Source organism: Myotis yumanensis, unplaced genomic scaffold (genome assembly GCF_028538775.1).
Source record: "Myotis yumanensis isolate MYYU_CA2020_CCGP unplaced genomic scaffold, mMyoYum1.0.hap1 SCAF_18, whole genome shotgun sequence".
Taxonomy (NCBI): domain Eukaryota; kingdom Metazoa; phylum Chordata; class Mammalia; order Chiroptera; family Vespertilionidae; genus Myotis; species Myotis yumanensis.
This window is the reverse complement of record NW_027223769.1, coordinates 3,447,628-3,676,941: the sequence shown is the minus strand read 5'-3', so window position 1 is coordinate 3,676,941 and position 229,314 is coordinate 3,447,628. Positions and strand designations below refer to the sequence as shown.

The 229,314-nt window shown below is 50.1% G+C and overlaps 11 protein-coding genes and 2 pseudogenes across 32 annotated transcripts; 8 read left to right on the top strand and 5 right to left on the bottom strand.

Moving 5' to 3' along the window:
• The first annotated feature begins 2,692 nt into the window (after positions 1-2,692).
• Positions 2,693-26,210, top strand: LTBP4 (latent transforming growth factor beta binding protein 4). 2 transcript variants are annotated; one of them, XM_070398981.1, is made up of 30 exons: positions 2,693-2,942; positions 6,344-6,535; positions 6,701-6,948; positions 7,034-7,136; positions 7,522-7,596; positions 7,692-7,814; positions 8,289-8,453; positions 9,137-9,286; positions 9,404-9,511; positions 10,093-10,224; positions 10,308-10,433; positions 11,198-11,323; positions 11,838-12,080; positions 12,816-12,941; positions 13,049-13,168; positions 14,138-14,266; positions 14,486-14,611; positions 14,964-15,086; positions 15,269-15,400; positions 17,733-17,864; positions 17,944-18,069; positions 19,593-19,739; positions 21,080-21,346; positions 21,540-21,611; positions 21,920-22,048; positions 22,232-22,378; positions 23,325-23,477; positions 24,437-24,817; positions 25,168-25,320; positions 25,861-26,210. In XM_070398981.1, exons 1-30 carry the CDS (start codon positions 2,693-2,695, stop codon positions 26,013-26,015), a joined length of 4,659 nt encoding a protein of 1,552 aa, XP_070255082.1. In that variant the 3' UTR covers positions 26,016-26,210. The 2 variants fall into 2 exon arrangements, with proteins under 2 accessions (XP_070255082.1, XP_070255080.1); XM_070398979.1 differs by having other exon boundaries at positions 9,137-9,511.
• Positions 26,211-48,505: 22,295 nt separating this feature from the next.
• Positions 48,506-83,351, bottom strand: NUMBL (NUMB like endocytic adaptor protein). Of its 4 annotated transcripts, none has more exons than XM_070398081.1 (10): positions 83,273-83,351; positions 79,142-79,226; positions 77,123-77,262; positions 76,022-76,096; positions 75,859-75,933; positions 73,842-73,982; positions 58,571-58,760; positions 55,038-55,340; positions 51,684-51,806; positions 48,506-50,294 (listed from the first exon to the last, which is right to left on the bottom strand). In XM_070398081.1, exons 3-10 carry the CDS (start codon positions 77,246-77,248, stop codon positions 49,666-49,668), a joined length of 1,662 nt encoding a protein of 553 aa, XP_070254182.1. In that variant the 5' UTR covers positions 77,249-77,262; positions 79,142-79,226; positions 83,273-83,351; the 3' UTR covers positions 48,506-49,665. The 4 variants fall into 4 exon arrangements, with proteins under 4 accessions (XP_070254182.1, XP_070254181.1, XP_070254180.1 ...); XM_070398080.1 differs by lacking the exon at positions 83,273-83,351 and adding an exon at positions 83,104-83,202; XM_070398079.1 differs by lacking the exon at positions 83,273-83,351 and adding an exon at positions 82,599-82,803.
• LOC138997268 (protein FAM133B pseudogene) lies at positions 59,596-60,060 on the top strand (annotated as a pseudogene).
• A 334-nt stretch (positions 83,352-83,685) lies between the features above and the next one.
• On the bottom strand, positions 83,686-110,449 carry COQ8B (coenzyme Q8B). Of its 6 annotated transcripts, XM_070398176.1 has the most exons (16): positions 110,418-110,449; positions 108,623-108,817; positions 101,718-101,822; positions 101,455-101,574; positions 101,243-101,309; positions 99,794-99,871; positions 95,490-95,612; positions 95,263-95,348; positions 94,175-94,315; positions 94,010-94,091; positions 93,188-93,281; positions 91,208-91,349; positions 90,951-91,058; positions 88,641-88,706; positions 84,930-85,016; positions 83,686-84,503 (listed from the first exon to the last, which is right to left on the bottom strand). In XM_070398176.1, exons 3-16 carry the CDS (start codon positions 101,817-101,819, stop codon positions 84,201-84,203), a joined length of 1,599 nt encoding a protein of 532 aa, XP_070254277.1. In that variant the 5' UTR covers positions 101,820-101,822; positions 108,623-108,817; positions 110,418-110,449; the 3' UTR covers positions 83,686-84,200. The 6 variants fall into 6 exon arrangements, with proteins under 6 accessions (XP_070254277.1, XP_070254275.1, XP_070254278.1 ...); XM_070398174.1 differs by lacking the exons at positions 108,623-108,817; positions 110,418-110,449 and adding an exon at positions 102,240-102,303; XM_070398177.1 differs by lacking the exons at positions 108,623-108,817; positions 110,418-110,449 and adding an exon at positions 102,216-102,234.
• Positions 110,450-110,566: 117 nt separating this feature from the next.
• ITPKC (inositol-trisphosphate 3-kinase C) lies at positions 110,567-127,695 on the top strand. 2 transcript variants are annotated; one of them, XM_070398611.1, is made up of 7 exons: positions 110,568-111,804; positions 116,564-116,663; positions 119,295-119,508; positions 120,723-120,927; positions 123,043-123,144; positions 123,738-123,809; positions 126,217-127,695. In XM_070398611.1, exons 1-7 carry the CDS (start codon positions 110,674-110,676, stop codon positions 126,418-126,420), a joined length of 2,028 nt encoding a protein of 675 aa, XP_070254712.1. In that variant the 5' UTR covers positions 110,568-110,673; the 3' UTR covers positions 126,421-127,695. The 2 variants fall into 2 exon arrangements, with proteins under 2 accessions (XP_070254713.1, XP_070254712.1); XM_070398612.1 differs by lacking the exon at positions 123,738-123,809 and having other exon boundaries at positions 110,567-111,804.
• Positions 127,696-128,807: 1,112 nt separating this feature from the next.
• Positions 128,808-136,209, bottom strand: ACTMAP (actin maturation protease). 9 transcript variants are annotated; one of them, XM_070398613.1, is made up of 8 exons: positions 136,105-136,209; positions 135,364-135,459; positions 134,598-135,167; positions 133,055-133,123; positions 132,417-132,541; positions 131,744-131,873; positions 131,584-131,654; positions 128,808-130,785 (listed from the first exon to the last, which is right to left on the bottom strand). In XM_070398613.1, exons 3-8 carry the CDS (start codon positions 134,915-134,917, stop codon positions 130,463-130,465), a joined length of 1,038 nt encoding a protein of 345 aa, XP_070254714.1. In that variant the 5' UTR covers positions 134,918-135,167; positions 135,364-135,459; positions 136,105-136,209; the 3' UTR covers positions 128,808-130,462. The 9 variants fall into 9 exon arrangements, with proteins under 9 accessions (XP_070254714.1, XP_070254715.1, XP_070254716.1 ...); XM_070398614.1 differs by lacking the exon at positions 136,105-136,209 and adding an exon at positions 135,896-136,092; XM_070398615.1 differs by lacking the exon at positions 136,105-136,209 and adding an exon at positions 135,746-135,762.
• Positions 135,717-145,651, top strand: SNRPA (small nuclear ribonucleoprotein polypeptide A). The gene is made up of 7 exons (XM_070398623.1): positions 135,717-136,035; positions 136,480-136,574; positions 138,246-138,418; positions 139,875-140,054; positions 141,864-142,037; positions 142,739-142,827; positions 145,276-145,651. Exons 2-7 carry the CDS (start codon positions 136,502-136,504, stop codon positions 145,433-145,435), a joined length of 849 nt encoding a protein of 282 aa, XP_070254724.1. The 5' UTR covers positions 135,717-136,035; positions 136,480-136,501; the 3' UTR covers positions 145,436-145,651.
• A 3,437-nt stretch (positions 145,652-149,088) lies between these two features.
• MIA (MIA SH3 domain containing) lies at positions 149,089-151,804 on the top strand. Of its 2 annotated transcripts, XM_070397996.1 has the most exons (4): positions 149,089-149,306; positions 149,390-149,523; positions 150,971-151,081; positions 151,409-151,804. In XM_070397996.1, exons 1-4 carry the CDS (start codon positions 149,180-149,182, stop codon positions 151,430-151,432), a joined length of 396 nt encoding a protein of 131 aa, XP_070254097.1. In that variant the 5' UTR covers positions 149,089-149,179; the 3' UTR covers positions 151,433-151,804. The 2 variants fall into 2 exon arrangements, with proteins under 2 accessions (XP_070254097.1, XP_070254096.1); XM_070397995.1 differs by having other exon boundaries at positions 150,971-151,465.
• A 363-nt stretch (positions 151,805-152,167) lies between these two features.
• RAB4B (RAB4B, member RAS oncogene family) lies at positions 152,168-161,125 on the top strand. 2 transcript variants are annotated; one of them, XM_070397972.1, is made up of 8 exons: positions 152,168-152,390; positions 153,684-153,764; positions 154,035-154,149; positions 155,399-155,461; positions 155,542-155,696; positions 156,780-156,875; positions 156,976-157,106; positions 160,764-161,125. In XM_070397972.1, exons 1-7 carry the CDS (start codon positions 152,375-152,377, stop codon positions 157,089-157,091), a joined length of 642 nt encoding a protein of 213 aa, XP_070254073.1. In that variant the 5' UTR covers positions 152,168-152,374; the 3' UTR covers positions 157,092-157,106; positions 160,764-161,125. The 2 variants fall into 2 exon arrangements, with proteins under 2 accessions (XP_070254073.1, XP_070254074.1); XM_070397973.1 differs by lacking the exons at positions 152,168-152,390; positions 154,035-154,149 and adding an exon at positions 152,607-152,781.
• A 1,926-nt stretch (positions 161,126-163,051) lies between these two features.
• Positions 163,052-172,500, top strand: EGLN2 (egl-9 family hypoxia inducible factor 2). 2 transcript variants are annotated; one of them, XM_070397868.1, is made up of 6 exons: positions 163,052-163,136; positions 164,184-165,274; positions 170,626-170,745; positions 171,164-171,300; positions 171,515-171,582; positions 171,855-172,500. In XM_070397868.1, exons 2-6 carry the CDS (start codon positions 164,432-164,434, stop codon positions 171,908-171,910), a joined length of 1,224 nt encoding a protein of 407 aa, XP_070253969.1. In that variant the 5' UTR covers positions 163,052-163,136; positions 164,184-164,431; the 3' UTR covers positions 171,911-172,500. The 2 variants fall into 2 exon arrangements, with proteins under 2 accessions (XP_070253969.1, XP_070253970.1); XM_070397869.1 differs by lacking the exon at positions 170,626-170,745.
• A 29,724-nt stretch (positions 172,501-202,224) lies between these two features.
• On the bottom strand, positions 202,225-202,383 carry LOC138997301 (small ribosomal subunit protein eS28-like). Its single transcript, XM_070398903.1, has one exon. The coding sequence runs from the start codon at positions 202,381-202,383 to the stop codon at positions 202,225-202,227; it is 159 nt and encodes a 52-aa protein (XP_070255004.1).
• A 10,586-nt stretch (positions 202,384-212,969) lies between these two features.
• LOC138997300 (ezrin pseudogene) lies at positions 212,970-214,766 on the bottom strand (annotated as a pseudogene).
• Positions 214,767-221,387: 6,621 nt separating this feature from the next.
• On the top strand, positions 221,388-227,483 carry LOC138996867 (cytochrome P450 2A13). The gene is made up of 9 exons (XM_070398084.1): positions 221,388-221,595; positions 222,076-222,238; positions 223,027-223,176; positions 223,350-223,510; positions 223,978-224,154; positions 225,130-225,271; positions 225,717-225,904; positions 226,360-226,501; positions 227,050-227,483. Exons 1-9 carry the CDS (start codon positions 221,416-221,418, stop codon positions 227,229-227,231), a joined length of 1,485 nt encoding a protein of 494 aa, XP_070254185.1. The 5' UTR covers positions 221,388-221,415; the 3' UTR covers positions 227,232-227,483.
• The last annotated feature ends 1,831 nt before the right edge of the window (positions 227,484-229,314 follow it).

Genomic DNA, 229,314 nt, shown 5'->3' with positions numbered 1-229,314 from the left:
TCCGAACCCTGCTGGACCCACAGTCAAAGGACTTTACTTCCCAGCCGGTGAGGCCTGTGGAAGTAGCGCCACCTACCGCTCGTGCGCGGGATGACATCTAGTCCAAGACAAGGATGTGCCCGGAGGGCAGGGTCCTAAATTCCCAGACAGTCTGGGTTGGAAAATGCGCTTAGAAATCCCCTTTGAGTTCTTTTAATCGCTTAAAAAATACTTTAAAGTGTTTTTTCCAAGAATACTTTACCTCCAAAAACTTCAGAAGACAAGTAAAAATGAGGTTGCTGTGACCTTCATCCCTAGAGAGACTAAGCTAATTTGCCTCCCATTGTATAGATAGGGAAACAGGCATCCAGCGCAGTGCCTCAAAGGGCCACATATCTATTTCCAGCACCCTCACGCCTTATCTTGGTCCGCCCCCCCGCCCCCGTCCTCATTGCCCTCCTTTTGGGGGTTCTAGAACCCTAGAGACCTGAGTGACTCCCACCCCTCTGTTATAGTGTTGTTGCTTGTCGCTGCTGCCCAGCCCGGTCACTCAGGAGGAGCCGTTGCTTCAGAGGTGGGTTCTCCTAGGTGGGGTGCAGGTAGGAGTGACATGGAGTAGGAACAGAAGGGCTGTGGGCTCCCTTCCCCACCCCTCATCCCAGTTGGAGATCTGGATGCACTTGATGGAAAGAGGGACTTGGTCCCCTCCTTCTACACTTAGTCCCTGGCTGTCTCCGAAGCCTCCTGCAGGGTCCAGAGCTGCCCACCCGAAAAGTGTGCAGGCCCTCAGCGGTGCCTGGCACCAGGGTCCCCTGCACTGCTCAGCCCCAGCCCCAGCCCCAGCCCCAGCGTGAGGAAGAAACAGGTGTCCCTGAACTGGCAGCCACTGACGTGAGTGTGCAGTCCCTCCCCTCCCAAGTGCTCAGCAGCTCCCAGCTCCTCCACCATTTCTGGCACATCTTCCACTCTACTCCCTGGGTCTCCTCCTCTCAGTTGTTCCCTCTCCCTTCTTCCCTCCTTCCCTCCCTCCTCTATCAACTTGTATGTTTCTATTTCTCCTTTTCCTCCCTATTGCAGTCTCTGAGCCTTTCAGTCTCTATCTTTCTGTCTGTCCCACTCTCTGTATTCTTTCCATCTCTGTCTCCTTCTGTTTCTCTCATTGTCACCTGTTTCTCTTCTTCTGTCTCTCCTCTTTCTCTTTCTCCCTTCCTCATCTGATTCTCCCACAGTCTTTGTCTCTGTTTCTCGCCAAGCCTCTAAAGAGTGCTCAAGGCCTGGTCCCTGTAGAGGGGTGGGGGTGGGGGTGGGATAGAATGGTGGGCAGAGGCGACACTGGAAGCCCTCCTGGCTGGAAGGCCCCTTCCAGCTGGGGGGGGGGGGGGGGTGTCAGCCTAACCGCAATGACAGCTCCTTCTCTGCCCCCTCCCACCCAGGCTGCAGGAGGCCAGAGCTCTACTGAGAAGGCGGCGGCCCCGTGGGCCAGGGGGCCGGGCACTGCTGAGTAAGAGGCCCCCACAGCGCACTCCTGCCGGCCAGGCCCGGGGTAAGAACATCCGCCTTTCCCCTGCCGCCGAGGGGGGAGGGTTCCGGGCCTGATAAAGCCGTCTGGTTCCCACGGCCCAGCCGCTGCCTAGCTGCCCCCCATTGTAGCTCAGTACCCCACCCCAGTACACGGCCCCCTCTAGGGACCCTGGCGTCCGGCCTTGAGAGGTAAGCCCAGGACAGGACCAGACGCTGGCCAGAGGCGCTGACCTGCGGGGGTGGGGCCGGGAAGCCAGGCGTCCGGGCTCCCCGCGGCCAAAGAGGGGGGCGCTGTCCCGGCAGAGAGCGCAGTTGAACTAGCCCAGACAACAAAAGCGATTGTGCGGGTTGGCGCCTGCCCGGTCACTGAATGCCCAAAATTGCCTGGCGGCTAGAGGCCAGAGGCCTCCCCTTGCTTCCCTTGCTCTCCTCTCGCTCCAGCTTTCGCCCCTGGGCTAGAACACCCCCTAGTTTTAACCACCCTCAAAAGTACCCCTCCTGCTGTGGCCTTCAGCCCAGATGTGTCCCCTCCTCCCTAAAGTCTTCCAGATGTGGGCCTCTGGCCAGATGTAAGGACCCCCGCCCACAGCCTCAGTTCACCGTTTCCCCTTATTCATTCTGACTTCTTTTACCAGGTGTGGGGGTTTCTGGCCAGATGCTAGTGAAGCCCCCCCAGCGTCCTGCGCACCATCCAGACCCCCAGTTCCTCCATGTGCCCAGGTGCAGACCCTCCTCTCCCCCAGATTGCACCTGGCTGCCCAGATGCGCCCTGACAGTCCCTATCCATATGAAGCCCCTTTCTCTGTACCTAGGGCAGAGAAGCAGCCCTTAGCCGCCTCCCCAAATGCGGCCCCCACTTCTCCTTCCTCTTTATGGATTCAGGCCTGTCTGGGGGAAATGAGCCCGCCCCCACCTGTTCCCTTCCTCGCCGCTCCCTCGTGGGCCCCATTCACTTGTTGAAGCGAGGAGGGACAGAGGGGGCGCCCCCTCCCCCTGTGAGTCTAGCGCCCAGCCTGCGCGCCTCTGGCTGCACGCCCAGCCCCACGCGCCCCCGCGCGGCCGCCAGGGAGGGAGTGGTGGGGAGGGGGGGCCTGAGCGGGGGCGCGGCCGTCCTCCCCCGCGGGCGGGCGGGCGCGGCCGGGCCCCTCGGGCGGGCTGGGGCGGCGGCGCGGCCGAGCGCGGCGCTGCAGCCATGGCGGGCGGCGCGCGGCTGCTCTGGGTGCCTCTATTGGTGCTGCTGGCGCTGTTCGGGCCGCAGCCCGGACAGAGCCAGCCGCGAGAGCGCCTCCGCGTGCGCTTTACCCCAGCGGTGTGCAGCCTGCGCTGCGTCCATGGGCCCACCGGCCCTCGCTGTACCCCGATCTGCGCGCCCCGCAACACCACCATCGTGGACAGCGGCGCGCCCGGCGGGGCGGCCCCGGGGGGACCCGGCTTCCGCGCCTGTGAGTGCGGGGTGGTGGTCCCGAGGGAGGGGTTCCCAGCGGGAGGAGAAACCCCTGGGGATGGTGGAAACAGTCCCCCAGGGAGAGGGAGCCCAGATTCCCTGTGCTGGGGGGATCCCTGGTTACTTAAGAAGGGAAGCCTCAAATTCCTGGCTTTTGGGGTTGGGTCCTGATTTTTCCAGCAATAGGGGTTCCCAGGGACCTGTGGCGTCCCACGTGAGGGAATTGGGTCCGACTTTCCAGCCTTTGAGTCAATCTTGGTGATACCAGACTTGAGGGCCCTGGGAACTTGGGGAAAGGGGGCTTGAGTTGAGACTGTGGTGGGTCCCTAAAGACCAAGGGAGAGTTTCAGGGCTTGGGGGGGGGGGGGTCCCAGTTTCTGTGTCTATGAGTGAGAGAGGGATTAGGAAAATCCAGGATGGGAGTGCCTGTGTGGAGGGAGACTGGGGTGAGGAAAGTTGCTTTGGAGAGCTGAGAGGGAACCGGCCCATAGAAGGAGGGTTTCTGCAGGACCCTGAGTTGCAAGGGTCACACATGGGAGAGAAATCCAGATAGGAGGCCTAGGGGATGGGGTGCCCCTGGGGACAGAGGCCACAGAAGGAGGATTGCACCAGGGAGTCCCCAAGGGTTCAGGTGAGGTGGGAGAATGGGCCACCTGTTTGCCACAGAGTGTGGGGATGGGCTGATTCTCTGGTCGGGGCCTACCTGCTCCCAACCCAAGAGGCCCTCTGGAGTGGGGAGTGGGGGCCCCTGGCGCCGAAAACTCGCCCAGCCTGGCCCCCAGCCAATCCAGCCCTGGCGGCCGTGAGCTCATCTCCCGCCTGAGCCCCGCCTGCTGCCACTCCTTCTCTCCTCCCCTTCCTCCCTCCTTCCTTCACTCCCTCCCTGCCCAGCCCCAAAGCACCCGTGCCAGGCGCCATGCCCAAGCGGGTGCCAAGCCCCTGGAGGCACAAGGAGGGGCATATGAAAGGGGGCTGACCTCGGCAGGACCCCTATGTCCTCAGCTCCTCACTTCTCCAGGGGCGTAGGGGGTGGAGTTGGCCATGCCTATCTAGCAGCCTGTCCTGACATGGGAGCCCTCAGGGAGCTGGGTGGGGGGCCTGCTTTCAGGCCAAGAGAAGGTGGAGAAATGCTCTGAGGCTGGGAAGTGCCCTCCCCCCGCCCCCCAGACATAGCTTGATTATCACAACCCCCAGCAGAGACCTTTCCTATCCTAGGCCTATTACTAAGGATCCCTGTTAGAGCAACCTGGAATCCTGGGCTAGCTCCCCTAACTAGTGGGGTAGAGTGTCTGCCCTCCGATCCCTAGTCCCATCCCCACCCCCATCAATAAACTAGAGAAAAGCCCCTCCAGTGAAGTTTCCTCCCTCCCATTCTTCTGATGTAATCCCCAAATTGTACCTGTCGCCAGTAAATTCTGTAGTATTTCCCCTCCGCTACTGTTCCCCACTCTCCAGAGGAGCCCCAGATTACAAACCCTATACACTGATAACTCCACTTCATAGCTGAATTCTTTTCCCACAAAAGACTGTCATTTTCTTATATTTCCAATGGAATCCCATCAGAGTCCTAATTGCTATCTTTCCAAGTCCTTCTCTTTCAGCTGACCCCCTCTCCAGGAACCCATCTGTCTTCAGAGAACCCCAGAGTTAGCCTTGATCAGCTGATTAGGACTCCAGGCACCAGCCATTAAACAAAAGACTTGGGCACCCAATCCCTTGGCTGGGAGGGGAAGGGGGATCGCACAGCATCTTAGAGTCTTCCCAGACTACTGAGGCTCTCATGTGCTGGGGACTCCCAGAAATCCCACTTCTTCTAACGTTTTTCTCAGCACCCTCAAATTGGCCATCCCCTGAGTACCCTTCTCCAGTGCTCCCTGGAAGGCACTAGGTAATTCTCTCCAAAAGGACTTCATGGATTCCTGTTGAATGGGCGCCTCAGATCCTCTGAGCTAGGCTCGTTCCCTTTCCATTCTAGAAAACTTGAGTCTTTGAACCCCAGAGTATTGCCCTTTAGCTGGTCTCCCAGGAGTCCAGTCTCTTTACCCTTCAAAACTGAGGAGGCTCTCTTTCTGCTTTCCTCTCTCCAGTGTGTGGCTCAGAATACCACACTCGCCTTCCAGGACGGCTCTGGCCGCCTGCTCCCTTCCTCCCATCCACACAGCTGTCTCCAGCTGTTCTCGGTCGCCCCTGGGGAGAAAGGGAGGGGGTGTCCTCGAAGCACACGTCCGGCCTTCTTTGGCTCTACGGCCCCCGGGGCTCCCCAAGGATCGGGAATGCGGAGCCACCGCCCTACCCCCGCCGCGCCCCTCTCTTTGTTTACCCCGCCGCACAGCTGGCAGTGACCCGCCCAGAGGTGGCCAGGGGCCCAGCGAGTGCGCGCAGAGAGAGGGGGCGCGTTCCCGTTGGTGGCTCCGCCCCGGGGTACTGGAGGCGGGAAGGCAGTGCTAGAGTCTGAGCCAAGGGGAGGTGGGCGGGGACAGTGAGGTGGGCGGAGCTAAGACACCCGCCCAGATAGCTGGGAGGCGGGGTGGGAGGGGCTTGAACAAGTAAGCCCGGGCAAATCAGCGTAAGGAAGGAAAGGAGGTGGGCGGAGCTAAAGGCAGCAAGTTGGACAGCTAGATAGGCGGAGTTTACAGTCCCGCGGGAAGAAGGTGATGTGGGCGGGGCTGCAAGGGGGGAGTGATGCCAGGGAGTGACTAAAATGTGGTTTTAGTCAATGCAAGGCACTAGCTGGGTCTTAGGGGCTGGAACAGCAAAGCTCAGTCTGAAGATGAGGTGGGCAAGGCTAACTGCTTATGGAAAGAGAGCCAAGTATTTGGTGACGGAAGATGATTTGACTTTGGGTGGTGGACACAGATCATGTATCATAGAATGTGTACTTGAAACCTATATGATCTTATTAACCAGTTACCCCAATAAACTTAATTTAAATAAATAAATGCTTACTTCGCCCCGGGATAACGCTATGTGGGCGGGGCTGGTACACCCGGGAAGGCAGTGCTAGAGTCTGAGCCAAGGGAAGGTGGGCGGAGACCTGCGGTGGGCGGAGCTAAGACACCGGCCCAGATAGCTGGGAGGCGGGGTGGGAGGGGCTCAGAAAGTGGGGCTGGAGAGGGAGGTGAGGTAACATGACAGTGAATGAAGAGCCGCGGGCGTGGCGAGCCAACCCAGTGGGCGAATCTATACCACAGAGGTCTGGACAACTGGACCGAGCCACTGCTAGCAGCCAAGGACTGGTGGAAGTGGCACATGACAGCTCAAGGCGTAGCGACTTAGCACTGAGTGGTAGCTTTGAGGGTGTAGTCGTAGTGTTAGGGACTGAGCTAGTTCGGGGAAGCTGGCCCTAGGGATGCCTGCCAGAAGGGTTGCTGACTCTGAGTGTCCTCGCTCTCCCCCCAGTCCTGTGTCCCTTGATCTGTCATAACGGCGGTGTGTGCATGAAGCCTGACCGCTGTCACTGCCCCCCGGACTTCGCTGGCAAGTTCTGCCAGTTGCATTCCTCGGGCGCTCAACCCCCGGCGCCGGCCATGCCAGGCCTCACTCGCTCAGTGTACACCATGCCACTAGCCAACCACCGCGACGATGAACACGGTTAGGAGAGTGCGGCCGGGGTCCACCCCTACCCCTCTGTCCACCCCCTAGCCATGCCTCTGACCCCACCTTTCCTGCCTTCCCCCGTGCGCCCTTCCACCCATTCCTCGCCCCACTCCTTACGAACCCGGTATGCACCCCTTTGCCCGCGATGCCTTCCTCCAGGTGTGGCATCTATGGTGAGCGTCCACGTGGAGCACCCGCAGGAGGCGTCCGTGGTGGTGCACCAGGTGGAGCGCGTGTCCGGCCCTTGGGAGGTGGCGGACGCCGAGGCGGTGGCGCGGGCGGAGGCGGTGGCTCGTGCGGAGGCGGCGGCGCCCTACACGGTGCTGGCACAGAACGCTCCCCGCGAGGACAGCTACTCGGACGCCTCGGGCTTTGGTTACTGCTTTCGGGAGCTGCGCGGAGGCGAAGTGAGAGGAGGCTGGTGGGGACCCCCCCTCCCCGCCCCCCGCGGGCCACCGCGCTGAGGCGCACTCACCAAACACTTCCCCACAGTGCGCGTCCCCGCTGCCCGGGCTCCGGACGCGGGAAGTCTGCTGCGGAGGGGCCGGCGTGGCCTGGGGCGTTCACGACTGTCAGTCGTGCTCGGAGCACCCGGGTAAGCCCCAGGACGCCCCCGAGGTGCTCGGAGCTGGGGAGGGGTGAGAACCCCCTCGCACTCTGCCCGGCGACAAAACCTGTCCTCAAAATAGCCAGGCCTGCCTGGCTGGGGGTCACTTCCAGTCTGGCCTTATCCGTATGTTCTGGGACCGCCTACGCCACCTTGGACATTGGCTACTCTGCTCTCAGCCTGGCTTGGTACCGTGGCCCCAGCCATGCAGTCTGAAACCTCCCACATTATCTTCGGTGGGACCGCCAACTGAGCGCCCACCCGAACTCAAACGACACCCTACACCCTTTAGTCCCTTCCACCCCACTTTCGTCCCCGCCCACTCCTTCCTCGATCCTCTCGCCCTGGACACGCCCCTCTCCTCTCTCTACAGGGAACTCCAACCGAGTGGGAGCCCCAGGTGGTCCGTGTCCAGCTGGCTTCGAAAGGGTTAACGGGTCCTGCGAAGGTGAGCAGGGGCAGTGGTGGGCGGGGCGGCCCTAAGGGCGGGCCGGCGGGAGGTGGTCCCTGACACCACTAGGACCACTGCGTCCCTCCCCGCAGATGTGGATGAGTGCGCGACTGGCGGGCGCTGCCAGCACGGGGAGTGTGCCAACACTCACGGGGGGTACACGTGCGTGTGCCCGGACGGCTTCCTGCTGGACTCATCCCGCAGCAGCTGCATCTGTGAGCCACCAAGAGGGCCCGAGGCTGGGTCCCACGTCCCGCTGTGCCCTCAGGCCTATCCCAGCACATCCCTGGACCCTTTATTTCCTTAAACACCCCCAGACCCTCCAAGACTCCCAGGTCTCTCATTAGATCAGCCTCGGACTTTCTGGACCTTCTTCGGCCATTTCTAAGAACCCCTTTTGTCTCCAGATCCCCAGCTTTCCTTCAGCTCCTCCCGGCCCCCAAATCCTTCACCTTCCCTCACCAGAACTTCTTCAGACCCCGAGATCCATCCCGGATGGTTTCATTCACCCCTCAGACTCTCCTCAGGCCCCAAACCTTTTCAGGCCTCGAGACCCCTCATGCTGCCTCAGGCCCCCTCAGACCTCTCCTGAAAGTCCCTCGAATCCACCAAACCCTCCCTGGATACCCCACCTCGCAGATCCCCTGCCCTCCCAAACCCTCTCTGAAATGTTCCTCCCCCTCCCCCAGCCCAACACGTGATCTCAGAGGCCAAGGGGCCCTGCTTCCGCGTGCTCCGCGACGGCGGCTGCTCGCTGCCCATTCTGCGCAACATCACCAAACAGATCTGCTGCTGTAGCCGTGTGGGCAAAGCCTGGGGTCGGGGCTGCCAGCTCTGCCCACCCTTCGGCTCAGGTGAGCGCCTTCTGCCCCGCCTACTCCCCCCCCACTCTAGGCCCCGCCTCAGACCCCGCCCCCAGGCTTTGAGGCTCACAGCCCTCAAACCTGGTTGATCCCTAGTCTTGGCCACTTCCCCAGCCTCGGAAACCGGCTACCCTCAGAATGAACTCTGCCCCAGGCCACAACCATCCTTGGCCGCATCTACCCCTGAGACACACTACCTTCTTCTGAGCATCACCCCCAGCTTTGGCCACTCCTAGCTCCTGAGACACTCCACCTGTCCCTCCGTGTCCCCATGCTTTAGCCAAGTCCCCAGGTCCTGAGACACTGCCTTCAACATAGGCTCCTCCTTGGGCCCCGCCCCACACAGGGCCCTCCCTGAGTCACCTCCCTGGAAATCTAGCTTCTGCTTAAAACCAGACCCCACAAGGGACCTGACTGTTTCCTGGCCTTCATCCTAGTCTCTGTAGACCCCAAACCAGACCCCACCACCATCCCAAATAAGGAAAACCATCCTTGGTCCCACACTTGGCCTCTGAGATGTCCCAGCCTTTGGCCAGGGTACCACCCATCCCAGCATCTAATCCAAACCCCTGATACACTCCCAGGCCAACCCTCATCCCCAACCAAGGCTCTCTCTCCCCCGCCCCCCCTTCATACCCTCTTTTTGTCCCTCTCCCTTCCTTTCCTGTTCCCAGAGGGTTTTCGGGAGATCTGTCCTGCTGGCCCTGGCTACCACTACTCGGCCTCTGACCTCCGCTACAACACCAGACCCCTGAGCCAGGAGCCACCCCGAGTTTCCATCAGCCAGCCCCGTGCCCCACCCTCCACCCCTCGGTCACCCACAGGTAAGCTGGCTTCTGGGGGAGGGTGTGTTGTCTCTAGGGGCTGCCCCAGTCCCATAGGGAAAGGAAATGGGGCACCGAAATCCAGGTCTCCACTCAATGACAGCCTTTCCTTACCAGGCTTTCTGCCCACCCATCGCCCAGAACCCCGGCCTGAGCCTCGTCCCGGGCCTGAGCTTCCCCCACCCAGCATCCCTGCCTGGACTGGTCCTGAGGTTCCTGAACCAGGTTTGGTAGAGGGAATCCAGGGCATTGATGGGGTATTACAGATGGGGGTCTTAGAAGGAGGTTTCAAGGATAGAACAAGCGGGGATGCCACAGCCAGAGGAATTAAGGAGGTAAAAAGAGATAAAGGTATGGAGGGTTGGGTGGTGGTTATGTCAAGAGCTGGAGTCGGACAGCCTGGCTTAAAGTTCTTTGTTAATTGGGCAAATCAGTTTCCTCATTTGTAAAATAGGAATCATTGTGAGGATTCAGTGAGCGATCTCTGAAGTGTCTGGCATAGAGTAAGTGCTCAGTTAATGTTAGGCAAATCAGTATTTTCATGAGGGCACTAAGAACGCACCTGAGGCAGATAATTGAAGAGCAAAATATTTAAAAATGAGACTTTAGGGTGGTATTATGGGGAAGTTTAGGGAGGGGATCTGATGAGAACCTCCCACCATAAAAGAAATGATCACAGGTGAAGACAGGGCTTGGGGAGGGACATCCCTGAAGGTGTTTCAGGTAGAGGATCTGAGAGGATTGTGCTGGGACAAGTGGGACGGAGGTATAAGAGATGGGGGAACCCTGGCTGACTGGATCCCCAGGTCCCTCCGCGGGCATGTGTCAGCGCAACCCCCAGGTCTGCGGCCCGGGACGCTGCATCCCCCGACCCAGGGGCTACACGTGCACTTGTGATTCCGGTTTCCGGCTCAGCCCGCAGGGCACACACTGCATTGGTGAGCTGGACAGAGTGGGTGGACGGAGGCGGGCGGGGGGCTGTGCCGGGCCACCTCCTGACCAGCCCCCTCCGTGCTCTCAGATGTGGACGAATGCCGTCGCATGCCCCCGCCCTGTGCTCCTGGGCGCTGCGAAAACACGCCAGGCAGCTTTCGTTGTGTGTGCGGCTCTGGCTTCCGAGCTGGCCCGCGGGCTACGGAGTGTCTGGGTGAGAAATCCGCTCCAGCCGGCTCCACGCTTCACCTCCGCAGGGATCTCGGGCCTGCTGTCCCTCCAGAGCCGTCCCCGCCCTCTCACGCTCCCCCAGCCCCTTCGGCCCTACTCCGTCTCCCTAGCCCCGGGCGTTCACCCTTAGGCCCCTCCACTGCCTCCTCCCGGCCCAGCAGGTCCTCCCGCCCCGGGCCGGTCCCTATTCTGCTACTGCTCAACCTTGTCTGGCGACCAGGTCCAGGCTTCGCCCTCCCTCGCCCCGCCTCCACTCACATCCCAGATTCCAGACTCTTGGCCCCTCCCCTTCCCTGTGCCAGACTGGCTCCCGCCCACCCCCAGACCCCCTTCTGTCCTGCGACTACCGAAACCTATCTACTGGCCATGACCCCTGATGTCCACCTGCCAAGTCAGTGCCCCGTCCCAAAATCGCCCCTTCCCTCTCTCCTGCCACCCCTTTGCTCGGTCCCTCAAACTTCCTTCCCTCCCTCGCCCTGCCCAGGCTCTGGTCTCACACATTGCCCCCTACACAGTTCACCTCTCAGCCCTTCCCCTAGTGGGGTCCCCAGACCTTGTCCTGATCTCCCCACTCAAGCCCCGCCCTCGCCTTCAATCTACCGACTCCGAACTCCTTACGCCTCTGCGTCCCGCCCGTCCTGGCTCGGGTTTAAGCTTGGCTCCACCCCTGCCCTCCCCACTTCCCGAGACTGCGGGGAGGGGGAGTGGTGTCTGCCCCAGTTTCAGCCTCCCGGTTTGTGCCCGCAGACGTGGACGAGTGCCACCGCGTGCCGCCGCCCTGTGACCGTGGGCGCTGTGAAAACACGCCAGGCAGCTTCCTGTGCGTGTGCCCTGCTGGGTACCAGGCTGCACCCCACGGAGCAGGCTGCCAAGGTGAGGGACTGGAAGGAGCAGAGAGGAAGGGGATGTGAGGGGGGCGGAAGGGCAGAGCGGCAGTGATGAGGAAGGAAGACACACAGCAGTGGAGCTGACTGATGGGAGACAGAAGCCAGGTTCCGAGAACCAGACGTGCAGCCTGTGGCTGTAGAGACCGTGACATGGGGACAGAGAGGCCAACTGGTGGGAAACAGAACGACTGAGTCATGGAGGTTGGATATGTCAGTTATGGGGGACAGAGCAGAGGGAGGCCCACGCTGGCAGGGTCTAGAAAGACAGAGTTCTAGGAACAGACAAGCAGCTTAGAATAGGGATTAAAAAGATAGATGGAGGATGAAGAGTTAGAATGATGAGAGATAGGGTGGCTGAAGGATGGAGTCAAGGAGAAAGAGTGATGGAGGATGGAGTGCGGTGTGGTGGAGGGTGGCACATCAAAGCAGTGGCAGTCAGGGAGGCAGAGTGTAGCATGGGGGGCCTAACGGAGGTATGACACCGGTCCTTGCCCTCTCAGATGTGGACGAATGCATCCAGAGCCCTGGCCTCTGTGGCCGAGGTGTCTGTGAGAACCTGCCTGGCTCTTTCCGCTGTGTTTGCCCGGCTGGCTTCCGGGGCTCAGCGTGTGAAGAGGATGTGGATGAGTGTGCCCAGGAGCCACCACCCTGTGGGCCAGGCCGCTGTGACAACACCGCGGGCTCCTATCACTGTGCCTGCCCTGCTGGCTTCAGATCCCGAGGGCCAGGGGCCCCCTGCCAAGGTGAGGGTGCTGAGTTCAAGTGCACTCCATCCCCATTTGCTGGGGGACTGGAGAGAGACATGATTGGGGGGGGGTGCGCAGAGAGACAGGGTTATGGAGCTCAGTGGTGGAAGACAGACACAGAAGGGTGGGGGAGACTGAGAGGATGGGAGGGTCTGACTACAGCGTCTCCTCCTCTTTCTCCAAATATGAAGCTGTTGTCCATTTTACATCCCTTTTTGTTTTTATTTTTTGTGGCGGGGGGGGGGGGGGGGGGGAGGGTTGGTAATTTTTCTTTTTTTTAATATACTTTTTTTTTGGTTTCAGAGAGGAAGGGAGAGGGAGAGGTAGACACATTAATGATGAGAATCATTGATCCAGTTGCCTCCCACAAGCTGAGTCTGCAACCTAGGCATGTGCCCTGACCAGGAATCAAACCAAGACTCCTGGTTCATAGGTTGACGCTCAGCCACTGAGCCACACCGGCGGGCTTTCCCTCCCTCTTCGGACGATACTCTTTTGCTTGTGGGACTCCTGAGGAGGGGACAGCACTGAGGCAGGAGGGCCACATACAGGAGATGGTGTCAGGCCTTGCCCTGGCAGCTGTGGAGGGACCATTAAACAAGGGAGGAGGGAGCAGCCTGGGCAAAGTCCAGGAGGCTGCCTCCAGACTGCAACACTGAGGCTGAGGTGGGTGATGGCAATGGAGATGGGTCCAGGCTCCTTCCTCAGCCCCACTGGTCCCCTCTGCCCCAGATGTGGATGAATGTGCCCGTAGCCCCCAGCCCTGTGCCTATGGACGGTGTGAGAACACAGAAGGCAGCTTCCAGTGCGTCTGCCCAACAGGCTTTCAACCCAGCCCTGCTGGCTCTGAGTGCGAGGGTGAGGCCCCGGAGGGAGGGAGGCCTGGGGCGGGCGGGGCGGGGGCGGGGGGGGGGGGGGGGCTGTGAGAGCACTCCTTCAAGGCCATACTCTCCCCTGTCCTTCAGATGTTGATGAGTGTGAGAACCACCTGGCGTGTCCTGGGCAGGAATGTGTGAACTCCCCCGGCTCCTTCCAGTGCAGGGCTTGTCCTGCCGGCTACCACCTGCACCGTGGCCAATGTACTGGTAAGAGCAGGTTATGACCTTGGACCTGCAGTATAACGTCTGACCTAGATGGTGACCCCTGTCCTGGACTGCAACCCAGACCTGGTCCATAACCTCCTGACCTGGACCTCAGTTCCCTCACCGGAACCACACGTCCCAGAGCCTGACTAACTTTTAACATAGACTATGGGCCCCTGACTCAGACTGCAGTTCCTGACCTGGACTACAACCTTTGACCCTGAATGTGACTTCTTACTCTATGACTCATAAACCTTCAACTTGACATTTGACCCTAACCATGATCCTTGCTAATAACCCCTTACCACAACTCTACAGCAAGTGTGACCCTCCTGACCCTGCCTGTCCCTATGGTCACAAGTTCTGTATGTGACTTGTGACCCCTGAACTTGACTTTGACATTTGACCTAACCATAACCCTGCTACAACCCCTGATTCTGTGTAACCCTTGATACTCTCTCTTTCACTGCCCCTGTCTCTTCTCAGAGTCCCTTCCCTGGGGCCTGGCTGGGTTCACATCCCCAGCCCCAACCCCTGACTAGAGGCAGAACTCTGGACCCTGACTATAACACCTGACCCTAATTGGTCTCAGATCCTCCAATTCACTGGCCCTGACCCCTGACTCATCAGAATGCCATCCAGTGACCCTGGTTTACAATACCCGACCCCTTACCCTAATTAATTTATGACCCCTGTACCAGGATCCTGGCACAGGGAGTTCCAAAAACCCAAACCCGCAGAACCCCCAATCATGGTCCCCAGAATCAGAGAACCCGGGTCTCCCCAGCCCACTTCTGCCATGGAACCTTCCCATATCCAAACCAAGACAATGCCCACCACCTCTTGTAGACCCCTTGCCCCAACGGAATCCGTCCGGTGTGTCTCTAGACTAGACCCCTTCTTTCTTTTTTAAAAATCTTTATTGTTGAAAGTATTACATGGGTCCCCTTTTTTCTGGACCCCTTCCCACAGATGTGGACGAATGCAGTTCGGGCGCCTCCTGCGGCCCCCATGGCCACTGCACTAACACCGAAGGCTCCTTCCACTGCAGCTGCGCGCCTGGCTACCGGGCGCCGCCTGGCCGGCCTGGGCCCTGCGCAGGTGGGCAGGATGGGGCCAGGGCCGGAGAGCCTGAGATGGGCATGGGTTCCTGGGCGAAGCCTGTTGGAGAGTTGGAAGCTGGACAGAGGAGCTGTGGGTGGAGCCCAAGAGCCCACCCAACAGAGCATGCGGCTTGGGGGCGAGGTGGCCGCTTTGTGGGCGGGGCTTGGGTCTCAGGGGCGGGTCCGGTGACCCCCAGCTCTGTCTCGCACGCCCTAGACGTGAACGAGTGCCTGGAGGGCGACTTTTGCTTCCCCCACGGCGAATGCCTCAACACCGACGGCTCCTATGCCTGTACCTGTGCCCCCGGCTACCGGCCCGGACCCCGCGGAGCCTCTTGCCTCGGTCTGTACCCACGCTGGACCCAGACCCGGAAAGGGTGGTCTTATACCAGGAAAAGGCAGGACAAGGAATGGGGAGTCTGAATTCTGGATGGAGTCTGGACGCATTTTGGGGGCGGAGCCTGTGGGGCCTGGGGCTGAGATGGGAGGGGGGCGTTGGGAGAGGACAGGGGAGAGCAGCGTCTGGGTAGCTGGGCAGTGGTTGGAAAGGAATGGGCCTAACCCCGTCGGAGGGGTGGGGCTTGAGGAGGGAGGAGCCTAAGACTGGCCGGAGCTGGGAGAGGGCTGTGGAGGGGCATGGCCTGGGAGGTGGAGCGGAGGAGGAGGTGGGTCGGGTTTTGGATTCTGTCCCGCAGACGTGGACGAATGCAGCGAGGAGGACCTCTGCCAGAGCGGCATCTGTACCAACACCGACGGCTCCTTCGAGTGCGTCTGTCCTCCGGGACACCGCGCCAGCCCCGACCTCGCCTCCTGCCTCGGTGAGAGGCCTGCGCGGCCCGATCCCCCTCTCCCTCTGCCTCCGGTCTCCCTCCTCTGTCCTCTTCTCCGCGTCCCCGCCTCCCCGCCCTGACTGCCATCTCTCCTCGACTCCCCCAAATTTCCTCCTTTGCCTCCCTGCCTCCCTGCTTCCCCCGTCTGATCGCCCTGCCTCACCTCTCAGACGTGGATGAATGTCGAGAGCGGGGCCCGGCCCTCTGCGGCTCCCAGCGTTGTGAGAATTCCCCCGGCTCCTACCGCTGCGTCCGAGACTGCGATCCTGGCTACAACGCGGGCCCCGAGGGCACCTGTGACGGTGAGACTACTGCCCTCGCCCTTAAGTTACTGGAGTTGGGGACCGCCTGCCTCAGATTGCGGGGAGGGAAAGGGCCCCAACCAATGCACTTAACTCTCTCCCCATCTCTGCTGGAAATTTCTTTTTCTTTCTTTCTTTCTTTCTTTCTTTCTTTCTTTCTTTCTTTCTTTCTTTCTTTCTTTCTTTCTTTCTTTCTCTCTTTATTGATTTCAGAGAAGAAAATAGAGAAAGACAGAGATAGACACATCAATGATGAGAGAGAATCATTGATTGGCTGCCTTCTGCATGCCCCCCACTGGAGATTGAGCCCACAACCCAGCATGTGCCCTGACTGGGAATCCAGCTGTGACCTCCCAGTTCATAGGTCCATGCTCAATCACTGAGCCACACCAGCTGGGCTATTTTTTTCTTAAAAAAATTTTTTTTCTTTAAACATTTTTAATTTGTCAATTACAGTTGATATTCAATATTATTTTAATTAAAAAATCCTAGTGTCACCTGGCCGGCGTGGCTCAGTGGTTGAGCGTTGACCTATGAACCAGGAGGTCACAGTTCGATTATTCCAAGTCAGGGCACATGCCTGGGTTGTGGGCTCCATCCCCAGTGTGGGGTGTGCAGGAGGCAGCCAATCAATGATTCTCTCTCATCACTGATGTTTCTATCTCTCTCTCCCTCTCTCTCTGAAATCAATAAAAATATATATTTAAAATATTTTTTAAAAATCTTAATGTCTTGTATGTTCTTGTGGAGGGAGGTGGGAGTTTGGGTGAAGTCACTATTATCAGGACCCAGGCCAAGCCTTGCTTCCAGAAGCAGCCCGTGCCCCTTCTGCCGGTTGAGTTATCCCAGCAAGTCCTAACCCAAGAACAGTTAGCCTCTCCCCTTTCTCATCGGATTAAAACTCCCTGTTTTTCCCTCTTCAGGCTCCCTCTCTTTGGACCTGCCCTCTCTCCACCCTCCACCACTCGCTCTGCTTCCAGCTGTCCCTCCAAAGAGGTGCAACCCTGGTTGTCCTGGGCCCCATCCTTTCCCAGTGCCAAATTCCCCAGATTTCTCCAAGCACTGACCCTGCCCACTTAAAATCCACCCCTTAAAGTGTTGTTTGTCTCTCCAGATTCGGTCCTTTGTCTTTCCTCAGACTTCTCCAGGCCTTGGGAACTACAGGTCTATACCTTCCGGTCTCTGTTCCACCTTCACACCACCCCTTGCCTACTCTTCTCATTTTCCATGCCTTCCTACCCCTCCATGCCCCCACCTCACCCCTCACCTTCCAGTCCCCCTACCCCATCCCCCCAGCAGGCTCTGGCAGGGGACTGGCGGAGACAGGAGGCTAGGACTAATCCAAGTCATTGTTTTGGATGGAATTCGGATCAGCATTTTGTGGAACAGATGAAATGACCGTGGGATGCCTTTGGCTTTCTGGTTGCCACAGCTCTGGCTCATAGAAACCTAGTTTCAGGGGCTCTCATTCACTAATTCTACAAGAATATACTAAGCACCTGCTGTGTGCCAGACACTGGGGGGCAGCAGTCTGTAAGTCAAACAAAATTCCTGCCTTAATGGAGCTGCCACGTGGGGGGGGGGGGGGGGGGTAGACAATAAGTAGGTAAATTAATTCAAAACTCACTCAGTAAACAATTTGGGGCACCTACTGTATGTTAGGTACTGTTCTATGCCCTGGGAATACCGTGGGGAACAAGACAGACACATTCCATGCTGTTGTGGGGTTTGCATTCTAGGGGGGTGGTTATAATGTAGTGTCAAGTTTAAGAAGAAAAATGTAGCAGAACAAATGGACAGAGACAACAGGGCAGTTGGGGAGCGAGTGTTAGGAGGCCTTGGCCTAGACCAGCCGTGGGCAACTACGGCCGGCCGTATCCAGCCCGTTTGAAATGAATAAAACTAAAAAAAAAAAAAAGACCGTACCCTTTTATGTAATGATGTTTACTTTGAATTTATATTAGTTCACACAAACACTCCATCCATGCTTTTGTTCCGGCCCTCCGGTCCAGTTTAAGAACCCATTGTGGCCCTCGAGTCAAAAAGTTTGCCCACCCCTGGCCTAGACACTCGAGTGAAGTGAAGGGGGACGCCATGCAGATAGCTGAGGGAAAAGTGTTCCTGACAGAGGAACAGCACGTGCAAAAGCCTGAGGTGGAACCATGTTCCAGGACGTTGGAGTTATCACCACTGTCAATCTTAAGAAGCTCAGACTCCTAGAATATAAGATTCCTAGAAACTTCTCAGTCCTGAGGACTGAAAGTGGCATCAGGAACCTGTGAATCCAGGCCTATAACTCCCTTCTTCCTTCACCCTGTCCCCACTCTTGCAGATGTGGACGAGTGCCAAGAATATGGCCCGGCAATTTGTGGAGCCCAGCGCTGTGAAAATACCCCTGGCTCCTACCGCTGCACGCCTACCTGTGACCCTGGCTACCAGCCCATGCCTGGGGGCGGATGCCAGGGTGGGTGTCCATCGGGCATTGGGTGAGCTGTGGAGGAGATAGAAGGTCCAGCAATGGTCTAACTGTCTGCTGGTTGCAGATGTGGATGAATGCCGGAACCGGTCCTTCTGCGGGGCCCATGCCGTTTGCCAGAACCTGCCTGGCTCCTTCCAGTGCCTCTGTGACCAGGGCTACGAGGGGGCACGGGACGGGCGTCACTGCGTGGGTACGGGGCTCCAGGGGGTGGGTGGGACCAGAGGGTGGGGAAGAGGTCGGTCAGGCCCAGCCCCTCTCCATAGATTTGAACTATGTGAACTTTGGGGGTATGGAATTTAGACCTTGGGATATAAGATCCATCTTCAGGAAACCCTCTTTATTCAGATTTTATGTGGGGGATGCTTAAAAAAAATCATGCATAAATTATGTAAAATGCACTAATCCTAAATGTACATAAACATTATTTTTCCCAACTTTTTTTTTTTTTGAGAGAGAGAGAGAGAGAGAGAGAAACATCAATAGGTTGTCTCCTGTATGGATCAGGGATCAAACCTACAACCTGGGTATGTGCCCTGACCAGGAATAGAACCTGCCACCTTTTGGTGTATAGGATGACGCTCCAGCCAATGGAGCCACTGGGCCAGGCTTCCCAACATTTTATGAAGATACTTTCTAAACATACAACCTGACCTATATTCTACCATTTTATTATACTTGCTTCCTCATACATCTATCCATGAATACAACTAATTTTTTGGATAGATTTAAAATTAAATTACAGGCATCAATACACTTCTTTCTAAATTCTTCAGTATACATATTATTAGCCAGAGTTCAATATGTGTGTATAGATATTTTCACTTGTGGTTCAATTTACATACAGTGAAATGCATGAATTTTAATTATACATTCTCTAAGTTTTGACAGATGCCAACACAACAGGCTACCTTTCTTTAAAGGGAATTAACACTGTGAAGTCCTGGGATATATTTGAACTCCAGGCATGCCTGCATCCAGGAACTATAACAAGGCCGACTGTCTCCTCTCTCGGCTCTGCTTCCCTCTGTTGCATTTATTTGCAGGCAGACTCTCTCTTCACAATGACAAAGGTGGTCTTAGCACCTCTAGCTAACATCCTCATCTTGGCAGTCCTAGCTACAGACGGAGGCTCTTTTTTTTTTTTTTTAAATATATTTTATTGATTTTTTTACAGAGAGGAAGGGAGAGAGATAGAGAGCTAGAAACATCGATGAGAGAGAAACATCGATCAGCTGCCTCCTGCACATCTCCCACTGGGGATGTGCCCACAACCCAGGTACATGCCCTTGACCGGAATCGAACCCTGGACCCTTCAGTCCGAAGGCCGATGCTCTATCCACTGAGCCAAACCAGTCTCGGCAGACGGAGGCTCTTTCTTGATATTTTCAGCCAAAGTCTCAGGACTGGCTTTGATTGGCCCAGCTTAGGCACTGCCTGTCTCTGAACCAGAGGAACACAGCAATCTGGTAGCAGTGCCTGGGACTTGTCCCCACTCCTAGGAGTAGATGTAGCCCCACTCGAAATACATGGGCTGGAAGTAGAGGAGCAGAAGTCTCCCAATGGAATTTCGGGGTTTATCACCAGAGGAGAAGTTGATGATGGGGGCTGGGCCATTAAAAATACCAGTTATATCTCAAAGCTCAGACTTTTAGGCCTTTGGAATCAGAGTTGACCACCACTGACTTCCTCTCCCCTGTTGTCTCCTGCTCACAGATGTGAATGAATGTGAAACACTGCAGGGCGTGTGCGGAGCTGCCCTGTGCGAGAATGTGGAGGGCTCCTTCCTCTGCGTCTGCCCCACCAGTCCTGAGGAGTTTGACCCCATGACTGGGCGCTGTGTTCCCCCACGGGCTTCTGCTGGTGAGACTGACGTCAGTGCCTATTTAACTGATGGCTGCGTGCCCCACAGAAAAATGATGTGGTCTAACCCTTCCTGATGTGGACGGCTGCCTCTAGTTAAATGCCATTATTTTAAACAACAAAAAACTTCAGAACTTGTGGGTTAGTCTGGGTAGTGGGATTCAGAGTGAGGAGAACTAGAGCCTGCCCGGCCTGACTTTACCAGCTTCCTTCAGTCAGCAACTGTTCATAGGGCATCCGCTGTGTTCAGTCCCTATTCTGGGCACTGGGGACACAGCGGTGACCAGAGAAGATCACTCTGTCTTGAAGAGACTCACACAGTGGGGGCAGGCAGAGGTAACACAGGTGGTGACAACCCAGAGGAATCGGCTGGGCTGAGGCAACGCAGGCCAGAGGGAACGAGCCTGTCTTCAGGAATGCGACTGGGTTCAGATAGTTACTGGGGTTCTGATGACAGTCCTGGCTCCAGAACCCCAGAGGAAGAGCCTGCCAGCCTGAGAGGAGAGTTAGGGAGGGCTCCCTGTCGGAGGGATTCTGAACTGAGCATTAGGATGAGGAGTGGGTGAAGTAGGGGAGGGTGACATTTGGGGCAGAGAGAGCAAGGACAAAGGCAAAGGTCTGGCCAGGCAAGAGAGGGCCTGGCATGTTGGAGGAGCTGAAGTAAGTCCAGGGAGGCAGGATTGACAGAGCAAGGAAAGGAGTGGGGAGAGAGGCTGCAGAAGGAGGCTGGTGCCAGGCCACACTGACTCACCGTGGTCAGGAGGCTAGACATGTCCCGAGGTTACCCCGGCACCGTGGACGGGTTTGAGCAGAGGGGAGGTATAATCAGATTTTGAAGCCTCGTTGGCAGCCATGTGAAGGTGGGTTGGAGGAGGTGACCCTGGGTTCTGGGGGGCAGGGACTGGGCAGAGAGGACAGGACTAGATCAAAGCAGCCCTGCCCTACCCAGCCACAGGAGGCGAAGAGAGGGCAGGTGGGAGAACACTCAAGAGGCCAAGCAGACAAGCGGTGGGGCTGCCTGGGTTTGGGGGTGAAGACTCTGAGGCCAGTTTGGGACACCTTGGATGTGAGAGCCCAAGGAGGTATCCTGGAGGTCAGGGAAATCCCCTCTTCTGCTACGAAAACTGCAGGTGCCATATTGTGCCAGACGTCTGGGAGAGTGTGAGGTGGGAAGGTAAGAAGTGGAGAAATGGCAGGAGGTGAGAATAGGAGAAACGGACAACGACAGTGGAGTCTAGCTCTGCCGCTAATGGCTGGGAGCCCTTTGGGCCTCAGTTTCCCCACTTATATCCTGGGGCTGGAGGATCAGCCCCCACCAGCTAAGCCTCTTGTCTCTCCAGGCACATTCCCAGGCTCACAGCCCCAAGCTCCTGCCAGCCCCGTCCTGCCAGACAGGCCACCCCCTCCACCCCCTCCCCGCCGGCCCAGCCCACCCAGGCAGGGACCGGTGGGCAGCGGCCGCCGGGAGTGCTACTTTGACACAGCAGCTCCAGATGCGTGTGACAACATCCTGGCTCGGAACGTGACGTGGCAGGAGTGCTGCTGCACCGTGGGGGAGGGCTGGGGCAGCGGCTGCCGCATCCAGCAGTGCCCGGGCACTGAGACAGGTGGGCATGGGCGCCTGGTGGACAAGGGGCTGAGGGTCTGGGTGGTGTGCGTGAGGCTGAGGGGTGGGCACAAACAAGCATGAGGGCTGAAGACTTCGGGGGTGAAGGGTGGGCATCTGAGACTGTGGGTGTGAGCAGGTCCGGGACGGGGCTGGAAGCGGGAGTCTGGGCTTAGCCTTGTCTCTGTGTGCAGCCGAGTACCAGTCACTGTGTCCCCATGGCAGGGGCTACCTGGCGCCTAGCGGAGACCCAAGCCACCGGAGAGGTGAGGCCAGGCTTTCAGTCCCACCCACCTCCAGCCCCCAGGCCAGCTCCCTCCCACCCAGTCTCTTTTCTTTATCTCCCTCTCTCACCCTGCCTGTTTCTGTCTCCTCCCACCCACCCCACCCCCATCTCTCTCTGTCTCCCTCTTTCCCTATCTCTACCTCTGGGTCTCTATCTCCATCTCTGTCTCTCTCTTCCCTGATGTAACCACACCGCCTCCCCCCTCCCAATCCAGCCCACCCAATCCCTGGCCTCCACCCATCTCTCTTGGGAGGGGGCGGGGCGCGCCTCTGACCATCCTTCCCGCAGATGTGGATGAGTGCCAGCTGTTCCGAGATCAGGTGTGCAAAAGTGGCGTGTGCGTGAACACGGCCCCGGGCTACTCGTGTTATTGTAGCAACGGCTACTACTATCTCGCCCAGCGACTGGAGTGTGTCGGTACGAGCCCACCCGCACCATCCCCAAAGAACTCCCCCCAGCCCCGCACCGCCTCGGAACCGGGCCGCCGCCAGTAGAAAGTCTCCCCGGAGTCCAGACTCCATCCGTCACTGCCGATGCCCTGGGGAAGCGGGAAAGGGTGGAGGCTGCCGCTTAGCCACTGTCCCTCCCCCGCCGCCCTAGACAACGACGAGTGCGCGGACGAGGAGCCGGCGTGTGAGGGGGGCCGCTGCGTCAACACCGTGGGCTCTTATCACTGCACGTGCGAGCCCCCGCTGGTGCTGGACGGTTCGCGGCGCCGCTGCGTCTCCAACGAGAGCCAGAGCCTCGGTAACCCGACCTGGAGCCCGCCCCGCCCAGCCCCGCCCAGCTGCCCTGCCCCCTGGATCCCGGCATCCTCCCTGCCCATTGCGTGAATGGCAGTGACCCTGCCTTCTAAGACAGTTGGGAAGAATTTTATTTTATTTTTAAAATATATTTTATTGATTTTTTACAGAGAGGAAGGGAGAGGGATAGAGAGTTAGAAACATCGATGAGAGAGAAACATCGATCAGCTGCCTCCTGCACATCCCCTACTGGGGATGTGCCTGCAACCAAGATACATGCCCTTGACCGGAATCGAACCTGGGACCCTTCAGTCCGCAGGCGGACGCTCTATCCACTGAGCCAAACCGGTTAGGGCAAGAATTTTATTTTTAAGGACAGAACAGGACCTGGTCTGAGTGCTAGAGGCGCGTTCCCTGTTATTTCCCTGTGCATATCTGACTCTGACACTTCCTGGGACTATCATTGTTTCTAGGTCTGTTTCTGGGTCTCTCTCTCTCTCTGCCTCTTTGCTGACCCATTTTTCTTAGAATCTCTGACTGTTTGGATGTGTTTGTCTCTATCTCTTTGGGTTCTTTCTTTCTCCTTTTTTGCCCACTGACCCAAACTCTGGTCCTACAACATCCTCAAACACTTCATTCAAACAATGCTCAGAGAGGGAAATCACCTTCCTCAAGGTCACACAGCCCTCCAGAGGCCAGACTTGGATAGAGTCCTCTCAGCTTCTAGCTCCCAGGCATGGGAACCCCTCTGCTCTCGCCGCCTATATGACAGCCTCATGCCAGACCACGCCCTGTTCTCAATTCAGAACCTTGGAACGACCTCAGAGGGCTTCTGGGAGTCAGACCACAGCAGATGAGGATTTGGTGATAGGCAGAGGTGGCCGGCTGCTCCAGCAGGAGAGGAGGCCGAGTGTCAGTCCCACCCTGATGCATGCTGTCTCTGCCCTCAGATGACAACCTGGGAGTGTGCTGGCAGGAAGTGGGGGCTGACCTCGTGTGCAGCCGCCCTCGGCTGGACCGCCAGGCCACGTACACAGAGTGCTGCTGCCTCTACGGGGAGGCCTGGGGCATGGACTGTGCCCTCTGCCCTGCCCAGGACTCAGGTACTGCCATCTGCCTAGGCCACACTCAGAGGTCCTGCCCCTCAGGCTTCAAATCCAGACCCTTAGAGCTCTTAGTGTTAGCCTACCAGATCTCCCCAAACAGCCCCTCGGACCCCTAAATCTTGGTGCCGTAGTCCCCAAGTCACATCCCAGAGACCTCCCAGTCTTATCAGCAGGTCCCATAGGGCCCTGAGGTCTGGTCTCTCTGATCCTCACTCCTGGTCCCCAGAACAGCCCATGAGACCCCCCTCCCCCACATCCAGGCCTTAGACCTCCAGTACCAGGTGCTTAGATCCCTCCATCCTGACCCACAGGCTCTCTGGTCATAACCCACAGGCCTCCAAATTCCAGTGCCTTGGATACACATATCCAAGCACTGAGACCCCAACACACAGCCCCAGAGGCCCCAGTTCTTGGCTCTTAAAACCCTTGATTCCCCCAATCCTCAGCCCTTGGGAACCCAGTCCAGCCCCAGGCCCAAAGCCCCCATCCTTGATCCTCGGACCTCCAGGTCTGTGACTCAGATCCTCTCCCAAGCATCCTGGCCCCCAGATCCCCAGCAGCAGTTTCTGGGAATTCCCAGTCCTGGTCCCTAAAACACCAGCATCCCATATCTGTAGACCCCTAGTCTGAGTTCCCATGGATCCCCCAAATTCCAGAACACTGGACCATAATTTCTAGCTGCAGTCCTTAGCACTCCTCACCCCAGCACCTTGGAATCCTAGACTCAGGCCTTGGACCCTCAGTCCTGGCTCCAGAACCCCTGACCCCACCCTGCAAGCCAAGTCCCCTCCTCTGAAGCCCCTCCCACGCCTCAGCCCAAGGCACTCCTCTTCCCTCTCCTCTGGGTTCTTCCCACAGGGGCGGGGGGTGGGGGGGGTGAGGGGGTGGGGGGGGGGCATGCATGGTGGGTGCAAGGCAAGCAAGGAATGACGGTTAGGCTTGTCTCCTGTTTACAGATGACTTTGAGGCCCTGTGCAATGTGCTGCGCCCCCCTGCATATGGCCCCCCACGGCCTGGTGGCTTTGGACTCCCCTACGAGTATGGTCCAGACCTCGGTCCACCTTACCAGGGCCTTCCATATGGGCCTGAGCTGTACCCACCACCTGTGCTACCCTATGACCCCTACCCACCGCCACCTGGGCCCTTCGCCCGCCGGGAGGCCCCCTATGGGATGCCACCCTTCGACATACCGGACTTTGAGGATGATGGTGGTCCCTATGGTGAATCTGAGCCTCCTGCTCCACCCGGACCCGGCACCCGCTGGCGCTATCGGTCCCGAGACACCCGTGGCTCCTTCCCAGAGCCCGAGGAGCCACGTGAAGGCGTGGGCTACACTGGTGAGCACTGCAGGCCCATGGGACGCAGAGGACTGAACTGTGCAGATATGGAGTCAGGGAGGAGGGAAGGAGAGAGATGCAGAAACGAAGAAGCCAGGGGGAGACAGGCACAGAGAGATATGAAAAGACAGATGCAGTCGGAGAAAACAGAGATACACCTGTAAACCCACCAAGAAAGAGGTGAGGACCCAGGGAAAGCTAGTGAGCACAGCCAGATACACTTCCTGGCCCCACAGCGCCCCCTGGAGAAGGATGGGTGGTTCAGGAAGGAACAGAGAGAGCAGCCAGGGGCGATGAGGGAGAGAAGGCACAGACGCTGAATGAGGGAGTCCTCGCACTGTCCTCCGCAGGCGCCCTGGCTGGGCCCTACGAGGGGCTGGAGGCGGAGGAGTGTGGGATCCTGGACGGCTGTGCCCACGGCCGCTGCGTGCGGGTCCCCGAGGGCTTCACCTGCGACTGCTTCGATGGCTACCGCCTGGACATGACCCGCATGGCCTGCGTTGGTGAGGGGCTGGCCAGGGCCATGCCTGGGGTTAGGGTGGAAGTCCTGAGGACAGGTGGGAGCTTAGTGACGGCGAGGGGAGGGCCAGCCCAGAAGGCGCAGCCTGACTTGCAGGAAAGCAGCTTGGCCTCTGCCGGGCTGGGCCGGAAGCCGGTAGGGGGGTGGAATCCTGCAGGTGTGATGCTAAGGACCCCTCGTGCTGCCTTGGGTTAGTTTTCATGATCTCTTCGGGGAACTTCAGGCTTCCCGTCTGCAGGCCTTCACAGGGACCGGGAGGAGGCAGTTAGCGCAGGTAACGTGCTTGATGCATGCCTGGTTTGGAGGAGGCACTGACCGTGGTTGATGCCATCAGTATTCTTTTCCTAACAAAAACCTAGTGACGTGGGGCTACCGTACCCACCCTACAGAGCAGAGCTGGGGCACAGAAGTGCCGCCCCCTGCGCAGGCTACACAGCCACGGGCGGCGGGGCCAGGCTCGCGCTCGGCCCGGAGCTCCCGAGTCCCCGCCCGAGTGGCAGCACCCCCTGTGCCCCTTCCCCAGACGTGAACGAGTGCGACGAGGCGGAGGCGGCGGCTTCACTCTGCGTCAACGCGCGCTGCATCAACACCGACGGCTCCTTCCGCTGCATCTGCCGCCCCGGGTTCGCACCCACGCACCAGCCGCACCACTGCGCGCCCGCCCGCCCCCGGGCCTGAGCCGCAGCGCCGTCCCCGCGCCTGCCCCTGCTGCGCGTGCGCACACGGAAGCCGAGCAGAGGGACGACGGATGGACAGATGGAAGCGGGGCCGCCTCTTGCACCCCCAGCCCCTCTACCGACGCCGCCGGCCCGGGCCTAGCCCACGGCCCCTCATATTCCCGCTCCTTTTTATAAACGTTTTCCATTTTAAACACCTACTTCGTACCTGCTGCCTCCTTCTGCCCAGATTCTCAGTCTGGCCCCAGAGTTTGTTCTTTGAGCCGCTGGATTACACCCCTGCCCATCCCGGCTCCTGGGCTCTTCGCTCCCGCGCCTCCGTCGCGTACTCTATCTCCGTCTTTCTCCTCCGTCTGTTTCTCTCTTTGTTCTCTCTTCTCTGTCTCCTTTCTGCTACATTTTCTCTGCCTGATTCTTTTAGTCTCTGTTTGTCTTTCTCTTTCCCCCCGCTGTCTGTTTCATTCTCTCTAATCTCGGTTTAGATCTTGCCTCTGGATTTTTAACTACAGAACCGACTCTCCCAATAAATACCGCAGGAGCTGTCTCTTCCCCTCCCGGGAAGGAATGGGATGGAGGAGCCAGCCAGAGGGCTCCCCAGAGAAGTAAAAGGCGACTCTGGGACTAGTGGGACGTGGGCGCAGGGCTGCCTGGAGGGGTAAACCCAGGCCCGGGCACCAGCGTTGGCTGTGAAAAGCAGAAAGTGGCAGTCCCAGGGAGGCTGGAATGAGCTGCCTGTGAGCATCCAGTACCCAGCAGGGAGTCCCCAGTGCCACCGCCTACTTCCTGGCCATGTCGGGAGTCCAAAATACACCCCCCAAAAAGAACATAAAACAGCCTGTTGGGCATTATCTCAGGGGACAGAGGACGGTCAGGAGTGGGAGCTCCTTGGCACTGAACTGTGTCTTCTCCACCCACGTGTTGCTGTCAGGGTCTCAAGCGCAGATGCTCATGGGACCAGGTGAATGAGGTAGAGAGTGCAGGATAAGGCAGGGCAGGATAAAGGTGAGGGCCCACGACCTGCTTAAGGGAGCGAAACAGAGAGGGAAGTCTCCCGATTTAAAATAACCTTTTTTATAACCACCTTGTGGGTCCTATCTGGCCCATGAGCCACCAGTTTTAATCTCCCAGGTACAGCTCAAGTTGTGTGATGGCGGACAGGGACTCCTTCCTGCCCAGACCCCTGTGCACCTCCAGCGCTTCAGGAGGAGTGGTGCTCCCACGGGGCCACCTGGAGGATGCTAGCATAGGGCCTGGTCTACAGGCTGTTGGTGGTTAAATGAATTGTCCCCTGTGGCCAGTGCTTAGCACTGCACTTGGCACATAGCAAGGGCTCAGTGACTGTTAGCATAGCCCCGGGCCTCCAGGGAAATGGCGAGCCCTGGGGTGGGGCAGACAGAAAGGGCAGATGGCTAGGTCCTGTTCTTTTCCTGATCCTCCTGGCTGGGGAGGAGCCAGACTCTATCCCCTTCAATGCAGTGGTTCTCAACCTGTGAGTTGTGACCCCTTTGGGGGTCAAACGACCCTTTCACAGGGGTCGCCTAAGACCATCGGAAAACACATATATAATTACATATTGTTTTTGTGATTAATCACTATGCTTTAATTATGTTCAATTTGTAACAATGAAATTGGGGGTCACCACAACATGAGGAACGGTATTAAAGGGTCGCGGCATTAGGAAGGTTGAGAACCACTGCCTTCAATGGGACAGTGAGAAACACCTAGCACAGGGGCCCTGGCGGGGAGGGGTCAGACTCTGAGGGGCTCAGAACTCCACAACGGGGCGATAACTGCACCCCTCTACTGAAACCACTGAGCTGCACTCTGTACATGAGTGAGCTGTATGGTATGTACAGTGTAGCTCAACAAAACCATTGAAAAGAAAAAGAAAACTCTAGAAAAAGGTGTCAGAAAGCGACCCTCCAGCTGATCAGGGAACCTGGCCCAAACATTGACCCCTCAGTCATTCATTCAACAAATTTTCTCTATATCTGCTTTGTAATAAGAGTGTTTGGAACAGAAACTTTAAATCAACCTTGGGGGTAAGAGCTGGGAGGGCTCTTGGTGGGGAGATATCTGAGCTGAAACCTGAACGGTGTGCGAAAATGAGCCAGATGAAGTCATAGAGGAGGGTGTTCCAGGTGGAGGGAACAGCATCTGCAAAGGCCCAGAGGTAAGGAAGGCAGATATCTTTAAATATCTTTTTTTTTCTTTTGGCATGTCAGTGCCTGTGTTGGACAATGCTGGTGACATTTTTGGTGCATCACTAATCCCTGGTCCCTGCCTTCATGAAGCTTCAGTAGCGACATAGACACATCACCAGACATGACCATCTGTGCTCAGGCGGGGAAGGCACAAGCAGAGCGTCAGGGCGGGATGGGGGCGATCAGAGGAGGCACCTGACCCAGTCTGAGAGAACATCAGGGAAGGTTTCCTGGAGGAAGAGATAGAGTTCCAAACAGTTTCTGGGGTTTTAGGTCTCTTTGAAAATCTGTGGAAAGCTCTGGACACTCACAGAAGAAAATACACGAACATTGTAAGCAAATTCCCAAGGCGGGCATCCCATGACCCCCTTGCTGTATAAATGTCCCAGGAATGGGGACAGGGTGGCTAACAGTGCAGGAAAACTTTGAGGTGGAATTTAAGCATCCTGGGAGTGGGCTGGGGAGAGGTTTTGAGAACCCAAACATCCCTCTCACCCCCACCGGACCTGGTGGCTGTGCCAAGGATCTGGCCTTTATCATGCCCTCCACCGCCCCCCCCCCCCCCCCCCCCCCCCCACACACACATCTCCAACCCCGGTGCGGCAGGGCCTTTGGAGTGTCCAGAGGGAAACAGTCCAGGAAGTCACCGCGCTTGTAGCACATGCGCCACAGCTCCCCTGCTGGTCATCTCAAGCCGCCCCGCAAGCCCCAGTGGCGGATGCTCAAGCCCCAGTGGCAGATGCGCAATCATCAGCGAGCACCTTCCAGCCTTTGGTCTCCAGACTACGGTCCTCACCGTAGTTGTCGTTGTCATCACATATCACCATCATCATCGCCCAATAGGCTTCCTATGTACCAGGCCTGTATCTATATCTCACCTCATCTATCCCATCAGCCCTATGAAATGGGCACTGTTATCATCTCCATTTTCCTCATTTGAAGCACAAAGAGGTTAGGAGACTTACCCAGGATCACACAGCTACTAAGTGGCAGAGTCTGGCTCTGGAGTCCTTGTCTTTTTTTATTTTTAAATATATTTTATTGATTTTTTTACAGAGAGGAAGGGAGAGGGATAGAGAGTTAGAAACATCGATGAGAGAGAAACATCCATCAGCTGCCTTCTGCACATCCCCTACTGGGGACGTGCCCACAACCAAGGTACATGCCCTTGACCGGAATCGAACCTGGGATCTTTCAGTCCGCAGGCCGATGCTCTATCCACTGAGCCAAACTGGTTAGGGCTGGAGTCCTTTTCTGAACCATTCAAAAATAATCATGAGCCCTGGCTGTGTTGGCTCCGTGGATAGAGCTTTGGCCTGCGGACTGAAGGGTCCCAGGTTTGATTCCAGTCAAGGGCACATGCCCGGGTTGTAGCTTGATCCCCAGTAGAGGGTGTGCAGGAGGCTGCCAATCAATGATTCTCTCTCATCATTGATGTTTCTACCTCTTCCTCTCCCTTCCTCTCTTTTTTTTTTAAATATATTTTATTGATTTTTTACAGAGAGGAAGGGAGAGAGATAGAGAGTTAGAAACATCGATGAGAGAGAAACACCGATCAGCTGCCTCCTGCACACTCCCCACTGGGGATGTGCCCGCAACCCAGGTACATGCCCTTGACCGGAATCGAACCCGGGACCTCTCAGTCCGCAGGCCGACGCTCTATCCACTGAGCCAAACCGGTTTCGGCTCCCTTCCTCTCTTAAATCAATAAAAATATATTAAAAAATAATCATGAAGTGAAGTAATACAACAGCTGGGGATTGCTGCAAAATAGCCCCACAGCACAGCTGGGTCATAGTGGAAAAAACTTAGGCCCCTGCCAACCTGGTCATTCACACCTGGAGTATATGTGAGAGTAAACTCCTTTTTTAGTTTAGTTGTCATATTTTGAAGTCTCTTTGTTTTTATTTTTATTGATTTCAAAGAGGAAGGGAGGGGGAAAGAGAGAGAGAAACCTCCATGAGAATCACTGATCGGCTGCCTCCTGCACGCCCCCTACTGGGGATCGAGCCCGGAACCCGGGCATGTGCCCTAGACTGGGATGGAACTTGGAACCCTTCAGTCCGCAGGCTGATGCTCTATCCACTGAGCCAAACCAGCTAGGGCTAAAGTCCCTCTGTTATAGCGACTTAGCTTATATCCTACAACGAGGCCATCAGAGTCACCTGGAGGGCTTGTGAAATGACAGGTTGCTGGGCCCCACTCCTGGAGAAGGGCTGGAGAACTTGTATTTGAAATAAGTTCCCAGGGGTTGCTGCTGTTGCTGCTGACCTGGGGACCGCACTTTGAGAACCACTTCCTAAATGATGCAGGCGCTTACCGTGTGCTGTTTGTCTGCCCAGCACCCGTGCTTCCGCTTTGGGAAGAGTCTCCCTCACTACGAGCCCAGGGGGTGTCCCCACTGGAAGGCTCCCGCGAGTCCCTTCCCTTGTGCCTTTGCTGTTGGTTCAGGGATGGCCGTTTCCCAGAAGCCGGGCCTATGAGAGCCATCTCCGGGCTGTTGCCGGGCTGGTGGGATGGACCTCCGAGGCTTGCTGTGTTGGAGGGAAAGTTACGCTGTAAATTAGAACATTATTGGATCCATGCCAAACTGGTATACAATAGTAGATTAGAAAAACTCTGGGCATTGTTAAATTTATTAAAGTTAGTCATTGTACTGTGGTTATATAGGAGAATATCCCCATTCTTAAGAATACACAGCAAGCCCTAGCTGGTTTGGCTCAGTGGATAGAGCGTCGGCCTGCGAACTGAAAGGTTCCAGGTTCGATTCTGGTCAACGGCACATGCCTGGGTTGTGGGCTAGATCCCCAGTGGGGGGCTTGCAGGAGGCAGCTGATCAATGATTTTCTCTCATCATTGATGTTTCTATCTCCTCTCCCTCTTCCTTCCTCTCTGAAATCAAAAGTATATTTTTTAGAAGAAGAATACACATCATAGTATTTAGGAGTAAAAGGCCATGGTGTATGTAACGTAGCCTCAAATGAAACAGGAAAAAACAAGGGGAAGAGGGAGAAAATAAAATAGTAAATGGAGTAAAACTGTTCATAGAATTTGAGTAAAAAGTGTATGTGTTCTTTGTTCCATCTTAGTTTTGCTTTTGTCTGTGTGTATATTTCAAATTATCTCCATTTTTTTTTTAAAGAAATGAGAACTGTAAAAGTCTGGAAAACAATCTCAATATATGTAGAACTGGGGAGATAAAGATAAGATAAAGTGCTTTGGCCTGGCCGGTGTGGCTCAGTGCTTGCGTATGAACCCATGAACCAAGAGGTCCCTGGTTCGATTCCCAGTCAGGGCACATGCGGGAGTTGCAGGCTTGATCCCCAGTGGGGGGCGTGCAGGAGGCAGCAGATCTATATTTCTCTCTCATTGATGTTTCTACCTCTCTATCCCTCTCCCTTCCTCTCTTGTTAAAATCAATAAAAACATATTTTTAAAAAGATCAAGTACTCTATAACCCAGTAGTGTTCGGTATGAGGATTCAACTACGGGTTAAACTTAACACCTGACTTTTAAAAGAGTGTGTGGTAAAATTTCAAGGATTACTACTAAAAGAATGGAAACGATGCATAGATCGCAAACTAGTAGAAGGAAGAGAGCGAGGAAGAAATCACAAGACAAAACAAAACAAAAAAATGTAGCCACTTCAGAGCAGTTGCAATGAGAGGGAGAAACGCATAGAGAAATGGGGACAATAGAATCACAAAGTAGGAAGATAAAAGTAAACTCGGTATATCACTAAGCACATACAGAAATGATGCCTTCTGAGGCTAAACACTCCTGGCTCCCGCCCTGCCTCTTACCCTGTCGCCCTCCCTGCCTCCCGCCCTGCCTCCCGCCCTGCCTCCCACCCTGCCTCCCTCCATGGCTCCCACCCTGCCTCCCACCCTGCCTCCCTCCATGGCTCCCGCCCTGCCTCCCACCCTGTCTCCCACCCTGTCTCCCTCCCTCTCCCCCACCCTGTCTCCCACCCTGTCTCCCTCCCTCTCCCCCACCCTGTCTCCCACCCTGCCTCCCACCCTGTCTCCCTCCCTCTCCCCCACCCTGTCTCCCACCCTGTCTCCCTCCCTCTCCCCCACCCTGCCTCCCTCCCTGCCTCCCGCCCTGCCTCCCGCCCTGTCTCCCACCCTGTCCCCCGCCCTGACCCCCGCCCTGCCTCCCGCCCTGTCTCCCACCCTGTCCCCCGCCCTGCCTCCCGCCCTGCCTCCCACCCTGTCCCCCGCCCTGCCTCCCGCCCTGCCTCCCGCCCTGCCTCCCTCCATGGCTCCCACCCTGCCTCCCACCCTGCCTCCCCTCCTGCACTTGCCCCCAGGAGCTCTCCTCTCCTACAGCTAGAGGGACTCAGACTTCCCAAGTCAGATCCGGTCCCCCGCCTCTCAGAACCTTCCTGGGGCTCCATCTGACTCAAAGTGAAAGCCAGAGTCCCCACTGTGGCCTGTGCCCCTCTCACCTCATCGCCCCCATTCCCCACCTGGCTTGCTCCTCTCCAGCTACATGAACCTCCTTGCACCGGACACGTTCCCACCTCAGGACCTCCGCACTGGCTGCTCCCCCTTTCCATCCGGCTCACCCCTCACCAGCGGAGAATGGGTAAGTGAATTGGGCATATCACACCGTGGGATCATGCACCATGAGAATAGCCTAAAGCTACACACAGTAGCAGGAATGAGTCTTAAGCTGTGTTGAGTGGAAAAGGCCAGTCACTAAAGAGAATATATTTTCTGATTCTTTTTATACAAAATTCAAGACAGGAAAAAGCAATCTGTGCAGCCGGAAGTCAGAAAGATGGTGAACTTGAGGGGAGGGGACTGCCAGGGGGGCCGGGAATGTTTCTTGGTCTGGGAGTTGGGAGCGCAGGTGCGTTCAGGTGGTGAAAATTCACCTCACTCTGCGTGTGTGGGTTGAACTGGTTTGCATGTGCATCTACTTCAAGAATCAGTTTAGAAGAAAACAAAAACCAAAGAAATGAAACTCCATGTTCCCAGCACCCAGCCCAAGAAGCAAGACATTCCCGCACTCAGGCCCCTAGCTGCACATCCCACCGCCACTTCAGCTCCTTCCCCCGACTTATAAGCGCACCCCCCCCCCCCCCCGCCGCCACCCCCCCCTCCCCGCGTGTTCCAGACCGCAGGCCCCGGTTCCAGGGGAGAACTCAGGCGCCTGGGGGCGAGGGTGGGAGGGACTTCCCGGTGGAACCAGGGCAGGAGGAGGTAATGTTAATTTGATGCCCTGGCCCTAAATCTTGATGGGGGGGGGGGGGCGGGTTGCAGGGCCCCCCCAAGTGTTCAGGGCCCAGTGTCTGCAGGTGCGACTCTGGGCTGAGCCTTCCGGTAAAGTAGCCATTGGCAATGCAACCTGCCCGCGTGTACTCTCTGTCTCCCTCCCTCCCAACCTCTCTCTCTTCAAGAAAGAAAAAATCCTCACAATTATTTACATAAAGTTTTATTACAGCAAACTGTAACCAAAGGACCCACATTCAAACTTTGAATCTTTCAAAAAACTTTGAATAAATAGCAGTGCATTTTTTCCTCTGTTGTACTGTAATGTTTATTTTGAAATTCTTTTTTTGCCAGCATGACTTCATATGAATGAGGCTCAAGAAAAGAAAATGTTCACTGTTTGCATTTCTTTCCTGGCCACTAATACTGTTCATTTCACTTCCTGATGTTACTGGAAATACTTTTGTCATTTAGGGCCTGGGGGGGGGGCGGCGCTGGCAGGCTCTGTGATATGCGGAGGGAAGAGGAGGGTGTGGGGGACTGAGGGAGCCTCTGGTGGCTGAAGGGGAGCGGGTCCCAGAGGACACAGGGGTAGGACAGGCCCAGGGACGCTGGGCTGGGGGAGGGGCACTGAAGGCAGTGCGGGGTTGGCTGTGGGGAGACGGGGGAAGGGGACATGGAGTGCTGGCTGCTCTGTGTGGGCCTGGTGCCTGGACAAGGGGATGACTCAGCCTGGGGGGCTTAAATAAAGAAGAAAGAGCAGGTCAGAGCAACGTGTGACTGAGTGCTTCCTGCACCTTTCCCAACTCACTGGGTCCTCACAGCACCACCTCACAGATGAGGAAACTGAGGCTCAGAAAGAGGAGGCCATTGGCTGGCCGGTGTGGTTCAGTGGTTGAGTGTAGACCCATGAACCAAGAGGTCACCAGTTTGATTCCTGATTGCAGGCTGGATCCTCAGTAGGGGGTGTGCAGGAAGCAGCAGATCTATGTTTCTCTCTTTCAGCGATGTTTATTTTTTTTAATTTTTAAAAAAATTGATTTCAGAGAGGAAGGGAGAGGAAGAGAGAGTTGGAAACATCAATGATGAGAAAGAATCATTGATTGGCTGCCTCCTGCATGCCCCACAATGGGAATTGAGCCTTTAACCCGGGCATGTGCCCTGACAGGAAATCGAACCGTGACCTCCTTGGTTCATAGGTCGATGCTCAACCCTGAGCCATGCCAGCCGGGCTCTCATCGATGTTTCTCTCTCTATCCCACACCCTTCCTCTCTCTCTAAAAACATCAATTAAAAAACATTTTTTAAAGGTTATTAAAAGAAGGCTCTAGCTCAGCCGTGGGGCAAACTACGGACCGCGGGCCGGATCCGGCCCGTTTGAAATGAATAAAACTAAAAAAAAAAAAAGACCGTACCCTTTTATGTAATGATGTTTACTTTGAATTTGTATTAGTTCACACAAACACTCCATCCATGCTTTTGTTCCGGCCCTCCGGTCCAGTTTAAGAACCCATTGTGGCTCTCGAGTCAAAAAGTTTGCCCACCCCTGCTCTAGCTGGTTTGGCTCAGTGGACAGAATGTAGGAACCTGCAGATCAAAGGGTCCTGGGTTCAATTCTGGTCAAGAACATGGACCTCGGTTGGAGGCTCCTCCCTGGTCCGGGCCCTGGTCAGGGCGCATGCAGGAGGCAACTAATTGATGTACTGCCCTCACATCAATATTTCTCTCTGTCTTTCCCTCACTCTTCTTCCACTCTCTCTAAAAATCAATGGAAAAATATTCTCAGGTGAGGATTAAAAAAAAAGGTTAGGAAAAAAGAAAGAAAAGAAAGAAAGAAAGAAAGAAAGAAGGAAGGAAGGAAGGAAGGAAGGAAGGAAGGAAGGAAGGAAGAAATAAAGAAAGAAAGAAAGAAAGAAAGAAAGAAAGAAAGAAAGAAAGAAAGAAAGAAAAAGAGAAAGAAAGAGGAGGCCCCAAGATGGAGATCGGGGCTGGAGGCCTGGTCTTCTACACAACCCTGTTCTTCGAGATCTTAACTTCAGGGCTTAAACCACCTCTGATTATTGATTTTTCTCCCATTAGAAAAACAAATACAGAAACATGAAACCAGATACCTGTACTGGCAACCACAAAGCCGGAGGAAATTTTGGGAGTGACAGCACTGCCATGCAGCCTGCTTGTGGTGGTGGTTACACGACTCCACGCGTTTGTCAAAACGTATAGAGCTGTGCACACACACCCATAACTTCTACTGTTCGTAAATGAGAGTAATGATAAACCGAGAGCCCGGCAGGCATGGCTCAGTGGTTGAGCATCAACCGATGAACCAGGTCATGGTTCCATTCCTGGTCAGGATGTGGGCTCGATCCCCAGTAGGGGGCAGGCAGGAGGCAGCCGGTCAATGATTCTCTTCATCATTTATGTTTCTATCTCTCTCTCCCTCTCTGAAATCAATAAAAATATATTTAAAAAATAATAAATAAAAAAACAATACAATGAATGTACTTTGCCTGGATCCCAATTCAAACAAAACAACTGTAAAAAGATGTTTTTGAAACACAGGGAAATTTGAATGTGCCTGGGTGTTAGGTGACATTAAGGAATTCGTTAATTTTGTTCAGTGTGATAAGGCGTTAGTGTGGTCATGTGAGAAGGCCACCTCCCCTTTCCAGATGCTCATTTAGTGTGGAAGACTGAACAGGATGTCCATCGCTTGCATTTTTTTCAAGTTAAAATAAATGGGGAGGGGAAAGACAATGAACGAAACGGCAAAATCTTGGTGGTTTCTGAAGGTGGGTGATGGGCCCATGTGGGTTTATTGTCTCTGCTTTTTTGTATGTTTAGAAATGTTCATTATATAAGTGAAAAGTTCTGGAAATAAAATAGAGCCCTAGCCGGTTTGGCTCAGTGGATAGAGCGTCAGCCTGCGGACTGAAGAGAGAGCTCCCCATTCAGGGCTTTCTAACTCCACTTTGAATGAGGAGGGGTGTTAACATTTTACACCTCTGTTTGAGCTCTTCCAGGTTTGATTCTGGTCAAGGGCATATGCCCGGTTTCAGGTTCCATCCCCAGTAAGGGGCATGCAGGAGACAGTCGATCAGTGATTCTCTCTCATCACTGATGTTTCTCTCTCTCTCTCCCTCTCCCTTCCTCTCTGAAATCAATAAAAATCTATTTAAATAAATAAATAAATAAAATAGCGCCCTGGCCGGTAGCTCAGTTGGTTAGAGCGTCACCCTGCTACTCCAAGGTTTCGGGTTCCATCCAGGTCAGGGCACACACAAGAAGCCATCAATGAATGCATAAATGAGTGGATCAACAAATCGATGTTTCTCTCTCTCTCTCTCTCATCAATAAATAAAAATTAAAAAATATAAGAAGTCTGTTGTTTGTTAAGCACAATTTGGAAGATACAGAAAACTAGAAAGATGGTACCTCTGCCTCCCCCCACCACATGGCCCCCGTCCCACATCACTATTGTACTTAACATTTTGATACATTTCCATTCAGCTTTTTCTATTTTACTCAGGCTTTTAAAAACGTGTGTGTTTTACATAACTGTATGAGCAAATTGTTTATACAGTCCTGCTTTTTCCCTTAAAACATAAGCCGTTCCCCTGTTCCCCGTCCTCTCTGTGTAAACACAGTCTCTAGTGTTTGCACGGTGTTTACTCAGCGGGGCAGTGCTGCCAGACATCGAAGCTGCTTCCAATTTCCTCCCGTGATAAATAATGCCTCGATGCACATCCCTGTGCGTCCCAGAGGCGGGATTCCTGGGCCAAAGGGTGCGGACCCTTTGGCAGCTCACAGTCAAAATTGCCTTAGAGTTTCTGCCTGACCCAAAGCTGAAATGACCTCATACAGTTAAAGTGAGATTTCACTGCTATTTGTTATTTCCTAAAGGTTTGATTCATGACTCACATTCACGAGAGGATGTCTTTTTTTTCAACTTGCAGGAAACAGAAACCCACTCACACTAGCCCATGTTAAAAGGAGGTTGGTCAGACAGCGCGTAAAGCTAACATTCAGCTTGGACAAACTATCTTGTTATGTCGATTGTTGAAATACTTAAACATTTCTATGTTGCTTGGTAAATCGTGCTGTCCCACCGACTATTCCAACCGCTTGGGTCCCTTCCCCAGGACTTCCCAGACCTTCCCACCCGAACACCAGGCACAGCCTCAAACCCTTTAGTGCCCAACATACTGGTGGTTAAATATTTTCTTTAGCCTTTGATGCAAGTAACAGAAGAGCTGACTTAACTGGCTTAAGTTCTAAAGGAAATGTGTAACTGGAAAACAACAGTGCAGCAATAGTCACCAAGGTCCCCATTTATTTTCAACCTTCTGTCAAACCTAATGAAATAGCCAGCTATTTTACCAGCAAAAATTAGTTTATTTGGGAATACTAAAAAAATTGCAATTCAGAACAAGCAAACTATTGTGAACCACAGGCAAGTCTGGAGAACAAGAGAGGAGCATTATTTAATAGAGAAAAAGGAGGAAGTTGGGAGGGGCAGTTATGAACAAAAGTCCATCGGAGGAGAGAGACAGAGACAGACAGTGTGTGTACTCAGGGTGGCAGGGGCTTTTCATTGGCTGGGCTGTTGCTAAGCAAGAAGAAAATCTTCCTTCCTCCTGCTGGGTAGTAAAGTAAGTTTCTTTCTGCACGGATTTGTAAATTAAGCTGCCATGTGCAGTACCTGAGGGAGAGCTCCCCATTCAGGACTTTCTAACTCCACTTTGAATGAGGTGGGGTTTTAACATTTTTTACACCTGTTTTATCTTTTCCAGTGACAGCTCCCAAGATGGCTGCGATCAGCCTGTGGCCACATGGAACTTCCTTCATACTAGTATATCACAGGTGAAGGAGAGCACCTTTAGTTCAGATTTTCCTGCCAAAGTAATGAGGCTGACTCTGATTGGCTAACTGAGTTCACATTCCTGTTCCAGAACCAATCACTGTGGCCTGGGGGACCTGAATGCTCTGATTGGCTGAGCCAAGTCATATGTTTCTCACTGGTAAGGTTAGTGATTAAAACTAGCTGCTGAAGCCACAACCAGGTTCAAATTCCATTCTTAGCCAATCCTGTGGTCCTTTCTGCCCTGTTTCCCATCCATAAAAGAGATAATAATGACACACCTCCTAGCATTGCTGTGAGGACTAAATGAGTTGGTTGATACCAAGCACTTAGAATGGTGCTCATACACAGAAAGCACTTAAATGTTAGCTGCTCCTTTTGTCATTATATCATCTTTAGCTCCCAAGGCTCTGGTTCTATCCAAGCTCCTTATTTTTTTGCACATCATCCTTTTTCTAGTTAGTGTTGTGAGGTAAAAGTCACCCCAAAACACGGTAGCTTAAAACAACAGTCAGCCAGGAAACAGTGACTCTAAAGGACACACTGGGTCAGATGGATTTAACTGACATTTATAGAACATTTCACCCCAAAGCTGCTGAACATACATTCTTCTCAAGTGCACATGGGTCATTCACAAAGATAGACCACATGGTAGGACACAAAGCAAGTCTCTACAAGTTTAAGGTTGAAATCATATCAAGAATCTTCTCAGCCCTAACTGGTTTGGCTCAATGGATAGAGCATCAGCCTGCAGACTCAAGGGTCCCAGGTTCAATTCCAGTCAAGGTCATGTACCTTGGTTGCAGGCACATACCCAGTAGGGAGTGTGCAAGAGGCAACTGATCGATATTTCTCTCTCATTGATGTTTCTAACTCTTTACCCCTCTCCCTTCCTCTCTGTAAAAAATCAATAACATATATTAAAAACACACACAAAAACTGAATTCTTAAAAAAAAAAAAAGAATCTTCTCAGATCACAGTGGAATGAAATTAGAAATCAATTACAGTAAAAACACCCCAAAACATTCAAATACATGAAGGCTAAATAGCATGTTATTAAACAATGAATTTGATATTCATCTTTTGAGATCAAGAAATAAATAAAAAAACTTCCTGGAAACAAATGAAAATGAACACACACAACCCCAAATCTTTGGGACACAGCAGAAGCAGTCCTGAGAGGGAAGTTCATAGCACTACAGACATACCTCAAAAGACAAGAAAAAATAATGATAAACTATTTGACCCTACAACTTAAAAAATTAGAAAGAGAATAACAAGAAAAGCCCAGAGCAAGTAGAAGGAAGGGAATAATAAAGATTAGAGCAGAAATAAATAACATAGAGACAAAACACACACACACACACACACACACACACACACACAAAATGAAACCAAGAGTTGGTTCTTTGAAAAGATAAACAAATTGATGAACCGTTAGCCAGACTCATCAAGAAGCAGAGAGAACCCAAATAATTAAAATCAGAAATGAAAGTGGAGAAGTAACCACAGACACCACAGAAAAACAAAGGATTGGAAGAAAATACTATGAACAACTATATGCCAACAAGCTGGACAATGTGGATGAAATGGACAAATTCCTAGAAAAATACCATCTCCAAAAACTGAATCAGGAAGAATCAGAAAACCTGAATAGGCCAATAGGAACTGATGATATAGAAGCAGTAATTAAAAAAAAAAAAAAAAAAAAAAACTCCCAGGAAACAAAAACCCAGGTCTGGTTGGCTTCACAGTGGAATTTTACCAAACATTCAATGCAAAACTAACACCAATACTCCTCAAACTATTCCAAAAAATCGAAGAGGAAAGAACACTTCCAAGCTCTCTTATGAGGCCAGCATTATCCTAATTCCAAAACCAGATAAAGACACTACAAAGGAAGAGAATTATGGGCCAATATCCCTGATGGACATAGATGCAAAAATCCCCAACAAAATATTAGCAAATCAGATCCAGCAATATATTAAAAAGATTATACACCATGACCAAATGGGATTTATTCCAGGGGTGCAAGGCTGGTACAATATTTGCAAATCAATAAATGTGATACATCACATAAACAAATTGAAAGATAAAAATCACACGATCATATCAATAGCTGCAGAAAAAGCATTTGACAAAATCCAACACCCATTTTTTAACAATTTTTTTTATTGATTTCAGAGAGGAAGGGAGAGGGTAAAAGAGATAGAGACATCAATGATGAGAGAGAATCATTGATCGTCTGCCTCCTGCACGGCCACACTGGGGACCGAGCCCGCAACCCTGGCATGTGCCCTTGACTGTAATCAAACCTGGGACCCTTCAGTCTGCTGGCTGATGCTCTATCCTCTGAGCCATACCAGCTAGGGCCCAGCACCCATTTTTGATTAAAAAAAAACAAAAACTCTCAGCAAAGCCCTAGCTGGTTTGGCTCAGTGGATAGAGCACTGGCCTGCGGACTGAAGGATCCAAGGTTCAATTCTGGTGAAGAGCCCTTATCTAGGTTGCAGGCTTCTCCCCGACCTGGGTGATAGTCCGGGCACGTGCAGGAGGCAACCAATGGATGTGTCTATCTCACATCAATATTTCTCTCTGTCTTTCCCTCTCTCTTCCACTCTCTCTAAAAATCAATGGAGCCGAAACCGGTTTGGCTCAGTGGATAGAGCGTCGGCCTGCGGACTGAAAGGTCCCAGGTTTGATTCCGGTCAGAGGCATGTACCTGGGTTGCGGGCACATCCCCAGTAGGAGATGTGCAGGAGGCAGCTGATCGATGTTTCTCTCTCATCGATGTTTCTAACTCTCTATCTCTCTCCCTTCCTCTCTGTAAAAAATCAATAAAATATATTTTTTAAAAAAATAAATAAAAAATAAAATAAAATAAAAATCAATGGAGAAATATCCTTGGGTGAGGATTTAAAAACACACACACACAAAAAAACAACTTTCAGCAAAGTGGGAATAGAGGGAGCATATCTCAATATAATAAAGGCCATATATGACAATCCTATAGCAAACATCATACTCAATGGGCAAAAACTAAAACCATTTCCTCTAAGAATAGGAACAAGGCAGGAATGTCCACTTTCACCACTCTTAGTCAACATAGCACTGGAAGTCCTAACTACAGTGATCAGACAAGAAGAAATAAAAGGCATCCAAATTGGAAAGGAGGAAGTAAAACTCTCATTATTCGCAGACATGATATTGTACATAGATAACTCTAGAGACTCCACCAAAAAACTACTGGATTTAATAAATAAATTTGGCAATGTAGCAGGATACAAAATCAACACCTAAAAATTGATGGCTTTTAAAAATATATTTTTTGTTGACTTTTTTAGAGAGAGGAAGGGAGAGGGATAGAGAGATAGAAACATGGAGGAGAAAGAAACATCCTTAATTGGTTGTCTCCTGCACGCCCCTCACAGGGGATCAGGCCCACAACCTGTGCATGTGCCCCTACTGGGAATCAAACCAGTGGCCTCCTGGTTCCTGCCTCGACGCTCAACCCCTGAGCTACACCAGCTGGGCTTGATGGCTTTTTTAAAAAACGAGTATTTGTATTGATTTCAGAGAGGAAGGAAGAGGGAGAGAGAGATAGAAATATCAACGATGAGAGAGAATCGTTGACCAGCTGCCTCTTGCACACCCCACACTGAGGATTGAGCCACAACTGGGGCATGTGCCCTGACCGGGAATTGAACCGTGACCTTCTGGTTCATAGGTCGACGCTCAACCACTGAGCCACGCCAGCCAGGCTTGATGGCTTTTTTATACATCAATAATGAATTCTCAGAAAGAGTAACTAAACAAACAATCCCATTTACCATTGCAACAAAAAAATTAAGATATTTAGGAATAAACTTAACCAAAGACTCAGAAAACTACAGGATGTTGAAAAAAGAGATAGAGGGAGATATAAACAAGTGGAAGAATATGCCGCGTCCATGGATTGTTAGCATTAACATCACTAAAATGTCCATACTACCCAAAGCAATCTACAGATTCAATGCAATCCCCATTAAAATAACAATGGTATATTTCACAGATCTAGAACAAATACTCCAAAAATTTATATGGAACCAAAAAAGACCCTGGATAGCTGCAGTAATCTTGAGAAAGAAGAACAAAGTTGGAGGAATCACAATACCAGATATCAAGCTATATTACAAAGCCACCGTAATCAAAACAGCCTGGTACTGGCACAAGAGCAGGCGTATAGATCAATGAAAAAGAACAGAGACCCCAGAAATCGACCCAAGCTATTACGCTCAATTAATATTTGACAAAGGAGGCAAGGACATACAATGGAGTCAAGACTGTCTCTTCAACAAATGGTGTTGGGAAATTGGACAGATACATGCAATAAATAAAATAAAAAATGAAGCCAGATCACCAACTTACACCATACACAAGAATAAACTCCATATAAGCATAACCAATGGACACAGACAGTAGCGGGGAGAGGGCATGTGCTGGGAGTGGCCGGGGAGAGGTCAATGGGGAGAAAAGGAGACATATGTGATACTTTAAACAATAAAAAATTTAATTTTTTTAAAAAAGAATAAACTCAAAATAGACAAAAGACTTAAATGTAAGTCATAAAACCATAAACATCTTAGAAGAAACCATATGCAGCAAAATCTCAGACATCTCTCATAGCAATATGTTTTTTAAAATATATTTTTATTGATTTCAGAGAGGAAGGGAGAGGGAAAGAGCGATAGAAACCTCAATGATGAGAGAGAATCATTGATCAGCTGCCTCCTGCACACCCCCTAATGGGGATCGAGCCTGCAACCCAGGATGTGCCCTTGACTGGAATCAAACCTGGGACCCCTCAGTCTGCAGGTTGATGCTCTATCCGCTGAGCCAATCCGGTTAGGGCCATAACAATATGTTTATGAATACATCTCCTAAGGCAAAGGAAACTAAGCAGAAAATAAACAAATGGGACTACATTAAAATAAAAAGATTCTGCACAGCAAAATAATCCATTAACAAAACATAAAGGGAAGTCCAGTGTATGGGAGAACATATTTGGCAATGATACATCTGATAAAGGGTTAATACCCAAAATGCATAAGAAACTCATAGAACTTAATAAAAGGAAGACAAACAATCCAATAAAAAAATGGGCAAAAGACCTAAATAGACACTTCTCCAAAGTGGGCATATACATGGCCAAGACTCATGTGAAAAATGCTCAAAGTCACTGATCATCAAGGAGATGCAAATTAAAATGACAATGGCTCACACCTGTCAGAATGGCTACCACCAACAAATCAACAAATGACAAGTGCTGGCGAGGATGTGGAGAAAAGGGAACCCTAGTACACTGCCAGTGGGAATGCAGACTGGTGCAGCCATTATGGAGAATAGTATGGAGTTTCCTCAAAAAATTAAATAATGGAACTGCCATTTGACCCAGTGATCCCACTTCTAGGAATATATCCTAAGAAACCCAAAACACCGATCACGAAGAATGTATGCACCCCTATCTATGTTCATAGCATCTTAATTTACAATAGCCAAGATCTGGAAATGGCCCAAGTGCCCATCAGTAGATGAGTGGATAAAAAAGCTGTGGTACATCTACACCATGGAATACTATGCAGCAGTAAAAAAGAAGGATCTCTTACCCTTTGTAACAGCATGGAGGGACCTGGAGAGTATCATGTTAAGCTAAATAAGCCAGTCAGAGAAAGACAAGTATCACATGATCTCACTCATATGTGGAATCTAATGAGCAAAATAAACTGATGAACAAAATAGATTCAGAGACACAGAAGCATAGAACAGATTGCAGAATCTCAGAGCGAAGGCGGGGAAGAGTGGGTGGGAGGGAAGAGATCAACCAAAGAACTTGTATGCATACATGCATAGCCCATGGACACAGACAATAGGGTGGTGAAGGCCTGGGGGTGGGGGCCGGGGTGCTGGCTAGAAGGGATCAATGGGGGGAAAAGGAGGACATATGTAATACTTTCTACAATAAAGATTTAAAATCAATAAAAAAGAAAAACTAGATGGCTTATTCACTCTCACCATGATTGTGGTCAGATTTTGGGGATGGGTCTATCAGGGCTTCTCCACATGGTCTAGTCTCTCCACGTGGACTAGTTTGGGCTTCTCTCTTGGCAGTGGCCTCAGGGCAGTCAGACTTCTTCCCTGGCAGCTCAGGCCCCTGGGGCCAGGGTTTCAAAAGAGGCAGAGGTGGCCTCACCTCCCCTGCTCTAGCCTTGAGAGTGATGCAATGCCACTCTGCCACACACTATTAGTTAAAGGGTGTCCCAAAATTCACGCAAGAAGTAATTTTGATAGAAATCACAGGTTTATAATTAAAAATTGTAAATTTTTTATTGATTCATAAAGTATACAGTATAGGGTTATGTATGGAATAGCTATCAGGTAAATGGCCTCCACAGCTTTGCTGGCACACACGCATTCTTTTGTTGAAATTTTCCATGACCGAAATGCGGCTGTAATCAAAATTACTTCTTGCGTGAATTTTGGGACACCCTTTACAAGCAACTCACAAGCCCACCCAGATGCAAAGAGAGGGCACACAAACCCTACTTCTGAATGGGAGGGGTCTCAAGGTTAAGAAAAATATGTGGGATGGACATGAAAGCAGCCGTCTTTGGAAATCACAGTCTGACTCGCTTGGTACTAACGTAAGTCCCACCTCTGGACACTCAGTGCCACTACCATCTACCTGGGTCATGGCCTACAAGTCCCAATTCTAAATGGCAATAGTTTATTGACAAGTTGCAATTCCTTGGGATGGAAAACAAGATATAGTACTCACCCTTTTCCACAGTTTCAATGTCTGTTGTTTCAGTTACCACTGTGATAAAAAAATATTAAATGGGAAATCCCAGAAATAGGGAAGTCATGCTTTAAATTGCATGCCATTCTAAACAGAATGGTGAAATATCTTGCCATTTGACTCTACCCTACATGGCACCTGAGCCATCCCTTTGTCCAGCGTCTCCACACTGCGTACACTGCCACCTGTTAGTCATTTAGTAGCCCTCTTGGTTCTCAGCTTGACTGTCAGAGTCTCGCAGTGCTTGTGTTCAAGTCACCCTTATTTTACTTAATAACGGCCCCAAAGTGCAAGGGTAGTGATGCTGGCAATTCAGGTCAAAGTGAAGCAGCAAAGTGCTTCCTTTAGGTGAAAAGATAGTATGTATGTATGTATGTATGTATGTATGTGTATGTGTGAAAAAACATAGTAAATATGTTTAGGTTTTTAGGCATTCCACAGTTTTAGGCATTCACTGAGGGTCCTGGACCAGGAACTCCATGGATAAGGGGGGACGTCTATATTTTCCTTCTGTTTTTAAGTGACTGCCCCCACCTGCTATCTATGCTAATTTTCTTTTTCCTTCTGGATTAAGGCTACAGGGACCCTTAACGACAATTTCACCAGATTCTCATTCATTTTAAAACACAGTCTTGGATATTAGATCATCCTTTGAAATGATTGCTCCTGTTCGTAGGTGTGACAATGGTACTGTGGGTGAGAGGGTGGCCTAGTTCTGAGAGGACACATGGGGACGCATTTAGGAGCCAGGACTCAGGATGACTCAGCAGATATCGACGTGTGTGTGTGTGTGTGTGTGTGTGTGTGTGTGTGTGTGTGTGTGTATTTAGAGAGAGAGAGGGAAAAAACAAACAACGTGAGATGATAACAACTGCTGGTTCTAGGTGGACTGAACCCTGATTCCAACTTCCTGGGGAGGGAAAGTTCTCCTCTCTTGAGAACTCTACCGTCTGGCACTCCTTTCTCCGCCACATCCTTTTCTGAGGTGTGTGGGCTGTGACCTTGAACTTAGGCTGTGGGGTAGTTGGCCACTTTTGTCCTCAGCTTTGGCCCTGGTGGCAGTTCTGGAGGCCCTGGGAAAGTCCAATTCAACATCCTATTACAGAAGGCTGAGGGCAGAGACTTCACTTGGCTCCCAGCAGCTGATGGCTGTGAGTCTCACCCAAGGGCACGCTGGGAGACCTTTGGAAATGCGTGGGGTGGTTTGTTATTGCCACAGTGTCTCTGGGAGGGTTGCTTTGGGCAGCTGTTCTCTAACTTTTTGACTTCATTTCCAACTGCCCTCTCCATAGCCTCATGACACCCCAGCCCTCCCGCCTGCAGTGTGTTCCCAGCACGGGCTGTTCCCCTGCCAATGGAACACTGCTCCTCAGATACCAGCGGGACTTCTGCCCCTCAGCCAGGTCTCTGGTCAGGGCTTGGGGGCCATACATTGTGTTGATGGGGTGAGGTGACCTGCTAGGGCAGGGATGTTAACTCGGTTGTCCTGGGTCTACTGACGTTTCTTTTTTATTTTTTAAAATATATGTTTATTGATCTCAGAGAGGAAGGGAGGGGCAGAGAGAGAGACATTAAAGATGAGAATCACTGATTGGCTGCCTCCTGCATGCCCCCCGCTGGGGATCCAGGTGCCCCACCAGGAATCCAACAGTGACCTTCTGGTTCATAGGTCGATGCTCAACCACTGAGCCACACTGGCCAGGCTCATCATTGATGTTTCTCTCTCTCCCTTCCTCTCTGAAATCAATAAAAATACACTTAGAAAAAGACCCACCAAAAAACAAACAGGCGAATATTATGAAATGTATATTATACTTCAGTTAAACTATTAAATAAAATCAAGCAAAATATGGGTTGGGGACGTAAATGAATGCTCTTAGGAGGTGCCCTGCCGGCACCTGCCTCACTCTATGCCCTGCCCTGGCGACACTGGGGACACCGTGGTGACTGAGACAGCCCTGCCCCTGCCCTCACAGCCCACCCGACAGCCCAAGTGGTGGGGCCTGGGTGGGGAGGCGCAGGCGGAGGGGCAACAGACAGAAGGGTCCGGGCTGCGATGGGGGAGGGAGCTGGACGAAAGAGCCGGGGCAGGAGCAGTCAGGGAGGACTTCCTAGAGGAGCGAACGGCGGAGCCAGAGCTCCAATGTAAAAAAACACTTCTGCCGTAGCATGTAGCATCCGTGGCTGGACTCCCGGCCGGAGCCGCGAACGCGGCGCCCCGAATTCCCGCGGACCGGCCACCAGGGGGCGCTGCTCTGCCGCGCTCGCCGCAGCGCCCACGTGGCCCGGCAGCCGCCGAGGGCCGGGGTCGCTGGTGCCGAGAACGTCTCCGCAGACACTGCGGCTCCGTGGGTGGCGAGAGCAGCTGGACTGGAGAAGGGGCGCCGAACCGGCCTGCGGCGGACGCCCACCCCACATTGCGAGGTCACCGCTAGGGCACGGACGCTAACTCCGTTGTCCGGGTCTATTCCGAGCCCCGAGCCGGGGACGTGGAGGGTGGGAGGTGAACCCAGATCCATGGTGTTAGCGGAGAAGCACCGGAACTGGGGGTGTCCCCATCGGGCGAGGGAGGGAGGGAGGTGGGGAACTGGCTCAGGGAGCGCCGCGGACCCACCGGGACATTTGCGTCTGTGAGACTTGGGGTTCGGGGTGGGGGGGGGTCGGGTGACCTCTGAGAAGGGCCACCCTGGGCACAGGGTTTTGTGTAAAGGTCAGCCTCTGGCCGAGAAGATCTTGACTCAGTCCCTGTTCTCCGTGTGCTGCGCGGCCTTTCCCCGTCCATCCAATCGTCCCGTCCAAGCCTTAGGCCGCCCTGGCCCTCACGGCCAGCCCAGCGTCTGCAGAGAATTGCTGAGATGCCTGCTCTGCACTGCCCCGACCCAGCCTCACTCCCGGTCCAATGGGGCACCGGACAGTGACTGCCCTGGACGGGTCAGGGCTGGGATGGGGCCCTTAGGACCCAAGTGGGGGGAGGGGCGTGCTCCTGACCCAGCCTGAAGGGTCAAAGGTCTTCTACCTTTGGAAGGATTGTGTGGGGGCGGGGCCTGGGAAGAGGGTCCACTCGTAAGAAGAGGCTACTTGGCCCCAGGCCGAAGGAGTGGCATTTCTCCCGGAGAAGGGCTGTCAGGAAAGGGTCTTCTGTCGCGTCCCCTGGCCCGGGACCCACAGCTGATGGACTATAATGCAAACCCCTGAGGGCAGGCCCTACACGTTCCTCACAGCCGGTGGTTAACGACTGGCCTTCAGGTAGGAGTGACTCCCGGCTCCCCCACCAATGGTCCAACCGTGGGAGAGTGACGCAACTTTCCCATCCCGCCAATGGGGAGATAACACTGGGCTTCACCAAGTCAATCACCTCGTTTTGAAGAGCTATAAAGAGTTAAGCATATAATTTATATATTTAAAAATATATAAGGTAGATTATATCCAGGGGCCCAAAACAAGACAGACTTGGAACATGCTGCCACATCAAATGTCACTTTGGTCTCGGTTACAGAGAATAAAATCGATGACACAAGAATCGACCAGCTCATACTATTCCAAACCTCGTTAACTTGAAGGGATTTTAATACTGAACTTATTAGCAGCAGATTAGAATTTTAATTCCTGGGTTCAAAATCTGAAGCATCAGAAATGGGGTGATTAATTGTGGGCACCCTTTACTACTCACCTCTCCGTGCCAGGCCAGCTGCTACCTGCTGCTACGTTCTGACTCGGGTTATCATGCAGGGAGACCCTCTTGCTTTAGGGGACGCCTCAGGAGGAAGGCTGTGACCTCACCGTCCCTCCCAGACACACACCCCGCTTTCCTGAGGGGCACCATTATATTCTTCCTTTATTGGCTATCCTGGTATAATACAAATCTGCAAGTTTAGATACAAAAAAATCTGGAAATAAAAGATAGAAAAGTACCCGCCAGGCACCCCTCCCCCTTCCTCTGGGCCCCTCCCCAGGGGGCACCAACGTGAGGTAACTGAGCATCTCCTTGCCCTCCCCCCAAACTCACTTCCTGGGCCCCCAACTTGGCCCCTGCCCCCAAGAGACCTTGGTCCAAGGAAGATGTGGGCCGAGTGGGGGAGAGGGCTAACGGTGAGCACAGCATTGGCAGTGAACGCAGCGGGTGGGCAGAGGGAAGCCCTTTGCTTGTGCTGTGTGTGTGGGGGCAACCATGTGGGGCCCAGGAGAGCCCCTAAATGGACATCCCTCCCCCAGCCCATCCAACAGCGGAAGGTGGAAGGTCAACAACAGAAACTGGAAACTGTAGCTTGAACCGAGGGCGCTCGTGGGACTACAGCCATCCCGGTGCCTGGGGTGGGGTAGGGAGCATTGCCAGGCTGGTCTGTCCCTGAATTCCATCCTGTGGAAACCTGGGCGTCACAATGTCGGTTCTATAGTGGTTGTGGGGGTGGTCGAGAGGAGGAGTTAGAGGGATGTTGAGGGGCGAAGCCCTAGGGAGCAAGATGAGGGGAGAGGTGGGCTTCAACTCCTAGGTGTGGGGCACCTGGAGATCATGGGGTGGGCAGGGCGGCTGGGGCTACAGTTCAATCTCGAAGGTCTTTTGCAGGTCGCCCGAGAAGGGGTTAGAAGGCTTCTCTGCGGCGGGTTTGCCTTCTAATGCTGCCCACTGGGCCTCAAAGGGGTCCAACTCAGGGGCTGGGGTGGGTGCTGGCTCTGGGGGCCAGGGGGCCCCATTGGGGCGTGGGGGGGCCTGGCCCCCAGGGGCACTGGGCACAGCAGGTGGGGGGAAGGCTCCAGCTTTCCCGAGCAGGGCGGTGGGCTGTGGCTGGAGCTGGGCAGCTGAGCAGAAGGCATTGGCCACCATCTGCGAGGGCGTGATGCCCACCACGGGCACGCGGGGCATGGGCGGGTAGCCCAAGCCTGGGTAGGTGGGCACAAAAGGGGGCTGCATGTGTGGGGGTGGCAGAAACAGGGCCACCTGGGCAGGTGCGGCATCGAAGGGCCCCACGGGGGCGGGGAAGGGCTGCAGGGGAGGGGGTGCGGCAGGCACCGAGGACACTTGCTGCTGCTGCTGCTGCTGCTGCTGCACTTTGGCCACCTGGGACACCTCTTCCAGCCATCGCTCGGCCTCCGAAGGGGTCCGCTTGTGCCCAGGCTGGAAGGCGGCCGCCGGGGACACCGAGGGCTCGCCCCAGGCAGACGTCCCTGGGCAGAGGAGAGGGCAGGTGAGGGCGAGGGCTGCGTCAGAAGGAACCCGAGGCTGGGGTCAGACTCTGAGCTAGGCCTGAATCCGTCCTGGACCACATAACAGTTCTGCGGTGCTAAGAACATACAGTTCTGGGATTCTAAGGCCCCACGATGGGAAACATATAGGCAGGACTGACAATCAATCACCTGTTATTAACTATGTTTAATAGCGCCCTTGGCTCTGATACTTTGAGGATGTTTTGTTTTAGGAGGCTAAGATTCTAAGGCTCCATAGATCTTCCTCATTCTAACGTGATGAGTAAGGTTCAATGGTTTTAAGTTTCTGTTTTCTAAGAGCTTTAAATTTACATTGTTTGCAAGTCTAAGGTGCTCTCCTGGTTCTACCATAGCCCCGAGGTGAGACGATTCCACTGCGCTGTCTCAGAGAGCACTCTCTAAAGCTGTGAGACTCCAGGGTCATGGCCCCAAATCGGTTAGATTCCAGTATCCTGTGATGCTAAGGCTAGAGGTTTCTGACTTTCATTATTCTAAGACAGGAAGTCTTTTTAAAAATGTATGTCTTTATTGATTTTTTAGATATAGAGGAAGGGAGAGGGAGACAGAAACATCGATGAGAGAGAAACATCAATCGGCTGCCTCCTGCACGCCCCCTACTGGGGATGGAGCCTGCAATCCGGGCATGTGCCCTGACCAGAACTGAACTGGAGGCCTCTTGGTGCACGGACAATGTTCAATCCACTGAGCCACGCCGGCCAGGCTAAGACAGGAAGGTTTAAAAATGATCCCATGGCCCAGCTGATGTTGCTCAGTGGTTGAGCGTCGACCTATGAACCAGGTCACAGTTAGATTTCCAGACAGGGCACATGCCCCAGATGTGGGCTCAATCCCAGTAGGGGGCATGCAGGAGGCAGCCAATCAATGATTCTTTCTCATCACTGATGTTTCTACCTCTCTCTCCCTTTCCCTTCCTCTCTGAAATAAAAACATATTTAAAAATAAAAGAAAAATAACAAGGATCCCATGGGGCCTTGGTCGGGTAGCTCAGCTGGTTGGAGCATCGTCCCACACACCAAAAGGTTGTGGGTTCGATTCCTGGTCAGGGCACATACCTAGGTTGCAGGTTCAATCCCTGGTAGGAGCACGTACGGAAGGCAACCAGTTGATGTTTCTCTCTCTCTCTCCTCCTTCCTCTCTCAAATCAATAAAAACATATCCTTGGGTGAGGATTAAAAAAACAAAGTGATTCCTTGGTTCTAAGGTGCTCCCAGAGCTCTAAGATGACCCACGGTTCTAAGCCTGTGGGATTCCAAGATCCCTGGAGTCCCTGAGGTGACCCCGAGTGGAGCAGGGGGATGCAGGGGGCGCCCCAGGCAGGGCTGGGCTCACCTGTGGAGGCAGGCGGCGGCCCTGGTGCTGGCGCTCCAGCACTGGCAAAAGACGAGCTGATCTGTGTGCACAGAGCACTGATGCTGTCGCTGTCGCTGGCCCCAGGCGGCTCCATCTCAGGCACTGGGCAGTCAGGGAAAGGCGGAGGTCAGTGATAGGCCCAGATCCTGTTCTTGACCCCTTTGCCCTCAGGTGCTCCTCTCACAAGGTGTGCGGGTCGGTGGTAATGAAGTAACTAAGTGGCCATGGTCACAAAAATGCTAACTCTGTGCATGTGTGTGTGTGTGTGTGTGTGTGTGTGTGTGTGACATCTGGGTGGTGCAAGGAGTGTGTGACACTGGGGTACTGATAGTCTGGACTGGACCCACAAGCCAGGTCAGAGCAGAACTGAGGCTGCGTCCTGTACATCCTGAGAGACCTCTCCTCTGCCCCAGGTGTGCTGTTCCCAGAACAGGTCACCGCCCGGCCCAGGCAAGCATGTAAGTGGTTTCCCCTTACCTGGGGCAGGTCACACCCCGCACCCTTCCGTCCTGCCCTGTCCCGTATAACCTCTGAGCGCCTGCCACGTGGCACAGAGGATATTCGTGTCATCTTGCCTCTGCCCACGATGTGCCTCGTAAGTAAATTCCCTTAATCAACTCCTGGTGCAGTGATGGAGTCATCAGCCTCTTTCTCTGGTCTCTTGGCCCTGGGACATTTTCCCAGCAGTTGGATGGCAGTCACAGGGGCCCCAAATTAAGGGGGACCTCGAGGAGGACCTGTCTATAGCTACAAACCAGAAGAAATATTTAAACTGTTTAAAAACAGATAGTGCCCGACCAGCGTGGCACAGTGGCTGAGCATCAACCTATGAACCATGATGTCACGGTTCAATTCCAGGTCACACACATGCCCGTATTGCAGGCTTGAGCCCCAATAGTGGGCGTGCAGGAGGCAGCCAATCAATGATTCTGTCTCATTGATGTTTCTGTCTCTCCCTCTCCCTTCCTCTCTGAAATCAATACAATTACGTTTTTAAAAATAAAAACATATATTAATTTAAAAAATATATTTAACCACATAGATGGCAAGAGCATTGACCAGTTAGAATGAATGTGGGCCACACTGTTTTTCACTGGCTGGGGATCACTTGTCCTGCTTTGGGTGGCAAAATGGGGCCCTGTCCACCCTGGCCTATAACATGTATCACGAGGGCAGAGACACGGCTGTGCCAGGAAGACAGTGAGCAGATGTGGGGCCTCAGAGCACTTGAGATGAGCAAAGGGACCATCTGAATAAACAGCGGTGTGGGGCGACAAGTGCCTGTGACAGCTCAGCAACAGGGGTGATGCTCCAATGAGCATGAGGAAGAAACTGACTGGAGGAGTCAGCAGGGGGGACGTGGGGGTGGGCAGGGGGAGGGTATATGGCTTCCAGGTCATTTACATGAAGAGTGTGCGTGTTAGTCCGAAGGAGCGTGCAGCCTCAGAGGATGTGACATCTGAGTGCGACTGAAATCCAGTGTGTGGTGACCTGACTGTGATTCCCAAGTGTGAGCCACTCTGCCTGCATGATGTATGAACGTGTTTGCAAGCATGCATGAATCTGCATGTGTGATTCCAAGTGTGCATGAATGGGGGGTGTACCTGCAACTTCCAATTCTGTGTGATTTTGGTGTGCACATGACTACGTGTGCGACTGACGGGAACATCTGTGTGAGTTGGTGAAATTTCTGTGTGGCAAGTCACGTCTAAGCAAATGAGCAATTGGCTACAGGAGTGTGAGGCTTCCAAATAAAGCCTGGGGAGCCCGCCCCCTCCAGGGAGCACGTATGAGCTGAATGTCAGGCTGTAAGAGGACAGCACAAAAGGGATGCTGCCGGACACGGAGGAGTGAATGCCAGTCATTCCCAACGAGCCCTGGCATCTGCCCAGCCGCCACCTTCTGGAGTAGCCCAGCCTCCTGGATACCTGTCAACACCGCCCACACCAGTCCCCGAGCCGTGAGGGTAGGTGTCCCGGTGAGGTGTCTGGAGGCAGGGGAGCAGGCCAGACCACATGACTTCACCGGCAGCTGGGAGGAAAGGCCGCCCTCCCGCCTGTCTCCCTTGCGCAAAACGTGGTACCACACCACCTCTCCTCTCCCTTTCTCACCGCAGCTGTTGCTTTATTTTTTCTTTAAATATATTTTTATTGATTTCAGAGAAGGGAAGGGAGAGGGAGAGCAATAGAAGCTTCAATGATGAGAGAGAATCATTGGTCAGCTGCCTCCTGCATGCCCTCTACTGGGGATTGAGCCCATAACCTGGGCATGTGCCCTGACCAGGTTCGAACCATGACCTCCTGGTTCACTGGTCGATGTTCAACCACTGAGCCACACCCGCTGGGCCAGACTGCTTTACATCATGACATATACCATCTTTCTCCTTTCCTGGGCACATCGCAGACATTAGTAATCAAACACAATGCTTTCCCCCCACTGAACTCTGCTCACCTCAGCCCTCACCTGGCTCTGGCCTCTACAGGCCAAATCCTGGAACTGATCCTTGTGACTCCATCTTCCCTCCAAGCAAAACAGGACATTTAAACGGCCTCTCTCCTAGCATCACCCATGGCAGACATTGCCAATCAACGATGGTGGGTGCTGCCCTAGCCCAGTCCTTTGCCCTTAAGTGACATCACAAAGCCACCACCATGCTCCCTGACCCTGCGATTCCCACGCTCCCTTGTGCCCTCCATTTCATGTTTCCTCTGGCCAAATTCTGGCCGTCTCTCCGTGGGTGAAAACATAGCACTGCTATTGCTCTCCCTTCCTCCCTTGCCCACAGCAAACTCTGCTAATTATTCACGTGGTGTGCCACCTTCGCCTTTTTCTTGCTCACGCAGGCATTGGAAGGAGCTCGTGCTGTAAGCCATCACTCTATTCTCCCTGCCCCAGGCAGGCATTGCTAACCCATCACAATCCTCTGTGACGCAGCCTGAATTCTTCACGCGGCCAGATCTCATGGCTTTACTGGCAAAGGCTGGTGCCTCAGTCTCCTCCTGAGCAAAATCCTGGCATTGGTGCAGCTGCCTCCTCCCCTTGTCCACAGCACTTTGCTAATCAGTCATGCAGGCCACCTCTTGCATTTCCCTAACCACAGCAGACATAGCTAATTGATCATGATTTGTGGCACCTTTCTTTTATCCTTTGTCCATAGCAGACACTGCTAATGGATCATGATTTCTACTCTCTCTAGCTCCTGGCAGACACTGCTAACGGATCACAACGTGTTCCACCTCTCATCTGTGTGCACGGTAGACAGTGCTAATCAATCGTGATGGCCACCCCGTTCTCTATCTCGTGCACAGACAGTGGTATTGATCCCGGGCTCACCTGTGCTCTTCACCTGGAAGTCAGTGCGGCGCTGCAGCGTGGATGGCAGCTCATTCAGCCTCAGGCTCAGCTGCCGTTTGAAAGGCGAGTTCTTCTGGCTGAGCGCCGGGAACCCACGGAAGGAGCCCTGGCGAACCAGCTGCTCCAGGGGGGCATGGCGACGGGGGATGGCGGCTGCGGTGGTGCCTGCAGCCACGGGGGTGCCTGCCTCACCCTTCTCACCAGGGGATGTGGTGGCCGGTGTCGGGGACACACGCCCAGGCTGGGCAGGGCCGGGAGCCGCAGTGGGGGCAGCTGCCGCCTCTGTTGGAGACACGGGAGACGGAGGTCAGATACCTCACTCTGGCATGGGAGGCCTCCCCACCTGGCCCCCTTGGTCCTTCCCGGCGGCTGCCTTCCTCACCCAGTGTATCCTGCCCTCCAGACAGGCTGGTCAGGGCCGTGAATGCCCCTCAACCCCACCCAAGTCAAGACCGCTTTCCCCAGGAAGCCACTGAGGAATTTCACCCCAACCTAACCTTCTGTGTCTTGCTAGCTTTCTGCCACCGATCTCTTTCCTCTGCTGTTCCCCCTGTTCCCCCTTTGAGCCCTTCTATCTCCTTTTCTGACTAATGTAATGGACACTTGCTTGGTGCATGACCAACGAATCAGGCCTTGTTCCAAGTGCTTGGCAATTACTAACTCATTCAATCTTCAAAACCACCCCTAGAGGTCAATACTACCAGTGTCCCCATTTTACAGAGGTGAAAACTGAGGCCCAGCAATGGTAAGTGACTTGCCCAAGCCACAGTGCAAGCAAGAGGCAGGCTGACTCTGGAGTTGGTGGTCCCATTACCCTAACCTGTCTCTCCCTCTGGCTTGGTCTCCCCACGTCATGCTGTCTTCCTCTATCATTCTGTCTGTTCTTCTCTCTGTCTCTGTACCTCCCACCATTCTTCCCACCTCAACTACCTCCTCCCTCCCTCCAGTTGCTACCCATCCTTCTAGAGCAGCCGTGGGCAAACTACGGCCCGCGGCCGGATCCGGCCCGTTTGAAATGAATAAAACTAAAAAAAAAAAAAAAAGACCGTACCCTTTTATGTGATGATGTTTACTTTGAATTTATATTAGTTCACACAAACACTCCATCCATGCTTTTGTTCTGGCCCTCCGGTCCAGTTTAAGAACCCATTGTGGCCCTCGAGTCAAAAAGTTTGCCCACCCTTGTTCTAGACCCAGCTTGGCACACTTCCTCTGGGGAGCTTTCCAGATCTCTCCAGCCCTTCAGCCTGGTCTCCCTCCACTCTGGGACTACCCAAGGCCTGCTCTTCCAGGGCAGGGTCCCCTCACCCCTGCCAACACACACACACCCTCCAATCAGGGCCTCACCCAAGCTGTAGCCTGAATGCCAAGGAGCTTAAACTCAGGCCCAGAGTGGGCAGGGAGGTCACCTGGCATTTCTTCTCCCATCTTCCGGGTTGAGGCCATGAGGCTCTCACCCGGGCCTGGCCAGGTGACAGCCTGGGACAGGTTGGAACCAGGAACCACCTCTACCCCACCCCTAACCCCCTTTAGGGACCTTAGGAAGTGTCAGCCCTCAACCAACACTATTTTAAAATAGTTTTAATATATGAATCACTCTGGGCTCCAGCTTCTGCACTATAACCCCGCCCCCCCCCCCCCCCCCCCCCCCCGCACTGGGCCTCCTGAGAGGGTCAGCTGAGGCAGTAAATGTTCCATGCTTTTCCTTCCTCTCTGAAATCAATGAAAATATATTTTTTAAAAAAGAATGTTATTGATAAAGCAATAAGAATTACTTAAAAAATTTTCTTTCCTAACTTTTCTGTTAGAACTATTTTAAACTTATAGAAAAGATGTTTTAATGGAACAATGAGTGTGCATGCTTCCTATCTTTTTAAAAAAATATATGTTTTTATTGATATTTAGATAGAGAAAGGGAGAGGAGGTAGAAACATGGATGAGAGAGAAACATCAATCGGCTGTCTCCTGCACACCCCCTACTGTGTATCGAGCCCACAACCCGGGCATGTGCCCTGACCGGGAACTGAACCAGTGACCTCTCGGTGCACGGGACATGCTCAACCCACTGATCCACACCAGCAGGGCAAGCGTGCAGGTTCTCTTCACCTACGGTCCCAGTGTTAACATGTTATCACATGTGCTCTCTCCCTCCTTCTATAATTTTCCCTACCATTTAAGAGTAACTTTCAGTGTGGCCAGCATGGCTCAGTGGTTGAGCCTTGACCTATGAACCAGGAGGTCATGGTTCAATTCCTGATCAGGGCACATGCCTGGGTTGTGGGCCGATCCCCAGCAAGAGGCAGCCAATCAGTGATTCTCTCTCATCATTGATGTTTTTATTTCTCTCTCCCTTTCCCTTCCTCTCTGAAATCAATACAGATATATTTTTTTAAAAATATGGCCGAAACCGGTTTGGCTCAGTGGATAGAGTGTCGGCCTGCGGACTGAAGGGTTCCAGGTTCGATTCCGGTCGGGGGCATGTACTTGGTTGCGGGCACATCACTGGTGGGAGATGTGCAGGAGGCAGCTGATCGATGTTTCTCTCTCATCGATGTTTCTAACTCTCTATCTCTCTCCCTTCCTCTCTGTAAAAAATCAATAAAATATATTTTAAAAAAAAATAAAGAGAAATTCTAAAAAAAACAAAAGAGTAACTTTCAGACAACTTAACCCCAAGCCTTCAGCATGTACCTCCAAAGAACAAGGACAGTCTCCTACACAACTACAGTATAATTTCTCACGTGGGGAACTGAACATGAGTACAATACTATTAGCCAATCTACAGTCCAAAGTCCAGTTTCCCCAACTGTCCAGATCATGTCCTTTATAGATGTTCTTTATTACATATGTGCAGGACCAGACACTGCATTTAATAATACTTGTCAAATCTCATTAGTCTCCTTTAATCTGGAACAGTTCCCAATGGGAAATTCTTTGTCAATTTTAAGCAGTGTTTTCAAAAAATCTTAAAACTAGAATCCACATAAAAGAAAAACTAAGTCACATTGTGACTGAGCATATAATACACTTACGTTGGAAATTTTTTTTACAATTGACAAAGGCATTGCCAGTCACCTAGAATGTTAGTCTATCAGATGTTTATCAAACTTTCTTGATGGCAACCAGAGAAAGAAATACCTTTACATGCTAACCTATTCCATGTACAAACATACACAAAATGAGATAAAAACATCATTAAGCTATACTTATCCTTACTACATTTGATTACTCTGTATTTTCAATTTCATTTTGTTGTACACACTTTGAAAAGCCTGGGCACCTCCCTGAGTTGGCAGGTAATAGAGCCATTTGTGAACTTTGCTGGGATTTGTGGCCCACAGAATATTGCCCAAAGGACTCTAACTAAATGAGCTTTATAAACTGTAACCAAACTTTGTGGTTGGTGCTCTGCTTTGTAAACTGTGAGTCCCTGTACCGCCGCAGCTTTCCCTGCAAACCGGACCCGCAGCCTCCGGCGCCACTCTGTGCCCTGCCGTCCGGGCAGCACCCACCTTTCTTCTTGTCCGGGGCTTCCCGGTCAGTGGGCCGCCCACCCCCAGACAGGCGGAAGGAGCCCTCGCGGGCAAAGCTGGTGCGGCTGGCATCGAAGGTAGCCGTGACCCCACATTCCTTCTCCCGCCGCTGTTTCCGCTCCAGGCAGGCAGCAAAAGCACAGCCCACGGCGTGGCTCAGCCTCTCGCCCTGTGAGGAGAGGGTGGGGCCAGGGTTGGAGATGCTGAGTTGTGCACACTGGACGCCAGGAGCCCTGGGTCCCAGCTCCCAGGTGCTGGGTGACCCCGGACAACCCCTCTGCCGCTCGGACCTCAGTGAACACCTGCACCGAGGGACACAAATGACAGCCCTGAGTGAAAACAGAAAGCCAGCAACAAGGGTTCAAGACTATGGAGATTCCTCAAAAATTAAAATCAGCTGAAACCGGTTTGGCTCAGTGGATAGAGCGTCAGCCTGCGGACTGAAAGGTCCCAGGTTCGATTCCGGTCAAGGGCATGTACCTGGTTGCAGGCACATCCCCAGTGGGGGATGTGCAGGAGGCAGCTGATCGATGTTTCTCTCTCATCGATGTTTCTGACTCTCTGTCTCTCTCCCTTCCTCTCTGTAAAAAATCAATAAAATATATTAAAAAAATAAAATAAAATCAGAGCTGTCATACGACCCAGCAATTCCACTTCTGGCTATTTATCCAGAGAAAACAAACAAAACAAAACAGAAACAGACCATAGATATATAGAACAAGCTGATGATTGTCAAAGAGAAGGGGTGGGGGTTGGGAATAAAAAAGAGTGCAATACTGTAGACCTCCATTTATATGAAGGTCTAAAATAGGCAACACTACTCCATGGTGAAAAAAGTCAGAGCAGTGGCTCTTTCTGAGGGGGTGGGGTGGGGACGGACTGGGAAGGGCAGGGGAATGGGTTGGGGTGGTTGTCATGTTCTAGAACTTCACAGGGGTTTGGGTTCCACAGGTGTATGCAGTTGTCAAAACTCAGCAAAAGTATACCTAAGGTTTATGGTCAGCATGTGTTTTTCCACGGGGAAATGGGACAACCACGAGGCTTATATAGTCCCAAAAGCTATGGCCAGTTCAAAGGGTTCAATCCAGTCTTCAGGGTCAACAATCCAAGTTAATTACCTGAATCAACTGAGGCCTACCTGGAAAGAAGTGAAACAACAACTAGAAAAGAAAAAGAAAGTTTCCAAGGAATCAACTAAATTTGAAGAAATAAAATGAATGAGAACTGAAAGAAAGACCAAGAAAAAGACCAGGGAGAGATAATTAAGTGGAAATGGGAGTTCAGCCAAAAGAAGACAGAGCAAGAAAAAAGAAAAGAAGAAATCTTCAAGCTCTGATTCTTCCAGCAGTTCTTCAGATTCTGAAGATGCGAATTTACAAAAAGAAAAAGAGCAACCATTCACATTAATTACAGAAAGTTCTATGTTAGAGAGTGAATCAGACAGAAAGGAGAGTTTTAAAAAAAAATAAAGAAGTCAAAAGATGCAACTGAGCCCTGGCCGTGTGGCTTGGATGGCTGGGCATTGTCCCATGCACTGGAGGGTTGCTGGTTTGATTCCAGGTCAGGGCACATGCCTGGGTTTTGGGTTTGATCTCCAGTGGGGTTGTTCAGGAGGTAGCCGATCAATGTTTCTCTCTCACATCAATGTTCCTCTCTCTCCCCCCCTCTCTAAAATTAAAATCAATAAAAAAATCTTAAAAAAAAAAAAAAAGAGAGAGAGAGATGCAACAGAGAAAGGAAAGGACATTCAAGTTCAAGGACTTGGCAAATAGAGAAAGATGTATCCTGACAGTAAACCTTTATCATCTGAGTCCTTATCAGAATCAGATAATATTGAGGAGGTATAAGCAAAAAAGAAGAAAAGGCCCTAGTTGGTTTGGCTCAGTAGATAGAGTTTCGGCCTGTGGATTGAAGGGTCCCAGGTTCGATTTAGGTCAAGGGCACGTACCTTGGTTGCAGGCTCTATCCCTGGCTCTGGTCGGGGCACATGTGGGAGGCAACCAATCAATGTTTCTTTCTGTCTCTCCCTCTCCCTTCCATTCTCTCTAAAAACCAAAGGAAAAATATCCTCAGGTGAGAATTAACAAAAAGAAAAAAAAGAAAAGAAAAGCGGTGAAGACAGAAAAAGCAAAAGAGAGAGAGAGAGAGAAGCATAAGAAACACAGTAAGGAAAAGAAGGCTGATAGTTCAAGCCCTGACTCATTATAGTAATATTAAGAAAAATCAGGATTCCGATTGCATATTAGAAAACAGCCCCTGAAAAAATGGTGGAAGCTACACTGATACTCTCCCAGGACCAAATTGGAAGTACAACTAAAATACAGAAAAACGACCCGGAAATATCAACTGAAGACTAGCAGAGAGAACCCTGATAACCAAGGGTAGGAAGTGGAGACCTCATAGAGACTGGTAGGAAGTGCAGAGGTGCCACAGGGCTGGCCAGGCTCCCACAGACAGCAGCTAAACCAGCGGTTCTCAACCTGTGGGTCGCGACCCCTTTGGGGTCGAACGACCCTTTCACAGGGGTCGCCTAAGACCATTGGAAAACACATATATAATTACATATTGTTTTTGTGATTAATCACTATGCTTTAATTATGTTCAATTTGTAACAATGAAAATACATCCTGCATATCAGATATTTACATTACGATTCATAACAGTAGCAAAATTACAGTTATGAAGTAGCAACGAAAATAATTTTATGGTTGGGGGGTCACCACAACATGAGGAACTGTATTAAAGGGTCGCAGCATTAGGAAGGTTGAGAACCACTGAGCTAAAGGGAGGAATATCTCAGTTGTGGGAAATTCCCACTGAGAACTCTGGGTCTAAACCCCAAGCTGGGCTCACGAGCCCAGAGCACCAGAACTGAGAAAGGTGCACACAGAGTATCTGGCTGTGAAAAGCAGTAGGGTTGCTGTCTGCCAGCCAGAGATGGCTAGAAATGCAGGCACCCTCTTAAAGGGCCAACACACAAAATTTCGTGTGCAGCCACTCACCTTGGGCTCGGGCAGAGGGAGGGCAGAGTGGACTGGAGCTGTGTGAGGAGAGTCCAGGGTTGGGGGCTCTGGGGTTGGAGCTCAGAGCACAACCCCGATTTCATGTACTGAGTCATTCCCTCATACTGCAGAGGACAGCTTTCTCCACAGGTCTTACCTATACAAGTTTTTGCTTGGGGTGAAGACAATTGCCCCACCATGTTGGAAGACATCTTGCCCCACCCTGTGGTCTATAGCTTGAGGCAAATCAATACTGAATGTCAACTGGACTGCAGGCAGAGGAAGATCTCTGGAGGCTTTGACTCTGCCTGATCTTCTGGGCCCGGGGCTAGGAAAAGCAGATCCTGGTATAGAATCTTGTTCCTTTCCAAAGGCACCCAGTCCCAGCAGAGGCGCCATAGCTGTGGATTGCTGATAGCCCCAAACAGGGTACTCAGGGACAGTCAGAAACAGTGTCTGACATTATCCTGCACCAGAGATCATAGCAGATCTACCTAATACAGACACAAACCCAAACAGGCAATCAAAATGGGCAGACATAAAAAAATAACCCCCAGCCCTGGCCTGTTTGGCTCAGTGGATAGAGTGTTGGCCTGCGGACTGAAGGGTCCCGGGTCCGATTCTGGTCAGGGGCCTGTGCCTTGGTTGCGGGCACGTCCCCAGTGGGGGGTATACAGGAGGCAGCTGATCGATGTTTCTCTCTCATCGATGTTTCTAACTCTCTATCCCTCTCCCTTCCTCTCTGTAAAAAAATCAATAAAATATATATTTTTAAAAATAACCCCCAGCCCTAGCCGATTTGGCTCAGTGGATAGAGCGTCAGCTTGCGGACCAAAGTGTCCCAGGTTCGATTCCAGTCAAGGGCACCAGCTCGGGTTTCGGGCTTGATCCCCAGTAGGGGGTGTGCAGGAGGCAGCCGATCCATGATTTTCTCTCATTATTGATGTTTCAGTCTCTCTCTCCCTCTCCCTTCCTCTCTGAAATCAATAAAAATATATTTTAAAAAAATAACCCCAAAATGAAAGAACAAGAGAATTCTCCAGCAGAAGAGCTAAATGAAATGGAGCTAAGAAATTTATCTGTTATAGAGTTCAGAATAATGATGGAAAAGATGCTCAACAGCATGAGAAAAGGTATAGTAACCATGAAAAAAGACCAGTCGGAAATAAAGAATGACATAGCACTAAGAAAGATCACACTGGAAGAAATACACAGCAGACCAGGGGAAGCTGAGGACTGGATCAGTGACAGGGTAGAAAAAAATCACTCAATCAGAGAAACAAAAAGAAAAAAAAACAATTAAAAAACAGGAGGACAACTCAAGGGAGCAGTGGGACAACATGATATGTAACAATATTCACATAGTAGGAGTACCAGAAGAAGAAGGTGAACAAAGGATAGAGAACATATTTGGAGAAATAATGGCAGAAAACTTCCTTAACCTGGTGAAGGAAAAGTTGCACAAGTCCAGGAAGCACAGAGAGTCCCAAGCAAGAAGAACCCAAACAGGCCCACGCCCAGACATATCATAATTAAAATGATAAAAATTAAAGACAAAGAGAGAATCTTAAAGGCAGCAAGAGAAAAGCAAACTGTTACCTACAAAGGAGCTCCCATAAGGCTGTCAGCTGATTTCTCATCAGAAATTCTACAGGCAGAAGGAAATGGCATGAAGTATTCAAGGTAATGAAAAGCAAGGATTTGAAACCAAGACTATAGTCAGCAAGGCTATCATTCAAAATAGATGGTGAAATAAAGAGCTTCCCAGACCAAAAAAGGCTAAAGAAGTTTATCACCACAAAACCAGCACTACAAGAAATGCTAAAGGGACTGCTGTAATGAGAAGAAGAAAGAGAGAGAGACAGAGAGACAGACAGACAGATAGACAGACATAGGTATACAGAATTAAAATGGCAATAAATAAGTACCTATCAATAATAACCTTAAATGTAAATGGATTAAATGCTCTAATCAAAAGATGTAGGGTAGCTGAATGTATACAAAAATGTGACCCAATTATATGCTGCCTATAAAAGTCCCACCTCAGATCAAAAGACTCAGACAGGATGAGAGTGAAGGGATGGGGAAAAAATTCCCATGCAAATGGAAACAGAAAAAAAAAGATGGGATAAAAATACTCATATCTGACAAAAAAAGACTTCAAAATGAAGGCCATCACAAGAGACAACAAAGGTCACAACATAATACTAAACGGATTGCTCCAAAAAGAGAACATAACCCTGGTAAACAAATGTACACCTAATATAGGAGCACCTAAATATATAGATAAAGTTCTAGAGGACTTCAAAGGAAACATCAACAGCAATACAGTAATAGTAGGGGACTTTAACACCCCGCTGACATCACTGGATAGATCTTCCAGACAAAAAATTAACAAGGAAACAGTGACTCTAAATGACATACTAGATCAGATGGATTTAACTGACATTTATGGAACATTTCACCCCAAAGCTGCCGAATATATTCTTCTCAAGTGCACATGGTTAATTCACAATGATAGACCACATGATAGGACACAAAACAAGTCTCTACAAGTTTAAGAAGACTGAAATCACATCAAGCATTTTCTCAGATCACAGTGGAATGAAATTAGAAATCAACTACAGTGACAATCATTCAAACACATGAAGGCTAAATAGCATGATATTAAACAATGAATGGGTTATCAATGAGATCAAGAAAGAAATCAAAAACTTCTGGAAACAAATGAAAATGAACACACACAACCCCAAATCTCTGGGACACAGTAAAAGCAGTTCTGAGAGAGAAGTTCATAGCACTACAGGCTTACCTCAAAAGACGAGAAAAATTAATGATACACTATTTAACCTTACAACTTAAAGAATTAGAAAGAGAACAAGAAAAGCCAAGATTAAGTAGAAGGAAGGAAATAATGAAGATTAGAGCAGAAATAAATGACATAGAGACTAAAAAACAACACAAAAAAATCAATGAACCTAAGAGCTGGCTCTTTGAAAAGATAAACAAGATTGATGAACCATTAGCCAGACTCATCAAGAAACAAAGAGAGCCCTAGCTGGTTTGGCTCAGTGGATAGCAGGTCAGCCTGTGGATTAAATGGTCTTGGGTTCGATTCCAGTCAAGGGCACATGCCTGGGTTGTGGTCTCCATCCCCAGTAGGGGGTGTGCAGGAGGCAGCCAATCAATGATTCTCTTTCATAATTGATGTTTCTATCGCTCTCCCTCTCCCTTCCTCTCTGAAGTCAATAAAAATATATTTTAAAAAAAGAAACAAAGAGAGTGGACCCAAATAAATAAAATCAGAAAAGAAAGCAGAGAAGTAACCACTGACACCACAGAAATATAAGGGATTGGAAGAAAATACTATGAACAAATATATGCCAACAAGCTGGACAATGTGGATAAAATGGATAAATTCCTAGAAAAATATAATCTCCCAAAACTGAATCAGGAAGAATCAGAAAACCTGAATAGGCCAATAACTACTGAGGGAATAGAAGCAGTAATCAAAGAGAGTCCCAAGCAAGAAGAACACAAATAGGCCCACACCCAGACATATCATAATTAAAATGACAAAAATTAAAGACAAAGAGAGAATCTTAAAGGAAGCAAGAGAAAAAAAAACTTATTTTAAACTATTCCAAAAAAATTCAAGAGGAAGGAACACTGCCACGCTCTTTTTATGAGGCCAGCATTATCCTAATTCCAAAGTCAGATAAAGACATTACAAAGAAAGAGAATTACAGGCCAACATCCTTGATGAACATAGATGCTAAAATCCTCAACAAAATATTAGCAAATCAGATCCAGCAATACATTAAAAAGAGTATACACCATAAAGTGGGATTTATTTCAGGGATGCAAGGCCTGAGGTGTGTGTGTGGAGGGGGTGGGGCCACAGGGGTTGGCTAGAAGGGATCAATGGGGGGGAAAGGGGACATATGTCATACTTTCAACAATAAAGATTTAATTTTAAAAAATTAAATCACATCAAGCAAAGAAAATTAAATCACATCAAGAAAAAGAAAAACCAGGATTCCCTTATAAAGAAAATGCAATGTCTGAGGAAATTTCAACTGTGAGAATTATAACATATCTACCAACATGCATAAATTTTTTTGTTTTTTAGAATTATTCCAGGACTGTTCTGTAGCCACTCAGATGTTGCATGTGAAAGGGTCATAAAAGTTGCCAGGGGCTTGAATATCTGTCTTTTTCTCTTCTATTTCCTAATAACTCTGGGAGATAATGCACTGCAGTCATACCTAGTGATTGATATTTGAGAATAAGCTAATACTTTGACTAGCAGTATCTATATATATAAAAGCCTAAGCAACCATTCGACCGTTACCTATGATGCGCACTGACAACCAGGGGGCAGGGGGAGGGCAGGAAGAGATTAACTAAAGATCTTATATGCATACCAGAGGCCCGGTGCATGGGTTTGTGCACTGCTGGGGTCCCTCGGCCTGGCCCACGGGGATTGGGCTGAAACCGATAATAAGTATATTTTAACTTTTTCACCTTGTATACTTTTATCTACCTGGGGAAGGAGTTTTTAGGGTTGGGTGGTGGTGGTTTGCTGTTTCTGTAACTGTGCCTTTTATCCTCACACAGCCTGTTTCTGGGGACACAGTAGCCATGCTTTGGGAGGTCAGAGCTGGGTATGGCAGTCTGGTGCTTCACTCAGCTTAGTGACATCGTTATCTCTGTCAGAGAACCAGAGAAACAGCCTTTTACAGCATAAGGAAGCCCCAGAAGCTCTGGGATTTACCTCTAATCCAATAAATACTGAAGGGATTTTAGCATTAGAATATGTTATAACATTTGAATTAATTTTGACTACACTTTGGCTTTGGAGAGGAGAGAGAGAGAGAGAGGGATTGGTTGTTCCACTTATTTATGCATTCATTGGTTGACTCCTGTGTGCTCTGACTGGGAACTGAACCCAAAACCTTAGCACATCGGGAAGACACTACAACCTACTAACCTGGTCAGGACCCAGACACGCTACTTTTTGAACTCGACAGCTAAAGATTTTAAAGTGCATGTTTTATACTGTTAAGTTTTAACCAGTCAGGAAATTTTTTATATAACTAGTAATAGTTATTTTTTGTATGAATTTTATTTAGGTTTGATGTTTAGCTTTTATTAACTTTAATTCTTGCTATCTTAAATTCCTTATTGCATTTAATGGCATTCTTTTATTTTTAAGTATATTTCTTTATTGATTTAAGGGAGGAAGGGAGAGGGAGGAAGAGATAGAAATATCAATGATGAGAGAGAATCATTGATTGGCTGCCTTCTGCCCGGCCCCTACTGGGGATCAAGCCTGCAATCCGGGCATGTGCCCTTGGCTGGAATCAAACCTGGTACCTTTCAGTCCACAGGCCGATGCTCTATCCACTGAGCCAAACCGGCTAGGGCTTTACAGCATTCTTGCCAAGATATTTAGCATGTGAAAAGCAGGTTTTAGGTTGTGGGTTTTTTTTAATAGCTTCATATTGAAGCTGAGACATCATGCACAAGTTGAGTGGCAGGCCTGGTATGCTCTGTCTTGTTACATAAAGCTGTTGCCAGAATCTTAGCAAATATAACATTTTAAAAGATTGCCTTTGTATATTCATAACAAATTATGACAAGTTAAATTTACGTGAAAGTTACATTATTACTTTTTCTGTGTCATTTTACTAAGATTTTGTGTCTCATGTCTCCTGCTGAATTGGTTATTAGTAATGTTAAAAGGAATTGAAATCATTTTCACTTTGCATTTTTATATACTCAGGTAACATGTAATATAATTTGATGTACAATTTTGCCTGTTAAGAGGGTATGCTCATACAGCGGTATACGCTCAAAACATTTTGTCATGACAAGAGGCTGAATAAATAGCTATTTTACTTTTAAAAGAGCTGGAAAAATATGAATTCTACTTAATGGTAAGCATGCTGAAGTATGGGGGAAGTGTTCAGGTATCTGCAACTTTAAAATGCATCAAAAATAAAATGAACAGATAGGCAATAGAGTGACAAAGGCAAATGTAAGTGGCAGGATCTGGGTGGTATGTGTACAGGTGACTGGTTACTGTACAAGTCTTTCGACTTTTCTGCGTGCTTTCGACTTTTATTTCTAAGAAAACATTCGGAGTAAAAAACTGCAGTCACTATTTCCCGAGTGTCTACTTGAGAGGCTCCAAGGCCAGACAGCCTGGATTGATGCTGGCTTCCCACTTTCCAGGTGTGTGCTCTCAAGAATATCACTTCATTCTCAGTGCCCGAGCCTCTCCATCTGTAAACAGCACCTACTTCACAGGGTTACTGCAAGAATTAGGAAAACTAATATATGCACGGTATACAGCACAGAGAACCACCACATGATCATCAGTGTAAATGTATCCAGCCCAGGCTGAGCCCTGACTTGCATCCTTTTATGAAATCCTCATAACAATACCAGGAGGTGCAGACTCTTTTTTTGTTGTTGTTATTAATCCCCACCCTCCTCACCCGAGGATATTTTTTTCATTGATTTTTAGAGAGAGTGGAAGGGAGGAAGGGAAAGGAGAATGATAGGGAGAGAAACATAGATGTGAGATAAACATATAGATTGGTTGCCTTCCACACACTCCCCAACCAGGGCCAGCGATTGAACTTGCAACCCAGGTACGTGCCCTTGATGTATCTGTCAGACTTCTGTTTCCTAATCAAGATGCTCAGCCACCTCTTAAAGTTAAACTTGGGGGAAAAAAAATCCTCAACAAAATACTAGCAAGTGTATTAAAATACCAGAAGTGTATTAAAATGATTATGCACTATGATCAAGTAAGATTTATCCCAGGAATGCAAGGTTGGTTCAACACATGAAAATCAATCAATGTAATATACACTAATAGAATGAAGAAAAAACCCACATGATCATCTTGATTGATGCAGAAAAAGCATTTGACAAAATTCAACACTTTCATAATAAAAAACACTCAACAAACTTGGAATAGATGGGAACTTCCTCAACTTGACAAAGGACATTTATGAAAAAGTCACAGTATCATACTCAATGGTAAAAGATTGAAAGTTTTTCCCTAGGACCAGGACAAGACAAAAATGCCTATTTTCATCACTTCTATTTAACACTATACTGGAAGTGCTAGCCAGAGTAATTAGACAAGAAAAAGAAATAAAAGGCATCCAAATAGGAAAGGGAGAAGTAAAATCATCTCTATTTGCAGATGACATGATCGTAATGTGGAAAGTCCTAAAGAATCCACAAATTATTAGTGTTAATAAATGAATTCAGCAAATTTGCAGGATACAAGAGTGACAAAAATCAGTTATACCTCTTTACACTAGCAGTGAACAATCCAAAAATGAAACTAAGACAATAATTTCATTTAGCCATAGCCAGTTTGGCTCAGTGGATAGAGTGTCAGCCTGCAGACAGGTCCTGGGTTCAATTCTGGTCAAGGGCACATACCTCAGTTGCAGGCTCCAGGGCGCATGCAGGAGGCAACCAATCGATGTTTCTCTCACATTGATATTTCTCTCTGTCTTTCCTTTTCTCTTCCACTCTCTCTAAAAATCAATGGAAAAATACCCTCAGGTGAGGATTTAAAAAGAAAAAAAGATGTTGAAAAACAAACAGATAAATAATAAAATAATTTTAAAAAATAATAATTTCATTTACAATAGCATCTAAAAGAGCAAAGTGGTTAGAATAAATATAACCAAGGACATGAAAGACATATATACTGAAAAGTACAAAACATTGCTGGAAGAAATTTATAAAGACCTAAATGAATGGAACATCTTGTATTCATAGATTGGAAGACTTCACCTTGTTAAGACAGCAATAATTCCCAAAGTGATCTACAGATTTAATTCAATCCCTACCAAAATCCCAATGGACTTTTTACAGAAATGGAAAAGCTAACCGGAAAATTTATATGGAATTGCAAGGGACCCAGAATAGCCAAAACAATTTAGAGAAAGAACAAAATATTATACTTTTCAACTTCAAAACTTACTCCAAAGTTACAGTAATCAAAACAGTGTCATACTGCCTGGCTGTTGTGGCTCATTGGTTGAGCATTGACCAATGAACCAGGAGGTCATGGTTTGAGTCTCAGTCAGGACATATGCTGGGGTTGTGGGCTCTATCCCAGCAGGGGGTGTGCATGAAGCAGCGGATAGAAATACAGACCAATTAAATAGAATTGACCACCCAGATATATACCCACATATCTATAGTCAATTGATTATCTTGGCAATATGGGTGCCAAGACTATTCAATGAGAAAAGGATAGTCTCTTTAACAAATGGTGCTGGGACTACAGATAAACACATGGAAAAAAATGAAGATGAACCCCTAACTCAAACCATTTACAAAAATTAACTCAAAATGGACCAAAGACCTAAATATAAGAGTTAAAACTATAAAACTCTTAGAATAAAGCATGAAGTTTTAGAAATAAAACATGGGTCCTTAGATATGACAATGGGTGCACAAAACAACAAAAGAAAAAAACAGATAAATTGAACTTTATCAAAATAAAAAATGTTTATAAAGGACACTATCAAGAGAGTGAAAAGACAACCCACAGATGGGGGGAAATTTTTGTAAATTGATAACAGTCTAGTATAAAGAATATATGAATAACTTTTACAATTCAAAAATAAAAAGACAGCCCTAGCTGGTTTGGCTCAGTGGATAGAGCGTCAGCCTGCAGACTAAAGGGTCTCATACCGGTTGTAGCTTGATCCCCGCCATGATCAGGGTGCATGTAGGAGGCAACCAATCGATGTGTCTCTCTCACATCGATGTTTCTTTCTGTCTTGGCCCCTCCTTTCCACTCTCTCTCTAAAAGTCAATGGAAAAATATCCTCAGTGAGGATTAACAAAATAAAAAAATAAATAAAAATACAATGAAAAAATGGGTAAAGAATTTGAAAAGACATTTCTCCAAAGAAGGTAAACAAATGTCCAATAAACACATGAAAAGATACTCAACATCATTAGTCATTAGGGAACTGCAAATCAAAATCTCAATGAGATAACTACTTTATACCTACTAGGATGACTATTAAAAAAAAATTAAAAATAAGTGTTGATGAGGATGTGGAGAAATTAGAAATCTTGTACATTGTTAGCAGGAATGTAAAATAGTGCAGTCACTGTGGAAAATAATTTGGTAATTCCTCAAATAGTCAGACATAAGTTTACTCTATGACCCAGTAATTCCATTCCTAGGTATATACCCCCCAAAATTATAAAGAGGTTCTCAAACAAATACTTGCACATAAATGTCCATAGCAGCACTATTTACAAGAGCCCAAAGGTGGACACAACCCAAATTTCCATCAATGGACGAATAGATAAACAAAATGTGGCTAATCCATACAATGGAATATTATTCAACCAAAAAAAGAAGGATGAACCCCGTAAACAATGCTAAGTGAAAGAAGCCAGATACGAAAGACCATCTACTGTATGATACAATTTGTATGAAATGTCTAGAATAAGTAAATTCAGAGACAGAAAACAGATTAGAGGTTGCCGGAGGCTTACTGTGTGTGATGGGGCAGGGAGGAGAGTGGGAGGGGTATTACAGGGAGTAACTGCTTACTGGGTATGAGGTCTCTTTGAGGAATGATGAAAATGTTTGGAACTAGATAGAAATGATGGTTAAATGACATTGTGAATGTACTAAGTGCCACTGAATTGAAAATTATTAATTTAATGTAAATTTCACCTAAAAAGAATTAAACTTGGGGAATCCTGGGAATTCCACTGCTTAATGTTTACAGCCCAAAGCTCAGAAGCAGGAAGGAATTCGCCCAAGGTCACACTCTCCCCGGAGGAGATGGCCCTGCCCTTTTCTTGCTTTGATTTTCATCCCTGACTCATTTCCAGATGACAGAAGATTCCATTGAGAACGTCCTGTGTGTGGCCATAATGAGAATGCTTCCCCAACAAGCCTGTGAGGAGGAGCTGCTACGACCCCCCATTTTATAAGGAGAAAACTTAGTCCAGGAGAGGGGTCACTTGTGCCTACGGTCCCAAAGCCGGGTGGTTTGACACCAAATCCACACTAACCAGACGGCAGTGTATTTTCAAAAAAACAGTTGTGACAAATGTCTGGCCCCACATGCCCTTCCAGACCCTGTAATTACCCCATTAGAGGTGAGGCCTATGTCCTCTTCCCTGAGTCTGGGAAGACCTCTATGACTGTCTGGACACATAGAATAACATGAACAAGTCCAGAAAGGCAACACAGCTTCCTCCTGGCTAGTACATGTGCTGAAGCAATTTCTCTCCCTCCCCCCCGCCCCGCCCCCCACCCCTTGTTTTGGAGCCCTGTGCCACTGTGTAAGAAATCCAGCTTTCTGAAGCCTCCATGCCGGAGACCCTGGGGAGAGACCCTGTGACCACATGAAGGGAGCGATGTCTGGCCAGTCTGGTGCTACAGCTCCACACACCACCTGATTGCAACTGCGTGAGATCCTGGAGGCAGACCTACTCAGCTGAGCCTTTCCCAAATCCCTGACCTACGGAACCGTGAGGCATTATAAGTGATTGATATTTTAAGTCGCTAAATTTTGGAGAAATTGGTTACACACAACAGATAACTGATACAACTACTCTGCTATTTCTCCAGAAATAGCAGTTGCTATGGGCTCTGTATTTCAAATATCTCCATGCTAGTCCCTGGCAGTACTAGCCCCAATTAGTACTGACTAGTCAATACTGACACCCTCAAATTTGTTTTCTTTACTCCTGGTTTCAGGTCTAAAATTGTGTGTGTGAGGAAATCTGGGGTATTGACTCGTTTCGGGGGCTCAGAGCTCTCTGCAGTGGGAATTTCAGAAATATGAGGAATCATTGAGTGGAGACTGCTAAGGTCTGCAAGGTACAGGCATTATTTACTTGTCCAGTTTACCCCAGAATCCCCTTTGGGGAACTCCTTTACAACACTGGATAAAGCAATCTGGGTGCCCTCCCTTCCCCTGGCCAAGGGGAAGACGGTGACCCAAGCCAGGCCAATCCCATGCCCTCTCATTAGAATTTGAACCCAAAGCTTTGGGAGTTGGGTTCATCTCACAATGGTTCCCTGAAGGAACTGTCCCCTGTTGCCACGTCCACAGGATGTCCAGCTCTCTGCCCTTTTGTTACTTACTGCTCTGACTGCCCTTCGATTTTGTGGGATTCCCATAGCCTTCCAAGAATTTTATTTTAGGCTTAAGTTAGCCAGATTGGTTTCTATTGCCAGCAACCAGAGAACTGGCTAATGTAGGAGGCTGAGATTGTGGGTGGGGGACTAAATTCAGGGTCCAGGTGACAGGGCAGAAGAAAGGCTCTATTTTCCACTGTCTTTTGCAGGTAGGGCTGTCCATGTGACTAGGTTCTGACCAGTGGAATGCAATTAGAAATGATGCGCAGCTCCCAGAAAGGAGAGGACATGCCCTCTTCACCGCCTCTCCATGCTGCGGTGGGAGGAAGATGTGAAGGCTGGAGCGTGCGCATCCATCGTGGACCAGGAAGTGGAGCTCTCCTTCGGCAACAGGACAGAAGGAGCTGTGGCCCTGCTGAGTGGAGGGGAGCCACACCAGTGCTGCACGGCCTGCCTCTGGGTCTTTCCCATGACACAGAAGGAAACTTTCATTTCACTGAAATCCCTGGTGTCTAGGGTTTCTGCTACAAGCCTCAGAATCCTCACTGGGAGAATACTACTGAGAAAACAGCCCATTTGATGCTTTCATCTGATTCTCAGAGGGGACCTTGACCCCCTCAAATATAAAGAAACACAGGAAAAATGAATCAAGGCTGAAGGAAGAGTGGGGAAGGGAAATTGTTTGAGAAGGGCCTGAGGGAGCCTGCTGGGGGTAGGAGCCAAACTTGACCTGGGTGGGGCATATCCATAAACAAAAATTCATGGGGCTGGACAAGGAGTGCACATGTATGTATATGGTCCTCAATTAGAAAAGTCAGAGAAACATGAAGAACTACTAATAATAAGGAGGATAGTAGCCAGTGTTTTCCTGAGTGTTTCCCATGTGCCAGTCATTATTCTACATCCTGGTATTAACCTACTCAAGTCTACAATATCCTGTAAGTTAGGAGCTCGGAGTTCAGCCCCTTTTCTGGATGAGGACGCCAGACCTGGAGAGGAGAGGTGAATGGCAGGCCCGGGAAGGGGCTGGAATGCCAGGGAATGGAAGAGGAGTCAGCAGGCTTTGGGCTCTGGCGATACTCACGGAGTCCTTGAGTGCCAGGAAACAGTGGCAGATCCAGCGGCGGGTGGTCCCATCACGGCAGATGTAAGAGAAAGCCTTGTCAAGGTTGCGGTCAGGAGCACAAAAGGAGACCTTTTCAATGGTCTGATCCACCAGCAGGTCCTGGGAGTGGTTGGGGAGGCCGAGAAGAATGTGAACTGTCTTTCATGTATTCATTCAACATTCCCTTAGTGTCTCTCTATCTCCCATTCTGATTGGGGTAGGCACCGAGCAGTCACTGTGCATTCTGTTGTGGACCCTAATGGCATGGGGCCCCCAGTTTATCACAGAACCAGACCCATCACCAGGAGAGAACCCAGGCTGTAATGAGGGAGGTACAGGCAGAGAGATCACAGATGGGATGGGGGAGGCACAGGGGCTTGCAGGAGCCAAGAGGAGGTGCCTGACCCAACTTGGATATATCTGGGCGGTGGAGTCAGGCAACGCTTCCTAGAAGCAAAAGGCAGGGAACAGTATTTCAGGCTGAGGGACTGCCTGTGCTAAGGTGTCAACACACTTCTGTCATTAAACTAATTCTCATTGTGTGCTGGCTGCCTCCTCTGGTGGTCTCTGGGCTGGAGGCAGGGAATTCAAAAGTGAGCAAACAGACACCCAGATCCTGGCCCCATGGCACTCCTCTCTGGCTGCGTAGACTGACAACAAACACATAACAGCTAACATTCATTGATCTGAACACTTATGCTGTACCAGGTGATAAAGACCAATAGCAGCTTTAAGCAAATATACTAAGTTGGGAGGGCCTACAGGAGGAGCTAGGGTTAATGGAAGTTCTCACACTCTATGTAACCACAAGAACCCTACAAGGGAGAACCCTATCTATATATATAAAAGCCTAAGTGACCAGAACATGCACTGACCACCAGGGGGCAGACGCTCAATGCAGGAGATGCCCCCTGGTGGTTAATGCGCTCCCACAGCCAACCTCCTCCAGCTGGCCAACCTCCCACCGGTTCCTCCCCCTGGCTGGCAGGCCCCGATCAGGCTATCGGGTGATCGAGCCCCTGGCTGGGACGGGGAACTGGGGGTGGGTGGCGGCAGACGTGGCCCTTTTCCCAGGGGGGCCGAGGGCTGGCTGCCTCCTCAGGGCCAGCGGCCAACCTCCCACACCCTGTTCCCCCCGCCCCGGCCAGCAGGTCCCAATCAGCCAGCTGCCCACTGAGGTGGTGGTGCAGCAGTGAGGGAAAGAGGAGGGGGAGAGGCAGGGAACCGTGTGGTGGCAGCACCGGTGGCAGGTGTCCGTTCCTTCCATGCCCGGCCTGGCAACCGTTGCCTCCTCTCCCAACCCTGCTGGGGCCTTTGGGCCTTGATTGGCCTGTCCCTGATCACCAGCCAGGCCTACGGACCCCATCTGTGCACAAATTTCGTGCACCGGGCCTCTAGTGTTTATAATAAAGCTCTATGTTCTAACTTCTTCCCTTAACTTCCTTCCCTTCTATAAATACCCCTCAATTTTGGCACGCAGGCCAGAGTGTGCATGTGGCTTCTTTTGTCTGCATGCACTGGTTTGCAACCCTTTCCTTTACCCCAATAAGTCCTTTTTGGGACAAAACAACTAGTCGGTATTATTTTTCATTTGACATAGGCACAGTTTTAAACTATGTGATACACTTTCTCAGGTAATGGCAGGGTCTTTATTATCCCCATTTTAAAGATGACACAGTTGAGGCACAGAAGGGTAACATCTCATACCCAGGGTCACCCAGCTGGTAAGTAGGTGAGCTGGGATCGGAGCTGAGGCAGCTGCTCCACAGTCTGTGCTCTTACCCACTATCTATGCCAGCTCACAAATAACCACAGGACTCAATCTTGAATTATGACTGGGGTGTGCCATGATGTTGCAGGAACACATGGTATTGTCTAGAAGGTCCCTGAGGGAGGGACATCCTAGAGGTGGGTGGGAAAGCATCCTCAGCCCCATTTGAGCAGGATGAGGAGAGGGGCACTCTGGTGCCCTCTCCTAACCCTAAAGACCTCCTACCTTGGTCTTGTCATCCACCACTCGGAGCCCATCGGCTGACACCCACAGGACCGACTTCACGGACTTCCGGCCCATCTGGGGGGGAGGTGAGAATAGAGGGCCGGATGAGGGCTGCCTCTTCCAGTCTGACCTTGCCCCCTCTCTGCGCCAGCCCCTTACTCACCGCCTTCAGCCTCTTCACAGCATCCTCACACACGTGCATCCCCCTGGACTCTTCCACCTCCACGTGACCCAGGTACTTGGAGGGAGGAAACAGGACATGAAATGAGCAGAGTAATCAATAATTCCTAGTGTTCCCTGAGCAGCTGTGATGCACTACACAATGTCCTAAGCACAACATAGGTATTAACTCATTTACTCTGCACCTCAGCTCTACAAGATGGGTACTGCATTCCCATCCCAAATACACAAACGAGAGTGTGCGGTAGTGATTCCCATCCTGCCTCTATCCCTGGGCCTTAACAACATCATTCTTGTCCTGAGTGCCAGCATCTGCATCTGAGCCTGAGGACTGGCCCCAGCAATAACTGATGGGATTTGGGGTGCATATGCTCTAGCTCCCTCCCCTTGTGGGTAGATGGCTCTATTTCCCAGAGTCCCCATGGGCATGAAGCACAGTTGCCCACACACCACTGATTAGCTGTCTTCCCTTCCTCACTCCCACCAGCATTCCCCATTCCTCCTATTGGTCTGCATCTAGGGGAATGGACCAAGTTGGTATTTAAACCTGAACCTGCTGTCTCCCTTACGAATGTGTAGTGTGGGTTGTAAAGGGTCATAAAAGGATTTGCAAATGCTACAAAATTTTTGTGACTCTCCAGTGCCCTCTGGAAATTATGAGCTCCCACAAAATGGGGTTGACCCAGGCATGTCATCCCCCAGGTAACATTTCCCTGGTACAAGAGAATGCGTGCCGTTTTTTAAAATATGTTTTTATTGATTTTAGAGAGAGAGGGAGAAAGAGAGACAGAAAAACATCGATGTGAGAAACATCAAACTGCTGCCTCCTACACGCCCCCTACTGGGGATCTAGCAGACAAGCCAAGGGGAACCCAACCAGGGACCTTTGGGAGCACCTACAACTGCACACCACCAGCCAGGGCTAGGCTTTTAATCCCGACTCTGAAGCACTCAGGCAGTGGGGTCACGCCTCGGCAGGCTCACAGTTCTTTGTGGACGCGCTGTTTCCACCACACAGGACAGAACCGCCTCACCCAACTGGGGCACGCATGTGCCCACCCCCGCCCGCGCCCTTCGCACTCACCCTGACTGGGAAGCTGCACGTGCCCTTGCGCACCGCGTCCTCGTCTGCCTGCCACTGGTGCGGGCGTGATGCCTCAGGCATGTAGGCTGGCTTCCGCCGCCGCAGGCTCTGCCTTAACTTGTTCATTGTGCCAGCCCCGTCTGCTGACACAGGGCAGGGAGTGGTCAAGGGCCAGGGTCAGAAGCATGGGGCTCAAGGAGGATGGACACAGAGCTCAGGGAGCAAGGGGTGAGATAACAAGGGAGTAGGTTTAGGGGGTTGTTGGGTTAGAGGACATGACCAGGGAACTAGGACCAGCAGCAGTGACAGGGAAAGGGGGTGATGTAAGGCAGGGGAGTGCAAGAGTCAGAAGACATGGAGCTAAGGGGTAGGGAGGTCTGGGATAGGGGTCACCGCTTCTAGGGGTCTGGAGATTGGGGATGTGACAGTCTAGAATCATGAGGATCCAAAGTAATGGGAAGTCAAGGCATTGGAAGGCCCCGGGATTACAGGGCACAGAGCCAGGGTCATGAGGTCAACGGCTTTACAGGAATGAGGTCAGGGGGTGAGGTGGTCAGAGGGAACAGGAGTTGGGAGTTGCATGGGTCCAATGTGTGGAGCATGGGTCCAATGTGTGGGGGTCTTCGAAGGTCCAGGGATTGAGGTCCAGAGCCAAGGCAGAGGGTATGGAGAACAAGGGCTTGTCTCTGTGCCCCAGAGATACCACCCCTCTAACAACTGTGTCTAGTCTAAGGCAGGAGACCTGGGGCAGTGTGCACCTGTGACTGTCAGAGGTAGGGATGAGGGTGGAGGGGGCCAGCTACTAAGATAGTCTTCATTGACTAAGACAGTCTTCACTGACTGACAAGCCATAGTGGCAGTCCCAGGAAGAGGGTGAAGGCACACACAGGACAGAGCACCAGCAGATGGGGACTATGTGCATGTGCAAGCAAGTATGCAGGTGGTGTTCCTGAATGGTGCCTGTGAGGGTGTCCAGAGCTGAGCATGCAACTGTTGTGAGTGTGTGTATTTCTGAAGGCTGTACAAAAGGACGTGGGTCTGCGAATGGTTGTTTCCTAGAGTATGTGTCTGTGCAGGCTGGCCTGAGGGGATCTATGTCCAAGAGTGTGGTTGTTGTCTGTCAGTGCAGGTCCTCAAAGATTGTTGATGAAGGGTATCTATGTGTGAGAGTGGTTGTGAGTGTGTGTTAGGGAATGTTGCCTGTGAGTGTGTGTCTGAGCAAGAAGCTGTTGTCTTTGAACTGTGTGTCTGCATGAGGGTGTGGCTACTGTCATTGATGACTGCTGCCTCTGACAGTATATGTATGACAGTTACCCAAGAGACCATGTCTATGTCCAAGACTGCAGCTGTTGTTAGGGAAGGTGTGTCTGTCTCAGAGCATGTGGTTGTTGTTGTAGAGTTGGGTCCATGAGTGTTGTTCTGAGGATGTGTCAGTATGCACCCGTGAGGTTGTTGCCTTTGAGAGTTGTTTGTGACTGTATTTATGAGGATGTGACTATGTGAGAACATGGCTGTTGTCCATGAGTGCTGGGTATTATGGTGAGACTTCTGTATGTAGAAGTGTAACCTTTATGACAGAATGGGTCCACAGGTACTGTCTGTGAGGCAATGTCTGCTTGAGAAAGTTTGGCTGTTGTCTATGAAAATGTGCGTCTGTATATGTTGTCTGCAAAAGTGTGTATCTAAGAGTCGGTATCTGCTTAGTGTCTGTAGTCACCTGTCTGAGGGAGTCTAGGTATAGTCTGGGAATGTGTCTGAATGTCTGTGACCCTGCACTTGTGTGTGTGTTGGGGTTGGTGTGTGTCTGAATGTCTCAGTGTGTGTATGACATGGTCCAGGTATGTGTATCTGTGCACGAGTCAGGCTTGGATGGTCACTGAGTGTGCAGGGAAGAGGTTTGAGGGTATCTACTCATGAGTGTGATTAGGCCTGTGTGATTGCAGGGACAGTTCTGCTAGGCATGCTAGGCAGACCCACCCACACACTCAGTCCTGGTCCTGTTCCTAGCTGGTCACTCACCTGACTCCGTCCTGGAGGTTTCAGGGGCCCCCGGGGCCCCACAGGGGGCTGGGGGCAGGTGCTGCTCAGGCCTTCTGGGTCTGTCCTGCCCAAGGAACAGAGGAAAAGGTGAGAGGCTGGCTTGGGATGGGCACACTCCCCTACCTTACCCCCTTGTTGGGCATCAGCCATCCCCCCTCCATCTCAGGCTCCCTGATGATAGCCTGGTTGTCATAGCAACTGTTACAAGGGAAATGAGCCACCTGGTTGTGTTTTGGGGGCATTTCTTAGGGAATATTCTGGGCTCAGGAGGCTCTTAGTACCCACAGGGATGGTGTGAGGAGGGGAGTAGCCTTGTCTTCTAGACATGTGTTCAGGGATACACAATCACATGTATGATGCAACTCATGTCTACAGTTGTCCCTAGCACCGGGTCACAACTCTGCACATTTAGTTATACACAGACACAACCCCAACTATAAACACCAGGTCACACAGACTTACCTAAACAGTCACAGCCACTACAAACATCTTGTTCACAGATATACACAGTCTCCACTACAGACATATGTCTACATGCATATAGAGAGTCCCAGCCTGTCTAGGCCCTGCCACAAACACCTGGTCATGCCAGCTACTGATATTTGGTCACTTCTATTTATTTCATCCACATACAAAGAGCTGAGCCCAGGCATACCCACTAGAGTGGCATATGTACAGCCACACCCAATGACAGTTATGTTTCCTCAGGCAGCCACCCAAGATATTCACATCACAGACGCACTCACATAGAATCACACCCAGTCACACAGATGAAATCACACACATAAACACTTATCACACCTAGCTCCAATGCTGTGTGTTGACATCTGGTCACGGATGCATGCAGATATACACACAGCCACACCCAGTCACAGCCAAATGTGTTGAATCATCTACGGGCACACAGCTGCATATGGACATTCAACCCTTGATATCAATCACACCAATTCACCTTTTTGGTCACACACTGTCACACAATGACACATACCCAGTCATAGGGGCTCACATTTAGTCACAGTATCAGCTAACTTATATGGACAGTCCTCCGTCATCAATCAGACAGAGACCTGGATGGCCATGGCCCATGCATTATAAAGAAACAGGCTGGCACACTCAAGACATGCATACAACCACCCAGAGACAACTGTCCCCAAGGATGGCCACACTCAGACACAGCCAGACAACTGGTGGTCCAGAGTCACAGCCATACACATTTCAGAACTGGTCGTGTAGGCAAAGTCACACAACATCAGTGTCCATATTACCTGGCCATATATCACAGTCATAATTCTGTCACCCGATAATCCCTACCCAGCTGTACCACATCACAGCATCACAGAGAAACACATAGTCTCTCTTCATGCAAACACACAAGTCACACAGACATGTGACCACATACAATCACAGCCCCATGTAGTCAGACACATATCTCACACAGAGATATCAGCACACAATTTCCACTTTACACACTACACGCACACAGTCAGGTGCATGCTCAGAAATGCAGTGACCCAGACATAGAATTTACAGCTGCATATATGCAGAAGACGCAGCTCCTGACAGTCATGCTGTCACCAAATCACACTCAAACACCAGCAGTCCAGCATACACACAAACACACACACACCAAATAGTCACACAGCTAGACACACGCTCACAGCCCATGACACAGACACAAGTACTTACAGTCACCCAGGGTCACAGACATGCAGGTCACACAAATATAGAAGCCCCAGTCACCTACACTCCCTCCAACACGCACAGTAGCCTGGTGCCATCAGACACAGACACACCTATATCTTGAGTTAGATACAGTGAAATAACCCACTATTAATGGTCAGCCAGAGTTTCAGACCCCAAGTCAAGTACATAACCCAAATCACACATTCGCAACTGCAACTACACACAATCACTCAGTATCAACACACAGCTAGATACAGTCATTTATATAACTCTGGTCATATACACAGACCAGTCACACAAACATACAAGTCACAGTGCCATCACACACACCCAGTCACATAGGCACAACGTGACTGACTTTGTATACAATGGCAGTCACATACTCAGTTGCGGGGACGTGTGCCACAGACCTATGTGTGACACAAATATAAATCAGACACAACCACAAATGTACACAGTCATTGGGAGAGTCGCACATGGACAGCCATAGACACAACTCCATTTACACATAATCACAACTCCACCCACATCTTCAGTCAACCACACACAAGTCCAACCCCAGACTCAACATATGCACTTCCACATACCCAGTCCTAGTTACCAAGGCACACAAACACGGGGTCACTAAAGATGGAACCACAGACACAACCCCACAGACACAACCATGCACACACCCAAACAGACTGAAAAGTACAGGGTTCTTTTAGAGCAGCTGTCGTATACACATAGTCACACAAATGCTGGGGTCACTCACAGACACAACCACAAGCACAAAACACAGACACAAGATTCCCCATAGTCACCAGCACAGACACACACAGAGCCAGTCACGTAAACAGGGGGTCACACTCAGGCACCCCCCGTCGCTTGCTTCCCCCTCCCCCCCAGGTACCACACACAAAGCCGCCATCACCTCCGATGCTGCAGACAGACTACAGTCGGTCTCTGGGAAGCCGCCCCCACCCCTTCCAGCATGAATCCTGGAGCGTGGGGGACCGGCGCATTATCCGAGGGTGGGGCCACTCCCAGGCAGCTGGGCAGCCTCAGGGACAAAGGGGGTGGCCCAGAGGACCTGAGCCCTGGGACCCTTGACCAAGCAGAGAGGGGAAAGAGGATGTGCCTGAAATTTCCCTGATTTTATTCAGGCTGGGGTGGGGGTGGGGTCCCAGGCACTGGGACCTTGTTTTGAGAAGGGGCTGTTCCTGGGACGCTGCCCAGGGATTGGGGGGAGGGGGAAGGGGAAGGATGCTATGCCCAGGACGCCTCTGAGGGACAGATCTGCCCGGAAGCCCCCAGGTCTTGGGTTGGTGGGGAACCGGTGCCCAGGGACCCACCAAGACCTTGCCCAGAGGGTTGTTGTGCTCAGAGCTCCCCTCCGGCAGGGAGGAGTCGGGATGGCGTCTGGGCTGGAATCGCCTCCAGGAGGCCTTGGCTTCATCTGGGGGTTGTGTCCCGGACCCATCCCCAAGCCTTGCGGAGGGAGTTGTACCGAGAATCTGTCGCCCTGTCCTTGGTTTTTCTGAGGTGGAGTTCGGTGTCGGGGGTCCCTATCTCTAGGGCCTTGGTAAAGGAGGGCCTTGGCGAGACCCCTGTCTCCCAAGCTTTGACTTGGTGGGGGCCTGTTCGTGGACCCCCACCCAGGACCGCACTCGCCAGCCTTGGCACCCTCTCCCCATCGGGGTGCCTCCCACCCTCCGCCACATCAGCAGCGGCGCCGCCCCCCACCCGAGCCCCACTCTCCCGCCCTTCTCACGCTGGCTGCCGCGCTGCGGGACATCCAGGGCCCGGACGCCCCCGCCTCCCGCGGCCCCGGCGGGGCCCGGATCCCCGAGTGCTGCTGCTGCTGCTGCTGTGACGGCGGCGGCGGCAGTTCTGACGGACGCTGGCCCGGGCTGCAAACCCGCGGATGGTGCGGGATGCACACTCTCCGGCTCGCTCTGCTCCCAGTGGTTTCCGATCCGGGGGCGGAGGGAGCGCCCCTCCCGCCTCGCCTCCCCGCCCCGGCCCCGCCCACTGGCCCGCCGCCGGCTGGATACACAGAAAGACCCCGCCCCGGCCCTGCGCCCAGGCCGGCCCTGGCCCCACCCACTGGTCACCAAGCCACGCCCACACGCCAGTGTAACCCCGCCTTCTCCGGTGCGGCCGCCGCTCCGCCACGCCCATTAACCAGTCCCTGACTGGATGTGCACGGGAGCCTCGCTGACTTTCCCTCCAGGTCCTTCGAGGCCGCCACTCCCTTCCCCTCCTCGACCACTGACCTCAGCTCTCCTTCAGTTCTGCATCCGAAAGAGTTGCTTCGAGAAAAGGCTTCCCGCCCCACATCCTCAAATCCTCCAGCTAACCCCACGGTTTTCCCAGCCCAACGGGGGCGGGCAGAAGCGGTGACGAGGCACTTTTTGCCACGAATGGGAGGGGAAATGAACAGACCCCTGCGTCCTAGTGCGGATCCGTTTTGCAAAGGCAGTGGGGGCGCCGGCTGGGACTAGGGCGCGGTTCTGGCTGCCGCTGCGACCTCCGCTCCCTCCGGATCCTGTGGGTTTGGCAAAGCAGCTGGCAGGGGCATAAAGGCCCATTAGCAAAGGCGAGGTTGGGGCGTCGGGGTGGTGGTGTGGGGGAAAGGCCTTCTCAGCTGCCACAGTCTTGTGAGCAGGTGGTCAGCACGTGCGGGAGGGGTTGGGGGTGGGAGAGAAAGGGGAGAAGGAGGATTCTAGCAACAGATGGCCCGTGCAGAACTGAGGCTTTCAGACAAGAGGGTGGGAGGGGGCTGGCCATCTGCACCTGGAGGCCGTTCTCGTCCTAGACTCCTTCCCCTCCACCCCAGCACAGAGAAAAGAGCTGGAGAAGGGGAGGTTCGCTTTTATTCGGACTGAAGGTTCAAACACCCCCAACCCCTCCCCAACACAGAGGATGGGCAGGGAGAAGGCAGCTGGTGAAGGGGTGAGGGAGGCTGCCTCCACCAACCACCACCCCTCCCCTCTCATTGGCCAGATCTGTGGGAGACCTGAGGCACGGGCGGAGGGCTCCCCTCTAAATGATTCTGCATCTCCACTTTGGCATGCAGAGAGCCTGAAGCTCTCTCAAATGTTGGCAGAAATCAATCAATCCCTGGAGTAGAGTTCCCGGATGCCCACTGTGGGGTGGGGAGAGCAGGATATGGGAGTGTGAAATGGGGAGTTCCCTAGCCCCAGGGTTCCCCAGTCCCCAGGGAAGGGTGCTAGGCAAGAATGGGAAGCCTGGGTGGGGTCCCCAGACTAGAGCAGAGTGGGAAGGAGGCATCTCAGGGAGGATGGCCCTCTACTGGCCAGATTCCCCAGAGGGAAGCTGTCTGAGTGGTCTGACCAGACCTCCCCTCTGGTCAGGAGGCTTCAGGCAGTGGCTGAGACTGGCGACTGGCCCAGTAGCGCTGGTAGGTGTCCTGGAAGAGGTCCTGGCAGTTGATATGGGCACGTAGACGGGCACAGGCCAGGAAAGCCCCTGCCAGCTTACGGTGCAGGGCATAGGTCTCCTCAGGCGGTGGGCGGAGCCGGTGCTGCAGCAGCACAGGGATAAGGCCCTGCACACGGCGGGCAGTGTCCCCTGCCCCAAAGTCATATGGGCCCTGGGTGGCAAAGGGCTCTCCCAGGATCATCACAGCCTCCACATGGGCATCGGAGAATGCCTAGGGGTGGAGGAGAACAGAGGCAGAGCCCTTCTCTTAACCAAGAACCAACAAGCAGCACTCAGCTCCGCAGTTTGGAGTGTAAACACAAGCACCAGACTCCTTCCAGAGCCCCCAGAAAATAGGCAGCCCCTTACTCCTCCCCCCAAAAAGGGCCCATCACTCCCTCAGAGCCTCCAATAGACAAGCAGACTTCACTCTATAGTACAGAGAAGCAGCCTCCATTCCCCCACTCCCTCCCTCTAGAATAGGTAAGTGGTGCCCATTTTCTCAGGATTACTGACAGGCCAAGTAGTCCCCATTCTCCCCTAGTCCTCCCCAGAGTCCGCCAGTATAGATCAGCAGTTCCCCCATCCCCCCAGAGAGTTAAGCAGTCCCCATGCCCCCCAACAGACACCAGCCCCTACTCCTCTAGTGTCTCCCAACCTTGGTTTCAAAGCCTGTGAGGAGCTTGAGGTCCTGGGATTTCTGTAGGACCCGGTCTCTGTCTCCATTGGCTGCAGCCATCACTACCTAGGGAGAGAGGTGTGGAACACAGGGTCAAAGGCCAAGCAGGGTTCAAGGAGGGGTCTGGGGGAACTAGAGACAGGAGGTGGTAGCCAGGCCCTTCCTGTACCCACTTCCCTTCTCATCTGCCTAGGCTTCTTCTGCCTCACCGTGCCCAGCTGTGTCTCAAAACTGTTCCAGAGCCTGGGGGGTCGGGATGGCCAGGGGTTCTGCCCACCTGGCTGAGAACACAGAGGCTGCTGGAAACTAAACAGTGAAGCAGCACAGAGGAGAATAAATGTCAAGTGCTGCTCCTGGGTCCAAACATTCATGTGGCCAAGGATGTGACCATGACCCAAAATGGCATTGGAGGTTGCCACTGGGCCATCTCTGATCACCTGATTGATGTCTGTCTCCTGCACTGGACTTGGAGCCCTGAGAGAGCAGGGATCCCAGATGGGTTCAGTCCCATGTAGTACGAGCTCTGGCTCCCAGGAGGCCTTTGGTGAACCTTTGTTTAGCACATTGGTGTATGGAGCTAAGCACCCCTCCAGCCATGAGTGCACGTGGCAGTGGGACTTGAGGGCATGTGGGCAGACAGCAGCAAAAGCCAGCCTTCCTGGGCTCAGTCCCAGCTCTGCCACTGCTGGCTGACTCTGGGCAAGGTGCTTTGCCTCAGACCTCCACTTTCTTATCTGTGAAGTGGGGATGATGAAAATAGTTTCCTCATGAGGTTGTTGTGAGGATAAAGGAGGCAATAGCTGTGCAGTGCTGAGCACTATGCCAACATGTAGGAAGCGCCATAAATATTATAAACTACTATTATGATTAAGAGGTGGACATGAGGATCCCAACTTCATAGAAGAGAAAACAGGCTCACAGTGGGCAACAGAAAGTGAGGAATGGAACCTGGGCATTCCCTTACCCAGTGAGCTGTCCTTTCTTGGGAAGAAAGGGATACAGGGTTAAATCTGGCAGCTCCATTCTGTCTTGGCTTCCTTGCCCAAGCCTGTCTGGCCATCTGTCAGACCTATGGTCCTTGGGGGCTGGTGTGACAGGGCCTTTTAAAACTGGAAACGGCTGGGGAGGTGGCAAGAAGGCCGTACTAAAAAATTCGGGTGCGGGGGACTGAGATATCCCAACTACCAGAGAGGCCGCTCCGTGGTGCCTCAAGTGGCCTGCAGAGAGGGCCCAGCCCAAAGGGCCTGTATATGTGGTAGCCAGGGGTGGGTTACCAGCTGCTCCTTCCTGTTCCCATCTCAAGGGTAGCCCCACCATGCCCAGTACCCAAGCCAGACACTATTCTTCCCCTCCCCACAGCCTCCCTGAGCTCCCAGTGTCCAGTCTTAAAGACCCCTCGTGACCTGACCAGTGTGGCTCAGCTGGTTGGAGCATTGTCCCCTACACCAAAAGGTGGCAGGTTCCATTCCTGGTCAGGGCACACACTCAGGTTGCAGGTTCCATCCCGGGTCCGGGCATGTATAGGAGGTAACTGATCAATGTCTCTCTCTCTCTCTCTCTCTCTCTCTCTCTCTCTCTCTCTCTCAGGCTCTTCCTTTCTCTAAAATCAATTGTAAAAAAATAAAGACCACTCATTATTCAGAAGGGGTTTCCTAATTATTATTATTATTTTTTTAATATATTTCATTGACTTTTTTACAGAGAGGAAGGGAGAGAGATAGAGAGTCAGAAACATCGATGAGAGAGAAACATGGATCAGCCGCCTCCTGCACATCTCCCACCGGGGATGTGCCCACAACCCAGGCACATGCCCCTGACCGGAATCGAACCTGGGACCCTTCAGTCCACAGGCCGACGCTCTATCCACTGAGCCAAACCGGTTTCGGCGGGTTTCCTAATTCTGACTGCACCCCTCTCCTGCTCAAGTCTCTCCCACAGCTCCCCAGGGCACCCATATAAAGTAAACGCTATAGCCCAGGTGGTGTGGCTCAATAGTTGAGCATCAACCTATGAACCAGGAGGTCATGGTTTGCGTCCTGGTCAGGGCACATGCCCAGGTTGTGGGCTCGATCCCCAGTGTGGGACTTGCAGGAGGCAGCCAATCAATGATTCTCTCTCATCATTGATGTTTCTCTCTCTCCCTCTCCCTTCCTCTCCGAAATCAATAAAAATATATTAAATAAATAAATAAAGTACAAGCTACAAAGCATGGCTTCTGAGACCCAGAATGATTTGGCTCCAATCTCATCCCTGGCTCCTGCTCTGCCCCTTACCTACCCGCCAAGGCAGAACATGAACTTCCTCTTGATCCCTAGGACCTTACTTCTCAGAGTGTGGTTCTTGTATGAGAAGCTTTGGCATCACCAAGGAGTGTGTTAGAAATGCAGCATCTTATGTCTAACTCCAGGCCAGAATCTGCATTTTCACAAGGTCATGGAGCGGGGGTTTCACACACACTCTAAAGTTTGAGAAGCACTGCTTTAATGGGAATATCTCTTCTTGCCTCTTCCTGATTGGTCTCCTCATCCCTCAGGTCTCAACTCTGATGTCTCCTCCTTTAGGAAGCCCTCCCTGAGTCCACAGGCTGGGCAGGCTCCTCTGAACTCCCACAATGCCCTGTGCTTCCCCCTCCCAACCGTAATCACTCTGGGTCCTCACTGTCTGTTCCCCCACGGGACTGTAAACTCTTTGAAAGTGGGGGTCCTGAATTGGTCACTATTGTCCCCAATATTACCCAGAATAGGGCTGGGCACAGACATGGTATCAAATAATGTTTAAATTGATGACTAAATGATTAGAAAACCCAGGTTGAATGTCTCATGTCACCAATTAATGAGATAGTGTTCTCTGTGGCCTCTAAGACAAATTACCCAGTTAACTGTCACACGTCCAAAATGGAAACCATTCCCACATGCCACAATATTTTTAATTTAATTGCATCTATAGACGCTTATGGTGTACAAAGGGTTAACCCCAGCTGGTGGGAGGGACAGGCAACAGGTGAGGAAGCACTTCCTGAGGACAGAGCAGCTCCCCAGGGAGCAGCCCCCCAGGAAGTTATGTGAGGGCAAGGCTGGACACCAAGATCCTAGACAGTGTGGGGTGTGGGATGGTGACAGGATGAGCATCATGGGCCTTTCTCTTAGGAGAAGGCTAGTCAGTGTGGGGAGCACGAGCTGTGGACCCAGACATCCCGAGTGAGGACTCCTGTGACCTTGGGCAAGTGACTTAACCTCTCTGAGTCCCAGTTACTTCATGGATAAAACAAAGCTAAGAATGTCCTTACCCCATGCAGTTGCTGTATGGTTTAAATCAATTACCAAATGTATAACACTTAAAACCACACCTGACATAATATTAAGTGCTTAGTATTTGTTAACTGCTATTAGTATTACTATTATTTCTTTTTTAAAAAATTTATTTATTGGTTTCAGAGAGGAAGGGAGAGGGAGAGAGATAGAAACATCAATGATGAGATAGAATCATTAATGGGCTACCTGCTGCACGCCCCCTACTGGGGATTGAGCCCGTAACCTGGGCATGTGCCCTCCAGGTTCATGAGTCAACTCTCAACCATTGAGCCACACTGGCCAAGCTATTTCTTATTTCTTAATTCGAGATACTATATTTCTCCTTCTCACCCTTGCCTCAGTAAATGGCCCTTCAGACCCCAGGGTTGGGGGGACTCACCTCAATGTAATTGTCTGTGAATTCAGTCCCAAATCCCCGGCTTGCACCAAAGTCCAGCAGGGTCACCTGGGAACAATGATGGTGAAAGGGATGCTGGGAGTCCAGCAATGCTCCCCATTGTCTATTTGGGGTGGCCAGGGTCATCCTTCCTCCCTATACCCTGTCTCCTCCTGCCAGAGTCCCCACCCACTGTGTCCCTGGGCTCCTAATCTCCTGTCTCCACAATTCCAATCCACCCCCACATGAAGCTGAAGGGACTTGGCTTTTTTTTTTGCTCCTAATGGTTTTTATAATAACATGTTTTAGGCACAGAAAGAAAATACAGGGAATAAAATATATAGAAGAGTGAACACAAATCTCACCACGCTTAAAATATAAAATAATACCAATCCAGGTGGGGTTTCCCATATACCCTGGACTGATCCTACCAGCACAACGTCCCCACCCTCTTTTCTAGGGTCACCGCTTTCCTGAAATTATTATTAAATTATTATTTCCTGAAATTACCATGTGTGTATTTCTACATTTTCTCCTACATGTTTGCACCCATAAACGATAGTCATGTTTTGTGTATTTAAACTTCACATAAATAGTATTTATGATAGTGATCCTGCAACTTGTTCCTTGTGCCCAACATGATTTTTCAATTTATCCCCACTGCTATGTGCAGCTCTAACTCATTCATTCATTTCTCACTGCTGTGAAAGGACTTCATTGTGTAGATATATCAGAGCATTTATCTAGTTGATGGACAATGTGGGTGTTTCTGGGGTGTGCTATTAAAAACAGTGCTCGATGAATACATGTGTAGGAGTTTCTCTAGGCAGTAGAGTTGGGATTATTGATTACAACCCATAGTAAGAAATGCAGAATATACTGTGTACCAGTGCCAATGCCACATAAATAAACACCAAACAAAAGTGTCCTAAAATATAACTCCCTCCCATGTGGCACAGTGATATTTTCTATTCTATGTCTTTAAAACAAACAAACAAACAAACAAACAAACAAAATGCAGTTAGACCCAATAAATTGACATCAGGAAGTAGGACATGTATTACCTATCAGGTCAGAAAACCCCTCCTTGGGGTACCAGCCTATGAGGGGTGCAGAGTGTACTTGGGGGTAAGGCAGTAGAAGGGACTGATGCTGGAGACTCAGGGGGGCCCCTTCACATTTGGCAAAGGACTTAGACTTAATCCTGAGGGCGCTGGGGCACTCTGGGAGGCACAGTGTGGCCAGATTTGTGTTTGGGAAAGATCCCTCTTGGGACAAAATGGGGACAGGCCACGTTGGAAAGCCACCTGGCCACCATGCATGCTGAGAGCCTTTCCATCCAAACTCTCATCCCCAGGCCTTTGGACACACTGTGCTCTGCCAGGAGCGCTTTTCCTTGCCCTTTAGATGACTGTCCTCTTTGAATCTTTCTGGTTTCAGCTTTAATGACACTTTCTTCAAGAAGACTTCCTTGCCCAGCTTGTGTGGCCAGTGGTTGAGCGCTGACCTATGAACCAAGAGTTCATGGTTCAATTCCCAGTCAGGGTACACACCTGGGTTGCGGGCTCAATACAGGAGGCAGCAGATCAGTGATTCTCTCTCATCATTGATGTTTCTATCTCTCTCTCCCTCTCCCTTCCTCTCTAAAATCAATACAAATAAAAAGATTTCCTTGACCCTACATACCCAGACAGGTCAGCCACTTTCCCTGGCTTCCCACAACCCCCTGTGCATCCCTCACCACTGACAACTCTGGCCTGTGTTTCTCCATCATGGTACTAACTACTCTAGGTGACCGCTGGTGACAGGTCCCGCCACTGGGCCAGGAACTCTTGAGAAGGTGAGGATCAGGATGGTCTTGGCATTGTTGTCAAGAGGCAGCGGCTGCTTGGTGTGTTCCAAAGAGTGACAAGTGTGGTAATGATGACTGACTGCCTTCTGTAAGTTGTGCTCCCTCTTCTATACTGTCACATTGCCACTAGGAAGCCACTGCCTAGCCAGTGACTGCTTTTTCCCAGCATCCTTTGCACCTAGACAGGTTGTGTGAACAGCTACCAACAGAATGGTAAAAGGAATGATGCGTCACTTCTGCTCAAAACAGTTAGCAGGGGATTCTACTCTCAATCTCTTTCCCTTCCTGGGATGGCACAATCACAAAAGGGAAGGCACCTGGTCTCCAAATCACCACCTGGAGGAGAACTACCCCAGCCTGTCATGTGGGTAATAAACTAGTATTGTGATAAGCTACTGAAATATTGGAAAATATCTGTCACAGCGGTTAATGTATCCTGTCACACATCACAAGAAACCAACCTGGTGGCTGGAGGCATCATACAGGAAGTTGGCCCAGTTGGGATCCGTTTGCATGAATCGGAACTCAAACAGCTCCCGTAGACACAGCCTCAGGAGCTGGAAGCAGATCTGGGGTGGGGAGAGGGAGTAACAGACACCTCGGAGTTGTCTGCCCCTGTCAAGCCCTCTATGGCCTGGAGAGGGACGATGGGTCTGGCCAGCCCTGCTGGCCCTGCCTTGTGGCAGCACCCTCCCTGTTGTCCTACGAGACCATGTACCTGGTTTCGGATGTCCTGGCTCAGGCTCTGGCACTGGTCCAGGGGGACCCCTCCAGCCAGCTCCATGCCCAGCACCCGTGTAGTGCAGAGATCCTCAATCACTGCCGGCACCCGGAAGAATGGGTCATCTGCCAACAGCTGCCTGGGGCAGAAGGGAGGGGTGGGGATGGGACTTGGCTTCAGGCCCCTGTGGCCCAGCTCAAGGACTCCTCCTCCTCTGAGAAGTCCTCCATGAACAGTCTATGTCTCGCCTTCCCTCCTGCTCTCCTCTTGCCTCTGTGTGCCCTGAGTGATGGCCAATACCTGGCTGGACTGACATTCATTCAGACATTTTATTCATTAATTCATTCAACAAACATCTCCGCCTACTCTGTGCCTGCCCCTAAGCTGGCCGATAGAGACCCAGTTACCACTTCCTGACCAGAAATACTTGCGTGATATCCAGTTGCCTCATGATGAGTTTAATATGTTAAGCTCCATGAACATTATTTTTTTCATCAACTTATTAATTCATCTTTTAAAAAAACAGTCACTGATATACAAATCCTCAAGTCTACAGTGATACTCATCGCTACTCCTTGAAGTCATTACTGGGAACACTGGCTAATTAAGGGAAAGAGTCCTGTGTCTGTCCCTGTGCTGGACCATGCTGGGGACAGAGCAGTGGATGAAGTCCAGGCCTGCCCCTGACATACACAGAGACCACCCTCGAACAAACAAATAGACCGGTGGATTGAGATAAGGGTCAATGAGTGAGGCCTCTGGTTGGGGACCTATGGCATGGCTGGAGTAGAGTAAGATGGGGAGCAGGGAGATGAGGAGGGGCCAGAGGAAATGATGTAGGTTTTATTCTAAGGGCACTAAGAAATCCTGTGGAGAGGGCTCTCCCCAGATCCCACAAGGAGCGCTCTAGCCCAGTCTACACCTCGCACCCCCCTCCTCCGGGTCCTGCTTCAGGCTTGTATTTTTGTCCTTGTTGGAACCACGCCTGGTGGGCTAGGCCTGGTGCTGAGCATTTAATCAGCACAGTTCCCTTTTCACTTCCCTGGGAGGGTACTCTCCCAAGGCCACTGTGCAGTCAGGCCACCAGCCTAAGGGCTGACCTGGGGCTGGATCCCACGTCCGTCTTCCCAGGCCCGTGCCCCTAACCCTGCCTTCCACCGCCTTTCCTCTCACTGTATTTATAGAGCTTGGCTCGGTAAATGTGTGGGCTAACCCATGAAGGATCTCACTGCGGTATTTGCTGCATATCACGATGCTTCTAAGAGACAACCACACTGTTCCCAGTAGCTATGATTCATTCATTTTCACTGCTGTATGATATTCCACTGATGAATATCACATAATTTATTCATCCACCCCGCTGGATGAATTTCAAAGGTTTGGGTTGTTTCCAATTTGGAGCTATTACTATTCTGAGCTTTCTAGAAAAGTCTGATGGTGTATACTGGCATTAGTGACCCTAGAGCAATTAGCCAGGAGGGCACAATTGGGATGTATGCAAATATCCAGCCTTATTATAGGTTGCCAAACTGGTCTCCAAAATGCTTATCTCAAATCTCCTCCTGCCCTGGTAGAGAAGAAAGAAATGCCCTGCAGCCCTGTCCTCTCCACCTCTTGACACTGTCAGATGGCTCTAGCTTCGTCAGTGCAGCAGATGTAACTCATTCTGTGATAAGTGTCTGCTGACAAGATCATCTTCCACACTGGACTGAAGAGGTTACCTAACCCATTCCACAGGCGAGAAAACTGATACTTAGAGAGAGGAAGCGACATGCCCAAGCTCACGGAGAACATAGCGGATAAGTGAAGTAATGAGTGAAAGGATGAATGGATGAACAAACGAATGAAGAGAAAAAGGAGTTTGCCAGCCTCACCTCAGGGCTCCACTTCCACTCAGCGTGGGAGGGAGGGAAGGAGGGAAGCTGGAAGGAAGGGGTCCTCGGGGGGCCTGCCAGCCACCCGAAGTTTTGTGCTCACCTGAAGTTCTGGGCACAAGCTGCTTCGCGACGGTAGTCACACTCCCAAGCCAGCTCCTGCTGCAAGGCCTGCAGGCTCTGCTCCGCAAACAGGCCTGAGGGGATCAGCCGGCCAAGGAAGGTCACAGGCTGTCCACCCCACCCAGCCCCTCAGGCTCCACTCACGAATGTCTTCTCTTGCCAATCCTGTCTCTCACTTGTCCCTCACACCTTCTGCTCCAAGCCTTTTACCCCAGTGTCTGTCCACACACCTCCCCTCAGTCCGCATATAACTGCGGGCTCTTCTGAAGTCTCTCCTGGGCTCTGTCTCTTTCACAGGCATGCACACCAGTCCCAAGGCATCTTTTTCATAGTCATGCATGCCACCTATTCCACCTTTTTCGTACTCTCTCTGAATCTTACTTCTCTCTCTCTCTCTCTCTCTCATACACACACACACACACACACACACACACACACACACCCTGCTCCATCTTCTTTGGGCTCTTTAACACAAACATGAGGCCCCACTTACACTCTCTTCCTGCTTCTGTGGCTTTTTCAGACCGACAGTCCCTCTCTGCATACCTTCTGTGTGTCTGTTTCTGGATTTTGGTCTGGGCTTCTGACTCTCAGTGTCTCTGTCAGAATCTCTAAGTCTCCTTTTCTTACACACTTGTACTCTACACTCTCCCTGCCTTGGCATCCCTTCTTCCTGTCTCAAACACACACTCACACCACTCACACACAGGCACACCCTGCCCCAGCTGGTGCTCTCTAGGCTCCCCCTCCATTCAGCCCCACTTCCTCTCGTCAGGGTACCGCTTCTACACGGGCACCTCACCCTCGGGCAGAGCCACGCTCATCTTGAGCACCGCCAGCAGGTTCTGGACATCACTCTGGATGCTCTGGGCAACGCCTGGGTACTGTGAGGGGAGGAGTGGGGGAGGGGAGTCATTCTTCTGGGACAGCAGGGTGCCCACCGCCACCTGTCCATCCCCTGCCTCACCTGGATCTTCACGGCCACCTCTGTCCCATCCCTCAGCGTTCCCTGGTGCACCTGTCCAATTGAGGCGGCGGCAAAGGGCACCTCCTCCAAAGAGGCCACCTTGGCCTGCCAGTCCCTTCCAAGCTCCTCTTCGAGAACTCTCTAGGGAGAGCAGTGGTAACAATCATCACCATGATTATAGGCAACTGAGTTCATTCCCTGTGTCAAGCACTTTACAAGTTAACAACTCCAACTCTTACCACATGCCGGGCCCTGGCTCGGCTGCTACCCCACTTTACAGATGAGGAAATTGAGGCTCAGAGAGAAGTCTCTCAGCCAAGGTGAACCAGGCACTGGCGGACAGGGAGGCCCAGCCCAGCTGGTATTAACTCAAAGTTAATGCGATAGATAAGAGTTAAAATTTAAGGGCTTCCTGTGGGCTGGGTACTGTTCAGAGTGGCTCAGAGAGCAGCAATAATTGCCCAGGGTCACATGGTGAGTAAGCAGAACGAAGATCAGAAGACAGGTGGCTGGATTCTGGATTCCATACCCTTACAGAGTAATTGGAAGAAACAGCTCCTGTCTTGGGCACTTAGTGCCAGGTGCTATGCCTACCGATTGAAGACACACTCTCCTCTAATTTAAAAAACCAGTTAATAATAACAGCTAAAACTTGCATGTCACTCATGCAAACCCTTCTAAGTGCTTTCTGTATACTAATTTATGTAACACTATGATGTGGGACGGCTATCAATATCGCCATTTCACAGATGAGGACACTAAGGCACAGAGAGGTCAGGCCGCAGGTCTGAGATCACAGAGGTAGGAAGTGGCAGAGCTAGGGTTTGAATTCAAGAAGCCTTACCCCTAACCACTGTGCTCACTGCCACTTTAACAGCTCACTGAGCCTTCCAGGGACTGGACTAAGTGCTCTGTACCACCCTTATTTAATCATCACAACAATCCTATGAGGAGTGTGCTTTGGCGATCCATTTTACAGATGGGGAAACCGAGGCCCAGAGTCTGATAGGGAATAGAGCAGTAAAGCCAGGAGAGACAGGCAGGTGGAGCCCACCTCCCTGGTCAGCCTTCTCCCACTGGGCACTCACCAGCATCTGCCAGCGGGGCATGAAGTCAGCACTCTGGCGGACCCGCTCAAAGATGCGCTGAAGCTGGGGGCTGATAAAGCTGTTGTCTAAGGAGACAGGGAGACAAGAAATAAGGGAAGCAGTGAGGGAGGAGGCGAGGGGTGTCCCTGTGGGAGTACCTGAAGTCCGGGCTTGTTGGTGAGGGGGTAGAGTAGAAGTGAGATCAGGGGTCAAGGGTCATGCTGTACCCTGGATGCTGAGCATTTGGCCAATCTTGAGGGCGGCCCCCCGAACTGTACACAAGGTCTGAACAATCCGCTCAGCATTAGCCTCCGACAAGAAAGGGCTGGAGCCAGGCTGGGAGCTGCCCTCTGGATGGAGAGAATGATTATTAGTGTCACAACCATAAAAATAATCAGTATAACACCACTACACGCCCACCAAAATGGCTAAAATGAAAAAGACATTATCAAGTGTTGGCAACGATGTGGAGCAGCCTGACCGCCAGCCCTGCTGATGACCGTGCCGCGGCACAAGCCCATGGGAAACATGGGGAGGTTCTAGTAAAGCACATGCCTGTACTGGATGCCTTTTCTCTCAGAGGTATGCCCACGAGAGATGCATAAATGTGTCCACTGACATATATTCCAAAAGGGGTCATCACAGCAAAGCTCATAAAAGTCCCAAACGGGAACCATCCCAAATGACCATCAGTACAATGAACAAAGGAACTGTAGGTCAGTGAATGACTACTACAGCAGGAATAAACCATCTACATCCACTCACAGCAAAATGGATGCCTTTCCCATACAGAACACATGGATTCAAAGAACTAGATGCCTACGAGAATACACTCATTACATTGGTGTAAAGAGCAAAAAACTGGCAAAAGTAATCTTGGGGTTAGAAGCCAAAACAGTGGTTACCCTTTGTGGGGGAAGTGCCCATGGTAGGGCACTGGAGAAGCTTCTGGAGAAGGTATTTTCAAAGCATGGTCAGGGGATCGCTGAGGATCCTCGAGATCTGTCAGAGGTCTGTGAGATCAAAAATGTTATCATAATAATAATGTTATTTGCCCCTTTTTACTCTCGTTCTCCCACAAATGTTCTGTGGAGTATTCCAGAAGCTCCATGACCCATGATGATACCACTGCTCTGATGGCTGATGAAATGTGTGTGCTCTTGTGTTTTAAAATGTCTCAGTGTTAATCTCTAATACAGTGAGCATCGTACCCTGCACTCAAAGGTCACTGGTTTAATTCCTGGTCAGGTAGTGGGTCTGGTCCCCAGTAGGGGTGCATGTGGGAGGCAACCGATTGATGTTGATATTTCTCTCACATTGATGTTTCTCTCTCTCCCTCCCCCTTCCTCTTTCTCTCTCTAAAATCAATAAAAACACATTTTTTAAAAATCCCTAATACAATGAATATCCATAAATATAACCCACATAAACAAGCTCTTTGGGGTCCTCATTCTATTTTTTATTGACTTTATTGAGGTGACATTGCTTAATAAAATTATATAGGTTTCAGGGATACAACTCTATAATACATCATCTATATATTGTATTGTGTGTTCACCACCCCAAGTCAATCCTCAGTCTATTTTTAAACAGCTTTATTGAGAGATAATTCTCATACCATATAATTCACCCATTTAAGGTATGTAATTCAATGGCTTTTAGTATATCGAGAGTTGTGCAACTATCACTACAACCAATTCCAGAACATTTTCATTCCCCAAAAAGAGACCCCTTCCCTATTATTAGCAGTCATGCCTCAATCCTGGAAATCACTAATCTACTTTCTGTCTCCACAGATTTCCCTATTCTGGGCATTTCATGTAAATGGAATTATACAATAAGTGGACTTTGTGTCTGGCTTCTTTCACTTAGGATACTGTTTCCACACTGTAGCAGGAATCAGCACGTCATTCCTTTTTAATGGCGGAATAATATCCCATTGTATGGATATACCACATCTTTTATTTTTTTTTATTTCAGAGAGGAAGGGAGGGGGAGAGAGAGACAGAAACATCGATGGGAGAGAATCATTGATTGGCTGCCTCTTGCACGCTCCCTACTGGGGATGGAGCCCACAACCCAGGCATGTGCCCTTGACCGGAATTGAATCCCTTCAGTCTGCAGGCCGATGCTCTATCCACTGAGCCAAACTGGCCAGGATGAATATACCACATTTTTAAAAATCCATTTCTTAGTTTTAAGGGTATATAGGGATCCTGAGACCAAAAAGCTTGAGAAATGCTGTTCTAGGGTTTCTTTATTATTATTGTTGTTGTTGTTAATCCTCACCCGAGGATATTTTTTCCATTGATTTTTAGAGAGAATAGAAGGAGGGAGGGATGGGGGAAGGAGAGAAAAACAACCATGTGAGAGACACATGTAGTGGCTGCCTCCCACACTGTGACCTTTCGTTGCTCAGACCAACATTCTACCCACTGCACCATACCGGCCAGGGCTCTTTTGAAAAAAAAAATCCATTCCTTAGTTTTAAGGGTGTACTAGTATAGGGGTTCTGGATCAAGCCTGCAACCCTAGGATGTGCCCTGACCGGGAATTGAATCAATGACCTCTTGGTGCATGGGATGATAGTCAATCAACTGAGCCACACTGGCTGGGCATGTTCTAGGGTTTCTTGATCTGGGTGCATAAATGTGTCCACTTTGTGAAAAATGAACCAAGCTGTACATTTGTGATGTGTAGGCAGGTTTATATGCAAATTATATTATTCAATAAAGTGCCAATATGCTTTTATTAAAAAATTATTGAGCTCGTCCTGGCGAGCTCATCATTGATGTTTCTATCCCTATCTCCCCCTTCCTTCTTCTCTCTCTGAAATTAATAAAAACATATTTTAAAAAATTATTGAGCTCTTTATTTAGGGCTCACCCTGTGCCAGGCAGAATTCTAAGTGTCTCTCTGGATTCTCTGGCAGAATCCCTACAATCACCCCAGGAAGTAAAAACTACCAATGTCGCCCTAACCGGTTTGGCTCAGTGGATAGAGCGTTGGCCTGTGGACTAAGGGGTCCCAGGTTCGATTCCAGTCGAGGGCATGTGCCATGGTTGCGGGCACATCCCCAGTGGGGGGTGTGCAAGAAGCGGCTGATCGATGTTTCTGGCTCTCTATCCCTCTCCCTTCCTCTCTGTAAAAAATCAATAAAATATATATTTTTTTAAAAACTACCAATGTCTTAATTTTCAAGGCAAGGAAACAAGAGATTCAGAGAAGTACACTGCCCAGCCCTGGGTCACACAGCACAGAAGTGGCAGGGCAGGGTATAGACTCAGTTTGGCCTTATCCTAAAGCCTAATCCTCCACCTATTTCCAAGTGTTTATTAAAAAAAAAATCCAAGCAGACAAAAAAGTTGCATCATGAACACCTGCACACCTGATTCAAACATTTTAATATTCTGCCTCCTCTGCTTTATCTCTGTGTGTGAACCCAAACACTTACTATTATTTTTTGCTGACCCATTTGCATGGAGCTGCACTCAACCTGTGCTAAAAATAAGGAAATTCCCCTATACAATCACAGTGCCATAATCACCCTTAAGAAAATTAACCCTAATTCTCTAATATTTACTATCCAATCCATATTCAGATTTTCCTAATTGTCCCCAGAATTCTTTTACAGTCCTCTTTTCCTTTTAATTTTGTGGTTTTCAATTAGAGTTGACATTCATTATATTAGTTTCAGGTGCACAGTTTAGTGGTTAGACATTTATATGACTTATGAAGTGATCACCCCGTAAGGCTAGTACCTGCCTATTATACATAGTTGTAACAATATTACTGACTATATTCCCAATGCTGTACTTTATATCCACACGATTTAGTTATTTTTTTTTCCAACTAACATCCAAGTATGGTCCACACATTCCATCTGTCAGTTATCTCTAATCTCTTTTTATTTTTTTAAATATATTTTATTGATTTTTTACAGAGAGGAAGGGAGAGAGATAGAGAGTTAGAAACATCGATGAGAGAGAAACATCGATCAGCTGCCTCCTGCACATCTCCTACTGGGGATGTGCCCGCAACCAAGGTACATGCCCTTGACCGGAATCGAACCTGGGACCCTTCAGTCCGCAGGCCGACGCTCTATCCACTGAGCCAAACCGGTTTTGGCTTCTCTAATCTCTTTTTAATCTTGAATATCCACCCCCATTTTTGTTTCGGCCATCGACTTGTTGAGGAATCTTACCGACAGAAGCTGATCTCTACACATCTTGTTCCATCTCTGTTGGACAGACTCCCACTAGCAGGCCTAATTTCAGCCTTCTCCTGCGCAGGGTTAAGAACTCAGCCCTGGATGGCTTACATTTTTTTTCTCTCATGATCTGTTTCAATCCATCAGGACCCTGACAGTGGCTCCACCCTGTTCTGAGCACTTTACAGGGACCCTGGGAAGCGGGTATATTATCGTCACCTCCATTGTCCACCTGAGGAAACAGGCTCGGAGAGGTGAAGCCTCTTGTCCCCGGTCACACAGCCAAGACAGGGCCCGACCCAGGCAGTGTGGCTAACTCACCTGACTGTAGATATCCTCCTGGCAGGGACTTCTTGACCATCTCAGCCAGCGCTCCCAGCCCCAAGCCCACAGCCAGTCCTGAGGAGTGAGAGAAGAGCCTGAATGCCCTCTTGCCTGGGGCATTCTCCCGACCCTCTCTCCTCTGTCTCTCCAAGCACACTTGTCCCCCAGCTCTTTGTACCCAACTCTCTGTCTTTAGCTCAGTCACTTACTCTCTCTGCTTGGGTTTCCCTTCAAGGCGAGGCCAGCTCTTTCTCTATTCCTCTCTATAGGTCTGTCCCCCCTGTCAGCAGTTTTCACCCCTCGCTGCACATTTGAGTCGAGTAAGGAGCTTTTGTAAATACAATGCCCAGGTCCCACCCCTGAGGCTCTGACTAAACTGGCCTGAGATGAGGCCTCAGAATTTATCTTTTTATTAAGCATCCCAGATGATTCTAGTGTACAGCCAAGGGCAAGAAGACTCCAAAAGGGTCCCGCCAAGTCTCTCTGCGACTTCCTATGATTCCTGTTTCTCTGTCCACACCTCTTCTTCATGTTTGCCTTTCCTAAGTCAGCCATTTCTTCATCTTCCCCCTCCCCTACACTTGACATATCTATCTAAGCCTCTTTCTCTCTGTTCCTCCTTTTGATGTTCTGGACAACTGATTTCCTCGGTGTCCTCTTGTCTCCTTGTCCCTAAAGATAGCTTGAGCCTCTCTGCCTCTTTCACTATCACCATCTCTGTAAATAACCAAAGCTGGCATTTTCTGAGCACTCTCTTCATGCCAGGAACCATTCCTAGTGGGTTATATGCTTTAATGCATTCTGTCCCCACACCCTCATGTAATAAGTTTTATAGGAAAAACTTCCATTTTACAGAATGGAAACTGAGGCTCAGAGAAGTTAAGTAACTCATCCAAAATCACAAAGTGAGGATATAGCAGAATCACCCCTTGTACTCTGAGGCAGCACAGTGTCAAAGCTCAACTTCCTCTTTATACTGTGAATTGTTGTCTTTAAAGCTTGAACCAGGAGGAAGATATTTGCATTATGACCGGTAGGTACCAATATACCTATAATGTTTCATGAAAAAATATTTTTCCATTACTCTACAGGTGAACTCGTATTTCCCATTCTATCCTTTTTAATTATTTCATGCAGATTGTGACCTGAAGTTTGAACAATTCTGCTGCTAACCTGAGGTCAAGTCACTTCACCTCTTTTAGCCTCATCTATAGAATGGAAATACACAGTCATCAACTCGGTGCAGGTATCACATGTATGGGGCCTTGCACCAAATTCTCAATAAATATTACCTTCCCTTCTATTTCTCTTGGTTTTGCAGGCCTTTACTTTCATTCTCTTTTCATCTCTCCCTCTTCTCTGTCTCTGATTCGCCCTCTCCCTTACTTAATTCTGTAAATGTTGCTTCCTCTGACCTAAGTCACAGTCTCCCACAGTCACACCTACCCCCAAAGTTAGCCAAGCGGCTGATGCGGGAGGCAGGCACCTTGCGTTCTCGAGAGCGGTCACTCAGCTGGAAAATGGGGAGAAGGTCTGAGGGTGGGAAGGTGGGTACAGTGCCCAGGAAGTCCAAACAACCTGCCACCACACTATTCCCCAAGCTCGGGGGGCCAGCTGCCTTAATGGGGTGTTGTTGGTAAGGTGGGAGGCCATGATACCTGGGGCCGAGGTGTCTTCCTGAGCCGGGCCTCCCGGGCCTTGCAAATGTCCTCCTCACTCAGGCCTCGGCCAGACCCACCCTGATGAAGCTTTTGGGCCCAAGAACCCTTACACGGCCCCTACAAGAGATGTGGGCATTGGTAAGGAGTGGAAGACAAGGAGCGGAGGGGTCTGCCTGGCCCTCTGGATTCCTCCCTATCCCTTTACTTACTGCCGATTCCCTCGGGCTCTTCACCTTGGAGACCCCTCCCCAGTATCTTACCCACCAGCGGGGCCCAGGCCCCAGGGCCCCATAAGGCAGACCAACAGTCCGGCCCAGCTGTCCACAGGTCCCCCGCAGGAGGCCCCCCACCTCCAGCCACATCGCCTGGGGGAGAAGAGGAGGAATTACTCGGGCAGGAGTTGTGGGGCCGACCTCCCGCTTAGCTCCACCCACCCCAAGCCCCACAGTCCTCGTGTCGGCCCTGACTCCCACCCAGCAGACTTCCTCCCTGATAAGGGCCCCTCCAGTTTCTCCAGGTTCCCTCTGGTTGCTAGGCACCCACAGCTGTTCCTGCTTTCCTACCAAAGCTCACTTTCCCTGTCCCACTTCGCCGCCGTTGCTAGGGTCCGCTCTCATTGCTAGACACCCACAGATCCTCCAGGCTCCCTCTCCCTTCTCTGAGGCCCCCTCGTCGCCAGGCATCGCCTTCACCTCTGTTGCTAGGCACCCACAATCCTCCCCCACCCCCCGAGTACCCACTACCCCGTTACTGGGCACCTCCCCCTGTTGCTAAGCACCCACAGCTCGGGGCTCCGGGTCCGTAATGCACGGGGGCCTCTAGCACTTCCGGAAGCCTCCACACGCCCGCCCTCTCCGGTCGGCTAACCAATGGCGGAGCAGCAGTTCGCTGACTGGCACAAAGAACTCCTCGCAAAGCGTAGGGGCGGGGCCGGGGCGGAGCCGTTGGGGACGTTGGGGGATTGCGCGTGGCAAAGCCGGGAGCACACACGTGCGCTTTTCAAAGTGCCCGGTGTGCGGCGGACCTTTCTGTTCCGTACCCCGTCTTCTTTGCAAACATCCCTTTCCCTAACAAACTTCACACCTCTCCTCTGCACGAACACCTTGCGAATCTCATTTCTACCTCCAGCATGTTCAACATCTCTCCTTTGAACACGTCTTCCCTGCAAACATTTTCCATGTACGTGGAGCCCATCCACTTTGCACATCCACCCTCTGCTTCAAGCATTCACATCCTGGCACCCAGCCTCCTCCTCTGCACATATAAACCCCCTTCTTTACTTGGCACTTGTCTCCCTCAGCTCTCACCCCTGTACATAAACCCCTCACACTCAGCTCCCGGCACACTGGCCTGTTTCCTCATATTCCCTGCTCTCCCTGCTCCCCGCCCACCTGCAGGATGGCCTGACTGAGCCCCCTCTGTTTCCCATAGGCCTGACATTTCCCAGAACACACTCAGCCCAAATTCCCAGTGCTGAGTCAGGAGACTTGGCATTCCAGAAAACCAGCTCCCATCCCATCTGGGTGTGTGTCTTGGGTGGGGGTGTGTAGGCCGGCTTAAAGCCTGCTCCCCCCACAACAGGCTGACTCACCCCTCTTCTCACAGTCTGGAATAGAAGCAGCTGGCTGGCCTCTCTTCCGCTGCTGGGAGGACATATGACGCTTCCCCACAGAACCCTTGCCCCTGTCTAACCCTTCTGTCGGGAATCAGATATTCCTGTCTCTGTCCCTGTGCTCTGTGACCTCAGAAGAGCCTTGACCCTTTCTGGACTTCGTTCCCAGCCTGTATGATGTGTGAGGGGGTCTCTGCGATGACTTGTCATTGGTCCGTGAAGAGATGACTCATTTTAGATTCCTGGGCCTGGGCCCAATGCCCCTCCCACAGGTGACTCAATTTCAAGACAAACCATCTCCTGCCCCCTCCAGACATAAGGGTCTGACTCAGGAGCTGGGTGACAGTTCACTCTTGAAGGGAAAAATATATAAAAGTACCTATGACAATAACTAACTCACATGGCTTATATGCACGAGGTCATATAAACAAAGGCTAGTGGGTAGCAGATCTCTGAACCTCAGGGTCCCCATCTGTAAAATGGGGCTGTGTCAGTACCTCTTGCTCAGTGTTAGTGAGAGAGAGAGAGATGCAGTGAAATGGTGTCCATAAAGAGCAGAGGGCCCTGCCCTGGCCAGCGTGGCTCAGTTGGTGGAGCGCCATTCAAATGACCAAAAGGTCACTGGTTCTATTTGGTCAGGGTACATGTTCAGGTTTGGGCCTCAATCCCCCAGTAGGGGGTGCACAGGAGGCAGCTTATCCATGTTTCTCTCTCTCTCCCTTTCTCCTCCTCTCTTTCTAAAATCAATAAAAACAGCCCTAGCTGGTTTGGTCCAGTGGATAGAGCATTGGCTTGTGGACCAAAGGGTCCCGGGTTTGATTCCAGTCAAGGGCACGTACCTCCCTGGCCAGGGCCCTGGTTGGGGCTTGTGCAGGAGGCAATCGATGTGTCTCTCTCACATCGATATTTCTCTCTGTCTTTCCCTCTCTCTAAAAATCAATGGGAAAATATGAGTGAGGATTAAAATCAATAAAAACATATTTAAACAAGAGAGAGAGAGAGAGAGAAATGGTCTGGTACAGAATGAGAATCTATAAACAAGAGAAATTTCTTATGGAGAAATTATTTTCAAATTTCTATTAAGCACCTATATGTGCTTTTCTAGGCACTGGGGACATAGCAAGGAACAAAACAAGCAAAAATCTTTGTACTCTTGGTCCTGGCTTCTGGCAAGGGGCACAATCCTATTCTATATAATAAAAGCCCAGAATGACCTGTCAACCAGTCGCTATGATGTGCACTGACCAACAGGGGGCAGACGCTCAGTGCGCTCTCATAGCTTGGCTGAGCGGGATGAGCAGTGTTCCCACAGTGGGTGGATCCCCGCAGGCCATGCCGCCCCGCCCCCCCCCCCCCCCCCCCCCCAGTGCACAATCCCCTACACCGGGCCTCTAGTAAACAAATAAGTACATACATACCTTGTTTTATTGTGCTTTGCTTTATTGTTCATTGATGATATTGCGTTTTTTCTTTTCTTTTTTATATTTTTATTGATTTTATAGAAAGAGGAAGGAAGATGGAGAGAGAGAGAAACACCAACTGGCTGTCTCCTGCATGCCCCCTACTGGGGATCGAGCCTACAACCCCAGGCATGCACTCTGACTGGGAAATCAGACCAGCAATCTCTTGATGAACAGGATGTTGTCCAACCAACTGAGCCATACCATTCAGGGCAATAAAGTATTTTTTAATTAGGGTATGTACATTGTTTTTTTTAAGCATAATGCTATCGTACACTTAATAGACTACAATATACTGTAAACATAACTTTTTTTTTTTTTGAGGGGTACGTGCAAACGCTATTTTATTTTTACGGGGCGTTTTATTTATTTATTTTTGTTTTAATTAAATCTTTATTGTTCAGATTACATTTGTTCCTTTTTTTCTCTTTTTTTTAAATTTATTAAATCTTTATTGTTCAGATTACATTTGTTCCTCTTTTTTTTTCCACCCCATAACTCCCCTCCTCCCCGTTCCTGCCCCACCCTCCGCCCTCACTCCCCACCCACTGTCCTCATCCATAGGTGCACGATTTTTGTCCAGTCTCTTCCCGCATCTCCCATTCCCCTTCCCCCCCTCCAAGAATAGTCAGTCCATTCCCTTTCTATGTCCCTGATTCATTATAATCACCAGTTCATTCTGTACATCAGATTATTTATTCACTTGATTCTTAGATTCACTTGTTGATAGATGCATGTTTGTTGTTCACAATTTGTATCTTTACCTTTTTCTTCTTCCTCTTCTTAAAGGATACCGTTCAGCATTTTGTATAATACTGGTTTAGTGGTGATGAACTCCTTTAGCTTTTCCTTATCTGTGAAGCTCTTTATCTGACCTTCAATTCTGAATGATAGCTTTGCTGGATAAAGTAATCTTGGTTGTAGGTTCTTGGTATTCAGCACTTTGAATATTTCTTGCCATTCCCTTCTGGCCTGCAAAGTTTCTGTTGAGAAATCAGCTGACAGTTGTATGGGTATTCCCTTGTAGGTAATTGAGTCTCTTTCTCTTGCTGCTTTTAAGATTCTCTCTTTGTCTTTTGCTCTTGGCATTTTAATTATGATGTGTCTTGTTGTGGTCCTCTTTGGATTCCTTTTGTTTGGGTCTCTCTGTGCTTCTTGGACCTGTAAGTCTATTCCTTTCACCAGGTAGGGGAAGTTTTCTGTCATTATTTCTTCAAATAGGTTTTCAATATCTTGCTCTCTCTCATCTTCTGGCACCCCTATAATTCTGATGTTTGTACACTTGAAGCTGTCCCAGAGGCTCCTTACACTATCTTCATATTTTTGGATTCTTTTTTCATTTTGCTTTTCTGGTTGGGTGTTTTTTGCTTCTTCATATTTCAAATCTTTGATTTGATTCTTGCGACCCTTTGGTCTGCTATTGGGAGTCTGTATAATATTCTTTATTTCAGTCAGTGTATGCTTAATTTCTAGTTGGTTCTTTATCACAACATCGAGGGTCTAATTAGATTTCTTGAGGATCTCACTACATTTATCGGCGGTCTCATCAGTCTTCTTGAAGATCTCACTACATTTATCGGCGGTCTCACCAGTCTTTTCGAGGGCCTTATTAAATTTATCAGTGGCTTCTAGACAGTTCTTTAAAGACCTTAAAAGTGTGGTTTTAAACTCTATATCCAACAGTTTGCTTTCCTCCAATTCTGTCGTTTGTGTCCTGTTTCTTTGTCTCGGCATTTTTTATGCTTTGCTGTGTTGATAGAGTGCCTTTCTGTGCTAAGTGTCCCAAATACCTGAGGTAGACACTCTTGGTGCACCCCTTGTGGGCTTTGTACACAGTCTTGTTGTAGTTAAGCCTTGATTGTTGTAGTTATCACTGTGAGGAATTGACCTCCAGGCCAATTGGCTGTGAGAATCAGCTGTGTCTGCAGTGGGAGAACTTCTGTGCTGGAGACACCCCTCTGGGGCAAGACTTGCTTCAATGGGGCTTTGGTGCTCACTGAGTCTGCCCCCTGAGTGTGTCTTTTTTGGTTCCACGGAGCTGCAAACTGGATGGTCCCACTCTGACCTCTGGGCTTCCTGGCTCCTGGATCTCTAGGGAGGTGCTAATCTAGCCTTTGCCTGAAGCTATCCAGCAAAAGTTTCCCTGCAGGGCTTGGGTGGGGCCGGTCCCACGGGATCAACAGGGCGGGGTTAGCAATTATGGCTGCTCTCAGACTTGCCCTCGGAGGCTCTGCTTCTCAGTGTCCCAGTAATCGCTGCAAGCCCCACGGAGAGAAAGCTGCCCTAGGGTTCTGAGCGATGCCAGACAGCCTCGATTCTCCCGTATGAGTCTGGGTCCCTAGAGACTCGTCCGGAACTGGAGCTCAGAGCCTGAGACTCCCTCCCAATTGAAAACGACAACCGTGCCCTCAGCCTCCAGCCTGCTCCGCATGCACTCTGCACCCTAGTATTTCACTTCAGCACTGCGCCTCCTCTGAGTCTGGGTATGGTTTCCTCTTTCCTCCTAGTTGTAGAACCTCCACTCAGCCAGCCTTCCTGTGGTTCTGGATGATGTCCGCTCCATCTTTTAGTTGTATTTTTGAAGTGGTTGTTCCAGGCAGCAACCTTCTGTGTTTACCTATGCCGCCATCTTGGTTCCCTGTACATCAGATTATTATTCACTTGATTCTTAGATTCACTTGTTGATAGATGCATGTTTGTTGTTCACAATTTGTATCTTTACCTTTTTCTTCTTCCTCTTCTTAAAGGATACCGTTCAGCATTTTGTATAATACTGGTTTAGTGGTGATGAACTCCTTTAGCTTTTCCTTATCTGTGAAGCTCTTTATCTGACCTTCAATTCTGAATGATAGCTTTGCTGGATAAAGTAATCTTGGTTGTAGGTTCTTGGTATTCAGCACTTTGAATATTTCTTGCCATTCCCTTCTGGCCTGCAAAGTTTCTGTTGAGAAATCAGCTGACAGTTGTATGGGTATTCCCTTGTAGGTAATTGAGTCTCTTTCTCTTGCTGCTTTTAAGATTCTCTCTTTGTCTTTTGCTCTTGGCATTTTAATTATAATGTGTCTTGGTGTGGTCCTCTTTGGATTCCTTTTGTTTGGGGTTCTCTGTGCTTCTTGGACCTGTAAGTCCATTTCTTTCACCAGGTGGGGGAAGTTTTCTGCCATTATTTCTTCAAATAGGTTTTCAATATCTTGCTCTCTCTCATCTTCTGGCACCCCTATAATTCTGATGTTTGTACACTTGAAGCTGTCCCAGAGGCTCCTAACACTATCTTCGTATTTTCGGATTCTTTTTTCATTTTGCTTTTCCGGTTGGGTGTTTTTTGCTTCTTCATATTTCAAATCTTTGACTTGATTCTTGAGCTCCTCTGGTCTGCTGTTGGGTGTCTGTATAATATTCTTTATTTCAGTCAGTGTATGCTTAATTTCTAGTTGGTTCTTTATCACAACATCGAGGGTCTCATTAGATTTCTTGAGGCTCTCATCAAGTTTATCGGCAGTTTCTAGCAAATTATTGAAAGCCCTCAAAAGTGCGTTTTTTAGCTCTATATCCTCCATTTCTGTCATGTTTTTTTGTCTCTGCATTTTTTATGCTTTCTTGGTGCACCCCCTTGTGGTCTTTGTGCGCAGTCTTGTTCTAGTTAAGCCTTGATTGTTGTAGTTAACACTAGAGGGATTTGACCACCAGGCCAACTGGCTGTGAGAATCAGCTGTGTCTGCAGTGGGAATACTTCTGTCCTCTGGAGAGGTGCTAATCTAGCCTTTGCCTGAGGCTATCTGGCAAATGGCTCTGCACAGGGCTTGGGCGGGGCGGGTCGAAGGGGATCAACAGGGTGGGTGGAGGGAGCAGCTATAGCTGCTCTCATTCCCGTTCCCAGAGGCTCTGCTTCTCAGAACCCCAGCAACCACTGCAAACCTTGGAGAGAAAGCTGCCCTCACGTTCCGAGGGATGCCAGACAATCCCACTTCTCCCGTTTGAATCTGAGTCCCTAGAGACTCACCCGGATCTGGAGCTCAGAGTCTGAGACTCCCTCCTGATTGAAAATGACAACCGCGCCCTCAGCCACCAGCCGGCTCCACTCGTACCTCCGTACCTTAGTATTTTCCACACTGCGCCTCCTCTGAGCCTTGGTATGCTGTTCTCTTTCCTTCTAGTTGAAGAATCTCTCCTCAGCCAGCCTTCCTGTGGTACTGGGTGATGTCCTTTCGTCTTTTAGTTGTATTTTTGAAGTGGTTGTTTGCGGCAGCAATCTCCGGTGTTTACCTATGCCGCCATCTTGGTTTCCTCCCTGTAAACATAACTTTTACATGCATTGGGAAACCAAAAAATTCCTTGACTTACTTTATTGCCATATTCACTTCATTGTGGTGGTCTGGAATCAAACCTACAATATCTCTGTGGTATGCCTGTATGCTTAATAAGGTGACATGTGTTAAAGAGAAAAATAATCCTGAGAAGGGGGTCAAGAAGAGGAAGGAGGAATGTAAGATTAAATAGGATGTTCAGCCCTAACCGGTTTGGTTCAGTGGATAGAGCATCAGCCTGCAGACTCAAGGGTCCCAGGTTCGATTCCAGTCAAGGGCATGTACCTTGGTTGCGGGCACATCCCCAGTAGGGGGTGTGCAGGAGGCAGCTGATTGATGTTTCTCTCTCATCGATGTTTCTAACTCTCTATCTCTCTCCCTTCCTCTCTGTAAAAAATCAATAAAATATATTTTTTTAAAAAAATAGGATGTTCAGAGAAGGCCTCGCTGAGGGGGTGACATTGAAACGAAGACTTGAAGGAGGTGAGGGAGGGAACTGTTCCCGAGGGAAGGGTGTTCCAGGCAGAAGGATCAACCAGTGCAAAAGCCCTGTGGTGGAAGATGTCTCGGAGAAATAGCAAAGGCCAACAGGCAGATTAAGGGAAAAGAGAGGAGATTTGGTTTGGGAGATAACTGGAGCCAGATCATGTACAATATATGAGTCATGAGGAGGACTGTGGCTTTTACCCTGAGTGGGATGGGAAGCATGGAATGTTCTGAACAGAGAAGGGTTATGATCTGATTTAGAGAAAATACTCTTACTTCCAGCTCCTCCTCCAACGCCCCAGCCTCAAAAGCAAGTTATATCACCCAGTAGGGAACAAAAGCTCAGACTTTGGATTAGGTTGGCCTGAGTTCAAATATACACAATTTAGATATGTGATCTTGGATTTTGCCTTTCTGTGCCTCTGTTTCCCTGACCATGGATGATGGTAATCCCTACCTCAAAAGGTATGGGGTATAAAGTGGTAAGTACAGTGTATGGCACAAAGCAAGTACACAAATGTATATGTTGCTGTAAATAAATAAAAATTCCCATAACCCGGTGAGGAAATTATCATTGCTATCCCCTTTTTACAGATGAGGAAACTGAGGTTCAGAGGAAACAAGTCTGTTGGAGCCAGGATTTGGCTCGATCTCCTAGCTTCAGAGTTAAGGTCGTTGCTTTGTCCCTCCTCTAACCTCCCTTTGACCTTAGACAAATTCTTTCACTATTCTGGGCCTCAATTTCCCTGTTGGTAAAGTGCTTGGCTTTTGTGGCATTGAACATATTTTTCGAAACAATCAAATAATATTATGTATCCTCATTTTACAGGTGACAAAACGAGCCCGGGTAGGGAGCGTAAGTCACTCGTTCAAGGTAACACAGCTGGGAAATGGCAGAGGTGGGGCTCGAACTGAACTCACACCTCCCTGGGATCCCCAAGTCTGGGTGCGTGAAGGAGCACGCTGCTGGACTCGTCCCCGAGAGCTATCGGCGGCTTAATTGGCCACTTAAAGTGTAGGGGGGTTAGGTCAGTCGCGGGGTTCTAGGGAGGGGCCCCACTGCCCTGCAAGCAGGACCTCAGGGGGCCTACAGCTTACCGGGACGAGCTCGCGGCGCTGGGAATCCACCCCTTCAGGGGAGGAGGGCGGGGACAGCAAGACCCCGCCCCCCTACGCCACGTCCGGTGGGCGGGGCCGCGGGCTTCCCCGGAGGCGGAGTATCGGTTAACCAGTGTGTGGACTGGAGATCCGCGGGCCGGAACCGCGAGTCGGGGCTCCCCCGCCACACCCCTCTTGGGATTTAAAGGGCCAGGAGGGACTGGGTTGGGCCGAAGTCCGAACTAAGGGAGCGGGCATGAGACGCTGCCCGTGCCGGGGGGGTCTGAACGAGGCAGAGCCCGGGGCGCTGCCGGCAGCGGCCCGCATGGGGCTGGAGGCGCCGCGAGGGGGGCGGCGGCGGCAGCCCGGGCAGCAGCGACTTGGGCCCGGCGCCGGGGGCCCGGCGGGGCGGCCGGAGGGGGGCGGGCCCCGGGCCCGGACCACCGGGTCCTGCCTCCACTCTGAATGCGAGAAGGCCAGCCTCGGGCCGGAATGGGGGACAGACAGACAGACTGAGCCTGAAGCAGCCGGCCTCGGAGCGGAGACAGAGCGGCCGAGTCCAAAGACGGAGCCAGACAGGTCCAGCCCCCGGACACATCCAGAAAGGAGCAGCCACTGGTCAGAGCTGGAGACACCCGGCCCCTGGACGGAGGAGCCTGGCACAGGTGGATTTTGCACTGACCCACGCAGGCCCGGCCTCCAGTCTCGGCCACAGAGGGCCAGACTCTGGACACAGCCAAGCTTTGATGGGGCCTGGACAGAGTCAGAAATACATGGGCCACAGACCCAGCCCGAGAGGTCCAAGCCCTGGACGGATAACCCCCGGACCCACCAGAAGAGCTCCAGCCTTCAGACGCAGCCGGAGGGGGCCTGGCGGGAACTATGCATGGATGGCTCCAGGACACAACAGGACCCTGAAGGCCCCTGCACAGCGTCTCACACTGATGGCTCCCAGATACAACAGGATACCGAAACCGCCTGGAGACAGGTTGGCACCCACGGTTTCCCAACACAGCAAGCTGCTGACGGCTCTTGGACACAGCCTGGCGCTGATGATGCACAGACAGAAGATACTCATGGACCCCAGACAGAGCCCGGGACAGACTACTTTTTGGGGGAGCCCAACCAAGATGGGCCATTAGCGGAACCAGAACCTGGGCAGTTGCTGACTCACCTGTACTCTCACCTGGGGTATAACTCCCTGACCCCAGTGCCCCGCCTCATCATCACTCCTGAAACCCCTGAGCCTGAGGCTCAGCCAGTGGGACTCCCGTCCCGGGTTGAAGTGGGCAGTGGAGGCTTCTCCTCTGCCTCCTCTTTCGACGAGTCTGAGGATGACGTGGTGGCCGGGGGTGGAGGTGCCAGCGACACTGAGGACAGGTCTGGGGTGAGTGGGACCCATCCTGCCCTTAAGCCACATCCCTCCAAATCCCTTATTCCTCTGCCTTTGCTTTGAGAAGTTCTCTAGCACCTATCAGCAATTTCATCTCCAGATACTTCTTCCATCCATTTACCCTCTCCCTCTGACAGCTGGGTTACTAACCCTCTGCAGGGACCCGCCTCCTAATCCTCTCACCCTCTCACCCACTGTCTCCCCTTCCCCCTTCATCCACTGCCTACAGCCCTGAAGTCTGAAATGTACAGCCAGTGGCTGACTTATGCCCAGGAGTCATATGATGGTGTGAGTCTGTGTGTGTATGCACATTTTTCAGCAAGGGTCCATGACTTCTGTTGGATCCTCTGATCTGTGATGTGTGACCCCAAAATCTGAATAGCAATAGTATAGGGGGACAAAAGGTGCACTTTCTACCCCACATTTCTTAGTCTGCGGCCTGTGGCTGTCTTAAGGTGTCCTGAAACTTTACCACCCTTAGCTCATTCACTTTTATAGGGAGTGAGCCCCCACCCAGCTTTTATTAGATTCTCAAAGGGCTGTGTAAACCCAAAATGCCCAGGGACACCCCCCCAACCTAGCCAGGGACCTTTTAGTCTCCCCATTGCCCCCCAGCTCCCCAGGGGGCCCCTGGCAGATTCTTGTTTACATCCTCCACCCTCACCCCCAGCTTGGGTGCGGCTCTCTGCTGATGAATCAGGAGGGCTGACAGGGCAGGTTCAGGAGAGTCAGCAAAGAGTCAGGTGTGAGAGCCTCCCATGGGTCCGCCCACTTGGAAGTCGCATTGTTCTGGGGCCCTGTGGCTGGAGTCCGCCCTCACCCCCCTCACCCCACATGCCTCCCTGAAGTCCGTGCTCACACATGTGGCCACAGATGCGAAAGACAGACCTGCCTCAGCCTGCCTCTGCCGGAGCAAAGGAGTTGACCCATGGGCTGTCTGCCATTGCTGTTCCCTCTGCCTACTCTCACCTCTGGCATCTTAGAACAGCTGAGCTGGAAGAGGGTGAAAAAAAACCCATTCATGCCCAGCCCTATGGTAAGCTTCTTGCTCGTATTAACTCATTTAATTCTCATACAGCAGCCCTAGGAGGTAAATGCTCTTCTCATCTCATTTTATAGATGAGGAAACTGAGGCACAGAGAGGTCAAAGACACTTGTCTAAAGTCACACACGTTGGAAGACACAGCTGAGATTCAGACCCTTACTAAATACAGGCACTTTTCTAAGTGCTTTATATGTATTAACTCTTTTTTAAGAGAGGAAGAGAGAAGGAGAGGGAGAGATAGAAACATCGATGAGAGAGAATCATTGATTGGCTGCCTCCTGTATGCCCACTACGGGGGATTGAGCCCTGACCATGAATTTAATTGTGACCTCCTGGTTCATAGGTTGATGCTCAACCACTGAGCCATGCCGGCCGGGCTATGTGTTAACTCTGAATCCCTATAACAGCACTATAAGATTGGGATTATTATTATTTCCATTTTACAGATCAGGAAACTGAGGCCAGAATGGTGAAGTCACTTGCTTAGGTTGGCCAAGTCTGGTTGGAGCCAGAACTGAGGATTTTAACTCAATTCTGGCTGAGTTTAAAACCCAGTTATTTTTATTTATTTATTTTAATCCTCACCCAAGGAGTGAGGATATTTTTTCCATTGATTTTTAGAGAGAGTGGAAGGGGAGAGAGTGAGAGGAGAGAAAGAAACATCAATCTGAGATTGACACATGGATCGGTTGCCTCCTGTACATGCCTTGACCAGGGGTGGGGATCGAATCTGCAACCCAGGTACATGCCCTTGACCAGGAGTGGAACCTGAGACCCTCCGGTGCCCAGGCCGACGCTCTCACCACTGAGCCATGTTAGCCAATGCTAAAACTGAGTTATTTTAACCCCTGCGGTGTGTGGATCCTCCCTAATTTACTTTCCTCCAGGTCTCCTGTCTCCACCTTTTTCTCATCCTTCCAGAATCTTCCTCCATGGCCCACCACTGATCAACTTTTGAACTTTGTCTGCTCCAGTGCCTCTGAAGGCTCCCCAGGGCCTTCCTGATAGCGATCAGGAGTTCAGTACTGTGTTCAGAGCTTCCTGTCTCCAGGCTCCTTCCCATGTTCAGCTTCCCTTCTCCCCCCACCTCCTGCTGTAACAAAGCTGAAGTACACACTGTTCCTCGAACACCCTGCCGCCATCCTGCCTCCACTCGTTGCTCAAGCTGTTCCTGCTGCGCAGAATACCCTTGCTTCCTTCTCTCTTCATTTTGAAATCCCATCTGACCTTAAAGTCCAGCTACTTTCTTCTTTTCCTCCCTCCTCCCTTTTCACATCCATTCCATCCTCCTAATCAGACAACAAACAGTCCCTGAGCCTCTACAATGTGTCAGGCCCTGTGTTGGCTTTGTGGGGGACACAGCAGTGATCAAGACACACCTCATGGAGCTCCCAGGGCCATGAAGGGGACAAACCCCTCCACCAGGCTGTGTCAGCTTAGAGTGGTCAGGGCTGGGATGGAGGAAGCCCAGAGGGTTGTGGGAGTCCAGAGGAGGTGACTGGCTAGACCTGGGGTATCAGAGAGGGCTTCCTGGAGGAGAGGGCATGTGAGCTGAGACCATCAGGAAACCATCTGAGAAAGCTCAGATTAGCCATCAGATCTAAGAAAAAAGAGAAAAGATACGAAACCTGCTTATGATTAAAAAAATAAAAATAAATGGTTGCAACCAACCTCCTTCAATCCAAGCAACATTTTTGGAGCGCCTGTTGTGTGCCAGGCCATGGGCTGGAACACAGTCATAATCACGACAACCCCAGTCCCTGCCCTCAGAGCTTGTTAGCAGGGTTGCAGATAGGCCTTTGGGGGATCTTGTAATTACTGGAGTAAGTGGGCTTGGCTCACCCCAAGCCCAGGTCAGAGGAGGGTCAGACCAGAGGTAGAAAGAACTGTGTGTTTTAGGCAAGTGACTACATCCCTCTGAGCCTTTGTTTCTTCCTCTGTAACAGAGTCAAGAATTCTCCTGGGGTTGTATGTTTAGGATTAAGTAGGTTATGGCACACTGAGTCTTTGTCATTATGCCTGGAATGTTCCAGGTGCTTAGTAAACAGGAACCTTTATTAATCACCTCCTCTCCACTCCTGTGAACTGGAGGGGGGAGGGGGTAGGGAATATGTCTTCCTGAATCCTGCAGTCCAGCACCCTGACTCTGCTGACCTTCAGTTAGATGTCTGATAGGGAGCTGGGCTCTGAGGGGTGGGAGAGAGCATGCCCTTGACCCTGGGATGGTGGGGGATAGGAGGGAAGAGCACACAGCCTTTCTGGAGATGATCCATTCTCCCAATACTTGCTAAGGGTCTGCTGTGGGCTTGGAGCAAAGAATGCATTTGTGTGTGCGCGCAAGGGAATCAGACACACAGTCTCAAGAAGCGCTTAGTTGAGGCAACATGATACAACTATCTCCATGTTACAGATGAGGAAACTGGGCCCAGCGAGGGAAAGTAACTTGCCCAGGGTCACTCACAAATAAAGACCAGAACTGTTTGCTTCTCTGGTTTTCTATTACTCTCTCTTTCTCTCTGTTCTCTGCTTCTGTCTTTTTCTTTCTCTGCCATTACTTTGTATCTGTCTCCCTTTCTGTGTCTTCTAGTAACTCAGTGTCCGTCTCTGTGTTATTCAGGATAGGTCAGGATTTGCTGTAGTAACAAACAACCCAAAACTTAGTGATTTGGAGAAACAAAGGATTATTTTTGTTCATCCTTCATGTTGACCATAGTCAGGGGTGGGTGAGGGGGCTGAGGAAGTCCCCGTTTTCTTTCCACTCTTTCTACAACAGGGAAAAGAACATAGAGAGTCACACAGTGGCTTTAAGGCTTCCACCCAAAAGTGACACTTCTGCTCATATTTCATTGGCCACAGCAAGTCAAAAACTCCAAGTTCAAGAGGGCAGGGACAAAAAAAAAAAAAAAAAGGGCAGGGACAGCACGTCCAGCGTGGCTCAGTGATTGAGTATCTACCTGTGAACCAGGAGGTCACAGTTTGATTCTCAGCCAAGGCTCATGCCCAGGTTGCGTGCGATCCCCAGTGTGGGGTGTGTAGGAGGCAGCTGATCAAGGATTCTCTCTCATCATTGATGTTTCTATCTCTCTCTTCCTCTCCCTTCCTCTCTGAACTCAATTAAAAAAATAAATAAATAAAAGGAGGGCAGGGATGTGCCTGTGAGGGGAAGGGCTGAAGCTGTTGGTGAGCAGCTCGTGACTGCTGCAGTCTCTTTGTCCACATCTCTCTGTCTCTGTCATCACTTTGTCATCTGACTCAGTGTCTTCTCTCTGTGATGTGGCCTCCGTTCATCAAGCCCTGCCTCTGTCATTTTCCCTGTTAAAGTCTCACTTGGTTTTTGGATAGCAATGAGGCTTCCGAGTTTTTGGTGTGTGTACGTATGTGGGGGGAGGCTTGGGGGTTGCTTGGTACTGCAACAAAGATAGGCCTATCTTTACTCTGGAGGACAGAGAGACGCAGATACAAAGGGAGTGATGACAGGAAGAAATGGAAAGAGACTCTTCCCCACCTTTGTGGAGGCCTTTGAGGGATATTGTGATTATTGGAGTAAGTGGGCTTGGCTCGCCCCAGCCATCTTGGGGGCATTGATCTCAGGAAGAACCTGGACCTTGGAAAGGTCCCAGGTCCACCTTCATTCCCTTCATGGAAATATCTGCATCCCCTTCCTCTCTCGGCCTCAGTCTTGACCCCACCCTGCTCTGCCCCACACAGAATAAATCCTGGAAGAAGCTGAAGACAGTTCTGAAGTATTCGCCCTTCGTGATCTCCTTCCGAAAACACTACCCTTGGGTCCAGCTGTCCGGACATGCTGGTGAGAGCAGGGGGTGGTGGAGGGCAGGGGCCAGACAAGGCTGAGCAGAGACGACGCCTGACTGGGGACAGAAAGCTCCAGAGCTACTCTCTGTAGTTTAGTTTCCCCATCTGTGAATTGGGCTTGGTGACAGCCCCCATCTCATGGGGTTGTAATATTGGAAGTGCTTAGGCCTGGGCTGGGCGATCGATACATCAGAGCTAAGGGCTGTTCCCTGTTATCCCAATGTTGGCTGGTGTGTGTGTGTGTGTGTGTGTGTGTGTCTGTCCTTGACCCTGGGGACAAGTGGGCCTCGACTTAAATCCTAGTTCTGCTCTTTATTTGTGAGTGACCCTGGGCAAGTTCTTTCCCTCGCTGGGCCCAGTTTCCTCATCTGTAACATGGAGATAATTGTCCCTCCCTTGCCGAGTTAACTGAAGGGTTAAAATTAAAATGTATGTTGAGACTGAAACACAGGCCCCTCATGTATGGAAATGATCATTCCCTGTTCTTGCCCCATGTCCAGAGATTAGGAGGCCCTCAGGAAACACCAGCTATAATGGTTTCTTCCCAGGGACTACCACAATGCCTAGCATATGCCTAACATATAGCATTTTTGGTAAAAGTCTAGATAATAAGTAAACTACTCAACTTTATGGTGGCTGCATGAACGCAGCCATAGATAATACATAAACATGTGTGCCTGTGTTCCAGTAAGACTTTATTTACAAAATTGGGTAGTGGGCTTGATTAAACAAACCTTACCCAGCAGCAAAGAAAGACAGTAAGAGAGCTCATCTGCCTTATTCATCTTATAGCTGAGTCAGAGAAAAGGCAAGGCCCCCCTAAAACTGTAAACACAGGCTTGCCATCAATATGTGTTCTAGTTACTATTACTGAGTTTAAAATAACTCAAAACCCACAAAACTCAACATTTAGTGGTGGTTAAAAAATTAGTGAAATAAAAGTACCATATTATTACACTCATAGGTTTTGGGGTTGGGAATTCAGACAGGGCATGGCAGGGATGGCTTGTTGCTGCTCTATGATATCTGGGAACTCAGCTAGGACAACTTGAAGGCTGCAAGCTGGAAACTTTTGGAGGGTTACTCACTCACATGCCTGGCAATTGATATTGACTATTGGCTGGGTCTCGGTTGGGACTCCTGGCTGGAAAGCCTGGTTGTGGCTTCTTCATGTAGCTCAGTGATTCCCAAAGTGGGCGCTACCGCCCCCTGGTGGGCGCTGCAGCGATCCCGGGGGGCGGTGATGGCCACAGGTGCATTTGGGGGCATATATCTTTCTGTTTAATTGCTATTAAAATTTAAAAAAAATTAATTTCCAGGGGGCGCTGAGTAATATTTTTTCTGGAAAGGGGGCGGTAGGCCAAATAAGTTTGGGAACCACTGATGTAGCTGCTTGGGCTTCCTCACAGTATGGTGGCCTTGAGAAGCAAAAGTTTTTTTTGTGTGTTTTTTTTAAGTTCATTTTAATATATTTTTATTTATTTCAGAGAGGAAAGGTGAGGGAGAGAGAAATAGAACATCAATGATGAGAGAGAATCATTGATCGGCTGCCTCCTGCACACCCCCTCCTGGGGATTGAGCCCACAACCCGGGCATATGTCCCTGACTGGAATCGAACCTGGGACCCTTCAGTCCACAGGCCAATGCTCTGTCCGCTGAGCCAAACCAGACAGGGCGAGAAGCAAAAGTTTTTACATGACAGCTCAGGACGGCAAAGTGTCTCTGCCAACAAAGTGGAAGTTGCATCTCCTTACATGACCTAGACCCGTGGTCGGCAAACCGCGGCTCACGAGCCACATGCGGCTCTTTGGCCCTTTGAGTGTGGCTCTTCCACAAAATACCACGTGCGGGCGCGCACGTACAGTGCGATTGAAACTTCGTGGCCCATGCGCAGAAGTCGGTATTTTGTGGAAGAGCCGGTATTTTGTGGAAGAGCCACACTCAAGGGGCCAAAGAGCCGCATGTGGCTCGCGAGCCGCAGTTTGCCGAGCCGCAGTTTGCTGACCACTGACCTAGACTTTGAGGTCACACAGTGCTGCTTCTGCCATTAAGCCCTCCAAGATTCAAGGGGAGAAGAATGAGATTCCACTTCTTGCTGGAGATTGGCAAAATTCTAGAAGAGTATGTGGGACAGGAACTATTATTGTACCATCTTTGGAAAATATAACCTGAAAATACGATCTGCCTCAGTAAGAATTGTAATTCTAATCTATACTAAGTATCTGCATGGTCCAAGAAATGCTAGATTTGTAAATTAACTTAAATAGGCCCCAGTTGTTGGCACTCTGGGACTCCAGGCAGAAGCAAATGCATATCTGCTCTGGAGAGTCAGGTTCTGGACTCAGATCTCACAAAAATTCCCACAGCTTATTGTGAGCATATAGTCCCAAATTACAAAACAAATGAGGACACAATCTGCTGTGAAGAGGACTTTGTCTAAACAAAGAGCAGAAATAGGCTCTTTCCTGGCGACCCCTGGCCACGATTTTGAGAATTGCAGGGAAGGAGAGAAAGTGCTGCAGAACTGCCAGGCAAAATGACAGTGTCCAGGATCTGATACATGCAGGAGATGGGGGATTCTTTTGCTGATACAGTTTCTGACTCTCATTGACTGTGCCTCTCCTAGGGAACTTCCAGGCGGGAGAGGATGGTCGGATTCTAAAGCGTTTCTGTCAGTGTGAGCAGCGCAGCCTGGAGCAGCTGATGAACGACCCCCTGCGGCCTTTTGTGCCAACCTACTATGGTGTGGTGCAAAGGGATGACCAGGCCTTCAACCAGATGGAAGATCTCTTGGCAGACTTCGAGGGCCCCTCCATCATGGACTGCAAGATGGGCAGCAGGTGGGGTCAGGGACAGCCCTGAGGCAGAGGTGGAGGGTCAGGGGTGGGCATTTCCCCCCCCCATTGATTTTTAGAGAGAGTGGAATGGAGGGAGGAGAGAGAGAGAGAGAGACAGAAAGAAGAAATAGAAGAAACATTGATTGGTTGCCTCCTGCAGTGCCCTGACCGGGACCTGGGATCATTGAACCTGCAACCTAGGTACATGCCCTTGACCGGGAATCAAACCCGAGACCATTCGGTGTGTGGGCTGATGCTCTAACCACTGAGCAACACCAGTCAGGGCAGGGGTGGGCATTTTTTAAGTTAGTGCCAAGTTAGCCTTTAAAGTGGTTGTACCACCAGCAGTGTGTGAGAGTTCCATTTATTCTATCTTCTCACCAACACTTTATGGTTTTATTTCTATTTGTTTGATGACCAAAGAAGAGTGTTGCTTGGCCATTTGAAAGGTGCCTGTTTGAATACTTTGCCCATTTTTCTGTTGGGCTATCATTTTCTTTTTGACTTGTAATTCTTTTTCTTTTTCTTTTTTATTTGTAATTCTTTCTTTTTTTTTAAAGAAATATTTTATTGCTTTTTTACAGAGAGGAAGGGAGAGGGATAGAGAGTTAGGAATATCGGTGAGAAAGAAACATCGATCAGTTGCCTCCTGCACACCTCCCACTGGAGATGTGCTCGCAACCAAGGTACATGCCCTTGACCGGAATCGAACCTGGGACCCTGCAGTCCAAAGGCTGACGCTCTATCCACTGAGCCAAACTGGTTAGGGCTATTTGTAATTCTTTATATGTTCTGGATACAAGTCCTTTGTTGGAAATATACGCACACCTACCCACACATTCTCCAACCTCCCATTTCACTCTCTTAGTACTGTCTTTTGTTAAAGAGAATACTTTTAAGTTAGTCCAGTTTGTCAACTTTTTCATTATGGTTAGTAGCTTTGTGTTGGTGTTGTTTTTCTAATATATTTTTATTGATTTTTATAAAGAGGAAGGGAGAGGGAGAGAGAAAGAAACATCGATGATCGAAACATTGATGATGGCTGCCTCCTGCATGCCCCCTACTGGAGATCCAGTCCACAACCTGGGCATGTGTCCTGACCAAGAATCAAACCAGCAACCTTTTGGTGCATGGTAGAATGACCAACCAACTGAGCCACACTTGGGAGCGCTTTGTGTTTCAGAAATGCCTACTTTGTCACATCCTCTATGTCCCAGGACCTACCTGGAGGAGGAGCTGGTGAAGGCTCGAGAACGGCCCCGGCCCCGCAAGGACATGTATGAGAAGATGGTGGCTGTGGACCCCAGGGCCCCCACCCCTGAGGAGCATGCCCAGGGTGCCGTCACCAAGCCCCGCTATATGCAGTGGAGGGAGACTGTGAGCTCAACCTCCACCCTGGGCTTCCGCATTGAGGGCATCAAGGTGAGGTCCAGGAGGTGCTAGCCTGTCGCTAGAGGACTATATCTAGGCAGGGCTTCTCAGGGAACACGGGTGTCAGGGAAGACTGGAAAGAAGCGAGATCTGCAAAAAGAGTAGGAGACTGCAGAAGATGAAAAGATGGGGCTAGGAGAGGTCCTGCTTCTCTCACCCCCACATCCATCAGTGACCAAGTTTTGTTTATCCCTCTGCCTGAGCATCTCGATTCCATCTTCTTTCCTCCCCATCGCCCTGTCCTAATCTGGCCCTGTCTTCTCCTGCCTCAGCCTCCTCTGATCCATCGTCCAACACAGCAGCTGGAGCAATCCCTTTTCCCCCTTATGGAGAAAGATTTTTCTCTTTTCTTCCTTCCTTCCTTCCTTTTTTTCTTTTTGTAAATTAAATCTAATTTTTTAAATTAGTCACACCATTCAAAAGTCAAAATTATGTTATAAAAGGGTGTGCAGAGGAAATCTCTCTGCTGACCCTGTGGCTGTCCTTCCCATTCTGTCCCTCCACCTCCCACCTACTCACAGGGAATCACTTTATAAGTTTCTTATTTTTCTTCCTGCAAATGCAGACAAATGCAATTGCATATCCTAAAAATTCCACCCTTCTTTACACAAAAGGTGGCATAGTCCTAGATAATTCCCCTATCATTCCATAGAGAGTTTCCTCTTTCTTTTCTTTCTTTCTTGAACTGTAATAGCTTTATGTGGATGTGCCATAGTTCCCTATAGATGGCCACCCGGGTTGCTTCCATTTTTTGCCATTACAAACAACGCCTCAATGGATCACTTTGAACGTAAGACATTTTGCAAGCATGAAGATTTAGCTGTAGACTAGATTCCCAGAAGCAGGACAACTGGGTCAATGATGAAATGCATTGGGAATGTTGCTAGAGATTGCCGAACCCCTTCCATAGGTGTTGAATCATTGTGCATTCCACCAACAATTTTTGAGAGTGCCTGTCTCCCCATAGCCTCCCCGGATAGATCCGGGTGTGTCATTTTCCTATTCGAAACCTTTCAATGGCTCCCTAGAACCCTCCATCGTCTAGCCTCATTTCTCATCCTTCTCTTCCTCCTTACCTTCAGGCCATAGTGAAGCTTCATTTCCTTGAAAGGGTCCTGCTCCCCTGCCACAGAGCCTCTGCACATGCTGTTCCCTCTGACAGGGCTGTTCTTCCCTCTACTGTTCCCCCAGTTGGCTTCCAGTCATTTTTCTGTCTTTTCACTTCCTCCTTATCTCCTCATAACTCCCTGTACTCCTTCATTATTCTTATCTCCCTTTGTGATGCTCTTATTCAATATCTGTCTCCCTCATCTGACTGTGTCTGTCCTGTTACCTCCATGTTAGCAGTGCCCACCTGGTACCTGGCACGGCATGACAGTACGACTCAAGTGGTCCTCTCAGAGATAAAAAATAACATTAGTCTCATTTATATATTTTATTTTATTTTTTAAAATATATTTTATTGATTTTTTTACAGAGAGGAAGGGAGAGGGATAGAGTTAGAAACATCAATGAGAGAGAAACATCGATCAGCTGCCTCCTGCACATCTCCCACTGGGGATGTGCCTGCAACCCAGGTACATGCCCTTGACTGGAATCGAACCTGGGACCTTTCAGTCCGCAGGCCGACGCTCTGTCCACTGAGCCAAACTGATTAGGGCAGTCTCATTTATTGAGTGCTTGCTTACTATGTGCCAGGCACTGTGCTATGCATCCTACACACCCAATCTCCTCTATTCCTACCATTTTTAGCACAATTCCCATTTCCTAGATGAGGAAACTGAGGTTGACAGGTAAAGTGACTTGCTTAAAGCCACCCAGCTAGGAAGTAGTAGAGTCACAATTCAAAGCCAGATTTACCCTCCTCCAGAGCACATCTGGCTAGACTGTTTCAACTAGGGGGTTCAGGTTAGACTTGGAAGGACTAGCTGCTCAGGAGTGTGACTTGGGGCTGGGTTGATCTGACCTGGGCAGGTGGGCTGGCTTCTGCTGAACAGCAGATGAATGTGGAGGCAGGCAGGTGGCCCCAGGAAGTGCCTGGGGCTGGTTGGTGTTGGGCATGGGAAGGCAAGTTATGACACTGGGCCTTCAATCTTTGTCCTGCAGAAAGCCGATGGGACCTGCAACACCAACTTCAAGAAGACACAGGAGCTGGAGCAAGTGACAAAGGTGTTGGAGGACTTTGTGGATGGGAACCATGGAATCCTGGTGAGTGGGACACCCATGCCCCAAACGTAGCAGTTCAGGGCCACCACCATCATTGTTGCCCCTGTGTTTTGCTTAGGGCTGAGGTTGGCTGGTACTGGCTGGTGTTGCTCATCCTCTGGGTCAGCGGGTGGCTTGGCCAGAGCTGGATTTCTAGGATTGCCTGCTCCTGTATCTGGTAGCCTCAGATGATGACTCCTCCCCTTGTCTCTAATGATCCAACAGGCTAGTCTGGGCTGTTCTCACAGTGGAAGCTGGTGGCCAAGAGAACAAATGAAAATGCAAGGCCTCTTGATGGCTAAGACACCCTCATTTCTGCCATGTTCTATTGGCCAGAGCAAGTCATGACCAAGCCTAGATTAGAGAGTAACAGACTCCACCTCTTTATGGGAGGAGCTGCTGGGAGTTATGGGTATTCATGTAATCTACTAACCTTACCCTGTCTGTGCCACTCCTATATTTCCAACCTCCTCTCCCATTTTCCCCAGGGCTCCCCTTTTTCCATCCTGGCCGGGTATGGGACAAAGTCAGATCTCAAGGTGGGTAAGGACCCCCAAAGTCCCTGTGCTAATCAAGAAACTCTCCCTCTCAAACAGAGAAAGTACGTGGCACGCCTAGAAGAACTCCGAGAAGCTCTGGAGAACTCCCCCTTTTTCAAGACCCATGAGGTGTGAGCCCCGGCCCCCTGGGGAGCAGAGTGTATATGTGTGAGGTGGGGGTGAGTTGAGGAGAAATCACTGGCAGAATTAAGCTAAAGCAATTTAAAAGGAGACCTATGTTTTGGGGTTTGCCTTTCAGAGTAGGCAGCACAGGGGGTTTCAGGGGGTGGGACAGCTAGGAGCATGGCTGGAGCCAGGCGGCCTGGGATGAGGCTGGCTCTGCTGTGTGACCTCTCAGGCCACAGTTGCCTCCTAAGATAGGGAGGAACAATATCTTCCTTACTGGGCTGCTTCCTTACGGGTGTGAGACTAGCAACTGTTGAACACCATTTGGAGCATAAAAGCACATTTAACCCCTAGCTCTTACAATTACTTTATAATCATAATTATTTACAATTATTGTTACCTGCATTCTTTGTTCAGTGCTCCCCTTCCCCTCTCCTTCCCTTCCAAAGCCTGTCTCTTTGGAAGCGTTCTCTTTGGGGTTGTCTCAGAAAGTCTGGGAAGTGGTGACATCCTCTCCTCCCTTCTGTCCAAGCTCTTCCCTCCCTGCACCCAAGCCCTCTCACCTTCTCCTGGCTATCACTAACTTCTGGGAGAGCCCTGATCTTGGAATCAGGCTGGCCTCGGTTTGGACCCCAGTTCTGCAGGTCTGTCTACTGACCTGCAGGATGGGATAACAGAGTGCCTGCCTCCTACGCAACATGAAGGTTAAGTGGATTAATACAGGGAAAGTGCAGCCCATAGTAAACCTTCAGTACGTGCCAGCTGTTACTGTCACGTCTCTTATCAAACAATACCCTCATTGTCATTGTCACTGCCTTTGGGCTTTACACACAAGTCGAAAAGAGGAGGCCTGGGGAGCCCATCTCATCTGTCCTGGTGTTTGGTTTTACCTACTTGGTGACTTAACTTTTTTAAAAAATATATTTTTATTGATTTCGGGGAGGAAGGGAGAGGGAGAGAGATAAACATCAATGATGAGAATCATTGATCAGCTGCCTCCTGCACACTCCCTACTGGGTATCTAGCATGCAACCCGGGCATGTGCCCTTGACCAGAATCAAACCCTATACCCTTCAGTCCCCAGGCCAATGCTCTATCCACTGAGCCAAATCAGCTAGGGTGTGACTTTACATTTTAAAAGATGAGTTGCCAACATTTAAAACATGGGCCTTCCCACCAAAATCAGGGTTTCCAGTTTCCCTTGGCACACTGGGAGATGTGGCAACACTGGGCCGCTCGCCACATGCCAACAGCCGTCCAGAGCAGGGCAGCATCTGCTTCTCCTCACAGGTGCCCACTCACCTGCCCCATCATCTAGGTTCCCTGGGGAGAGTGCAGTTTGCAATCGGTTGGGAAAAGGGAAGGGTGTGCAAATGTGGAGTTAGATGAAGGCAAGAAAACTGCTATTTCTCATTAGAAAAACAAAACCAGCATCTCTGAAGGCTGCATCCCAACCTCACAGGCACTTGATAAGTGTGTAGATCAGTGGCCGGCAAACTCATTAGTCAACAGAGCCAAATATCAACAGTACAACTATTGAAATTTCTTTTGAGAGCCAAATTTTTTAAACTTAAACTATATAGGTAGGTACATTGTTATTAACTTAATTAGGGTATTCCTAAGCTGGCCTTTGCTAAAAACGTCCTCACTCTGATTGAGGTACGTTCGCTGAGGTCGACCCTTTCCAACTCTCCCATCCACACTCGTCTTGTATACTTGTTTCGTCTATCTCCTTCCCGAAAACCGACTTCTGCGCATGGGCCACGAAGTTTCAATCACACTGTATGTGTGCACCCGCACGTGGTATTTTGTGGAAGAGCCACACTCAAGGGGCCAAAGAGCCGTGTGTGGTTCGCGAGCCGCGGTTTGCCGACCACTGGTGTAGATCATAGAATGCTGCCAGTGATCCCAGGAGGTAGGGCTGTGACCACCACCCCCATTCTATAGATGAGGAAACTGAGGCCTGGAGAAAGGAAGCCACTTGCCTGGGGTTATCAGCAGCAATTAGAAAGTGGAAAGCATGATCTACTTTCTTAGTCCCCACTGGGCTCTCCTGATCCATTCAGGATCCTGCAGGCATTTGAGTTTATGCCTCAGCTTGAAAAATGATACCAGTTAACATCTGTTGTGCATTTGCTATACTGGCAAGTGTTCTAAGTGCTTTATATGATTAATTCATACATGTAATATGCACAGCAACCTTACAGGTAAATAGTACTATTATTCCATTATTCCCACTTTGTATATCAGGAGGTAGAGGCAGAGAGGTTAAGCCACCTACCCAAGGCATAACAGCCTATAAGTAGCAGAGTCAGGATTTGAACTCAGCCACCCTGCTCAGATGCCCCTTGGGGAGGAGACCCTGGCCAATGCTTGCTTTGCCCCTAACCTCCTGTCTGCCTCCCTGCAGGTGGTGGGCAGCTCCCTTCTCTTTGTGCATGACCACACTGGCCTGGCCAAGGTTTGGATGATCGACTTTGGCAAGACAGTGGCTCTGCCTGACCATCAGACACTCAACCACCGGCTGCCCTGGGCTGAGGGTAATCGTGAGGACGGCTACCTCTGGGGCCTGGACAACATGATTCGCCTTCTTCAGGGGCTGGCCCAGAGCTGACCCGCTTGCCTTCTGCGAGGATTCTTTATTGGATGGTACTCAGCTGGCTGGAGGAGCCCTGAGGTGTGCAGGGGCCTGAGTTCAGCCACGGAGGCACTGACCTCTGGGACAGGAGAGGTTGTGGCACACCACTCAAGCCCAGTGTGGAAGATCTGAAGGGCCTTGGAGACCAAGTAGCACCCAGTCTTTTTATGATCCAGGGGTTGTAAGGACTGGAGAGGGGACAGGACGTGGCTGGGTCCCACTATGGGTCAGAACCAGACTGGGTCCTCTGGTCAGCCAGGAAGGTTCCAGAGGGGCTGCTGGAGGCCACAACTAAACCATACATCCTGAAAGAACACCATTCAGATGCTGTAGGCTACAAGCCTGACACATGCCTATCAGGACAGGAATGACTGTGATCACTACTCCTTGTCAGCCCCCTCTGGCTATGCGCTGGCTCTGATGCCAGGGACCAATCAGCTTCATCTGTGGTACCCCAGAACCAGACCTTATTTGTGAGCAAATGCAGGAGCTGCTGTCTGCCTGGGAGCATTATGGCCCCATCTCTTCTTCTGGGGTCCTTCAGGTGCTGACAGAAGCTCTGAGAAGGGTGTGACACCATGGGACCGGCCTGAGAGCTGACGCTGCTGAGCAGAGCCCAGTTCACCCTGTCCTGCCCTCCCATGGCCCCATGGGATCCTCCCTGCTCCTGGGAGAGCTCTGCTGACCCCCTGCAGACCAAAACCACGGCCACATCCTGTGCCAGCCTGTGACCAGCACAACCTCATTCCTCTGACACCATCTCAGCTTTGGGACTTCCTCCCCTTACCCTGTGAGGTCTCCTTCCTCCCAGCTGTCGGAGGTGGCAGGGGCAGGGAAGCTGGCTCAGAACCAGAGCTACCTTCCTTTGGTGGCCTGCACCCCGTGGCCCTTGCCTGAGAAGTGCCCTGCTTGAGTCAGAGGCTCAGGGTGGGTGGGGCTGCTGGCTGTGACCCCAGGCTCCCAACCTGGTCCAAACCAAAGCCCCTCTTTCTTCCCCTCCTCCTGTACTTGTAACTGGCTTCCTGGCCCACAGGGCTGGGCTGGGGAGGACAGGCAGCTCCCTCTTTCTGAGTCAAAACTCTAATGTAGTCTTCCAGGGCTCAGGAGGCATGTTCCTTTTCTATGGACCTTTATACTTATTTATACAGAGACAGGTAGTTGTTAGACGGGGCAGTGCTGGGGAACTGGAGGCAACATCGCTTCACTACCTTCCCCCGATGACCCCTTAATAAAGAGGACATTCAAAGCCAACTTTGTGGGATTTTTTTTTTTTTTTTTTTTTAATCTGGCGAGTGTGGGCTCAAAGCTCAGGACAGTGATTGGTTTGGGGTAGATGCAGGCTTGGAGGTTCCTGAGCTGCTCCTCTTGTGCCTCACTCTGCTGGATAAGGCAGGATAACTGTGGTGACCAAGACAGTGCCGAGCCCTCCCAGGACAGTTTGCTAGACAGAGTGCCAGTCCCTGCTGTGAGGGCTGCGAAGGGGAAGTGCAGGTGGAGGGATTAGGGCTGGGATGGAGGATTCCCCACTTCTGGTTTGAAACACTACACTACAGAAACAAAAAGCACTATACTTATACTATATAGTCTCTCTCAAGTCCCTTTGTACTGAAGACAGCAGTGATCAACACAGATCTGTTCCTCCCCTTTCGGAGGGGAGGCAACAGGTATTCATGAAACTAATCTCTCTCTAAAAATATGTATCTACTTACCTATTTATATCTGCCTAAGTACTAACTGCCTGATTTGAATCCTGACCCTGTCATTTGCCAAGTTATGTGACCTTAAGCCAGTGACTGCACTCCTCCGAGCCTTAGTCTCTCCATCTGTAAAATGGGGAGGACCTAGTACCTTCCTTATAGGACTGGAGGATTTAATGAGTTAACATAGGTAAAGGGGTTGGCACATTTAACTGCTCTTAGAAACATTTCTTCTTTGTTTTTGAAGGAGAACAGAGGTGGGGAGGGGCCTAGCCCTGACTGAGGGAACCTTCCTTGAGGAAGTGATAATGAGCCAAGATGGTGTAGGGGTTCAGACCAAGTCACCCCAAGATGTGCCTCTGTGGTATGTGGGTTGTGAGCTAGGGCAACCAAGACACCACAAGCTCAATGAAACCTCTGCCCCACCCACCCTTAACTACCTAGAAGAATTTGAATTCAAGGTCTTGCCCATAAAGACTGAGATAAGCTTTTCTGACCTATCTATAGGGCAGGGTAAACTTCTAATTGCTGAACATCTGCTCTTATCATCCTGCAATGACCTTCCTCCCTCTGAAGCCCCATGATTATCCTTAGCTCAGAATGACAGATTATATATATATATATAATTTTCCCTGTCTTGTGTTAAGGTAAAAACATTCAAACCTGTAAAGAATTTGTGTGAGTTTATTTGAGCCAACCTGTAGACAATTGCTGGGAAGCAGAATTTCAACGGATTGGGATAATGCTCCAGGGAATAGCGGTTTTTCATCTATTTTTATGCATTGCAGTCAAAGGAGGGGACGTAGGTGAGTTACATGAAATCTATTGGTGATAGATTAGAGAGGCGGGAGAAAGCAAAGCAGGGAAACCTCTGGGATTGGATAAAAAATAAAATGATAGACACCTACTTAGGTGGGTGCAGGATAGTTAACAGTCAACATGATAACAATAACAATGAAGAAATGTATGGTCTCCTGTCCTGGCACCCAGGGCATTTGATTGTGACCTGAGGGGTCCAGAAAAAAGGGAAGTTACAAGTTACCCTGACATTTCAAGGATATGTTATCATAGATGCAAAAAGACAGATAGGCTGTTAAAGTAAAAGTTGACCTTGTCAGTGAAGATACCTGCCTAGGACATAGCTACCCACCATAATTGCTCTTAGTTAAAGTTTAATTTCAGGCCATCCTTGTGGTTACTTTAGGTCTCTGAGTTTGCAAGACTGCCATGCAGGCCTTCCTAGAGTTTGTCAGGTTAGCATGTGGCCCCTTTTGTTCACACTTGGTATATCTCATGTATGTGGGATTGCCATGTGTATGTATTAAATTTGGTTACTTTCTGTTAACCTGTCTCATGTAACCTCATTAGAAGAGATGAAGGAACCTTTATTTATTTATTTTTTATTTTTTTAATTGATTTTTTACAGAGAGGAAGGGAGAGAGATAGAGAGTTAGAAACATCGATGAGAGAGAAACATCGACCAGCTGCCTCCTGCACATCTCCTACTGGGGATGTGCCTGCAACCCAGGTACATGCCCTTGACCGGAATTGAACCTGGGACCTTTCAGTCCGCAGGCCGACGCTCTATCCACTGAGCCAAACCGATTTTGGCAAGATGAAGGAACCTTGAGGGGAAAGTATCTTCCTCTCCCACACTGGAGTTGAGTTCCTGTAGAGGGCTGCAGTGGGGTTGCACCAGGGACCTGAGAGGTCAGTGTGGCTGGTGGCAGGAAGTGTGAGGAAGAACAGCCTGGGATAAGGAGAGGTGAGCTGGGGCTGGGGCTGGGAGTTTAATTCCTATTCTGTGAGGAACAAGAAGCTGCTAGAAGTTTCTCTGGAGGAGAACTAGTTTGCTTTTGGGGGGCTCCCTCAGCCCTGACCCCACGTGAAGATTCTGGGTGGCAGCAGGGAGCCCAGTGAAGCTCTTGCAGCTGTCCAGAGAGGTGTCGATGGTTCAAGAGGGTGACCACCAATGTGAAACGAATGGATGCAACATTCAGGTGGGGTGGACAGGACACAGGGTCTGAGCTGTTGTCAGTCTCTCCCCTGGAAGAGGGAACTTGTCTGTCCTGCTCCTGGCTCTAACCCCAGCCCACACAGTAGGTGCTCAGTACTGAGGGGATGGGCTTGGGGATGGAGGAGCTGGGAGGATGCCCAGGCTTAAGAATGGAATGGGGGGGAGGGACCTGCAAAAAGGACCTCTGGCTGAAGGTCCTCAAGAGATGCTGCCCAAACCCGGGGGTGGTTACACAAAGGGAAAAGCTGGGGTCTGGGACCTATCACCCCCAGTTTAGGGCAGCAGCAGGCTAGGGGCTGGAGTCCTATGGTCTGAGGAGCAGGGCCTGGCCACAAAGGCCAGCTCGTACCCCACCAGCAGGAACCACATACACCCGGCCATCAGCGGCCCGAGAGGGTGAGAAGTCCGTCAGCTGTAGGTTGCTATCCTGGACTTGGTCATAGTCCCACAGCTGGTAGTGCCAACTCTTGCCCTGCTTGGAAAGAAGGTAGACTGCTCCCAGCGAGCCTTCCTCTGGCAGGGATGGTAGTTGGTGGGGCACGCTGGGCACTGGGTGAAACAGGCCTGGCAGCTCAGGGTCTTCAGCATAGCCGGGGCTTGGCACACCCTGAACACCCAATAGGACCCCTGCAAGGAGAGGGGAAGGCTGTCAGGGGGGTGCTGAACCTTGATGAGCTGGGGCTCACTGTGTTTTCCTCCACAGCCTTCCAGGGAAGGTGCTGCCTAGTCCCCAACACTACAGAGAAGTCAGTGGGGGCCATCGGGCACACAGCTGGGCTGGGACTTGGAGCCAGTGTGTCTGGCTCCAGAGCTTCAGGCATTTTCAGTCCTGCCTCCCACAGCCTGTCAGCACTAGGAGGTGGAGAGGAGACATTAAACAGAGCAAACATCGTCACCCAGTCGTCTCCAGCTGTCCAGGTGGGAGACGCTGGGAGTGGAGCTCTCAGGCCAGAGCCAGGAGGGGGCTGAGCAGAGACTTGATCCAGGCCACCTGATGGACACAAATCCATCCTTTTTTCCAGGCAGGTGGAATGAAGACAATGGTAGTCACAGCTAATGCCTACTGAGATGTGCAACGTGCCAGGCACCACCGTTCTAAGGGTTTCCCATGCTCTGCAAACGAGGCAGCCCTATGAGGGGGGTACTACTGTTACTTCAATTTCTAGATTGGCACATGGAAGCCCAGAGTCAGAGCTGGAAGTGGCAGGACTGGGCCTGGGGTCCAGAATGTTTGATCCAAAAGTCTGCACACTGAGCTTGTTTTTAGAAACCCCAGTTGGCAGACACCGAGGTACCTGCTGCCTGCCAGGTCCTGCCTTGAAGAGTACTGGGGAGGTGCCAGTGCCAGGGTGAGAATGTGAGGGGGGTGATAGGGGAGCTGGGGAGATCCAGGGTGAGCACAGGGACACAGGAGAGGGGACCCACCTGTGCTCACTGCCCAGTGGGCCTTGTAGCCCTTTCTCCGACATGGTTCATGGTTGAAGTCTTCATCGTAGCTGATGCTGGGGTTAAGGCCAAAGCTGTGATGTGGCTCCAGGGCCCACACTTCTCCACCCTGCCCTGTTCCCTTCCTGTCCTGGGATACGGGATGAGCAAGGGATGTCCAGAGACAAGGTGCTGCAGCACACGGCCTCTGTTGGGACCACCCAGGCCCCCACGGAGCAGCTCAACTTGGCAGCCCAGTGCCTCCTCAGCCAGCCTGCCCATGTTGGCCACTGCAGGGACAGAGCACACACAGAACAAGGGATCACTGTGTGCTTCTCACCACGTCAAAGGTTCCCTGGGGATCGATGCCTCTAATCCTTACTGTGACCATGAAAAGCATAGAGAGGGTAAGGGTCCAGGGCCACATAGTAGGAAGTGGCAGAGTTGGGCTGGGAACCCAGACAGCCTTGCTCCAGAGCAGGGGTCCTCAAACTTTTTAAACAGGGGGCCAGTTCACTGTCCCTCAGACCGTTGGAGGGCCGGACTATAGTTTAAAAAAAAACTATGAACAAATTCCTATGCATACTGCACATATCTTATTTTGAAGTAAAAAAACAAAACAGGAACAAATACAGTATTTGTATTTGCATGTGGCCCTCGGGCCGTAGTTTGAGGACCCCTGCTCCAGAGTCTACCTTGTAACACTGGGTGAGGGGAAGGGCCTGAAGAATGGAAGAAGGTCCTCCCACACACCTGGCAGTGTCTCACCCAGCCTCTCCAGTCCGTTCCTGGTGACGAAGGCCAGACTTGTGACCCTTCTGCACCCAACTCACCAGAGAACATCTCTCCCTGGGCCGTGTAGCCTCTCTCCACGGCCATCTGCACGAGTCTCTCCAAGGGAATGCCGCTGGGCGGTACCAAGACAGTGCCTGCCATCCACAGGGCCACCAGCCCACACCTAGAAGAGACAGCCCCAGCCCTTCAATCCCTAAGTCGGGTCTTATTGGCCCCCCTCTGCCCTGGAAGCTGGAGTGTGGGGAACAGGATGGCTGCCTGGGGGAGTTCCCCTCCCCTCTCCAAGGCCAGGTAGGGAGACCTGATACTCTTTCATGGCAGAGAGGCTGAGCAAGTACTGAAGATGAGGGGAAGGGAGGGTGGGGGGAGATGTCACCTGGGTTTCCAGGATGAGTAGTTGCCAAAGTAGAGTTAGAAATAATGGACCAGATTCATTTATTCACTCACCTGTTCACTGGTTCCAACTCTGTTTACTGTGCATGTGCCCAGGACCCTGCCCTGGAAAGTTCCCCATCTCCTTCCCCTCCCCTCATCCTCCCCAACCTCCCCAGGCTGCCGAGATGAAATGAACCCACTCTTCCCACCCTCCCGGGGCAATCCTCGTTAAGCGCAGCAAAGGCAGAGGCTTGGGACACACGGCTGGCAAGGGGTTGAGGTTCCAGATCAAGGTACATACTGAGGGCCTTCTTGGATGAGGGAGGGCAGGTCTGCACAGAAGAGGATCCACTGCAAGTCACTTCTGAAACTGAATCAGAGCAAGCGCAGGTCACCCAGGAGCCAGCTCCTAGAGTCCCCTGAGGTCTGGCTGCAGGAAGTGAAGGGGAGGAACACAGGCCCAGCAGTCCCGAGGCCGAGCACAGCTCCTGGCTACTCCTGGCTCGGTCACTGACAGGGCACTTTCCCTGCCCAGCCTGTTTCTTCATCTGCTCAGTGGATGACCCTCCCAACTACTGCTCCTGTTCCTTCTCTTAGTTACTGAAGGGCAAAGAGCAGATAGGAGCCAGTGATTTATTAGAGAAAATTTCTTGAGGAGTGTCTCTATACCCAAACTCGGTGACTTCCCTCCTCAAACCTGTTTCTCAGGCTGTTAAATAAGGTAAGAATTCCTTAAATCAGTTAGCCTGGACTAAAACCAGGCAGCATGCTCCAGGCCTAGAGATCACCTTGATATGGAGCCCTTGCAGGTCTACCAGCCCCACCCTCCGGGAGGTCAGAGTGGTGGTGATGCCAATCAATTCTTCCCCCTCCACGGGAGGGCGGGGAGATGCAGTGCTTAATTGCTATTTTAAGGCCAGCGAAAGGGCAAGGCTGGGTGGTGGGAGTGCCCTCCTGATGGCCGGTGACACAGCGCCGTGGTTACAGCCTGGCGCCCGGCCAGCGTGCCAACTGGGCTCTTCCTCTGCTGGGCACTGTGGCTGACTTCACTGCTATGAGCATCGGTTGCTCCATCTGGAAAATGGGATAATAGTTCCTACCTCCTGGACTTGCTGGGAGGATTAATTAAGTATTTAAAAACACAATGCTGGACATTTGCTACGCACGTAATGACGGGTGTTTTCATCTGCATTAAACTTGTCTCACTATGGTTGGGGCATTTAGGGCAGATTATCAACTTGCCTAGAACACTGGAACCTTAATGAATCTGGACCCGTCGCTTCTCCCTCTTCCCTCAGCCGGGCCGCCGTTACGTGAGGTCCCCGCCGCCCAGCCCTCCCCTCCCGCTCAGGTCCGGGTGTCCCGCCTCCTCCCGCCGAGCTCCGCTCCGTCTCTCCTCCTCCCCCGGCGCGAAGCCCTGCGGCTCCCAGGACCACAGGACAGTCCGTCCTCCACCCGCACGGCCCTCAACGCCGGCCCTGCCCCTGTGAAGCCCCACACCCTTCATGTCCGACGGGGCCCTGCGCAAGCGGCCGCCCCGCACCCCTGACGGCGGCCCCGGGCCCTCCGGGTCCTCCCCGCAGCCCCGACGCCCGGCCGGGGCGGCACTCGCCCGGGCGCCCTCGTCAGTCCCGGCCGCTCGGCGTCCACCTGTGGAGGGAGGGTCCGCACTGACGAGGTGCCGTGAGGGCAGCTCCTCCTTCGCGGCGGAGGGCACCCACCAGGCGGCTGTCAACAGGGGCTGACGCGTCGGGCTGTTTGACCCGAGGACAGGGGAACCCCCGGAAGAGAGGGGGCCATCGGGGGCAGGTGGTCCGTGAGACCGGCGCGCGGGGCGGGCCTACCGGTCCTTGCGCAGCTTCAGGAGCCGCCTCACGTCCTCTCTGCCCGCGGGGGCCGGGCCGGCGCGCTCCAAGGCCTCCGTCAGAAGCCGGCTCTTCTCCAGGCCGAAGACGTGCGCGGGCGCGGACCCCGAGGCGGGGGGCGGCGGGGGCGGGGGCGGGGGCGGGGGCACGGGCGCCTGGAGACTCGAGGGAGAGGGTGGGAAGGCGAAGTCCGGGGGACGTGGGGGCAGGGGCGGAGGTGGGGGGCCGGGGGCCGGGGATGAAGGAGGGACTAGGGGCTCCAGCGGGGAAGAGCATGAAGAAGTCATTTCGGAGGCCATGGCATGGGCTGGGAGGATGGGGGAGACAATGACCCTTCAAAACCGGCCGGTCTCGGGGATGGAGAGGTTGACGGCTTTCGGACGGAGGCCCGGCAGCGGGAGGCCGCGCAATGGGGTGGAGAGAACCGGAGCTAAATTTGGGACCATGGGAGCGAGGATTGGGACTGACTCAAATCCGGAGGCTCTGGGGGTAACAGGGCGGGTCCTCTGATTCGGAACCAGATCTGTGGTATGCAGTTGGGTTGCAAGGCTGAAAGAGGGAGATGTAGTAGTTAATTTATTATTCGTTGCTAGGTTTGGAAACTTGGGTCCGTTTTGGGATGTGAAGACCTGGGGCGAGGCACCTAAAGGGTGGGATTTAGAGGCCCAAGGCTAAAGGCTAGGTAAGAATTTAGGCTCAGTCCCCCCTCACATCCCAGGCCCGAGTTTGGAACCTTGGAGCTGACCTTTGAGTCAGAGGTCAAGAGGTCAGAAGGACACCAGGCAGGAAAAATGGCCTAGTTGTGGAGAAGGTCTTGGAGTCAGAACACAACAGGAAAAGCCTGTGGTGGGATAGGGACGGCTCAGAGCTTGGAGGCCGTCGGGAGCCGCGATCCCGGTGGGATCGGGAATGGAGTCAGAAAGTACAGCGCACTTCCCTCCCCCAAAATGGCGGCCGCCGCCCACAGCCTTTCCCGTCTGACGTGTAGGCCTTGCGTGGGTCACCGCCCCTTTAGCGACCACGTGACAGAGCGCTGGCCCGCAGGGGAGAGGGGCTTCCAGAGGACGCCTCCGAAGAGACCGCCGCGCGAGCCGCGCGAGCCGCGACCCTATTGGCCAGAAACGCACTTTTCACTGATTGGCCTGAAGGCTTGCGGGGAATGGCGGAGTTTTTCTCCTGAGGCGGGAACCTCAAGTGCCCTTTTGATTGGCAAATTTTGGGTCGAGATTGTCGAGATCTGTCCCGAGATTTGATTGGCAAAGTCGGGCGAGACTTACTCTGATTGGTCAAGATACCAAATTTCCGCGCGGGGATTGGCTTGCAGAACGATAAAGGCGGAGCCAGGGAAGAAAGCTTCGCGCTGGGCATTCGGAAGCGCAGAAGCAGCCACTGACTAGCCGGACCTGTAGCGCCATTGGTAAGTAATGGCGGGCGCAGGCGGCCTCTGCGGGCGGGCGGAGCGCTTGGCGCCCGTTTCTTCCCTTACCTCGTGTGGAGAAACTATTTTCCTGCTGCGCGTGGCCACGGCACCACAAAATCGCCCCTCTAACCGGCGCTTACATCCGGGTTCTTTTTCTTGGGCCGCCCTGTGAGCGCGTGGGCCAATGGGAATCACCGCTTAGTACGCTCAGTCTATTAAGTCGCGCAGAGCATCCTGGGACTCGGAGTAAACGTCGACATTTCCCCTCACCACGCGGGAGAAGGGGTGTCCTGCATTCGCTTTGTTTTCCAAACTGTGCTCCTGGCTTCCCTCCTCCCCGGCTCACCTGACATCTTCCTGGAAGGAAAATCCCGGGGAGCCTGTTAAGCCCGCCTTCGGTCAAAGGATTTTGAGAGACCCAGGGCTTTTTCCTTCTTTCAGCCCTGCCGCGGCACCTCCCTCCATGGCAGTTCCCGAGACCCGACCCAACCATACTATTTATATAAACAACCTCAATGAGAAGATCAAGAAGGATGGTGAGTTCTCGAAGGAGACCAGACTCCAGGCTGTCTCGCACGGGCCTCTTTCATCCCCAGCATCTACTTCTGCAGCCATCTCTTTCAGGCAAAGTACTAGTTAACTCCTCCGTCTTTGCACATGCTGCTTCCTCTTGCTTTAACACTCCCCCAGCTCATCTTCCCTTCTGTCCATTAACCTGATCACTGTTGCTCATCCTTAAAGGACCCCTCCCCCAGGAGGCCTTCCCCATCTTCTTTCCCCTCAGATGCCTGATTTCCATAGGCCTTGCCTCCTCCCACATCCCAAGCCCTGATGGTTCTGGCCTGTTAGGGCGCTGTCTCTCCACTGGCCAGTGAGCTACATGAGAGCAAGAACTGGGGGAAAAAAAAAAAAAGAACTGGGGCTGGCTTAGTCAGTGTCGTGTTTTCAATGAGCAGCCCACAATGACAATGTTTCATTTCAAAATGAAATGAATAATGATGCATAACACTCTATACCAGGTGCTGATACACGTCTTAATTATATTTAATCTTCACAACAACTCTACAGGAAGTAGTTATTGTTCCCATTTCTCAGATTAGGAAACTGAGACTCAGGGGTGATGTGACTTGCCCAGGGTCACACAGTAAAGAAAAATAGTTGATGTCACCACTGTGGAATTCTGCTTAAGAACTTGATTCTTTTCTTTTGTAATCTTCGAGGACATGTTCATTGATTTGAGAGAGAGAGAAACACCGATGTAAGAGTGAAACATCATATGTGCCCTGATCTGAATCGAACCTCTTACCTTTTGGTGTAATGGATGATGCTCCAACCAACTGAGCCATACCAGCCAGGGCACACCCGATTATTATTATTTTTAAAAAATATGTTTTTATTGATTTCAGAGAGGAAGAGAGAAACATCAACGATGAGAGAGAACAATTGATTGGTCCCTCCTGCACAACCCCTACCGGGGATCGAGCTCGCAACCCAGGCATGTGCCCTTCACTGGAATCGAACCTGGGACCCTTCAGTCCGCAGGCCGAAGCTCTATCCACTGAGCCAAACCAGCTAGGGCTTAAATATATTTTTATTGATTTCAGAGAGGAAGGGAGAGGAGAGAGAGAATTATTGATCAGTTGCCTCCTGCACACCCCCTGTTGGGGATCGAGCCTGCAATCCAGGCATGTACCCTTGACCAAAATCGAACCTGGGACCCTTCAGTCCGCAGGTTGATGCTCTATCCACTGAGCCAAACTGGCCAGGGCCAAACCCAGTTCTTGACATCAGACATACCTTTTCATTTTCTTCAAGTTATCACCTTTATTGAACCTCATTTTCTATATTTAAGAACTGGGCAAAATCACAATAGCTTCTTTGCATTGATGTTTCAGGGATTAAATTAGCTAAGCCTCCATGCAGTGCTTCTTTTTTAAAAAAAAATATATTTTTATTGATTTCAGAGAGGAAGGGAAAGGGAGAGAGAGATAGAAACATCAATGATGAGAGAGTCATTGATCGACTGCCTCCTGCATGCCCCCTACTGCTGGCTCTTTCGGGATTGCTGACTCATGGTATTCTGGGCATTCTTTGTTGGCTGATGTTTCCCTTCTGGGCTGCACTTTCCACTGAAAACGGGAGCTTAAGACCCAGGCATGGTACCAAGGCCTCTAGTCACCCATGGATCTTTCTTCCCCTCACTGTAGAGCTGAAGAAGTCCCTGTATGCTATCTTCTCCCAGTTTGGCCAGATCCTGGATATCCTAGTGTCACGGAGCCTGAAGATGAGGGGCCAAGCCTTTGTCATCTTTAAGGAGGTCAGCAGCGCCACCAATGCCCTGCGTTCCATGCAGGGTTTCCCCTTCTACGACAAGCCCATGGTGAGCACTGTGGGTATGGAGGGTATGTGCGCACTGTGTGTGAGGTGCTAGAGGAGACTGGATGGGCCTGGATCTTCTGTCACCTGTATTCCAGTCCCTTAAAGACAGGAGTTTCTCTTGCTGTTCTCACATTTACTGTTCACTGTACTAGGGTGTGGGTCACACAACACCTAAGGGGAACCCTGCCCTCTCGGACTCACAGTGCTGTGAGAGAGACAAGTTTGTCAACAGATGGTGACAACTCAGGAGTCGGCTGTAATGGGGGTTGTGCGCAGAGCTAGACAAGCTTAGGAGAGGCACCTCAACCAGGTTGGGGGTTCAGGGAAGGCTTTATGGATGAGGTGAGACTTGAAGAAGTGTTAGCTGGGGGAATAGAGGAAAAAAGAATGTTAGGCAGAGGGGCCATGAGGACTAAGGCCCAGAGATAACCAAGAGCATATGTAATTGAGGAAGTGAGTCAAGTTCATTTGGCTGGAGTGAAGGCAGGAGGTGTGGGGAGGGCATAGCCTGCAGAGCATGACCAAAGTTTGTCCTGAAATTGGAAGTGACTCCCGGGGTGCTGCAGAGCCATGGAAAGGTTTAGGCCGGGAGATGCCTGTGGCTCTTGGATAGAGTGGCTTGGAGGAGAGAATTCAGGGTCCAGTGTGAAGGAGAGGCTGGGTCAGGCTCCCAGGCAGGCTGGGATGAGAGAAAGGTGTCTGGATTGCAGATGTTCACAAGATCAAGTGGATGACCAAGGAGGCTGCAGTCTGGGAGGTAAGGAGTGGCATGAGCTGCACTTTCTGCCAGATTGCTGGCAGACATCTTTGGTCTTTGGTTCATTGGGCCATTTTCCTTGTTCCTTAATAGATTTTTCAGTTTGACTTGGTTAGAATGTGCCTCCCTGAGCCATTTTCCTTGGGGAGGGGACAGCATGTGTCAGTGCCTGCAGGTCCCAGGCAGGTGACCTCAGTGGGGGAGGCGGGTCATGTGGGAGAGTGTCGGCTGGGGCAGCAGAGAAGCCTGGGTATCGAGCCCGAAGCCCAAGCATATGCCCTGACCCGGAATTGAACCGTGACCTCCTAGTTCAGTGATGGTGAACCTTTTGAGCTCGGTGTGTCAGCATTTTGAAAAACCCTAACTTAACTCTGGTGCCGTGTCACATATAGAAATTTTTTGATATTTGCAACCATAGTAAAACAAAGACATTTTTGATGTTTATTTTATATATTTAAATGCCATTTAACAAAGAAAAATCAACCAAAAAAATGAGGTTGCGTGTCACCTCTGAAACGCGTGTCATAGGTTCGCCATCACTGTCCTAGTTCATACGTCAATGCTCAACCACTAAGCCATGCCAGCTGGGCCTAGTAATTTCTTTAATGTTACTTACTCAAGTCCTGGTAAGGTCTACTTTTGCACCCACGCAATTGACTCCAAAGTCCACTCTCTTAACCCTTTGGCTCTCTGTTGGCAGCGTATCCAGTATGCCAAGACCGACTCGGATATCATTGCCAAGATGAAGGGCACATTCGTGGAGCGTGACCGTAAGCGGGAGAAGAGGAAGCCCAAGAGCCAGGAGACCCCAGCTGCAAAGAAGGCCGTGCAGGGCGGGGCAGCTGCCCCTGTAGTGGGGGCCGTCCCGGGGCCTGTCCCGGTAAGCTAGGACCCCTTCATCACCATGCCTTTCTCTGCTATGTAGCCTGACTGGGGGAGGAGTAGGGGAGGGGTCTCCACTTGGGGATTCAGACACCACCCCCCTTCCATTTCCTTACATAGGTTGCATGCCTGTCTCTAGATGATGGTGTTTCCACTTCAGAAATACTGTCCCTGCTTGCCAGACTCTTCCTTAGGATCTTTCTTTCTTTGTGTCCCAGGCTCTTGGTTTCTCTCTCCTTGACCTTGATGTTCTCTGTGTAGTAAATCTAGAGGAAGTTACTAAGCAACAGTTGGGATTATTTAATAAGTGGACTTAATGTAGCAAGGTTGCCAGGTGTAAAGTTAATGTGGAAAAAATAAGTTTTATTTCTATATGCTAGCCACACACAAGTAGACTTCAAACCAAAAAATAGCTCTTAGGAGTCAATCCAACAAAAGGTGTGCACACACACTACACTACACTACACAACACTGCTGAGAGAAATTGGAGACGGTCTCAGTAGATGGCTGGAGAAGCTCCCTGCTTTGAAGATGTCACTTCTTCCCAGATTGATCTAAAAGTCAACAATTCCAATCAGAACCCCAATAGGAATTTTTGGGGACACTGACAGCCTGTTTCTCAAGGTCTGTGGGAAGGCAAAGCAAGATAGGCGGGAAGAATAAAGCTGCGGGAGCCTGCTGCAGTGGTCAAGATGGTGTGGTATTGGAAGACGGACCAGCGGGGCAGCGTAGAGTGCAGACACAGATCCACACATGTGGTTACTCAACATATGAAGCTAATGCTGAGTCCAGTGGGGAAGGGATTTTTTTTTTCCTAGTAAATGATGCTGGACCAATTGGATATCTGTAAGGGAAAAAATTACTCTACCACAACTAGATATAAGTTAATTTGAGACGAATCACATACCCGAACGTGACAACTAAAACAAAGGTTTTGGAAGAAAACAGGAAAACGCCTTCATGACCTTGGTGAGGCATGAAAATTAGAAGCATCCTGTTTTCTAAACAGGATACAGAAGCACATAGTATGAAAGAAAAAGATGGATGAATTGCGTCCACTGTAGGTCTCTAAGTCTCCACGTGAGCTTTCCTGGTGGTTCACGCTGTATTTGTCCTGCGTGCACTGATGGCATCAGGAATGGTGTTTGGGTTACTGTCCAGCTTCCCCACTCTTTACCTGTCCCCTCTTCTGTGTCCAGCTTTCTGTCCATCTTTCACTGTCAAGGTGTGATTCCCGCTCCCGCAGCCCTGTCCCCTCAGTGCATGTGTTGTGTCATCCGCTGTCTGCTTTCTTCCCTTCGCTGCCACCCTTCTCACTTGTTTCTGTATCTACCTTGACCATCTCTGCCTTCCATTGTTTCTTTTTTCTCTGTAGGACTCTGGATCTATTTCTTTGTTTTTTTCTTTAAAGTTTATTCTTAGATGTGAAAATAGAGCGTTCTCATTATAGTGTTTATTTCCACTTCTTTTAGTTAACTATTGTTAATACTTAGAATTTTTTCCTGTTTATTTTTTCCATGCATATATCTATAGACAAACTTAGGTTGCACTGACTTTTTTTTTAATGTTAAAAACATTTAACTTTCTTATTTGACATCCCCATTGATGCTGGGTCTGTTTTGCTCCGTTTGTTTCTCTTGGTATCCTTGGCCTTTTTCACCTCTTCCTAAGTCTGGGCTTTTCTCCCTGTGTCTTACACCTGGATTTCCTCTAACAACCTTTTCTCCACTGCGCTTCCTAATGACACTGAAAGCAAGTTTCTTCCCCTTGTCAGCCACCCACTCAGTCCAGCCCTCCCTCTCCACAGGGCATGCCGCCGATGACTCAGGCACCCCGCATCATGCACCACATGCCAGGCCAGCCTCCGTACATGCCGCCTCCTGGCATGATCCCACCTCCAGGCCTCGCACCTGGCCAGATACCACCGGGGGCCATGCCCCCACAGCAGCTTATGCCAGGGCAGATGCCACCTGCTCAGCCTGTAAGTGTCTCGTTCTCCTGGGGTCTCGTATAAATAGTCAGAATGTGGGAACCAAAGGGGCGCTGTTAAAGTGTGGGTGGTCTGGGTAAGCCTCCCTGAGGAGGTGCTGTTGGAGGTTGAGCGCAAGGTTCTGGAGCAGCAAGGGATTGACGTATTTCTTGGAGCTTTGGAAGGTCCGGGTGAGGCTGGAGCAGCGGCCAGCACCTGGATTCATGCTCAGTGATCTGATGACAAGCACCTGCTCTGGATATAGCAGTGCTTTCTTGTGGCTCACAGTCTAGAGCAGTGGTTCTCAACCTGTGGGTTGCGACACCTTTGGGGGTCGAACGATCCTTTCACAGGGGTCGCCTAAGACCATCGGAAAACACATATATAATTACATATTGTTTTTGTGATTAATCACTATGCTTTAATTATGTTCAATTTGTAACAATGAAAATCCATCCTGCATATCAGATATTTACATTACAATTCATAACAGTAGCAAAATTACAGTTATGAAGTAGCAACGAAAATAATTTTATGGTTGGGGGTCACCACAACAAGGGGAACTGTATTAAAGGGTTGCAACATTAGGAAGGTTGAGAACCACTGGTCTTGAGGGTGTGAAGCAGAGAAAGGATTCAAGCAGGGTGGGGGTGGAGAGCAGAAGTCAGCAGACCCCCCCATTAGACTCACGGGCTCCTGTCTGTTCCCTGTAGCTTTCAGAAAACCCACCAAATCACATCTTGTTCCTCACCAACCTGCCAGAGGAGACCAATGAGCTCATGCTGTCCATGCTTTTCAATCAGTAAGTGGGGCCTGTGGTTGGGCAGGGGCCAGAGGGTGATGGCCAGAAAGTGGCACCATGGGAACAGGCCTCAGAATTCTGCTAGCGGAGTCCTCTGTCTGCTTAGGCTTTGCAGGTGGGACAGGGACTGGACATGGAGAAAGAGGAGGCTGAGGTCAGGCCCACAGCCCATGGGGTGTGGTGATGATGAGGCTTAGGGTCAGCAGTGGCCAGAGTGTGTGTGCTGTCCTCCACCTTCGTGGGGGTGGAGAGGCTCTGTGCCTCAGCTTTCTAGTCTGTAGGATTCAAGGTACATGTGAAAAAGACCTCATTGAACACTGGCCAGACTTGCAAAAATCAGTATGCCAGCAAGCGTGGTAGGTGGGGAGGTTTGAACCTCGTGCCTTGCTGATGGCATGTAGACTCTGACCATTGTGCAGGGTAACCGTTCACTGCTTAGTGAAATTAAGAGGTGTGTCTTCATCCAAAATGTGTTTATTGGAGTGGTTCCTCACTCATCTTGATTTAGATGCTTTTATTTATTTCTATTGTTTAAACAAATATTTTTTATTGAATTTTAGAGGGAAAGGGAGAGAGGAACATTGATGTGAGAGCAGAATAACAATCAGCTGCCTCCTGCACAACCCCCAGTGGGGATCCAGTCTGAAACCTGGGCGTGTGCCCTGTCCTGGAATTGAACCAGCAACCTTTCAGTGCACGGGGAGATGCCTAAGCAATTGAACCACACTGGCCGGGGCTGATTTAGGTGCTTTTAGTGCTGCTCTCGTTTGGAGAAGGCTCCTCTGTCAGCCTTGCTTTTCCTCCTATATGTTGACAGCACAGTGGGACAGCCAGCACACAAAACTACTGTCTGGCTAAAGACAATGGTGCTTTTACAGCATCTGGGCATTCACATCCGTAAAATTAGAACTGGGCTCTGCACCAGGCGCTTCTTGTGTTTCCTCATCTCTTCTGGAGAGGGATGAAGGAGATCTTTTTTTTTTTTTTAAATATATTTTATTGATTTTTTACAGAGAGGAAGGGAGAGAGATAGATAGTTAGAAACATCGATGGGAGAGAAACATCGACCAGCCGCCTCCCGCACATCTCCCATGGGGGATGTGCCCGCAACCCAGGTACATGCCCTTGACTGGAATCGAACCCGGGACCCTTCAGTCCGCAGGCCGACGCTCTATCCACTGAGCCAAACCGGTTTTGGCGAAGGAGATCTTTAACAAAAGCCATGTTATGGGAAGGTTGTCACTGCCAAAAAGGCCTTCAAGAAATTTTTTTTAATCCTTACCTAAGGATATTTTTTCCATTAATTTTTTTTTTTTTAATAAAGAGTAGACGGTAGAGGAGGATGGGGGAGAGAGAGAAACACTAATGGGAGAGACACATTGATTAGTTGACTTCCCCATGCGCCCCGACCAAGCTGAGTTTCAAACCTGCAACCTAGGTACTTGCTCTTGACTGGGATGCAAACCCGAAATCCTTCAGTCCATGGGCTGACGTTCCAACCATTGAGCACACCAGCCAGGTCCCTAAAGAAATTCTTTTTTATTTATTTAGTTTTTTATTGATTTCAGAGAGAAAGGGAGAGAGAGAAAGAAACATCAATGATGAGAGAGAAACATTGATCGGCTGCCTCCTGCACACCCCCTACTGGGGATTGAGCCCACAACCCAGACATGTGCCCTTAACTGGAATCAAACCTGGGACCCTTCAGTCCTCAGGCCAACGCTCTATCCAGAGCCAAACCAGCTAGGGCAGGAAATTCCTAACATGAGTCCTAAGGAGTATAGATGGTACATTCCTCACAGGGGTCATGGTGGGGAATTAGCCTGAGCAAAAGGAGAAGTCAAAGGTGATGCTCACCATGGTGTCTGTGCAGCATTAGAAGGAACAGAGTGCCGCAGGCATGGTTCTTTAAAATAGTGCTGAGAGGAGATTTTGAGAAACTGGGTAAAACAAGCAATGCCACATGTTTACCATGTCCACAGAACAAAACATATTTTATAAGAATACTGATGGGTAAAAGGATACCCAGTCAACATGAGGATGGTTGCCTAATGGGGAAGGAAGTAGGGAATGAGAAGAGGGAAATGAAAGAAACAGCAGATCCTAAAGGTCAGGGGAGTGGTTATTTCTGGAGCGAAGATAGGTTGGTTATGAGAGAAAGAAGCAATGGGGAGGCCCGTGTTTGGTGGCTTGATCTAGGATATGGTTGTGTAGGAGTTTGTGTTAAAATTTCTCGTTAAATGATATGTTCATAATGTGTGCACTTATTTATATTAGGGTTTTTCAACTTAGCATTATATACATTTAGGGATGGGTAATTCTTTGTTATTGTGGCCATCCTCTGTATTGTAGAATGTTTAGCAACATCCTGGCCTCTGCCCACCAGATGCCAAAATGTTAAGGGGAAGTGCTGATTCTAGATCCCTGAGATCTATTCTCTTCTCTCAGGTTCCCTGGCTTCAAGGAGGTTCGACTGGTCCCAGGGCGGCACGACATCGCCTTTGTGGAGTTTGACAATGAGGTTCAGGCAGGGGCTGCTCGTGATGCCCTACAGGGCTTTAAGATCACCCAGAACAACGCCATGAAGATCTCCTTTGCCAAGAAGTAGCACCTTTTCCCCATGCTTGCCCTTGCCCCCGTTTGGGGGCCTTCCCTCTTCCCCTTGGCTCGGCCCCCTGAAGGTAAGTCCCCCTCGGGGGCCTTCTTGGAGCCACGTGTGTGAGTGAGTGGTCACACAGCATTGTACCCAGAGTCTGTCCCCAGACATTGCACCTGGCGCTGTTAGGCTGGAATTAAAGTGTTTTTTATGTTTGATTTTCTACAACAGTTTGTTGTTTTTATTTTCTTGTCCTCTATGGTTCCCTTTTCTGTATATCAGAGTAGCCTGAATTTTTGGACCTCATCTGCACCTTTGGGAAAGCAGAGTATGTAATAATACTGTCTGAGATGGCATCACCTTTACTACCTTGGCAGATTTCTATTTTGCCTCAGCATTCAGTGCAGAATATTGAAATCCAGGCTGCCATGTACAGTTGGACAGGTTCTATACTGCACAAGGATGTCACCTTTAATGGCACACCATTCACTTTGTAGAACATTAATTTTCTAACATGATAGAGCGTTAAGGAAGACGTTTTTCTTTTTTTAAATATATTTTATTGATTTTTTACAAGGAAGGGAGAGGAATAGAGAGTTAGAAACATCCATGAGAGAGAAACATTGATCAGCTGCCTCCTGCACACCCCCTACTGGGGATGTGCCCACAGCCAAGGTACGTGCCCTTGACCGGAATCGAACCTAGGACTCTTCAGTCCACAGGCCGATGCTCTAGCCACTGAGCCAAACTGGTCAGGGCAAGGAAGACGTTTTTTTTGCCTGTTTCTAATCTTCACAAAGTGCCTTCTGTTACAGCAACAGTCCCACCCTGGGTACTTCAGGAAGAAAGAAGGTACAGTGGGGCCTTGATTTACGAGTTTAATTCGTTCCATGACGGAGCTCGTAACTCAAATTACTCGTTTGTCAAATCAAAAAGTGAACGAGTGAGACACGTGATGCTGGGCTGATGTGGCGTTCACTGTGATGTTCGCTGCGCCAACTAGCGGTGGGGTATCTGAAGCTGGCTCATAACCCAAATTTTAGCTCGCAACTCAAAGCAAAAAATCGGCTGAGAGAACTCGTTAGTCGGGACATTCGTAAGTCAAGGCCCCACTGTAATTAATTAGGTGCTCATGAAATCATTGGAAGGATAGTAGGAATGGCAGTCTGGGTTTGAGACAGTTGAGTTCAAGTTTGTAACCCCTGATGGAGCTTCAGTCTAGAATTCAGGAAGATGCCACTGCTGCTAACAGGAGGCCCAGACGGACTTGAACACACATGGGAAGCTACCGACCAGATGCTGGCACAAACAACTGACCTCCCTTGCTGACCAGCTGTTGCCAGCCAGAAGACTCAAATTCCTCTTCAGTGCCCTAGTTGCAGGGGAGTCTGGGAAATGTAGTCTCTGGCTAGACAATCATGTTTGCAGCTGAAGCTACGGATAAGGAAAGATGGAATGGAGGATCTCCCTTAACTGTCTGTTACACACCTAATCTGGAGAATTTTATATTGACTCAAAAAAAATACTGCTTCAGACCCTTTCTCATACTATATAGATGGGAAAATAAGATTATTTGACAGAAGCACAAAATGAAACACAAAAACAAGGGCAGTAGGACATAGGCTTACATTTGCTGAATATTTTTCCTGCCAAGGCTAGCCCACACCTGCCTCTTCTCTGGTCTTATCATTAAAGAGGAACATCAGTGAAGTGATGAGACTTGTAACACCAAATGCAGACTTTCTCCCTGTGAGATCTGAAAGATTGGAAGTAGAAAGAGATGGTCCCCTTTACTACAAGACACAGTGTTATTGCAGATGGCAAGTGGAAACATCTTGCCAACCACACTGGTTCTGTGGTCAGCAGATCCCAGTCTCTGCTGTCTGCATGGGGGACATGCAGACATTCCTAGCTATCCCTTCACCCACTCAATCATTTTCTTGTGTAAAGAGGAATCTATATTAATACTGTGGTATTGTTTGTACTGTTACTCCCCACTGCCAGGCACTTAGCAAGCACTCAATAAATTGAGCAGATACTTGCTGAGTACTTTTTCTGTGCTAAATACTGTTCTTGGTATAGGATATACAATGGTGAATAAAATAGACAAGCTAATGTCAAGTACTGTTACCAGCAAAACGTCATGGAGTGATGAGAGGGTGAGGCTGGGGAACAGTGACTACTGGGTGATTCAGGAAGGCCCTTAGAGGAGGTGACATTTAAGTAGAGCTGTTGAATGTTCTCATGATACTTGGTGCTGGGTATTGGGTATGTTTTACATGCCCCTGATGAATTCTCCACCCAAGATTGATTATTCATCCTCTTACCCCCTAAAAAAATTTGGACTTGCTGTCCCAAAGGTGAGAATGCCTGGGGGAAGAGATGGCTGCCCAGGAGAATGATCTCACCACATGGCTTTTACTTGAGGCACAATTTAGAGGTGAGCCTTGAATTCAAATCCTCCACTTTTTTATTCTAACTCTGGGCAACTGAACTCCAAACTCAGTATGGGCCTGGACCCAAATCTAGCCCCTGTACTTCCTGGCTCTATAACCTTGTGAACAACTTTAAGGCTCTGTGCTTCTATTTCCACACAAAATGGAGTATTTGTTGGAGTCAATAAAAGTACATACCATATTTTTCTGTGTATAAGACGCTATTTTTTCTAAAATCGTTAGACTGAAAATCAAGGAGCATCTTATACACGGAAGTCAGTCGAGGAGGGAGCCATATGGGTGCATAGCTGACCATACCTTGTTAAACAGGCTTCCTCCAATCATGAACCTTATTACTGACATCAGCTGATGCCATAATTGGAGGTGGAGGTGGAGAGTGCACAGATGCAACAGGGACCAGAGCGTACTGAGCCTATAAAGATGTCAAAAAATAAAAAGACAAATACGGGTGAGCGATAGTCTTACTCTGCAAAATTCAAACTGAATGTAATTAGCTCTGCAAAAGAGCATGGAAATAGAGCTGCAGAGAGACAATATGGACCTCCTCCCACTGAGTGTATGATCAGACAGTGGAGAAAACAGGAAGAAGAACTCCTTAAGATGCCAAAAAGAAGGCCTTACTAGTAAGAGGAAAACCAGCAAAATGTTTAAAATACTGAGTTCTTAGTTTTGGGTTTGAAAAGCAGGGGGGGGGGAGGGGGGGTCTTCTACATGGAAAAATATGGTAATTAAAATGGTGAATGCATTATAAAGAACGATTAGCTTTTATCTCTATTGTACAGATGAGAAAGGTGAGGCTCCAAAAGGAGAATATAGCTTAGCCCAGGTCACTGAGTCAGGAAGTGACTGGTGAGGATAAATAATGATCATGGCAGGGTACACCTAGCCTAAGGTCCAACATATAATATTCACTCGGTATTTGAGAGCTGGCGCTATTCTTGGCAATCAAAGGGCTGCCTGTTCTGTCCCTCAGCACAGGAAATTCCAAGCTAGGTACCCAAGCCAACTGGAGAAGATGGAATTGAATATCTCAGCCTGCCTGTCTGGGCCTCTGACTGCTGAGGGGGTAGCCTGGGCAGCTTTGGAGCTCTAGGCATTTCCTTGGGTGGGAAGCCCCCACCCTGTCCTTGAAATGGTTCTGGCTGGGTAGCAGCCTCTAGGTGGTGTGGGCGAAATTTGGGACTGGTTTAGGGCAGGGACAAGACTTAGAACACAGGATTCCTTGTACTGCTGTAAAGAGGGAGGGAAGAGGAAATTGGAGACCCCGTTCCCTGCTTAGTCACTCTCCTGCTCATAGTCCATGATGACTTGGTCCAGAGTGTTCCTCGGTGTCATCTTGCTGTCTGCCTTCCCAGGACCTACTGTTGGGGGCCGCCCCATGCCCAAGCTGGCTGACTGGAAGCTGTGTGCTGATGAGGAATGCAGCCGTAAGAGTTGGGGTTGGGGGTGGGGGGCTTGGATTGCCAGCCTGAGTGGAGGGTGTTATCATTCCCTTATATTCTTTCCCCAGACCCCATCTCCATGGCTGTGGCTCTTCAGGACTACGTAGCCCCCGACTGCCGTTTCCTGACCATACACAGGGGCCAAATTGTGTATGTCTTCTCTAAGCTGAAGGGCCGTGGTCGGCTCTTCTGGGGAGGCAGTGTGAGTCTTGGGAGAATAGAAGAAGGGGTATGGGGCTGGTGTGGGAGTGCACCCTTATTTTCTACATAAAGGGAAAATTTGAGGGGTGAACTGAAGTAGAGTTTAGGGGTACTATTGTGATCTACTTTTACCTTGTTTAGCAATAATTATAGGGCACCTCCTATGGTGCCAAGTTCTGTTCTAGGCACTGAAGATATAATCCTATGTAATAAAAGGCTAATATACAGACTGACCGAATTGCAGAAAAACTGGTTGCTATGACATGCACTGACCACCAGGGGGCAGGTGCTCAATGCAGGAGCTGCCCCCTGGTGGTCAGTGTGCTCCCACAGGGGGAGTGCTACTCAGCCAGAAGCACTGAGCTGGGCTCACGGCTGGCGAGCACAGTGGCGGTGGTGGGAGCCTCTCCTGCCTCTATGGCAGTGCTAAGGATGTCCCACTGACAGCTTAGGTCCACTCCCCAGGGAGCGGGCCTAAGCCGTCAGTGGGACATCCCGCAAGAACTCCCGGATTGCCAGAGGGTGCAGGCTGGGCTGAGGGACTGCCCCTCGAGTGCATGAATTTCGTGCAGCAGGCCTCTAGTCTATATAATAAAAGCCTAAGCGACCATTACGGCGAAACAACCAGAATGACTGGTTGCTTTGATGCACACTGACCACCAGGGGGCAGACGCTCAACGCAGGAGCTGCCCCCTGGTGGTCAGTGCGCTCCCACACGGGGAGTGCTGTTTAGGAGGAAGCCGGGCTCAGGGCTGGTGAGCGCAGCAGTGGGAGAGGCTCCCGCTTCTGCAGCTGCTCTAAGGTGCAGCGAGCAGGCGGGCGGTAAGGAGCGAGGGGTCCCAGACTGCAAGAGGGATCTGGGACTGCGAGAGGGCGCAGGCTGGACTGAGGGGACCTCGCATCCAGTGCATGAATTTCGTGCAACAGGCCTCTAGTAGCAAATAATCCTCATCCAAGGAGTGAGGATATTTTTTCCACTGATTTTTAGAGGGAGTCTAAGGGAGGACATGGGGAGAAGGGAGAAACATCAATGTGAGAGACACACAGATTAGGTGACTTCCACACGCTCCCTGACCAGGGCTGGGGAGGTCGAACCTGCAATACAGGTATGTGCCCTTGACCAGGAATCGAATCCTCGATCCTCCCAGGCACAAGGCACTCTAACCACTGAGCATACTGGCCAAGGTGCAAATAATCCCTTTTATTCTATTGGAAGAAGACAAACCATCGAAGTTAGCCAATGTGCTTCTTTGAAAGTGCATGTGAGTGAATGGGTGACTACATCAGGTGGTCAGGGAGGCTTCAGAACAGGTGACTTTAAGCTGAGATCTGATTGACAAGGATGGAGCCAACCACGTGGAGAACCCTGGAGAGCTAGTACAAAGATCTTTAGGAGTTGCGAGCTTGTCACTTTCCCAGACCCAGGCCTTTAAACCCCTTTTCCCTAGGTTCAGGGAGATTACTATGGAGACCTGGCTGCTCGCCTGGGCTTTTTCCCCAGTAGCATTGTACGGGAGGACCAGACCCTGAAACCTGGCAAAATCGATGTGAAGACAGATGTGAGTGTGTTGGGGGCTGGCAGGTATCTAGAGGGAGGATCCTTGGGTTTTGATAATGGGCAAAAAGGCTTCTACCTTTGGCTGCCTGGAAGCCTAGCTGTGTATATTGAGACAAGTTTTCTGCCTCAATTTTCTCTGTAAAATGGGGCATGATTTCTAAGTCCTGTTGCAGTTGAGAGGTGCAAGATTACAGGGCTCTGGGCTATTTTGCATTGCACTTGTGTGGCCAAACTTGGCCCCTAAGGCTATAGCCTTTGCTAAATCCCTAGATCCTTTGTGGTGTGACCACTGGTTTTGTCCCCACTGTTTTCCTTTTCTCTTTTCCAGAAATGGGATTTCTACTGCCAGTGAGCTCAGCCTACCGCTGTCCCAGCTGTTTATTTCTTCCAGCTTTATGCAAATACATCAGCCAAGTGCAAACTGCGATTCGCTGTGGTCTTTGTGGTGGGGATCTACTGGTATAATGGAAATGGGTCCCCAGGTTCCTGAGTCTGGCCAATCAACCACTGACTGCGGTAACGTCAATGGTTGCTAGGTAGAGTTTCACTGACTAAAAGCACTTTTTCTAAGCTGGGTACCCGAGGTGGGTTCCTAAACTTAGATATCGCACACAATCTGAACAGCCCAATGGGGAATTGTAGTGTTCTCTGAACCAATAAATGGAACGATGTGAAACTATTGGGAATGAGCCAGTTGGATCTTGAGGAAGACAGCAATCGCAGAGCAGAGGTCTTCTTGGAAGATTATCTGCAAAGGGAGGAGGGAGGTGGTTAACCAGCGCGTATTCCCCCAATTTTCATCCTTCCTGCCTCTGAGGTCAGAAATCGCACTTGCTAGGCTCTTTAGTCTATCCGGTCCTTACCCTCTTCTTTGCATCCATATTCCCGCCCCCAAGTCCGCTACTACCCAATGTGGAGTCTCGACTTGGCCCCCCAACTCCTGACCAAATCCGTTTCTTCGCTCGGCTGCATCTGCACCGCCCCTTCCCACTTGCTCTACCAATCGCTTGTCTTGGTCCCGCCTCTTTCCGCTCGTCCTCTCTCACACCGTCAATCCGTGCCTTATGTCCCGCCCTCTGGCCGCTGAGTCCGCCAATCCCTGCCTTTGGGAAGTGTGGCCGGGTATCCTGAGGCCCTAAGGGTCGTGCTGGAGGCGGGTGGAGGCGGAAGTGGCGGCGCCGGGCTCCTGGAGTAGGAAGAAGCCGGGGCTGTAGCCGGAGTGGAGCGGCAGCTGGCGGAGGAGCAGGCGCGGCCGCGGCGCCATATTGCGGCCCTGAGCGGCCACGACCGAGTCATGGCCGAGACCTACGGTGAGGATTCTGGGCGTCTGCTGCGGTCGGGTGTCAGGGCCCTGGAAGGATGCGGCCTGCGGGAATGGGGCGGGGCTTTAGTCAGGGGGCGGGGTCTGGTATTATGGGGCAGGGCCTAGTGGGTGCTGGGAGGGGTTTAGTGGGTCTGAGGCTGAGCTTAATCGATTTGGGCGGGGCCTGCGGGTCTGGTTATGGGTTTAATAGTTTGGGGCGGGAATTGAGGGAGGCCTGGCATGATGGATCAGGTGGCTTTGAGGGAGAGGGTGGGCCTTAAAACGTCGGGGCGGAGCCTGCGTGATTGGGGCAGGACTGAATAGCAGGGATCGAGTTTGATGGGCTAAGGGTTTCCTGAAGGGATGCTCTGGACCCTGTGACTGCTCTGGCTTGAGAGGTCTGGAATAGGGTTGGGGATGAGTTGTCTTTGAATTATGGGGTGGGACTAGTGGCAAGGGGTGGGCCTCAAGCTTGAGACTAGGGGCAGGGCCTTGGGTAGAGGGAAAGGAAGGAGGGACTTAGAATTGGAAAATCAGGATGGATGGATAGGAGGTGGGAGGACAGGGTGCAGTAGAAAGATCACTGGTTTAGGAGTCAGAGGGAGCAGCATTCATTCAACAAATAGAGAAAAGCATAGGCAACAAGTGCAAAGACCCTGAGGCCGGAAGCAGCTTGTCATCTTCAGGGAGTAGACTGAAAGCCAGAGGCTAGAGTGGAATTAATGAGTCAGAGTGGTAGCAGGTGAAGTCATGAGGGGCAAGGGTGATATTGTAGTCCTTTTTTTTTTTTTAAATGTTCCCAGTAAGCTGAATGCTATGCTACCAACATAGCAGAAAAAAACCTATTGGGGAAATGTTTTGTGGTCATGTCCACGGCAAATGAGGAGATTGTAGTCCTTGATAAAAGAGGCCTTAGCAATGTAATAGCTAAGATCTTGGACTCTGGAGCCAGTTGGCCTGGGTTTGAATACCCGCTTTGCCTAGCTGGGGGGGCTTGGGCAAGAGAATTAACCTTTCTGGCCTCAGTTTCCTCATCTGGAAAATGGGGATAATTATTAGTACAACTCCCTCATAGAGTTTTCCCGATGATTAAGGGAGTTGTTGATGTAGGTAAAGAACTTTAGAACTGTGTCTGGTACATGGTAAACATTATATAAGAATTTTGTATTATTGTTGTTACCCACTACTCTGCTTGTGTTTGTTTCTCTCCCTGTAACTGTAATGGCCTCTTGGTTTCCATATTTTCTCCTGTATGTTTCTCTTTGTCTGGATTTTCCTGATTCTGGCTCCATCTGCTCAGACTTTCTCTTCAAATTCCTGGTGATTGGCAGTGCAGGGACTGGCAAATCATGTCTTCTTCATCAGTTCATTGAGAATAAATGTGAGTGTCTGGGAGTGGTCCCGGGAGCACTGAATGATGGGTATGGGCATGGTGTGAATAAGAGGGCAGTGGTTGGATGGACAGGGGCAGAACTGCCCATAGATACACTCCAGTGCTGGCTGCCTGGTTCTTGCTATGGTGTATGCTCTTTGCTAGTTCCTCCTTGAGCCTCAGTCTCCCCAGAAATGGGAACGGGTTGAGGGGGCCTTGGAGGACAGGGAATCCTCTGAGCCCCTGCACTGCCTCTTTTTGCCCTCCCACTACTCCCAGTCAAACAGGACTCCAACCACACGATCGGAGTGGAATTCGGATCTCGGGTAGTTAACGTGGGTGGGAAGACTGTGAAACTGCAGATTTGGGACACAGCTGGCCAGGAGCGGTTTCGGTAAGTGGGCTGGGCTCCCAAGGAGAGAGAGAGTGGGGGTGGGGGTGGGGGAGGAGAGAGGAGAGGAAATGGGAGAGAGAGGTGTGCAGAGACACTTGGAGATACAATGATAGGGGCAAGGGGATACTGAGAGGGCCGGCAAGGCAGAAGGAGAGAGACAGAGACTGAGTAGCAAGTACAGGCAGCCAAGGAGAGGAGGAGCCTGGAGAGAGGATGACAGAGACAGTGAGAGAAACAGAGACTGAGAAAGAAGCATAATAAAGGGTGAGAGAGCCAGGGAGAGACCAAGCCTGAAGAGAAAGATACCTGGGGTGGGCATCAGAGGGTAGAGATGGAAAGAGAGTGATTAAGACAGAAAGAGAAAGGGACACATGAAAGAGATAAACAGAGAAGGAGAGAGAAAGAGAGAGACCAAGAAGAAGAGAAAGATAACTGAGATGAGACAGAGAACGAAGACAGGGAAAGGGGGACAGGACTAGCAGAGAGAGTAACAAATAGTTACTCAGTGCACAGTATGTCTTCAGGAAATGTCTGGAGAAAGGTGATAGACATACAGAAACCCTGAGTCTGAGAAAGAGACAGAAGAGAAACAAGAGAAGAAGAGCTGCTAAGTTAATCGTCGTGTGTTAGTTTACTATGTGAGGTGCACAGACGCCAGGCCAGAGCCAGAGAGGGCGAAGGAAAGACAGGTGTGCGACACAAACTGGGTTTGCAGTAAGTGCTCAATAAGTGCTGCGGAATGATTGCATGAGTTCTAGAGGACCCAGACTGGTGGCACAGGGAGATGCAGACAGTTGGCCACACTGGGAAGGGGGCCTCCCCCAGACACAGCAGAAGAGGGATAAGCAGATGTAGTTGCACAGCACCTGGCCAGGACTAGGCAAAAGGGAGATGTCAGAAAATGTGAGAATGAGACAGAGACAGAAATAGAGATTTAAACACACACACACACACACACACAACAGAGACAGAGAGAAAGACAGACCAATGAAGGAATACAGAAAGGGACACAGGAGAGTCAAAGACAGAGAAAGACTAAGAAGCAAACAAAGAGCTAAGTGATATAGAGGTTGAGGGAGATAGAGACTGTGAACAGAGAGGCATTGTAGTGAGACCAGATCATGCCAAGTTTTGGGGGAAGGGCCAGTAGTGAAGGAGGCCTCCAAACCACCAGTCTCTCTCTGCAGAGGGGGGCAGTCTTGGGGCAGACCCCAGCCTCTGAGGTGACTGGGTTCCCCTGGCCCCCCAGGTCTGTGACACGGAGTTATTACCGAGGGGCAGCTGGAGCCCTGCTGGTGTACGACATCACCAGGTAGGTGTACGAAATGGATGGGGTAGGATCTGGGTGGCCCCTCTCCTGCTCCTACCTCCCTTTTTTTTTCTTGTCCACAGCCGGGAGACTTATAACTCACTGGCTGCTTGGCTAACAGACGCCCGCACACTGGCTAGCCCCAACATCGTGGTCATCCTCTGTGGCAACAAGAAGGACCTGGACCTGGAGCGTGAGGTTACTTTCCTGGAGGCCTCCCGCTTTGCCCAGGAGAACGGTGAGAGCCATAGGGTGAGCGACAGGGATGGGAACAGTCCACTGGGGCCGTGAACCTTCTGGCTCTCTCTGGCCGTGTCCAGCAGGAGCATGTGGAGGTTTAGAGAGGGCTGAGTTCAAATGTAAGTGTTGCCACATGTATATCATGTGACTGCTCTGGTTCTCAGTTTCCTTGTCTAGAAAGTGGGGCTCACAATGTTTCTGTCTCACATTCCGCATGATGGTTAAGGGGCATGGTTCATGGAAAGCCTTCAGCACCCCCTGGATGGAGTGGGTACTTGATAATGCTGGCTGCTAAGAAGGTTTCAACCACCATGGCGAGGGCACAGGGTATTGGTATAAGCTAGAAACTGCAAACTCCAATGGCCCTAGGGGACAGGCATGTTTTGTGATTAAAGGAGATAGGTTGGGGTTGACCATGTTAGCAGGCACTGGCATCAATGGAGTGTACAAGACTGACAGCCTGTTAAAAGGAATGCAAGTACAAACCCATTTGGAAATATTGTGTTGGCCAAATGTCTGCTGGCTTAGGGACTGTCCATGTTCTTCCAGTTTGTAACCTCCAGGTTTAGAGGAGGTTTTGCCATCAGAAAGATGTGGGTTTCAATCCTGGCTCTTAATTTACTTTGAGGCCTTGTCATATGACTGATGGGTGAACTGTAGTGGACCTGGGCCTTTCTAGATGGTGCTAAGGACACGGTGATGACGACAGCATGGGCCTAGCTCACAGTCCAGTGTGGGGTAGGTGGGCAAGCAAGTGCATTTCCACACAGTGATAACCCAGAGGGATCAGGACCAGGCTAGGGGAGACACAGGGGCCCATGGGAGCCCGAGGAGGCACCTGACCCATCCTGGGAGGTCAGGGAGGACTCTCTCGGGGAGGAGATGTGTGATCTGAGCTCTGAAGGAAGAGCTAGGTGAGTACCTGGGGAGAAGGGCATTCATGGCAGGGGAATGGTGTGTATGAAGGCCAGGAGTGAGGGCAAAGGTGGCACGTTTGAGGAACAGAATGAGAGGCAGCAGGTCAGGGTTGGAGTAGAGGATGGGGATTGACTGAGGTCCTGACCTGAGTGTCTGCCCCCAGAACTAATGTTCCTGGAAACCAGTGCTCTCACAGGGGAGAACGTGGAGGAGGCTTTCCTGAAGTGTGCTCGCACCATCCTGAACAAGATCGACTCAGGTGAGGCCCAGACTGACCGGAGTGGGAGTGGGAGTGGGAGTGGAAGGTAGGGGCCAGAGGTTTCCAAGGGACCCATCCTGACCTCTCCCCTCGCTCCCAGGTGAGCTCGACCCCGAGAGGATGGGCTCAGGCATTCAGTACGGTGATGCTTCCCTTCGCCAGCTGCGGCAGCCTCGGAGTGCCCAGGCCGTGGCCCCGCAGCCCTGTGGCTGCTGAGACCTGCAGAGCCAGGTGGGATATTGGGGACTCAGGGACTGCAGGGGTGGTCTCCTGGCAAGGGGGAGTATGGAACAGAGACAGAGACACAGAAAATGAAAGGTGACAAGAGAAACAGCGAAAGAAAAATGCAAAAACACGAGTTAAAGGAACCATCTTCCTGGCCAGGGGAAGTCTGGCCTGGATCTCTGACCCTCCCATTCATATTTCATGAAATATTCATTGAGCATCTACTATGTGCCAGGCCCTGTTCAAGTCACTCATGAAACACAAAATCCCTGCCTTCAGCCCAGCCAGCATGGCTCAGTGGTTGGGCATTGACCTATGAACCAGGAGGTCATGGTTCGATTCCCGGTCAGGGCTCATGCCCAGGTTGTGGGCTAGATCCCCAGTGTGGGGTGTGCAGGAGACAGCCGACCGATGATTCTCTTTCATCTCTGAAATCAATAAAAATGTATTTTAAAAAATCCCTGCCTTCATGGAGGAGACAGACAATAAATAAGATACATAAGTAAATTATATAGTCATTAAGGAGATAAGAGCTATGCAGGGCAAGGAGGGGTGTGGGGTGGGGAATGGAATTTTGAACAGGAAGATAAGTCAAGGCCCTACTGAGAAGGTGACATTTTTTTTTTAATCCTCAACCAAGGATATTTTTTCCATTGATTTTTCTAGAGAGAGTGGAGGGGACGGAGGAGGGGGTGAGAGAGAGAGAGAGAAACCTTGATGTGAGAGAGAGACATTGATTGGTTGCTTCCCTCACCTGCCCCAACCTAGATGGGGAGTGAACTTGAAACCCAGATATGTGCCCTTGACTGGGAATCAAACCCGAGACCTTTCGGTCTTTGAGCTGATGTTCTAACTACTGAGCAAACCGACCAGGGCGAGAAAGTGATATTTGGACAAAGAGTCAAAGAAGGTTAGGGAGGAGGTTATATGGGGATTTGGGGAAAGAGTGTTCTAGGCTGAAAACAGCTAGTGCAAAGGCCCGGTGGCAGTGCTATGCCTGGCATGAGTAGAGAAGACAAAGGAGGCTAATGTGGCTGGAGTGGAGTGTGTGTGTGTGTGTGTGTGCATGTGTGTTGAGGGGGTGGTATGGTATAGCAGGAGATGAGGTCAGAAGTGGAGGGAAGCAGATCAATTAGGGCCTTCTGAGCCACAGGGAGGACTCTGGCTTATACACTGGATGGGGTGGGAGCCATAGGAGGGTTCTGAGCAGAGGAGGGATGGGATCTGATTCGGGTGTTCATAGGGTCCCTCTTACTGCATATAGTGGGGGACTGTGTGGAGGGCATGACCTGGAAGACCAGTGAGCAGCTACTGCAAAGTGAAGGTGAGAGATGATGGTGGACAATACCATCATCTGGGAGGAAGGGAGGCAGAGAAGGTATTTAGGTGTATATAGGTTCTGTATCCTCCCTGGTTTCTGTCTCCAGTCTTGTGCCCTCTTAATGTAGCCATTGGGTTTTTCTAAAGCACATCCTATCCTGTCTCTCTTGCTTAAAACCATTCATGGCTCCCAGGGTCCATGAGACACAGCTGAGGCTCCTCAGCCTGGTGTTTGACTCTGCATCTCTTTCCTGCCTCAACTTGCATCTCTTTCCACCTCTCAGGCCACTGTAGCCACACTAAAGTTCTTCTATATTTCTGGGTCTTTGCTCATTTTGCTTCTTCTGCCAGGAACACGGTTCCTTCCCTCTTTTCCATACTAACTTCCTCCCTCTCCTTCAGGAAGCCTTGTTTGTTCCAAACGACTTGACAGGCTTGCAAGATCCTACAGGATTTGGTCCCATCCTGACTTCTCTAGGGGTGTGAATGTCTTCCCAGTGCTCCCTCTGCACTTCATGCCCATTTCCCCTCCCAGCCATTGGCAGTTCCAGAGTGGCTGTGGGGGAACGGGGTTATACTGGATAGGCTTTGAAGGCAAAACCAGAATCATTTCCTGATGAGTGCATATGGAATTTGAGAGAGAGGAGTCCTGGGTAAGTTCCTCAGGTAGTGCTCTTTTTTCCATCCAGGCCTTTCCACCTGCTGTGCCTCGGTTGGGTGCGCCTGTCCTCCCGCCTCCTTTCTTACACCAACTCCTATTCTTTTTCTTCCTTTTATCCCTTGAAAGACTCTGGCTATGCAGCAATGAATGAGTATACTCTTCCCCCCAGGGCTTAGCCCAGGGTCTGTTTCAGGGTTTGCTCTCAGGGAATCAAATATAGTAAGATGATGTTTTTTCACTTTGTTGACTGCAATCTGCTGGAGGAAATATATGTTGATCTAATACAGGCACACACATAAAACTGAAACACATGTTTTCTTAGCACCAATATTCTTTTTTTTTAAATTGTGGTGATATTCACATAAGATAAATCTAGCCATCTGAAAATGTGTCATTCAGTACTTTCACAAGATTGTGCAACTACCATCTCTGTCTAGTTCCAAAACATTTCATTACCTTAAAAGGAAACTCCGTACCCACTAAACAGTCACTCCTCGTTCTCTCCAGCCTCTGGCACCCACTTATCTGCTTTGTATCTCCATGGACCAATATCCTATATCATAACAGCCTAATATGCTAAGTGTCCGACCTTTCGACCAATTGCAATGATGTGCACTGACCACCAGGGGGCAGACGCTCCGACTGGTAGGTTTGCTTGCTGCTGGGGTCTGGCAGATTCAGACTGGGCAAGACAGGCTGGACACACCTTGGAGCCCTCCCTCGATCCCTACCCGGCCCAATCGTGCACCGGTGGGGTCCCTTGGCCTGGCCTGCACCCTCTCGAAATCCAGGACCCCTCAGGGGATGTTGGAGAGCCGGTTTTGGCCCTATCCCCGCAGGCCAGGCCGAGGGACCTCACCCGAACACCCGGGCCTCTAGTTATTACATATGATGCACTCCGATATTTTCTATGTATTCCATTTTATTCTTAAAAAAATGTTTTTATTGATTTTAGAGAGAGAGAAGGGAGAGGGATAGAGAGATAGAAACATCAATGAGAGAGACACATGGATCGGCTGCCTCCTGCATTTCCCCTCCTGGGGATTGAGCCTGAAACCGGAAATCGAAATGGAGACCTCTTGGTTTATGGGTTGATGCTCAACCATTGAGCCACACTGGCTGGGCTCTATTTTATTCTTTTTCAATCAAAGATTGGTCAAGGCTGATTTCCCATCCCATTAATCCAGTATTGCACATTGGAATCACCTGGAGATCTTTAAAAGCTACTGATGCCTGGGCCTCCCCTCAAAGATTCTGAAGTGATTTCAGGATTCCTGGAAGCTCCCAGGCATTGATATCTGTAACAGAGCAAGAACCACTGACTGAATGTGTATCCTCAGTTTAGAAAGCCCTAGAATAAGACCTGGTGTCAGGATGATCCAGGACTGTAGAAGTTACATAGAGATACAAAGGTGGGGGCATGAAATTTAGACACTGAGCTACCTTTTTACAGACTCAAGGAGACAGCTCTCTGAGGAAACGAGGAGAAACTCTCACAGAGAATGCCACAAATTACATGCAGATGAGAAATAGAAAGTCAGATAATGTAGAAACTCCTGGAGAGAGAAAGGTATGGAGAGACAGACACTGATAGGAGGGCATAAAGATACCCAGAAATGAGACAGACACACCAGCTGGACAGAGCCAGGATCCTTCCAGTTCACCTCACACTTTTCTTTCAGCTCACCTGTTCTCCAGGACCAGCCCTATCCTTCTGACTGGGGTCCAGACCTAGGGCCCGGGAGGCCAAGTCCCTCACCTGGCCCCAGAGAAGCTGTCCTGACACCTGTTCCCCTTCCCTGGCCTGGTTGGGCCTGGCTGAGGGGCAAGACTGAGCCACGGGGGAGGGGGGAATCCATACCTGCTGCTGCTTCCTCTGTCTTGGCTACCCCCTATCCCCCTCGAACTCCTAACCATTCTCAAAGAGTTCCCAAAGCCTGTGACCAGGGCCATTGGCCCCAGCTCCCCCGGCCCTGCCATTGCGAGTACGAGTTATTTATTACCTGAAGGCTTACTTCTCCACTCCCATAAAGCATTGTTTATACCTGTGTCTTGGCCTTCATCATTTTGGGATGGCAGGGAGGGAGGGGAGGCAGAAGAGGTATCTAATGGAAGAATGAGTATCATGGTGTTTGGGGCCACGTTTCTGGATCAGACATGGTGTGGGGGTACACCATGACCCCATGACTCAGGTAGGTGCCTGTTAACAGAGTCTGTCACTGTGTGCACATTTTGTGACAATGTGCGCTGGAGGCCCACATATATAACACTGATGTCCCGGTGGGCCATTATTGATGGTATCTGTCGGAATATGTGCTGCTTGTGTGTGTGGCACTCTTGTTTGTGATAATTCTGTGTCCTTAGTGATTGTATTCATGAGGCTCTTTGGGACATCGAACAACATGAATAAGAATTTAGGCCTGTGGGTGATACCTATACATGCCTGATGCCTGAAAGCCTGGGCAGTGTCTAACTTGCATGAGTGCCTCTTAGGTCTTTGTGTGTGTGTGTGTGTGTGTATGTGTGTATAAATATATTTTTTATTGATTTCAGAGAGGAAGGGAGAGGGAGAGAAAGAAACATCAATGATGAGAGAACCATTGATTGGCCACCTCCTGCACGCCCCTCACTGGGGACGGAGCCTACAACCAGCACATGTGCCTTGACCAGGAATCAAACGGTGACTTCCTGGTTCATAAGTCTATGCTCAACCACTAAGCCATGCACGGCAGTCTTTGTGTGTTTTGATGTGAATTTGACTCCTTTGATACCTGTATATGACCATGAACCCTTTCTGTGTGTATGTGGGGCTTTGTGCAACCTGGACTCACGTGCATACTGAATCCAGCCCAGTATATTATCTGTGTCCAGGTGAACCTAGGACACCTCATGCTATGCCAGGGACAGATAAGTCCCTTCTGGACACTCCCAACTGCTTAGCCACCCTCAAGTCTGCTTTAACCCACACAGGGAAGGCTTGCGTCTCTGTTCCACCTAGCCAAGGGGTGGGGGCATTTAAGTGGACCTCCCTTCCGTCTGGATGTGTCAACCTCCAACACAATCCTCCCAGGCTCAGTTGTCTAAAATGTTCTTAAAAGACAAGGCTGGACCTGACTGGTTTGGCTCAGTGGATAGAGTGTCGGCCTGCGGACTGAAGGGTCCCAGGTTCGATTCCAGTCAAGGGCATTTACCTTGGTTGCGGGCACATCCCCAGTAGGTGGTGTGCAGGAGGCAGCTGATCGATGTTTCTCTCTTATCGATGTTTCTAACTCTCTATCCCTCTCCCTTCCTCTCTGTAAAAAATCAATAAAATATATTTAAAAAAATAAAGACAAAGCTGTCATGCAAACATCTCTGCATGGCTTTCCTGGGTTACTTTATTCTGACTCGAACACTTGTCGCGAGGGGACAGGGCGGAGTGGGTTATCATCCCTTCTAGTCTGAGATCCCTCCCCTCAAGGACATTCCGCACTGTTTTCCTCCGTTATATAAAGGCCTTATGTAAATTATTGCTGGCGTATTCATTTACATGTATTTCCCAACTACCTGCGCCGACATTTCTCAATATCTCATCCCTATTCTTGAGCTGTGAGAAGGTGGGGCTGTCCATGTAAAAGACATCGATGTTTGCATGGCACATCCCGACCCGGCTACTCTTTCCGCAGCGTTCTCGGCTCTGAGAAGATGGGCTTGTCCATGTAAATACATTATTTGCATATTTCCACCATGTCATTTGCATGTCAGCAGAAACTTCCCCGATTCAGCCCTTCTAAATCCGAGCCTCCGCTCGCGAAAAGGGGGCGGAGCGTAGAATGCAAATGAGCCTCGTGTCGGCCAGCCCCCTCCCCTTTTTAGAGTGTGGCTGTTGTGAACGCCCATGCCCCGCCTCCCGCGGCTCGCGCCTGCGCACCGTCCCCTCGGCCGGGGTGCGGTCACGTACCCACCCGGAGAGGCGGGGGCGGAGCGTCAGGGGCGGTGGGGGCGGGGTATGGCGAGCTGTGCGGCGCAGGGCGGCTGGAACAAACGGCGGCGCCGGGGTCGGAGGAAAAAGCTCGGTGAGGAGAGCTCGGCGAGGGAAGGGAGCGGCCGGAGAGGGCGCGGGAGTCGGGGCGCCGGCGCGAGCCGGGCAGGGCGTGGGGGCGCGCTCCGGCCCGTGGTGGCGGAGCTCGGCGACCCTGGGGAGGAGGAATGGGGGTGGGGCGCGGGGGAGGGATCGCGCGACGGGCACGTTGAGTGCCTGCCGCGGCGCTGGTTGAGGTGGCCGCGGGGAGCGCGAGCCTGGCCGAGGGGGAGGGGAGTGGGCAGGGGTCCGAGCGGCGCTCAGGCCCGACCTCCGTCGCCAGCTGCGCCCCGACGGGGCCGCCGTGCTCGCAGCGACGGGAGTTGGTTGGTAGGGGGCGCTCGTTTCCCCTAGTCCGGTCCCCGGGTGCGTGAACCCTTGTCCGCCCTTCCCTGTCGCTGGGGAGCCCTCCTCCTGCGACTCCTTTCCGTCCGTCAGTCTGTCTCAGGACCTCCCTTCCGTCTGGATGTGTGTCAGCCCCCAGCAGGCTTCCTCTCGTGGGGGTAAGGTCGACCCCTCCGCCCCGGTCGGTCCGGCTGTCTTAGGCCCTCCCTCCCAGCTTTTCTCCGGCTTTTCTGTCTCTGTCCCCCTCCTCCCCGCCCCTCTGTTTTCTTTGTCTCTGGACTCCCCAGTTTCCTCTGCCTGTGGACCCCACATTCCCTCTGTGTGTGTCTGGAACTCCCAGGCAGATCCCCCTGTTCGTCTCTATTCCCCACGCCCTCGCCGGTCCTGTTCTACTCAGGCCCCTCCCTCTTTTCTGTCCGTCCGTCTCACCTGAGGTGGTTCTCTCCCCTGGCCCCGCGCAGCCCTCTGTTTTGGGTCATCGACCCAGCTTTACTCCTCCACCTGTCCTCCCTGACTCTTATCTGTCAGTGACTCCCCGACCCCCCAAATTCCAGGGGTCTTCACCCCCTAGTTGGCTCAATTTTTTTGGTCTCAACAGTCAAGTTTGTCTGCCTTTCTACTGCTCCTCCACCCTTTCCCCAGCCAGCCTGCCTCTAGGTCCTCAAACATCTCTTTTCTCTTTTATCTCTTTCTCCAGTAACCCTGACAGGTCCCTTCCCAAGCCCCTAGGGACAGCAGAGGACTTGGGGACCAGCGAGCACCCCCAGGGCACAAGAAGAGCTGCTGCCACCTGCCCTGCCTCACCCTGCCCCACACCAGGCCCGGCCAGCCCTGCCACCCCGGCCCCCAGCTGCATCAAGTGGAGGAGGAGGAGGCAGCGGAGGAGGGTGGCACCATGGGCCCAGGCCGTGCCCTCCATGCCAGGGGGATGAAGACGCTGCTGCCATGGACAGCCCGTGCCAGCCCCAATCCCTGAGTCAGGCTCTCCCTCAGTTGCCGGGTTCTGTGTCAGAGCCTTTGGAGCCTGGCCGGTCCAGGATGGGGGTGGAGAGCTACCTGCCATGTCCCCTGCTACCCTCCTACCACCGTCCAGGAGCACCTGCTGAGGCCTCAGCAGGCAGTGGGATCCCCAGAGCCTCAGTCACTTCCACCTCAGCCAGCACCCTGCTGGAGGGCTTTGGTGGGCAGGGTGGTGGCGAGCTGCAGCCACTGCAGAGTGAGGGTGCTGCGGCACTGGTCACTAAGGGGTGCCAGCGACTAGCAGCTCAGGGCGCCCGGCCTGAGGCCCCCAAGCGGAAATGGGCAGAGGATGGTGGGGATGCCCCCGCACCCAGCAAGCGGCCCTGGGCCAGGCAGGAGAACCAGGAGGCAGAGGGGGAGGGTGGCCTGGGCTGCAGCAATGGCGATAGCCATGGCGGTGGTGAGGCCAGTGCCCGCTTGAGGGCAGAGGAGCTTCCTGCTGCACCTGAGCGCCTGGCTCTGGACTATATCGTGCCCTGCATGCGGTACTATGGCATCTGTGTCAAGGACAGCTTCCTGGGGGCGGCACTGGGTAGCCGAGTGTTGGCTGAGGTAGAGGCCCTGAAGCGGGGCGGGCGCCTGCGTGATGGGCAGCTGGTGAGCCAGCGGGCTATCCCACCACGCAGCATCCGTGGGGACCAGATCGCCTGGGTGGAAGGCCACGAGCCAGGCTGCCGGAGCATCGGGGCCCTCATGGCCCACGTGGACACTGTGATCCGGCACTGCACTGGGCGGCTGGGCAACTACGTCATCAATGGGCGCACCAAGGTAAGGCTGTCCAGCACACATTCATTATTGGATGCCTCATCCTCTGAGCACCAGTGGGTTTGGAGACACTTCTGGGGTCACAGAAGGGTTTAGGCAGCTTCAGTGGAGGGAGTGTTAGAATTTGCTTTGGGCTTTCACTCCCTATGGGGACTCTAGAGGTCTGTGTGCTTTCTCCCTGTGGGCCATAGCTTGTGCACCTATAAACCAGGGTTTTGTGCTTTTTAATCTTACCAGGGATTCTCTTGAAGAACCTGAGAGATGCTAACATTCATAGCCCTACACATGTGCATGGGCCATGGTGGGGTTCGCAGGCTCCTGATGTCTGTTCATGGGCCCCAGACCAAGAGCAGTCCATAGAGATGTCCCTGTCCGCATCCTTTTCTGGTCCCCCATCCTTTCATCTGTCACTGTCTGCTGGCTTGTCTGTCTAATTCATTCTGTCCGCATTGTCTCTGGCTGTCCACTCGGTCTCCCAGCCAGGAGAACCAGGAGGTGGAGGGTGGAGGGTGGCAATAGGTCAGTGCCAGGCTGAGGGAGGAGGTGCTGCCTGCTGCTCCTGGTGCTGGACTACATTGTGCTCTGGGTGCAATAGTATGGTATCCGCGTCGAGGACAGCTTCCTGAGGTGGCCCTGGGTAGCTATGTGCTGACTGGGTTGGAGGTCCTGTCCCCATCGTTCCCATTTCACCCCATCCTAGTCCCTGTTCTCCATCCTATCTGTCCTGTCTGCCCATCACTATATCCCTGTCTGGCTCAGATCTGTTCCTGACTACCTGCCTTTGTGTCTCTTCTTGGTCCCTTTTTCTTTAGAGTAGTAGTTGTTAATATTTTTAGGGCCCTGATCCTTTTTCAGAATCTGCCATTTTACTTCATTTTCTTAAGGAAAATGCTGATTTGGTTGGAGTTTATGGAGTCAGGGCCTCCTGGGCCTCCAGCTGCCCATTCTAGAATCTGGGCCAGGAGCTCTGCACTGGACAATGGTCCATAGGGCCTTTCAGGCCTGCTGACACCATAGTTCTCTTCATGGAGGGGTGTGACGGCCTGGCCTTGAGCCCAAGGCTCGGTGTAGATGGGAAAAGGCTCTGTAGGGAGTGCCCACTGCACAATACCAGTGATGCCTGGCTGATGGCACAGGCTGGCTGTATTCTGCCCTTTGGGCATGAAGTTTTGCGCCTGATGTCCCCTCCCTTCTTTCTTAGATCACATCTCCCATTCTGCCTCTGTGCAGCTTCCCTCTCAGGCCCGAGCTGGCTCCGGAACCAGGCCTCCCCTGGGGCCAAGGCCAGTATCCTCTCCACCCCAGCTGGAACTTGTCCTACTTCCCTCTCCCTCCTGTTACTTGATAGCTGGAGAGCCAGAGGCAGCCCCTCCCTGGGCTCGCAGGAGAGATTAGCGGGAGTTTCCCTGACCACAGGGTGCTCAGCCGCCTCACTTCAGGCTTCCCCATCCTTGCAGGTGGGAGTGGACCACAAGAGCTGAATGGCCCAGGGCGGGACACTTCTCTGAGCCTTTGCTCATCCACAGGATAGGAAAACCAGGTTAAGCCTCCAACTAGTCTGTGATGTTTTAGGAGGGTAGGGTAGGGTAGAAGGGACAGATCTCTTCCCTTTTGGTGCCTTGGATGTGGTTGTAGGTAGGGCCCTGGCTAGAATTGGGGGTGGGGGTCTTTTTAGCCCTAGGTGACTCTTAGGAGGTAAACCAGGGAAGTATTATCCTGGGAGGTAAGCCAGGCTGGACTGAGAAGGGAGGGGAGCAGCCAACCCAATCACTGAGTTCCTCTCAGACCCTCCCCTGCCCCAAAGAGAAAACCACTCCAGGCTTCCAGCTTTCAAAGGGCAACACCTGGGCTCCCTCCCCAGGCTCTGCAGGGAGACAGTGTAGGGTGCTGGGATGGGTGGCCACAGTGGTGAGGGGGCACTGATTGCTCTGGATCATTCTGAGTGGAGTGCCTGTGTTCTCCTGTCTTCCCTCCTCTTCCTCTCTAGTTCCTTTGCTTAGTTGGCCTGTAGGTGGGAGAGAGTTGACTCCTACTGGCATCTGGGACAAGCAGAGGGCCTGGCTGCTTTGATTTGCCCCTTTAAGAGCAGCTCAGGGGTGGGGCCTGCTGTCATTGGCTCAGTCTCCAGCTTCTGATTTGAGTGTGTGAGTGTGTGTGGTGGGGCTCTGGGCACATTGTTACCAATAGTCTTTAACTCTTCAGTTTCCTGGCTCTGATCCCAGCTGTCCCTTCCCTGAGGTGGAAGGGTGAGGAGCAGATTTCCACATTTCCATGTCACTGTGCTTGTCCCTTTCCCTTGGGGGGGAGGAAGTAGATGCTTCTCTGGGGCCAGAGTAGGCTTCCATCCTCCACTCCCTATGGTGTGTGTATATGTGGGGAGAAGCGGGCCTTAAAGGGCCTGTTTCTGTGCCCAGCCTTTGTGTACAAGTCCTGTTCCGTGCCAGACTCCAGAGGGTGTCCCTGCTCCATGGTGGGAGGTCCTGAGTGAGGTGCACAGGGCAGGAGGCTGAAGGCCCTGAGGCCCAGAGGAGTGCTTTCGGGCAGCAGCGTCCTCCTGGGCACTGGGAGACAGGCTTCCCTGGGGCTTCCCTGGGTCTGCCTGTGGGGCCAGTACTAGGTAAACCAGTACCTGTGCTGATTTCACCTCCTGAGGGATGGAGTGGGAAATCAGCCCCGGTGCCTTTAGCCAGAGCGCTCCAGGCAGGCCCAGAGGCCTTGGGGTGAGGTTGGCCTGGGCAGGGAACAGTCAGGAGGCGGAGAGGGTGGAGCACAGTGAACGGTGGTTGGTGTCCTCGGAGGCTGTGGTCAGGAATTTGTATTTTTTTTTTTAATATATTTTTATTGATTTCAGAGAAGAAGGGGAGAGGGAGAGAGAATCACTGATTGGCTGCCACCTGCAAGCCTCCTACTGGCGGTTGAGCCCGCAACCCAGGCATGTGCCCTTGACTGGAATCGAACCCGAGACCTTTCAGTCTACAGGCTGAGCCAAACCAGCTAGGGCAAGAGTTTGTATTTTTTATTTTTTCTGGATGCAGTGGGTACTTGAAGGGATTTGAACAAGGAAGAGCTGGAGAAAAAGGCCTCTGGCTGCTGTATGGGGATGGCTTGTGGGGGAAGAGGTTGCAGCACTGGACCGTTCCCCACCCTCTCCTCCTGCACCACCAGCAAAATCTCTGCTTGGGTTCTAACTGGGGAGGCCTTGCCCACCCCTAATTAGTGACTCACTGATTCCAGGCCACCTGGCCCACAGCGTGTTCTTTCCTCTTGTGAGGTGCTTGCTCAGAGCGCTGACCCATGTGTGGAGTGAACGGTGCAAAGAAGGTTCTCCTTCTGAACCTGGGGCCTGCTCACTGCTGTGCCCTGTGCCGCCAGAAGGAAGAGTGCTCTCCACTGCCTTACCTGGTGGCCGCTCTTCTGGCCTCTTGCCTAGGGCAGGTGCTGAGGTGGCCGCTCTTCTGGCCTCTTTCCTAGGGCAGGTGCTGAGGTGGCCGCTCTTCTGGCCTCTTTCCTAGGGCAGGTGCTGAGGTGGCCGCTCTTCTGGCCTCTTTCCTAGGGCAGGTGCTGAGGTGGCTTGGGTGCACATGCTTCATGCAGAGTGGTGTACATCCATGCTGGGGGGCCCTGGGAGTGATGTGTTGGGAGGAGGCCTTGGCAAGCTGTTTTAGCATCAGACACTGACCCTTTTTTGTTGTTGTTAATCCTCACCTGAGAATATTTTCCCCATTGACTTTTAGAGAGAGTGGAAGTGAGGGGGAGAGACACACAGAGAAACAGACACATGGATTGGTTGCCTCTTGCACACACACTAACCCAGAGCCCGGAATTGAGCCTGCAACCACGGTACATGCCCTTGACTGGAATCCAACCTGGGACCCTTCAGTCCACAGGTCGACGCTTTAACCACTGATCCTTTTGATCAGGAATGTTTATCTCAGGGCTGTCTTCCCCTGTGTGGCCTATAGGTACAACTGAGTGTTAATGGGAGTAGCAGCCAGCAGTCTGACCTGGCCTCTGTGGGTCAAGGTGTCAAGACAGATGGTCCCCAGCTGGGGAGGAGCTGGAGGGTCTTCATGTCAGTGCTTCCTTATTTGCCTCATGCAGCCCTTTTAGTGGCTTTGGGCAGAGGGTAGGACTGGGACTTTTTAAAAAAATGTGATTTCAGCCTGTGCTTTGGCTTTCTATCATTTGGCAGGCACCATGCTGGGTGCCTTCTCATTTATATTTTGTTCAGTTCCCACAACAGCCTGTGAAATAGCTGTCAGTTCCATGTCATGGATGCAGAACCTGAGACCACTCTCCCTTCCCCCTTCCCCTGACATCACAGCTCATGTGGCAGCTCTAAGATGAACCTGTGTGTTAGGTTTGTAGGGACACCTGAGCCCTTTTCCTCATACCACATCCACCTTTTCCCTCAGTTCCTAGCCAAGTGGCTAGGCCCAGGCCTCAGCATGGTCAGGGCTGGCCAGGCCAGGGGCAGCTGTCAGGGAGAGGAGGTGAGAACCTTGTGGCTAGACCTGTACACACAGAGACCTGTACAAGACCTTTAATTAGTCCTAACTATTAGATCTGTTTGGTCAGGAACCTCCAGAGTTAGATTCTCAGAGGGGTTAATGCCATTGCTGTAAACAGAGCAGGTATTATTGCCCCATTTTACAGATGAGGCAGTTGAGCATGCTAAGGTGATAGGACTATCTAGGGCTACCCAGCTAGTTATCCTTGGAGTTGGGACTAGATCTCAGGTTCTAGTCACACTCTAGGTTTCAACACCTGTTTAAATATGTAGGAGACATAACTTACTTAGCAGGCATTCTTTGTGGTCAGGAGCAGTGGTTCTCAACATTGCTATGCATTAGAATTACCTGGGGAACCTTTAAAAATTCCAGGCTCCGCATACATGAGAACTTTTAAGGTGGGCCTGGGCATCAGTGTCCCAGGTGGTTACACTCTGCAGCCAAGGGCGAGAACCCCTGGTGTGGGTTATGAAGCCACATGGCTGCAGCCAGAAAATGCTGACACTGGTTTTATTCTGCTGAAATGTCTGAGGTGGGGTCTGGTTATCTTTAAAAAATGAAACCCTCAGTTCCTCATTGAGCCCCTTCTGGGTGCCGGCTCTGGGCGGGGGGGGTGGTGGTGGTGGTGGTGGTGGTGTGTGGTGTGGTGTGGTGTGTGTGATGGGTTGTTGAGGCCCTGGAGCTGTGGTTTCTGGTGGATGGGGGCTTGGCTAAAAAAGGTGAAAGTTTGGACACCTGAGTCAGAGATGAGGAGCAGGGAGAGTTGAGAAAGAGGAGGTAATGGCTGGTTTCCCAAGTGTCTCTGCTTAGCTCCAGTAAACTACTTCAATCTGTCTCTGCCAGGCCATGGTGGCGTGTTATCCAGGCAATGGGCTGGGGTACGTGAGGCACGTTGACAATCCCCACGGTGATGGGCGCTGCATCACATGTATCTATTACCTGAATCAGAACTGGGACATCAAGGTAGGGTGTGGGGGTGGGGATGGGGGGGTATGGTGTGCATCCATTTGGGTTTCCACTTCCAGCTCAGCTTCTAACCTTCTCTGGTTCCTCTTCTCTACCCACCTGGGGGTGGGGCAATCTGGCCCCTGGCTCCTCCTGGAGAATGGCACCTCCTTTCCAGCTGTGTGGTAGCAAAGGCCCCTCCTTCGAGGAATGGTGCAGTCCGCCCAGGCCCTGGCATAATGAATCCTCCCCTCTATTTCCTGTCTTCTTTAGTAGTTTCCTGCCCATCTCCATGGTGATGCAGATTCTAGGTTGGCATTCATTTTTAAGAGGCTGAATGGTGGGAGGGAGTGCTGTGTGCAGCTGCTATGCCCCTGGTGGGCTCCTGGGGACAGTAAATGCCAGCCTCCTGCTTCAACCTCTGGTCTGCCCTCAGGTGCATGGCGGCCTGCTGCAGATCTTCCCTGAGGGCCGGCCTGTGGTAGCCAACATTGAGCCACTCTTTGACCGGCTGCTTATTTTCTGGTCTGACCGGCGGAACCCTCACGAGGTGAAACCAGCCTATGCCACCAGGTATGACCCATACTTCTGGGATATGCTCAGGAATTCCCCCCGAATGACTAGGACATGATGAAGTACTGAGAGGGGACCTAGGTGGGAACAGAACCAGGCTCAGGGTAGGCTCTAGTGTCATGGGATTGGATAGGGTCCCATGTGCAGGCTCAGGGTGGCTGGAACTGAAGAAAAGTGATCTCTAACTGCCTTCCGACACTGCTCTGGTCCTCAGGTACGCCATCACTGTCTGGTATTTTGATGCCAAGGAGCGAGCTGCAGCCAAAGACAAGTATCAGCTAGGTACCTGCTTCCCAAATGGTGTCCCCTCCCTCAAGTCCTTCCTATTCCACAACTTCACCAGGGCTCTAGCCATCTTATCCACTTCAGTTTTTTACTAAGTTCCGCTGCGTTTTTCCTTACCTCTGCCCACCTTTCCTAGTCAGCCACTCTCCTGGTTACCCCAGCATGAGCCCCATCTCTTCTGGTCCTTTCCTCCCCTTCCCAGTTTTTTCATAGCCTCTTAGTCCTGTCCCTGCTGACTCATTATCTCCTGTCCCCCTCCCTCCCACCAGCATCGGGACAGAAAGGTGTTCAAGTACCTGTATCTCAGCCGACTACGCCCACCTAGTGGCCAACCCCAGAGCTGCATGGACAGACAACTTGCCTTGATTTCAGGAGAGCCCTGGGCTGGTGCTGCCTGGCCAGCGGCCTACCAGTTTCGGGGCCTGCTCCTACCCCGCCACAGCTGCTGCTTCCGACTTTGCCTATGTCCTGCCTGGTGTGGAGGGTTCCCTTAGTTGCTGAGGACCAAGGAGGGGAGAGACCTGTGCTGCCCTGTGATGGGAGCTGGGGTTGTGACCTCGGCAGGGGCCAATACCGGGGGGCTACCTTTACTTGAGCTGGGGGCCTGTGTCTTGCCCTGTCTAGTCGTGCCCCTCTCAGGTGTGGAGAGCTGGAAGGGGGCATTATCATCTCCCACCAGGATGCAGAATTTGGGATTGAGGTGAGTCATGGCCTCTTGCTGGCAAAGGTTTGTAGGGGGAGTACCTGCAAGCCCCTTCACTCCTCCAGCTTAGAATGTGAAATGACTCCCAACCCTCTTGGCCATGGCACCCTTTGGACTAGGCTGCCGCTGCTTGGGCAGGTAAAAGGTGCTGGGAGGAGTATGGGTGTGAAAGTCCTGTCAGCCAAGAAATAAAAGTTTACCTCAGAGCTGCACATATCTGACTCCCCCTCTTCCTCTTGGCAAGGACGTGCCTCCATCTGCAATTCAGGGCCTTTGTTAAACAAAGGGGGTAAGAAGGTCTGAGAGTCAGTGAGCAGAGGGTGGCTGAGTCGGACCTCAGGGGGCCACCAGGTAGAACTGGGAAGTGAAGGGGACATTACCAAGGCCTGGTGCACTGCAGGGTGAGGTCCTTGTTGGTGGGGCTCCCCACAAGGAGCAGACAGCCACTGCAGAATGGTGGTGAAGAAGAGGATTTCTGACCAGGCCAGGCCTGCACCTAGTACATCCACTTTCCTGGGGACACAGATTAAGGGTAAGCACCCCATGTATCCCAGGGTCTGCCCAAGCTGGCCCCCTTTTTGTGTGGCCCATAACTGGGGCAAAGGGCATGAAGAAACTGGCCCTTATCCAGAAAGTTGGTGGAGTTGAAACAGTATGGATTCTTGAATTGGAGAGGGTCCCATGTGCAGACACACAAGCAGAGAAATCATGAAGGTGCCCTAAAGGGAATGTGCAAGTGCCCATGAACTTGGCAAGATTGCCTTTCATTGCCTTTCATGTAGAAGCCACTGGGAAGGGGAGCTTTATTTCTTGCTCCCAGGACTGCACATATGCTCATGTCTGCTAATCTCAGTTAACAGGAGCTCCTCAGCCCTGTGCACAATCCCCAAGCTCGGTGAACAGCTTGGGCAGAAGGTGGCCGTGCAGGTGGGCATTGCAGGTAAGGCACATGACAGTCCCAACGTTAGTCCTGGCTCTTCTGCCACAATGTGTTCGTGAGGGGCAGACTTGGGAAGCGTGCCAGACCTACCATGGTGTCCACCTTCACCTGCATGTGGGCTGGGTCCAATGAAGTGTGTGAGACACACACACACATACCCACTCCCCATCCCTAGCCGTCCCTAAACCCTAACCCTCTCAACTTGGGCTTTCCTGCTGGCATATATGCCACCTCTGGGAACTTGAGAAGGGGGAGAAGCCAATAGGTCAGGGTGGTGCTTGTGGTCTCTGCTGCTGAAGAAAAGGTTATGTATGGTCACCACCAAAGTTTCCTCCTGGAAGTAACTTTGAGTCTGTTCCTGCGAACAGAGGAGAGGGCTGCTGCTGAGTGCCAGGTGCCTCCTTGTGGGTGGCATGGGTGGAGTTTAGGATAGCAGGGACCTGCACCTTATCCATTTGATCTAGGAAGCAATCCATGAAATGATGAAGCTCCTTGAAGTTTCGGTGGTGTAGGCCAGGGAGCCCGTCCAGGAGGGAGGGTAAAATGTACACCTCCAGACAGGATCTCAATAGGACGAGCAAGACAGTTTCCCCACGGGGAGGTTGGACCTTGATGTCATAAATTCTATAACTTCTATTCCAAGATTCTGAGTCCTATTCTAATGATCCACTCTAGGTAGTTTTATGTACTCAGCATTTGGCATAGGTTGGGCTCTTGCCCATCTGGAACTCATGATGCGAAAGTTGTCATTGAAGTCCAGAAGCCTCAGAAACTCTGGGTCTTTGTAGCCATAGTGGTTCCCAAGACCAGGAAACATAACATTAGATGCCCGGGCATTATCTAGTAGCCGCCAGGTTCTAACAGGGCTCCTGGTAGTGAGAACACAATCAGATTATAAAGCTGCCTCCAGCTAGCTCTTGGACTTACTGGCTTTTTTCCACTCAGCGGCCTCTTCCGACCATTGACTACACCTACACCAGGCCCCTCTCCTCTCTGAACAGGCTGCAGCAGTGGTGGCTCAAATTCGCCAAGCAAACAAGCCACCTCCAGGACAGTCCTCCATCGTAGGGGTTCCCAGCCCGTTTAAACACTTGAGTGCAAATTTGCTCAGTGTCCTCCAGGGCAGCCCCATAGAAAACAATGCCTAGCCTGGCAGGTGTGGCTCAGTGGTTGAGCGTGAACCCATGAACCAAGAGGTCACTGGTTCTATTCCCAGTTGGGGCATATGCCGGGGTTGCTGGCTCTATCCCCAGTACGGGGCATGCAGGAGACAGCTGATTGATGTTTCTATCTCCCTTCTCATTTTCTCTCTGATATCAATGAAAATATATTTAAAAAGAGAGGAAACCTGATGCCTGGGGGTGGGGTAGAAGGGGGCGGCCTGGGAGCTGGCCCTGGCCCTCCTCCAGCCAGAGGCCGACTCCCTGGTATCCCGTGGCTCAGCTGCTTTTCCAGACCGCTTGGCTGCCATCCCAGCCTTCCCCGCCCTCTCGCTACATTGGCCCCACCTCTGCTGGTCCCCATCCCTGACCAATGTTTGCTCTCTGGCTCTTCTATTGCTGCTGGAGGAACCAGCCCCCAACTGGACCCTACACCTTAGCTCCGCCCCACCTCGCCATTTGCGCTCCTGAACATTGATTCTCTGCTAGGCCCCGCCCCCTCTCGCTCCCCCCTCCCCTTTATCACCCTGACCCGATGCCCTGGCCTGCTCTTCTGCCTCCCAGCCTCACTTTCTGGGAAGCGTTTAATGATTGCTGTGGCCCTAGCCAGTTTGGCTCAGTGGATAGAGCATCGGCCTGCGGACTGAAGGGTCCGGAATCGGGCACGGGCCTCAGTTGCAGGCTCCATCCGGCCCTGGTGGGGCTCCTGTGGGAGGCCACCGACAGATGTGTCTATGTTTCTCTCCCCTCCCTTCCACTGTAAAAGTCAATGGAAATACAGCCTCGGTTGAGGATTAACACAAGAAATAAAGACTGCAACGGCCCTGTGGCCACAGAAGGTACCCGCCGGCAGCTCGAATGCGCCCCCCGGCGCTGCGTGGCCGCACAGCACCCCTGCGGGCGCGGGCCCCATCACACTGTGAACCAGCCTGAGGCCAGAGCTACTCCGAGCGGAGCTCAGCGGGTCCTTGGGAGCTCCTCCCGCCGCCACCCCCAGACCCCAGAGCCGGCTCACAGCTCCTCCTCCTCCAGACCCTGGAGTTCCCGTCTCAGCCTCTCATTCCAGGCTCAGGAGTTCACATCGCCAGCTTCTTCCCTCAGGCCCAGGAGTCCAGGCTCCCTCTTTCTCCTTCCCTCAGGATCTAGGAGTCCAGTTCCCCAGCCCCTGCACCCACAGAACTAGGCATCTGGGCCCTCAGTATTCACCCCCGCCCCACCCCCACCCCCCTCAGCCCTGAACCAGGAGAACCTCTGCTCCCCTCTCCCCACCGATTGCTCAGGCTCCCCTCTCAGGGCCCAGGAATGGGGTTGGGGATAGGGTAGTGCAACTCCGCCTTTAACCTGGAGCTCAGGCCCACGGTCCCTCTTCCCTCGAGATCTGACTCCCCCACCCCACCCTGCTCCTCTTCCCAGACTACCAGCAGTCCAGGCCCCAGCTTCCCGCCCCACCCAATGTCCTTTCTCTGAACGCCGCAACCTTTCATCGAGCCCTCAGCTGTCTTCATTCAGAGAACCAGGAGTTCCAGCTCCAAGCCCCACCTCCACGAATCCAGAATTCTGTACCAGCACCCACTGTCAGGACCGCCTCTAGAGGCAAGGCCTGTCCGGGCTCCAGCTGCTGCAAGCTCCCCAGCAGGGGAAGAAGCGTGGCGGGGGGGGGGGGGGGGGGGGGGGGGGGGGGAGGTTGTGGGGCGGGCTCTGTGTCAGTGCTCGCACTTCAACCTCGCCGGCCTAGCGCCAGCAGCAGGAGGAGTAGCAACAGCAGCGCTGCGGTTCTTGTGGTCCCTGTGCCCTCGAACTTCAGTGCCTGCGCCCTTGGATGGGGGGCGGGAGGGCGGGGCAGGGCGTCTGTGACTGCTCCTTCCCCAGATTCCCCAATCCAAGGTCATCCCACCTCTCAGCCCTAGCACTGCTGTCTCTTATACTTGGCCTTTATTTTTATTATTATTTGTAATTGGTTTTAGAGAGAGAGGAAGGGAGAGGGAGAGAGGTAGAGACATCTATGAAAGATACCATCCATGGGCTGCCTCCTGCACGTCCCCTGCTGGGGACCCAGCTGCAACCCAGGCATGTGCCCTGACCAGGAATACAACCCCTAGGTGCATGGGTTGATGCTCAACCACTGAGCAACACTGCTGGGCCTGAATTCTTTTTTTTTAATCCTCACCCGGGGATATGTTTTTATTGATTTGAGAGAGAGAGAGAGAGAGACACATGAATGTGAGAGAAAAACATCGATAAGTTGCCTCCCATATGAGCCTTGATCAGGGATAGAACCCACAACCTGAGTATGTGCCCTGATCAGAAATGGAACCCGAGACCTTTTGATGTGCCAGACCACGCTCCAACCAATGGAGCCACATCGGCCAGGGCTGCCTGGCCTTTTTGTACCAGCCTCCGTCTGCCCTATTTGGCAACTTTCATGCACCAGCATTTCTGTGTCATTGCATTGCACTTTCTGAGCCTTTAGCACCTTTGGGTCCGTCTTAATTTGGCCTGTAAGAGTGCATTCTTGAATCTTCCTGAGCCCATGACCCCTGAACGCTGTTTGCTGTACAGATATGCAGTGATGAACGATGTCTAGGTCAGCAATAGACCACATATACAACGGTGGTCCCACAGGATTATAATGGAGCTGGGAAATCCTATTGCCTAGTGATGCCGTAGCCGTGGTAAGGTCATAGCTCAACCCATTGCTCACATGTTTGTGGTGATGTTGGTGTAAACAAGCCTGCACTGCCAGTTGTATAAAAATATAGCACGTATAATTATGTTCAGAACTTAATACTTAATGATGGTTATAAATGACCCAATTACTGATTTATACATTTACTACACTACACTTTTAAAAACAATTAATTTAGAGTGCACACTTTCAACTTTAAAAAGTTTGCTGTACCCTTAGCTGGTTTTTCTCAGTGGATAGAGCGTGGGCCTGTGGACTGAAGGGTTCCGGGTTCAATTTCGGTCAAGGGCACATGCCGGGTTGCAGGCCCAACCCCCAGTAGGAGGCGTGCAGGAGGCAGCTGATCAGTGACTCTCTCACTTCATTGATGTTTCTCTCTCTCTCTCTCTCTCTCTCTCTCTTTCTCTCTTTCCCTTTCCCCTCCTCTCTGAAATAAATAAAAATATATTTTAAAAGTTTGCTGTAAAACAGCATGCTGTGTTATACCTACAGCAGCCTCATACATCTTCGTGTCTATTCTCTGTGCTTGATTTAACCTCCTGTTGTTTTTGGACAGTAGCATGCTCTATAGGCTTGTAGCCTCGGGGCAATAGACTATGCAATACAGCCTAGGCGTGTTAGTAGGCTGTTCCATCTAGGTGTGTGTAAGTGCACTCTGTGGTGTTCCCACATCAACAAAATCGCCCAACGTCGCATTTCCCAGAGCATATTCAGTACTTAAGTGGTGCATGATTCCTGACTCCTAAATACACTTATGAAACCACCCCAGGTGATGTGTCCATTAGCTTGGCACTCCTGTGGCCTGTGACTGTGACTCCTAGGGACTCACACCTGAGCCCTTGTCACTTCCATGCCCATTGCACTTGGAGCCCTGTGTGCTGTACCTGCCTCCCAGATGCTCACTGAGCTTCTAGTGCCCATCAGCCTGACACTTCTGTGCCTCTTTATGACTCCTGGGTGCCCTCCCACATGTTGGCCCCTCATATACCCATAGTTATGACCTGCCCTGAACTCCTGCCATCTCTATTCCCAATGCTCTGGCTCCCAGATGCTCCCAAATGTCCTATGCCCATGCTGCTGCCCTCCCTGGTCGCCAGTCCCCCAAGCCTCGCAGTGGGCACCTCCACCCTAAGGCCTGGTCATCATTCCCACGGACTCTGTGGGTGTGGGCCAGAGGGGGTAGACCCAGGCCTGGATGGGCCAGTGGTAGGGAGGGATGTGGCTGAGTCAGTACTTGGAACAGACTGTTCAGGAATGCAGCCCCTCCACCCCCACCCCTGCCGCCAGCCTGCCCCTGCTTTGCCAGATCCAGCCTTCCACCAGGTGCCTGGCGCAGGGCCCAGATCTGAGGAAAGGGTGTGGGGCTGTGCAGAGTCTAGGACTGGGCTTGTCTCTGGGAGGGAGTGCCTCTCAGTGTCTCTATCTTTATTGATTCTCGTTTCATTTCTCAATGTCTTCTTCCCTTACATTCTCGGTGTTTCTGTGTTTCTCTCTCTCTCTCTCTCTCTCTCTCTCTCTCTCTCTCCCCTTTTTCTCTGTTTTACTCCCAGTGTCTGCCTCTGTTCATGTCTGTTTTCTATCTCTTGCTCTCTCTTCAATATGTTTCCCCCATCTCCCTCTGTAATTTTCCTCATTCGTCTTTACCTTAATTTTCCCGTCTGTGCTTCCCTGCCTCCCTGCCTCTGCCTCTGTCTCTCTCTGTTGTGGATTTTTCTACCTGCCAACCTTTTCCTGTCTAGGAACCTAGTGACTAGGAGGGGTTGTGGGGTAGGGCGTTGACTCCACACGCAGCGGGGTTAGTTGCATGCAGCAAGCATACCCTCCCTTAACTACATTGTCAGGCTCGCTAATGAATCCTTCCTACGAGGGTGTCTTCAAGAGCAGGCATTTTGTCTTGTTCACTTCTGTATCTCCTGCACCTAACATAGTGCTCAGCACATGCTGGGGGCTCAGTGACTGTTGAATGAATGCATGACTTTCGTCACTCTGATTTCTGCCTCTGTCCCTAACTCAGACTCCATTTCTCTCAACCTCTGTCCTTTGCTGGATCCTTGAGACTGTCTCTCTTCCTGTCTGTCTCTGTGTCTCACCTCTTTTTTTAAAAAATTATTTTTATTGATTTCAGAGAAGGGAGAGAGAGAAAGAGATAGAAACATCAATGATGAGAATCATTGATTGGCTGCCTCCTGCATGCTCCATACTGGGTATTGAGCCTGCAATCCTGGGCATGTGCCCTGACCAGGAATCAGACCATGACCTTCTGGTTCGTAGGTTGGCACTCAACCACGGAGCCACACTGGCCGGGCCTCTGTCTCAGCTCTTGAGGCTTCTGTCTCTCAATATCCCTTTTTCTTTTTCTCTCAGGTCTCTGTTTCTCTTCATCTCTGTTCTTTCTTAATTTCTTTGTTTTAGAATCTCCTTGCCTTCTTTCTCTCTGGGCATCTCTGTCTCTCCCTTTCTCTCAATGCTTCTCTTCTCTGTCTCTCCTTCTGTCTCGCTCCCAGTCTTTGGTTTTCATGATCTCTTTCTGCTGTCTCTTCCTCTCTTTCTCTCTCTCTCTCTCTCTCTCTCTCTCTCTCTCTCTCTCTCTTCGCCATCTCTTCATCTTTCTCAGGAGCTCTGAGTCTCTCCCTCTTTCCTTGCACCTCTGCATCCATGGCTGGGCCTTGGAGCAGACTCTATGGTTGGCCTGTGGTCAGAACAGCATAGGGATTAGGGAGAGGGTGCCCCTGAGGGGACTGCCTGTATGCCTCACCTCAGCAGAGAAGTCCCAGCTTCTGGACGGCCTTGGGGAGACCCCATTCAGGGAAGGCCTGTCAGCCCCACTCTGCCTGGCTCTGGCTCAATGAAGCCCATTGATAAAAGCTACTGTCAGCAGGATGCCAGGGAGGCCCCAGGCCTGAGACTGCTATCCCAGCCCCAAGGGGAGGAATTATCAGACAAAGGAATAATCCAAGCAGAGGGGTGAGAAATGGGGGACAGTTCCAGTCTCTGGTGTCTCACTTCTGCATTCATTGCCCTTCCTCTCTGTGTTTTCTGGTCATTTGTGTCTTTCCTTGTCTCTGTCTTCTATCCTCTTTGCCTCCTTGCTTCTCAGTCTGCGAATCTCTGCTTTCCTCTGTGTCTCTGCCTTGTGAGATCAAGAGGAGCCGTGTTGGAGCCAGAATGTCTGTGTTCCAATCCCAGCTCTGCCCGTTTCTGGCTGTTATCTTGGGTGAGTCACTTCCTCTCTGAATCTCAGTTTGCTCATCTCTAAAAATGTATAATATTGTTTTGCCGCATAGGGAGATTAAATGAGAAATTTAGAACTGTGTGTAACTAGGAAGCACTGTGTGTTAGTAATTGTTATTTCTCAGTCTCTGTGTCTGTTTATATCTCTCCATCTCACTTTCTCTCTGCTTACATTTCCATGTTTGTACAGCATCCTGTATCTCTTGCAGACCTGTTGGTACTTCTCTAGGTGTAAAAAATCTTATTGATTTTTTACAGAGAGGAAGGAAGAGGGATAGAGAGTTAGAAACATCAATGAAAGAGGATGAGAGAGAAACATCTGTCAGCTGTCTCCTGCACACCCCCTACTGAGGATGTGCCTGCAACCAAGGTACATGGCCTTGACTGGAATCAAACCTGGGACCCTTTAGTCCGCAGACCGACGCTCTATCCACTGAGCCAAACCATTAGGGCTGGTTGCTGTCCTTTTCTCTGCCTTGGATTCTCTGCCTGTCTGTCTTCAGGCCCTCATGGCCTCTATATTCCAGTCTATCTCCAGGTAACAATTTCTCCCAATTTCTAGCCACCCCAAGGTTGAGGGTAGAACGAGTCACAGTTAGGTGCCTTCTCTCTCTGCAAGCCAGACCTCCCTTCTTTCTACCCTAGGGGACTATCTTCCCCCCTTTAACTCAGCCACGGTAGGTTTGAATGTATTATAATTTACTAGGAAATGTTACAAAGCCTCCCAAAAGGGTGAGTAATAGAGTTCTGTGGGTAAAACAAGGTAAGCACCTCCCTGCAGGGTGGGAACGTGGCAGGCACAAAGTGAGGGGAAGCGAGTGTGACAGCGAGAGGGATGGGGGCACAGTGGACCCAGGAGAGGGGTAGAACAACCTCTAGGGGTGGGTCTGGAAGGGCCCGTGTGTCAGCGCTCTCTCGGGCACAGCTGGAAGGGCCGGGCACAGCTGGAAGGGCCGCAGCAAACTGAGGAGACCCCGGCTGAGGGGTCAGGTGGGTGTCCTCCGGCGCCCCCAGCGGCTGCCGCGAGAAGCGCTGCCGGATGGTGGTGGAAGAGCGCATGCGCACCAAGGACTGGCCCAGACACAGTGCATGTTCTGCGGAGGTGGAGGTCGGGGAGCGATGACGTAAGATGGGGTGAGGTGCTCCAGCTCCAAATTCCCAGAGGAAAACATATGTGGATAACGGTCGGGGGATGTCACAGACCACCCATCTAAAAATCTGGAAAAAATGCTTTAAGTAAATCCTGGACCAGAATGGCTGATACAAATGCAACTTCATGGGTTCGCATCCTGGCTTCGCCATAACTAGTTCTGTGATCTTGGGCACACCACAGTTTCTGGGCATTAACAATGGGATGATAATAGTGTCTCAATAGGTTGCTGTGAGTGGTAAATGCAGATAAAGCAACGAGAATATAATGCTTATGTAGGTCTTACTATTCGCCATACACTATACAGCTATTAATTAATTTAATCCTCATCACAACTCCAAGAGGTGGGCCTTATTATTATCTCCATTTTATAGATGTGGAAATTGAGGCACAGAGGTGAAGTGACATATCTAAGGCCATACACTTTGGAGATGACAGAGCTGGGGTCTGGCTGCAGTCCTCAGAGGCAGCGCCTGGCACACAGTATACAATATACTAAGTTACCTGTTATTAGCTCCCCCACTTATTTTTCTTTCTAATACTGAGTTGCACAGGAAATATTTTTCCCAGTAGGGTAAAGATGGAAGCCAAGAAAAACTAGGCCCACTTCACCAGCGCCACCCAGTGGAGAGACTGACAGCCACCACTTCCAAGCTAAGCTCTTCTCGGGCCTCCCAACCTCCCCCACAAGGATTTCAGTCATTAACTGCCCGTAGAAGAGTTAGGAGGGAGAATGGATGTCTCCGCACGTCCCAAACTGAGGATGGGTGGGATACAGTGAGAGGGTTTGGAGGACTGGGCAATCAATGTAGGTGGGAATGAGGGGCCTGAAAGACTGACTTTTGTCCCCAGTGCTCTCACCGGCTGAGAAGGTCATGAAGGCAGGGCTTTTCTTGAAGGACTTATTGGCATAAAAAAAAAAAAAATCAGGGTTGAATTCTTGGGGGGTCAGGAACTGGCTGAGGCCACAGAGGACTGTGTTAAGGAGGGGGTGATGCTTGTGCTCGGTGTGGGAGGCAGAGGTTGCCCAACTGGGATTTCCACTCTGCAGGGCTGGGGGTCCTGGGAGCTTGGTGAGGAGGTGTGTGCAGCATAGGACTCCATGAGGGGTCCAGGAAATGTGTTTGGGTGTCGAGGGTTCCCAGTGATGGATGCTGGAAACTGTTGCTAGGGTCTGAAGCAGGGATGTGGAATACCCCTCCTTGTGGGAACAGATTTGGGGTTTCTGCGGAGGAAGTGAGTCTCTGAGAACAGTTTTTAAGCACAGGGGATCCCCAGGACGAAGTCTCAGACCCTGTTATGGGGATGAGGTCGGGGGTTCCGGACCAGGTCCAGTCCACTATGGTGAGGAATGGGGTCCTGGACAGGGGCTGAGGTTCTGGATTGAAGGCCCTCAGAGGTCTGTTGCTAGGGATCGCTGAGATTGTTGTTAAGGTCTGGGGGGTAGATTGCTAGGGCCTGGGATCCTTCTTGCAGGAGCTTCGGATGCCGGATGCCGGTTGCAAGAGCCTGGGATGCCTCTTTTTAGGCTATTAAGTGTCATCTGTCAGGTGCCCAGAGCACTTTGGGTAACAGGAAGCCGGGAAAGGTCGTGTCCTGAATGCTGGGTGCGGCAAGTTCATAGGGATGACCCTGCGAATTGCTGCACCTCGCGGATTACCGCATCTGTGTAAGGCGTGGCTATTCGGTCCCCCAGAGCCCGCAGCCAATCGCTTCCGACCACTAGGCAGGTCTCCTCTAGAGCGCGACTGGCGAGGGAGGGGGGGAGCGGGCTCTACTGGGTTGGGAAGAGGGGTGTGTGTGTGTGTGTGTGTGTGTGTGTGTGTGTGTGTGTTCCCGTCAACGCTTCCCAGCCCGGGTGCTGCTGCAGGAGTGCTGGTGAGGGTTAGCCAGAACCTCGGGTCGGGAGGAGGGGTTGCGTTTAGAGAGGGCGGTGAGGGCGAGAGTTTGATTCGTGCAAGGGTTGGTGCGGAAGGGGCTTCGGGCTGCTTGGCCCGGACCCTGATGGAATTCATGGCGGGGCTTCAAGGACCAGGCCCGCTGGAGTGCGGATCGAGTGGGTCGACTGGGCGGGCGCTGAGAGACTGGGGTGGGGCAGGCGGCAAGAACCCTGGCGGTTTCTGTCCTGGAGGCCAGGGTCCCGGATGGACTGAGAGGCTGTGTTTGGGCAGAAGGGGTCGCGGACCGTGCTGTGTGGCCAGGCCAGACTGTGTGGGCGGCCATGGTTTCCGGGAGGCCCTGTGGCTGAGGCTCTGGGCCCGGACTCTGGCCGGACTCTGGGCGGCTCGGTGGTTGCGGGGGCAGGGGCAGAAGGGCAGGGGCAGAGGTGGGCCGCAAAGCACGGCCCTGCGGGCGGGGTGGGGTCGGGGTGGGGAAGGCTGCGTGGACTGCGGGAGCCTCGTGGGTGGGATCAGCCTGCGTGTGGGTTTGGGGGTTGGGTTGCGGGAGGTTCGGACTATCAGTCATACTGGGCGGGGCTGGGGCTTAATGGGGTTGGGTCTCCAGGAGAGGGTTGGCGCCCGCACCTTGCACTTCTGGGCACTTCAGGAACGCGAGGAGGGCGTACACAGTGTGGCGCCCACGGCCTCGGTGTCGCCAAAGAGAAGGTATGGGTGGCCATCAGCAGGGTGTCCATGTGGCAATGGCTCAGCGGGCGCTGCTTCTCCGCTGGGGGAAAGGGGTGCGGATATGAGCCAGGACTGCGGGCGCGGAGCCTGTGCGCCCCATCCCCCCAGATCTATGTCATTGCTGGTGGGTGCTAGCTCAGTCACTCCTCAGTTTAACTTCCTTTCCTCGGGGGATCTGGGAGCGCGGGAGGTCGGGGCAAGGAAAATCTAAGCCGCAGGGCTCACAATCAACAGATGCTTAATGATTAGCTGTTAACTGGCAGCGGCACCGAATGGCTCCGGGCTCCAGCTCGGCTTCCCGTGTGGGGAGATCATTCCAAAGCCGCTCAACCGAGATCCTTGTTGGTTTGAGACAAGGCAGCCGGTCAGACCAGAGGTGGGACTTCCAGGCAGGGCTTACCCCGCTATCTTGGTGAGGAAGCAATCAATTAAGTCTCGGGGAGAGGGAGGCCTAGTGGTCGCGGACGCTGCGGGCGATGAAGTCCTTCATGCGCCCCAAGTTCTGGAAAAGGCGTCGGTGCGTACGGGCCGGGCACCGGTCCAGGAGGCTCGGAAAGATGTACCACTGGGGATGGGGCAGAGTTGGAGGGGTTTGGAGGAGTAGCAGGGTGTGTGCGAGTGAGGGTCAGGGTGGCCAGGTGGGCAGGGGCGGGGTCTTGAGAGGCAATTAGGTTCTGCAGAGGCGGAGTCGGGGCGAGGACTGTGTGTTAGCGGAGACCCCACCCGGGAGTGGGCATGGGCGTGGCTAAGCGGAGCCGTGTAACGTGGGGGCGGGGTCAGATGAGAAGGGGCGGGGCCAGACAGGGCCAATTGCTGGATTTTGTCGATTGCTTTTTCGACCTGGATGGGCTGCCTCCTGCACGCCCCCTACTGAGTATTGATATAATCATGTGATTTTTGTTTTTCATTTTAGGGGCTGCTTTTAAATCATCTCCGTTCACCCCCTTTACCCCTCCTCCTTTGTTTTCCCAGTGACTTTAAAAAAAATTATTGTTTTCTTTCAGAGAGGAAGGAAGAGGGATAGAGTTAGAAACATCAATGACAGAGAAACATCGATCAGCTGCCTCCTGCACACCCCCTATTGGGTATGTGCCCACAACCAAGGTACATGCCCTTGACTGGAATCGAACCTGGGACCCTGAGTCCGCAGGCTGACGTTCTATCCGCTGAGCCAAACCAGTTAGGGCTCTCCCAGTGACTTTTTTTTCTTTTAAATATATTTTATTGATTTTTTACAGAGAGGAAGGGAGAGGGATAGAGAGTTAGAAACATCGATCAGCTGCCTCCTGCACACTCCCTATTGGGTATGTGCCCACAACCAAGGTACATGCCCCTGACCAGAATTGAACCTGGGACCCTTGAGTCCGCAGGCCGACGCTCTATCCACTGGGCCAAACCGGTTAGGGCTCTCCCACTGACTTTTAATCCTCTCCCATCTTCCCGCTCTACCTGTGTGTACTCCCTGGGCCCACAGCTGGAATGCTGCCCTTGGGAGCCACTTTTGCCCTCCTGGACCAGTCCGGCCAGCAGGCTGACCTCAGCTCTTCTCACTGTGGTCAGTGGTGGTCATTGGCTCTGGAGCGGGGCAAAGGCTTTTACACTTTTGCTATTCCAGGCCCTGAGTCTGGTTTGGGAGATGGGTTTGTGCGGCTGTCGCAAACTGATAGGCAGGGATATGGGCCTGTTTGGAGCACTTGGTTGTTTTCCTGACTGGCTATATGACCTGGGGCAAGCCCCTTTCTGTCTTGAGCAGGACTTTCTCATTCCCCAGGGCCTATTTCCGCAGCTCTTCCTACTACTCTGGTTCTCTCAGTTTGTCTCTGATATTGTATATGTCTCCCTTTGCTTCTGCCTTTCCAATCGCTGCCTCTCTTTATGCCTTTTTGTCTCTCTCCCTCTTTGTCTTTCACTCTCTATTTTGTCTCTAGTTCTCTATGTGCTCTCTCTCTCTCTCTCTCTCTCTCTCTCTCTCTCTCGTTCTCCTCCACCAGTGAGACTTGCAGTGGGAAGGATTGATTTTAGAGAGAGAGGAAGGGAGAGGGAGAGAGAGAAACATGGATAGGCTGCCTCTTGTACTGAGCCTGCAACCCGGCATATGCCCTGACCAGGAATCAGCTGGCAACCTTTTGGTGCACGGGACAACACTCCAACCAACTGAACCACCCAAGCCAGTGCAGCACACATGCATTTTAAATGTAATAAAATATTTTGCATTTTTCAATAAAGCCTCATGCATTTTTGTTGTTCATTTCTCATGTTTCATTATGTCATTATTAATGCCCCTTTATTATTTGCTGTGAACTTATGGCAACATTGCCTTACAGCCAGTTTATTATGTGGTAAAAACATTGGCAGCAAAAATGCTGTGGTAAAGATGCTTGTGGTGAAAGTACCTGGAACCGCCCTGCCTCCCCAGGTCGGTTTACCATCCCCATGGGGGTGGGGGAGGAAGTGCTGGTAGATCTTGGGGAATTTGACACCCTGGGTCCCAGGCACATGGAGAGAGAGGGGGGGCCCCTTCTTGTTGAAGTCCCAGAAAAGCCGGTTAAGGGCAGGCCCTGGCAGAGGTGTGAAGGCTTAATTAAGAGATTAGGTAGCTCTGGTTTCCCTTAGCATCTACTCCTCCTTCTGGGGGTGGGGCAGTACTGGATTCACTCCAACCCACACATTACTTTCCTCTGACCCTAGAGCTGGGTTGAGAGGGGCTTGATGGGGACTGCCTCATGGGGCAACCTGAGATTCATGGGAAGGGAAGCTTTAAGGGGCTCGAGGTCTTCTTGAGGTCTGACTTGCTTTCCTGCTACAGAGGGAACTTGGGGTAGAGAGGAATGTATTATAGGCTTCTCCACCTCGGCACCACTGATGTTCGGGCTGGGTAATTCTTGGTGTGGGGGCTGTCCTGTGTGTGGCAGGATGCTTAGCAGTCTCTCTGGTCTCTACTCACTAGATGCCAGGAGCAGCTCCCCTCCCAGCTGTGACAACCAAATGAGTCCGGGCACTCTTCAGTGTGCCCTTGTGGCAAAGTCAACCCGGTTGGGAAGTTCTGGTGTAATGGAAGGAACTGAAATACACCAAGGCAGCTGAACCCTCCTCATCTCGAATCGGCCTCTCCTTGACCCACAACTCTGCCCACCTCCAACTTTCAAGACCCTTTCTTCCCACCTCACTCTGTTGATGACCCCATTTCTTATGTCCTAGAGAAAACAGAAGCAATCAGAGAGAGCTAGCTCATTCTCCCACCTCCATGCTTGCCTGCTACCAGCATCCGGGACACACATGCAGACTTCTCCCTATTATGCTGTCTGGGTTCGGGGCTCCATCCGCCAGCTCCTCCCTGGTGACAGGGCAATCCCATTCCCTGGTGACTGATGACTTTCTCTTTCCTGTGTTATATTTTGTGCGGACGTGTAGATGAATTTTTCTTAGTTTACAATTTTTTGAGGTAAAATTTTCATATGATGAAGCATACAAATCTTACATGAACATTTGAGTTTTGAATGCATCCTCTTGGGTAATCAAAATCCTTCTGAAAACAGAACATGTGCAGTCTTTCTTAACACGGAATCATCAGTGTTGAGAGTATCCTATTTATAAACTTAAACATTTGTGTCAAAAACTGATTGTTAATGTGAATTAAACCCAGACTATTGATAAAAAGTCAATTTATTAAAAACAAAACATTAAAAAATGGCAGTCAGTACAATACAATTCTGAAAGCTTCTGTTTGGTAAAAATTAGGGTCTTATGGGGCTAGATTATTTTATACCTGTCTCCAAATTATATTCTTTTTAAAAAATTGATTTGAGAGAGAGAGAGAGAAAGAAAGAAACAACGATTTGTTGTTTAATTAAGATTTTCAGTTTATAGGACAACACTCCAACCAACTGAGTCACACTGGCCAGGGCTATTGGCTGATTCTTGTATGTGCTCTGGCCAGGGATTGAACCCACAACCTTGGTGTATTGGTAACTGAGCTACCCTGCCAGGGCCCAATTATATTCTTTTGCTTTTTCCTTTAGTGTGACATATAGGAAGAGTATGCTTAGTAGTTTTGGGATAAAATTCAGTTTCTATTACCTAAAAGCTGTGTGACATTGAGTGGGTTACTGAATATCTTTGTACCTCAGTTTCTTCATAGGTAAAATGGACATACTAGTAATACTTTACATGCCAGCCTAAAATTCAGTGCCTACCCCAGTGTCAGAACTCAAAATTGGTTATAAAAGCAAATGAATCATGTTAGAAATGTTCCTGGCATATGGCTGACATTAATAACAGATCTTTACACACACACATGCCTGGTAATTTTTAAAAAAAATGTATTTTATTGATTTTTTTACAGAGAGGAAGGGAGAGGGACAGAGAGCTAGAAACATCGATGAGAGAGAAACATTGATCAGCTGCCTCCTGCACACTTGCCACTGGGGATGTGCCCGCAACCAAGGCACATGCCCCTGTCCAGAATCGAACCCGGGACCCTTGAGTCCACATGCCGACACTCTATCCACTGAGCCAAACCGGTTAGGGCACCTGGTAATTTTTGATTGCATGCCAGGCATTGTGAGTTTTACATTGTTTGGTGATAGATATTTTTGTGTTCCTCTAAATATTATTGAATTTTGTTATGTGATGCAGTTAAGCTACTTAGAAATTTTTTGGTGAACTTTTGATTTTGATATAATTTCAAACTTAATGAAAAGTTGAAAGAATAAGACAAGAAACTTTTAGGTACACTTTCCTCTGATTCACAAATTGCTAATATTTTGTCATACTTTATCTAATTCTCTCTTTCCTCTATTTCTCTATGAACCATTTGAGAGTAAAGCTATAGACCTGATGCCCCATTACCTCTCAATTTAGTATGTATTTCTTAAGAACAAGGACACTTTTAAATATAATGACAGTAGTATTATCAAAATCAGGAAGTTTAATGTTAATAGAGTATCATAATTTAGTTCTCAGTTAATTTTAAAATTTTATCAGTTGTACCAATAATGTTCATTAAAGCAAATTTTGTTCTGGTTTAGTATCCACTTCAAGATCATTCGCAGGATTAGTTTTCATATCTATTTAGACTCCTTTAATCTTGGACTATTTCTCAACCTTTATTTGTCTTTTAAGCCATTGACATATTTTATGAACACAAGCCATTCATTTTTTAAACTGTCCCTCAATTTGGGTCTATATGATTTTTCCATGATTAAATTCAGATTATAAGTTTTGGGCAGAAAAATCACAGAAGTGTTCTGTTCTCATTGTATGTTAGCAGGAGCCACCAGATTCAGTTTGATCAATGGTTGGTGATGTTAACTTTGAACATGAGGTTAAAGGTGGGGGTCTGCCAATATTCTTGGTTGTAAAGTTACTCATATTCCCTTCCAATTCTCTTCTACTTGCTTCACATTCTTTTCTTGGATTCCAATAGCTTTGCTCCCAGTCCTCCTACCTCAGTTACTGCTCCTTATCTGTGTCCCCCTCATCTCCCTGAGCTCCAAATGTTGGGGCTCAGTCCTTGTATCTATTCTCTTGTCCTGAGTATTCATTACCTAGTTGATCCATTCCAGCCACATGACTTTAAATACCACCTATATGCTTATGACGGTCAACTTTATATCTCTGCCCAAGCTCTCTCCTGAGTTCCAGATTGTAATCCGACTTAATAAATCCAAAACACAACTGCCCTACCCCCAGGCTTCCCCTCAGTAAATGGAACCCACAAATCTTCCATGATCTGGATCCTCTCAGCTTCTGAGGCCCCACCTCTGCCATTTCTCTTCTTTCTTGCTCTGCTTCCACCACACTAACTTCTTGCTGTTTCCTGATTGAAGCAAGCTCATCTCATCTTTGCACTTGCTGTTCCCGTATTCTCTCCATTATCTCCACCCCATATTGCCATGGTTTGCCCCCTTAGCCTGTTCAGGCTGCTACAACAAAATAATACAGACTGGGTGCCCTGTAGACAGCAGAAACAGTTCTATAGGCTGGAAGTCATAGCATGGTTGGGTGAGATCCCTCTTCCAGGACACAGACTTCTGTGTCCTCAAAAGGTGCAGGGCCTGGGGATCTTTGTGGAGTCTCTCTCTCTCTTTTTTTTTAATAAATTTTATTGATTTTTTACAGAGAGGAAGGGAGAGAGATAGAGAGTCAGAAACATCGATGAGAGAGAAACATCGATCAGCTGTCTCCTGCACATCTCCCACTGGGGATGTGCCGGCAACCCAGGTACATGCCCCCGACCGGAATCGAACCCGGGACCCTTCAGTCCGCAGCCCGACGCTCCATCCACTGAGCCAAACTGGTCTCGGCATGTGGAGTCTCTTTTTAAAAAATATATTCTATTGATTTTTTACAGAGAGGAAGGGAGAGGGATAGAGAGTTAGGAACATCGATGAGAGAGAAACATCGATTAGCTGCCTCTTGCACACCCCCACTGGGGATGTGCCTGCAACCAAGGTACATGCCCTTGACTGGAATTGAACCTGGGACCCTTCAGTCCACAGGCTGACACTCTATCCACTGAGCCAAACTGGTTAGGGCTGTGGAGTCTCTTTTATTAGAACATTAATTCCATTCATGAGGGCTCCAGCTTCATTATATAATCACCCAAAGACCCCACCTACTAACCTTTGGGGGCAAGAATTCATATGAATTTTGGGGGGACACATTCAGACCACAGCACCCCTCACATCAGTTAGGCTTCGGTTGAATAATACCTCTCCAGACAAATTTATCTAAAGGACCAGCCCCCTCTTCCACCCTTACCCAACCTAATTTTTCCTTCATAGTAATTATTAATATCTGAAATTAGCTTATATTTGTTTATGTTTTTACACTCTGTTTGGTAAGAGTGGAAGTTTTTGTCAGTTTTGTACACAACTATATCTCCAGTTCCTAAAACAGTGCCTGACACAATGTAGAGAATCAATAAATTCTCATTGAATAACTGGCTCGACGAGTGAATTAAATATGCTCAGAGGCTGGTCTGCTTATATGTCTGGAGTCTCATATACGGTATACCCCCATGTTCATTGCAGCACTGCTTACAATACCAAGATATGGAAGCAACCTAAGTGTCCATCAATAGATGACTGAATAAAGAAGATGTGCTTCATATACCAGTACACAATTGAATATTACTCAGCCCCAAAAAGGAATGAAAATTTGCCATTTACAACAAGATGGATAAACTTAGAGGGTATTATCCTATCTAATAAAAGAGAAACATGGTAATTAACTGTAACTTCGCTACCCTTCCCATTGGCTAATCAGGGCGATATGCAAATTAACTGCCAACCAAGATGGAGGCCGGCTGCCAGGCAGCTGAAGCGAACAGGAGGCTTGCTTGCTCCAGTGACGGAGGAAGCCAAGGTTCCCCGCCTGCCGCTGCCAGCCTCTGAGCTTGCTCTCTAAGAAACATTGTTGCAAATATAGAATCTAAACAATCTCCAGAAACCTGCTTTCAGTCAGCGGGATCTCAGAGCTGGAGTCGCAACAAAGTTTCAAATACAGAAGGTAAACAAAGCCCAGAAACCTGCTTTCAGCAGTCGAGGTCTCAGAGCTGGAGCCGAGCCTCGGAGCTAAAGCCGGCTCTCAGTTCCAGTGACAACCATAGAAGGTAAATAAATCCCAGAATAAAAAAAAGAAAAGAAAAAAAGGAGAGGTTGGGAGCTTCAGTCACCCACCAGCCTGAAGGGGGGGTGACCAGCTGCAAACAGCCATCATCCCCTCATCCAGGCTGGCCAGGCACCCCAGTGGGGACCCCCACCCTGATCCAGGACACCCTTCAGGGCAAACCAGCCGGCCCCCACCTGTGCACCAGGCCTCTATCCTATATAGTAAAAGGGTAATATGCCTCCCAGCACCGGGATCAGTGGAGCCGTGAGACCTCCCAGCACCTGGGTCAGCGGAGCCACAAGGCCTCCCGAACCCGGGATCAGCAGAGCCGCGAGGCCTCCCAGCACTGGGATCAGCGGAGCCGCGAGGCCTCCTGGCCCCTGGAGCAGCGTGACAGGGGGCAGCACCCAAAGCCCCTGATCGCCCTGCGGCTCTGTATGTGACAGGGGGCGGTGTCACAACCTCCCTATCCGCCCTGCTCTGTTCATGACAGGGGAAGGTGCCCCAACCCCCTGATCGGCCCTGCTCTGTGCCTGATAGGGGGGAGCTCCCCAACCCCCTGATCGGCCCTGCTCTGTGTGTGACAGGGTGCGGCGCCCCAACCCCTCCATGGGCCCTGCTCTGTGTGTGATGGGGTGGAGCCGCAACCTCCCCATCGGCCCTGCCTTGAGTGTGACAGGGGGCAGTGCTCAACCCCCCAATCAGCCCTACTCTGAGCGTGACTTAGGGTGGCATCGCAACCTCCTGATCCACCCTGCTCTGTGTGTGACAGGGTACGGAGCCTCAACCCTCCTGATGGGCCCTGCTCTGTGCGTGACAGGGGGCAGCGCCCCAACCCCCTGATCAGCCGGCTCTGTATGTGACAGGGGTGGCGCCACAACCTCTCCATCGACCCTGCCTTGAGTGTGACGGGGGCGGCGCCTCAACTCCCCAATCGGCCCTGCTCTGAGCCCGACCAGGGGCTGTGGGGCAGGCACCTAGGGATTGGGCCTGCCCTCTGCCACCCAGGAGCGGGCCTAAGCCAGCAGGTCATTATCTCCCAAGGGGTCCCAGACTGTGAGAGGGCACAAGTGGGGCTGAGGGATATCCCCCCCCCGCCAGTGCACAAATTTTTGTGCACTGGGCCTCTAGTCTATATATAAAGGACTAAACCACCATTACAACTGGTTGATGGCTTGACTGGTTGCTATGACACTCACTGACCACCAGGAGGAAGACGCTCAACACAGGAGCTGCCCCCTGGTGGTCAGTGCGCTTCCACATCAGGAACTCCGCTTAGCCAGAAGCTGGGCTCACAGCTGATGAGCACAGCAGCCCTGGCTCCGGCTCCTCCCCAGTCACCTGCCACTTTGGCATTGCTACATCCCTCGGATGTCGGACTGCTGGATCAGGGCCGAAACCAGAAGTCCAACATCCCTCAATGGATCCTGGATTGCAAGAGGATGCAGGCCAGGGCGAAGGACCCCACCGACGCATGAATCCGTGCACCAGGCATCTACTGCTAAATGAAAAGAGTCAGAGAAAGACAAATACCATGTATATGGAATCTAAAAAATAAGACGAATAAAGAAAACAGAAACAAACTCATAGATACAGAGGACATTTTGAGGGTTGCCAGATGGGAGGGGATTTGCGGGGATGGGTGAAAAAGGGTAAGGGATTAAGAAGTACAAATTGGCAGGTATAAAAATAGTCACAGGGATGTAAAGTACAGCACAGGGAATATAGTCAATAATGTTATAACAACTACATATAGTGCCAGGTGGGTACTAGACTTACTGAGGTGATCACCTCACAAGTTATATAAATGTTTAATCATTATATTGTACACCTAAAACTAATATAATATTGTATGTCAATTGTAATTAAAAAATAAAAATATTTTAAAATAAACATAAAGAAGTCTGGAGTCTTATGGGGACTGGAATTTGAAGGACTTTCAAATGTCCTTGACCAGATTAAAAAGAAAACATACTGTTTAATTCCATTTACATGACGTTCAAGAACAAAGTGAATCTAAGGTGATTAAAGGTCAAATAGTAGTTACTTTGTGGGGGTCGACTGGGGAGGGGCATAAGGAAACTTTCTGGGGGTTGAACATGTTTTATATCTTAATCTGGGTAATTGTTATAGGGTTCATAGAGATGTAAAAATTCCTCAAGCTGAGAAACCAAGATGGCGGCATAGGTAAACACCTGAAATTGCTGCCTCGCACAACCACTTCAAAAATACAACTAAAAGACAAAACATACATCATCCAGAACCACAGGAAGGCTGGCTGAGTGGAAATTCTACAATTAGAAGGAAAGAGAAAAGCACACTGAAACTCAGAGAAGGTGCGGAGTAAGTAAAGTGCAGAAGTATGGAGGCGCACGTGGAAAGGGCTGGCAACTGAGGACGCGGTTGTCTTCTTCAATCGGGAGGGAGACACAAGCTCCCAACTGCTCTGAACTTCAATTCCCGGCCAGTCTCTGGGGACATATGGGGAGAAACTGGACTGTCTGGCAGCAGGCGGAACTCGAGAGCGGCTTTCTCTCAGAGGTGCTTGCAGCGATTACCAGGACACTGAGACCCAGGACCTCTTAGGGCAGGACTAAAGATCAGCCATAGCTGTTTGCTCCGCCCTGTTGATTCCCTGAGACCCCGCCCCACCCAAGCTGTGCGCAGAGGCTTTTGCATATGAATGACCTGGCCCTTTGCAATCTAAAATCACCTAACAAACTGCAGCTGGGTCAGAAAGACCCAGAACATCCAAAAAGAAGGCCCAAGGCCCCACAGCAGCTTGCATTACTTCACAGCTGGGCCTCATCTGGGCACCTCCAAAACCCAAACAAGGAAGAGGAACCTGCAGATCTCTTCATAGCTCCTGCTGGGTAGCCTCAGGCAGAGGCTAAATTAGCACCTCCTTAGAGATCCAAGAGCCTGTGTACCCAGTGGTCAGATTGGGACCATCCAGATTACAACCCCTCAGATCCATAAGGGACACACTCAGGGGGCAGACTCAGTGAGCACCAAAGCCCCACTGAAGCAAGTCTTTCCCCAGAAGGGTGTCTCCAGCACAGAAGTTCTCCCACTGTAGACACAGCTGATTCTCACAGCCAATTGGCCTGGAGGTCAATTCCTCCCAGTGATACCTACAACAATCAAGGTTTAACTACAACAAGACTGTGCACACAGCCCACAAAGGGGTGCACCAAGAGTGTCCACCTCAGGTAATTGGGGAGGCTGAGCCACTGGGCCCTAAAGGACACCCAGCACAGAAAGCCACTCTATCAACACAGGGAAGCATAAAAAATGTGGAGACAAAGAAACAGATCACAAATGACAGAAATGGAGGAAAGTAAACTACTGGATATAGAATTCAAAATCACAGTTATAAGGTTTTTCAAGAATTTTCTAGAAACTGCTGATAAATTTAGTGAGACCCTCGAGGATATGAAAAAGGACCAACTAAAAATTAAGCATACACTGACTGAAATAAAGAATAATATACAGAGATCCCACAGCAGACAAGGGGATCCCAAGAACCAAGTCAAAGATTTGAAATACAAAGAAGTAAAAAAACACCCAACCAGAAAAGCAAAAAACAAAAAGAATCCAAAAATATGAAGATAGTGTAAGGAGCCTCTGGGACAACTTCAAGCGTCCCAACATCCGAATTATAGGGGTGCCAGAAGAGAGAGAGCAAGATATTGAAAACCTATTTGAAGAAATAATGACAGAAAACTTCCCCTATCTGGTGAAAGAAATAGACTTACAAGTCCAGGAAGCACAGAGAACCCCAAACAAAAGAAATCCAAAGAGGACCACACCAAGACACATCATAATTAAAATGCCAAGAGCAAAAGACAAAGAGAGAATCTTAAAAGCAGCAAGAGAAAAAAAGTCAGTTACCTACAAGGGAATACCCATACGATTGTCAGCTGATTTCTCAACAGAAACTATGCAGGCCAGAAGGGAGTGGCAAGAAATATTCAAACAAGTGATGAATAGCAAGAACCTACAACCAAGATTACTTTATCCAGCAAAGCTATCATTCAGAATTGAAGCTCAGATAAAGAGCTTCATTGATAAGAAAAAGCATTAGGAGGATTACAAGGGATCCGGCGAGGTCCACTGTCTTCTTGAGGGTGATCTGCAGTGGGTGTGTCTGGTTAGAGGTCATCTTCCATTCAGGCTCCCTGCTGTCCTGGGCACAGAAGGAGCTGGGCTTGTGACCTGGCAGAGACAAACTATAACAAATGGTCCGGTGGAAGGGAAAGAAACCATTTTAGCTTTAACAACTTCTATTGAAATAGGATTTTTCTTCTAAAATTCCTCTATAGCTATCAAAAAGCCAAATCAAGATTAATTTATCTACTGTATTCAATTTGGCCTGATGTTTGCATAAACACAAGAATGGTAACTGACTACCTTTGCTGGAATTTCATGATTGAATTTTAATGTGCCCCATAGGGCCAGGAAGCCAAGCCATCCAGCTGCCATCAGGCCTGCCTGAAGTATCTGCTGAGTTAGGTGAATCCCTCACCTGTAGCAACTCCACCTGAGCCCACGCTCCAGGCTTTAAGGCCCATCTCAGTAGCCCTCCTACTCGTTGTGGCCCAGAGTGAGTGGAGGTTCCACAGGGATGCAGAGGCATCCTTATTGCTCCCCTTCTACTCTGACCAACCGCCAGTGATGGTAGAGCATGGGCCTGATGCTTCAGCGCCAGCCATCTTCAGGGCTCTCAAGCAGGATACCAGGCCTTCTTCGTGGCATTTTTACTGGCTTTAAGTCATTAGAGCTCAGACAGGGCTCTTTAAAACATGTTACTCCAGTCAAAGTTTTAAACCACTATTAGGAACCAGTCTTATTGAATCTATGCAAAGAAATGTATTGCCATGACTTATTTAGCATTGCCAAATTTCAGAGGAATTACATAAGGAGAAAAACATACTGATCTGCTCTAAGATTTTCTGATTTTCCTTGCCAATCCCTTTTCATGGATTCTTCAGAGTTATAACAAAAGAGTAACTGTAGGCATTAAACCTTCTTTCTATGCATAACCATGCCTCAGACCTTCTATTCCAAACAGGCCTTTCCCAGCTTTCTACAGTTGAGGTTTGTACTACCCCTGACATGGGTATGGTCATGCAGGCCTGCAAGACAGTATACAGGCTGCCAACCATCAACTGTCTCTCACAGAGACCAAAACCTGATGGGCACCCTTCCCTGCCCAGTTGGGCACCTGCCCTCTTGGCAGCCAGACACCCTCTACTCTTGGGGTTCACCCCACGCAGTCCCCTTCCAGGACAGCCAACATACATTCAAACCACGGCCAGTCAGACTCTCCAGATCGGGGGTCCCTCGAGGGTCTTGGGGATCCCGGACGAGCCCCCAAATGTTATGCCCTGATTTCAAGATCACCAAAAGCGCACCAGGGAGCCAGCCGAGTCCGATGCAAAACCAAAGAGTCTTTAGTCGAGCTAGCTCGGCTCCCTGACCACACTCACCGACGCAACGGCAAGCCAAGTGGCAGAGAGCAAGCTTTATGCTTTGAAGATACATTTTATTTCATGTATGTTGTACTTCAATTTAAAGAGTGTCAAGTTCAGCTTTTGTCTGACTGGAGACTGGCTTGCTGCAGTGAGACCCAAGAAAAAGCCATTGAAAAGGGGGACATTAGAAAAATGTACAACATACAAAAAATGCATACACTGAAGGGTTGGTGTTTGTGGCAGATTTTAGAGGATTTCAGAAATCCTTACTATTGCCCATCGCAGTTTCTTTTGCTGTAGGAGCCCAGGGCAAGACTATGGTAAAAGTGGAGATTTTGAAAAATTCACACACATATTCACATGTCGAAAGGTGAAGACTTGGCGTGGGGGTGTCTTACGCCTTGCCCACCTATCTCCGCGTGACCGCTCCCTAAAGCTGAAAATGAAATTAGAGGTTGACCTAGTACAAGCTGGGGGGTTCTAAGAGGTTACAGAAGTCCCTCTTGCATCCTGTCTATAGGCCACCATCCCCTGAAGGGATTTCAGGGGAAAGTTATAAGTGAGGAGTGTAGTGAAGGATGGTCCATATACGAGACACAGAAGAGTTGTGGTTTGGGGTAATTAATGAGGGATGATGGTAAGGGCTTTGGGGAGTCCTTTTCATTGTCTGATTAAAAGCTTTCATGCAATGGAAAGATACAGAGGAGGATGAGACATGGAAGATATTTGAAAAGTCTTTAAAAAATCACACATTTGGAGCCTTGACTGGTGTTGCAGATAGCACAGAGAGATTTTGTTTACTCTTTGCTCAGCTTCCCTTGATGATAACTGGCATAACTGGTACAATGATCGAAACCAAGAACTTAACATTAGTACAACATTATTAATAAACTGCAGACTTTATTCAGATTTCAGCAGTTCTTCTCTAGTGTCCTTTTCTGTTCTAGGATGCTAGCCAGTCTCCCATATTGTATTTAGTCTTTGTTCTTTCTAAAGTTCCTCCAATTTGGGACAATGCCTCCATTTTTTTCATGAATTTGACACACAAAAATTTCTTACTTTTCAATTACAGTTGACACACAGTATTATATTAGTTTCAGTTGTATATTATAGTGGTTAGACATTCATGTAATTTAGAAAGTGATCACCCCAATAAGTCTAGTACCCACCTGGCACCTACATAGTTGTTACAATATTATTGACTAGTGACCTTGACACTTTAAAAAAATATATATATATTTTATTGATTTTTACAGAGAGGAAGGGGGAGGGATAGAGAGTTAGAAACATTGATGAGAGAGACACATCAATCAGCTGCCTCCTGCCCACCCTCTACTGGGGATGTGCCCGCAACCAAGGTACATGCCCTTGACCGGAATCGAACCCGGGACCTTTCAGTCCGCAGGCCAACGCTCTATCCACTGAGCCAAACCGGTTAGGGCAGACCTTGACACATTTAAAAAAATATATTTTTTTATTGATTTCAAAGAAGAAGGGAGAGGGAGAGAGAGAGAGAACCATCAATGATGAGAGAGAATCACTGATTGGCTGCCTCCTGCACACTCCTCACTGGGGATCATGCCGCAGGCATGTGCCCTGACTGGGAATCGAACTGTGATCTCCTGGTTCATAGATCAACACTCAACCACTAGCCACACCAGCCTGGCACGAAAGGTTTAGAAGGGGTTAGAATCATTGCATTCTAGAACCCGAGAATCCCCAACCACCTCATTAAGACTATTGCCTGGATTTCTGCAGAACTGAGAGAGAAGAAATTACCCCACGACCACCAAATCCTTTCCTGAGTCTACTTTCTATCTGTCTGCATGCTGGGATCCATAGTGGTCTTCTCTCCTCCCCTGTCCTGGACATAAGGAGCTCCCTGCAGCAAAGGACACTCATCCCCCATTCCCTTCTCCCTTCTCCTAGGGACTCAGAGCTGCTTGCTCTGACATGCGAAGGGTTGAGGGCATCGGGGATGTGGCTTCCTTACTCAACCACAGACCTGGAGAGTTGACGTGAAGCTGGAAGTGGAGGTAGGGGAGCTGATGAAGTGAAGACAGTTAGACCTAAGGAGCTGGGGATTTGAGTGGAGCAGGAGGAGAGGAACCTCCTCTTACAGGCCTATCAGTGTGGGTGAAACACACCATTAAGCAGTTTTCCTAGAGTCAGCATAGTGGTTGCATTGGAGAAGAGTAAGCAAAGGAGAAATTGGGAGGGGGTACACTTGGAAGAAAGTCACAGGGGAATCAAACAGTTCCAGACATTCCACCTCAGTGGCACGTCAGACGACAGTCAGGAGGTATTACTGAAGGACTGCGAGGAAAGGCAGCTTGTATAGGAGAAAGTACCTGGGGCCCGGGTACAAGTACAGGAGCACCACAGAACGGCCTGGAGGGAGGGGCAGCAATGAGGGAATCACAGCTGGGAGACATCAGGAAGGGAGTTATCTCACAAGTGGAACAGTCAAACACGCAAGCTCCTGGAGATGGAAGATTCCAGAGGTGGGAGTGAAAGACAGAGAAGGGGCCTGGTGAACCACAAGAGAGACAACAACCAGGGCCAGGAGGACCTTCCAAGTCCATGGCTAGTGTCTGCTGAACCTGATAGTGGCTGTCCATTTTATTTTATTTTTTAAAAAAATATATTTTATTGATTTTACAGAGAGGAAGGGAGAGGGATAGAGAGTTAGAAACATTGATAAGACAAACATGGATCAGCTGCCTGCTGTATGCCCCATACTGGGGATCAAGTCTGCAACCAAGGTACATGCCCTTGACCAGAATCGAACCCCGGGACCCTTCAGTCCGTGGGCCGGCTCTGTCCACTGAGCCACACTGGTTAGGGCGTGGCTGTCCATTTTAGACCGGGCATCGGCTCTCAGTCCCAGTCCCCCTCCCAGCCCAAATCACTTGCTGGTGACCTGTCAGGCCCCCAGGGGCATTTAAGTACGGGTGTGGGGGGGGGGGGGTTGGGGAGGGGGGGAGGAGGTGGGACTTGGGTATTAAAGGGCTGTGACTGCCAGTCTGAGGAGCGCAGATTTTGTTTCCTAGGTCCCTGAACAGGGCTGTTGAGCAATGGGTCTCATTGCACACAGTGGTAACTCTCTGTTGGTGAGTAAAGGCGAGCTGAAGAAGCTCGTGGCTGCGAGCTGAGGCAGACACCTTCAGCTTGTCTGTGGACAGAGGAGACGAGTTTACTGGGAAACAAGTGAGAGGTGCAATAGGGGAGGGACGGCCACTCTGTCTGAACGGGGCTCTGTGATCAAGATGCTGTCACTCTCCACCTGAACCACTGCCTCATTGCACACCTCCTCGTTTGCCTCTAGTCTTTACCTCCTCCATGGAGCCAGATGAATCTTAACATGACCATGCTTTTAATGCATTCGTTAATGAGGTCAACAAATGTCAATCGAGGGCCAGCTAACTATAGGCACCGGGAATACAGCAAAGAATGAAACAGAAAAATATTTCCTGCTCTCATGGAGCTGACATTCTGGCTGTGAGAATTTTTCTAGGGGCGATGCTAGAAGTGGAATTGCTGGGTCACATGTGTGTGCAGCTTCAACTTGATAGGTATTGCCAAATTGCTCGGCAAAGTAGTTGAACTAAGTTATGTTCCCACCAACAATGCACAAAGATTTCTCTGTTGTCCTCCAATACTTGATCCTATCAATTATAAAATTTTGCTAATCTGATGAGTGTGAAATTATATCTCATTTTTATTTACTTTTCTCCAAATGGCTACTGAGTTGAACATTTCCTGTGCATAGCGGCCATTTAATATCCTCCTCTGGGAACTGCCTCTTAATATCTTTTTTTCTATTGGTTTACTATTAAGTCTAATCCTTTGTTGGAAGGGCTCAGTCCCTTTTAAGCACTTACCTGATTGGTCAGTCCCTCCTAGGATGACTTCACTTGGGATTAACTCAAAACTAATTGATTTGGGTCTCTAATTACATCTGCAAAATCCCTTTTGTCATATGTCACATAGTCATGGGAGTATATCTTATTACATTCACGTGTCCCACCCCCACTCAGGGGAAGGGGATTATACAAGGGCATGGGTCATGTGGGGTATCTTTAGAATTCTGCTTATCACAAATATTACAGGAACTTAAAGTTATTTTTCCTTCTCAAAGAATAAGTTTTTGTTTTCATAGTCTACCTACTGTGTTTTGCTGTTTTATGTTTCATTCATTTATACTATTACATTTATTATTTCTTTAACTTTACCTTTTTTGGTTAGTCCTCACAAGGATATTTTTTCCATTGATTTTTGGAGAGAATGGAAGGGAGGAGGAGGAGGAGGAGGAGGAGGAGGAGGAGGAGGAGAGAGTGAGAGAAACATCTGTTAGGACTATAGGGCAATGTAATCCTTAACAGCGTCTGTAAGCTTCCCGCCATAGGAGGACAAAGATTAGGAAAACTTGCTGGACACCAGGAATGAGACCATTTCAAGGAATAAAACTGTTCTAAAAACACCTGATCGCACATTCACATTTCACCCATATTCCAAGCTCACCAGCTCATTCCCCAGACCCACTGAGGACAAGAGCTTCCCACCTGTGACTGCATATAAGGATGGAACTCCAGCCCCTGGGTGCTGCCATCATCCACCCAATGTCCCCTTGGCCCAGTGCTGTGCAGCCCTTCCCTTTGGATATCCCATCTCTCATCCCCTCCCCTTAAATAAATTTAATTTTTGTTAACCTACTGTCCAAGATGGCTATTTAGCCTGCCCGTACACTACCCATGTTAACCTTTCAAAACACATGTGAGAGAGACATAGGATTGGTTGCCTCCGGAACTTGTATCAGGGCCAGAAACTGAGCCTGCAACCCAGGTACATGCTCTTGACCGGGAATTGAACCCAAGACCCTTAGGTCTGTGGATGGGTGCTCTAACCACTGACCCACCAGTCAGGGCTACTTTTATCTTTTTAAGGAGTAACTTTTTTTTTTTTTTTTTACATAAACACTTTATTAACAGTGGAACATCTTCCCCATGGGCCATGTGGTCCACCCAGACAGCCAGGACCCAGACACACATTCAGTACAGCCTCTTCGTTCCTCGCTCTGACTCCAATAGAGTGATCATGTTGCCCTCACGCACGAGGCCTTTTACATTTCGGATGATGGAACAACCGGTCCTGCCCAGCACCTGCGTGACCCTGGATAGCTTGATAGGCTGCACACGACTCGTGTCCATGATGGCAGCAACTATCCGGTGGAAAGAGCTCATTCTGTGTTTTTTTTTTTAATTTTTTATTCTCCTATATTAGATGCTAGACTTATTAATTTTCAGTTTCCTAAAAAAAATTTTTTTAGAGAGAGGAAGTGAGAGAGAAACATCGATGTGAGAGAGAAACATCAATTAGTTGCCTCCCACACATGCCCCGACTGGGGATCTAACCTGCAACCTGGGTAGGTACCCTAACCAAGAATAAAACGATGCTCTAACCAACTGAGCCACCTAGCCAGGACACTTTTCAGTTTTCTTATTTTCACATTTAGACACTTCACTCAACAGTCTGCTTTACCTGCATCCTCTAAAAACTCAGCCTTAAACTTTTTTGTTTGCTTTTATTTTTCTACTACAGTTGATATTCGATCTTATTTATATTAGTTTCAGGTGTACGGCATCCTCTACTGTACTGTTGAACCCCTGTAAATTATTCTTTATTTCAGTTAGTGTATGCTTCATTTCTGACTTGTACTTTTTCCCTTGAAATTCTAAGTTCCTTGAAGCTCTCGTTAAGATCCTTGAGCAACCTTATAACCATTGTTTTGAACCATTGTATCTGGTAGTTTTCATTCTTCCATTTCATTTAGTTCTTTTTCTGGAGATTTTTTCTGTTCTTTCATTTGTGACAAGTTTCTCTGTCTGCATTTTGGCTGCTTCCCTGTGTTTGTTTCTATGTCTTAGGTAGATCTGCTATGTCTCCAATACTTGATAGAGTCACTTTGTGTAGTAGGTGTCCTATAGAGCCCAGTGGCTCAGCCTCCCCAGTCACCTGAGCTGGGCACTCTAGGTGTACACCTGTGTGAGCTGTGCACACTGTCCTATTGTAGTTGAGCCTTAATTTATGTTGGTATCACCAGGAAGGCTGATAGATTGCGAGGAATGGCTGTGACTACAACGGAAGAGCTGCTGTGCAGGAGACACCCTATGGAACAGGACTTGCTTCAGTGGGGCTTTGGTGCTCACCATGTCTGTCCCTTGAGTTTGTCACTTGTGGAGGTCGTAGGGTTGTAATTCAGCATGGTCAAAGTGGACCACCAGGTGCACTGGCTCTGGGGCCTCCCAGGACGTGCAGTCAGCCTCTGCCTATGCCCTGCATGGGCCTCCCAGCATGAGGTACAAAGCAATCTGCAGATGGCTGCTACTTGTATTGAGCTTGGAGGTGCCCAGGATCGGCCAAGCTGTGAACCATGGTGGGCTGTGGCTAGTGCTGAGCCTGGGGCTACTTATTGAGAAGTATGGAGCATGCTGATGCCAGCTGTTGCTTGTTTCAGAGATTTTAGGAAAGTCCAAAGCATGAGGCAAGAGAGGCCAGTATGGAAAAGCCACTGGAAATGGCTTGGATGAGCCTGTAAATAGGGAAGTGTGGGGTTTTAGGAATCACCAGGGCAGGGTGAAAAGTGTGAGCCAGGTAAATGGAGATTCAGATATAGCACAGCCTGTCAGTTCTATGGCAGGGAGGTCTCATCAAAGGGAACACTGGCCTCTGCCAGCACTTCTGCCTGGGACACAGCTGCCCCTCCAGCTCTCGCCCTGATTCCAGACAAGTTAGTTTCTCTCCGAATAACCCAGGTTCCTTTCAAGCTGCTGCCTCAGTGTTGGAGCTCAGAGGGAGCAAATCCAGGAGTGGGCCCTTTAAGAGGAACTGCCTGGGTCTCCAACAGCCTCTGTATCACTCAGCGACAATCCCTGCTGGTTTTTACAGCCTGAAGGTATGGCCACTTCTCTTCCTGACACTGGAACCATGGGCTGGGAGCCTGGTATCAGGCAGGGACCCCTTGCTCTTCTGGGAAACACCCACAGCCAAGATATCTCTCCTGATTTTAAATGGCCACACGTGGGCATCAGACCACTAAGGGCCAGAATTCCACCCATGTCTCGACCCCTCCTACCAGGTTCAATGTGCTTCTTTAATTTCTTAGTTGTAGGACTTCTGTTCAGCTAGATTTCAGTTGGTTTTGAATGATGGTTGTTTTGTATTTTAGTTGTAAATTTTTTCCATTATATTTTTATTGATTTCAGAGAGGAAGAGAGAGGGATAGATAGAAACATCAATGATGCGAGAGAATCATTGATTGGTTGCTCCTGCACGTCTCCCACTGGGGGTTGAGCCCCCAACCCAGGCATGTGCCCTGACTGGGAATTGAATCATGACCTCCGGGTTCATAGGTTGACACTCAACCACTGAGCCACACCAGCCGGGCTTTATTTGTAAATTTTGCTGTGGTTGTGGGAGGCAGCTAATATTGCATTTATCTATGACACCATCTTGACCAGAAGCCAAGAAAAAGAGCTTTAAAATTTTCTTAGAAAAGTCTTCTTTGAAACTATTTACTACAATTATTATATAAGGAAAGTAAGAATTGCAGGGAGCCCTAGCAGGTTTGGTTCAGTGGATGGAGCATCAGCCTGAAGGGTCCCAGGTTTGATTCCGGTCAAGGGCACATGCCCAGTAGGGGGCGTGCAAAAGATAGCCAATCAATGATTCTCTCTCATCATTGATGTTTCTATCTCTCTATCCCTCTCTCTTCTTCTTTGAAATAAATAAAAATACATTAAAAAAAGAATTGCAGGGAAAAACAACCTAAAAATAGGTATTAGATCTGTTTAATATCTTTAATAATTCTACTATTTCTAAGTCCTTCTATAAAAGGGCATTGCAGTTCTTCAGTTTATTGCAAACATATCTCTTTAAAAAAGTCAGCCCTAATGTTGAAGCTATAATACAAAATTTTAATTATTGGCACTATATTATAAAGCACAATGAAGGACCTCTGATTTAAATAACTGAAAGCCATGCTTTGCTCAGGGTACTATGGCACACATACCTATGGGTTGTTTTACAGCAGATGCTAGTTTGCCAACCTTCAGATGGCAAAACACTGAGTTGTGTTTGATATTGTCCTGCCAGCTGTTTCTTGTCACCATAGAGAGTCAGGTGGCATGTAATGTTGAGAGATCACCTTGTGGCCACCGCTTCTTTTCTCACAAGTAGAACATTCAAATCCTTATGATGCGAGGCCTAGCAAAAAGCCTCCCATGCCAATTGGATATCGCAATGTTCTGTTCGACAAATTCTGTTGCCTCTTCAATTATGTTGTTGATTTTGGGTTCTGCCTTATTTGCTCGTTTCTTAATCTGTCATTGCTTTGTTTGCACTTTTTTTTTCATTGATCTGCACATAGTCACTGTGACTAGCAATCTGAAGGAGAAGACCACCACCACCTACTGCGGTTGCTGCACATTTTCCAATTTTCTGAAACAAAAATCCTGCACACCAGCATGTCACTCTGCCCATTACAATCTGAGCGGCTGCTGAGTATTTTTCTACCATCGGTCCAGACTGTGGCTCCAAACACGATTCCACCAGTTGTGTCTTCTTGAATGCTCAGCTAAATCCAACACTTGGTTTTCATATTCTTGGTGAGGGGGTTCTGGTTTGCCATGATACCATAGCCTGCAGTCTGTATTGAAAGTGGCCCGTGCCCACCCTCCTCTCACTCCAGTACTTAAAAAAACAAAACACCTCACCTGATCGGGAATTGAACCTCGACCTTCTGGTACATAGGTTGACACTCAACCATTGAGCCACACTGGCCAGGCAGGAAGCCAGTGTCTTGACTTCAAGCATTAATTAATTAAGTAACTGGGAGAGTTACTTAATTTCTCTCTGTTTACTCATCCGTACATTGAGGATAATAGCAGCATCTAATTCTTAGGGTTATTGCAAGGATTCAGTCAATTGAAAAATTAAAGGTGCTTAAACAGTACTTGTAGCCATTAGCAGTTTCCAAGCTTTTAGCCATCTGGTCACACTTTAGTTTTTACAGCAGACTTGCAAAGGAGGGAGCTGTGGCCATCATCATCCCCAAGATTACACAGGGACTGGTAACAAAGCCAGGGCAAGAACCCTGTACCCTTGCCTTCCCTCACCCCTGCCTCTCCTAAACCCCAGGTGCCCGATCTCAGCTGAGAGCTGAGCTGTGCTTAGTTGTTAGTTGGGGAGTGGCCCTTCCAAAGTCTGGAGTCGGGTGAACAGCACAAGTTTGGACAAGTAAGATCTGGGAATAATGTTGGATGAAAGGTGATTCCTCTCATGGACTCTGGCACTATTTGCAGTCACACCCATGTTCTCTGTTAGCTTTGGGATTATGGGGATTAACTTCACCCCCTCATCTCTGTCATGTGTGTGTGTGTGTGTGTGTGTGTGTGTGTGTGTGTGTGGCAGTGAACCAACCTCAAACCTGGAGGAGCCAAGCTGGCCCCAGCTAGCCTCTTCCTCACAAGCTATGAGTAAAAATGATTTGTGATGCCTGGTGAAAAGAAACCTCACCTTCATACAATAGATTTGTAGCCACAGGGAAGCTGTGATGTCATCTGTAAAGATAAATGCAGAAGAATCTTGGATTCTAAATTTTGGGGTGTCCCTGATTCTAAGATTTGGGGAGTCTGAGATTCTCAGATTATTATCCTATCTAATAAAGAGGGAATATGCTAATTGACCCTCATGCTGACACAAAAGTTGGCGGCACCCACAGCCAATAAGGAGGGAATATGCTAATTGACTGCCCCATCCTCAACGATGGCAGCAACCACAGCCAATAAGGAGGGAATATGCTAATTGACCGCTCTGCCTTCAAAGATGGCTGCGCCCAGTCCCTTCAGCCTCGCTGGGGCAGCAGGCATGAAGCAAGGCCGCTCTGTGTGCCTGCCTCCAGAGGATCTCAGTCCCTTCAGTCCCCCAGCTGCCCAGGGCTGGCCCAAGGCACAGGCAAGCCTTGGATGGTGGCTGCTCAGCTGCCCAGGGCTGCCCAAGGCTCAGGTAACCAGAGCCGACCGAGGCTTGCACTACTGACAGTGGCAGCAGTAAAGGTGTGACGGGGTATTGCCTTCCCCTGATTGCCAGGTTGCCTCCTGCCCCTGTAGGCTCCTAGACTGCGAGGGGGGCAGGCCTGGCTGAGGGACCCCAACTCCAGTGCATGAAATGCACTGGGCCTCTAGTTCTAGTAATAAAATTTGTTTCTAAGTCTCATGGATGTCTCTCTTTGAAGAATTACAAAATGATGCTGTGCATTGTTAAGGGATGAAGTGCACCTGATGTCTGTCACTTATTTTGAAATACATAAAAAAAAGATGCTCTAGCCGGTTTTGCTCAGTGGATAGAGCATTGGCCTGAAGACAGAAGGGTCTCGGGTTTGATTCCAGTCAAGGGCACATACCTTGATTGCAGGCTCCTCCCCGGACAGACCCAGGTCGGGGCTCATGCAGGAGGCAACCAATCGATGTGTTTCTCTCACATTGATGTTTCTCTCTGTCTTTTCCTCTCTCTTCCACTCTCCTTAAAAATCAATGAAAAAATATCCTCAGGTGAATATTAACCTCCCCCCCAAACAAACAAACAAACAAACAAACAAACAAACCAGCTGACTTGATGGATGGAAGAATAGATTTGTGATAAAGCAAGTAGAATAACACTAATTGTAGAATCTAGGTTGTGTCTTATTGTACAATTCTTTAAACTATTCTGTATATTTCCAAATTGTCATAATAAAATGTTAAGAAAACATGATGCTATTGGCTTCTGTCTCTTAGCGAAGACAGTTGCTTCTTTTGGGAGAGTTCATCAGTTGAGATTTTCAAATGTTGGTAGAGTCAGCACTCAAGACTGGTGGGAGAGTGTAACAGAGCTTGACAAAGGCTTTCCTGACAAAGATCTGGGATTAAGGCTTTTGTTGCAGACCGGCTGGTGTGGCTCAGTGGTTGAGCATCAACCCAGGAACCAAGAGACTGCAGTTCGATTCCCAGTCAGGGCACAGGCCCTGGTTGCAGGCTCAGTTCCCAGGAGGGGGTGTGCAGGAGGCAGCCAATGCATAATGTTTCTCTCTCATCAATGTTTCTATCTCTTTCTCTCTAAAAATCAATAAAAACATATTAAAAAAAGACTTTTGTTACAAGGGGTGGAAATCTAACTCAAACTGAGAGAGTTTAAGTGAGAATGAGAATATACTTTTAGGAGCTTTGGGGCAGGTCAAGAGGCAGCTATGCTGGATTCAGGCTTTAAATAATATCTTTAGGATTTTGTTTTTCTCAATCTCTTTGCTCCTGTCTCTCTTTGATTTTATTGTCTAACAGACTTTACTCATGTGGGGGTAGGAGAGTTGTTCGAAGTCAGAGGCTTATCTTGTCTGTAGGAGAATATATCAGTCATTCCTTGGTATCTACGAGGAATTGGTTCCAGACCCCCTGCAGTTACTGAAATCCGAGGGGGCTCAAGGCCTTCAGTTGGCCCTCTGTATCCCTGGGTTCCACAACCAATCGAGTTGGTTGAATCCATGGATACAGAACTTATGGATACAGAGGGATGACTGTACTTTCAAAATATTTCCTTCCCTCCCACGGTCCTTCTCTTAGGACAAGTTTACACTTCCCTTCCCCCACTGGTTTGCTTGGTCATGTAACTCGCTTTGGCCATGACTCCTGTTGTATGTACAGGTGTCTCCATTCCAGGAATTGCTCCCTCCTTCAGGGACAGGGATCCAGGGGAGCCTTACTGTGGCTAGTTTATAGGTGTTTCCCACCTTTCAGTGGATTTCCGGCCCTCAAAATTGTAAGTGGTCCTTTCATTAACTTCTCAATTACCCTATTTGTGTGTGACTTACCTTTCCTGCTGGGATCCTGACTGGCACAGCATTCCATTGTATGGATGTACCACACTTTATTAGTCAGTCATCTAATGATGAACATTTGGGTTATTTCTGATGTTTCACTATTAAACAAAGCTGCAGCAAAAAGCTTGCACATAGGTCATTTTGCACACAGTTGAGTACATGTGCAGGTTAAATTATTAGCTGTGAAATTGCTGAGTCAAATGACACATTCCCTTATCCTTTTGGCTGATATTGTCAAACCACACTCAGAGGTTGTACCAATTCATAGTCCCCCAGCAGTGGATGAGAGTGAGGATTGTTTTTTTATTGATTTTAGAGAAGAAGAGAGAAACATTGATGTGAGAGAGAAACATTGATTGGTTGCCTCCTGCATGCTGGGGATCGAACCAGAAACCTGGGTATGTGCCCTGAATGGAAATTGAACTGACGACCTTTTGGTGCATGGGAACGATGCTCAACCTAACTGAGCACACCAGCCAAAGAAGAACATTTTTTTATTTTAAAGACTTTTTTTATTAAGACATTTTAAAATTCTATGTATAATGACTAGTATTTCAAGTCTTTGGTACGGAGACTATGGTTCCAAAGTTTTGTGTATCGTTATGCCATACATGGAAGATTGTCAAAGGTCTTCAGCTTCCTCCCCAAAGATGGTGCACGTGGATGGTTACAGTCTGAATGGGCACTTGATATTAATGTGTTTGTTATGAAACAAGTCATGTGGTTTTGGGTTTTGGGGTTTCCTGATACCCTCCCACTCCTACCCCTGGCCTGTGGGAAGCTACCAGAACTGGAACCCAAGCTGTCAACACAAATCTGATAAATGTTTGAAACTCGATAACTGTGGTGTCTTATGAAACACGCAGGGCTCTGGCGGTTTAATTACTTCACCCTTGACATTTTTGTGTGTGTGCCTGTTTGTAGACTAGGCAGGAAAGAGTCCAATAGATCTGTTCCAAGTCTTGGCACTGCTACTTTTTAGTTGTGTGATTTGTGAGTATGTCACTCAATGACTCTGGGACTGAATGTCCTAACCTACAAAATGAGAATAATAATGGTAATCCAGTCATACACCACTTAATGATGGGGACACGTTCTGAGAAATGTATCATTAGACAATCTTATTGTGCAAATATCATAGAGGACACTTACACAAACCTAGATGGTCTAGCCCAGTGATTTTCAACTGGTGTGCTGCAAGAATTTTTAAAACATGCAGTACCTGACTCTTTAGTTAGGGGTACTGACCTCTTTTCCCTTATATTGTCAAATAAATAAATGACAACAGCCAACACAGCAGTAGCTATCCAGTGTGAATGAATTAAAATTATATCTATTTTTTGTGAGATTAGCAAAAAGTATAACATGTTTTTTGGTGTGCCAGAGAATTTTAGTGATTAGTTTATGTGTGCCATGAAATAAAAAAGGTTGAATATTTCTGGTCTAGCCTACTACACAACTAGGCTCTATGGTACAGCATACTATTCCTAAGCTACAACCATGGACAGCATGTTACTGTACAAAACAACACAAAATTAAATCAAGCACAAAGGAAATTGATGTAATCAAGAGACGCAGTAAACACCAGATGAGGCTTCTGCCAGCATAACGCAACATACTATACAACATCAAAAATGTGAAACATCTTGATGTAGTCCCATTTGTCTATTTTCTATTTAGTTTCCATTGCCTTAGGAGTTGTATCAGCGAAGATATTGTTTCGGCATATGTCTGAGATTTTGCTGCCTGTGGATTCTTCTAAGATTTTTATGGTTTCCTGTCTTATGTTTAAGTCCTTTATCCATTTTAAGTTTATTTTTGTGTATGGTGTAAGTTGGTGGTCTAGTTTCATTTTTTTGCATGTATCTGTCCAATTTTCCCAACACCATTTATTGAAGAGACTGTCTTGATTCCATTGTATGCTCTTGCCTCCTTTGTCAAATATTAATTGAGCATAGTGGCTTGGGTCAATTTCTGAGTTCTCTATTCTATTCCATTGGTCTATATGTCTGCTCTTGTGCCAGTACCAGGGAGTTTTGAGAACAGTGGCTTTGTAATATAGCTTGAAAAAGGACATACAGAAGGCCGAGAGACATATGAAAACACTAGTAGCCCGTTGCATGAAATTCATGCACATTAAAAGGGAATTAATTAGCAGAAATATTTTATTTATTTATTTATTTATTTTATTTTTTATTTTATTTTTTTATTGCTTAAAGTATTACAAAGGGTATTACATATGTCTCCTTTTCCCCCCCGCCCTTGACAATCCTCTTGCCTCCCCTACCCCCCAGTGTCTTATGTCCATTGGTTATAATTATATGCATGCATATAAGTCCTTCGGTTGATCTCTTACCCCCCCCCCCCCTTTTGCCCCCCTACCCTCCCTGGCCTTCCTGCTGCAGTTTGACAGTCTGTTTGAGGCAGCTCTGCCTCTGTATCTATTTTTGTTCATAAGCTTATGATGGTCTTTATTATCCATGAATGAGTGAGATCAGCCGCCTCCTGCACACCCCCCACTGGGGATGTGCCCGCAACCAAGGTACATGCCCCTGACCGGAATTGAACCTGGGACCCTTCAGTCCCCAGGCCGACGCTCTATCCACTGAGCCAAACAGGCCAGGGCAAGTTCATAATCTTTTGAAAATAAATCTGGTACCATTACAAAGGCCCCATTTACTATTAAGATTTTTTAATAGCATGATGATTGCACCCATTTTCAATTTTAATTTATGACATGGCATTCCCGAAGAAGTAATACTATTAAGAAATTCGATGGGAAATATTTCCTTTTCAGCATCATCTGTGGAATCAATGGAATCATCACTCAAATATGTGTGAAAATCTCCATCGAGTATATCCAAAATTTCTTCATTTACTTTTTGAACGTGCTCATTTTTTTGGACAAAGAATTGCACGATTAGATATATTTTTAATATTATCTATAGATTTTTAATATTATCTATAGATATATAGTATTTCCAAAGGTAGCTTCAATAATAGATCCATTACAAATCATTTCACAGGGGGTTTCAATAATATCCATTCCTAAATGAAAACTGCTATCAAGTTTGCCATCTCCAAGTTTTACTAACCATCCACTATAAGCAGAATCCTCTGATCTCATATTTGTTGTAAGAGACAACTTTCTGAAACATCCCCAAACATTGCAGTACTTTATTTTTAATTTTATTTTTTTTTGGTTTTCATGTCCCTTTTTATTATTCTGTAAAAGGTAACAAAATATACAGAACAAAGTTATCCCCTTTTAACTAATGTTACACAACCATATTATTGCTTATATATAAATATTATACTCTGTAGCTGATCATTATTAATCAGGTGTGAGAGTCCAATCATGGAGTCTCTAATTGTTAAAACCAGAAGTTTATCTAAGTGTGTGTCCTCCGTGCTGTTTATGTGGAATGAGCGAGGACGCTGCCTCCCGAGGGAGGAAGTCACTGTGTGCACGTGTGTGAGTGCTTTCGACCAGTTTTCAAGCCTCAAAAACATAAATACAGAGATGCATCCTTCACAGAAATCAAGTGCAATTAATCAATCTGAGCTAATTTCAAATACAGAAGGAATATGGCACGGACTGGAGCCACTGTGGGTGCTGTAAGGACACGACACACACACACACACACACACACACACACGCCAGCACAGAGTTGCCCCGCAGGCATGCAGCGGCCCTTTCCTTGATTTGATCGGCATTGCTCCCAGCACAGATAGGAAGTGATTCAATAATAATAACAGTAAAAATCACGCTGTTTGGCACTATGATACAAATGGAAGTAACCAGGGAAGCCTCCCCAGTCCGTGCCCCGGAATCTTCCCGCTGAAACAGCTACTCTCTTTAAAGGAACTGGGTACAAGGAGGGTCTAGATTAGAGAACTACGAAAACGAGTTTCAGAGTCTGCGTGCGACCGCCAGGCCCACATGGCCTCGAACTCGTTGATGTGCTGCTTGGTGTTGTCCTGCTGGATCTGCCGCAGCGTCTTGTACTTGTCGCGGCCTTGCCTCATATTCTCGTTGTGGATGATGTCGTTGTGGGTCCTCTTGTTCTCATCTCTGGCCGGGGACAGCTCGCTGGACAGAGCCATCAGCTGCTGCTGCACGTGCAGGTTCTTCTCCGCCTTGGTGACCCGCTTCTCCTCATGGTGGTCGTCCAAGATGCCCTCGCTGGACAGCTCAGCACTGAAGTCCGAATCCTCCGTGCCCTCTTCCTGCAGGTTCTTGAGGTTGTGATAGGCCACCGGTTTGTACACAGAGGGCGGCGGGGGCGGCGCCGCCGTCATCACCAGCTGCAGCTCCTCCTTGGTCTTCACCAGGTCATCCTGGGCTTCCTCGGCCCGGTGCTGCCACTTCTCCACCTCGTCCTCTTTGCGCCTGCGCGCCTCCTCCAGGAGGGTGATCTTGGCGTTGTACTCTGCGAGCTCCGCGGCCAACTGCTCCTGGCTCTTTATCTGATCTACTGTCTGCCTCTCCAGCTCCTGCTTGGCGCGCAGCACAGCCATGCGCCTCCAGCCGCTCCGCCTCCTCCTGCGCCCGCTTCCACTCCTTTTCCAGCTGCAGGGCCCTCTGGATCTGGTCCGAGAGCTCTTTCTCGGCCTTCTTGGTCTTCTGCTCCTTCTGCTCGTAGTCCTGGAGCCTGAGCATCAGCTCCCCTCTCTCCTGCATCATCGGCTCCTCTCTCTCCACGGTCTCTCGCCTCTTCTCCGTTTCCAGCTGCTGCTGCTCCAGCTGCTTCCGGTGCTTTTCCTCGCAGGCCTGGGCCTTCATCTGCTGCACCTCGATGGTGTCGGGCTTCCTGCGGTGCATGTACAGCTCGTGGTTCCCCATGCAGAGCTGCAGGATCCTCTTGTTGATGCGCAGGCGGGGGCGTAGAAGACGAAGTCGATGGGCTTGATGACAAACTTCTTGTCATTGAAAGAGATGTTCCTGATCTCACTCCACGGGAAGCCAGTCTTTGGGGTCAACTTATCAACTTTCTCGTAAATATTTAGTCCCAGGACATCCACTCCAAGCCACAGGTTTGTTCCTTTCTTATTTTTTATCTCAAAATAGTTGATCCCGTACATTTCCAGGTCCTGGGCGATCTTCAGGTACTCCAGCATGGCTCTGTCTTTGAGCATCCCGCGGTGCTCGGTGTGCCACACCTGGATACAGTCCTCCCACTGGTCCCTGGTGAGCTTGCGCTGTTCCATGACTCTCTGGGGGATCAGCCGCTGGGAGCTGAGGTACCCGGACTTGTGCAATTCTTTGTTGTAGTCTCCAAACTTGGCCTGCACAGCGTAGGAGCCGAGGAGCACCGCGGTCTCGGGAGGGCAGTAGATCTCGTCGCTCAGAATGCCCTCCTTCACTTGGAGGAAGAAGAGCTTCTTCGTGATGTCCTGGATGAGCTCCTCAGGCACGTCCTCAGGGTAGAACTTGGCCCTGAACTTGAACTGCAGGGGATTCTCCTTCCTGACCTCTTGGGCCGACACCTTTTTATCAAGTTTCAACCAGGTAGGGAATCCTTTATTATCTACGTACTGGAGGCCGAAGTACCACACTTCCCGCAGGCCCATCGGCATCACCACCTGATCAAAAAGCTGCTTTCCTGTCGTGTTCGGCTGGATGGGGAACTCCAGCTCCGCATCCATGGTGGTGACTCGGACATTGATTGGTTTCAGCATTTTTGGTTCCTGTGGGTTCTCCTCGGTCCTCAGGGGCAGCAGCGGACACTGCGGTGGGACCCGTGGCTGTGGACGGTGCGCTCCGCGTTGGTGCGTCGGCTGAGTGCCACATCGCAGTACTTTAAACTCGTTTGTACTATGGCCCATCGCATAGCATGCAGTACAACACGGAGACACTGTCGAAAATCCCCTCCAAGAAGGAGAACTTTCCCACCAAATACAACATTAAAATTTCTCTTAGTAATCTGTCTATGGCGTTTATAGCATGACTGGATGCCATGGTGCATTCATCAATAATGAGAAGTTGGGCCTTTTTAATAGTTTTAGCAACTTCACTCTTTATATCGAGTTTAGAAATTGAAGTTTCATTTAGTGGAATGGGTAATTTATATTGGAAATGAAAGGTGCTTCCACCGAGAAGTAAATTTGCAGCAATTCCTGTAGACGCTGTGGGTAAACAGTACTACCAAGACCTCTAATATAGTGTATTAAAACTTTATAAAGATATGCCTCCACGCTCTGAGGGCCGGTTTCTGCCTCAAACCTCGCTGCCCACGCAGGAAACAGCTCAGGGAGGGTGCAGCCATTTCCAAGACGACCCCTGCAGGACTGACTTCCTTCCAGTTGGTCGAGCCTCGGTCGTGACATTACACCCAGGGTTTTTATATAAATAGATGCTCAAAGTCACTAACCATCTGAGAGATGCAAATCAAAATGACAATGCGGTACCATCTCACACCTGTCAGAATGGCTATCATCAATAAATCAACAAATGACAAGTGCTGGCAAGGATGTAGAAAAAAAGGAACCCTTGTGCACTGCTGGTGTGAATGCAGACCGGTGCAGCCACTGTGGAAAATAGTATGGAGTTTTCTCAAAAAGTTAAAAATGGAACTCCCATTTGACCCAGTAATCCCACTTCTAGGAATATATCCCAAGAAACCAGAAATAACAATCAGAAAGGATATATGTACTCCTATGTTCATAGCAGCACAATTTACCATAGCTAAAATTTGGAAACAGCCTAAGTGCCCATCAGCAGATGAGTAGATTAAAGAAACTGTGGTACATCTACACAATGGAATACTACACTGCTATAAAAATGAAAGAACTTTTACCATTTGCAACAGCATGGATGGAATTGAAGAGCATTATGCTAAGCAAAATAAGCCAGTTGGAGAAAGATAAATATCACATGATCTCACTCATATATGGGATATAATGATCAACATAAACTGATGAACAAAAATAGATCCAGAAACAAGGTAGCACTGAACAGACCGTCCAACCTCAGAGAGAAGGCAGGGGTTAGAGATCAACCAAAGGACTTGTACGCATGCATATTAGCATAACCAATGGACACAGACACTGGGGCGGTGGGGGCTTGCCCTCTTGGGTGGGAGTGGCGGGGGGGGGGGCAATTGGGGAAAAAGGAGACATATGTAACATTTAAAATACATATATACACATACATACACACACACACAAAACAAAACAGAACAAAAACCTTTTGTGGCTTCCTTTTGCTTCTAGATAGAATCCAAACTCCCCAACAAGTTGCATAAGGCTCCATATGGCCTGACTCCTGCTGATGGCTCCAGTTTCATGGGTGAACACAGCCCCAGATCTCTACACTCTAGGAGCACGCAACTGTACTCTTTGGGGCTCTCACCTTTATACAAGCTTATTCCTCTGCCTGCAATTCTCACTCACAACACTTCCTATCCTTCCATGGAAAATCCTTCTTAGCCCTATAAGGGCTTACCCTGAACCTACAAAGTTGACCAGGTGCCATTTCTGGGCTCCTACAGCTCCATGGGATCCCCGTTCTGGCTATGACCCCTCTGCCTGTGCCTTCTCCTCCCAGCACTGTCCATTCTGAGCTGTCACTTTCTTGTTACTGATCTGTCTCCCTCTGGAGTGAAAGCCCAATGAGTTCAGGGCTCAAGACTGTCTTGGTCACCCCTGTGTTCTAAGTCTCATGTAGCAAAGCCTGGAAAAACTACTGGTTCAGTGAGCACTGGTTCAATGGCTGCTAAATTTGTTGAGTGGCTTACAAGTCTCATGTGTATGTGTATGTGGGGTGTGTGGTGTGTAGTGTGTGTGTGTGGTAACCATGAGAAAGAGAATTTCAGAGAGGATATTTAAGTTTATCCAATGAGAATGACCTACCTTGAAATGCTCTCAAGACACACCTGTCTTGTGGAGGCTTTTTCTACTTAGTGTGACCCTTAAAAATGGAGGGAGGTAAATACTCTGAAAAAATAAGGGAACTATTTATTTTTTTAAGAAGGGACTGGAGCTGGGCTGTGATTGATTTCTTTTTTCTTTTTTTTTTTTAAATATATTTTATTGATTTTTTTTACAGAGAGGAAGGGAGAGAGATAGAGAGTTAGAAACATCAATGAGAGAGAAACATCGATCAGCTGCCTCCTGCACATCTCCCACTGGGGATGTGCCCGCAACCCAGGTACATGCCCTTGACCGGAATCAAACCTGGGACCTTTCAGTCCACAGGCCGACGCTCTATCCACTGAGCCAAACCGGTTTTGGCTGATTTCAAACATAGATAGGCACAAGTCAATCTCAGATGCTCATGTGTATATAGTGTGGCCCACGTGCCTACATACTATACCAGAATGCACACAAACACATCCACACACTCATATATAGTCAGCTGTTATACATATGTATATACAGATATCAAAACATCAGGTTGGACACAGAGACACACATGTAGACGTCACCCAACAAGCATATCCCAAAGCATGTACTCATGCTACCTACAGACAGACACAGAGATCGGCATGCACTCAGGCACTCTGGCAAGGACACACACATACCCTATCATGCACCCAGATATGCATATATGAGCATAAACAGGTATGGATACCAATTTATGCACCAACACCCCCACCCCCCAAAGACAGGTGTGGGCATGAATTTATCAACATGGACAAACTGACGCATACACGCACACACACATTCACAGACACCCCAAGCATGTACCCAGAATGATACACATATGCAGGTGTATAAATAAGGATAAACATGGCAGAGGCATCTAGGAGAACCCACTGGATAAAATGACACAAATATGAAGAGATCCAGATCCAGCACACACAGGGCTGAGGGGCAGGCTGACTTACAGGGAAGGAGAAAGAGAAAGTCAGATAGCCCTAACTGGTTTGGCTCAGTGGATAGAGCGTCAGCCTGCAGACTGAAAGGTCCCAGGTTCGATTCTGGTCAAGGGCATGTACCTTGGTTGAGGGCACATCCTCAGTAGGGGGTGTGCAGGAGGTAGCTGATCGATGTTTGTCATTGATGTTTCTAAGTCTCTATCCTTCTCCCTTCCTCTCTGTAAAAAGTCAGTAAAATATGTTTTTTTTTCCAAAAAAGATAAAGCCAGAGACAAGGGGATTGAGATAGAGGAGGACAGAGAGGAACATCCTGTGCAGGGCTCCATGCCCACCCAGAACATCCCGAGGCTCTAGCCCTGACCCACCCTCTTCAGAAACTGCTTAATCCCCGATCTCTCCCCGAGGCCACCCAGAAGATCAGGTTCTTATGCAAATTTGGCTGCATGGAGGAAGAAATGGGGAAGGAGCGTCCCCCAAAACTTTCTCTCTCTTCCTCCTTTCCCAAAGGAAAAGCTGTGGGAACTTTAGACCTGAAAATGTAAAAGCCAGAAGGGGATTTAGTGAACCTCTCTTCTATCTCTTTCCCTCCATGGATTAATAGCAAGAACAGCTAATATTTATTGAGTGTTTACTGCTACGTATATCACACACATTAACCCATTGACTCCTCACCAAAATGCCAAAGGGTTGGGTACTGTCATTGGCTGCATAGGCTCAGAGAGGTTAGGTTACCCATTCAAGGTCACACATTGAAGAAAGGATAAGGTTAGGATCCATGTCTCAATCTTGTTCTTAACCATTGTCCCATCCATCCAGAAAGGAAAACTGAGGCCCAGTGAGGGGAAGAGATTTTCCTGGATTCAGCACCAGCTCTCTTCCGAAGTCTATCCTGGCCACCGTACACCGACACGTGTCCTGCCTCTGGGAGGTAAGGCCTGTGATGTCAGACACTGATCTCTCACTCCATGTTCCAGGGTCAGAGATGTGACCTCAAGTACTTTTCCCAGTCTTGACCCCTCACACCCTCCCCACCCAGCTGTCTGTCTAAACATTCAGGGCCCTTCCTGTTGCCAACTTCATAGGGAAACAAACTCCTCAAAGTCCTACCTGCTTCCTTCTCAAGGAACAAGGAACAAGGGGGGAAAGGCGGGGCCCAGGCTTGAGGCCAGCCCAGGTGCAAGAAAGGAAACTAGACTTTTGTTGGTAAAATGCAATCCAGTATATTGATATCAAATTACAATGCTATACACATTCAATTATATAATGTTGTTAACCAATGTTACCTCATTTTGTAAAAAGATCAAAAAGAAAAAAAAGATTAGGGAATTGCTACCTGCCAAACCCATGCGAATCCTCCTTCCCTTTTCTTTCCCCCTCCAAAACTAACAAACAGCTTTCCTCTCTCTGTTTTGTTCTCCACCCTTTGTTCCCTCCCTACAGGTCTCATAGCTCAGGGGCCTACAATGCTTTGAGCAGCATGCCTGTCCTCAGAGTGCCAGCCTCACCCACTTGCACTCACCTGAGATTAGAGGTGGCACCTGAGCAGGATGGTCCAAACGTGGGATCCTGCCCAGTGGCCATCAGGGGCCCCTCTCAGGCCCACATAGGACCAATCTCAGTGCTCATCTGGTGCACATGCTGGAGCCTTCTGGGATTAACCTCAGAGCCCACATGGTGCCACCCTATGCCTTCTGGAAGCCAGCCTCAATGGCCACTTGGGTCTACTCTCAGAGCCCTCTCAACACCAGTGGGGCTCTACTACTGCTCTCCTGGTATCAAGTTCAGTGTCAACTCATTTTCAGTCCTAGTGTCTATCTGGAAACAAGCTCAATGTCAATGTGATGCCCTCTGTCCCAGGGATACCTGATGCCAATAGCAGAACCTGCCACCAATGCCAATCTCAGCACCCACCTGCTGCTAAACTTGGTCTCCACTTGGCCCCCAGGGTGGGCTATGCCAGTCAATGGAGAAAGCAGGAGAGAGGATTCAAAGCCCAGCCTCATCACTTTTTACTTGTGACCTCCAGCAAGTGGCTTTATGGAGCCTTGGTTTTAACTGCAAAGTAAGAATGATAACGACCCAGCCCATTCTTATAAAGATTCCATAAGATCCTGCACACAGAGTCAACCTCCACAATTAGTGTTCACCAAGGGGAAACTGTCCTCATTATTAAGAAAGAATGCCAGTGAGGAGAAGACAGCAGAGTCACTCATCCTTTCTCTACTCCCCCCCCCCCCCCCCCCCCGGCCCAAGCATCTCAGGACCCACGTCTGTTCTCAACATTGAAACTTACCCAAATCTCTCCTCTTATGGTCCTCTCTGCCTGATAATAGCAGCCCTCCTGAGCCAGGAATTACCTATAAAACACACACACCCTCAAATATAACCTTTCCACTGGTGGCAAACTCAATCCCAGAAAGGGGGAATAAAAGTAGAGAGCAGGAGAGACATATGTGCCCCCTGCCCACTCTCTGTTCTCTGCCCTCATCTTACCCCTATATAAAATGGGAAGCATTAATAATAATAATAATGATAATAACAATAGAAATGATGGAATCAACTTGGTGGGTTTCCCTAAGGATCTGGGCAGGGAGTCACTGTGGCTCTCTGTAAATTATAACCCTGCAGACAGTTGCGATTTTTTCGTACTGTATTGCAGTTGTCATTACTATTTGCAAGTCCTGGCCCATCCCTCTGCCAATGAAACCATGAGTTACTCTTCTCCAGTTCTGTGGAAAGTTCCACTGAGATGTGGCTCTGGTTGTCTCTCCCTTTCCCAACCAGGAATGGGCAGTCCTGTGGCATGCCATCTTGACTCCGCTTTGAGGTGTCAATGAGGATTCTGGGCATCAAGAGGCGGTATTATGTCCAAAACAAAAGCAGGTCAGCATCTGGGTCAGGAGCTGACTCCATGATCCAGCTGGACTCCTCATATATTTCTTCCTCCAGGAAGCCCACATCCACGGCTGGGGTGCTTCTCACCTCAAGACCTTCAAATCCATTCTCTGGAATCTCCAGTCCTGAGATCTTTAAACCTACATCCCTCCTCAGCAAAAGATCCCTAAATCCACAGCCACATATTCTGTCTTATTCCAATACCCTTAAATCTTTTATTCTTCTCTCTCAAGACCCCAAACTCCACAACTTTGATGTTCTTTCTCACTCTGAGACCCCAAATCCCAAGCTCAAGGGCTCACACATGCAAATATTCCAGAATCTTCAGCTCTGAAATTTGTCCCCCCCCTCGTCCTCCCCCCACCCAAGTCCACAGTCCTGGGCTGGCCCCTCAGGAGAAGCCACAAATTCAGACTTGTTAATCTGCTCTGGAGTCCCTCCCTCCTCCATTGCTGGCTGCATCCCAAGCTAGGCGGGAGCATGGTGGGGGGTGTAATTGGAAGGTTAAATGAGACAGTTACATAATCAGGACCAAAGGCCGCCCCTCTCTGCCAGGTAGTATAAAGACAAGCTGTCCCAGCCTTCACCATGTGACTCTCACTCTCAGTGCCACCATGCTGGCGTCAGGGCTGCTTCTGGTGGCTTTGCTGTGCTGCCTGACAATAATGGTCTTGATGTCTGTCTGGCGGCAAAGGAAGTTCTGGGGAAAGCTACCTCCTGGTCCCCGAGCGCTGCCCTTCATCGGGAACTACTTGCAGCTGAACACAGAGCAGATGTACAACTCCCTCATGAAGGTGTCATGAGGCAGGGAAATGGGTGTTAGGGTGGGGTTGGGGGCCTGCCCAGTCTGGCTGAGACTTTGTGGCAGGGGATTGGCAAGGTTGGACTGAAATCTTAGGAAGGAGTAGGTTGTTTTTAAAATATATGTTTGTATTGATTCCAGAGAGAGGAAGGGAGAGGGAGAAAGAGAGAGAAACATCATTGGAGTCCCAAACTTGGGTATGTGCTCTGATCAGAATCAGGGAATCAAGCTGGTAACCTCTCGGTGCATGGGACGATGCTCAAGCAACCGAGCCACACCAGCCAGGGCAAGAGGGGGGAGTTTTGAAGGTTTAGTACTGGGGTTCTAGCCAGGAAAGACCAGATCTTGGGATGTCCAGTTCCTTGACTGTCAGAACTCGGGCAAAGTGTATCCCAGTCTGTGAGGTCTGGGTACAGAGTCAGTTCAGAGTTGGGGCTGCTCCCTCTCACCCACTCCCCCGCCTCTCCATCAGATCAGCAAGTGCTACGGTCCCGTGTTCACCATCCACCTGGGCACTCGGAGGATCGTGGTGCTGTGTGGACATGAGGCTGTAAAGGAGGCTCTGGTGGACCAGGCTGAGGAATTCAGTGGGCGAGGCGAGCAGGCCACCTTTGACTGGCTCTTCAAAGGCTATGGTGAGGGGGACTCTGGGAGGGGGAATGTGGTCAAGCAGACTTGATGGCCTCAGTGTCCCAGCATTCTTCTCCCAACTCACCACCCACTCAAGGCTGAGGCAGAGCCCCTCCTCGGTCTCCTCTGCCCCGTTCTGTTTATCCCTGTGTCCCCTCTAACTTGTCTTAGTGTTTCTGCGTCTCCCTGCTTCTCTGTGCCCCATCTACTGGTTCTCTCTCACTAGATCGCTCCTCTTTCTCTGTATCTCTTAGATGCTCTTGGGATTTTTGCTTTGGAACCCTGGTCCTCTGTCTCCAAGTGTCATTTGTCTTTTTCTCCTTCTCAGCTCTGTGCCTCCCCATGGTTCTCTCTCCCTCTCCTTGCCTCTCTTTTCCTTTGTCTTAGAATCTCACATTATTTCTGCTTCACAATCCCCATGCCTCCACCTCCTGGTAAAAGCCTCTTCTCTCTTCCAGGCCCTCTCTGTTTCTCAGTATATGTTTTTCTCTCTTCTCCAGGTCAGTCTTAGAATCCTTCTCAATTTTTACTCCCACTTCCCAGATCTCCACATATCTCACTTCCCCTCCTTCTCTCCTGCCTCTTTCTCTTCATGTGAGTGTCTCTGCATCTCTGTTTCTCTGTACATCCGTGTTGCCCCTTTTCTTCTAATTTTCTTCCAACCTGGTCCGTTTCTCTTTCTGTATTTCTCTGACTCTGAGTGTTCTCTCTCTCTCTCTCTCTCTCTCTTCCCCCATCTCCCTCTGACCCCGCCCCTCTCTGGCCACTCCCCACTCCTACATTCCCTCCCCAGGCGTGGCATTCAGCAATGGGGAGCGCGCCAAGCAACTCCGGCGCTTCTCCATCAGCACGCTGCGGGACTTCGGCGTGGGCAAGCGCGGCATCGAGGAGCGCATCCAGGAGGAGGCGGGCTTCCTCCTCGAGGCCTTTCGGGGCACGCGCGGTGAGCCTGGCACCCCAGAGAGCAGGGGAGGAAAACGCGCGTCCTGGCCTGGGAGGGGAACTAGGTTGGGGGAAGGCGTTCCTCGAATTCTCAGACTGGCATCCGACCACCAAGTTGACTCTCCCCCATCCCTCCCCGTCCCCGCCCGCCCCCCCTCCCCTCCGGCCCCCCAGGTGCCTTCATCGATCCCACCTTCTTCCTGAGCCGAACTGTCTCCAATGTCATCAGCTCCATTGTCTTTGGGGACCGCTTTGACTACGAGGACAAAGAGTTCCTTTCACTGCTGCGCATGATGTTGGGAAGCTTCCAGTTCACAGCTACATCCACAGGGCAGGTGACTGATCCCAACCTGGCTCTACTGTGGCCTTAGCACAACCAGCCACCGTCTCCCTTACCCTGACATAGGTGCCCCAAGCTCCTATCCTCCTCCAGACCAGGGTCCCCTCAAAACCAGCCTTCTCCCTTGGACAGCTGAACAGTTGCACAGGAACTCAGGACAGGGGCCCAATACCCAGTCTCCAATACCTGGATGTCTCAGCTGATAGTCCCCTTACAAAAAAAAGAAAGGGAAGGAAGGAAATCTGGATGTGTCTCAGTCCATCTCCTCTAAATCCGTGGACAGGAGTCCTCACACTGATTTTGCATGAAAGCTTAGATATCTGTTTCCATCCAGCCCCATCTAAAAGCCTAAACACCTGCAGAGGTGCCTTTACCGGTGACTCCTTTGCCCCGCGACAGGCCCCACTCCCTTCAGGTGATGTCCACCGACAGCTGTCCTTCCCTTTCCTTCTCCCCCCTCAGCTCTATGAGATGTTCTCCTCAGTGATGAAACACCTGCCGGGGCCACAGCAGCAGGCATTTAAGGAGCTCCAGGGGCTGGAGGACTTCATAGCCAAGAAGGTGGAGCAGAACCAACGTACATTGGATCCCAACTCCCCTCGGGACTTTATTGACTCCTTCCTCATCCGCATGCAGGAGGTACATGCCAGCAGCCAGGGCAAAGAAGACCAAAGCCTAGCAGATGAAAACCAGGCGGGGGTCGGGGGACGGGGGACAACAGCGGCTCATTCAGATGACTCCCCCATCGTAACCCTCAGAATCCCAATTATAGTTCACAGTTCTCTCATCTGAGCCTTTACCCATGGGCAGGACTTGTGTGTGGAAATCATCATAATAAGCACGTCTATAGCACTGCCGTGCACCGGGCACTATTTTAAGAACTTTACGGCTTTCACCTATTTAACACTCACACCAGCTCTTGGAGAAGGTTCTACTATGACTCCAATGTTACAAATAAGGACACTATGGCCCAGAGAGTGTAAGTGCCGTGCCTGGGGTCACACACCTAGCTCCCACTCTGGTCTCTTAGACTCCAAGGCTGGTGCTTTTAGCCACCATGCTCTTACCTTTCATTCCTTGGTCATCAGACACACCTGTGTGGACAGGTGACCTTGCTTTACTATGTGACATGGGAGGGTCCCCACTCCTAACTGGAAGGGCTTTATAGAGTCTGAAGTTCAAGGGGAAAGGATCAGGGAGTGGATGTTCCATAGTAAGCTTCAAGGGTAAGGCTGCAGGGGGCAGGGAAGTGAAGGAATAGGATGCTGTTGCTTAAAATCTGGTCTGTGCCTCAGAAAATGTCTCTCTTCCACGCTTTCTGATGCATTCCATCATGGTCTCTCTCGCTCACTGTCTCTATTCCGTCATTTCTAAATATTTCTATAATTAGAAAGCAGCAACTAAGTGGGTAATTAAAGAACACATAGTCATCTGGGTAAGGAGTGTGGGAAGAACATTTGGGTAGAGCCACCAGCCTGGAAAAGGCCTGGCAGAACTAGGGTCCCTCTTCCCACCTTTGGTCCGGATCTATAAGAAGTGTGTCCAGAGGAAAAACCCCAGAAGGGCCCTGAGAGCCTGGGGGAGTGGGCTTGGCCTGAAGCTCTCTCTCTGCAGGAGCAAAAGCACCCCAACTCTGAGTTCCACATGAAGAACCTGGTAATGACCACGCTGAACCTTTTCTTTGCGGGCACCGAGACGGTCAGCACGACCCTGCGTTATGGTTTCCTGTTGCTCATGAAGCACCCAGATGTGGAGGGTAAGGCTGCAGGGGGCGGGTAAGGCTGCAGCAGCCAGGGCAAAGACCCTCAAAATTCCTCTGAGCCCGCTGCAATATCCCAACCTCTCTCAAATTTCTGGACTTTCAAACACACCCTGCTATCCAGAGACTGGGTGATGATATTCAGCTAATAGGGACCAGCCAAGTTTCATTAGCTGTCAACATATTGAAAAGATCTGAACTGATTGGTAAATAGCTCCACCAAGTGCCCACTACCTGCCGCTCCAGACCATCCCCCAAGACTCCTCCCTTGCAGCTTCCCCCATGATTTTGGCACAACCAGGTTAACAGGACCCTGCGCCAACAATGCTTAGACCAACCCCTGTTTCGAATGATCATATATCCATCCAGTTGTACATATTTGGGCTATCATTCCTGCCCCGAGACCCCTAGCTACCTAAACATATTCCTCCTTATCCCACAGCCAAGGTCCATGAGGAGATTGACCGGGTGGTTGGCAAAAACCGTCAGCCCAAGTTCGAAGACCGGGCCAAGATGCCCTACACAGAGGCGGTGATCCATGAGATCCAGAGATTCGGAGACATGATCCCCATGGGCCTGGCCCGCAGAGTCACCAAGGACACCAAGTTTCGGAACTTTCTCCTCCCTAAGGTGCTGCCCTTGCTCAGCCTAGAGGGACCTCCAACCTGCACCCTGTGACCCAGCACCCCATCCTCCTTAGAAGCTTCCCAGCCCTTGTCCCCCTCCCTCAATCAAAGACTTCCCCAATCACATGTCCCTTCAACCTTCCCACTCAGAGACACCTGAATCCCGTATCTCCCCAAGACCTCAGGGAATATGAACCCCATGTCCCCTAAACATCCTGCTTCGAGTGACATGAACTGCATGTACCCCAAAGCTTCTGCTTCAGGAGACACAGACCCTATACTCCCCGAAATTCCTGTCTCAGGGACAGAAATGGCACATCCCTCAAAGCTCCTCCCTCAGAGAGGACCCTGACTGCCATTTCTCCTTACCCAGAGCACCCACATTCCCCCTCTGACCCCATATGCTCTCTGCATACCCATTCCCCCTTCACCTTGTCAATCCTTCCTCCTCCCCACCAGGGCACTGAAGTGTTTCCTATGCTGGGCTCCGTGCTAAGAGACCCCAAGTTCTTCTCCAAACCTGGAGATTTCAACCCTCAGCATTTCCTAGATGAGAAAGGGCAGTTTAAGAAGAACGATGCTTTTGTGCCATTTTCCATTGGTAAGAGACCACGGTCTGTTAGCAAGCCACCCGTCACACCAACAGGGACCTCCTTCATCCCAGTTCCCCTCTCTGAGATGTAGCCTAGTAGCTTTCTCCAGCTTGCAAGTCCCTCTTATTATCTACCCTGCAGCCAACCAGCTGTAACCCTCTTAACTAACACCTACCAAAACTCAGGCAAAAGGAAAGGGGTGATAGTACCTATTTCAGAGATGGGAAAAATCAAGACCCAGAATGAGTCAGAGATTTGCCCAAGGTCACTTGAATTCTTCAGATTCCTAAGGAGATGATAGCACAGCAGCCATATGTGTATGTTTAGGGGGAAGGGTCGTTTAAAATTCCCATTGCTACAGTCTACAATGGTTCACCCCCATGCCATGTACAAGGGAAACTGAGGCTCAGACAGGATTAGAGACTTCTCTGAAAATCTACAGGCCACGGTATTCCATCCCCTCCTCCCCGGGGAGAATGCAGCTGGAGATCGGGAGAGGGAAGAGGTGGCAGTGAGAGTAGGCCTCACCTCCACCCTTCCGACCCTATCTTGCCAGGAAAGCGGTACTGTTTTGGAGAAGGCCTGGCTAGAATGGAGCTCTTTCTCTTACTCACCACCATCATGCAGAACTTCCGCTTCAAGTCCCCGCAGTCACCCAAGGATATCGACGTGTCCCCGAAACATGTGGGCTTTGCCACCATCCCACGAAACTACACCATGAGCTTCCTGCCACGCTGAGCTAGAGCTGCCACAGGGCAGGGCTAGTGGGAGGAGCAAATGGGAGGGCGGGACCTGGAGGGGCGGTACTAAGGATGGGGGTGGGGTGGAGGAAAAGAAGGTGCAAGGTGGATTAGAGAGTAAGAAGAAACAGATGGCTGTCTGTCCACCGTGCTAGAGATAGATCCTTCAGAGTTGGGGTGAGATAAAGCGAAACCTTACACTATACCGTGAATGATGATGATAATAATAGTAACAGCTATTATTTATTGAGCAAGTATTTGGTGTCAGCTCTGTGCTAAAAGCGTTACACACTCACCTCCCTTAATGCTCACAGACCTATGGGAAGGGAACTGTGTTCATACCCATTTTACAGGTGACACAGCTGAGGATCAGAAAGTTTAAGTCTCTATCTGAGACCCCACAGAACACAATAAGTGCTCAGCAAGTACTCGGACACAGATCTGTGCTGGGATGACTATACATAGCCCATTGTCCTTTGGGTAGATTCTTAAAGAGCACTCCTTTCTCTTAAGTAAAAATGACAACTTAGTATATCATTATACAATATGAACAGCTCTGTCCAAGGATTTTTCCAGAGCCCTGGCAGGCAGCTGACCTGGCTTCACTGCATACTCTTGTCCATTCATGCACACTACAAATGCCCGGGCATTGGTCAGATCCCTTATGAGGTGGGATCTGATCAGAGTGAGACTGGGGAACAAAAATCAGGTCTCTCAGTGAACTGGGTGTGGGAGAAAAACACTTCAGTGAATACTGGGAGAACTATGGTCATGGCACGGCCATATACAAGTGCGTATGCATGCAAGTATATGATTGCATCTTCTTCTGAGTGTATGCATGAACTCATTTGCTATGAATTTCAGAAGGTTTGGCTCTCTCTGATGGATCTTGGGTCTACTGTAAGACTCAGCTAAGAGTCTCAGAATCACCTTCTTACTCTCAAATAAGTCAGTATGTGCTCCCTTAGAAGTGACATCCTCAATCAGTGCACAATCTGAACATTCATACACATTAGCCTTGGTTTTGTGTTTCTTGAACTAAATGCTACACACATCTTTCTCCTCCCAAGAAAAGAAAACTTGCCACACTTGAAGGACCAATGATTGAGAAAGAGAGAGGGGTAAATTTGGTCCCCTGAACCTTGCAAATTTCACAGCAGGCTATGATTCTCAAGTTTCTCATTTTCCATGATCTAAGTTTTACAATTTAGGTTTCATGAATTGGCTGCTTCCCGCTCACTGGAGAAGGATAAGGATGGATCCATAGGGAAACACCCTTTATTATTACAAATGCACTTTTAAAAATTTATTATCATTTATTTATTTTAGAGAGAGAGGAAGGGAGAAAAAGAGAGAAAGAGTCAAGAGAGGAGAGGAGGGGCTGGAGCTAGCTGGGTGCTGCCAGTGAGGCACTTCTCCAGGAGAAGAGAGAATCGCTATCAGGTCTTTGCCCTGCAAGGAGGGAGAGAAGAGGTAAGAGAGAACAACTATTAATTTTCACAATCCCCCAGAGGGAAAGCGGTGGGAGGTAGTAAAAGGCCAAAGGGGTTAAATATATGGTGACAAAAGAAGATTTGACTTTGGGTGGTGGGTACACAATGCAATATACAGATGATGTACCATGGAATTGCACATTTGAAACCCATGTAATTTTATTAACCAATGTCTGTGGCTGTAACTTCCAAACTATGTTGAATAGAAGTGTTGAATGTGGACTTCCCTGCTGGCCAGTGTGGCTTATTGGTTGAGTGTTGACCTATGAACCAGGAGATAACTAGGAAAAGTAAAACGGAAAAAAATGAGAGAAAAGAGAAAAACTAAATAAAATAATAAAAATTAATAAGAATAGTTAAAAGTAGACTAGAATAAAAGGAAAGAGAGAAATTAGAGATATGCAAGATAAACAGAAGAAAGAAAAAGGGGGAAAAACAAAAAATAAAAAACCACACACACACACCTCAAAAAACCAAAACCATGCACACCCACACACTCAGAAACATTTGGGTGCACGCTTTGTGGGGCTTGCCGGATTTTGCTCTGATGTTGTTGAATCTGGTCTTTGGTGTGACTAACCTGAGCCT

Bases quoted from the DNA above. Each gene is read 5' to 3' on its own strand.
- RAB4B (XM_070397972.1), top strand. The intron at 155,462-155,541 runs GTAGGTGTACGA...TCTTGTCCACAG, and splicing joins CTGGTGTACGACATCACCAG to CCGGGAGACTTATAACTCAC. The intron at 155,697-156,779 runs GTGAGAGCCATA...GTCTGCCCCCAG, and splicing joins CCGCTTTGCCCAGGAGAACG to AACTAATGTTCCTGGAAACC.
- SNRPA (XM_070398623.1), top strand. From the start codon at position 136,502: ATGGCAGTTCCCGAGACCCGACCCAACCATACTATTTATATAAACAAC. The intron at 138,419-139,874 runs GTGAGCACTGTG...CTCTGTTGGCAG, and splicing joins CCTTCTACGACAAGCCCATG to CGTATCCAGTATGCCAAGAC. The intron at 142,828-145,275 runs GTAAGTGGGGCC...CTCTTCTCTCAG, and splicing joins CTGTCCATGCTTTTCAATCA to GTTCCCTGGCTTCAAGGAGG.
- LOC138997301 (XM_070398903.1), bottom strand. From the start codon at position 202,383: ATGGACACGAGTCGTGTGCAGCCTATCAAGCTATCCAGGGTCACGCAG.
- LOC138996867 (XM_070398084.1), top strand. From the start codon at position 221,416: ATGCTGGCGTCAGGGCTGCTTCTGGTGGCTTTGCTGTGCTGCCTGACA. The intron at 221,596-222,075 runs GTGTCATGAGGC...CCTCTCCATCAG, and splicing joins TGTACAACTCCCTCATGAAG to ATCAGCAAGTGCTACGGTCC. The intron at 225,272-225,716 runs GTAAGGCTGCAG...CTTATCCCACAG, and splicing joins GAAGCACCCAGATGTGGAGG to CCAAGGTCCATGAGGAGATT.
- EGLN2 (XM_070397868.1), top strand. From the start codon at position 164,432: ATGGACAGCCCGTGCCAGCCCCAATCCCTGAGTCAGGCTCTCCCTCAG. The intron at 171,301-171,514 runs GTATGACCCATA...TCTGGTCCTCAG, and splicing joins AAACCAGCCTATGCCACCAG to GTACGCCATCACTGTCTGGT. The intron at 171,583-171,854 runs GTACCTGCTTCC...CCCTCCCACCAG, and splicing joins CAAAGACAAGTATCAGCTAG to CATCGGGACAGAAAGGTGTT.
- LTBP4 (XM_070398979.1), top strand. From the start codon at position 2,693: ATGGCGGGCGGCGCGCGGCTGCTCTGGGTGCCTCTATTGGTGCTGCTG. The intron at 9,512-10,092 runs GTTTGGTAGAGG...CTGGATCCCCAG, and splicing joins TCCTGAGGTTCCTGAACCAG to GTCCCTCCGCGGGCATGTGT. The intron at 24,818-25,167 runs GTGAGCACTGCA...TGTCCTCCGCAG, and splicing joins TGAAGGCGTGGGCTACACTG to GCGCCCTGGCTGGGCCCTAC.
- ITPKC (XM_070398611.1), top strand. From the start codon at position 110,674: ATGAGACGCTGCCCGTGCCGGGGGGGTCTGAACGAGGCAGAGCCCGGG. The intron at 120,928-123,042 runs GTGAGGTCCAGG...TTTGTCCTGCAG, and splicing joins TCCGCATTGAGGGCATCAAG to AAAGCCGATGGGACCTGCAA. The intron at 123,145-123,737 runs GTGAGTGGGACA...CCTCTCAAACAG, and splicing joins ATGGGAACCATGGAATCCTG to AGAAAGTACGTGGCACGCCT.
- ACTMAP (XM_070398613.1), bottom strand. From the start codon at position 134,917: ATGGCCTCCGAAATGACTTCTTCATGCTCTTCCCCGCTGGAGCCCCTA. The intron at 132,542-133,054 runs GTATGTACCTTG...TGTCTCTTCTAG, and splicing joins CTCATCCAAGAAGGCCCTCA to GTGTGGGCTGGTGGCCCTGT. The intron at 131,655-131,743 runs GTATCCCAGGAC...CCCCAGCATCAG, and splicing joins GGACATCCCTTGCTCATCCC to CTACGATGAAGACTTCAACC.
- MIA (XM_070397995.1), top strand. From the start codon at position 149,180: ATGATGACTTGGTCCAGAGTGTTCCTCGGTGTCATCTTGCTGTCTGCC. The intron at 149,307-149,389 runs GTAAGAGTTGGG...TTCTTTCCCCAG, and splicing joins TGCTGATGAGGAATGCAGCC to ACCCCATCTCCATGGCTGTG. The intron at 149,524-150,970 runs GTGAGTCTTGGG...CCTTTTCCCTAG, and splicing joins GGCTCTTCTGGGGAGGCAGT to GTTCAGGGAGATTACTATGG.
- NUMBL (XM_070398079.1), bottom strand. From the start codon at position 82,622: ATGTCCCGCAGCGCGGCAGCCAGC. The intron at 76,097-77,122 runs GTGAGTGCGAAG...CCTCCCTCCAAG, and splicing joins CGTGCAGCTTCCCAGTCAGG to TACCTGGGTCACGTGGAGGT. The intron at 58,761-73,841 runs GTGAGTATCGCC...CTCTCCTCACAG, and splicing joins TCCTGGCACTCAAGGACTCC to GGCGAGAGGCTGAGCCACGC.
- COQ8B (XM_070398176.1), bottom strand. From the start codon at position 101,819: ATGTGGCTGGAGGTGGGGGGCCTCCTGCGGGGGACCTGTGGACAGCTG. The intron at 91,350-93,187 runs GTGAGCACAAAA...CTTCTGCCCCAG, and splicing joins GCTTGTGCCCAGAACTTCAG to GCAGCTGTTGGCAGATGACC. The intron at 85,017-88,640 runs GTGAGTCCCCCC...CTCTCTCCCTAG, and splicing joins TCACAGACAATTACATTGAG to GTAGTGATGGCTGCAGCCAA.